Raw genomic sequence first — 241,877 nt, 5'->3', positions numbered from 1 at the left:
GCTTTGCCCTGCCTCATTGGCTACCCGCGGGGGGCCGCTGGGCCAATGGGCAGGGGCGGCGGGAGCTCGTGGGCGGGGCGGCGGTGTGAGGCGTGGGCTGCCGCCATGGTCCCGCTCTGCGTTCCCCCCCGCAGCTGGTAGAGCGGGTGCGGACATGGGCCTCCTGCTGCCGCCCGGCCCTACCCGCCTTCCCCCGGGGCTTCGGGCGAGCGCGGCAGAGCCCGGCGGGGCGGCCCAGCCCAGCCCTCTGGGCCGCGGGGATTAGGCTAGCTAAACACGGCTTCCCCCGCCGCGGCCTGGCTCCCGGCGGCTCTTCAGGCTCTGCTGGCCCCATGGGGCGGCGGGTGGAACGTGTTCACGCACCGGTCCCGTACGATAAAAGGTCGTATACAGCTGTGACAGTGGCCACAATTCCTGTGGGCTCAGGGCAAGGGCACCCACCCCCAGGCACAGCCACAAGGGCGACCCCGCTTCGCTGTGAGATTCCACAGCCGGCTCCTGCCCTCCCCTTCCTCCCCTTTAGCCACCCACTCCCTAAATTAGTCTCTTTCCTCTTATCCTGCTTCATTATCCCGTGGCGCACTCCTTTGAAATTCAAATAACTGGTTTCCCACCTCCCCGCGCTAGCTGACTCCTTCAAAGCGCTCCCGCCCTTCGCCGGGCCCTGCTAACTCTCCCACAGCATGTCACGCCTACCTGCGCGCACGCTAATTCACTTTTCCTCCCAATTAAGAAATCTGGCCCCTCTGCTGCCCAGCTGCTCATCCCACCCGCTCGTGCCTGTGAGTGCTCGAGCACAAGAGAGCTTGAGGGGGACGTGGGACGTGGGGCAAAAATTCCTCAAAATCAACCATGATAGAATTTTCTTGCCCCGGCTCACATCTCTGCGGAGGACTGCCCCGGCTGGGCCACATCCAGAGGCTACGGAGACGTTGCCGTGACCAGGGCAGATCCTGACAAAGCCCTCCGTGTGTTTTTTATCCTGGTAACTGCCATCCTGGACCTGGGACGTGCCACCCACATCCCTGACCGGAGACAGTGCTAATAACCACCACAACGGGACAGCCACCAGCAGGACTGCTCAGCCACAGCACTCCCTACGGCAATCACAGCAGCGGGTGCGATCTCTGCCACCATTTATTGGGACAGTGCTGGCCAGGGCGGCTCAGGGGCTGGCTGCACACGGTGGGCAGCAAGTTTGGCCATGTAGGAGGGATCCCCTCCTCCTCCTGGGACCGAGGGCCGTGCTGACTCTCTGCTGGTGCCCGGTGCTCTGCCTAACATGGCCCATGGGGAGTCCCTCACCGGGTCAAGCTGCTCAGATCCAGCGCCGCGCCCCAGTCACGCTGTTGAAGAGATAGTCCCTGCCGGTGCCTGAGACAGGAGGCAGCACTCAGTCATTGCCCCACGGGTGCTACCCAGGCGTTGCTGCCCAGCGCCTGTCTCTCCTGTCCCCTGGACTACTCTGCCCCGAGGGAGGCAGCCCAAGGCTGCTGGGGCCGTGGGACAGGGCACTCACGTGGGTCCTGGGCACGGCCATCAAACTGCCCCTGTGCAGACAGGAGAGGGTGCTGAGGCCCTTGGGGTGCTTGCTGGTGCCCACAGCGGGGCACCCCATCTCGCTGCCATGGCACACACTTACCGGGCTGCCGGCGTGAGGGCGGCCCCGCTCCTCTTCGCCGCCCCTCTGCTCCACCACATCCCAGGAGCTGCAGAGGGAAGAGGGGGCAAGGGGAGGGCATGTCGTTGGTGACAGGCCCCTGGCCTCGATGCTGCCAGGAGCAGGTTGCCAGCCAGGCTTTGCATTGCCAGCTGTGCCCTGTCAAGCCTGTCATCCACCTACCTGATTATCCCCTTACCCAGCCCGTGTGTCCCCCAGCTACTGAAGGGGAGTGCGGCAGCGGCCGTGCTTTCCCAAGCACCGCTGCCTTTCAGCGATGCCTGAAAGCGGCAAGCTGGTCTGACACTGCATCCGCTTGTTTCCCCACGTGCTGGTGCTCAGAGGATGCTGCGCTGGGGGAGCTGTGGCCCCGGAGCCCCTCTGCTGCCAGCGCTGCCCAAAGGGGCTGAGCCTGAGTCTTCCCCCTTTCATGCTTGCTACAGCCCCGGTGTCACGAAGCACTGTGTCCCCAACCTCACCAACGAACGTGGATCCAGCCATGTGTCACCCCGGGGTGGTTATGCTGCTGGAGGTGGCTGTTATCCTGCCTGCAGGCTTGCACACCTCCTCTTCGCCATGCAGACGCCCGGCACAGGCTGAGCCGGCTCCGTTGCCTCCTCGGACTCTCCTCTCCACCGCCTCTCACCCCTGCTTCATCCTCCCAGGGGGTGTGCAGCCTCCTCACCTCCTCCCAGGGCGCCTTCCCCGGCAAATCAGGGCTCCAGCCCCGGCACCAGGACCCAGCCCTTGTGGTGGGCATCGGCCCTGGCTCAATGCCATCCCATCCTGCCCACCGTGGAGTATCTGCCCCAGTTTGGCCACCAACATGGCTGTCCACCGGGCCAAATTGCCATCTCTGCACCCATGGCTGCACCCAGCAGAAACGGCTCCCCGGCACAGTGACCCACGGACTGCAGCCAAACGCGGGGTACATTAAACACCCTCCATGTGCTGCGTCTCCCTGCCTTCCTTCGAGGGCGCTACGGGAACCTGTGCCAACCAACCAACACACGTGGCTGCCCCTCGCTGCTGATACGACTGCCCCGGCCATGTAGTACCCACCTCTTGTCCAGGAGCAGCTTGCCAGGGGCTTTGTTGCTGCGGGAGGAGCAGAAGGCAGCCATGAGCCCTGCGTGCTGCGCCGTGCCGTGCTGTGCCACGCTGTGCAGTGCCATGGGGCCGGGGCTCACCTGCACAGCAGACTCCGGGCCACGCAGCCCAGGGCAGCCAGCAGCAGGGCACTGGATACAGTCAGCACAGTCACAAACCAGGCCGGTGGAAGCCACGCCGCCTCCGTCCGTGTGATGACCAGCAGCTCCTTCTGCAGCGTCTGCAGAGGTGGTGGGGTGAGGGGACACGTGAGGACCGGCGGGTCTGACTGACCTGCGACAACCACCCAGCCAGCGGGCTCTGCTCACCGTGTGCCAGGTGGTGGTGCTGGGTGGCACCGGGGTGGTCCAGGGGGTGACATGCACCACCAGTGCCACCACGGTGCTGCGGCGGGGGGCACCGGGGCTGCCCCACACCTCCACCAGCAGCACGAAAGTGCGGGGCTCGGCTAGGTCATTGGAGAGGTAGAAAAGGGTGTTCCCCTCCAGCCAAAAGCGCCCATCCTCGTTGCCTGGACAAGAGGGTCTGCTCAGTGCCACACCACGGTGAGGGGCTGGGTTGTGCTGTGGCTTAGCTGCTCCTCACCTCCGGCAATGGCATACGCCAGCGCAGCACCGTCGAGGCTGCCCTGGCACGCCAGGCGGGTGACGGGCTGGCGGCTGCCCAATCTGGCCATGATCCACAGCTCCTGCACCTCGGGGGTGCACACCGGCGCCTGGTTCGGCACGGCCTGCCAGGAGCAGGGGTTGGACATGGCATGGCACCCATGGGGCTTGCACTCAGTGCGACGAACCCACCAGGCTTGCACCCGCACCTGCAGGCGCACGACCACATCGCACAGGCGGCTCCACCGCTTTGCCGGGTCCAGGTCGTTGCGGGTGTCCGTCAGCCGCACCATCAGCCTGTAGCGCTTGTACCGCTGGGAGTCGAGGGGTCCCACCACGCGGATGTCGCCTGTGGGGCAGCGCGAGCTGCTGGGCACCCATGGGTGCCGGGGGGTGCGGCAGGGGCTGGGGAAGGGGCCAGGTGCTCACCGGTGCGTGTGTCGATGGAGAAGGGCTGCGTGGGGCCAGTGCCCCCCTCCAGGCTGTACTCAAGGCTGTCTGGTGGGTAGTCACGGTCACTGCCGGCCACGCGCCCCACGGCGCTGCCGAAAGCCGCCGTCTCCAGCACGGTGAAGTCAGCACCATTGGGGCATGCTGGCGTGAATTCGTTGACGGGTGTCACCGTCACGAGCACGGGGACGCGGGCTGTGTGGCAGACGGAGGCTCAGCCACGCTGGCACCACCCAGCAGCCCACACTGAGCTGGGGGTGATGCCCCCAGAGAGGCTGGGGGACACAGGGATGGTGGCACCACCCCTGGGGTGGTCCTCTCTGGGGCAGCAGAGGAGGAACATTTCCTCTGTGATCTGCTAGTTTTGGGGTCAGGAAGGGCCTTTTTCCATCCCCTGGAGATCCCTTTGGAGACACGGGCACTCACTACTCCGTGGGGACTGCCCTCCTGCTGTCACCGTGATGGTGGCCGTGAACTGGAAGCCCACAGCGGCCATGGCTTCTGAGTCATAGTCCAGGGTGGTGTTGACCTGCCGAGCCAGGGCAGGGGGGTCAGGCAGAGCCAGGGAGCCCTGCAAAGCTGCGATGCCAGGGAAGCCGGAGAGCGAGGCGGGGAACAGGCAGGCCTTGGAGGGGCAGAGAGCCCCGGGAACCCCAGCCCAGGACCCGGCGTGACAGCACATGTCAGAGGGTCCCCACTGTCCTGCTGGTCTCCCCCAGGTCCTGGGCGCTGCCCCTGGCCCTGCTCACCTGCAGCTGTGGCCCCTCCATGCGGAAGCGGGAGAGGGAGGCAGGGGGCCCCTCAAGGCCATAGTGCAGGCAGTCCTTGGCACCGGTGGGGTCTGTGCACCTCAGTGTCACCAGGGTGGTGCCGGGGGACACCGTCTCGGGCACCTGGGACCTGCAGTGGGGTGGCTGACGGCTCAGCTCCCATCCCCCATGTCACAGGGACGGAGGAGCTTTTCCCGCACCCCACACCCCCCCCAAACCATACACAGAGATGGCTGGGACGCAGCTCGGCGCCCGCCGGTCCACCTCCTGCACAGTGATGTTGATCATGGCAGTGGCATGGTCAGCAGGGTTCAGGGTGTTGTAAGCCTGGACGAGGAGGCATGCGTGGGCCACGTCCAGCCGGCGGGTGCTGCGGATCTCACCCGTCACTGTGGGAGAAGGCACAGCCTCGCGTGGGGCACGGGGACAGGGTGGCCCTGAGGACCCCTGGCACCCCGCTCACCCTCATCAATGGTGAAGAGCATGGGCACCGTAGGCGCGAGGATGGCATAGCGGACATTGTCACCGCTGGCATAGACCTGCGTGACCACCTCCAAGGGGCTGGTGCCCTCCGGCACTGTCACAGCCCACTGCGGCTCGCTGCAGGCAAGGCGGGCAGTGTGGCATGGCCTGGTGCCACCCGCACCCCCCACCCAGCCCAGCCCCACTCACCGGAAGGTGACACTGGGACGTTGCGATGGCAGCACCTCCACCGTCACAGCCCCGCTGCAGTTGTGCCCGTGGCGGTCCATCACCTCGATCTCCAGCCTGAACCTCTGCAAGGCAGGACCAGGGCAGATGTAGGACAGCCCCGAGTGGCACCAGGGACAGTGATGGGGACAAAGACAGGAATAAGGATGAGGACAGTAACAGGGACAGGAACTGGGATGGGATGGGGACAGGAACAGGGACAGAGATACAAAAGAGAAGGGGAACAGGGGCGAGCATGGGGCTTGGAGCAGGAACATGGGTGGGAATAGGGGTGGAGATGGAGATGAGGACAAGCTGGAAACCAGAATGGGGATGGGAATAGGGACAGGGATGAGGACTGGGACAGGACTCAAGATGCAGAAGAGGTGGGGACAGGGTTAGGGACAGGGCTGTAGCATTCCCAGGGCCGGGGGGAGATGGGAGCCCAGTGGGAGGAGCAGGACGGGCAGAGCTGTGGGCAGTGCCAGTGAGGGGCTAAGCCCAGGCAGGCTGAGAGGCAGCGGTGACAGCCTGGGGACATTGATGCCCACCTGAGTGTTCTTGCTGGGGTTGAAACCACCGGCAGGTGCCAGCACCAGACCCCGGTGGGTGAGCGTGAGTGGTGTGTCCTGGTTTCGGAGCCTGAACTGCAGAGAGACAGGCAGCAGGAGGAGGGTGGCAACTTCTGTCCCCTCCTCCATATCCAGGGTCCCCCCATCCTCAAGGCTGTAGGGGCTGCGGGACCTTGGGGCACCCGCCACTCACCGTCAGCCCACCGAGTGGCTGCGGCAGCACCACGTACAGGGGTGTCCGGGGCGCCACGTCCGCCGACACCCGCACCACATCTCCCCCTGCAGCACAGCACAGCCGTGGGACCCCAGTGCCGGCTGGCACCCGTGGCCCCCGCCACCCTGCACCCGCTACTCCCCATCTCCTACCCGTGCTGGTGAAGGGGGCATCACAGCGCAGCACCTGCCCCGCTGTCACCTGGACAAAGAGCCGCTCTTCCACCTCCTCCTCACCGGGACAGGCAGCCCGCAGGGTCAGGGCGTACTGGTTGACCTGGTGGGCATCGAGCTCCGCACCGGCACGCAGTGTCACCTGCCGCAGGGACACGGCTCTCAGCAGGGCGCCCGTGGGCTCCTGCCCCACTCCCCGTCCCCCAGCCGCACCTCTGCCCGAAATGTGGTGGCAACCATGGGGTCGGTGTTGACAGTGATGGGGTTGAAGGGGTGGCCAGGCTCGATGCCGTGCAGGGTGATGTTGGGGCTGCCACTCGCATTGCTGCAGGACACGGTCACCTCGACCACACGGGTGCCTGGCGCCGCGTCCTCACTCAGGGCCACCACGAGCGGCAGGCCATGCAGGGCTGGTGGGAGACCCCGGGGACTGGCCTCGCACCCGGCCAGCGCCACCAATGGCTCGTCCGGCTGTGCTTAGGGAGCCCTGCTCCTGCACCTGGGCAACCACACGACCACAGGTCTCCCTGCCAGGCGCAGCAGAGCCCAGGGCACCCCGCTCTTACCTGTTGCTCTGACGAAAGTCCCTGCAAAGAGGAGAGTGTCACCCTAGCCTACCAGATGTGCCTCAGCAATGCCCTGGGGAGGCCCCAGAGACGCCCCAGTGATGCTCGGACATGGGGCAGCGATGCCCCCAAGATGGCTCAGTAATGTCCTGGCGATGCCCCAAGGATGTCCCAGTGATGATCTGAGGACACCCTGGCAATGACCTGGACATACCCCAGTGATGTCCCCTCCCTGCCTGAACCCAGCCAGGCAACTGCCGGCCCCTCTGCCCATCCAACCGGAGGGAGACTATCCCGTGTCCCCATCCCCCCAGTCCCCCACCCAGCGTCTGGCAAAGGGTGCCCCCAACCCTCAAGTGCCTACCTGAGGCACAGAGGCCGAGGAGGAGGAGGAGGAGGAAGGTGAGGCGTCTGTGCATGTCCATGGCTCGCTGCCTGTTTGGGACAAGCTGGAGCCCGTTGCCAGGAGTGCTGAGCACCACCCCGGCCCAGCGTCACACCGGCCACCCGTGGCTGCCAGCCCGGCCCTAGGGCAGGGACAGGACACGGCCCTGGTGCCCCCAGCTCCCACATGCCTCTGGTCCCAGCCTCTTGCCATCCCTTGGGTGGATGCCCAGCTGGCACGGGGCAGGCAGGCAGCGATGCTCCGTGGGGTTTTGCCGCCACACTGTGCTGCCTTGCCACGCAGCATGCTCAGGGAAAACCGGGAAAATTAGCTAGGAGCTAATTTTTGGCCACGTTCTCCTTCATTTGCAAACCAGAGCCGCTTCTCTGCGAATTCGTATTAAGCGCTATTAGCTCCCAATTAATAGGCGCTGGCAGAGCACGGCCCTTGTGGCTGGGGTCACCTGTCCCTCCTCCAAGTCTCAAACCCATCTTGGCAGCCCGGTGGTCGCCGGTAGCCCGTAACGGGGCTGCCCTCCTTCCTACCGAGGCTTCCCGTCCCCGAGACTCTTGGTGCCAGCGGGGCGGGGGGGCTACCGAGCGGGTCCTGCCGCTCGCCCACGGCGGTGCCCGGACGCGGGGCCCCGGGGCGGCGGGGCGGGGCGGGGCCCCGGGGCGGTGGTGCCGGTGCCGGTGCGGGGCCGGGCTCACGTTACGGCGGCTCCATTGGCTGCGGCGGGGCGGGGCGGCGCCGCCCAGGCAGCGCCGGGAGGCGGCGGCGGGCACGGCCGGGCGATCCGCCGCTGCTGCTCCGACACCGACACCGGCACCGGCGGGACCGGGAGCGGGGCCGGGCCGGGCATGGACAGCGGCCGCCCGGACCAGCTCGGCGCCGACCGGGTGAGTGTCGCCGCGGGCACTGGGAGGGGACGGGGGACCCTGGCCCGCACCCCGCCTGGGCATCGCCGTGATGTCAGGGCGCTGCCAGTGACATCAGCGCTGTGACATCATGCTCAAGGCCAAGGCGGCATGGGGGGACGTGGGTGTCCAGTGGGATGCGGGCGACCGGTGGGACACGGGTGGCTATGGGATGTGGGTGGCCAAGGGCCACGGTGTCCAGCCATCAGGGTGCCAGCGGTACCGCCGCCCTGGAGCTGCCACCCTGCTGCCCTCCTGGGCAGGCCTGAAGGGACCGGCGGTGACAGGGTGGCCCAGCCGGCTCCCCTGGGCCTGCCACACGCCTACCCAGATCCCCGTGGCCGGGTGTGCTGGCGTCCCCGGCCAGGGCTGGGATGGGGCAGCTCGGAGCAGTGGCATGTTGCCAACAGGGCTCTCTGAGAGGGTCCCAGCTGGTGGGGACCGGGACGGGGACAGAACAGGGACAGCCTGGCCAGCAGCTCTGTCGGGGCCGGCCGGGGGGGCTTTGGGTTTACCCGGTAAACCCCCGGGTTTACTGGGGCCTGGTTTACCAGGATGGGGGAGCGATCCCTCCAGCTTGCTCGGCTTCCCGCGGCTCTAGCACAGAAAGGAAAGCGGACGTAACACCCTGCTTTTGGGTTCAGACAATAGGAATTCAAGAGCGAGGAGCGGCCCAGCTGCGGGAGCTAGCCTGCCCTTCCAGCGCCTGCCCGGCCACACTCCCTTCAGCCCCAGCCCCCCCACGCTCCCCAGCGCTTTGGGGGGCCCCCGGCCCTGGGCGCAGGCCTGGCTGCACCCTGACGTCACCTGGGGTGTCCCCGGCTGGAGGGCACGGGGTGGGTGGGGTGGCCCTGCCAACGCGTGGGGGGAGCGCCCCACCCCAGCACCCGTGGGTGCCCTGGGGCTGCCGCCAGCCCCGCACCATCGAGCAGGGTTCTGCCAGCGGGGTGTCCTGGCTGCCATCCCACCAGGGCTGGGGGGAACTGGGGGGGCCAGCTGGGGGGCCAGTGGGGCGCCTGGCTCCTACGTGCCGCAGCCCTGTGTCATTTCCCGCAGGCACGGCTGGGGCTGGGTGCCTGCTTGCTCACCCGACATGCCACTGCACGCCGGCCGGCTCCATGCAGGAGCCGCGGGAAAGCGGGGCCCGGGGCTGCGGGCAAGCCAGGACCTGCGCCCCGCTCCCCACTGCACACCCGTCCCGGCGAGCAAAGCCCCCCCCCGAGCTGGGGTTGGAGGGCGCGGGGTGCCAGGGGGGTGGGATGGGGGCTACGGTGCTGGCCGCGTGGAATAGGGATGAGGGTGCTGACCTGCCCTTTCTCCCCAGCGGTGCCGGCGGGAGGCGGGGGTGGCACTGCGGGCGCACATGCACGGCACGCGGCAGGTGCCGCACCACCCTGGAGGGGCACCGGCCCCCCGTCCACCGCGCCCCAGCTCGGCGGCGGACTCATCCTGCAGCCTGGAGCAGGGGGGTGAGGAGGAGGAAGGGGGGGGCCCGGCTGCCCGCTCCCCCCCAGCCAGCGAGCGCAGCCTGGAGTTTGACTCAGGGTATTCGGAGGCGTCGGGCGGCACGTGGCGGGAGGAGGAGGTGCCCGTGCGACGCCGGCACCCGCCGCCCTGCCAGCGGGCGCACCGGCTCTCCGCCGGCCCCGCTGCCCCACCACCAGCCCCCACCCGCCGTGCCCGCCCCAAATCCACCTCGGACGCCTGCCTGGAGCAGTGGCGGGTGCTGGAGCCGGCCGACACGCAGGACTGGACCGTGGCGCTGCTGTCACAGAGCCGGAACCGTCAGCCCCTAGTGCTGGGCGACAACTGCTTCGCCGACCTGGTGGAGAACTGGATGGACCTGCCCGAGGTGGGCACTGAACCCCGGCGCCGAACCCCCGCCGAGCCCTCCCGCCGGCTGGCCAAGCCCCCTGCCTTCCTGCTCAGCCTCTCAGGCAACGTACGCCGTAAACTGGCCAACATGGCCCGACCCCGGGGAGCCGAGGGTGCCCGGCTGGCGGGCCGCGAAGCCACCAAGCGTTTCTCCTGCCCGCTGGGGCTGGGGGGACAGCCCAAGGGCGCCTGCTTCCACCAGTCCCACAGCAACATCGCTCAGTTGGCCACGGACTTCCACCGCTTCACCGCCCTCATGAACAGCCGCAGCCGCCAGCCCATCATCTGCAACGACGTTATCGGCTACATTTAGCCCTGCCTGCACCCTTCTCCGCTGTAAATAAACCCCAATTTTGTACGGTACGGGCACAGCGATGTTTATCGGGGTGGGGGGGCTGCCTGCACCCTGACTGCGGGCAGGGGCAAGCAAGGTTGGTTTATTTTTGCGACGAGGGCCAACGCACCAGAGCTCAGCTGTTTTTATTGCATGGCCGGGGGGGGGTGGGGGTGTGTCACTCAGGGGAGGGAGCAGAGGAGGGGGGGTCGGGCATCTTCAGCCTCAGGATCTTCTCCCTCACACACGTAGGTCAGCTGCAGCTCCCGCCGCCTTGGCTCCCCAGCATCCTCCAGGCTCGCTGATAACCTGTACCGGGGAAAGGGGGTTTTGGGGACACTGGCTTGTCCCCCCAGCTTGGTTGGGCACCCCGGGGGTCCCTAGGCCCCCCCAGGGCACCCGGCCAGGCTGGGGGGATGCAGAGGCCGGCAGTGAGGGGCCGGGCAGGGGTCCCGCCACGGGAAATGCTGCCGGCAGGATGTTTATCCAGCAGCCGGCTGGGAGCTGCGCTGCAGCTGGAGCGTCTCAGGATGGAGGGAGAGGGGTCTGGCAGCCCCACTCCCCTCCCCAGGGAAGGATTGGGCCCTAGAGGTGGGGATCTACCTCTGTGCCAGCTGCCGGGCCCGTGTCTCCTCGTCCCCACCCCTGTCGTAGAGCATGGTGTAGCCGTGCAGGAGCATGGTCACGGTCCAGCCATGCGTCCTCTGCAAGAGGTGGGTGTCAGGATCTGGCCCTGTACCCCCCCCAGGGTGACCCAGCTGGGTGTCGCCTGCCCCAGGCTCACCTGCATCCAGTCCAGCACCTCCTGCACCGTCATCTCCTGCCCGTCTGCGCCGACCGCCTGCATCTCCAGACGGTCCCAGCAGCTCCACTCCTGCCCGCCATACTGCAAGGGGGGAGCAGGGGGTAGCAGCTGGCACTGCCACCCCCCCATCCCGGCTGCCCAGCCCCATGGGACAGGCATTGGTGGGGCGGGAGGGCTGAGGTACAGCGGGGCAGGTGAAGGGACCAGTCGGGGAGCAGGGGGACGGGGGCACCGTGGTGGGCTAGGGGCAATGGGGGGCACTGCCGTCCTCCCATCCCTGCTCGGGTCCAGGGGCAACGAGGGGCACTGCTGTCCCCCCATCCCTGCTCGGGTCCAGGGGCAGTGAGGGGCACCACCAACCCCCCAGCACAGCAGGGGGGGACCAGGGTTGGTGTGGGGCCGGCGCAGCCCCCAGCCCCAGGCCAGGAAGGGCACACAAAGAGCCATTGAAGCGCTGCCCAGCCCCACACAATCGCCTCTTCTCGTGCCTGCGGCCCCCTGACCCCGGCTCCGGCCTGAAGGGGCCGGCGAGGCACCAAACTCGGGGCCAAGCGCAGGATGCGGGCCCCGCGCCGTCTGGCATGGCTGCCCTGCCATCTGCCCTCGCCGCAGGCAGCACCAGCCCCTGCCCGTCCCCGCTCAGAAGGGGTGTTCACACCTGGCCGCTCGTCCCCTCCTGCCTTCTGCTGCCTTCTCACCTCCTGCCTTCTGCTGTCTGCACTTATCCCACCGGGGTGGAAAGGGCTTAACCCCATCCTCGCCGGGGCAGTACGGACCCAGGCCATTGCCCAGCGCAGAGGGAATTGCGCTGTCTGTCCCAGCGCCCCCGAAAGCCTGTGCCCTGGCAGATGCTGCCCCCCAAGGTGGGCATCCTAGGACCATAGGTGACGCCAAGTGGGTTTGTGGGATGTGTTCTCCCACCACAGCTGGCTAAGCAACTGGGCACGTCCTTGCCGTGGGATACGGGGTGCCAGGCACTGCCGCGGGGACCAGAGGGCACGGCCAGTCCCAACGGCATCCCCTACCCAGGGATGGTGCCAACCTGGGGGCACTGCAGCCAGGCAGCCCTGTGTGGGGTGCGAGGGGGCCGTGGGGCAGCCGGACAGCCCAAAGTGATGCCAGAGTCGGTGCGAGGCAATGGAGACACCTCCCTCCCCCTCTTCCTGCCCCCGGCCCTGGGCCCCCCAGGCCAATCTGGTTCCAATCGGCGCTTCCTGCCGTGCCGGAAGGGCTGCCTCGCACGCCATAAACCCCCAGACAAAGGGGCCTCTATCGCCCAGACGGTCCCAATCTGGGCAGGCCCCCGCCCCCGCGCTCCCTCCCCAGCAGAGCGGCTGCGGGCCGGCCCCCCACCACCAGGACCCCCGGCCCCGCTCCTCCCGGGCAGCCCTTCCCGGCCCGGTGCCAGCTGCTCTCCGGCTGCTGCAGCTGTTTTCCATAAGCCAGATGTGCTCGGCTGCCGCCTCCCACCCGCCCTCTGGCCGCGGGGCTGGCCGTGGGGCCCACTGTGGGGTGGCGGGGCTGCCTCAGCCCCACAGAGCATCATCCTGGTTGGGCCCGAAGCTGGGGCGAGCGGGACGGCGGTGGTGGCTGGGTGCCAGGCAGGGGCAGCCACAGGAAGGAGCCGATTCCTCGCTGCCTGGCGGTGTTCCTGGCCCACCGCGGCACCGGGATCCATTTCCGGAGACCCAGGGCCAGGGCTGCCCCTCCTGCATTGCCACCTCCTTGCTCCTTGGGTCCCTCTGGCATCACAGCACCTGCCCTCGAGGCACCCGAGACCCCTGGGCGTCCGCCACCCGTCCTGCCCAAGGGAGAGGGTCCTACCTGGTAGGTGGGGGGTGGCGGGGGATGCGTGCGGAGCAGCCAGCAGTCAGACAGCCGGAGGTTGCTCTTGCGGTAGCAGCTGAGGTCCCGGCACCCCCACACCAGCTTGTAGATCTCCAGGCACGCCAGCCCGGCCACAGCCGCTGTGGTGGTGATGATGGCGGGCACGATGCGCCCAGCGATCCGCTTGCTCTGAGGACGGGAGTGGTGTCACCAGCTGCCCCGCGCAGGATGGGGACCCCCAGTCCCGTGGGCTGCCCCTCTCACCGTCAGCCAGTCAGCAGGGGGGATGCCATAGTTCTCCGCGCGCAGGTTGGATGCTGCTGTGATAAAGTCCATGTGGATGTTGTCGTCCTGCAGGGAAGAGTGCAGAGAGAGACGTCAACGTCTCATGGGGATATTGGTGTCCCACAGGGACTAGCAGCCACCAACCCCCCAGGCTGAGTGGGGCTGCCTGCCCAGCCCCAGGTACCTTCTCGAAGTGGATGGGCTCCATCAGGGGCACTTGCACCTCCTCGCCCCCAATCAGCTCCTGCCTCCGCTGCACCAGGTCCTGGGTGAGCTCCGCCAGCCGCCCGCTGTCTGGTGGCACAGGGAGCCCTGGGGTGGCACCCCTGCACCGCGGCATTGTGGGGGACATGGCACGGTGCCTCCCCCTCTCGGTCTGGGTCCTCCTGGGCGCTGGGGCAGGGACGAGCAGCACCACAGCCCCACCGCCACCAGGATGGACCCGGGGACGTGTCCCAGGGGACCCAGGAGCGCGGAAGCCTCACCTACAGGCACCTGTGCCTCTTCCTGCTCCTCTGTGAGAGGGATCCGGACCCCATCCTGGGGCATGAAGGGTGGCAGGACCACGTTGCGGAGGATGGCCTGGACAGCCGCTCGCTCGTTGCATGGTGGCACCTTGTGCGCTTGGGCAAAGAGACGGGCAGCAGCCAGGATGTATTCCAGGTGGGTGTCCTGTGGGCGCAGAGCACCCGGGCAGCCAGGGTGGTCCACGAACCCACCGGGCCAAAGCCTGCCCACTTTGCCCTGAGGTGGAGATGGAGGTGCCTCTCCTCCTCCTCCAGCCATAGGGTACGCGTGGGCTGTCCCCAGCAGTGCCCTGGCCGACCGGGGGACAGAGCCAGACCCTGCTCAGGACCTGGCAGACCTGCACAGGCTGCGGCAGAAGGAGCACAGCTACAGTCTGGCATCCATTGCACCCTTGGCACAGGCTTCCTCTCCCCCTGCCCGTACTGTCCCCGGCAGGGGACCCCAGCACTCCCCCCTGCACTCACATTATCAGGGTCGAATGTCAGCGGATGGGGACAGCTCTTGTCCCCCGACCAGAAGGGGACACCCGGGCTGGTTTCCTGGCACAGGGAGGGCAGAGTCAGGCCCGGGGACACCGTCCCCCTGGCTATGGCAGGGCAGCCGGTGGAGGGGAGAGGGTGTGGGGGGTGCCAGCCCCATGGGCGCCGGGCTCACGTGCTCTGGGGGGTAGTTGTGCAGCAGCTGGGCGATGTCGTCGTGGTAGCAGCTCTGCCAGCGCCGTCGGGCCCAGCGCAGGCAGTCCTGCCAGTCCCGCGGACGCTCCCGCAGGCTCCCCTGCACTTGCTCCAGGACCTCCAGAGCCTCCAGACCTGCTGGCAGCTGGTCCAGAAAAGCCGGATCTCTGCAAAACCAGGTAGTGCCACTGCTGTCCCAGGAGTGATCCCATGGGACATCCTGGGTGGGATGCAGCAGTCTGTTCCCCTCTCCCCATCCCCGGCAGTGGCGGCAGCGCCCCGGCAGGGCTGGCAGCCACTCTCCCGGTGCCGCTCCCCCAAGCCCACTCACTCCATGAACCGGTTGACACGCTCTGCAGGCAGCTGGAAAAGCCCCTCAAACTCATCGCGAGCCCACTGTGGAGGGGGAGCGAGGACTGAGCACTGGGACTCCACCCTTGTGCCCCCTGGGACCCCCAGCCCAAGCTAAGGAGGAGGGAGAGGCCGTGCTGGGAGCAGGGCCAGCGGCAGAGCTAGGGCTGCCAGCAGGAAGCAGCTGGGGCCGTATCCTGGCCATGGCCGGAGGGGGAAACGGGAAAGGAAGACAAAGGTGCCGGGGTTTCCTCGCTGGGTGCTGGAGCCGGCACGGCACAGCCTACCTGCAGCGTGTGCTGGATGGTGCGGGGGAAGTACCGCAGGGTGCAGAGGGGGAAGGTGCCATCCCTGGACATGTCCCCCGGCCGCAGTGGCTCCGTCAGGGAAGGCACCATGGGCAGCACATTTCCCCGCGGCCCCTCCGTGCCCGAGTCCAGCAGTGGCGTGTGGCAGCGTAAGCAGCGGCTCTCCAAGTAGGCACCTGCGGGGAGCCAGGGGTGCTGGGGAGCCAGGGGGCACACGACCAGGGGCTCAGCCCCTTTCTCCTCCCCGGTACTCACGGGCCTCCAGCGTGTCCAGGGCGCTGGCGACACCATCCAGGCGCCGGAAGAAGTCGTCCCCATAGAGCAGCTCGGTGGCAGGTCCCACCTGGTTCTGGTGAGCCACCACCCTGACACTGGGGTTCATGCGCCGCACGGCTGCCGCGGCCACCACCGACTTCGGCTTCTGTCGGGGGAGAGAGGAGGTGGGCAGTTCTCCCCCACCCCATGGCCCCGGGGAGCCCCCGGGACAGCCAAGATGCCCTTTGCGGGGAGTTTAGCCCCTGCCTCGTGGCGCCTCACCGATACATCTGCCGTGCGGTAGAGGAGCTGCCGATGGAGGTTGGAGAGGGCGACGGTGTCCATGTCGGTGACGGTGAGGTCCCCGCCCGGCCCCGCCGCCAGCCCCATCATGGCAAAGTTTTTCAGCAGCTCGCAGCCGATGGCGCCGGCTCCCACCTGCCAGGGCAGAGCTGCTACAGCTCCCGCCATTCCGGCCAGCCGCTCCGCAGCCTCTCCCGGCACCCGCCCTGGCTCACCACAAAGTACTTCTGGCGGCCCAGCTGCTCCTGGAAGTCGGCCCCAAAGACGGCGATCTGCCCATCGTAGCGAGAGCCCCTCTGTCGGGACGGAGGAGCTGGGTGAGCACGGATGGCCGCGGCATCCCCGGTGCCCGGGAGGGGCCCAGGACATGCTCTCACCGGGGCGCAGTCCTCCTCCGTCAGCCGCTCGGCTCCCTCCAGCGCCAGGCACTCCAGGGCATCGAAGTAAAACCACTGGTCCAGGGGCAGGAATTTCCCGGTGATGGCCTGGGGCAGACGGGTCCCCGTCGGCTCCCTGGCCAGCAGGGTCCCCTCGTATCCCACTCCAGCCCTACTGCCCGGCCCGGTGTCCCCAGGTGGGCAGCAAGTGCCCTCTTGTGGCCACCAAATGCCACCAGACAGCTGTGCGAAGCCACATCCCAGGCCGGTGGGACCCCCGGATCCCTGCCCTGCTCACCTTCAGCACCTCCTGGGCCACCATGGCCCCCAGGACGGAAGCCATGGGGCACAGGTCCCCCGCGCTCACGCTGGCAAAGGCTCGCACGACATCCTCATCCAGGGGACCCTGCTGCGCCCCCAGGCTCCGCGCCAGCTCCAGCACCCGCTCGGCGTCCACCTGCGGGCAGAGGGGCGAGGGCAGCCCCACGCAGGGGGGCGGAGGACCGGGGGGACCGGGCAGGGGCAGCATGGGGACTCACCGACACCCTGGGCCGGGGCAGGTGGCCCCGCTCCCCCCGGAAAGCGTGCAGGGCCTGGAAGGCGGCGTGCAGGCTGCGGCTGCGCAGCAGTTCCTTGGAATTCGTCGCTTGGATCTTGGGATCTACCAGTGCCTGGCGCAGGGGCTCCTGCCATCACAGTGCCAGGGCTGGGGCGAGCAGTTCCCCGGGGACAGGGCACGGCACGGCGGTGTGCCAGCACCGCAGGGCTGAGGGGGGACTTACATAGGAGTGCTCCTGGGGTAGCCACACCTGCGAGACCAGGCCCCCACGGCGGTAGGGCGAGAAGGAGCTGGTGTCGCCGATCTCCAGCTTGAAGTCATCTGGGAACGAAAGGGGGACAGACGTCACTGTCACTGCCAAGGACCTGGTAAGTTTCCCAACCCTGGGCTGGGGCAGCCGGGACCCCCTGGGCGACTCACCCAGCACACGGACGGGGATGGGCTCCTGGTTGTTCAGCTCCGTCATCCCCTCCACACCAGAAAACGTCACCAGGTCACCGTCACAAAAGGGGTAGCCATGGCTGTCCTCTGTCCCCACGTACGTCACCACACCCGGGTTGCCCTGAGGAAGGGAAGGGACATGAGGGCAGGGGGACCAGACTCAGGTGGCATAAAGCCACCGCAGGAGGCAGCAGCATTTTGCGGGAGCCTGCTGAGGCTCCCTACCTGGGAGATGTCCTGCACGACGGCACACACCGGGTCCCCTTCTGCCGGTTCATCAACAACAAATCGCTTCCCAAAGTCACAGAACAGCTGCCTGGAGAGGACCGACAGGGTTTTGCCGGAGGAGACGCCTTGCCAAGCTGCCCGAGCACCGCCAGATCCTGCCCGGGGCCGAGCAGCCCCGCCAGCTGGGATGGGAGCACGGGCTACAGAGCAGGGTGGGGGGCTCTGCGGACAAGGTGACCCAGAGCCAGTGGCAGGACCCTGTGGCAGAGACCCCTTACCCTGCCAGCCCTTTGGTGTCGGCCACAATGAAGCAGATGCCCCGGTCATGGCAGAAGTCCCCAATGCGGAGCTGCTCCTCCAGCGGGGACTCAGTCAGCACCACCACCTGCACAGGGGCCGTCAGCGGGTGCCACCGTCCCAGGGCACTCTGGGGCGTGTGGGCACGGGCTCACCTGGAAGGAGGCGAGGAAGGCCTCTGACAGCTCCCCGGTGTGAGCTGCCACCACCACGCGGGGGTTCAGCTCGGCCAGGACCCGCTGGGACACCTCAGCACGGTTCTGGCCCACGTCGCTCTCCTCCAGGAGGAACTGCGGGATGGGCGCATAAATTTGGGGTGCTGCTCACCACAGCGGGGCACTCCATGAGGCCCTGACCACACTGGTGGGGAGCCCTCTGCTAAGGACCGTACCTGTGACATGGGACACCCCGGGGGCTTTACGCATGATGATGAGGGGCACCCTGCGCCATACCCATGACTGGGACCTCCCATTCCACACTCCTTACCAGGACCCCCAACCTGTACCTGTGACTGGGAGCCCCCACCCTGTACCCATACCTGCAACAGGCATCCCCCAGCTGCACCCATACCCATTACCAAGAACTCTACTCATACCCATTTCCAGTACTGGGACCCCTCTCTGTACCCATACCCATTTCCAGTACTGGGACCCCTCTCTGTACCCATACCCATTATGGGGACCCCCATCCGTACCTGTACCCACTACTGGGACCTCTGCCCATACCTGTAACTGTTACCGGGACTCCTGCCCACACCTGTACCCATTACTGGGACTCCTGTCCACACCCATACCCAGTACCGGGACCCTCACCCATGCCCGTACCTGCTACCGGGAACCCCACGCACAGCTGTACCCCTTACCATGACCCCCTCCTCATACCTGTACCCATACCTGTTGCCAGGACTCCTGCCCACACCCATACTCATTACCAGGACACTTATCCACACCCGTACCTGTTACCAGGACCCCTGCCCACACCCATGCCCATTACCAGAACCCTCACCCACACCCGTACCCATTACCAGGACCCCTTCCCATACCTGCACTCATTACTGGGACCCCTGTCCACAGCCACACCCATTATCGGGACCCTCACCGATACCCGTACCCGTTCCCAGGACCACCTCTGCATACCTGTACCCATTACTGGGATTCCCACCCACACCCGTACTCGTTACCAGGACACTTATCCATACCTGTACCTGTTACTAGGACCCCTGCCCACACCTGTACCCATTACCAGGACCCTCACCCGTACCCGTACCCATTACCAAGACCCCCACCCATACCCATACCCATTACCAAGACCCCTTCCCACACTTGTACCCATTATCGGGACCTGTGCCCATACCTGTACTCATTACTGGGACCCCTGTCCACACCCGTACCCATTAGCAGGACCCATACCCGTACCCGTCACCAGGGGGTGCATACCTTTTCCCCTTTACTGGTACCCCCACCCACACTCGTACTTGTTACTGGGACCTCCACCCACACCTGTACCCGTTACCGGGACCCTCACCCATACCCGTACCCGTTATCGGGACCCCCTCCGCATACCTGTACCCGTTACCGGGACCCCCGCCCACACCTGTACCTGTTACCAGGACCCTCACCCATACCCATACCTGCTACCGGGACCCCCGCCCACACCTGTACCTGTTACCAGGACCCTCACCCATACCCATACCCGTTACCGGGACCCCCGCCCACACCTGTACCTGTTACCAGGACCCTCACCCATACCCATACCCATTACCAGGACCCCTTCCCACACCCGTACCCGTTACCGGGACCACTCCCCACACCCGCACCCATTACTGGCACCCCTGCCCATACCTGTACCTGTTTCCGGGACCACTCCCCGCACCCGTACCCATGACCGGGACCCTCACCCGTACCCCTACCTGTCACCGGGACCCCCGCCCATGCCCGCAGCCGTAGCCATGCCCCCCGCCCGGCCCCGCCGGTACCTGCTGGGCGCGATCGGCGGTGCAGGCGGTGCCGCGATCGTGCAGGACGACGCGCCCGGTTCCGGCTAACACCAACGCCGCCGCCACCTGCGCTCCGGTCCCGCGCAGCCCGGACACCAGCACCCGCGCCCCGGCCAGCCGCCGCGCCCCGCCGCCCAGCACGTACCTGCGGGGCAAGGGACCGTCAGCGTTGAGGGGGGGGGGGGGGAACGGACGACACGACCGGGGACGGGACGGGGCCATCGGGTGCCCGGTGCCCGCACTCACAGCTGCCGGGAGTACAACCCCTCCTCGCTGCCCGCCATGGCGGCCCCGCCCATGGTGGGGACAAGGAAGGCGGGTCCCGCCCCCCTGAGCACCCGCCTCCGGGAGGAGCCCGTGGCCGAAGGCGCCGCTTGCCGGGGAGGCCCCGCCCGCCCGGAAGGCCCGGCGGCGGCCGGCGCAGCCATGGCGGCGGTGGCGGGGGTCTGGCAGTCGCCGTGGCGGGCGCTGGTGGCGCTGGGCCGGGAGCTGGCGGCCGAGTGGGCGGCGCAGGACGTGCGGGCCGCGCTGTGCCAGCTGCTGCTGCTCTGGCTGGGCCTCAGCCTGCTGGGCGTCCGCCTGGCCTGGCGAGCCTACGGCGGGGCGGTCGCCGCGCTCTGCTACCGGACGGGGCCCGCCGCACGCCGGCCTCCCGCCACCGCCACCGGCCCCGGGCCCGCCCGGCCCCGCGCACACTCCCTCTCCCCCGCCGGCCCGGCCGGACGCAACGGCGGCGCCGAGCGGCACTGCCCGCCCCGGTGAGTCCCGACCGCGACCGGGCCCGACGCCGCTAACCGCCCCCCCCAACCCCAGCTCCGCCGCCCGGCCCGGCCCCGGCCCGGCCCAGCGCACCCCAGTGAGCGCCCCCCCATTCCAGTATGTCCCAGTGAGCGCCCTCCCGGCTGCACCCCTGGGACAGCACAAGCCAGCAAATCCCCCCCCAGCTGCACCCCCAGACCAGTACAGCCCAGTGAGCGCCCTCCCGGCTGCATCCCTGGGGCAGCACAACCCAGCAAACGCCCTCCCAGATGCCCACCTAAACCAGTGCAGCCCAGTGAGCGCCCCCCAGAGCCCAGTACGCCCCAGTGAGCATCCTCCTGGCTGCCCCCCAGGGTGTCCTCCCCCTGTGCCGAGGTGCCGCCCCAGCCCCGCTCACGCTGCCCCTCTCTTGCAGGGAGGGCTCAGCAGCGGAACCAGCGAAGACGCACCGGGAGTGAGGAGCACCGGGACCCGCCGGGCACTGCCCGCACCATTAAAGCGCTGTCCCCCACCTGCCACCTCTTGCTTTGGCACCCGTCACTGGAGAGGAGGCCAGGAGAGTGGGGCAGGGGCGTTTATTGGGGTGCCGTGCCCGCAGCGGGTGGTGGCCTCACTTGGCCATATAGTACTGGGTGGGAACGAAGGGCATCTTGGTGATGACGGCCGGGTGCTGCTTCTTCCGCACCTCGACGGTGAGCGCGGTGCCGGCCCGGCTGTGTGCCGCCTCCACGTAGGCCATGGCGATGTTCTTGCCCAGGGAGGGCGAGGGGCAGCCGCTGGTCACCGTGCCTGGGGCCATGAGGTGAGCGGGGAGGTGAGCGGGGGCCGGCAGCCCCAGCACCCTCCCCTGCCGTGGGCGCAGCTCGGGGCCATGCCCACGCCAGCCTCGCTGCCCCCACTTACCCACAGACGTGCCCTCGGGGCCCAGAATGGCCGTGTGGGGACGGATGGGGGGTCCCACTGACGTCAGCCCCACACGCCTGCGCTTCGGCTTCTCTTTCACCTGTGCCATGATGACAGCCGCGCCGGGGAAGTCCATGGCCGCACGCCGCCGCTTTCCTGCGGGGCAAAGATGGGCGAGGGTTGGCATAGGGACTCCCCACCCTTCTTTGTGCCAGCAGGTCCTGCTCTGGCGATGCCTGCCTGGCCCCCCTGCGCCCTGTTAGGGACGTGGGGACACCTCACCCCTCTGCCCACCCTGAGGAGGAGGTGGGGGCGGACGTGGCTCCAACTTACCCAAGGTCCACAGCAGCCCAGCCTCGGCAGGCGTGGTGGTCTCGTCGATGTCATTGCCGTAGAGGCAGAGCCCGGCCTCCAGGCGCAGGCTGTCCCTGGCCGCCAGCCCCGCTGGCCACACCTCAGGGACACCCAGCAGCCTCTCGGCCAGCTCCACCGCCCGCCCTGCGGGCACCGAGATCTGCGGGGGGACGCGGACAGGGTTAGCAGGGCGCGGTGCTACCCTTGATACGGCGGTGGGGGGTGCTGGCGCAGCTCACAGGGTACCTCTACGCCATCCTCGCCAGTGTAACCGCAGCGCGTGACCCGGCAGCCCGGCACACCAAAGACCGTCGTGGTGATGCTGTTCATGAAGAACAGCTTGGAGAGGTCATCCGACAGCCCCGCCTGCAGCACCCGTGCCATGGAGGGACCTGGGGAGGCAGGTGGCTCTGGGGGACGGCAGCGTCTGGGGAAGGGGGGGGACACGGGGAGGGCACGGACGTCCATTGGGCAAGGACCCAGAGGAGGGCGCAGCCTGGCACCTGCTGAGGGAGAGACCCCCGCGCGGTGATGCTTGGTGCCAGCCCACGTGGGGTCCCCGCTACCTTGCAGAGCCAGCAGCGCGTTGTCCGACACCTCCAGGTGGACGTCACTGCCGGCAGCCTGCAGCTCCGCTGCTCTGTCCTGCCAGGGTGACAGCGGGCTGCTAGCACAGGGGGTTGGGCTGGTGCCAGTCCCGCACGTGGCCGTGGCCCCCTTGCCCCGCACAGCCATGGATGTCACTGAAAGGTGGAGGGGGGCTCATTCCCACCACGTGTCCCCGCCTGCCGTGGGTCCTGGGTTGCCACATACCCTCATGACAGCCAAGTCCTTTTCGGCACAGCCAGCGTTGGACACCACATAGAGGTGATCTTCTGACGTGTTGGTGACAATGAGGTCATCTACGATGCCACCCCTCTCGTTGGTGACCAGTGTCAGGGTGCCCTGTGGGACATGGCCCCTGGGAGCGCGGGCAGGCTGCCCGTCCCCTCCTGCCCTCCTGGGTGTCCCCAGGGACCTCTGACCCCACCGGCCACCCGGTGCCCCATACCTGTCCCGGCTTCAGCTCGCCGATGTCCCCCACCACCAAGCTCTCCATGAACCTGACACGGTCCCGGCCATACACCCGGGTCTGGAAGGTGCCGGGGAAGCGGGTGAGGGGGTGTGGGTGCCATCCCCCTTCCCTCCCCCCCCATCCCGCCCCGGCTACCTGCAGCATGTGGGAGACGTCGAAGAGGGAGCAGTGGCGGCGGGTGTGCAGGTGGGACTGCAGGTGGCCCTGCCCGTAGTGCAGCGGCAGGCTCCAGCCGGCGAACGCCACCATCCTCCCGCCGCGGGACCGGTGCAGGGCGTCCAGCGGCGTCCGCTTCGGTTCCCCCCCTTCCCCGACCCCCCTCAGCGGCGCGGAGGCCGGCGGCCAGCGGGGCAGCGCGGCTCGGCTGCCCGCCCGCAGCATCCTTCCCCCTTCCCCGGCACGGCGCGGCCCGGGCCCCGGCCCCGGGGACCCTGGGACATGGAGTCCGTCCGGCCCCCGCCCCGCCCCGCACATCGGCACCGCCTCCCCCGCCGCCGGCCCGAGGGGATGCTGGGTGCGGGTCCTGCCCGGGCACGGCCATCCTCACCGCCCCCACCTCCCCCTCCCCGCAAATGAGACAGGCAGGCACAGGCAGGACGAAGGTAGCAGCTTTTAGTCGTGACCGAGGCTCCCCACGTCGCCCCCCGGCACCTCCTCGGCCCCCCGAGCATGCCGGAGGCCACCCCAGCACCCCCTTTTCTGCAGGAGTCTCATCCCGCAGGCAGGGCAGGCAGGGCAGGCAGGGCCAGCGGCAGTTCCCCGGGGCAGAGGTAGGGTGAGGGAGCTGGGCTCTGCCCGCTGGGACGGGCCAAACGCAGAGGGCACCGGCCTGGGAGAGGCTCCTGGGGGGCTCCAGGGCGGCAGCACTGCCCGCCATCGCCGGCCAGCACAGGAGGAGTTGGGGAAGGGGCATGGGGAGGGCCTGGACCCCCCCTGGGGCCGATGCGGGAGCGCAGGAATCTGCTTGGGCCTCGGGAGCGTGGAGCTCCCTCCGGCCGGCACCCGCGGGGCTCACGTGTAGGAGAGCAGGTTGATATCGTAGCAGCCGTCCACCTGGAAGAGAGAGCAACCGTCGGTCCCTGCGCAGCACCGTAACACACTGTGCCTCCCCGGCACCATCGCTCCACAGGGATACCCATCCTGCCAGGAGCAGCCCCTCCGGGAGGGCTCCCCCAGCGATGCGGGGAGGCCAGAGACCCCCCGGGAGCAGGGTGGCGGGACTCACGTCGAAGCGCCCGATGCGGGCAGCTGCCTGGCGAGCCCGGATCACCTCCGTCAGCACCCACATTTGCTGTACCTCCGTCGACACCTTCTCCGGGTCGGGGAGCTCCTGGAAAGAAGTGGGCACGATGCTGCGGAGCGGGGATGGCCCAGACGGGCTGGATCGCCCCAGGGTCGGGCAGCGGTGTGGCTGGACGGCACCCCCTCCCCGGAGAGCTGGGCACTATCGCGATGGTGCCCACGCTCCCGACGTGTCAGTGGTTTCCCAATGCCGGGTGAGCGGGGGGCCCCACTCTAGGAAAACAGGCAGCTGGAGAAAGGGGTGACCCTGAGCCCTGGGGCCATGGTGCCAACACAGCCCGTCTCCGCTGGCGGGCATCCAGGGCAAGGACAGAAAGCAGATTGCTGGCTAATGATTAAAAACCTAATCGCACAGTCCAGAGTTTCCCAACAGCCTCCCTCCGAGGCGCTCCTTGGGCTTGGTGACAGAACTCCCGCTGCAAGCACCGGTTTCTCCCCAGGGACCTTTAGCCAGGCGGGACGGGCAGGCTCAAGAGCAGCTCTCCATGCCAGGGTGAAGCTCTGCGCCGCTTCTCCCCTGCCCAGCTCTGCCCGGGATGCCAGTGGGTGCCTCGTGGTGATGCTGGGAACAGCCAAACCCAGAGCAACCCCCAACACCTCCCCCAGACCACCCCTCGCGAAGGGGGACGTGATCCAAGCGATCAGCAAGGGACTGTGGTGTCCTCCCCAGCCTGCCGGACAGGGACCAGAGCTCCCAGACCTGCTGGGGCTGGCAGAAGCCATGCTGCTGCCCCAGCGTAAGCTCCGTAGCACTGAGGCCCGGTGGTGCGTGGCACCGCTTCTGGCCCAGGCTGCGCCTACGGGCAACAGCAGTGGCTGATTCAGCAGGTTTCCGCAGGCGAGCCAGCTGCCTGCCCCTGCCCTGCTCTGTCCGGACTTTGCTCACCGAAGGCCACTGGCCAGGCAGATGTGGCTCACAAGCTGTAAACACGTGCCGTGGCTGTGATCTCCCTCTGCCCACGTGCCACCCTGGCCAAGCAACGCGCTCCCCCGGGCGCACCCTCTGCAAAGCGCCAGGGACATGCCAGGCCACGCTGTCCCCACATGTCCCACCTGTCATGCAATGCTGCCCACCCAGCGCTCCCATGGGGACGTTCCTGTCCCCAGACTAGTGGGCAGCTAGACTTCAGGGTCACCTCAAATCACACATCCCCATGGAAATATTTTTCCTTCTGAATGCTGCAAACTGTTTCCAGCACAAGGCATGGCATTTCGGGGCTCCACAGCTATTCCTGATGGGAGTGTGGAGCCAATGGGGCAGGGATGGGGCTGGCAGTCTCACAAGTGACATCTGTGCCCATGGCTGGCACCTCACCCAGGTCCCTCCTTCTCTGTAATAATACCTCAGCAGGGACTACTCACCCCGTGCAGGCTGGCTGGCTGCTCCGGAGGGGTCAGCTGGGAGAGCCAGGAGGGGAAATCCTTCTGGGGGCTCTGAAATAAATCCAGAGGGTCACAGGAGGGGTGTCCCCAGTCCCACCTCCATCCCTCGCACCATGCAGTGTGCTGCAGTTTGGAGCCCACCTGTATTTATGTTGGTATGGGTATAAGATGCGCTTTACTGAAAGGGAACTTTGTGTTTAGGTTGGGTGTTTGCAACCTGTAATTTGGTGCAGCAGCCTCCAGCTCCGTCCCGCTGCTCAGACGCACATCCACCTCCAAAACGGGCAGGGCCGGGGGTGGCTGGAGCAGTCTCTCCCCTGGCCCCCAGCACACATGGGGACCCCAAGTGCCCCAGTGAAGGACAAAGACTTGGACCCACTCCCCTGTGTCCTCTGGAGGGTGCCTGAAGCCCCTGGAGCTGTGGGGAGCATTGCCAGGTGCAGGGCTTGGGGCTGGTGGCCTGTTCTGGACCTCCTGCCTGGGCGGTGGGGGGCAGCACGGGCACCCGCTCACCTTCGGTCCAGGGGGAAAAATCTGCAGCTCCTCAATGGTGAAGTGGAGCCAGACTGGGGAGGGCTGCCGCAGGATGAACCGCACCGCTGTCACCTGGTCCACGTCACACAGCATCTGAAGGGGCAAGGATGTGGGGAGCCGTCACCGCCGGGGCTACAGCAGGGTCTGGCCAGGCTGGCACTGCTCCCAGGCAGCGTTCGGGATTTGCTCCAAAAAAAACCCCAACCCCAACCCACCCCGGCTGGAAGGAGCCCGAGGGAAATGTCACCTCGTGGTGGCTAAGAGGGGCATGGGCAGGCACGGCGACCCTTGCTGCTGAGAAGGATGTCATGGGGAAGCACCGTGGGGACCAGACCACGGCTGCCATGGGGGCACGGTGGGCCATCAGCACAGGGCCCCGGGGACCAGGAGCCGCCCTGAGGTGAGCCCCAAGGGGTGTGGGTGATGCCGTGGCCACCCTCCGGCCTTGCCGACCTGGTGGCGGCGGAGGGAGAAGTAGTCCTGGGAGCCCTCCTCGGTGTGCGGGCAGGGCATCAGGCAGTAGTCCCGCAGGCAGGTCACCCAGCGCCGGGAACCGGCGGGGCCGGGCCGTTGCACCCGCACGCTCAGGAAGGCCGTGTAGAAGTTCCTGAAGACAATCTCCTGCACCTGCGGGACCGGGGGCCTCAGACCCTGCACCGGCATCGCCCCCGACACCGGCACCTACCCCCCCCCGCCCCCCGCAACGGCACCCGCACCGGCATCCCCCCCTCCATACCGGCACCCGCGTTCCCCTCCCACACCAGTACCGGCACCAGAATCCCCCCACCTGCCCCTGCTGGGACCGGCACCGGCATCCCCTCTCCGATACCGGCACCCGCAGCGGCATCCCCCTCCCATGTCGGTACTGGCACTGGCGTCCCTCCCCCCCCGCCCCCTCCATACCGGGACCGGCACCGCCCCCAGCATCCCGCCCCACACCGGTACGGGCGCTGCCCCTGGCAACACCCCGGCACCGGCATCCCCCACGGACACCGGCACCGCCCCCAGCACCCCCTCCCCACACCGGGACCGTTGCCGCCCCCAGCATCCCCCACTCCCGCGCCGGAGCCGGCATCGGCATCCCCCTTGGCACCCTCCCCGGTCCATCCCCGGTATATTCCCCCCATACCGGTACCGCCCCCGGCCGCACTCACGTCGGCGGCGGCTCCGCGGGGGAAGCGGAGGTCGATGACGGCGACGCCGGGCCGCGCCGGCTCGGCCCCCCCGCCCAGCTGGAGTACGGCGGCGGGGCGGGGGGCGCAGGGCAGCGGGGACCTGCCCGGCCCCGGCCCCGGCGCTCCCGACATGGCGGCGCAGCGCGGCCGCCCTCCCTGGGCGGGGCCCGGCTGTGCGCGGTGACGCCAGGCGCCGCGCCCACCGGAAGCGGAAACCCCCGATAGCGCCACCAGGGGGCGCCGCGCTGCCGCGCTCCCGGTGTCGGCCGCCCACCGTCCCCCCCCCCCCCCTCGCCGCCAGTCCCCTCCCGTCCCGTCGCGGCGGCGGCAGAGGCAGGGCTGTGGTAAAGCAGACGGTTTATTGACTCCACACGGTCCTTTACACAACGCGGACACCGGCCCCGGCCCCTCACCTCCCCCAGGGCCGGCACCGAGGGGCCGCCCCCCCCCGCAGGCCGGGCCCTCGCCCACCCAGCCGCTCGCCCGGCGGCGGCGGCAGCTCCCCATGTCCGGAAGGAACGGGGTGGGGGGTAACAGCTGCGGCGTGCGCGGGGACACCCCCGTCCCCGCCGCACTTCTCCTCCCCCCAGAGAACGCCGAGGGAAAACACAAATTAATCCATGCTTCAGATGACGGAGAGAAAAAGAACAGCTATCAAGCGAAGGAAGGGGCAGGGGGCGGCCGGGGCGGCCCCGCGGCTTGGCCCGAGCAGGGCGGCGGGTCCCCGGAGCCGGCACTAGGAAACTAAGCTCGTACAAACTGCTGGCAGCGGTACACCGGTTTTTAAGTCTTTTTGTTTTTTTAATAAAACAATTGGAGGCTGTATCAAAAAATTTAGTAAAAAATTAGATTTGAGAGTTCACTGATTTTATTTTACTATTAACTATTCCTTAGCACTTTTTTTTCCTTTTTTTCTTTTCTTTTTTTTTTTTTTTTTTAAACTTTTTAACTTTTCCAACAGCGTCCGGGCACAGAGCAGCCGGGAGGAGGAGTGCGGCCCGAAGGCAGGGGCCGGTGAGGCCGTTCCGGCACCACTCTCAAGGAGGAGTCGAGGCAAAGAGACGGCACCGTGCTACAGAGGAAACACCCCGCCGCCACCGAAACACCTCGCAGGGAGGGGATTTTGCTTAAAAAAAGACCACCCTGACCCCGGCACTCGCTGGGAAGCGGAAAAGCCAGCGTGACGCAGGGCCCGGCTCACCCTCCCGGCACAGCGTTGCACCCCGAGGTGAAGCCAAAGGTACCCCAAGCCAGTCCGCCTCAACCGATGACTATTTTATGATGCGTGAGAAAAATAGGATTTCTTTGATTAAAAACAAAAATAATAATAAAAGAATCAAACCCCGAACCAACAAGCTGATCCCCCCGAGGAGGAAGAGGAGGAGGAGGCTGGCTGTCCTGGGGAGTCTCCCCTCCTCGAACCAGCGCTGAATCACCCCTGGAGCTCGCCTGCAGCACAGCACTGCCCTCCCCCTCCCCAAAACTACACAGCCCAGTTTAGGTAAACAGCAGATTAAATGTAAAAACGTAAAACATCGACTTCAGAAAGTCCCTTGAATTTAATTATTTTTAGGCTACCTTTCATGTTACGTCCTGTAGCTAGACACACGTGAATAGAAAAAACAGTACAGTTAGTGTTAAAGGCAAACAGCGGAGACCCAGAGTGCTACCCCAGTGCTGCCTGCTCCTCCCATCCCGACCCATCCCGTCCCCCCTCCCTGCCCGCTGCCCCGGCCCCGGCCCTGGCCAGAAGCCCAGCCGCCGGGAAGGCGTGTTTGAGCCGAGAATTTTTTTTTTTTTTTTTCTATGAATAAAATAAAACCAAAGCTTGTTAGGCAAAAATAAAACAAGTGTCCCCCCGAAGTCCCGTGAGCACTCCGGTGCGGCGGGCACAGCCGGGGAGGGCCTGCTGGGGAGCGGGCTGGGCTTTCGGGTTCCCGGCTGGTGAGGGGGCTGCCGGCCCACAGACAGCACTGGCGTGGAGCTGGAGGCCCCTTCTCCCCCCGAGAGCCTCCCGTTTGTTAAGGGGGGACGTAGGGTGGCGGGGACCTGTACGGGGTCATGTTCTTCGGACGGGAGCCTTTCCCCTCCATGGGTGCGGTGAAGGGGGGGGGAGGCTGGTAGGGCGGAGCGTTGGGGTCCTCGTCCCGCAGCGGAGTGTACTCCCCGATGGTGTCCTGGTTGAGCGGCGTGGTCTCCGGCATGCTCTGGTTGGGGTACTCGGGGGGGGGCAGTGGGGCTTTCTCCTCCTGGAGGATGAGGGGCATGCTGGAGGACGGCGGAGGCTTGGAGTCATCCAGCTCATCGGCGAAGATGATGGGCACGCCTTTCTTTATGAAGGTGGCCTGGTCTTCGATGGTCAGCTTCCCTTTCCTCTTCTTGCGGTAGCAGATCATGGCGATGATGCCGGCCACGAGGAGGATGGCGGCCACCACCACGGCGGGGATGACAGTGTGCAGGTACACATCGTCCTCGCTGCTCTTCTCAGGGTCTTTGCCCGCCACCACCGTTGGCGTCGCTTCCGAGATCACCCTTCCATCCTTTGTCACAGGGATGAATTGGATGTGCCTACAGCTGCCGGAGCCGACCACCGACACGTTCAGAGGCTTGAACTCAGGCTGCAAGACGTTGGAGAAAGCCAGGCTTGGCCCACCGGAGTCATCCGCAATTTTTTTGCTCAAAGTCCGTATCTGCTCCCGGGGGCAGGGCTCCAGGGGCAGCGTGTTGTTCGTCCACTCCACTACGATGGAGCCTTTGGTGATGTCCTGCACTGTGATGGTGCTGCTGTTCCTGTCGCCAAACGCCAGAGCCAGCTTCTTCACTAGCATGATCTTCTTATTGATGTCATTCACCACTGTGTTGTGGTCGCCTTCCAGCCTGGCCTTGAACTTCACCGGAGACTTGTCTCCGTGTGGGCGTTTGTGGACGTGGATTTCGAAAGCATCCACAGCGAAGAGCCCGCCTTTGTCGGTCGCATACATGAAGTACTCGTGCTTCCCGATGTGGTTGTGGTCCGGCATGCCGTACATGAGCTGGCTGGTGCTGTTGAACTGCACCCATGAGTTCTCCTCTATCATCTGCTGCTCCTTCAGCTTCAAGGTCAGCTGCAGTTTGTCAGTGGTGGTATCTTCCTTGTCATAGAAGGTATCTGATGGTATTTTAACCTCGAAGTAGGTGCCCTCCCACGCATCGACCCTGTCGATGTGGTTTGTCAGCTTGGGTGGCTCATTTGGCTCCCAGGGCCGGGGGATCCCACTAGCTGTAGTGCGTACACGGGTTGGTGGGGAGGCCGTTGTCAACTTGGAGATGGGGGATCTGGTTGTGCTGGGAGGCTTTGTCGGACGGGGTGTTTTGGGTCTTCGAGTAGGCCTTCGCGTCGTCGCCGTGGAGGAATCTGTTGTGGATGGTGTGGCTGGCTTCAGAGTAGAGACTCTGGGTTTCTTGGTGGTAGTTGTGGGTGGTGTGATCACGGCTGTGGGCTCTACATACCCGGGCATCGTGGGGCGAATTGGCACAGAGGCCGTGCCAGTGCCTTCTGCTACCCTGGTTGGCTGGATCGGTCCCAGAGTGGGCGTCTGGACGATGGGGCCCCTTGTTCTGATGGTGACCGTAGGCTTCCTCGGCAGCGGTATGGGCTCCCGGACTGGGGGTGCCGTTGTCTCTGTGGGAGGCGCGATGGCGGGAGATGTCGGGGTGGGGACGATCCTGGTCGGTGGCTCTTGCGCGGCAGTGGTGGGCGGCCCAATGGCAGTCAAAGGCGTAGGGGTGGCGTTGATCTGCCGCCGCATCCTCTTTGGGAGGTGAGGTTTCTTGTTAGCAATGTGCCAGCCAACAACAGGGTAGCCAAGGCGGGCAGACATGGTCCCTTCCTTAGCTGGAGCCTCCACCTTGCTGATATTGGGGACACTATTTTGGCTCAGAGAACATCCCAGTTTCCATGAGAGTAAGGCCCCATTTTCCACCACTTTCTTTGCATTTCCCGGTCCAGCCATGAAGGCTGACATATCGAAGAGTCTGTTATTTACAACAGGAACCAACTTCATGTTATGAAGTTCCACCTCTGAGAAGCTTCTCATTCTGTTTAAGAGTTCAATCCTCTGCTTTGGCGTCATTTTTGTTAAGTCGGCATCCAAAATGACAGTCAGGATAGTGACCGGCTCTTCTGAGCTGCACACAAACGGCGCTGCATCACCTGTGTCTTGGACAGCCACTCTCACCGACTGAGGCTCATTGTGGTCTTCTTGGTGGACCTCAATGGAGAAGACGTTTGCAGTCTGTGGCACGTAGCTCCCGTTCGGGAAGGGCTGCAGCGTGTTCACTGAGATGTAGTGGACGCCCTTGTCCGTGTCAAGGGGCAGCCCTTCCAGGGAGCTGCTTTCCGCATTCCAGTGTAACCAAGAAGGCAAGGAGTCCTTCCCAGCTTCGGAGATCTACCAAATAAAAAAAAGGAGGTGCTTTTAGAAGTACAGCATTAGGACAGGCTCTAGCGGCAATAACATTTAATTTAAAGGATTAAAGAAAAAAAATCCATGTATAACAACCGGGGAAGGAACATCCTGGCCAGAGTAGGGCAGCCCATGTCTCCTCCTTCACATGGTGACAAGGACGAGCTCTGCAGGGTGCACTGGTCCCAAAGGGCTTAAGGAGCCAAGGGAGGTCATAAAGTCCTGCAAAGGTCCCTCGCCTGCAGGCACCAGCTCTCTAGCACTTGCTGTGCAACTACTAAGCATAAGTGCTTCATTTTCTCCAAGGGCAGAAGGGGAGTTGAAGTCACGGGGACAGCTATGAAGCTGTGAGGTTACGCGACACTGTAGGGCCAGGCCAACAACTGCCCTCTTCCCACTTCTTCTTCTTCCTCTCCCATCCCTGCCGTCTCGCTTCTCTCCTCACCTGATCACACCCTGCAAGCCCATTGCTCCAAGCACTCAGCAGAACTTACTGTTAACTTTCAGCTTTGTCCTGCTGCACCCAGCAGCCAGGCTGGGCTGGAGGGGCCAGAAGCCGGCAAACTACGGCTCGGAGTCCCCCGCCTGGTGGGAGCACACCAGCTCTCAAGAAGCAGCAGCAAATCCCGAGAGCTATGCAGCCACTTAAAACACGGCGTCCTCCCGCACTGCCAGCGGAACGGCCAGCCGGGGCCGAAGGAGGGGAGCACACCCGACGTCTGGCCACCCCAGCACTGCGATGGCTAGCGTGGGCAATGTCCACGGGCACTGCTGGACACAGGACGGCACACCAGCCTGGCTTTATCCTCAGAGTTAGCTTAAAATGAAGGATTTCACTTTCATATAATAACTTGCTTCTGCAGACTAGAACCAACGGGCAGCTTTGACCCAGACCGCAGGCACCTCAGGACTCCAACACACTATTTACTACCTCTTTTAGGTCAACAACACCTTTTTTTTTTTTTTTTTATGTGACTCACGGTGTGGATTAGTGAAGCGCAGTCCAAGAGCACAAGTCTCCCCTGCAAACTGTGTGGTCCAACCGCAGGGCCAACGTACGCCAACGATGGCATTTCTGTATGCTCCAGAGGAGAAGCGAGCCAGAAGTAACCTCACTGGCTCTCTTCGCTTCCCAATTTATCCATTTGTACTGTTCTGAGCCCACCCTCCTCCTCCGATTCTGAGTCCCCTCCCCAGCCAGCCCACATCCAGACCCTGCGGGTCTCCTGGCTGTTTTGCTCATGCGGAGAAGACACTAGTTCTCTCCAAAACGTCACCAGCACGGCTGAGACCCTGTCAAAGTGCTCCCCACCCTGCAAAGGGAAAAGCCACACATGCCGGAGCCCAGGGGACTCCTGCCTCCCACCTCGGGCCACAGCTGAGGGTGGATGTAAACCCCCCAAACCCCCCGTTCCCAGCAGCTGACGTCTGTCTGTCTGTGCTACAGCCGCTTGCCGATCACGAGGCATGGGGGAGCAGCTCGGGCTGTGCGGTGGAAGGGGACACTGCCAGCTCGGCGGGCTGTGACATTTCCCGGGGCTGTAGGTACCCCAGGACGAGCAACTTGAGCTTCGCCACCCTCCCCGGCCTGGGGGGTGTTTGGAAAGTGCCTCCCTGGGAATTCACTGCCACCTCTCCCACCCAGGGCCTGGCAGCACCACAGCCGGAGGCAGTGGGGTCTTGCGTGACGCCTGCCCTGGCTGGGCTTGCCACGAGGTATGTCCCCCCACGCTCAGAGGAAACAAGACTTTTTGGGCCCCACAAAGACAGATTTAGCAGCCTGGTTGAGGCTCTGGGCTTAATGCAGTCCAATGCGGAGCTGCGTTCCAGCTCTCCTCTTGAAAGGGTGCTTCGGTTACTCTGCAATTCTGTAAAGCTCATACATATTTCATAGCGTATCCAGACGCAAAGCTGGGTGAGCAGCTTTGCAAGGAAACCTGGCTGGCGGGGGTGCCCCCGCGTGCGGCAGCAGGCGCAGGGAAGGGCTGGACTCCCCAGACCTGCCTGACCGCAGGTCCTGCTGGGGAAAGCCCCTGGGACGTACAGAGAGCGACGGCCGGTGCTGCAGGGCTGGGCAGAGCCAGGAGTCCTGGGTACCTCTCCCACCCCCCACCTGCAGGCAGGATCCAGGCAGCACAGTGGAAGGCAGGGCAGGGGGGTTCACAGACCCCCCCGCTGCAGGTTTCGGCACACTGAAGAGTCTGGATGCGCAGCTCTGCAAGGATAACGCAGGACCCAAAAGTCTTTTGGCAAGAGCAGCATGAGATCGCTTTCGTGCAAGAGCCGCAGAGGGTTTCGGCCACGACCGTAGCGGCAACACCCTCATTCCTCTCCTCTGCAAAGGATCAGCCACACTTTTAGCCAGCCTGGACACAGTTTATAGAGCAGAGTTTAAAGCTGTTAGCACAGCTTTTAGTTAACTCCCCAGCAGCAATGCCAGAGAGCAGGAAATTAAGATTCCTGCCTTTAATAGACGGAAAAAGCCACCCCACATGCCCTACACCCCAATGTACGCCACCCAAACTGAGGTGCCGGGACCTGAACATCCTTCCACTCAGCCTTGCTGTATACTCACAGTGGGTTTTGGCAGGGCTACTGCTGCGTGCACCCGCTCCCCCACCGCAGCAAGAACAGGAGCTGCTTTTACCCCAGCTAGCCCGAAGGAAAACCAGCCCTTCACCTGAGACGGGCACACGGGAACAAAGGACCAAATTGTCCTTCGTCAGCATCTCTTCTGCCAAGAGAAGACAAAAGCTGGGTGTGATCCTGCCCCGCCAGAACCGGGGCTGATGTGCACCGGTGTTTGTTTAAAAAAAAGAGAGTAATTTCACCACACTCTCCAAAAACTGAGATGCCAGTACAGTGCCCTGTGCAATCCAGCACTGACATTAGCAGGAGCTGGACGGTGCCACTCTTTATCCCTTTGTGCCAAAATTAGCCACCAGCCTGCCCCCCGGGGAGGAGGAAGGGCAGGGCTGGGCACAGGTTAGGAACAGAAACATGAGGAGCCAGGACAAAGCCGCAGCGTTATTGAGGCTTACACAATCAAGGAGAATAAAAACTTTAATAGTGAGCGGTTAAATGCACGCTGAACGTGTAATTTCAGGCTACATTCGGAGCAAACCTTCCCCTTCCGTGCACTCAGAAAAACCCCTTAATTACAGGATCACACGCTCCATATCCAGAGCTTTCCCTGTGAGCCGAGGTTTTCTGCCGCTCCCTCCTCCTCGGGCCTGGCCCATGACTTGAGGAGGAGACATACAACAAGCGTTACCTTTAATCTCATGGCACAAGGTGATTCTCTCTTCAATCACGTGTGCTCCGATGTTTGATAGCCAAACTCACTTGGGAAAGGTGGCCAAACTCACGTGCAAAAAGGACAGCGAGGGATGCGCAGGCCAGTCTGAATATTTCTTCTTGGAAAACCCTTTTTAACGTACAGTTTACACGTGAGCTCACCTTCTTAAGGGCCCACGCTAGACAACGAAACTGCAGCTAGACAGATTCACACCCAAAACTAGGCTCTCCTGAAAAACAAAAACAGGCCAGGCAATCACCTACTGGGACAACTTGTTCTAGCAGGGATGCGACGGTTGCAAAACATTTATAAACCCACTTAAACTTGATTTAAAAAAGAGCTGAGCTAGTTCGGCTGTATTCAACCTGCGAGGAGATGCGGACTGTTTCTAAGGGTTCTGCAAGAGATGATTAAGAAAAATCAAATTTAAGTGTATTACGCCTATGAAACCCATGAAGATGCCTGTGCCTCCCCTGGGAAATCTCTGGGAAGGCAACAAGTCCCAAGCGTTCGACGCTTCGGCTCCACTTTAAACGCAGCTACTGCCCTGGCAGCAGAATTCACCCAAGTTCGCATGACAAAGGAAGAGCCCCACAAGATTAGAGTAGTTAATCAAAGCAGTTATGGGGCTGAATAAAAATACTTGTTCCTAAATAAACGCTGATCAGCAGAGCCCTCGGCGTGGGTCTGTCCTGGTCACGGTTGCCGCTGTGTTTGTGGTGGCGTGAAACCCTGAGCGGGGAGCCCTGGACTCTGTTCTAGCAATATTTCCTTCAAATATTGCTTCAAAGGGTATTTGTTAAGGCTACGCATAGTTAATGATTTGGGATCTCTAGCTTTCATGTAAAAAGTTTCCCTGTTTTCTATGTACGCAATAAATATCAGCCCTATGCCCTGCCATTTCCCTCAAGGGGTCTGGTTTCAAAATAACTCTTCCGTTGCTCAAGAAAAAAAAAGGCTGTCTTTGTTTTCCCATTATTTGAGATAATTGTAAATGAATGCTTATCGGCTAAAGATTACACAAGCCTGGCAGCGCACTGAAGACCATTAAAAGAGTGGCCATGTTTGCGATTTTAAATACGTACAGTGGTCTGGCTGGTTTTGAAGACCTTGTTCACAAAGTCCTTTCAGATATACACGGCCTGTTATTTTTAGGCCAGCCAAAAGCAGTCAGCTCATGAAAGAAGATAGCTCAGTTTGATTTGGTTTTGGTTTTTTTTTTTTTTTTTTTTTAAAACTTGGATCTTAAAGCCCTGTAGCCAACAGGGCAAAGATAAGCAAAGGAACAGCGAGCAAAACTGCTGCCTCTGAGTGAATCCAGGCAAAAACCGCATTCTCGCCTACGAGAGTGCCCTCTAACCCCCTAAGTACTTAGTCCTCCTCCTCCCAATGAATTCTCCAAAAAGGAGGCAGCGAGTCCTTCGACAGGAGACAGGTACCGTAGGATCCTGCTATGGGTCTCCCTTTGGCACACCAGCATGAAGTCCTCCCGGCTCTGGAGGCATCCCGTGGGATCTCCCCAGCCGATGCTGCCAGACCTTCCCATGGGCAGCAGCAGCAGCCAGGGACTCAGCTCCTTCCTGCGCCCTCTTCAAATCAGTCCTGAAAAATTCCTGACTGCTTTTGGGCAGGGCTGAGCAGGGATAACTCCTGCAGCTCTGCCAGGTCTCCCACCACCCTCTTCCCCTCCCTGTGTCCAGCCGTTCCTGAGAGACAGACCCCGTGGCCAGGGATTTCATCTGGAGTATAATTACTGATGACAATTTACTGTATGACAGACTCCCCTTCTGGGTTGCTCCCTCAGCATTACCCTAACACACATGGCCAATAATGAAAAATGCCCCGGCTGAGCCCTCTCTACATCTGAACAGAAGGCGAGCTGAACTGTGCTCAGCCATCTGACCCAACCGGTGTTAAACCAAGTCTGCGGTGCTCAGGCTGCTGGCGCTCAGGCTTCTGCAAGCAATTAACCAGCGGGCAGGGGAAAGAAAATGGAAAGGAACGCAATTCAAATGCAAATATAGCTGCAGAGAAAGAGGCAGACCTAAGCTGTTTGCTCAAGCCTAAGCTTCATTTTAACCCCCTGCTAATGCAGCAGGAGAAGCAACAGGCGGTCTCAGCCCCAAACCCGGTATGTGAGCAGGCAGATTTTGGTCTGCCTTGTCCCGCAGTGGCAAGCGGTGGTAGGGACGTGGGTTTTCACATGCACCCCAGTGCTGCTGGAACTGCGGGCACTGCAGTGCTTCAGGGAGCTGGCACAGCCAACCTGGAGTCAAGAGAAACGACGAGAACGTGGGGCTGCAAGCTCCGAGTCACAGGATTGAGTCCTCGCAGGCAGAGCCTGCATCCCAAGAGGGTCCATCGGGTGCATTCCTCTTCTTCATTGACACGAAGCTGGAGCCAGTGACCGCAGGCGTGGGGTGCGCACGTGGCCAAGCTGTCCGGGCACCACTGCCCCAGGCGGGCCCTGCAGCAACAGCAGCTGCTGCACTGGGTCAGGGAACACAACAGCTCAAGGCAGCAGCTGGAGAATCCTCGGACCATAACAGCCACTTGTTTTGGTCCCAAGAAACAGCCCTGACAGGGAGACTTGCCTGGATGCAACCAGGAGGTGATGCGAGAAGGAGCCTCCAATCTTAACATCTCCCTCCCTTCCTTTCCCCAAATACAGCAGAGCTGCAAACCGGGAACATCAGACAGGTCTTACCTCGAAACACAAGGCCCAGAAAACAGTGGTGAAAGGAGGATGGGCACCTCTCAGAGCCTTCTGCTCGCCAGGCACAGCACCGGTGCGGTGCCACCACCCAGTGCTGCTCTTTGGGAAAGCTCAGTCTGAAGAAAGCAAAGCTGGATTTACTTGGCACAGCGAGCAGGCAGGAATCGCAGCACATGTGCTTCCCTGCGGCGGGGACTGCGATACCTGCCAGAGCTTTTGGGTATCCTCAGCAGACAGCCCTCTTCTGAGCAGCTGCACGGCTTGGATGAAAGGCGCAGGAACTCACGGACAGAAACAAGCTGCTCCGGGACATTTCATGCAGATGCATCTGCCCCTGAAAGTCTAAAAACAGCCCAGGGACTTCAGTGGCTCTCAGAAGTACGTCAGCCTCGGTGACCCGAGTCTTCATTACCAGCAGGAGCTCACCACCTCTGCTCAGAGACCAAAAGCTATATGGGAACAGCCGGTAATTGGTGCTTCCTTTGCGCACAGGGTAGGTCAGGACAGTTAAACTAACCCCACATTTCGGCTGCTCCCAGCCAGAGCCCTGCAAAGCTCTTCCTGCAACGTCTCCCTACACTAGAAGCTGTTGCCTTAGAAAAATCAAACCATTCAGCTCAGCAAGCGGAGCTACGGGACAGCAAGGCTGCAGAGACTGTATCGCAGGGCCTGGCCCTCGACTTCAAGCTCAAACTTCAGTCCCTGAAGGAGCGGCGGCAGAGCCACTTGAAGTAGCTGCTCTACATTCACACACACATGAAAAACCGAACGAGAAGTTTAAGTGTCCGCAGCTAATCTGCATTTTCCAGCCACCGCGTGGGCAAGCGAAGCCTCACGCACAGCAAGCAGCCCCCCTCCTTTGCGCCTGGAAGCACAGGGCTGTGCTGCAGGGACGCAGCCCGCCCGAAGGGCGATGCTTTGTCTCACCAACTTCAGTGAAATGGCTTCACGAGGGCGCGGGCTGAGCGGCTACGCCCAGCTCATGCCATCCTCGCATACTCCTACCATGACGGCTTCTTTTCCAGATGCGCCTCTGTGTTTGCTATAAGGGCACTATTCAGCGTCCCACTCTGCCTGGGCAAGGGAACACAACAGCTGTTTCACTGGGAGGTCACTACAAAACATTGAGTGTCCCAAGAAATCCTCCTTTCATCGGTCCATGCAAGCAGCTTGGAAGGATTTGTTTAGCCTTATTGTTGGAGGGGGAAGGCACAACCCGCCTGCGCCAGGGCTGGGGTCAGCACGGGCTGCCCACACCCCGCTTTCTCCCTTGTTCGGGGGGTGAGCGTGGGGCAGGAAAAGCCTCACGCGGCTTAAAAAAAAAAAAAGTTCAGTTGGGCTCTTCTTTCAGCGCGACTTTTTGTAAGCGAAAGGCCAAAGGGAAGCAAAAATACCACACAGCAGGGATGCCAAGTGCTGGGGGTTTAGTGCTGCCGCCGCGCAGCTAACCAGCCCCGGCAATTTATTCCTGCCATCAGCAGATTGCTGGAAAGCTGGCATTCAAGTGCGTGGCAAGGAAAGGCGAGCCAGATCCCGCAATCTCAGGTCGGCTCCTTCGCAGGATTCTCCTTACTGTCGCATTCCTCGGTCTCCCCGGATGCTCAGGGCAACAACCCATAAGAGCAGGACAAAACAAGGAACTTCCCGGCCCGTCTGAAAAGCTAGTTTATAATTAGATTGAGTCACATTTTCCACTCCTCCAAATTCAGAGCTTGTTACTAAGGGCGCATTGAAAATACCAAATTCCCCGATTTGGTCTCGCTGCAGGAAAAAGATAAGCAGCCCCCTTGCCCCCCCCCTCCCTCCAGCAGAAATCTTATCAGGTCATCTTATCACCGAGATTGCAGCAGGGCAGCTAAGCAAAGCCCTGCCCAAGAAGTCCTTCGCCTGGACCTGTTCCAGATGCTGCCATCTACCCCCGCACGCTCCCCCGTAAATAGCGGCTGTTGCTACACCTTCTGGTTAGTCAAAGTCTTGAGAAAACTGGGACCCCAGGGACGAGGTGAAGCTCAACTGCTTTGACACAGAGCGCCTTTTAGGATATTCAACTTGATGCCACAGCCCCTCAGGAGCGCTCTTTGCTCGTCTCCCTCCTTTGAGAAATGCCACTTTAATAAAATCCACATTCAGTTACAACTCTTTGAAATAAGGATCATTGCAAGAGAAAAAAAAAAAGATAATTAAAAAAATAAAGAAATCAATCAGTATTTCGCGTTTTTCTTCCCCGGAGCGGAGCGTGTCCTGGCACTGCAGGCTGGTTGCCAATACCCAGCCCTTGGCTGCGGGGTCAGAGCAGGGCTGAGGCGCGCAGCACAGCCCCGCTGTAAGGACGCCTGCAACCCAGCCTCCTCAGATCATGTTTGTAAAGCAAGGTCCCTGAAGTCCGACCAGAGTAAAGCTGTTCAATACAGGCCATTTCAACAGACAGCAAACAGAACAACCATTGGAAAAAAAAAAATCAGGCTCCTGCCTGGAGAGCATGACTCCTTTTTGCCCAGATTAATACCCAGTGTTCTGATAAACCCACAAACCCACTGCATCGCTGCAGCACGTAAATCAGCTCCGTGAGTTAATTCCCTTATTCTAATCACTTTGCCACTGGCTATGTTTGCATACAGCAACAGCTTCTGGGGGCTCCTGCTACGTGTGGCAACTGTCTTCCTGACAAAGCCCTGGTGAGATCGTGCACTTCAAAACCAAAAAAAAATCAGGAGGCAAGACAGGCAAGAACGGTAAGACTTAGCTATGTGCACCTGAGAGCTTCTCCTTAGCCTCAGCTAACGAACCTGAGCAGGTCTGCTCCGTGGGATCCATCCGATACCTAACACTCCCAGCATAAAGGCCGGTTGGCAGCTTTACGCATCTTCAAGGAAGACACAGCAAATCACCTGCTCACGGAGGGATGTGCCTTGGGAAGCTGCGCCCAGGAGTTTCTCTCCTTCCAGCATACTTTATAAACCCACCTTTAAACGCAAGTCATTAAATTGCACGCCTTCATATGCTGTGGGCATATGCATTGAGGATACGGGACTGTACAACGGCTCAAGTACCTTGTGGGTACACTGGTATTAATTAGAGGGAACTAGATTTATCCCTGCATCCCAAGGAAAAGGAGCAGGTATTGCCACAGCAATGTCACTTTGTGACTTTATTTAATACTCAGATGCAAGTGCAGTGCCTGGTGTTTCTGCAGAGATGTCTGCAACCCCGACGCCTCCCCGTTTGCTGCAGCCTCCAGCCCACAGCTCGGCATCACAAAGCCTTGCAGACTTGGAGATGCCAGATGCTTTCTACAAGTTTCTGCACCAAGCCCTGCACGCAGGATAGAGGTAACGGCCACACAAATGCCCTCCTTTCTGTGGTTTTTCTTTTCATGGGCCAACATCAGTGTCAGCTTTCCCAATTTGTGGCAGGGTATCATTGCTGGTGGGATGAGAGGAGAGCCACGCTTACTGCAACAGCCACCAAATGCAGACAAAGGTGATGTCAGTGTTAGTGCCACTGTCCTCACCTCGATTATTTGTGTCATCACCCAGACGGCAATGGGAGGCTTCGGTTTTCATACAAGAAAAACGTGACGATCTTAGAGATAGGACTAGCAGAACTCATGGAGACCAAGACCAGCACTGCAAAATCAATGATCGTGCACCTTGGCTAATGTCCTCTTTCTGGGACCTCAACAACTGTAAGCAGAAAAAAACCCCAAAAACTACAGACCTGGATATTTCAGCTAATGGCAAGATGTTTGAGCCAAAGCAAGGTCGACATGGAAAAGCAAACAATTGTAGGATATATCAAACAAGGTTATTTATAGACGAAAAAAGGAAGTTTTGATGCCTTTATAGGAGGCTCTGGTAAAATTTCTTCTAGAGTATTTTGTATAGCTGTGGTCATGCAAACGTAAGAAAAATAAACTCAAGCTGGAAGAGGTGCAGAAGACAGCTGCAAAGATGAGGCGAGGAAAAGAAAGCTTATTTTATAAAAAAAGACTAAAGAGATTGGCTTGCTTAACCTAATAAAATCAAGACAGGGGAATATGCCTGTCACTTATAAATACATAAAGGAAGTAAATATTATGAAGGTAGAATTGATTTAAGCTAAAGGGCAGCACATATAAATATTTCTAGCCATCTCTAAATTTAGGCTAGAAGCTGCATTTTTAATCAGAGCAGCCAAATTCTGGAGCAGCTTCAAATGGAAGTGGCAGGAACAGGAAATCCACCTGGTCTTTGGCCCAAGCACGATCTGTTCTTCAACAACAGGACCCAGCTGAGAGGCAAGGGGTCAGGCTCCACACAGTCTTCGGTGGAAATGGGGTAAGGAGATTGTCAGGCCCACGGTGACTGATCGCGGAGAAGGTACCAGCACCAATGCCCGCGGTTATCCTGCTCCAGCCAGCCTCTGCCAGGAGCCAGTGGGAACCCGCACGCCCTCCCGCTACCTGTCTGCACGGCAAGGGGCTTGTACGATATGGGGGAGATCGGATGTTTTAACCCAACTCTTGTAAAAATGCCAAGGTTTTAGCACCAAATGCAGCAGGAAGGGCTGCAAACTGTTAACCCTTTTTGGGAAGGCACAGCAAAGAGCTTTCATGTCCAAGACACCTTCAAACATCAGGAGAGCGATCTCGCAGCAAGAAGCCTTGCTGCAGGTACAGGACAGCAGCTGGACTGAACCGTCACCGAATCCAACAGCTGAAATACCTGCAGCTACCCTTCAAAGGGCACGTGCACGAATCCTGGCCAAGGCGCAGGGGAAGGTGGTTTCTAATTGCCAGCGATGGGTTACAACGGCCACAAAGCCTTGCTGGCAGCTGGCTCTGAGCGACACGGAAGAGAGTCTCAAATTAAGACACAAGGTTTTTTGGGGTTTTTTTTGGGGGTTTTTTTGTTTGTTTGTTTTTTGGGTTGTTTTTTTTTTTTAAACTTTTCTGTGTGTTCACCTTTGCAGCTTGACAAGCTCCGGAGTACACTAGAATAAACTTGCTTTTGTACTTAACCGTAAAATCTCACCTGTTCTTAAGCAGCTTGGGGGTGGCAGGGAAACACCGGCGACTGCTCCCGGGAGCACATACCTGCGTACGCAGAGAGCCCACATATCTGTGCAGGAGTGCGTGCCTGCGAGGCACTCCTTCGCCACGCTGCAGATGCCTGGCGTTGTTTCTATCCCACAACCAAGTTTGCAGAGAAAAGTATTTTGTCTACAGCCGGCTGGAATCTGCTAACAAGCAGGGAGAGGATCTGAAAAGCAAGCTTCAAGGCGATTCCCACCACAATACAAACCGAGCCTAGAAATGAAGCAATCGCACCTTCTTCAGGCTCCAGATGGGAAGCTCCTGGGAATTTGGGGACATCAACGGTCAGCTTTTTTTCTTTTCCCCCTTCTTTTTAAAAAAAATGAAGTTATAGCAAATTTCTTTGGAATTGAAAGGGATTGAGTATAGCCAACCACATCTTACTGTAAACTCCAACCCACTGCTTCATCTCAAGGGGCACAGGCCTTATTCTTTCTTATTAGGGTTTAAGTGCACCAGTTTGCAAGATCCAGAAGTATTGTGCTTTTACTGCTCTGGCTGAGAAATGCAAGGCAGCCTGAGAAAAAGACGAGAGCAACTCACCCTGAAACTTTCTGGTAAAACAAAAATGCACCCCAGCACTCGACAATTGCCTACGCAGTTCTCACTAGCCAGGAATCAAATCTCTGTAGCAAAGGTCAGCTGTGCTCAGCAGTCGAGACGCGTTCCCCGCAAGCGAGAGACCTTCCAGATACGCCAGCTAAGCAGGGCTGCCAACAGCGCCCTAGAGCCTGCCTTACTTTTAAAATCAATTTCAAGGTGAACAGATGTAACGTGCACTCAGAGAAGCCCACGGACAAGCGTGAAAATCGCTCCCAGCGTTTGCTGAACGACACACAGCAGCAACTGTTTGGTCCTGCTCCAACACAGCCCATTTGTGGCTCTCCAGGCATCTGTTGGTGTTAGCAAACACACCTCAACACCAAAGCAGCAGAGGTATTGTTCAAAGCTATCAGGTGGGGTGGAAATAATCTATCAGGATTTTCCTGGAGCTATCACAGATAACTTTTGTGCCAGGAAAAGATGACAGGAAGCTGCGGTGTTATACAAACACAGAAAATCATTCTTGCCATCAAAATGGCTATTAGACAACACCAGAACAAGCCAGCCCAATGCAAAATCGCAACCCAAAGTTGCCATTTCCCTAACACAAGATCTTGGGCTCACCACACAGCTCTGGACTCTTGCAGCCCCACGTTCAGAAACCGGGCTGTGGTTAAAGCAGGGCAGGCACCTCCCATCCGAGCCGGTCTCCTTGGCCGCAGAGGCACTTAAATGTCACAGCCTTTGCTCTGAAACCAGTCCGAACCTTTCTCCAACTCCTCTATCTGGGGGCTCACCCACCGCTTTCCCCCTCTCCATCTGACTGTCTGTCGATCACAGATGCATTCTTCAGATTTTCTGCCTACCACTGGCACGTCGTGGTCCCAGCACCCTCGCTGGAGCCAGCGAGATCACGTAGCTGGATCGAGATAACTGCGACAGTACGCAGAGCTGAAACAAACCTGCCTTCGGGGAAAAGCTGAGATGGCAGACTTTCTCCCAGCTTGCTCTCCATCTCCCTCTGATCTTCTGAGACAGACCAGAAGGTTGTCTTTTTATAATGTTTTCAAAAATTGGATTTTTAGAACTATTTTTCAATTTTGCTCTCTGAAAAAAATTCCTGAGATTGGGAGGTAATTCTACTTAAGAACAGAATTTTCTGAACTCCACGTGATCCAAGCAAGCAGATGCTGAGAAGACAACTTCTCAGCACCCTTCCAGGAAAGGACTAAGGATGAGCAAGCGTGTTGTTCAGCAGCGTGCCTACCCTCCTCCGGGCTATTCTGACACTTTCTTGCCCTCAGGACCAATTCCACAACTCAGTTTTCAGGTGTCTGCAGTGCCGGCAGCATGAGGGTAACTCAGATAAAGAGAAAGGCTCCCATCTTTCCCAAAAGGACTTTGGGACGAGGTCAGGAGAGACTGTGTCAAAGGCAGCCCAGAGCCCTGCTGGCAGAACAAGGTCTATTTGTCTAGCAATGTTTTGTTACCACAGTGAAGCAAACTCCCTGAGCGTCAGAGCAGCAGTTCCAGGGAACCTGTGGCTCCCCAGATCCCGAGACAACATCTCCTTATGAACGTGCCCATGGTTCCAGGGGCCGAGTACCTCACAGTTTAAATACAGCCAACAAACCCGATCAGTCATCCCCAAGAAGCCTCCTCTCTTCATTATGGAAGGAACTTTGTAATAAGGTGAGGACTTATTGTTATTTAAAAATAAAAATCCTTCTCCCATAGTCCTACAAGACCTTAAGGCTGCTTCACAGCACCCTCATGACCCAGCCTATCAATGGGGGGGACTTGCTTGACTCCTGCAAGAATGGAACTGAAAACAAACCTCAGGGAATGGCATTTCTCACCTGGACAACTTCTCCATTGGAAGCAATTAAATCCGTGGGGATGGAGACTCTGAAGAAGCGTCCCACCACGGCCGAGCTGTCCGGTATGCCCACAACAGCCGGCACAGTCTCCCGGAGGTCTGAGAGCACAGAGTGCATGGAGGCCTCCAGCTGGTTTTCCCAGTCCCGAACCACTTCTGCTGGCTCGCTGGGCCAGTGGCAGTGAGCAGAGGCCGCCAGCAACAGCACGGGGAGCCAAGTCCTCCCCAGGAAAGGGGGCTGCAGTAGGCATCCAACAGTCATTCTTCCCGGCGGCCTCGGCAACGGTGCTCCAGCTGGAAAGGGGACCACAGGGAATCTGCAGGCACTGCAGCGCAGGCAGAGGATCCGCCAGTCCTTCACAGCAGCCTCATCCTAGGAGTCCTGGGAACCTGATTGAATAAAGGAAACCCAATCAGCACATTAATTACAATACGCAAGCCAGCCAGCTAACACACACAGACCTCCTTGCAAGGGACAGAAGGCCAGCTGCCATGCCACCCTTATTGTTTCAGCTTTTTGATTTAACTCCAAGAGTTACTACTACCATTAAAGAGAGCAAGAACTTCTCAGCTCCTCTTCTCACGTACAGCATCTCTAGAGAAACAAGTTCCTCCTGCTTTTTCGTGCACACAACCATGTTTTTGCTGCTCTGGAGCTGCAGCATCCTGAGATAGCCGCAAGGAGGGAGACGGCACCTGGGCAGACACAACCGAAGCCAAGAGAGCACAGTGGTAATAGTTGACCTTTCGAGGCAAGCTGAAGTCAGAATGGGGCACCAGTGGTTTCAAATGCCAGTTACCCTACGCAAAGACTCCAGGAAACCTCTGGCACTCCAAAGTTGCCGCCTCAACAGCTTGATGCATGACAGATGCTTCTGCTCCCTGGACCCATGAGCCAAGCCCCCTCTCTCAGTTCCAGCTTTTGGCATTAGCCAGTGTGTTTAGGCTTCGTTTTGGGGCCAGCAATATGCACCCCCAAAATCAGACCAGAGTAAGCTCTGCACACACTGCCACCCACTGTCCAGCTCCCTGCTGCTTGCGCAGCTCACCCATCCCCACGCTCTGCCAAGAAACACCTCCAGCTCTCTCTTGCTTCGCTGTTTTCTTCTTTCATTTGCTTTCTCCCCATCCTCACCCTCCCTCTGGTCCCCTGGGTCACTGCTCTGCTTTCTCTCCTCTGTTTCTCTGGTGCATCATTTCTTGCGCTTCCCCAGCGGCTTCTCCCTCCAGACTGCGTTCAGCTGTGATGCACAGGAGCCGTGGATTTGTACGCACCCCTGTGCTCCTCTTCACAGCCGGCCTGCAGGAGAGCACGTGGGTTTTATGGCAGAGGACAGAGCCACCTGGGGAGCCGGGGGAAGCCATACTGCCCACTCCCGCATCTCAGTTTGCAGCCCTTAATAACTAATTTGTGGTAACGAGCAGGGCTGTAGGTTACGCAGGACTGGAGGACAGACACATGGACCAAGCAAGCCCCACACGGGCGATGCTCAGTCTTGAACCAACTCCTTTTTTCCACGCTGAGAGATAAGTGGCTCCAAATTCCCAGCGTAAACCCAACCCAACCTTTAACCACTGGCTCACAGTCCTCTGAGCACGGCTCCGATTTATTTTAGCCCATCCCAGCTGCACTGTGTGATGCACGCGAAGCCGTCCCAAGAGACCCTGGAGCCAGACGGGGTGGGAAGAGAAATCCCACTGCATCTTGCCCTTGCAGAGCTCTTGGGGTGGCACGACAGCAGGACCAGGCACCCCGCTATGCTGTGGCCAGGCAAGTGCTTATTGCCCACTGCAGGCTTGCAGAAGCAGGCAGAGGGCCTGTCCATGCAGGCAACCAAGGCCAAGGCTACCACAACAGGATCTAGGAATAACAGGAGAGGGAAGATTTGGTTGCTTACCCTAAAATCTGCACTCTGGAAAAGCTGAGAGGTAGCGTGCAAGGACTAGCACACCCTCACCCCTCGATGGGCCTTTTCACAACAAAGCACTCCTGCAGAGGGGCTGATGTCTCCCATCCAAAGGTAACGGACCCAGTGAGCACAGTTGCAGTTTGCAGAGAGGGCTGTGGGTAGCAGAAATTATGAGCGGAATGCAATAACCCTCTGGCTACTGCATCTACGAGGCAGATATCTGATCTGACCGCTGTCAGTCGCAGAAAACCTGCCTCAAGTGAAAGGCAAGAGACAGCGGAGACAGAATAACATTGCTGGAAACCACAAGAGAGATGGAAGGATGGTTGGTGTGAGACACCAGCACCAGAAGAAAGCCCGTTCTCCCACTGCTCTTGTACTTCTGACTGCCCAAACCGACTGCGACATGAATACACCAGGCGAAACAGCAGGGAAGCCAAGGCCAGGTTCTTCCCAAAGACAACTGAGCACATGGTGGTCTTCACCTGGAGCGAGATGCCTGAGCTGCTTCTCCAGAGTTATCGTCACTAAATATGGAGTGGCTGGGCAGGTGAGGATACATCATACTTCCTACAGGGCACATCGCTCCTACCAGCACCCTGGGTGGTCAGAGGAGGATCCAACACACAAACCAATTGACTGTGGACGAACCTAGAGTCACCCCAGCGAGTAGACTACCACAGCAGATGTCCGGTGGAGAGTATCCAACAGGCTGTGAATGAGCTACAGAGATGAAACAGCCTTCTGCAAGAGGTCCTGAGGAGGCCAGTGATTGTCACAGCAGGAAACTGGGGGACTCTCATCCCTGTGCAGTGCCCTAAATAAGCGGAAAGAGGAACCACCACCTTCAGCTTCCATGGAGTCCGGGGTATGGACACTGCAGTGATGACACCTTGTCTGTCAGTAACTTCTCCTGAAGCCTGCCCGTTGGAAAGTCCTGCTGTGTGAGGGACTAGAAAGCAACCTGTGCAGCAAGCACAGGCAGGACCAGAGACACGCCAGGAGCTGGGGCAGGAATGCGGCGGCAGCAGAACCCGGCAGCCCCATGAGATGCTATCAGCATGGAAACATGGCTGCCTCTCGGAGCTGCGCTGAGCCTCCACACCTCAGCGGAGGAGAAACTCTCCACACAACCAGATAGGCACCCAATGTACAACCACAGAGAGCTGCAAAGACGCCCAGAGAGGTTCGGCACCATGTCTTCAGGCCAGCCCCTGGCCTGTCACGGCTGCAGCAGAGCTCGTGCACAAGCGTGGCACAGCTCTGTGTTGCTCAGCCAAATGACGTGATCTGGCCTGGGGCGTTTTTGGTTGGATGGAGAGGAGTATTTGGGCAGAAAGGAGCTAGTTCTTGATATCTGTGGTGAGGAGAGGAAGACGAAGTCATCACCCCTTTCAGAAACAATTATCGGAGCAGGCAACAAACACTGCCCATCTGACACACGCCTCTCAGCCAAGCAACTCACACGCTGCCCATGAAGATCTCATGTGATGCTCACAGGTCGCACAAATTCAGAATTTCATTTCAGGGGAACTACAGAAGAACAGTACATACGGAAGCAAAGCACACAGGAGGTACAGGAGGAATTCAGTAGCTGATAACAAAAGGAAAAAAACAGAAGAGCTGAGAACAAACTTGCACCACCAAAAAAAAAAAATCTCCTAACGCAGCTCCACCTCAACAAACAATTGATAGAAGCTGAAACGGTGCCAGCCTCTCACACTGTGTGCTAAGGAGGAAAGGCAGGGTGGTACAGCTCTACTGATAGCTGGAACAAGGCACTGCCCCCGCAGCGCTGAGGTCCACGTGGGCTATTGCTTCAAGGCAGAACGCTTTTTGTAATAGGAGGTCCTCTGCCCGAAAGCCAGCAGCGCTGCTCAGCAAGTCCGCCAGCCACCAGTCCTGCAGGTCCCGATGCAGCTGCAGAACAGAGCGAATGATACCCACAGCAAGGCTGGGATAGGTAGTGCCTCTGTGTGCGGTGCCTCTGTCAAGTTCAAAAGCCCAAGCCATTTCACATGGTACTACCACGGACAAACCATGGACTGACTTAAGTTTGAGACAACCTCCCGCTAGTATGTGGAAAAAGTCAGTGTTCTGGATTATCATCCACGACCAGCGAGTGGCACGGACCTGGAGCTCTCCAGGAGCAAAAATATCAACACTTCACGCAAGCTCAAAATAGGGCCAAAACCCAAACGCAGATGGCATTCTGCAGTGGCTGGCTGCTGATCTGTGGGAAGCATCAGGCCGTAGGGCCAACTGACTCAGACGGCACGTTCACATTCTGAGCGAAGACTAGACCACCCCAGCTTCTCTACATGGCACTGTGCTCCTTCTTCCAGCAGGATCCGTACTGCCCAGTTTCTCAGAACAAACACAAAGGTTCAGGTTAGTCCTGAATTTCAGGATGTTTCGTTCCATCTGATCTTCTGAAAGAACCGACTTTCTCTTTATCATCCTGCTTCTGAGAGCTCTTTTGGTCTCAACTTTGAGCCTCCAGAGCATTGGATGAAACATCAAAGTTGGTATCAACACCTGCTTCAGTCCTAGCACTCGGTGCACGTGCCAATGTTGATGCCTGATCCCCAGTGCCAAACCCTCATCTCAAGAGACACAGAACTGGGCCTGCTTGGTGAAGTTATGTTGATATGATGCTGCGCTTGATATGATGCTGACTTGTCAAGACAATGCTGGAGCTTGCTCCTTCTCCATGCAGCTACAAGGCCCACTGACATGTTAAGGACGTGCTCTGCCTTCATTATTCAGGAACGCAGAACAGCACAGACAGAAGATGGGACTGAAAGGAAGGACTGAGAGCAGGACACTGTAGCTACTCCCAGCCATGCATCTTCCCAGGGATTTTCCTTCTGCCCCCTGCAGAATCAAGAGCATCGGGCCATGGGAAGAGTCCTGGCAGCAGGAGTGTGGCTGCTGTGGAAAGCCCTCATCCTCTGGCTGGTTACACCGTCGCTTCAGCAAGAACCAGTGAAAGTGAAGTCTCCGTCCAGCTGCGTCTAATCCAATTGCTCAAGCACACAATCACATCACTGGCCTGCGGTAATTAATAACTGCCAGCATATTAATGCCGCTGAGCCTAGCATGCAGAAAGCTCAGGTAGCTGTTCTGCAATTCTCTACCCTAGATAAGAAGGTATTTAGGAGACTTAGGAGGAATCCCACTTACCTGATTGCTTATTTAACAATATCCTCATTAAAGGAAGCGTTAAACGAGTGGCCTTTCTCTAAGGAAGCAAATTCAGACTCGGCTAAAAAGGGCCAGTGCAACTTTCCAGAACAGAGCTATTGTCTCTGCAAAGATCTCTTCTGCATGTTTCCACAGGAGGATCTCTGGGCAAGTCCCGTCAGCTACTGCGCGTCTGCGTGTCAAGGCAGCAAGCAGGAGGAATGATGAAATCCAGCGTCGCCAGCCAGGCACACAAAGATGGCACTCTGCCGTACGCACACCCCCGGTCTAAAACACAACAGCAGGCACCGAGGGTGCCAGCCCGGCGGCGCGGTCCCAGCGGCTGGTGCTCCGTGGACGTCTGTGCTGCACTAAAGGAGTCTGGGGACCGGGGGCAGCAGGGAGAAACAGCTCGGAGGCAGCACGTCTGGGCAGAGCAGCCCATCACCAAGTTGATTAACTAATAGATACAGTCTCCTCAAGACTTAAAAGCACGCCCATCTGCAAGCCTGACACACTATATGCACAAAGAACACTCTGGAGCGTGAAATTTAGGAAACAGTAAGAGTTTCCGCACTTGCCCAGCTCCGGACGCACCCTGAAACAAAGGCAGCAGCCCCTCCAACAGCCTATGTTGTAAGCCACGGGAACGTGCTGCAAATGACTCTAGGGACTATTTCCAACCTCAGTGGCTTCAGCCACGTACATTCCCAGAAGATGACCCATGCTCCAGACGCCGCTGTGCCCGGGATGAGCGAAGGAAAGGGATGTACAGGAGGGCAAACTGCACAGAGGTGCGTTTGTCATGCACAGACGAACCGGCTTGCAGCTGATGCAAGAGAACGGGCAAGGCGAGGAAGAAAGATTCACCGCTAGCCATAGCTCCCCGCTCAGCTGTGCTCAGAGTGACAGCATCCCGTACCGCACCACACTCACCAGGCATCTGCGGAGACGGCGGCTTTACACCAAGACTGGGTGCCTCTCTAAAAGACAAGTTCATTCACAAGGTTTTGGCTTAAGGCTGCAATCACAGCTGCCTGCCTCTTAGCCACGCGTACATCAACACCGAAGTAGCAGGCATCAGAGATCGGACTGCAAGAGGAAGCCTTCTCAGCAGAGAGCCCCCAGACCAGTGCTCCTGAAGCCCCGGGAGCCCCTTCCACCCTCTGTCCCCTGCAGCTGGTTGACAAGCTCACCTTTATCAGCTGGTCACCCCACACGCCATCAGCCCAGGAGGCACACACCAACCTGTACTCGATTCTTTGCCCCAAAACTGCATTTCAACACGCTCTTCCGCAGCTATGCCCACCCTCCATAGTCACCACTTTAAACACCCAACAGAACTGACACCTAGCTCAAAGGACATACGCACAAAAAAGATGCTTTTTTCAGTCTTGTCCCTTCTTGTATTTCTGCATTGCTCGTCTCCAGCACATCTGGTGTCAGTAACAGGAAACCCTGACACTGAAAAACAATCCAGGGAAAAAAAAAAAAAAACAACACACCAAAACCAAACAAACCCAAACCAGCAGTGCTAAGATGTGTGCCAGGCAGGGAAAGAAGCAGCACTCTCCTGCTGGCAGGGAACTGGGCTGCGAACTGTCACTGACTTGTTGCTTCAAGTCACCCACGCCACAAGCAGCTTCGCGAAGCTTGTACGGGAAGTGGTCACAGCAATCGACACCTCGCAGTGGTTTTTATTCTGCTAGAGTAAGCACCAAGATATTTAACTTTCCTGTAACTTAATGGAAGATAGTAGAAAGCTTCCTCTTCCTTTTGTTTGAAAACTACAGTTTTTCATCACCAAGAAGGGATGAAGCCTTCCCACAGCACCTTAATTTGCATCTCACATCTCCCCTTGGCCAACAAAACCTGCTCACAGTTGTCTCCCAGCCTGGGACACCGACTGATACCTCTGCTCCGACTGACAGACAGCAGAGTGCTGAGCGAGCAGCAATGGGAAGCTGCGCCGCTCAAGAGACCACAAGGGTTTTGTCTTTATTAAGACATGTAACCTCCAGCACTTCCTGCAGAGGGAATGCAGAGGCAGCTCCAAGATAGAGAGAAAAGATGCCAAAAAGCAGAATTTCCCCTTTTTCCCCTGCCCTGTGTATTGCATCTGCCTGTCCAGAAGCTGGGCCACCCTAATGCCCTTCCCAGCTGGGGACTCTGCTCCGGGGAAGACATCTTGCCCTGGAGAAGGTGAGCACCGAGGATACGCTCCCTGTACCCTCCGTGGGTACAGAGCTGTGGAGGGGAGGCGGCAGCCCCCCAGGACCCCCAGCCAGGGGTATGCAGAAGGGGCACTGCAGAAGAGCAGCACAAAGGACACAAGAACACTTCTGCCAGCCAGACACAGGGGGGTTCTTTCCCTGCAGGGTACACTTCCCCTGCGAGCTGCAGTGATCAAATTTCTGGAGGCAAGTGCCCTCCCTGCAGCCCGGGGGAGGCGGGAGGGGATGACTATGGTACCCACAAGCGCCTCTCCACTACGCACTCGCCCGCTGACCTGACATTTTTTGCTGGAAGACGATATGGATGCCCCCCTGGCTTGTCAATCCTGCAGGCCCAGCCCCTTGCAAGCCCACGTGTGCTACTTGCCCGACACTCGAGCCCGTGCCTTGAACGGCTGCTGTGCCCGAGCCGCGGCAGTGACCGGCGGCCGCAGATTTTGGCTGGGCGAGAATTCTGACTCTTTGATGAAAAGTTTTCAGCAACCACAATCAATCCCTTCCTCCCACTTTGTTATTCCCAGACTGCCAACTCAGATCGTATCTTCAAGTGCATTCAGTTGAAAGGAAACTCAGATATTATCTTCCCAAGTATTTAGAAGGCCTCAGAGATCATTTTTTCCCCCCTGTAATTACAAACATAGCAGTCAGGTAGAACTGCCATTTTCCTGGCTGCTGGCAGCCAGCAAATTAGGATATAAACACCCACCAAGAAGGAGAGGACTCCAAATAATCACTGAGGACGGCTTCACACGTTAGACACTGCTTGCACCCTCTGAGCGAGCCCAGTCTCCAGGGAGGGCTGGCACAGAAGGGCATCAGGGATCAACAGCGGTAGAAAATGGATCCTGCCTGGAGGAAGCTGGAGGAGAACAAACTGGGACACACTGGGGCATGAAGGTGATGGGGAACAAGAGTCCACGCACTCCTCTAATAGAAGGACCAGAAGCCAAACTAACCTGAACCAGGCTCAAACCCAACCAAAATGAGAGTTTCCCCCAGGGACCCAATGAGGTCGTGAACACGAATGTTAAAACTTCATGAAGGTTAAAAAAAATAAAAAATAAAATAAATGGGTGGGACAGGACAATCTTATAGAAGGCAGAGTCACCACGGCAGCGTTTCTGGCTCAAGCAGCACTTCGTGACAGATAGCAGGATCCTGGGACGGCATTCAGGGAAACGATGACTCGCATTCCTCTCCAGGCATCTTCTCCCGGAGCCTCCCTCCCCAGGCTGTTATTGGAAAGGGCATATAGGCTAAATATACAGCTGTAGCAGGGCAGAGCAAGGGTCCGTCCGCCTAAGGGCATAGTTTAACCCGGCCATGGCTTCCCTTGGGTATCCAGTGCGCAGCCAGACAGAGCGGGCCCCTCAAAACTCTACTCGTAACTCCTGGTTTTGTCTGGCAACAGAGCGAGAGCTTAAAAATCCTAGTATTTAATTCTACCTTTAAGGGAACGTAAGCTAAAGCTAGTACTAAAATCCACAGGAAATTAAACTACAAAAGGTTAAAACAAAAAAACCAACCAACAAAGATGGGACTAAGAGCTCCTTCCATACAAATGCTATAAAAATGCATATTTTGAAGACAAACATGACAGGCATGTATATATATACATGCATAAAAACGCTTTATCAGTTTCCAAGACTTAGTAAAAACCAGAACTCAAGGCACCAAGATAAAATAGGTATTTTTGACTCTAGATTTCTCTTTTCTCAGAAAAGCTTCACATCTTGATGAATTCACTTGAAGTTACTACTGAAGTGAAGACAGTGGCATTACAGAACAGTATTTTCACACAAGCCATCCCGTGGGAGAGCCCGGGACAGAGGAAACCCAGGCTGGCAGCAGTGCCTGGGTAGGCAGCCCACAGAGACAAGACCAAAGCACCACTGAGAAATTAGTGCAATTTTAATTTGGAGAACGAAAGAGCTCTCACCGGTTAGCATACACAAGGCAGAAAACCAGTCCCCATGACACTGCACTCAAATTTGAGGGGCACTCATTGCTAGAAACATTGGAAGTAGAAGATCTAGGACTTGAGACAAGTTCCCCGTCCCTCCACGGGCTCACTGTAACACAGCAGCTTGCGTTCACTGAACTCTGGACTCTCTAGAAACGATTTATATGGGGGTCCAACTGGTTTTCATCTGGATTTGCAGGGACAATGCTGACTTTTATGTAGTTTTACAGCTAACGGGGATTTCTGTACCAAAATACAAGTCCTTAGGTATACTAACATCAGCGCAGACTGCCTCTGCCTTCCCCAAGTATACTAAGAAGAGCCCAGACTGTGTCCCTGACATCCCCATTTGTGAAAGGCGCAAATGATGATTTCGAAGTAAACTTTGTTTAACAAAGGCAGCCTAACGAGGTATCTAGAGGATCCCCTCAGCAGCTCTAGCCAGAAAGTACAGCTGAGGCACAACGGAGAAAGCACAAGCCAGCAGGAAGCGAGATACGAAGCGTCACTTTTTAAATGCAAGGACCACAAGGCACAGGTCGCTCCCCAGCTAGCGCCAAAGGACATGTGCAAGAGCAGCTGGCGTGACAATTACCACTGTGTGTCCTGTCCTGTCCCCTGGTATCACTCACCATCCACCAGCTGTTTCAAGTCTAATTCACACCAGCTAACGACCTTTGATAGAAGTCACCCGCCTGGAAAGCGGGTTTCTATCGAAGCTGCTGCTTCAGAAATGGGTATAAACCAAGGCACCATCGCCAACGGGGCTACAGGCTTTCCCTCCACCCCGTGCTCCAAAGGGACAAAATCACCTACGAGCCTCCAGCAGCACCTGGAATCTCAGCTGAAGCCCGGAAAAATAGTTCCTCCCTAAGCTGCCCTGTTGTGCTACGCAGGAGATGTTCTCTTCAGATGTAGCCATGAGCACTGAAACCAGTGAGGCTAAAAAGATTTGCATCTCTTGCTTGATTTCTTAATTGAATTAAAGCCTGAACAAAAACCCTTATGAGGCTTCAGAGAATCCACACAGAAGAGAAACGACAAATATCCTAATCCGAGAGGAAGCTTCCACTGGACATTTTGTCTTAAGTACTAAAGAGTCCACACAAAAACAGAAAGGCCCCAAGGGATTAAGCCCCATGTCTAGCAAGGCAGGACATCTCACTGAAGTTTCTGCCACAGTTCTGCACATCACACATCGCATGAGTCGCACGGAGGAGAGGTGAGCTTTGGTCTGTCCTTTTAGACAAAATTCTCCCACCTACTGTGCTGCCTATTTGTTAATTATTTTTTTTTTTTTTAATAAAAAAGGTATAAAGCTCTTTCTGTCAAATAAGCGAGCAGGAGCTATTAGAGGGGTGAAGGACAGACTGACGGGCAGGGCAGTCCTGCAAATCCCCTTCTTGGGAAACCTGATCGTACTCTTCCAAGTCCTGTTCTGAAGGAAACCCTTCCGAAGCTCCAGCTCTGGCAGTTCTCCTGAGCCTGGCCAGAGGGCTTGTGGCAGGGCTCTTGCCCACATTTTGGCCACGCAATGGCAGGGCAGAGTACTTTTTTTTTTTCCCATCACCAGAACAGCCCTGTGCACTGAGAACAGCATTCCGGCTTCCTTCCCTAGGAGATACCAGCACCGCAGCCACCAGTCAAGCATCGGCTTTGCTAATGGTACCAAAGCCGGCAGCAAAGCGCTGGGGCACCCGAGAGCAGGCATCTGGGGCAGGTGTTCCTCCAGCGCGAGGAACAAACAGCCCGAGGGCCACAGGAACCAAATCCAAATCTGAAAAAAAGAAAATCTTGATCGGGTTTCATATTCAAAGAGTCGCCTCAAAATTCTGTTTGGCTGGACTGCTTTACAGAGAGGCAGCCACATTCCAAGGGTTTATAATCACCTTCTGGGTATTCCACAAAATTCCTCAGATAATGAAATATTTCAAGAAGGTCCTTGAAAGTGTTTAAGCACCATAATTTCCCATAGGCTGATGTCACAGCACCAGGGCTTCGGCACTAAGCACGGGACTGGAAGGCAAGGCTTCGGATCCCTGCCTTTACCTGCCAGGCACGAGGTCTGCTGCTGCTGCTCCCAAAGAGAAGCGAAGCACAAACAGCTGGTATTAAGCGGACACATGAAACAGGGCAAGCAACACCAACAAAAAGCCATTTTCAGCACTTCAGTTACGTACGCAGCATCATTTATATTCTTTGTGTCAGCGTAACTAAGGGCAGGCACATTCTGTTTGGAAACATCCCGCCGTTCCATCAGCTTTACCACCCCACCCTACGACTGCAAGCCAAGGCATTAAGATTCAACTTTATGGAGTTGCTGAGCCCCGATTTATTACTCAGCCAGCACGACTGCCGTAGCTCTTCATTTAAATATATTTACCACCCAGAGATTTATGCAGAGCAGCCAGGGCATCATCTGTGGACCTGCAACTTGCAATGCTTCTCATGAAAACTATTCTAAACGCTTCTCGGCAGAATAAGTGTTCCAACTTTAACCACCAAGCATAAAATGGGAAAGCTGCAAAATGAAGCAGCATTGCTCCCATGCCACAGAGGCAGAGAAAGCTTCTGAAGGAGGAATTAACTCTCTGAAGATCAGTGGCTTCCAGCTGGGCACCGCATTCTCTTAAAGCCGCAGAAATTCAGGAGTTGCCAAAACCCAACAAACTGATAACCTCTTCCTGCAGGTGCACATTTTTATAGGTGCCTCCCCCTCTTGCTGGAGACCAGGGAGGAAGGGGCTGGGCTGCTTCAGTAAAACTGTCTGCTCTTCACAATAACCTCTGGCACGAGCTGCCCGGCCTTTCGTTCGGGTAGTAAATCTGAAGGCAACAGATCACCAACAGCACAAGCTTACCGAGGCAGAGGACAGTGCCTGGCTTCACAGGTCCATCTGCTTCCCGACTGCTCTGGTGCAAGAAGATTGCTTTACATGAAAAAGCACAAGACGAGCACCTTAAAAGACAAGACGCTAACAGAGTCTGCATCGCATTCCTGCAGCATTAATTTCCCTGCATTATCTTTCAGCAAAATTATCTTGTTTACCTGCGCTACGTAATTAAAAAATAACCCTCATCTGGTTTTGACCATGGCCTTCATGGCTTCAGCCAGGAGCCGGGGATGGCTGGAGCTGCTCAGCACAGGCCCACCAATGCGGAGATAGCTCCAGCTTTTCTCCCCACCCTGCTTTGGTATTGAGAAGTCAAGAGCCAAGTGGAATTATTTCAACAGGAGACCATTCAGGCTACTTCACTTCATTCAGGACCTGGCCAAAAAAGGGCTAACCTTTAGAGGAAAAAAAAAAACCAACCCTGACACGCACAAAGCCAGCATGATCAACTTAACAAAATACGTCGCAGGGTAACATACCCCTCTCCGCACGCAGCGCAGCACTGCACCTGCATTCTCAAAGAGGTTTCCCTGCAGCAGTTCCAACACAAGCACCATCCTGCCATTGCCAGTGCCCAAATTCCACAAACAAGAAAGTCCAAGGGACTGAAAAAAAAAAAAAAATCGCTTTCCAGAAAGCACAGTTTTAAATCTATTTCTGACAAGTTTCAGCTTAAGTTAAAGGAAAGTCTTCGTGTGGCAGCAAAGACACTTAACACAAGTTCTGTAGACTTCTGACTTTCCCTGCTGGCAGGGAGAGCCCACTGGATAAAGAAAAAAATAGGATCAAACTGACATGTTGTCACCAGACACATTATTTAAAACTGGGACCTGGGTAAAGGCAGAGCCTGTACAGGGAAAAAAGGGGAGGCAGAAAGAAAGAGAGGGCAAGAGAAGGAAAAGCGATGTTTTTCTTCCATAAGCAGCCACAGAGCTGCAACACTTAGCTAGCCATCACGGCATCTGGTATCAGACCTACAAAAATAGTCCAGAGGTTTTGCCACTGCAGAAAGATCCAGTCATTCTGCCCTCCCTCGCAGGAAATCTTATCTTGTACGGGGCAGAGAGCTTGGAAACAAGACCTCCATGGTTTTTTTTTGAGGGGAAAAAAGCCCCAGGTTACAGTGTATTTCAAATAGCGTGAGCACAGGCTGCATCCCTCTATTTTGACTTGCTGTCGCCGTTTTTACACAGAGGATGAAAACCTGCAGCCTGCCTTCCCAGCACGCCGGCACTGTCCCCTACTCCTTCCTAGGTGACAGTTCAGATGGCTGCGAAGGGACAGCAGTGAGGACTCGGAGCTGCACAACACAGAAGATGGCAGCGTCGTCAAGTGAGCAGATTAAAACACAAATTTAAGTTGTAAAGAGGAAAAAAAAAAAACCAAAAAAGGAGTAAGAAGATGGGACAGGTCCTGTACCTGCTTCTTTCCCAGTGCCAAGTAACATGGTGGAGCATGTAATGACTTACCTGCTCCCTCTGCAAGAATCCCAGGAATGGGGACAAAGTCATCACAGCTCCAACGTGTGCCCCAGCAAAACAGTTGGATGCCATTCTGAGGCAACAAGGAAAATTAAAACCAGCACTCAGCTGGGTTTTGTACCAGTTCAAGCCTCTCTGAGCCAAGCATCATCTCTTCTTGCTCACCATATGTGCTTTGGACACCCCAAAAGCCAATCTCCCCTTCACGCCTGCATCTCTTAGCCAAGTTAAGCAAACTCAGACTTTGTAATCCTTTGCAACATCAGTGCTCTATGCCCATATTTTCATTACTTCAAGCTCTACCCCCATAGATCCACCTTCTCTGCCTCGGGGCACCCAGAGCAGAGCCCAGCCCTAGGCACAGGCTATGCTAACCCCAGGAGAGAGATGAGGACAACCCAATTCCCAGACCAACAACCACCCACTACAGTCCAAAGTCTTCCTGAGAGCATAACACCAGAGAAATATATTTGTCCTTAACCACTCCAAGCCTTTTCTTCTGAATCCACCCCACTCCCCCCGCCCCGGTCAATCTTGCTTTGCTTTCTGCTCAAAGAGGGCATCCTGTTACCAGCACCCACCGGCCTCTCCCCACCGCTCACACACTATGGCTGTTCTTATCTCTCAGTAAAGCCAAAGCGCTTTCCAGAAAAACCCGATGGCTCATTGCTCTTAAACAGCACAGGAGAACATAAACAGCTTAGCGAGAGCATAAGGGCTGTATGAAGAGAGATGCTCAAGCGCCACAATGCAGTCTTGGAGTCGCGGAGATGCCGTTAAAGCTCTGGAGGTGTGTTCAGCTTGCCTTGGCTTTACAGCACTGCCGCAGATGCTGCGGGGAAACAATTAAACTGCTTATCACAGTATGGCCCATTCAGCTTCCAGAGCAGAAGAGCAATTCCGATCCCCAGGTGGCAAGCGCAGCAATTAGGTACCCAATTACGTGCACCAAAGCTTCGCTTTGCTTATGTTATTTTACTTCAACGGTTATGTAGTATTTCCTTGGCTTACTGTCATTAAAAGACCGTAGTTCAGGGACAGCCTGTAAAGTCTCAGCTGAGATGGGGCTGGTCCCATAGGACCTCCTTGCACATCGTACCACATTTGGAGGATGCAGAACAATCCAGATGTGGGCAGGTGACTTCGAAGTCATCCGGCAGAGCCAGTTACAAAGCCTGGTCACAATCACCATTTCCTCACCTGGAGGGGCTAGGTTAAAAGCTTAAAAAGAAATAAAAAAACCCCAGTTACGCTGCAGCCAGGGTTAATCTCCAGCTCCACAGCAGCCCACCTCTGAAGAGCAACTCTGGATTGGCGCTTGAGCCTCTTCTGGGCTTAATAACAAGTTGTAGTGGAAAAATGTGGTTTTAGCAGCTCAGTCCATCCCTTATAAAGCTGAGAAGCTACGCCAAAAATAACCTGGCTTACTAGCTACAGTCACCAAGCACCCACTTAGCCGGTCTCTGATCAAGGACCACATCACTCTGCCTGCACCACAGCATCTCCACCATCACCAGCTGTCCACTGTACAGGACGGGATGCCCTCTCCAACACCACAAAGGTGTTTCAAAGAAAGCAGTTAGTGGTTTTTAAAACTGTAGATAGCCAGGACTCACTTGCCATCCTTTCCCCCAAAAGGAAGCATTTTCTTCCAGCTCAGACAAGGTCTTGAGCGCAGCTTTTCTGCGTTTTCAGCCTTTCTGCTGGACAGGCTGAACTCCTCAGGCAGAGTTTTGTACCTGGCACTTCCCAGAGTATAGTGTGTTGTACATGACACAGAGTCATGTACAACAACAGCTGGTCAGCAGCTGTTGCGAGAAACATGCTCTAACAATCAAGAATGATGCAGTTTCGAGACTTCTCAAATACAATCATAAGTTCAGCATTGTCCTCCAAAGGCCTCCGCTATCCTATTGCGGCAAAGTCCAGAGCAAACAAAACTGGGTTACAGAACTGGAAGCACCTTCCACAAAAAACAGGAGAAAGCTTTCAATAACAGCGGTTATTGAATATTGAATAACAGCCCCCCACCGCAGGGCAGCAGCAGAAGACAGACTGCTTCTCATTTATTCCTCAAGACCTTATGCCAGCCGGGAACTTTGCTCATTGCTGTATGCTGAGCCTAAACCTCCCTCTCCCAACAACATAAGATGTTGTACTTGGTAACCCAGACAACACCCAAAACCTCAAGGTTACAAATAATGAGTTAAAAAAAACTCAGAATACCTGAGAATTAAGGTTGTCCGTGAGCTGGTCACAGCAAGCACCACAATTCACTCCGATTCTCCACCCCTCTGCCAACTTTTTGTTCTCTCTGCCTTTGAGACAGGCAAGTCCTTCACCCATCCATGGCTGTCAGGATCCTGGTCCCAGCTGGTGGCAACACCCCCCTCCCACCCCCAGCAGTGATCCAGCCCCTCCGGCCCCAGGCTGGAGGAGGCCCTGTACCGACAAGATCTTTGAAAACCTTCACTTAGCAGATCAAGTCTACAAAGCACTGGTGAACTGGGAGCCTTTCAGACTCCTGAAACCTGATAAGATACATTAGATACGGGGTGTTTTTGCCCGGAGAGGAGATGGCGCATCCCTCGGACCAGACTGCCAACCTTCCAGCCATTGTGCCACAGCAAGTGCCTCTCAATGCAAGTACTTCGATTCTGTTTGGTTTTTTAAATACTGACAGCTTAAAGCTTTTTTTAATCCTTTAACTCTTGGAAATGGCTGAACCTGAAACAAAGCCTGAGGCAGAGCTGCAGCATGGGAAATTCCTGTGCGAGCAATTAAGTTCAAGAGTTAAATGCAACTCCACCGTCAGCCAGTCTCTGCAGTGGGTGGTGTGACCAGTGGCACCCAGATAGTCCCTGCTCCTCCATGCAGGCCTTGGGAGGAAAAACTGCCACAGCAGCTAAAGCACGCTACCCCACACCCAGGGTTTTAGACTGAATCCACTCCAAACGGGAATTAATTTGGGGCAGTCCTGCAATAGGGAGCACCCGCCAAATCACTGCAACTGGGAGTCAACTTCTCGGGAACACGCCAGGGGCTGACAGCATCTGGATGTGCGTGCTGCTGCTACGCCCCGCTCCATCCCAGCCTCTGCTCGGGAATTCCCCTCAGAGCCAGCTCCACGGGAACGTTACTCACCGGCTGACCCACGTCCAGGGCCAGGGAGCAGGGGATGCTGGCCTCCAGCTGAGTCCATGGGCAAGCTGCTACCAGAATGCGGCTGGGTGGCAATGCAAATGACACCCTGATTACCATCACTGCCTAAATTGCTGCCTTTGCTCCAGAATCTAAACTACTTTAAAACCCGAAGGAAGCACCTCCCAAATACAAGCCCTGTTTAGGCAAGGTGGTGCTGTCTGAGCAGAGTTTGAAAAGAATATTTTGCTGCTGCAAAGTCACATTCCAGAGGTCTTAATTCTGTGCCGTAGTACTGCCTGCTCCCTTCTTCTCACTGCTTTTCTTCCTTGGGAAAGCTGCTTCTCTCTCACACCGCTCCGTCACGAAAACAAGAAATAATCTGAAGAAAAACTGGCAAGAGGACTCAGGGCAGACGTGCCTTCATTATTTTTTTTTTTTTTTTAAAAGATAACAACTATCTACATCACCAGTGTCCCAATGAAGGCAAATCACTGAGACTGGAGATGGGTGCCCCAAAGCACTACAGCCAACAGCATTATCCAGACCGGCTGAAGTAACCCAGCAAAAAACCCAGCAAGTCATTTAAGGAGAGGTCTAATCACATCCCCTACAAGTCCATGGCTTCTTGGGTTTTGCAAGGACCAGCGCATGGAACTGGAGTGGAGCCGAAGCACTGGGATAACGTGTGTTCTGACACAAGCACATCAGCCAGAATGAAAGCTTAGAGGCTGGGAAAAACACCCGTAATGTCATTTGTGACAGCAGGTTTGCTCTGTTTGTAACATACACTGCCAACACACCAGGGAAAGCTGCTTAGAGATCAACAGATAAAAGCTTTTCACCATTCAGCCTGTTATTTCATGTAAATCAGGTTGTCCTGCTACCAAAAGGCATCCCCGTATGAAGTGAAAGGTGCTCAAAAAACATCAGTAGTGTCAGCAAAAATCAAGTACTCGGCAGCAAAAATCAAGTACTCGCACCGTGGCTGAATCCCTTCAGACCCCCGCAATGGGGGTCTGCAAGTGCAGTTCTGCAGTCTGGAGCTGCACCATCTTCTCACTTGTCAACGCAGGTGATCTCCTCCAAGCATCACCACCTTAAAAATAGGGTTTTGTCCACAGAAATAACTCCAGACTCCTCTGAGATATGAAGTCATGTTTTGAAAAGCAACAGTGCAGCAAATTCAATTAACTAATCGAGTCTGCCTTCTACTCAGGCAACGTGGAAGCAAGATTTCCGCAAGCCCATCCCCAAGCTGTAACATGTTATTTACTAGGTATGCTGCAGCAACCCTTCCAGCATGATCTAAGAGGGTCTTGCCTCCACCACCCCCTTTCTTCTGACCTCCTGGAGCAGGGAGTCCCGCACAGAGCTGTGCCATGCCCTAGGAAAAAAATGGGAAAACTACCCTGCTCTTATCTTCAACCCCAGTAAAGGCTGGAGGGGGTTGGAAAGGACACGCACAAACCAAGCTGGAGGCAAACAGTAGCTCTTTAGAGGAATAAACCACTCCTGCCGTGATTGATAAGTACATCTGCCAGTCCCCACCTGCTGTTCACATTCCTGGCATTTCTTTCTGCAGCATTTTCTCCCCGAGAAGGGACCGGCTGCTTATCGACTGCTGCAGAGGAGATTTAAAGGAAGGGAAACGGGCCCCAGCTTAAACAAAACGGAGAGATTTCAGGCCCCAAGCATGCCAAAGACAGCTTTCTTGCATCAGATCAAGGAACCTGCTGAAGGGGTTTATTCCAGAAGCCCTTGCAGGTTGAGAAACTTATGGGTGCTAAGTGCTCCCCTTTGCTCATTCCTGCCACCATACCTCTATTAAATTCCTGGCAGATAAAGCAGGAGGCTCCAGAAGAGTCTCTCCACCCTCCAGCTGCTCACACTAAAGTAATTTTCTGCACCGGTCAACCACCCCTAAGAATAAAAGGGAGATAAGGGTGAAAACACGCCAGCCTCTCCAAAAGGGCGAAGGCTTCGCTGCCTTCCCCGCAGCTGAGCACGGACAGCTGGCAGGACGGCCGTTCAGAGCAGTAACCGGTATTTCTGGGGGTGAAGGAGCACGAGTCTAGTTCTGGTTTTCAAACCTTGAAAAAAAGGCTGGAAGTTCCTCCTTTTCATGAAGTTAGTTTTAACACGTCAAGAAGGTAAAGGAAAATAAACCCGTACCACTATAGCAGAGCCTGGACACAGAGGGTTAGAACTTCTGCTTGCTGTCAGAAGAGGAAAAAGCAGAGAGCTCCCAGGAGCTCTCTTAAGAGCTCAGTGTCTTTAAGATCCCGACCTCTCTGTCAAACTAGATCAAAATTAGCTATTAGCATCAAATTTATTAGAGCGCATACTGAAATCCTATCAGTGGGGCTGCTGCAGGGAGCCAAGGTGAAGCAGGGTTTCTGGACTTCGGGTGCCCCAGCACCCATCTAAAAGTCATTTTCTTTCACCGAAAGATGAACACACACAACTGCAAACAAGTCTATGAGTTTTGGCTTCTTTGCCATCTTTGGGGAAGGAGGGAGAAGGCAGCGGGAAATAAACGCTGCTTTCCCCGCACCTGGTAGAAGAGCAAAATGCAAACCAGCTTTTTATTTCAGACCAGGGGTGGTTATTTCCATCGACGGGCTGTACTACTCCTTAAGGCAGACAGTAGCGGTGCCTTTATAAACCAGGGCGGATGCAATACAAAATCTGACTTACCTTGGACGATCCTGGGGTTCAGAGCCCAGCCCCGAGAGCTGTGGCTCGGCAAGCAGGACACCCCCAAACACCGTGAGCACCGGCCAGCCCCCCACCTTGCAGAGCAGCTTCCTGACCACTTTTTGAGGGCATTTCCCAAAGCTGCCACGCTCGCTCTCACCAAGGAGCCAAAAGTTAGCAGCGGCGAGGGGAAGCAGAGGGCGAGCCAGGTGTGAGCAGCATTTGATTAGCTGGCTAATGGGTGCAGCTGTCCTCCGGTTTTACGTCTCTTGGAGGAAATTTAAACAGGAACTTTCTATAAATTAACTGCCCATAAAATGAGCATGTTTTCTCAACGCACCAGAAGGTCGGGAGAGGTCTGCTCAGCCCCCCGTTCCCAGGACACGGCAAACAGCCTCTGCAGTTGCAGTTTCTCCTTCCGAAGCAGGAGAACGCGGATTTAGTCTGTGCAGTAGTAAGCTGGTGAAAGCACACTCGCCAAGCAATCAAAGTCATTCTCCATTCACAGCAAACTAATAATTTATGTTTCCCCTAAAATCCCCAATGCAATCCAGATGTCTAAGTAGCCTTTGTCCCAGAAAGCAAACTATACAACGGCCTCGGAAAGACGGGCACGGCTCTGCTTGCCAAAGTCCTCACAAGGCTGTTTATTCTGTGGGAGCGACAAACACATTGATTTCGGCTCCTTCCAGGTCTGGAAGCTGCAAGTGGTAAGGTGGTTATAGACACTGTCCCCAACCCTCCTGGCTTCCTCTCCCTCCAGAGGATTATTTAAGAGGTAAGAGTTGCCTCTTAAGGATTATTCTGTTGACAAAAATGCACCTGACAGGTTCCCAGTTTTGAGGGAACCAGGAGATAGGGATGGGAAAAGCCAGGGTGCAGCCAGCGCAGCAAATACGGGAAATAACAGAAATGAAGCAAATTGCTTAGGCTGCATTAGGAGGACCAGTGTTTGTGGTGGGGTGCTCACTCCCCACGGTCACCCTGAGCCACGGAAGGAGGCCCCGGCAGCGAGGACACAAGGGGAAGGGTCGTTTCACTAGGGGATAGGCTGGCTCAGCCCAGGAAAGGAGGAGCAGGTCATTTGGCCGAAGGGCTGAATTCCTCTGGGAGCACAAGGAGGGCAAATGCACAGCTGCACCTGTACCGGGGTAAGGGACCCACGCCAGCCGGGGAAAGGGCTCGCAGCCCCCCTAGCCACTGAGCACCCTGCTCTGGGACCCGCTCTGGTCCCATGCTGGGGGGCTCAGCACAGAGCCCTCCCCGGCCCCGGCACACCGGCTCTGCCTAGGGGTGCAGCACGCCAGGGGAAAAGCTGTCCAGAAAACCCATGGAAACTTTTGTAAGAGTTGAAAATAGTTTGGGAAATGTACACTGACCAGCCGTACAACTCTTCCAGGGATATTTTAAGCATTACTACACTTGCATTCCAGTCCCTGAGTATATTTTCTATAAATAAGTATTTTTAAGTCACTTTGTTTCAAAACTTATTATCTTAGTAAAATTTTAGACCTGTAGGCTGCCAGCCAAATTTGCTGCTGATTTTTAAAACCGTGCCCTGTTACCTAGGTTATAGCATAGGATTATCTTTGGGGTTTTTTCAGGTGCTTTTCTACAAACACATTTATTCTGCGTTATAACATTAGGTCTCTGCTGATACCTCAGTCCTGAGTTCTGTGGATTAACACATCTTTGTTCACAAATCAACAACACTTTTTTTATTGTCAAATCTAGGTGGTTTTTTTTTCCTTTTTTACAGGCCAATAAGCAAAAGAAAATACACTAGTAATTCTGCATGCAGAGTAACTCTCTTTAGAACTAGGTGTTTTTGTCATTGACAAAGCCAGAGCACACACAACTGGCAGTGATTTCTGGGAGCTCCGTTTGAGCAGCGTGTGAGGCTGCCAGGACACAAGTACTGCACGTAACAAGCCAACTACACCGCAGACGTGCCAAAAGCTCCCCAAAGGCCCTTCTTCTCTAAAGACAGGGCAAAGCCACATGCGGAGGGAAAAATGGATCATCCAGCGTCCTAACCCGTGTACCCCACCGGCAAATAGGTCTAGACCCATGCACTTCAACCCAAACACACTGCATTCACAGTGATACCTAACGCTCTCGCCCGGCAGGCAAAAGGGAAAACCCAGACACAGCAGTCGTGGTTTTAGAAGGTCCAAAGCACTAGCAAAGGGCAGGGTATAGGCTAAGGGCAGATCCTGCACCCCAGCCCTGCCCCTCCGAGCTTCCATCCCATCAGGGATACAGGTTCTTGTGCACCAGAGATACCAGCAAAACGTGGCTTAATCTTCAGAGCATAGATTTCCACCAGCGCTTTACAGTACACAAATATTAGTATTTGCAAATAAGTCCAGGCCTGCTTAATCCAAAAAACACACAGCTGTGGCCAAGCATGTGTTTTCTTTGGAGAACAGACCAGACACTCAGAGTCTGGTTGCCTTACCTATTTTTGAAAGCCATATTTAAGTCCACCCAACAGATAACAACCAAGCTGAAATACCAACCCCCACCACAAAACCTCCAGCTCTTCAAGCTCGTGGTTGCTACCGCGAGGGGGAAAACACCCGCAAGGTACTGCAGTCATCTCTGTCCCTGAGAAGGCATGCCTGCTGGGTCAGGTAGCTGCTTGCCAACATGCCACATGAGTTACCAGCTGAATGAGGTTAGAGGAACCCGTAAGCATTCAGCAGGAACAGGGCTAGATGACCCCTCTATCCCCTTTCCCATCCATACAGCTCAGGTTGTAAAATTCTTCAGGGACAGCTACGAGCAGGACGTCCTGGTGGAGCACCACTGGTCATGGCTACCTGGGATCTCTGCAAGGAGCCACGGCAGCAGTTCTGACAGCTCCAGGGTAAGGATGCTGGGTAGATCTAAAAACTGTGAAAAACGTTAATGCATTGTACTGGTACACAGACTGCACCTAAGAAACTGCTTCACTGGACACCGGTAGAGGAATTTGTGAGAGCAATTTGTCTTAGTGACATTTATCTTAGGTGTAGGGCACCCAACGTGCCACTGGCATGAGCCACATAATCGTAGGGGAGCTTTGGGGTGTGGGGACTTGCAAGGCCACCTGTACACCAAGATGACTATAGCAGTGACACAGCCATACAAGGCTGAGATTGCCGAAGTAACAGGAATGCCAGATGTGGGTATGGATGTAGCAGAGTTGAAACTGATGAGCAAGAAGTAACAAGGGGCTGTTATTGGGAGTCTGGGCAGAGAAATGGAGGGACAGGGCAATGAAGAGGTGGGTCCAGAAGTAACAGGGAAAAAATGGAGAATAAGGCATAATACAAAGAACAAAGAAGGGTCAATCTTCCTATGGTAGGAGCAGGGGCTCCTAGAACAGCCATGACACCTAAGTGCAGGCCGGGATGCAGGAGAGCTCCCCTGGACAACCTGCCGGACTCTCCACCATGTCTGTATCCAAAAGACTTGCAGTGGGAGGGCAAACTGGGACGGACTCGTACCCTGATATGAAACAGCATGGGAAGGAAGGGTGACAGATTTGCAATTCAACAGTAGTGCGATGCATTAGATTTAGCAGTAATAATTACTAGCTGTAGAGTTGTAAGCGTGCAAAATGCTCTAACTGTAAATTACTATCAGCGGCGTTTATTAGTGAACGAATTAAAAAGTCAATAACTCGACTAGTTTCTCAGTAGAGTATTGGTTCATAACGAACATCGCAGACTCTCGGACCCGCTACGTCTCCAGCCAGAACCCCAGAGGGGCTGGACCAGAGCAGGGGCTGAGCCGGCCCGGAGGTCTGGGCTAGCTGCTGTCTAGGTATCTTGGTTAAGCAAAGGAGCTTGGTTAAGCCTGCGTGGGCAGATGCAATCTCAGCTGCTTGTGTTACATGTTCCTACAATGCCCAACACGAAGAGGCTGTGACCCACCACTGAAAATCGTGCGCGCCACCACCACGGTGTGAACACACCATTGGCCACACTTTTAATAGCTTCTAATAATAAGCTGGGATAAAGAGCTTAAAAGTTTGAAGTGCCTGCGTAAAGCACACCTGCAATTAAAGGGACACTCCTCAACCACACCACGTCAGCAAGACCAGAGAGTTGGCCACACAGGGCTGGGGACGGGTCCCACCTTGGGTCCTCCCACTCTTCGAGCAGGGCTGACCTAAATCCTCCCTCTTTCAGACTCCGGTGGCAGGAGGAAAATGAACCAGTCTCATTAATTTCACCTCCTGCTGCCTGGTGAACGTCTCCACAGCATAAAAAAAAAAAGAAAATAAAATTCAAAGCTATGCTGGTGACCTGGCAACTGGAATCTTCTCTGGAGCAGGAGGCAGCAAATGACCTGCTGCAGCATTGCTCACCTGATGGCCAAGCTCTGCTCTTGCTCCCCAGAGCTCCTGAAGTTATTCAGCTGGGGGCTTTTTTAAAATCCAGTCTGGACACCCAGCAAGGCATTTTATGCAATAGAAGGGCATGTAGTCCATCGTCAGCTGCTGTCTCAGCAAAGCCTCCTCTGACACGCAGGAGACCCCAAGACCAGCACGCTGCACGACACAAGCGACGCCACCAACTCCTCCCTGCGGCTTCCTCGGAGCCAAGAACACCGGGACACCCTATTTTCCTGTGATTTCCAGAGTTCATTTTTTAATCTGACAGTAACAGTAGAAGACTATTAAAAAACCCCACATTGGCCTGAGTGGCTCCGGAGTCTAAAATAAACATGCCAAGCCCTATTTGTGATGGAGTAAAAATAGCTTGTTTCTCATCCCTTCCCAGGACCTCTGCTTCGTACACAAAAGCTTCACAGGTTAACTATAAAAATACCAGAAGTGGAAGGAATGTCTTGATTTGAGCTTTGTGCCGTTTGGAGGAGTTCAGAAACCCACCTCGGCCCCACAGCGAAGGGACACATCCTCAAAGCTTATCTCCAGCCCAGGGCTAAAGGTCAGGTGCCGACAATTCCTTTTAATAGAAACTACTGTTCTTTTGGGGGGGGAGTGGGGATAAAAAAAAAAAAAAATCACTGGAATTACATCTTGTGCTCTTTCTTGGCTGGATACTTTTTAAATGACACTTATTCCAAAGAGCATTAGCTATAAAATCTAGTGCAAAGCTGTGCTGCAGCCGGGACAGGCTGCCCAGGAAGCGGAGCGAGCACAATCAGCGTCTGCATCAAAAGGAGAAGAGAGGCAGTGGTCGGTCTGGCTCACCGTAAGAAACATCACTTCATAGCAAGGTCTGATAAATTAACTTTTATTCCAGGTCCTAAATGCATCACACCTGCGATGCTCAGGCCTGAAGAGAACAGAAAAACAAGACCTAGGAGAGCAGCACCACAGGAAAGCCATCACGACACTGAGTTTAATCATTACATCATTATCAGCTGGACCCACAAACGAGCACCAATCTATTTATGACTTGGGCTTTAAAAAGGACCAGAGGAGAATCTGCAGCACATCTGAAACCTGCTGGTATTTATACATGCACTAAAAGGCATGCCAGGCAAAACGCCAGGCATACACGTCCCCAGCCCTGCGAGTAAAGCTCGCAGGAGTCACCGGCCCCAGGAGCCTTCCCAGAAATGGCCGGCAGCCGGTCCCGGAGGGACGGGAAGGTCGCGGGCTGCCGGCACATCTCCCTACAAGGCAGTCCCGGCAGCGGCACACGCAGCCGTCCATCTGCTGCCATGCTCTCCCGCCTCGCCACAGCCCGAGAGCATGCACCAGGCTTTAAACCCCCCCAGACAAGGGCTTTTGTGGCACCCCCAGAGCCCACCTCTGCCAGCATACCCACCTATGAACACCGCGCTCTAGCCCCAGCTCCACTTCGGCCATTAAAATTCATCTCCAGAAACCTGGGCTCAAATTGAGGTGGCATAAATTAAGCAGTGATTTGGGGCTTTGGGTGAGAGGCAGCCGCATCTCGGAAGAGCCCTTAGCACAGCCACACTCATTTTAAGTGACAGGGACAAGAAAAACAAATTTGCTTGCTAAATAAACATTTAGCTTAGCTGGTCATATTGAAAAGCTCAACATCTATATTTTAGATTACGTTCTTAAACATGTGCACATCACCTTCAAGGCTAGCATCTAGTGAGATGTCCCTAAAGTTTCCCCCACTTTTGATTATAGCAAATCTCGAGTTGAAGACTTCAAGAGATGGGAAACCCATAGTCTTCCCCCCAGCTATTTCTTCCCATTACTAAGCACCCTAGCAAATAAATGAGAAAAAAGTGCACCCTTTCCAGCTTTTGTCTGTCTTCCTCCTCCTCTTGTTATGCACAGACTTTCATCATTTATGGTCAAAACCATCTCAGAGAACAAGGAGAGCGATCTGGCACTTTCCAGCTCTCTTGTCCCACCTGCCTACACACTATCACTGAAGAGTCACCTCACCAGATGCTTCAAGGTAAAAATCACAGCTTGTCTTATTTACATTAATATTTTGTGTTAGCTGTTACATAAATACTGCTGCTCTTAAAGGAGGCTTCTCTCCAGTCCCCTGCTCTCCTCACATGCCATCGCTTCCCATTCTCTTAGCGTATTCTGAAAGGGCAGGACTCCTGGAAATACATTTTCTTCTTATGTGGTAGGACTGGTATAAGAGCCCAGCCACCAAATAAGCCCAAAATAACTGACACACCAATAATTTCACCCCATGTGTACAATCCAGGATTTCAGCTCATACAATGCACACATTACAGCGATGCTCCCGTCCCTGACGCAAGGCAATGCAGTGCATCACGCTTCCTTCCTACTCCGGTGCGCTTTTCCTCCTATTCAAAGGCCCACAAAAATCTCAAGAGATCACGCAACATGGCACCCATGAGCAGCACGCATTCTCCCACGGTGGCAAAGACTTGGAAACTCAATGCTTTGTAGAGAAAGGAATGGCTGTACCTTCTCCCTGACTCATCCTCCCAGGGCAGATGTGCCCTGACCCGCTTGAAGGCCCCCAGCAGCATCACGACCAGCTTCGTAGTCCTCTTAAGCTGGTGTTACTTCCAGAGGAAGCATTTCCACCCCCCCCATCCCAGTCCTCGCTCCCCTTTGTGCTAGTACAAGTGTTACAGCCGCATGGAGAAGGGACTGGGGAACTGACAAACATTAAAGGAACCCAGTGAGAGGCAAACAAGAGGCCAGTTTCCATCTGGCTCAGCTTCCTGGTGGGATGCGGAGTCTGCAAGCCCACTTCTCTTTTCTCTTGCACCAGCATAAGTGAAAGGCAGGACCTCTTCTGCCAGCAGCACCAGCTCAAACCATCCGAGAAGCCAAGCACGCCAAATTTGGACCCTGTAAAAATCCGTGCCGTGCAAGAGCATGGCACAAAGTTGCCAAGGAAAACTCAAACGATTCCAAAAGATAAAGGGAAAAAGAAATTAAACTGGTTTCAGCTGGACATCTCCCATTCATTTCCCACTATTGTCCTAACCAGCATCTAAGCAGCACATACTGACAGCGAGGGCCACCTCCCACAGCCAGCTGCATCCTGGTAGCAGGCAGCGCAATTCCCTTACAGCAGAAGTCTCGACTGGATCTATTCCACATTAACAGTCCATTCGAGCACTTCTGGGGCAAACTGCAGCAAGCAAGCAAGCGACCTGACGCAGGTTTCTTTTCAGCCTCCAAGCCACTTTAAAAGACATCTAAAAATACATTAAATGCTTTTCTCATGTGACTTTTCTATGCAAGGGACTGCTTTAAAGCCTGCCAACAGCAAACGGAACGAGACACTGCTGCAAGACGTCTTTCCTGCACCAACGGCCTCTGCATCGTCAACTTGTTTGAGTCCAGAAGACCAGCCTGAGATAAAAACCTGGAGCAACAATGCAGTCTGCTTGGCAGCACCAGCCGCTGCTGTAGCCCCATTTTCCCCAAAGGGCTGAGCTTCCGTTCAGGATCACCACTCAGATGGGGAGCAGCGATGTTCTGCATTGTTCCTGCTCCAGAAGGATCTTTAACTAGTTACACCCGAAAGAGTTCAAATGTATACTCCTCCCTACCAAGCCTAAAGAAAAACAACTTCCCAGCTCTGCTGACACAGGTAATTCCTCTCCATTGAGGAGGGGCGAGGTAAACAGGACAACTGTTTGCCTTTAAAAGCGCTCTGCAAATCAGTTCATCTGGCTGCTACCACAAAGCCCAAGCAGGAGGACACCGGCCACTTCAAATACTCCAGCTGATCCTTAAGCCCATCTCCTTAGAGTAGATTTACACCACCAAGCCTTCCACCAAGACTCTTCCTCTACTCCCAGTGGGGAGCAGGCAGCTTCTCTGCTCTGTTGAGATGTGGACCCATGTGCTTGAAAGCTTCTTCTGCGTGCCTTGAGCCAACCAGCACAGACACTGACCCGCTAGGAAATGAAAGGTATCTGCTCCTGCATCAGTCCAGGCTGCAGAGCCGAGCCATCTGCTTCTACTGACACCGAGGGTGACTTTTCCTCACTCCAAACCCAGACATCTAGCAGTATGCCCAGGCGGCTCCCAGCTTCAGCTGACCTTTTCCAGTTGGCACAGCCTACAGCTGCTGGTCCCAAACAGGGCTTAGAGTCAGCTGCGCAGAATTTGCTAAGAATCATCATCTTAAGTCACTGCTTAAAGAAGAATCCCACCCCTAAACACTTGCATAGGGAGTCAGCTTAGCCAGCCTGAATTCCCATATATGACCAGAAAATAATACTTCAGCATGTGAAACGCTCTTCCCCGGGCTCTCAGCTGCAGTGACCAAGCCACATACTACACCAGTCCAAAAGACACACACAGGGAAGAGCTCTGCACCCAGCCTTGCTCTCCATGATCTCCCTCATGCTGGCGGTGGACTACTTTTCCAGCAGGATCCAAGCTGACCAACTCACCATGAAACGCAGGTATGTGCGGCCAAGGCACAAAGGGCAGAACTGTCCCTGTTTGCAGTACCCTTATTTCATCTTGACTTCAGGAAGAATCAAATCCTGCATCTCTCTGCCTCCTCTGTTCTCTGCTTTTCTTTATGGAGCAGGGGAGAAGCTGCCTCAAATGAGCATCATATCAAGGCAACGGTTTTCACCCAGCACGTGAACAGACTATAAGAAATCCATAAAAGGTGCGAAAAGGCTTACCTGAAGTCAGCGGGATTGAATTCACTATACAAAGTTATGCGCCTCCAGGGGAAGCTTTAGGAGCCTGCAATTCAGGGAAGAGAAAAGGGCTGGAGAGCAGGGTCCTGCCGGAGCAAAGCGCACAGCGCCAGGATGCGGCGCGGAGGTCTGGAGGAAACAGCTTCTTCCTGTGACGGCAGGACAGCACCACGACCCCGCTCCCCAGGGATGGCCAAGGCCGACTGCCAGACCGGGCTGAGCTCAGAGCCGCATCCAGCTTGCGGATCAAAAGCCAGCAAGGCGCCAGCGAGCGATGAACAATCCTACCTGTCCCAGCAGGTCCTGGCTCCAACCCGCCGCGGCTGGAGAGGAGCAGCGGAGGCGAGGAGCAGATGCACCACTTCCACTTCACCCAATGACTAGGACATTTAGGGAGCACCGCAGGCTTCGGTGTAGCTACACAGAAGCCAGGGTGGTGGAAAGAAAGAAGGAAGAGGAGGGTCGGGATTCCGGTTTCCAGGAATAATGGACGCGCAGCACTAATGTAGCAGTGCTGGGACATTGGTTAGAAGGGAGGGTGGTGACTGAACCACATCACAGGTCTGGAGTACCAGCTTCAAGAGTCCAGGAGCTCGTCTACCTCTGATCGAGACTTTTAAGCAAACCTTCTCACGCCTAAATTAGCCATGGTAATCATGGAATGTTTCACTCTGCCACGTTCAGCAGTCAGAATCGCACACAACTTTTATCCCGGCTTATCACCATTACTGCACAGGGGAACACCACTGCCTGCTCGATGCTTTAAGTCCCGAATATACAATTTTACCTCTTCGCCAGTAGCAAATGAAGCCCTTTTTCACATTTGCTTCGATTACAAAGTTTTCATGAGGCTATAAAAGCCCTATTCTTATACTTCTCTTACAGTTTATTACCAAGGGTTCATGAGGTTTTGCATGCAGTACTGTTACAACATGTTGCTTTAGCTTCCTCTGTGCGTTTCTGAAAGGGATTTGTATTTCTTCTCAGCAATTGTTATTCTCAGAAGATCAAACTTCTTGCCTCCCTAATGGCTGACCCCTGATACTCAAACAAAACTGTATTCTAAGATGTGATACTGTTTTCTGAAAGAGCAACCAGCACAAGGCTGCTGGCATACGGATAAACATAAAGCACCAGCCTCACAAACACCGCTGGAAGCACAGAATTCCGCAGACGCAGGACACGAAGTTTCACATTTTGGCCAAACAACTCACTTTGGGGGAACTGAATTGATACCGTGCAAACACATACAGTGCCATGGCACAGACCTTTACGTTACGTAATTTTACGTACCCAAGATCGTTAGTCCAAATCACTGCTGTATTACTGCCACCAACAAAAATGCTAGTGCCCAGCCAAAAAACACTTGATCTGACCTGGACACTAATTAAAATAGAGTTTACTGCCCTATTTCTGATGCTGTATTCCACAGAGGATGGACAGATCTGCGTTGTGACCACACTCCAAGACTTGAAGGAATGCTTACGCACCTGAACAACAGCAATCCTGTGCACAAACATGACCTGGCAGAAGCTTTAAATGAACTCAGCGGGAGAACTAATGAAATCAATGATACAGATTGTTTGGGCCCATTAAGTTCAGTTGTTGCCGGTACTGCTGAAATTATACTTTCCAACATGTTTTAACGCACGCGCTACTGTACAGCGTGCAGGAAAAAGGAAAGATGCTTAGGATTTTTGGGAGCAGATAGGCAAGGGGGTTTTGAATTTTAGGAAAAATACTAGAGGAAGATTCTCCCTTTGAACTGGCGCAGTCCCACCCTCAGCTCAAACCAGTCTTTATCCTGCGTCTGTTGAGGTAGAAGTCTAATTTTTAGAGAGAGAGACAGCTACACTGACTCTGTGTATCTTCCTGATAGGATCCTGCAAAATTTAATTCAGAGGTTTTAGAATAATCACCTTTTATTCTCTAACACAAGCCCCAGGCGCTATTATAAAAATTCCACTGGAAATATTTCCTTTGGGGTGGGAAAACACCATGCATGGTCTGTCATGCAGGAATCAGCTCCTACAGCACAGAGAGCTCAGACGCTCCGCGGATGTCAAGACCTAAGTAGAAAGTCTAAGGGACATGAACATTCGGAATCACTGCAGCCTTGAATATTCATATCATTGCAATCCCAATGTCGAAATCATCATGGCAGATTTTCCACTGGTATCAAACTGTGTATTCGTAGATGACTGCAAGACCATTTTTATTAGAAGAACCCCTTACTTGGGGGAAAGCAAAGTGCTCACCCTCAGAGAAAGCAGATTTAGAGGGAAGGTCTTTTCCTTAGACGAAGAAGCCCCAAGGTGTTCAGTATCAGCACACACACGTATCTTTTTCTGGCTCCAAATGCCTCTCGCTACCCACCTAGAAGCCCACACCTGTATGAGGCTTTCCTGTAAGAATCCCAGGAGCCACAACACAAAGTTAACAAAAGATCTCAACATTTCTACACCATTATTTCAGCGATATTTAGGGAAGGCCTGATGAAACTTTCCCTTGCTGTTGAGGAAACTCTCAGTTAAAGACCAGTACTGAAGGGCTACCTTAAAGAATAAGTTCACGGGAGAGGCACAGAAGGCATACCGGGAGAACTCAGCAACTGTTTACATTCTGATTAAAGCGGTATCTGAACAGCATCCTAGACTGCTGAATAACAAGCATTAGAGACAGGGATCGTTTTTATTGACCACCCTTAGTCCCTCTGCCCTGTAATCAAAAAGACCCAAAGAAGCCATGCACACAAGGAAATCCTTCTAGGGCTTCATGGGAGCTCTGGGAAGAGATGCATTTCCCAAAGAGCCTGGAAGAGTCCCTTTGGGGGCTGACCTTGCACAAGAAAGAGGGAAGAAGCCTACGCGACAAGCAGCACCACCCTAGCAAGGGACCAACAGCACAGACAGCCCCCAGGTCGCGATCTGGGGTCGTGACAGTGGCACGAGGCTTTCACATCCCTTGTCATAATTCAACACTTAAGTGGAAAACCGCTCGTTCAGACTACAGCCCAGCCTCTTCTTACTCAAGCTCATCCAAAATCAATCCCTAGCCCTTGGGACTGATATAAAATGATCAGTATCTGCTACTGGAAACTCTCATCAAAATTACTGAATGCTAATCCCCACCCTTAAGGAACACACTTCACAGAAGATTAAGCTTTCTGAAGTCTAAATGTACAATCTAGTTCAAAAAACAGAAAAGACCCAGTGTGAATTCATGGCCTATATGCATTCAGCGCTCGCGTGACCTGTAACTATGCTAGAGTAAACTGAAACCTCTCCCATAATCACTTTTTCAGCCCCTGAGGAGGGAGGGGAGGAATGCCGCTCGTCAGGTCCTTACTGACGAGTATTTGCAAAATCAAGTATTGCATGAAGAGGCTTCTAAGCCAATTTGTTGGAAAGCTCTGAGGAGCCAGGATCTAAAGTATTTCTGAGGCTGCCCATATAAACCCTCTATGAATTGAGCCCTTCTGAGAAGCACAGGAAAAAATGGGGTTGCAATGATGGCAAATGCCATAGCAGAGCACTGTGGTGAGACCACAACACAAGGGGGAGAAAGGAGAACTCATCAGCAGAAACCTTCATTCAAATATCTCTTTACAGGTCAGATGAGGCTAGAAGCCTGTTTTTCTAAAGAAAAACCCAAAACAAAGCTGAACACTGTCCACCTGCAGGGCTGGGACAAGTTCTACCACTGTTTCCAAGCCCCACCCTCTACATGTGAAGGTCTGCCAGAGATAATGTGCTTTGAATCCCATCAGGAATTACTCTCCAGGCCTAGAGGATACCTGCAGGCCAGTGAAAACAGAGGGACAATTCAACCCTGAGGAAGAAAATACCTGTTATGGCTAAGAGCACCATCCCAAGGGACAGCTTTGCTGGTACAACAGCTCCCTGCCTCTGAGGATGGTCTGACTCCCCTCCTGCCCACTTTGCTAAGCCAGTGGAGAAAAGGTCCAGCTGAAAAAAAGAACAATTTTATGCCAAGTTAGCAGGATCAGTTCATCAATGCATCAGCTCAGCACCACAGCTGGCACACGGGAGGAGGCAAGAGGGCACAGCTGAAAGTAGGGAAAGAGAAGGGCCCTTTTAAGAGCATCAAGCCATGAAGTTGGCTGAGGCAACCCCTCGTCCTGAGCTAACCCACCGCCCTCCAGCACGGGGACCATGCCCACCTCTCCCTCCTCCTCTAGGCTGGGCCTCGATTCCTCTCCACCGGTGCTGCCAGGGTGCTGCCAAGCTCCTTCCAGCCGGGGGGCATTTACAAGCTCCTTCCATGGACAATCCAGGTTACTAATTTGCAGAAAGTTAACCCGGGGGGAAAAAAAAATATATTAGCTCAACAAGAAGTCCACAAACACCACAACTGTGTGTCTGAAGGGCAGACCACTCCTCTCTGAAAACAGCGAGCCTCACAACAGCTCAGTTGTCCCATGTGCTTCACCTGCTGTAGACTGCTGCCCCGGGATGACCATGGTGGCATCAGCATCAAGACTGACATGGCCCGGCAGTGACACAGCTCAGGGTGCCACTCAACAGAATTGCAGAATCGTAGGGTTGGAAGGGACCTCTGGAGATCATCTAGTCCAACACCGCTGCCAAAGCAGGTTCACCCAGAGCAGGCTGGACAGGAACGCATCCAGGCGGGTTTGGAATATCTCCGGAGGAGACTCCACCACCTCTCTGGGCAGCCTTTCCTCCTCAGAGAGGCGCTCCATTAGCTTTGTGTTAACATTTGGGGGGCTATTGTGAACTCTCCACAGTTAGACATACACAAGAGCCACTGTAAGAAGCCGTAGGAGCACATGGCAGCCCAGCGGCCCCCTCCAGCTCTCAGTGGGTCCCAGCACACTGCCTAGGGATGGGATCCTGGATGTGGAAGAGCTGCAAGGCTGCACTGCTGCCATCGGCAGAGATTCCAGGACATTTCCTAGTGTGCATCCAAGCCTGGCTCCCAGAAACCAGCACTGCCGGGCTGAGGTGACCTTGAGCGGGACACAGCATTCAGGAAAACAGGGTGCATTCCTAGGGTGCCTTACATCGCTTGCACCCCAGCTAATAACTGGGGCAGAAGCAACCATCAGGCAAGAAGCTTCAGAGCTTCAGCTTTAATTCAGGCTGTGGTTTCAAGACACATCTAACCACCTGAGCAAGTCACTGACAACAGAAGAGGGAGGCCCCCATTGTCTCCCCACACCTTGAACATGGCCATGCCACCCACCTTGCCCTGTCTCCTCCTCATCAGACACCCAGAACAGCTCACAAGTCACAGGCAAGAGCCAGGGAACTTTCTGCTGGTCCCCAGTCGATCAGCTCACAGGCCCAGCAGCAACCCGTGAGGGAAGAGGAGCTGGCTTGCCTGGCCAGGGGACTTGGACCATCTCCTTTGGGCAGGATTGCACCATCAGATCAGCTCGGAGGCTCACAAAAAATGCAACAACAAAAGAAGCAGTAACATCAAATATATACAACCATCTTTCCCAATGGCAAGCTAAAATTTTATCCCAGAAAAGCTGAACCAGAGACAGTGTAAGCCAACAGATAAGTGGAGGGAGATAAGGAGACAGAAAAAGGCAATAGACTAGGAAGCGCACCTACCTAGTGTATTCGCGCAGGTTAATATATTAACTTTCTGTCCAGCAGCAGCTTACTAGTTTGCTCGAACTTATTCAGTCTTACAGAACAAGCCCTAAAGGCACAGGTTTTTCAGGTTATCTTTTATTTTTCACAGCTTAAACACGGTCACAGTCCTCTGTGAATTGGGTTTAAGGTACAGAGCTCTCCAGACTGCACAAACATCCCAAGAACAAACATTTTCAGCATACCAAGGGCTCAGATACATTAGGTCAATTCAGCTCTGTTTATTTGTATTTCACCCAAATCACTGCCGAAGTACTTGGAGCTGAAGGAGCAACAGACTCCCACTGATTCAGCAAGAGACCAGAAGTAATTGGTAGACAGTCTACAAGCACCACAAAGAATGCCAGAGGCATTTATTTACATGACCCCTGCTTGCCCAAGGAGAATTCAGAGTTTGCATTTTCCTCATTCAAATTAATCAAATCCTCCGTACTATTCCTCAACTTACAGGAGGAACGGCACAAGCCATCCAAAATCACCCTCGCCACAAAGCTTTTCAGATAGCTGTTATTGCTGAAATGAGACAGACTGTTTTACGCCATCAGCTGGAGTTCCTCCCCAGGCTGGCACAGCACCCTGGTACTTCTCCAGGACAATCTCTCTTGTTATCTGTCTAAGGGACATGGAAAAGGCAAGGAGACACCATTCCTGCTGTTTAGCAACACCACCCCTGCCAGGGCAGAACCATCGCACCTTCTCTGCTAGGCTTACAACACGCTGCATCTCACACCTGTGCCACAGACACTACAGCATGAAAATTCCCCCAGGACCCCGCTGCTGCAATCGCACAGTCCTCTTCTCTGTCAGACCCGAGTGGGACCACTGGTTTTTAGTGCAAAGCACCTCTTGGGCTTGTCAGTTGGCACGCTTGCACAAGCCAGGACGCAGCAGCGTTCCCACCGACGTTACCCCCTTGCTGCCAGAGTACGCTCCAACGACAAGAGATGACAGAATTCCCCCCGACCAACCGGCTGTGGAAGACAAGTTACAGTCAGAGCTTTGAGGCAATTCTAACCACACACTTTACCGTTGAAGCCTGCAAGAGGTCTCACTCTACCTGTCACGTGTTCTCCTTCATTTCTCATAGCAGCCGAGCCCAGCACACGGGGCAGTGACAGACGAGAGGAGAAAGAAGAGGATAAGCAGCACTCAAGCTGGCAATGACTACCAGCCATTTCTAAAAGCAGAGAAGTGCTTGGGGTTAACAAATCCCATACAAAAAAACCTACTGGTACACAGTGAGATGCAGAACACTAATATCAGCCCCACAGCTTTTGCCAATTCTCCAGGCCTAATATCAGCAATTAAGCAGAATTTGCTACTCAGTTTACACAACGCTGAAAGAAATGGGTATTTCTAAGCTAGTATGTGCCATCAACATCATCTAGCTATTCCAGAATTTGCACCAGCTCCCAAAGAAGTGAGCGCAAACTCCTACAAGCAAGAAGACGGCGCGACCTGGAATCAGCCAGGCTTTGCTGATTACTCCTCTGAGTAAACAGTGGTGTTCCCAGCACTTCAGCTTGCTCTCAAGCTTCTGCCGTTGGCATACTACCCTATATTTAGGAGAGAAGAGTGCAATGACAAGCGTCGGGAAGAATGAATAAGTGGCTTAGGATGCTCGGAATAGTAGCAGAGACTGTGCGAAGAAACCTATGCTGAATTAGAAACTTCTCAAAGCGAGGAAAAGAATCTGTAAAGCTAGAGGTGGGAACAGACAACATTTCATATAGGAAGTTAAATAATTAATTTTGTCAAGGACAGTATTCCCAAGGCAAGAGACACTAGCAGTCCACCCTGTAACAGCAGTGGGCTGCTAAAAGAAGGCCCCCTGGAGGGGCTGAGAGAAGACAAGCAAATCTACAAAAAGAGGATTTTAGTCTCATTTTGGACCAGTGAGCGATGTCAGTGCCATTTTCCCAAGCCTACAAGCCCGAAACTCCAGGGACCAAGGGAGACACAGCACCTCAGGGAGTGACTGCACCCTGCTGCCCAGCTCCCCCGGCCCCCTGCCCGCATCCTCCCGTCCCACGGGCAGCAGACACCAGGGTAAGCTCTGAAAGCACACACAGGGAGTCTACAACCTGCAAACCCGTGGCAAAACTTGCTAAATTCATACCCGCTGACTTGACGGGCACTGGAGACTCAGGCGAGCCGCTCCACAGCCTGTTGCTTCTGAGGAGCCAGGGAGGCCACAAGGATAATTCTGCATTTATGCCTTTTTTTTGCGCAGCAGAACTTATTTCCTTGTGTTTAGTCACCCGCACCGCTGACTGGAGATAAAAGTTGAACTGTGGGTCTATTATGCCCGGAACGGTTTCTGCTGTTAGTCACGCTGGCAGGGCCCATACCCACGCTCAGCCCGGGCTCCTCCCCGTCCCGGAGCGGGGCCGGGAGCCGAGGGGCTGCCCTGCCACCCCCGGCTGGGACGGCGAGGGGAGCGGGTCCGGAGAGACACCTGGAAATCCACCTGCGCTCCTCCCGTGGAACCGAGCCGGGCCCGGGCAGCGGGGAGAGCCGCCACCGCACACCCCACCGGGCCGAGCCCGAGAACCCCCGACGGGCTCCGGCACCCACCGACGGGAAATCGCGGCACATCCCGGGACTGGCTGCCGCCACCTGGGCCGCTCCCGCCAATGGCTGCCCCGAATCCCTCCACGCCTCACCCGGTACGGCCCAACCCGGCCCAGCCGCTCAGTGCCCCAGGCCGGGGAGCCTCCCTCCCGCCCGCAGGCCCCGGGTGGTCCCCGCACAACCCCAAGCGGCGGGGGGACGGGCACCGGGCGGCGGGAAAACAACGGGGAGGAGGGAAGCGCGGCGACCCCGCCGCCAGCCCGGCCCGCCGCCCGCTCCCGGCCCTGGCAGGCCGCGTCGGGACTGAGGCGGCGACGGCGGCGGGCCGCCCCACTGCCCGCGCACCGGGAGGCCCGGGCCCGCCGCGCCGCGCCTCACCGCTACCCAGGCCGCGCCGCCGCTCCCGGCCCACCCGGTAGGCCAAGGGCAGGGCGGCCCGGCAGGTGCTGCCGCAGAGCCCGCGCCGCCGGGCGGAGGCCAGGCCCCGTCCCCACCGTCCCGGTCCGCGCGGCCCCTCACCGTGCGACGGCCGGGCCCGGAGGCCGCTCCCCGCCGGCTCTCGCCGCCAGCGGCCCCGACGCACCGAGCGGGCGGCGCGAGCGCGACCCCGCGCGGGCACGTACCTGGGGGCGGGGCGCAGCGGCGCCTAGCAACCGGCGGCACGAGTGCGCCGCCGCCAATCGGCGCCCGGCGCTCGCGCAACGCCCCTCCCCCTTCCGCCCCGCCCCACCTGGCCCAACCCCCCCGCGCCCTGCGGCCGTCCCACGCGGCCCCGCCCTCCCCGGGCCCCGCCCCGCCACAAACCCCGCCCCCCAGCCGCCTAGGCCACGCCCTCGATGCATAGGCCCCGCCCCCCGTCCCACAGGCCCCGCCCCCCGTGCGGCCCCGCCGCGGCCTGACCCTGGCCCGCTGGCAAATATTTGCCAGGGGCCAGCCTGGTGCTCCAGCTGAGGCCCGGAGACGTGGGGCCGCCGCCATGCAGCCCGTGCTGGGGGTCCTGCTCGCCCTGGCCGCGGCCCTTGGCTCAGGTAGGGCCCCGGGCCCAGCCGCCACGGGGCCGCCGTGGGGCTGGAGGGCAATGGGGCAGAGCGGGGCCTGGACAGGCCATGGGGCCAGGCCGGGAGCCTGACGGCCAGTGCCCTGACCTACGGCAGAGGGGGGTAGCAGGAAACGGGGGACTGTGGCGGGTGCTGAGCACCCTGTAGGGCAGGGACTCCCCTGCTCCGCGGGACATGGACCCCATGCTCCGTGGGGCAGGGGTCCCGCTGCTCTATGGGGCCGGGACCCCATGCTCCACGGGGCCTGCTGTGTGTCCCCACGGGCACGCTGAGCTCCTGCCACCCTCCCCAGGCCACCGCTCGCCCCTCAATGACTTCCAGCGCCTGCGAGCCACCGAGCTGCTGGCAGGGCCTGCGGAGCCACCGCCGCTGCTGCCAGAGCAGGGCTCTGCAGCGCAGTGTGCCCAGCACTGTGCCGCCAGCCTGGCTTGCCGGTGAGCGGGATGCGGTGCTGCCGTGGCGTGGGTGGGAGGGAGTGCAGGGGGCCACGACACTGGGGTCACTCCATCCATTGGGTGCTGGGTGCCCATGCGTGTGCCCCTGGGTCCTGTGGGTCCTGGCCCCGCACGGTGGCATGCCAGGATCCCCCTGTGCCTCCCAGGGCTTTCCACTACGACCGGCAGAGCCAGCTGTGCCAGCTGCTGCCCTGGACCCAACACTCGCCCCACGTCCAGCTGCAGAAAAACATCCACTACGACCTGTACCAGAAGAAAGGTGGGCTGATGCCACGGGTGGATATGGGGACACCACAGACCGGGCACAGGCCACCCAGTGCAGGGCTCCCCACTGCCCGAATGCACTGGCTTGGCCCCAGGGCTCTGACGCGGTGCCCGGCTCTGCCCAGACTACCTGCGGGATTGCATTGTGGCCGATGGCACCAGCTACCGTGGCACACGGGCCACGACGGAGAAGGGTCTGCGCTGCCAGCACTGGCAAGCCACGACACCCCATGACCACAGGTGCCCCCGTATCCCCAGCTGTCCCATGGCACCTGCCGGTGGCCCTGGGCAGTGTGGGGCAACGGGCTGGGGACAGCGTGGGGCTGGTGGGGACAGTGTGGGGACAAGGGGGATGGCGCAGGGATGATGGGGACAGTGTGGGACAATGGCATCGACTGGGGGTGGCACAGCATTGTGGCTGTGCCTGCCCTGGGGCGAGGGCCCCTGCAGCGCTCCTACCCACCCTGCTGCCAGCAGGTTCCTGCCATCCCCCCGCAACGGGCTGGAGGAGAATTACTGCCGAAATCCCGACCAGGACAAGCGGGGCCCGTGGTGTTACACCATCAACCCCAACGTCCGGCACCAGAGCTGCGGCATTAAGAAGTGCGAAGACGGTGAGTGCTGCATCCCAGTGGCATTCCATGCTGTGTGTGTGTTGTTCCCCCCGGCACTGATTCCCCTGTCTGTCGGCAGCTGTGTGCATGACCTGCAATGGGGAGGACTACCGCGGGGCCATGGACCACACCGAGTCGGGGACAGAGTGCCAGCGCTGGGACCTGCAGCACCCGCACAAGCACCCCTACCACCCTGACAAGTACCAGCCCCTTGCCCTGGGCAGTGCCCAGCCGCCCTGGCCGTGCCAGGTGCCGGGGTGGTGGTGTCACCCTCAGCCGCTGCTCCCCTTCTCTGGCCCAGGTACCCTGACAAGGGACTGGACGACAACTACTGCCGCAACCCCGACAGCTCCGAGCGGCCCTGGTGCTACACCACCGACCCCAGGCGGGAGCGAGAGTACTGCCGCATCCGCCTCTGCAGTAAGTCCCCGCCGGTGTCACTGCCCAGCTGGGACTGGGTGTCCAGGGTGCCGCCATAACCCCGCCACTCTGACCCGCTCCTGCCATGCAAGCAGAGAAACGCCCACGGCCCCTCAACCTCACCACCGGCTGCTTCAGGGGCAAGGGCGAAGGCTACCGGGGCCGGGTGAACGTCACTGTGTCGGGGATCCCCTGCCAGCGCTGGGATGCCCAGACCCCTCATCAGCACCACTTTGTGCCCGAGAAATACCCGTGCAAGTAAGGAAGGGGGGGGGGATGTGCCAGGGGTGGGCAGCGCCCATGGGTGCGGGCTGGGGCAGGGGGAGGCACCCATGCGGTCCCTCTGCCAGGGACCTGCAGGAGAACTACTGCCGCAACCCCGACGGCTCGGAGGCACCATGGTGCTTCACCGCCCGCCCCACCGTCCGCATCGCCTTCTGCTTCCACATCCGCCGCTGCCCCGACGAGCTGGGTGCCCAAGGTGAGCCACCCCCCGGGCACCCGCCCCCAGGGTGCCTGCCGGGGGTGCCAGCCCTCCCTGCCTGTCCCCAGAGTGCTACCACGGCCACGGCGAGCACTACCACGGCCACGTCAGCAAGACACGCAAGGGCATCACCTGCCAGCCATGGGCTGCCCAGGCGCCCCATGTGCCCCAGTGAGTGTGCGAGGGAGTGTGCCGGCGGGTGGCATCTGGGGATGGGGACAGGGATGGAGATGGAGATGGGGATGGATACGGTGATGGTGACTTGTTCCTGGCAGGATCTCACCTGTCACCCACCCTGAGGCACACCTGGAGGAGAACTACTGCCGCAACCCTGATAATGACAGCCATGGCCCCTGGTGCTACACCATGGATCCTCGCACCCCCTTCGACTACTGCGCCATCAAGCCCTGCTGTGAGCCCCTGCCCGCACCCCTGCACTGCTAGGGGTGCTCTTGGGCCACCCCCTGGGGTGGTTTTGGTCATCCCAGGGTGGCTGGGTCCCACCCCAATGCCACCCTCTGCTCTCTCTCCGCAGCTGGCAGCAAAGTGCCCTCCGTCCTGGAGAACGCAGGTGGGGGCCCACAGGTGCAGGCTGGATGCCGTGGGGTGGGTGCTGGTGGCACAGCCCCGGCTGATGCCTGCCCTGCTGGCAGACGCGGTGGTGTTCGAGCAGTGCGGCCGGCGGGACGAGAGGCTGCAGCGTAAAGGGCGCATCGTCGGCGGCCAGCCCGGCAACTCACCCTGGACTGTCAGCATCCGCAACCGGTGAGCGGGCACCCTGCCGGCAGTGCCGCATGGGTGATGTCCCCCCGGGGAGCTCACCCCATCTTGTCCCTGCAGGGCCGGCGTGCACTTCTGCGGGGGGTCCCTGGTGAAGGAGCAGTGGGTGATCAGCACACGCCAGTGCTTCTCCTCCTGGTAAGGCTGTGGCCGGAGTGACGGGTGTTGGGAGCCCTCCGTGCCCTCATGTCCCCATCCTACAGTGATGCTGACCTGACGGGCTACGAGGTGCAGCTGGGGACGCTCTTCAAGGACCCTGGCCCTGGGGACCCCGACCAGCAGACAATCCCCATCGTACGGATCGTCTGCGGCCCCTCCGAGTCCCAGCTGGTGATGCTGAAGCTGGGGAGGTGAGCAGCCGTGCCCCGGTCACTGCCATGCCTCGCTGCTGGCTGGGCTGGCACCACATCCCACTGCCCCTCTCACCCCAGGCCTGCCACGCTGAACGGGCGCGTGGCCCTGATCTGCCTGCCACCTGAGCGCTACGTCGTGCCTGCAGGCACCGTCTGTGAGATCGCTGGCTGGGGGGAAACCAGAGGTACCTGCCGTGGGCAGCCCCTGCCAGGGCCTTCCCTGCAGTGGCATCCCCTGCCCACAGCATCCCCTTGTCCGTGGCATCCCCCGCCCGCAGCATCCCCCTGTCCCTGCCATCTCCCTTCCATGACATTCCCCTGCCCACGCCATTCCCCTGCCCATGCCATTCCCCTGCCCTTGGCATCCCTCTTCCACAGCATCCCCCGTGCCCGTGCCATCCCTCTGCCACCACATGCTCCTGCCCACATCCATGACATCCCCTGCCCATGATATCCCCCTGCCTGCCGTACCCTGAGGGCACTGCTCCTGCAAAGGTGTCACCTTGCACGCTGTATGCCCCCGCTCACAGCATCCACCCACCCATGGCACCCCGCCTGCCCATGCCATCCCCCTGCCTGTGCCATCCCGCTGTCACTGAGTGCCCCGTCCCACGCCATCCCCCTGCTATGGCATCCCCCACCCGGGCACCCCCTGCCCCCTGTGCTTGCTTGCCCGCAGGCACGGCGGACGGCAGCGTGCTGAACGTGGCGCGGCTGCCCGTGCTGGCCCACGGCGAGTGCAACGCGGCGCTGCGCGGGCGCCTGAAGGAGAGCGAGCTGTGCACTGCCCCGCTGCGCGCCGGCGTGGGGGCCTGCGAGGTGAGCCGGGCTGGGGACCACCACCTCGGGGAGCCTGCGGGTGCCAGCACCCGGTGTGACGCCACTGTCTGGGTGCCGCAGGGGGATTACGGGGGGCCGCTGGCCTGCCTCACGGCCGACTGCTGGGTGCTGGAGGGGGTGATCACCCCTTCCCGCGTCTGCGCCCGCACTGACCAGCCCGCCCTCTTCATCCGTGTCTCCCTCTACGTCGACTGGATCCACAAGGTGATGAAGATGGGCTAAGCCGGCTCAGCCCTAGCCTGGCACAGCCCCCACCGTGTAATAAAGTCCCGGCCATGGCTGGGGGGATCGGCATTGCACAGGGTCTCACACATTTATTTAGTGCCACACCCCAACCCTCGTCCCGTCGTACACTCGCTCCATCTTCCTCTGGTCCTGGTGTGGTCCCCAGGGCCAGTGGTCACACGTGGGGCTGGCATTAGCCACAGGGCCACTGTGAGCCTAGGGGCTGTGCTGGCCTGTCCTGTCCCGCCGGGTTTGCCCCAGGTGCCGAAGGAGCCATCGTGCACAGTTCCCAAAGACGTCGGCTGCCGTCTCCACACCAGCCAGTGCATGGCCACCCTCTGGATACCACAGCAGCCTGTGGGGCAGGATGGGATGGGGGGATGCTCAGTGGGCACCCCAGGGCTCCCTCCCCACCCCTCTGCACCCCACTCACCGCACCGGCACCCCCCTGGCCTGCAGCACCCGGTACAGCTCCAGCGCCTGCGTGGGGCTGACGCGCCGGTCCCGGGCGCCCACGCAGAGCAGCACCGGCGTCTGCACCTGCGGCACGGCCGGTGGTGGGTGTCCAGTGTCCAGCACCAAACACCCTGCACCCATCCTGCCCCTGCCTTACCCGGCCCGCCTGGGCGATGGGCGAGCGCTGCAACATGGTGGCCACTTCCTCGGCGCGGGGCACCCGCTCGAAGGAGTAGGGCAGCCCCAGGGAGATGTAGCGCCTGTGGCACGGAGGTGCTGGTGGGTGCCGTGGGATGTGGCACAGCAAGGTACAGGGTAGGGGGGCGGCACTCACCAGTCTGGGATGTCGGAGGTGCCCAGCAGCGCAGGCAGGTTGGAGACGGGGCTGCGCAGGGCACAGGCTCGGTAGCGCTTGGGCTCACGGGCGAGGAGGTGGAGGGCAATGAAGGCTCCGTGGGAGCCAGCCAGCAGGGCCAGGCGGTGTGGGTCCAGGGGCTCGCTGCACAGCGCCTGCTCCACTGCCAGCTGCACCCCGTTAGGGCACCCACCATCAGCATCCAAACATCGGCATCCTCCCAGCAGACCCCACCAGCAGCACCCCACCAGCAGCACCCAAACATCAGCATCCTCCCAGCAGACCTCACCCACCATCAGCACCCCTCCGGCACCCCCCCCAGTCCAGCACCCCTCACCTGGGTGTCCGCCACGTCCTGCTCACCCACACGGGAGAGCAGGGAGGTGATGCTGGCCTGGCCGAAGCCCAGGGAGCCGCGGTAGTTCACTGGGGAGATGGGGACCGTAGATGCCATGTCTCCAGTGGGGCACAGGGGCCACACCTCCCCGGGCTCACCGGCACTCACCCAAGAGCACAGCAAAGCCCAGCTGGCACAGGGCAGCCATGCTTGGGCGCCAGCGGGCATCGAAGACAGCGTGGGGGCCACCTGGGGCCAGCAGGAATGTCACCCAGGCTGCCACCAGTGCTGCCAGGGTGTCCCTGCCAACCCCTCACTCACCGTGGGGGCACACGACGAGGGGGTGCGGTGCCTTGCCATCCGGTGGGCTCAGCAGCAGGGCCTCGAAAGCCTGGGTGCCTGAGCCAGGGAAGGGGTCCCGCTCAGCACCCTGCCCGCCCCCTGCTCCCGAGGGTCCCCGTCACACAGGTAGGTCAGGGACCCCCGGCACTCACCGTGCGTGGCAGGGCTCTGCCTGCTGCAGGGTGGCTGGATCGTCAGGGTCTTCCAGGTGACACCAGGCACTGTCGGGGTGTCCTCCACCGGTACCCAGCAGAGGGGCAGCTCCTGGCCCGCTGGCGGCAGCGCCGCCACCATCTGGGGACAGGCAGCGGGTGGCATCAGGGCACCCTCACCCCAATGCAGCTGGCCCCTGCCGGTGTGTCATCAGCCCCATTGTGCCCACGGTCCCAGCGCTCTGGTGCCGTCCTGTGCTGTGTCATCCCATGCCATGCATGGATGTGCCATGCTGTGCCTGGTCACACTGTCCTGTGCCATGCCGTGCTGCCTGTGGCCATGCCATGCCATGCCGTGCCAAGCATGTTATTCCTTATTCCTGTTATTCCTTGCCACACCAAGCCGCGCAATGCCACGCTGTCGCTGGCTGTGCCTAACCAAGCTGTGCTTTACTATGCCATGCCAAAGCTGTGCCGCCCCATGCCAAGGCTGTGCCGTGCACTGCTGTGCCTGTGTCATGCCACGCCACCCCATACTGTGCCACACCACGCTTTGCCGTGCCGCGCCACGCCTGCTCATGCTGTGCCGTGCCTGGCTGCACATCGCTGTGCCACAGCACGCTGTGCCACACGGTGCCAGAGCTCTACTCACCAGGCTCGGGGGGTGGTGTGGCGCCGAGCAGGTGGCCACCAGCAGGTCCCACTGGAGGGTGAGCAGCTCCCAGCACCCTTCAGGCGACCCTGGGGACAGAGAGTACACCGGTGCTCGCAGATGCACACTGAGGCACTGTGGGCAGCCTGATGCCACGTACCTGCCGTCAGGTTTGTGACGGTGGCCGCCTCCGTGTCCACAAGCAGCAGGTCCTGTGAGGGGGCGCAACGCAGGCGGCCGCGTCACCACGGGGTGCAGGGGCCACATCCATGTTCCCTCCCCTGTCCCTGGGGCTCACCGTGCGGCTCCGCTGCGGGGTGCCCAGCACGACTCGCCGGCTGTCGGCCGCCCAACACCGTGGTGGCAGCACCTCTGTGTAGAGCCCGGCGAAGGCTGCGAGTGTGGCAGAGCGCTAGTGAGCTGGGGCCATGGGCACCCAGCTGGGGGGGGGGGTGCCCCAGCCCCCCCCAACAGCGCCCAGCCCTGCCCTCTGTGCCACGCTCACCCTCTGTGGGCTCCTGCACCACATCAAGCACCGTCACCGTCTGCCTCGTCTGCCAGGTGAGCTGGGGAGAGATGGCAGTCAGGGATGGCCCCCCAGCTGGGGAAACTGAGGCAGGGAGGCTTGGGGAGCGAGCCCACACGCCGCCCCCGCCAGGCGCTGCGAGAGGCTGTGGCATCCCGGGCTGGGTCCCACACACCAGCAGCGCAGGGTGACACAGCCGTGGCTGGTGCCCGCAGGGCCCCGCTCACCATGCGCAGGCGCAGGCACTGCCGGTGGGGGCCCCCCAGACCCCCCTCCAGGTAGAGCAGGCGCCGGCCATCGGGGCTCAGCCGGGGGGAGCAGACGGCTCCGTGCTCAGACGACAACAGCTCTGTGGGCAGCAGGGGGTCATCACCCCAGGGACCCCCAGGACCCAGGGCACCCCCCGCAGCCCCGGTGCTCACTGCAGCACCCGCTGGCCAGGTCCAAGTGGAAAATCCCCGACCTAGGGAGGAGGCGTGGGTCAGGCTGGAGCCCTGTGGTGAGGCTGAGCCCCACCATGCTGGCACAACGTTGGGCATCCCAGCACGGTGTGAGCACCCTGGCACGGCGTGGGATGCTGGGGGGGGGGACCCACCTCCTGTTGGAGCAGGCATTGAGCCCCAGGCGGAAGGGCTCGTGCCACCAGCCCACGAACACCACGCCGCAGTCATTCGGGGACCACAGGGCCTGCGCAACAGGCAGGCTTGTCCCACAGCCCCACGCTGTCGTCCCCCCCCCCGAGCTCTCCCTGCACCCCATCCTGACCTGGCCGGGAGAGAGGTGCTCCGGGATGCCCTCCAGCACCGAGAGGCTGCTGCCCTCCAGGTCCAGGACGCAGAGGACAGGCAGGCTGCGGGTGCTCAGTGCCTCCCCCCAGTCTTCCCGGTACACGAACTGCTCCTCCTGCAGCACAACCCCATCAGCCCCACAGCCGGTGGCCCCAGACATGGGGCTACGTGCCTGGCATACTCACGGGCTGCACGCCACACTTGTGGGGCGCGTGGCACGCTCATGGGGTACACGTGGCGTGCTCACAGGGGGCACACCACGCTCACGGGGTGCACAGAGGACACTCACGGGGTACGTGGCGTACTCACGGGGCACATGGCACCCACCTCCTCATCCTCCTCCTCCGGCCTGCCTGCTCCCGGCACATCCCAGGGGCTGGGGGGCTGTGGTTTGGGCCGGCTCTTCTCAGCCACGTACAGCAGCCGCGTCTCCGAGTGTGACCAGGCCAAACAGGCGAAGGGCCCTGGCATGGTAAAAGGGTGACAAGGGCCAGACTAGCACAGGCACAGCTGGGCACTGGGGCCACCGGCCGTGCCGTCCTCGCCTGTGTTGCGGGCAGGGGTCCCAGGGCAGGAGCCCTACCCTCCGTGTAGACCTCCCCATGCTTCCCCAGCGCCGTGAGGTCCACACTGTGGCTGCGCCCGTTGCCGTCCCACACCTGGGGAGAGAGGGGTCCACCGCCCCGCGCTGGCACTCACGCCACCCCGGTGAGCCCCGAGGCTGCCGTGTCCGTGGCAGCCAGCGTTACCTCCAGCAGCTCGTGGCCCTGCCGGGGGCAGCGGCTGAGCACGGCGCGGTGCTGCCCGGTGGGCGAGTCCTTGCTGAGGAGCCTGTGGGCGGCAGGGAGGGAGGCTACAGCGGGCAGCAGGCTGTGGGCACCGGCCATGCCATGGGCACTGGCCGCACCACGGGCACCAACCACACTCTTCCATCCCGCAGCCCATCCATGCCGTACTGGTGGCGGATCTCGGCGCTGAGCGCTACCCGGCTGACGGTGAGGCCGCCGCTGCCCGTGCGCCGCAGGCTGTAGTGGCGGCTGAAGCGCAGGAGCCGGCGTTGGGGCAGGTCGGGGCGGCTGCACTCTGCGGGAGGGGGCCATTGGCGTCTGCCCACACTGCACCCCTGGGATGAGAGCACCGGGGCGGCTGAGCCCGCGACTCACCGGTGTACAGCAGGAAGGTCTGTGCCCCGGTGGTGGCCCTGAGGGCGGCGCGGGTGATGGCGGGGAACCGGCTCAGCTCCCGGTAGCAGGCGGCGGGGCCACCAGCCACCTGGGTGTGGGGAGAGGTGTGCTGGTGGGGGGCAAGCTCTCCCCCAGCTTGTGCCCACCCATGCAGCCCCCCCCAGCCCCCTTGCCCACCTCTGCACCCTGCTCGGTTCCGGAGGCCATGGGGCCTTGCTCCGCCGCGCCGGCCGCCGGCGCCTGCTGCTCGTCAGCCAGGCAGGCTGCCAAGGAGTGCGGCAGCAGCCGGGCGCAAGGGGCCTGGCCGGTGCCAGCTCTCCAGCTGCCCTGCGCTGCCTGCCGTGCCCGGGGCGGCTGGGCAGGGCTCACCCTCTGCCGTGGCACGCCGCAGCCTCGGCAGCGCAAACGCCGATGTGTGGGAGAAGGGTCCAGCGGCCACCAGCTCCTGGGCACCCTGCCCTGGTCAAAGCCCCACAGCCTCCCCACTGGCCCCTCACCATCATCGTAGACGGTGCCGTGCTTGTCCAGCGCTGTCAGGTCAATGCTCTTCACCTTGCAGTTCTGATCCCAGACCTGGGGGCAGAGATGCCAGAGCAGCCCCATGCCGTAGCATGGATCCGGCTCCAAGCCCCAGCGAGTATCCAGCCCACCCTTGACCCCCGCCCTCACCTCCAGAAACTGCTTCTCCTCTTTCTTCTCCTTGCCGGGGACCTTGCGCAGGACGGCCTTCAGTGCCCCACTGGGGGACTCCTGGCTCAGGAGCCTGCAGGCGGGTGGGCACCCGTCAGTCCCCGCCATCGGCACCCCCAGGGGACGCCAGCGCAGGGGGACAGGATGGGATGGGACTCACTCATCCTCGACCTCACAGCAGGTGCTGGTGGGCCTCAAGTATATGACAGAGGCCCCGTCATGGAAGATCAATTACTGGCAGCAGAACTTGATGTGTTCGCCCCTCTCCAGGTCCTGCTGCAACCACTCTGTGAGGAGCAGGGTGAGGACACCCGCGTCGACCCCGATAAGCAGGCAGAGACCCCCCAGACAACCCTGAGGGGCCACCCCATCGCTGTGCTGTGCGGTGACGGCGGGGCTGAGGCAGGTGGCTTTGAGCCCCGGGTGTCGGCTCAGCTCCCGGTACAGCTCCACCATCTCCTCCGTGCTCGACAGCACCTGCGGGACCCATCGGGGTGGCTGGGGGCACTGGGGGGGTGATAACTGGGGAGTGGCCGGGCAGAGGGGGCAGTTACTGGGGCACCAGGGTACATGGGGGTGATAAGGAGGGTACTGGGGGCAGTCACTGGAATGCCAGGGGCAGTGCTGGTGTACCAGTGGGTACCGGGGGGCAGTTACTGGGGTACCGGGGCACCTACTGGGGTGCATGGGGGACTAGGAGGGCACTGGGGGCAGCTACTGGGAGTGGGCTGGGGGGGGGCAGCCCCGGGGGCGCAGAGCCGGGGCAGGTACCGGAGCACCGGGGGCGGGCGGGCGTCGGGGCTCCCCGGGCGGGGCGGTGCCCGGATCGGGGCTCCCGGGGTTGCAGTGACGAGCGCCGGGGGGGGGGGGGGGGCGCTCCCGGGGCAGGGACCGGGCCGGAGCCCACGACTCCCCTCCGCCGCCCTCCCCGGGGGCGGGGCCAGCGCCGGCTTTAATGGCGCGGAGGGGCGGGGCCGGCGGCCGGCGGCAGCTCCCATTGGCTGCGGCGCTCGGGCCGCCTCCCCGCGCTGCGGCGCCCCCTGGCGGACGCGGGCGGCGCCACCGCCGCCGCCGGCGGGGTTCGGGTCCGCCGGGCGTGATCGAGCCCCCCCCCCCCCCCAGGACCCCCGAGTTTCTTTTTAGGTGCTCTTCAACGGGTTCCCAATTACGCCAGTTGCCATCAGCCCGCTCTTCTGAGCAGCCGGGACTCTGATTTGCTCCGCGAATGACTAGGTTTGATGGTAAACGCGACAGTTTTTAACGATATCCAATGGCAAGTTACACTTGGTCATTTACTGCGTGGACGACAGGCTCAGCGCGAGCTGTCAGGGAGACCCTCCCGTGGAGTCGGGGTTCAACAGGACCCCCTGGCTTTCTACACTCCTCGGAGTGCAGTCTGGGCACGGCTGGATCCAGTCCTAGTCCCAGACTCGGCCAACGGTTTACGTCTAAAGGATTATGTGTGCACAGTCAATCTGAGATACGACCTTAGCGAGGCTTCAAAGTTTAGCATGCCGTTAGTCACTTACCAGGGATCTGCTGGGGCGAGGAATCTGTGAGCCTCGAGGGGTAACCTTGAGAGGCATCTCCCTACCCAAGGGATCACGAAGAGATCATGCCGTGCCGGAGAGCTTGAAGAGCTCTTGGGCTGCTGGCTATTTCTGGGGGTAAAGTGATTGACTTGTGCAAATATGACTATATCTATTACAGTATCAGTACTGTGGTTAGGTGGGTACACTGATCAAGTTGGCCTTTGACTACTGTGTTATCTGTCTCCCCTGAATCCACTTTGAGCTCCGTGCAGCCATCACGACCTGACGCACCCATTGCGATGGCCACAGGTGGTTATCGCTTGGGCAGGGGAGACCAAGGTCAGGTTTGGGGGGGGAAACACACCGTCACAGCTGCCCCATCCCGCAGCCCGTCCATGCCGTACTGGTGGCGGATCTCGGCGCTGAGCACCGCCCGGCTGACGGTGAGGCCGCCGCTACCCACACGCTGCAGGCTGTGGTGGCAGCTGAAGCGCTGGAGCTGGCGGTGGGGCAGGTCGGGGCGGCTGCACTCTGCGGGAGGGGGTCATCAGCGTCTGCCCACATCGCACCCCTGGGATGAGAGCACCGGGGCGGCCGAGCCCGCGACTCACCGGTGTACAGCAGGAAGGCCTGTGCCCCGGTGGTGGCCCCGAAGATGGCGCAGGTGATGGCAGGGAAATGGCTCAGCTCCCGGTAGCAGGACCACCAGCCATCTGGGTGGGGGCAAGCTCACACCTCAGCCTGGCACAAGGGGCCTGGGGCACTGGGAGTGGAGGTGACGCTGGTGCCAGCACCACCATCAGAGACGCCAGGGATGCTGAGCTACATCATTTATTGGGGGGCAGCAGGGGTGGAGGGCCGTTAGCACTGCAGGTGCTTGACCAGCCACAGTGCCATGTTCATGAAGCCGTCAGCTTCGGCCTCAACGCCAGCCAGCGCGTGGCCATTTCCCGGGTACAGGAGCAGCCTGGAGGGGAGAAGGGGGTTAGCACTGTGCCTGCACCTCCACACCTGGGCACCCAGCACCCCACTCACCGCGTGGGGACCCCGCGGGCCTTGAGGGCACGGTAATACTCCAGCCCCTGCTGGGGGGGCACTCGCTGGTCGTCCTCCCCCAGCATCAGCAGCACGGGTGCACGGACCTGCGGGAGCGGCACCGCCTCAGCGCCAGCATTGCTGGCGGGGACACAGGGACAGGGATGGGGACAGGGACGTACCCGGTCGATGTAGCGCATGGGCGACTTGTGCAGCATCTCCGTCCACTGGGCCGGATCCGGCAGCGTGTCGGGCGTGTAGGGCAGCCCCGTCTCTGTCAGGCACCTGCAGACAAGAAGGACGGGGACACATGCGGGGCTGGGGTGATGGGGGGGCAGGGACGGTGGTACTCACCAGTCAGGGATGTCGGTGGCAGCCACCATGGAGGCAATGTTCACCACTGGGTTGCGGACTACACAGGCGTGGTAGGTGTCAGGGAACTGGCCGAGGAGGTGGCACGCCAGGAAGCCTCCGTGTGAGCCACCGACAAGTGCCACCCGGCCAGCGTCCAGCGATGACTCCTGCAGCACCCGCTCCACGCAGAGCTGCCACCACAGGGGACACCCGCTAAGGCAGGTGGCCCTGCTACTCCTCCTTGGAGGTACCCGGAGGCGCGTGGGGTGCCTTGGGGTCAGGACCACGTGCTGGGGCCATACCTGCACATCGCGCACATCCTGCGTGCCCACATTGCCCGGCAGGGAGTACACGCTGTCCTGGCCGAAGCCCAGCGAGCCGCGGTAATTCACTAGGGGGTGGGGGGCAGCGTCAGAGCCCTTCCTCCTCCTGCCCCAGCCCCACAGTGGGGGCCATGCCAGCCAACAGTGCCCAGGCCCCCCGGCATCGCTCACCCAGCAGCACGGCGAAGCCCATGCGGCACAGCGCCGCTGGGTACAGCATCCACCCAGCCGTGAAGATGGAGTGGGGACCCCCTGCGAAAGGAAAAAGGGGGTGACACTGCCTGGCCAGGGCCGGGGCACAGCAGGGGAGGGTGGGGGGGCAATTTCTTACCATGGGGCATCACGACCAGGGGGTGCTTCTGGGTGGTGGGGCCCTCACTCGGGCACAGCAGGATGGCATCGAAGTCCAGGCCCTCTGCAGAGGCAGGGTGGGGGGGTCAGAGCTCGGGGGGGGTGGTGGAGCCCAGCCATACTGGGGGTACTCACTGTACTGGGGGTGCTCCTGCTCTGGTGGGGGCTGCAGGGTGCGGATGCTCCAGCTGATGCCGGGCACGGGGGCGGCATCCTGCAGGCAGACCCACTGCACCTGCGCCTCCAGGCCGGCGCTAGGCAGGACAGCCACTTTCTGCGTGGGGAGAAGGGTCAGTGCCAGCCCCGAGAGGGGCTGTTGGGCGCTGGGGAGGGGGCATCACCTTACCAGTGTGTGGGGGCAGCTAGGGGTGGAGAACCTGGCCACCAAGATGTCCCGGTCGATGGTGAGGACAGACCAACTTCCCTGGGGGGCATCTGGGGAGGAGGGGGGTCAGACCTGCAGGTGTGATCCCCTCCCCAGCCCTGGCACCAGAATGGTCCTGCCAGCCTGGCACTCACCAGCGGTCAGCAAGGTTGTGGCGCCCGTCACCGTATCAACCACGAATATGTCCTAGGGGCACGAGGGCAGAGTCTAGTGCAGCCCTGACCCAGCCCGGCCCCCCTGCATGCCCCCCCTGCTGTCCTGGCACGGCCGCCCTCACCTGCTGGCTGCGCTGGGCCGTATCCAGTACGAGCCTGCGGCTGTCAGCCGCCCAGCACAGCGCCGGCAGAGCGCTGCAGTAGATGCCTGGGAAGGCGCCTGTAACGAGAGCGGTGGTGCTCAGCATCCCTCTGTGCCCCCACTCCCGATGGCCCCAGGGCTGTACTCACCCCATGTCTGCCGCGGCACGTCCGCCAGCACTGTGCTGGTTTTCTTGGTGTACCAGTCGTACTGTGGGAGACGTGGGACGGGATGAGTTTTGCAGGGTCTCAGCCTGCCCACCCTTGCTGCATGCCAGGGAGAGGGCACCACCACCTTCCTGCCAGCTGCCACCCTGGCACGAGCCACCCTGCCACCGCCCCCTCGTGTCCCACTGGTGTCCCCTGGGGCTGCTCACCATGCGGAGGCGGCTGCACTGCTGGTGGGGGCCAAAGACGTTGTTCTCCAGGTAGACGATGCGGCAGCGGTCGGGGCTGAGCCGCGGGGACCACACGGCCATGTTGTTCCCAGAGAGTGGCTCTGCATGGGCATGAGGGGATGGTGAAGGGCTGCGGGGAGCCAGGGCACCGGCGGGGTTGGGGCGCGCTGCTCACCGCATGCCCCACTCGTAAGGTCCACATAGAAGAGCGCTGACCTGCCGGCAGAGACAGGTGTCACTATGGGGCCAGGGGGTCTGCCTGTGGGGCGGGTGCCCTATGGGGACTCACCGGCGGTTGGTGCAATGCTGCAGCCCCAGGCGGAAGGGCTCAGGCCACCAGCCCACGAACACCACGCCGGTGTCGTCAGGGGACCAGAAAGCCTGCAGGTAGATGAGTGGTGAGCGGCTCAGCCTGCTGCTGGTCCCCGAAACCTCCCTTCTCCAATACCCTGGGGCTCCCCATCCTGACCTGGCCGGGAGAGAGGTGCTCTGGGATGCCCTCCAGCACGGAGATGCTGCTGGCCTCAATATCCATGACACAGAGGACGGGCACGCTGCGTTTACTCAATGCTTCCCCCCAGTCCTCGTGGTACACGAACTGCTCGCCCTGTGGCAAAACCCTGTCAGCCCCACGGCTGCCCCACTGGACCCCACCAACCCCGGGGCAGGGGGACCCCACCTTGAGGGGCACATCCGCCTTCTCAGGGCACCCCACATCCTCGCTGGAGCCGCCCAGCTCGGGGGCTTTGCTCTGGAAGAATGACTCAGCCTTGGGACGCTTCTTCTCCGCCACATAGAGCAGGTGGGTCTCCGAGTGTGACCAGGCCAGGCAGCCAAAGTGGTCTGCAGGGGTGGGTCAGGCACCGGCCACCATGTCCCCCCCAAACCCCCACCTCCCCCACCATCCCCTGCCCCTCACCGTCGTCGTAGACGGTGCCGTGCTTGTCCAGCGCTGTCAGGTCAATGCTCTTCACCTTACAGTTCTGATCCCAGACCTGGGGGCAGAGATGCCGGAGCAGCCCCATGCTGTAGCATGGATCCGGCTCCAAGCCCCAGCGAGTATCCAGCCCACCCTTGACCCCCGCCCTCACCTCCAGAAACTGCTTCTCCTCTTTCTTCTCCTTGCCGGGGACCTTGCGCAGGACGGCCTTCAGTGCCCCACTGGGGGACTCCTGGCTCAGGAGCCTGCAGGCGGGTGGGCACCCGTCAGTCCCCGCCATCGGCACCCCCAGGGGACGCCAGCGCAGGGGGACAGGATGGGATGGGACTCACTCATCCTCGACCTCACAGCAGGTGCTGGTGGGCCTCAAGTATATGACAGAGGCCCCGTCATGGAAGATCAATTACTGGCGGCAGAACTTGATGTGTTCGCCCCTCTCCAGGTCCTGCTGCGACCACTCTGTGAGGAGCAGGGTGAGGACACCCGCGTCGACCCCGATAAGCAGGCAGAGACCCCCCAGACAACCCTGAGGGGCCACCCCATCGCTGTGCTGTGCGGTGACGGCGGGGCTGAGGCAGGTGGCTTTGAGCCCCGCGTGTCGGCTCAGCTCCCGGTACAGCTCCACCATCTCCTCCGTGCTCGACAGCACCTGCGGGACCCATCGGGGTGGCTGGGGGCACTGGGGGGGTGATAACTGGGGAGTGGCCGGGCAGAGGGGGCAGTTACTGGGGCACCAGGGTACATGGGGGTGATAAGGAGGGTACTGGGGGCAGTCACTGGAATGCCAGGGGCAGTGCTGGTGTACCAGTGGGTACCGGGGGGCAGTTACTGGGGTACCGGGGCACCTACTGGGGTGCATGGGGGACTAGGAGGGCACTGGGGGCAGCTACTGGGAGTGGGCTGGGGGGGGGCAGCCCCGGGGGCGCAGAGCCGGGGCAGGTACCGGAGCACCGGGGGCGGGCGGGCGTCGGGGCTCCCCGGGCGGGGCGGTGCCCGGATCGGGGCTCCCGGGGTTGCAGTGACGAGCGCCGGGGGGGGGGGGCGCTCCCGGGGCAAGGACCGGGCCGGAGCCCACGACTCCCCTCCGCCGCCCTCCCCGGGGGCGGGGCCAGCGCCGGCTTTAATGGCGCGGAGGGGCGGGGCCGGCGGCCGGCGGCAGCTCCCATTGGCTGCGGCGCTCGGGCCGCCTCCCCGCGCTGCGGCGCCCCCTGGCGGACGCGGGCGGCGCCACCGCCGCCGCCGGCGGGGTTCGGGTCCGCCGGGCGTGACCGAGCCCCCCCCCCTCCCAGGACCCCCGAGTTTCTTTTTAGGTGCTCTTCAACGGGTTCCCAATTACGCCAGTTGCCATCAGCCCGCTCTTCTGAGCAGCCGGGACTCTGATTTGCTCCGCGAATGACTAGGTTCGATGGTAAACGCGACAGTTTTTAACGATATCCAATGGCAAGTTACACTTGGTCATTTACTGCGTGGACGACAGGCTCAGCGCGAGCTGTCAGGGAGACCCTCCCGTGGAGTCGGGGTTCAACAGGACCCCCTGGCTTTCTACACTCCTCGGAGTGCAGTCTGGGCACGGCTGGATCCAGTCCTAGTCCCAGACTCGGCCAACGGTTTACGTCTAAAGGATTATGTGTGCACAGTCAATCTGAGATACGACCTTAGCGAGGCTTCAAAGTTTAGCACGCCGTTAGTCACTTACCAGGGATCTGCTGGGGCGAGGAATCTGTGAGCCTCGAGGGGTAACCTTGAGAGGCATCTCCCTACCCAAGGGATCACGAAGAGATCATGCCGTGCCGGAGAGCTTGAAGAGCTCTTGGGCTGCTGGCTATTTCTGGGGGTAAAGTGATTGACTTGTGCAAATATGACTATATCTATTACAGTATCAGTACTGTGGTTAGGTGGGTACACTGATCAAGTTGGCCTTTGACTACTGTGTTATCTGTCTCCCCTGAATCCACTTTGAGCTCCGTGCAGCCATCACGACCTGACGCACCCATTGCGATGGCCACAGGTGGTTATCGCTTGGGCAGGGGAGACCAAGGTCAGGTTTGGGGGGGGAAACACACCGTCACAGCTGCCCCATCCCGCAGCCCGTCCATGCCGTACTGGTGGCGGATCTCGGCGCTGAGCACCGCCCGGCTGACGGTGAGGCCGCCGCTACCCACACGCTGCAGGCTGTGGTGGCAGCTGAAGCGCAGGAGCTGGCGGTGGGGCAGGTCGGGGCGGCTGCACTCTGCGGGAGGGGGTCATCAGCGCCTGCCCACATCGCACCCCTGGGATGAGAGCACCGGGGCGGCCGAGCCCGCGACTCACCGGTGTACAGCAGGAAGGCCTGTGCCCCGGTGGTGGCCCCGAAGATGGCGCAGGTGATGGCAGGGAAATGGCTCAGCTCCCGGTAGCAGGACCACCAGCCATCTGGGTGGGGGCAAGCTCACACCTCAGCCTGGCACAAGGGGCCTGGGGCACTGGGAGTGGAGGTGACGCTGGTGCCAGCACCACCATCAGAGACGCCAGGGATGCTGAGCTACATCATTTATTGGGGGGCAGCAGGGGTGGAGGGCCGTTAGCACTGCAGGTGCTTGACCAGCCACAGTGCCATGTTCATGAAGCCGTCAGCTTCGGCCTCAACGCCAGCCAGCGCGTGGCCATTTCCCGGGTACAGGAGCAGCCTGGAGGGGAGAAGGGGGTTAGCACTGTGCCTGCACCTCCACACCTGGGCACCCAGCACCCCACTCACCGCGTGGGGACCCCGCGGGCCTTGAGGGCACGGTAATACTCCAGCCCCTGCTGGGGGGGCACTCGCTGGTCGTCCTCCCCCAGCATCAGCAGCACGGGTGCACGGACCTGCGGGAGCGGCACCGCCTCAGCGCCAGCATTGCTGGCGGGGACACAGGGACAGGGATGGGGACAGGGACGTACCCGGTCGATGTAGCGCATGGGCGACTTGTGCAGCATCTCCGTCCACTGGGCCGGATCCGGCAGCGTGTCGGGCGTGTAGGGCAGCCCCGTCTCTGTCAGGCACCTGCAGACAAGAAGGACGGGGACACATGTGGGGCTGGGGTGATGGGGGGGCAGGGACGGTGGTACTCACCAGTCAGGGATGTCGGTGGCAGCCACCATGGAGGCAATGTTCACCACTGGGTTGCGGACTACACAGGCGTGGTAGGTGTCAGGGAACTGGCCGAGGAGGTGGCACGCCAGGAAGCCTCCGTGTGAGCCACCGACAAGTGCCACCCGGCCAGCGTCCAGCGATGACTCCTGCAGCACCCGCTCCACGCAGAGCTGCCACCACAGGGGACACCCGCTAAGGCAGGTGGCCCTGCTACTCCTCCTTGGAGGTACCCGGAGGCGCGTGGGGTGCCTTGGGGTCAGGACCACGTGCTGGGGCCATACCTGCACATCGCGCACATCCTGCGTGCCCACATTGCCCGGCAGGGAGTACACGCTGTCCTGGCCGAAGCCCAGCGAGCCGCGGTAATTCACTAGGGGGTGGGGGGCAGCGTCAGAGCCCTTCCTCCTCCTGCCCCAGCCCCACAGTGGGGGCCATGCCAGCCAACAGTGCCCAGGCCCCCCGGCATCGCTCACCCAGCAGCACGGCGAAGCCCATACGGCACAGCGCCGCTGGGTACAGCATCCACCCAGCCGTGAAGATGGAGTGGGGACCCCCTGCGAAAGGAAAAAGGGGGTGACACTGCCTGGCCAGGGCTGGGGCACAGCAGGGGAGGGTGGGGGGGCAATTTCTTACCATGGGGCATCACGACCAGGGGGTGCTTCTGGGTGGTGGGGCCCTCACTCGGGCACAGCAGGATGGCATCGAAGTCCAGGCCCTCTGCAGAGGCAGGGTGGGGGGGTCAGAGCTCGGGGGGGGTGGTGGAGCCCAGCCATACTGGGGGTACTCACTGTACTGGGGGTGCTCCTGCTCTGGTGGGGGCTGCAGGGTGCGGATGCTCCAGCTGATGCCGGGCACGGGGGCGGCATCCTGCAGGCAGACCCACTGCACCTGCGCCTCCAGGCCGGCGCTAGGCAGGACAGCCACTTTCTGCGTGGGGAGAAGGGTCAGTGCCAGCCCCGAGAGGGGCTGTTGGGCGCTGGGGAGGGGGCATCACCTTACCAGTGTGTGGGGGCAGCTAGGGGTGGAGAACCTGGCCACCAAGATGTCCCGGTCGATGGTGAGGACAGACCAACTTCCCTGGGGGGCATCTGGGGAGGAGGGGGGTCAGACCTGCAGGTGTGATCCCCTCCCCAGCCCTGGCACCAGAATGGTCCTGCCAGCCTGGCACTCACCAGCGGTCAGCAAGGTTGTGGCGCCCGTCACCGTATCAACCACGAATATGTCCTAGGGGCACGAGGGCAGAGTCTAGTGCAGCCCTGACCCAGCCCGGCCCCCCTGCATGCCCCCCCTGCTGTCCTGGCACGGCCGCCCTCACCTGCTGGCTGCGCTGGGCCGTATCCAGCACGAGCCTGCGGCTGTCAGCCGCCCAGCACAGCGCCGGCAGAGCGCTGCAGTAGATGCCTGGGAAGGCGCCTGTAACGAGAGCGGTGGTGCTCAGCATCCCTCTGTGCCCCCACTCCCGATGGCCCCAGGGCTGTACTCACCCCATGTCTGCCGCGGCACGTCCGCCAGCACTGTGCTGGTTTTCTTGGTGTACCAGTCGTACTGTGGGAGACGTGGGACGGGATGAGTTTTGCAGGGTCTCAGCCTGCCCACCCTTGCTGCATGCCAGGGAGAGGGCACCACCACCTTCCTGCCAGCTGCCACCCTGGCACGAGCCACCCTGCCACCGCCCCCTCGTGTCCCACTGGTGTCCCCTGGGGCTGCTCACCATGCGGAGGCGGCTGCACTGCTGGTGGGGGCCAAAGACGTTGTTCTCCAGGTAGACGATGCGGCAGCGGTCGGGGCTGAGCCGCGGGGACCACACGGCCATGTTGTTCCCAGAGAGTGGCTCTGCATGGGCATGAGGGGATGGTGAAGGGCTGCGGGGAGCCAGGGCACCGGCGGGGTTGGGGCGCGCTGCTCACCGCATGCCCCACTCGTAAGGTCCACATAGAAGAGCGCTGACCTGCCGGCAGAGACAGGTGTCACTATGGGGCCAGGGGGTCTGCCTGTGGGGCGGGTGCCCTATAGGGACTCACCGGCGGTTGGTGCAATGCTGCAGCCCCAGGCGGAAGGGCTCAGGCCACCAGCCCACGAACACCACGCCGGTGTCGTCAGGGGACCAGAAAGCCTGCAGGTAGATGAGTGGTGAGCGGCTCAGCCTGCTGCTGGTCCCCGAAACCTCCCTTCTCCAATACCCTGGGGCTCCCCATCCTGACCTGGCCGGGAGAGAGGTGCTCTGGGATGCCCTCCAGCACGGAGATGCTGCTGGCCTCAATATCCATGACACAGAGGACGGGCACGCTGCGTTTACTCAATGCTTCCCCCCAGTCCTCGTGGTACACGAACTGCTCGCCCTGTGGCAAAACCCTGTCAGCCCCACGGCTGCCCCACTGGACCCCACCAACCCCGGGGCAGGGGGACCCCACCTTGAGGGGCACATCCGCCTTCTCAGGGCACCCCACATCCTCGCTGGAGCCGCCCAGCTCGGGGGCTTTGCTCTGGAAGAATGACTCAGCCTTGGGACGCTTCTTCTCCGCCACATAGAGCAGGTGGGTCTCCGAGTGTGACCAGGCCAGGCAGCCAAAGTGGTCTGCAGGGGTGGGTCAGGCACCGGCCACCATGTCCCCCCCAAACCCCCACCTCCCCCACCATCCCCTGCCCCTCACCGTCGTCGTAGACGGTGCCGTGCTTGTCCAGCGCTGTCAGGTCAATGCTCTTCACCTTGCAGTTCTGATCCCAGACCTGGGGGCAGAGATGCCGGAGCAGGCCCATGCTGTAGCATGGATCCGGCTCCAAGCCCCAGCGAGTATCCAGCCCACCCTTGACCCCCGCCCTCACCTCCAGAAACTGCTTCTCCTCTTTCTTCTCCTTGCCGGGGACCTTGCGCAGGACGGCCTTCAGTGCCCCACTGGGGGACTCCTGGCTCAGGAGCCTGCAGGCGGGTGGGCACCCGTCAGTCCCCGCCATCGGCACCCCCAGGGGACGCCAGCGCAGGGGGACAGGATGGGACAGGACGGGACTCACTCATTCTTGATCTCAGAGCAGGTGCCAGCAGGCCCCGAGTAGACGACGGCGGCCCCGTCATGGAAGATCAGGTACTGGCGGCAGAACTTGACGTTCTCAGCCCGTGCCAGGTCCCGCTGCGACCACTCTGTGAGAAGCGGGGTGAGGACACCTGCAGTGTCTCCACCAGGCAGATGGAGACCCCTGCAGACACCGACACCCTGCTACGTACCAGTGTAGAGGCTGCAGTACTTGCCCCCATACTGGGTGGTGACATCGGGGCCAAGGCAAGCGGCTTTAAGCCCCGGGTGTCGGCTCAGCTCCCGGTACAGCTCCACCACCTCGTCCGCGCTCGACAGCACCTGCGGGACCCATCGGCGTGGCTGGGGGCACTGGGGGGGTGATAACTGGGGAGTGGCCGGGCAGAGGGGGCAGTTACTGGGGCACCAGGGTACATGGGGGTGATAAGGAGGGTACTGGGGGCAGGTTATTAGTGGTGCAGAGCTGGGGCAGTTGTACTGGGATACTGTAGGCAGTGCTGGGGGTGCCCAGCCAGGGCAGTTACTGGAGTAGAGGGGTGCTGGGGGCAGTTACTCTAGTACTGGGGGCAGTTACTGGAGTGCCAGGGGCAGTCCTGGGGTACCAGTGGAGGGCGGTTACTGGGGTGCTGGGGGCAGTGCCTGGGGGTGCAGAGCTGGGGCAGTTACCGGGGTACACCGGGCATTAGGAGGGTACTGGGGGCCGTTACTGGAGTACATGGGGGGGAACAAGGGCAGTTACTGGGCGCAGTACTGCGGGTGCCGAGCCAGGTCTCTTACTGGGGTACCAGTGGGTACCGCATGGGGGGACTGGGAGGGCACTGGGGGCAGTTACTGGGGCGGGGGGGGCAGCCCCGGGGGCGCGGAAGGTACCGGAGCACCGGAGGCGGGCGGGTGCCGGGATTCCCCGGGAGGGGCGGGGGCGGTGCCCGGGATGGGGCAGGGATGGGGCAGTGACGGGGCGCGGGGCCGTGGGTAGGGACGGGACGGGACGGGACGGGACGGGACGGGACGGGACGGGACGGGACGGGACGGGACCGGACCGCACCGCACCGCACCACCCCGCCGCTCCCTCACCGGCTGCTGCATGGCGCGGCGGCGCGACCACCGTCACTTCCGGGACGGAGGGGCGGGGCCGGCGGCAGCTCCCATTGGCTGCGGCGCTCGGGCCGCCTCCCCGCGTTGCGGCGCCCCCTGGCGGGGGAGGGCGGCGCCGCGGCCGGAGTCGTCGAGGTTGGGGTGGGCGCTCGGCCCCCGCCGGCCCCTCCAGCCCGGAGACACCGGTTCACCCGCGGGACCCCGTTCGCCGCCGTAGCCGGGGGCCAGGGCTCGGCTCCGCCGCCTTTGGGCCAGCCCGGAGCGGTTTCCCCGGCGGCTGGCTGCGGCACGGGGGGGCGCTCCGTGTGCAGGCCGGAGGGGATCAGGCCCTCGGTGGCCCACAGGGACCCCCCAGCCCAGCAGGCCCGGCTGTGGGCCGCAGATCCCGCAGGCCGCTTGGTGTTGACCAGGCCCACCAGGCTGCCAGCCCAGCCGCCTCCAGTGTGCTGGGGGTCCGGTCCCTCCCGCTCCCCGCAGGCAGGCAGGAATGGGGGCCAGTCCGTGTTTTGTGTCAAGTCCTTTTTATTCTGTTCCCACAGAAACACCTGGTGAGGGGGCAGCTTCTGGGAGGGAGTCACGACACAGCGGCGGGGCAGTACGGCACGGTACGGCACGGTACAGGGTCACTACGGGTGGCACAGAGCACAGCAGACACGCACACCGTCACAACGTTCAGAGGGAGCGCACCCGGCATCGCACTTCCCGCTGGAAAGGGCGCCCGGGGCTCAGCCATCCTCGGCACCTCGTCTTGACACTCCCCCCCGTCCCCCCCGTCCCGGCTGGCAGAATGCCACGATTGGGGCTGGGGGCCCGTCGGGGTGGGCTACGGGCCCCCCGCTCCTGGTGGGCAGGGAGGCAAGGTGGCAGATACGCTCGGGCGGCAAGACGGGCCCCAGCGGGGGTCTCGGTCCCGTGTGCGATGTACACACTGTACATGTATTTACAGCGCGAGGAGCGGCGGGAGCCAGGGGCCCGGAGGAGGCGATGCACTTGTCATCGGCGGGAGAGGCGGCAGGTGGGCGCAGGGACGGGGCTCTCCTTCGTGGGGCTGCCCCATGGGAGCACCCTGCTCCCCCCGTCCCACGGCCACCGGCCTCTCCCCCAGCCTTGGGCACTGGCAGAGCTCCCTGCCAGGGAGCTGCAACGGAGTGTGGGCTTCCCACGGCGACCGGGTCCTCGATAACGAGTGCATAAATCTGCTAAGAGCTTTCAGTACAGCGATGGACTGATGGAAAAGAAAAAAAGAAAAGTCCAGGCAAAGAACAGCAAGCACTGAAAGGCGGGTGGAACCGTGCAGAGAAGGAGCAAGCCATGCTCTACGACGGGACAGACGGTCACAGGCGCTAGGGCTGCCCTTTGGCAAAGTGGCCCTCCGTGGGTCGAACATGCCACGAATTCATACGCACGGGTGGTTGATAAAGAGTAGTTACCGGGTCGCTCGGCGGCAGGCGTTGCGATGAAACCCTTGGGCGCGACATTGAACGGATCAGCTATTCACAGGTCTTGTTCTGGAGTCGTGTTATTTCGTTGCATAGAACATCAGGCGGGCAAGCGGGCGGCTGCTGCCCGCCGCGGGGGGCACCGGGGGGGCTGCCGCCGGCGTGGGGAGGCGGCGGGGCACGGGCGGCGGTCCACCGGCGAGCCCCCTCCTCAGGCTGCCTCCCCCCACCCTGGGGAACCCCCTCCTGGCGGGGCGAGCGGGCTTTGGCCGCCATGCCGGCCGTCCCCACGAAATGGCTTGAGAAGGACTTGGATTGCACAGTAAGAGGAAGGATACTGCCGGAGGCAAAGCTCTCCTGATCTTGTTCCACGGGATTTGTGCTCTTTTGTAGCCTCCTGCACTCTATTGCTTCTACAGACGACAGCCCGTGTGCTAACTCATCGCACAAAGCAAAGAGGGAAGAGGATTTGGTATAAAGTTGTAAAAAAAACCAACAAAACCAAAGTCCCAAACCAAAATAAAATGAACCCAGAGAAACTGAGAAAAAAGGACACCCCCCCGACGATGCCCCGTGTCCCCCCCCCCCGAGTGTGGATGAGGTATACACAGAAATCAAAGTGGGATGATTAAGGCTGTTCTTGAAAGAAAAGGGGTGCCCAGCGGCGGGCGCGCTGGCTGCATGGCGAGGGCGAGCGCGGCCCTTTCAATGCTTCCAATGGCTTGGGGGCAGTGCCGCGTGCCGGGACGGGCGCCCGGCCAGTGGCCGCATCGGCGACAGCCGGCCGCGCCGCCTGTCAGAGTCCTATGGCCTCTTATTTCGGTAGTGAAACAGTGTTAGGTCCTAGCTGAGGCGCTCCAGGGGCTCCCCGGCGGGGCCGGGAGCGGGACGCAGTGCGGGGGCAGACAGGGTCAGGAAGGAGGAGCGGCACCCGCGGCGCCCAGCCCTCGGCTTGCGGAGGGGGGAAAAACCTGTGAAGAGGCCAGAGCTGGGGTTCGGAGGGAGCAACTCTGCGTATAATCTTGAGAAAGGGCCGCGGCCCGTCACCTATGGGGCCTGACCCAATGGCACGGATCAGGCCCGTCCCCTCAGGGTGGCCGCGGGGGCAGAGGATGCATCCGCCCGTGCCCGGTGTTGGGGCTCGCCGCGTGCCGCACCGGAGCTGCTTGCCAGGCATGGGGGTGTCCGCCAGGCCCCCGTTCGGCTGCCGTTTGGTCCAGCATCCAGGGATCGCCCTGCTTTCAAAAGCTTGTGAGATACAGACAGAGAGAGAGGCATTAGCCCGAGCGGCGACATCCCTGTAGAGGGGACCCTGCCGAGCGGCAGTGCCGGCCCGAGCAAACGGGCGGCGGCGAGCCAAGAGTTGCTGCCGGCGGAGCAGCTGCTGCCGCCCCCGCGCTGGACAAGCTCCCGGCGCAGAGATTGGGCCACCCAAGCCTTCCCCGCAAACCCAGGGTCGGCACCAGCACCCGCATGGCATCGGCCCACGCGGCGCTGCCGAGGCAGGGGAAAAAAGCCAAGACCCCATGCCTTGGCCTGGGGCCGGCGCTCGGGGATGAGGACGGGGACAAGTGGCCCAGCAGGAAGGGAATGGGGCTGCACCGTGTCCTTCCCACCATGGAAGCTGGAAGTGCGGCGGGGCAGGGCTCAGCAGGTGCCAGGGGATGCAGCGGTGCTGTGGGAGCCCCAGGGATGGCATGGCAGAGGTGTGATGGAGGGGACCGGTGTGTGGCTGTGTGCCGGACACTCACCGTTATACTCAGAGTCTGGAGCCGCGTGCTGAATTCTCTGGCTTCTTCATAGGTTTTTCCACTACGATGACTCAATCTCCACTCGCTTCCCAAACTCCTGCAGCAGGAGGGAGCGGGAGGGTATCAGGCGCAGCCGGGGCAGGGACAGCCCACGGCACAGCACCCGGCACCGGCTGCACTCACCTTGTGCCGTTCTCTCACCAGAACGAAGTAAACTTCTTGCCAAAAGCCGACACCGCTGCGGGGAAGTGGGAGAGGCATCAGCATGGCACAGCCAACCTGGTCCCCCACCTCCCCGGCCCCCAAACTGCTGCTTTTGCCCCAAACTGTGGCAGCACTGCATCCCGCCGGCTGCTCCCAGCCACCCCTGTGGCACCCAATCCCATCCGGGTGCAGAAGAGCATCACTGCTCCATTCCCGTCCCTGGGAGCAGCCCTCACCTTCAGTCAGTTTGCCTGCTTGTTCCGCTGCTCCCCCCGGCAGGATTTTGGAGAAAACGCTCTCTCCTTCCGCCCCCGGCTGCCCTGTTGCCGGGCCAGTGGGACCACGCGGCCCGGCTGCCCTCGGCCCGGCCTTGCTGTCTGCTGAGGGATGAACGAAGCCACCGTTAGCAGGGGACAGGCCTGAACAGGGGGGCTCGGCTGAACCCCCGGGGTGCCAGGCAGCCGGCGCGGGGGACGACAGCACTGCGCCACTGGGCCCACTGACCTGCTCCTCCCAGGGGCTGTGCCATGGGCGCTCTCCCCGGCTGCTGTGGCACTTTCGCTGCGGGTTTGGATGCATCCGTCTGCTCCGCTTTTGGCTGGAATGGGGAAAAGAGCTCTCAGGGCTCGCCCTCCCGGCAGAGCATCTTCTGGGGGTGGCCGGGCTGGGAGGCAACACCAAAACCCCCAAACGCTGTGTGAAAATGGTCCCGTGGCCCCAAAAGTGGCAGGGAGGGATCCAGGGCACAGGGATGTCCCCTCCCAGGTCCCCTTGAGGGGACAGCTGCTCCTGCAGCACCCAGGGGCGGCCGTGGTGGGCTCATGGGTGAGATACACCTTGCCCCATGGCTCCTGTCCCCAACCCTTCCCCTGTTAGCCCCTGGCCACGGCCAGCCGGGCGGGTCCTGGGCAGAGCCGTGGGGCAGGGAGGCAGCTGAGCCCGTACTTACCGCTGCCGCTGCGTGCCCACCCGGCTGCGCATGGAGCGTGGCCGGCACCTTCCCAGCTGCCTGGGCTGGTCCTGGCTGCTGCTGCGGTGGCCGGGACGATGGGGGTCCCTGTGTCCTGCCCCTGGCCTCAGGCTGCGCCGAGCCGGCTGGTTGGGCAGCCTGCCGCCCCGCCGCCTGCTGCCGTGCCGCCTGCTGCCCTGCCTGCTGCTGCCTGCCCGCCGCCTGCTGCGGGTGTGCGAGGGGCTCCGGCTTCGGCGCTGGGGCGGCCGGCCCGTGTGCCTGGGGGGTCTTCTGCGCCTTGGGGGTCTCGGCAGCGTGGTGGTGAGCAGCGGGGCGGGAGGACGGGGGGTACTCGGAAGAGCTGGGGCCATAGGATGCAGGCCCGCGGGACTCAGGCTGCTGCACCTTCTTGGAGGTGGCTGGTGGTCCGTGGCCACGGGGCTCGTGGCGGCTGGGATCCCGTGGGTGCTGCTTGGCAGAGCGGCGCGGGGGCTCGTCACTGGCGTGCCGGGAGGTGCCGGTGTGGCGCCCGTACTCCCCGTGGTGCCGGTGCTCACGGTGCTGGGGGTAGTCGTCGTGCTGCCACGGGTCCTCGTCAGGGGGCTCGTCGTAGTCGTGGTAGGTGTGCTTAACTGAGGGTCTCTTCTGCGAGGAAGAGTGGCCACCGTAGTGCCTGACCCTCTCCGCCCGCGCCTCCCTGGGCTTATCAAACCAGTCTGTCTCCTCCTGACCCAAATGATAGGCTTCAGAAACCAAAAACAAACCACAGTCAATCTCTCGCTCGAGGCCGCCCGGGCAGAAGCCATGCAATGAGGCGGGAGAGGCAAGCAGCGGGCACGCGCGTGGGGGACAGCCCGCGTCGGTAGGGACAGGACACGGCACAGCACGGCACGGCGAGGCACCGCGCGGGACCGGCAAACACCGAACACCCGGGGCAGGGGGAGGAAGGCACGTGTCAAGCAAACTGAGGCGGTGAAAGTGTCTCTGCGTACGAGCGGACGGGCATGCCCCGGGGAAGTGCCATGCTCTGGGGTGGTCACCATGGGGAGCCGTTACCTTCGCTGTCCGAGACAACGCAATGGGCATCGTCCATGCCGTAGCCCTCCTCGTGCTTGTACGAGTGACTCCTTGGCACGTCTTTGATGTGCTCTTGCACATCAGGCAACGAGTGGCTGGAGCAGAACTGGGAGCAGGGGTCCCCTGCTGACTGGGGGCCAGGTCCCCCAGTGGCACGCGACCCCCCCACCGCCTTCCCCAAGGGGCTGACGGGGCTCTCCTCCTCCGAGGGCTGCGCACGGACGGGCGCCCGCCCGCGGCTCTGGCTCATGCCGAGGGATGAAGGCTTGGAGCTGCCTTTCTGGGAGCGTTCCATGCCCTCCCGTTCGTAGGACTTGCTCCGGCCACCCGACTCCCGGATGGAGGACTTTTCCACCCCGTAGCCGGAGGAGCGGGTTCTACTGCCAGCAGAGTAGACCCTGTCATCCTCATCCACCAGATCCCGGCTTGAGACGCCATAGTACTTCTGCTGCTCGTAGACGTTCTTCTTCAGGCCATAGGTGATCTCCTCCTGCAGCTTCTTGGCCCTGGAGGCCACGTTGCTGCTGCCAACCGAGGTTGTCACCGCATAGGAGGCTAGGTCTGACTCCACGTCTTTGGCTTCTTCAATGGGGGAGAACTTGGAGATTTTCTGCTCCATGCCCTGCTTCCTGTGCTTGCTGCGCTTTGAGGAGATGACAGCGGGTGCCAGGTTCTTGGATGAATGCTTTGGCAGTGCTGCACCAGAGCTGTGCTTGTCAGCCCGCGAGGAGTGCCGGTAGTCACTGTCCCCGTAGTAGTAGGATGAGCTGGCAGAACTCCCCAACACCCTGCCATTGCTCTCCATGCCTCGGTGGTAGCTGTTTTTCCCTCGATGATCAGGGCCGTGGTGGTCGTAGATATCCTCCTCAGATTCCTCCTCGGCTTTGGCGTAGCAGCAGGGCCGGCTGGAGCCCTCTGTGTCCACCAGCTCGCTCTTCTCTCTGCCATGGCGGCTGTCGGCACCCGTGCCCACTGGCTCCGCTTTCTGGCCCTCCACTGCCGGGCTCTCCTTGGTGAGCTCGCTGATGTCCTCGATCATCACGTAGTTACGGGGGATGTTCTGCTCCAGGCTGGTGTAGAGGGACTCAGAAGAGAAGCTGGCTGAGGGGCCCTGTGCCGCACCAGCTCTCTCGGCCGGCCGGGCCTCAGGCGCCTTGTACTGCTCATAGCCGCCACTCGCCGTCGTGACGCTGAAGGTGACGTCGGGGACGGCGGAGGAGCTGGTGGCTGCACCGATGACCTCGTAGTTGGTGGGGATCTTCTGCTCCAGGTCAGCCAGCGATGTCTGCCTTGGCTTCTGGTGCCCGCCGGCCACCTCCGCCAGACTCTGGAAGAGGGCGGGCTGTGTTGCTGGCACGGCGGCCGCCCCAGCGAAGGCGCTCGGGGCTTGGTAGGGGTTTTGGGGTCGGAAGCCCGGCTGGCCTGGGGCTCCCAGCTCCGGGTACGTGGCGCCAGGGGCCGGGAAGGCGCCGGGCGAGGCGAAGGCGGGCAGCGGGGCTGCCGGCAAGCCTTCCTGCGAGGTGCTGGCCGTGGGGTACTGGGGGGGCTGCAGGCGCACCGGCGGGAAGGCGGCGGGGGTCTGTGGGGCAGGGTAGGGGTAGGCGCCATAGGAGGCGGCGGTGGCAGTGAAGTCGGGGTACTGCCCGGCAGGCATGGGGCGCAGGCTGGCGCCATCGTAGGTGGCGAGGCGCAGGCTGTGCAGCTCGCTGTCGGACAGGTAGTCGCGACGGTCCCCGGGGCAGCGCAGGTAGGGGTGGTCTCGCCCTCCCCCCCGCTCCTTCAGCAGCGACTCTTTGCGCTGGGTGATGCCCAGCTCCAGGTACTTCAGCTTGGCGTCGATCTCCTTCTCCTCCTCGTCCAGCTCTGCCTGCTTCTTCCGCAGCTTGGTGGCCTCGTGCTCCACCAGCTTCAGGTCGCGGTCCAGCTCCTTCAGCAGGCTGGCCTTGGTGACTGGCGCGGTAGCCTTGGGGCCCAGGCTACTCAGGTAGAGCTGGGGGGTGGCCGGACTGGCTAGGGGGACATGGGGCTCCTCGGGCGGTGGGCTGGGCAGCGTCCGCTTCACCTTGCGCGCCAGTGGGCTCGACTGCAGCCCCCCCACCTGCAAAGCCAAGGGACACCTAGTCAGAGGTGCCGGCGGGTGGCCCCCCGTGTCCCCTTGCCCCAAGCATCACAGATCTCCTCCCGTGCCCCGGGGTCGCAGCAAGGTGGCCCACTGTGCACGTGTCCCCCCACGCACCGAGGAAGCAGCATTTATGTAAAAGCGCAATAAATAGGATGGAAGTAACAGGCAGGGCGCTTTCTGTGAGTAATTACCGGGGGTGGCAGCCAGCCAAGCGCTGGGCCGGCCGCGTGCGTGCCGCCGCCTGTCCCAAAAACTGCTTTCCGTCCTCGGGCGCTTGGCAGCGGGGCTCAGGGCAATGACCTGAGGCTGCTGCTGCCCTGGGAATTGCCCCAGGGCTCTTGGCAGCCCAAGGCAACTTTGGGGTGTGGGGGCAAAGGTGGCAGCGAGAACTGCTGCAACCCAAAATGGAGCCGTGCATGGCGGCTGCTCCTTGGGAGAGGAGGGGGACCCAGCTGGGGCAGGGGACAGCCCTGATCCTGCCACCCAGCAGCAGCTCTCATCCCATAATGGGCTCGTGCAGCTGGTGGAGCTCCAGGGCGTCCCTTTGGCTGCTGGCTTTGGTGCAGGCGTCTGTGCCCACCGGCTGCCATCAGGTGCTGCAGCCTTTTAAAATATTAATTGCCGCAGCACTCATGAAACCGAAATGTCCTGAGATACCTCCTGGGACCGTTCCCCGAGGGAAAGGTTTTTCCCCGCGCTGACCTACCTGGCTGCTGGGGAGCAGTGGGTGCTGGTAGAGGGAGAACCTGTCCTTGCCGGCCTCCTCGGCAGTGGGGCTGATGGGCTTGGGGTCGGAGAGGGAGCGCTGCATGGTCTTGATGGGACGCGGCAGCGTTTGTTGGCGCTGGGCCGAGTCGGCGGTGAAGTGCTTCTGCGGGGGGACGTGAGCCTTGTTCAGCCGCTCGCTGGTGGCAAAGGAGGACTCCAGGAGGCGATGTGGGGACAGGGGGGAGACGGGTGAGTAGAGGACCTGGGGAGAGCGGGGTGGCTGGCGGGTCACCAGCTGGGAGAGAGACTCGGCCGGCAGATGGGACTGGTAACCGATTTCCAGGGGATCTGGCTTCTTCTTCTCGAACTTGCCCAGGGTCTGCTGCCGGACAGCATGGGGGTCCAGGGGGCCCGTGCTCACCATCTGAATGTTGGTGGAATAGGGTGGGATGGTGGTGGGCACCGTCAGCTGGGGGACCACGACACCAGGCTGGGGGGCTGGTTCTGGCTCCGTCTGGCAGGCCAGGCTCTCGCCCCGCTGTGTCTTCTCTGGGGCCGAGATGTACTTGACAATCTCCACCCGGGGGTCGTGGGTGGTGATGTGGATGGAGGGGGAGACGCGGAGGAGCTGGTCGGGCTCCGTCTGCACTGAGCAGTCGCTGATGGTCTGGATGCCCACGCTGGCCGTGCCGCGGGTTGTCCCCTCTGGTTTGCCCTCGGCGCCGGCCTCGGCGTGCCGCGAGGGCCGGGAGCGCCGGCGGCGCACGGGCTGCTCCCACTCTCCACTGTCCTCCTCGTCTGTCTGCACGCTGCAGTCGGCGCTGCGCCGCGTCCGCCGCCGCCGCGACAGCAGGTACCGCTCCTCGCTGTCCTCCTCGTCTGTCTGCACACTGCTGTCCGCCGTCTTCCTCGCTGCGAAGGCCTCCCGTGCCCCCTCCTTCTCGTAGGCGTCCCGCAGCCGCGGCATCGAGTTCCTCTTCTTGATGCCCCGGCCAGGCTCCCAGGGCTCCTCGGCTTGCAGCGACATGTCCGAGGCCGAGCTGCTGAGCGGCCGCTGTGGCGTGGGGTAGCGGGGGCCTGCGGGACCCTCCTGTTGCACCTGGCCTGGCGGTGGCCATGCCTGCCCGTTGTGTGGCGGGCCCCGCGGCACCTCAACGGGCCCCTCGGGCAGACGGGCGGCAGGCTCGGGGAAGGCGGTCTTCTGCCGCTTCTGCTCCTCCAGCTGCTGCTGCAGCTGGTGCTGGAGCTGGTGGATGTGCTCGAGCTGGAGGCGCTGCTGGGCGAGCTGCTCCCGCTGCAGCGCCAGCTGCGCGTGCCGCTCCTCCTGCTGCTGCTGCAGCACCTGCTGCTTGATGCACTGCAGCTCCTGCAGCTCCCGCTGCACCAGCAGCTGCTCCTTCTCCCGGTGCCGCTGCAGCTCTGCGCGCTCCCGCTCCAGCTCCTCCTGCAGCCGCAGCTGCCGCAGCTTCTCCAGCTCCACGCGCTCCCGCTCCAGCTGCAGCACGTGCTCCTGCTGCTTGCGCTGCCGCTCCTCCTCCCGCTCCCGCTCCTCCCGCTGAGCCCCATCCGGTGGTGGCTTGGGCGCTGCGGCCGCCTGCCCGCTCTCCTTGCCGGCTGCCGGTGCCACCGGACCCTCAGCACGGGGAGCAGTTGGCGGCGGCTCTGCTCTCTGCAAGCCACTGGCGGGTGCAGTGGGGACTTTGGGCGCAGGGCCAGTGCCCACCGGTGCTGCTGCTGCCGTGCTGACGGGCTTGCCCAGGTAGACAGGCGTCTCCATCATCGAGGCTGCCGGGGCTGGCCGGACAGGGGCCGGGTAGCGGTAGAGGCCCTGTGCTGCCAGCGGGACGCGGGGAGTGACTACCGGCAGCCTGGCCAGGCTGGCCAGCGGGACCGCCGCCACGCCGCCTGGGCCGTAGGGTCTGTACAGCCCGCGCAGCATGGGCCGCAGCACTGAGGCCGGCTGGGTGGTGATGGGCAGCGTGGAGGCGATGGGTGTGTTGATGGTGGAGTAGATCATGCCGTCGGCGGCTCGCACGGTGGCGGTGGAAGGGAACATCTGCCGGACGGCGCTCAGGCGGACGCCGGGGACGTTGTACTGCGCCAGGCTGCCGAAGCCCTGCCGCGCCTCGGGGAAGGTGGGGTTGTACATCCCGCCGGGTTTGGGGGGTGCGGGGCCCTGCTGCTGAGCTGCCAGCCCCCCTGTGCCCCCTGGTCCAGCCCCGGGGCCGTAGGGCAGCAGGTCGGGGCCGTTGGCATGCCGGCCCCCATACTGGTCCATGGAGTTGAGAGCGGCACACATGCGGCTGATCTCACGCGCCGTGGTGGCACTGTAGTGGGCCAGGCTGGACTCCTGGAAGCTGGCCAGGTCCCCCCGGGGCGAGAAGCGATAGTCGGAGTAGATGTTGGAGGCTGAGCTGTACCTCCGCATGGGGAGCGGGTGGCCCAGCATCTCCGTTGGCTGGCGGAGGTCAGAGAAGGAGCCGTACTGCAGCCCCTGGCCCAGGTAGCCCCCCTCGGCGAAGCCCACGCTGTAGGAGTGCTTCATAGTGCTGAGGTCCACGGCGGCGTCGCCTGCCGGGGAGGGGAAGGGCTGATCCCCCTTCGTGGGGTAGTAGCTCATTCCGATTTCAGAGAGGTTCGTGTCCGACATGGAGGAGTAGAGGCGGCCAAAAGTGCCGGTGGGGTAAAACTTCTGCTCCTCATATAGCGCGGGCGCCGGGGCCGGCTGCTCCCTGTAAGGGAAGGTCTCCGGCAGCTCCGTCTCTCTGCTGCCATAGAGGGGTCCGCTGGCTTTCCGTCCAGGTGCCGCCGCCTCCCCAGCTTTCTTCTCCGGCATCTTGGAAGTGGGGTTGAAAGCGCCAGTGCAGCTGCCACCAAAGGGGAACTTGTAGACCACGTCGCAGCAGGCCACCTGGCTCTCCGGCTTCACGCCTGTGAGATCCAGCACGTTGGCTGGAGGCTCCTCCTTCAGCACTTTGGTCACTGGGCCAGTGGCCGCCTCCTCCATCTGCACCATCATCACCTGCGACTTCTTGCCACCCAAGGCAAGGAGAGGGCTCTGGCTCTTCAGCTCCACTGGCACTGCCCGATACAGCTCCGAGCCTGGCTCCGGTGGGAAGGGCTGCTGTAGGCCGCTGACATTCTGTGCCCCGCCGGTCTGTGTGATGAGCATGTCCTTCTTCACCATCTGGCCTGGCATGCCGTACCTCGCAAACTTGGTCTGGGGTGGAGCAGTGGGCTCAGGCTTGCCCCCGGCTGCCGCGCTGGGTCTGACAGCAGCCGTCTGTACGCCCTGCTCCACCTGCTTCACCTGTGCCAAGCATACCGGGCTCCCGGTCCCCTGTCCGAAGTCCACCCGGCTCTGGAAAGGGTCTCCGTAGACCACAGGCTGCTTGGGCTGCGAAAGGATCATGGGGGAGGCGATGGCCAGGCCGGCGGTGCTGGCTGCCGCGATGATGGCGTGGGGCTGCTCCTGGGCGTTGAGGTTGATGATCAGGGGCTGGATGGCTGTGGACTGACGGCTCGGGATGTGGTCCAAGGTCAGGCAGTACTTCCTGGCCTCGGTGGCCAAGGAGGTGAGATCCATGCCTTGGTCCGTTATGATGATGGGGGCGGACTTCAGCGCGGTCCGTAAGTCCACGGCGTTAGTGCTTGGTGCCTTGGGCCCCGGCTCGACCCGGGATGTGCCGGGGATGGAGGAAATGCGGCAGAGGGAGATGTTTTCCGCAGGGAGCGCTCCCCAGCCGTACAGCCCTGTGATGCCATCAGCAGCTGAAGTCACAGCAGGTGCCTTCGGGGCATGCTCCTTCACCGGCTGTGCCCTGACATAGGCACCCGGTGGCTGCTCTGGCTCCGGTGCCTGGCTGTAGCCATGTGCCGGCAGCTGCCGGCTTGGCCTGGTGGGGGACGAGGTGGGGGACGTCAAGGCGCCGGAGCCAGGCGGCTTGGTTTGGCTGGCTGCGTCGGTCGCCAGCGTGATCAGCATGAAGGGCGAGTCCTGTGAGGAGGGCTGCCGGGTCAGGCGCGGCGAGCCCGCCCGGTGTGGTGTCTGCGTCCCCTGTGCCACCATGGGGGAAGAGGTGGCAGGTCCAGCAGTGGTGGCAGTGGGACCCTCGTAGGGGAGGAGGGGGCTCTGTGTCTGCGTGGAAAACTCTGCTGTGGCCTTTGCGGTGCGGGTGGGACTCTGCGTGGGGGAGGTGGGCGAGAGCGGAGGGCTGGAGCTCTTGAAGAAGGGGTACGCCTTGGGCGGCGAGGGCTTGCTGTCGCTTGTGGCTGGGAGCTTCTCCCTGGCTGTCTGTACGCTGATCTCCACCACCGCCTTGCTTCTGCTGGTGTCCTCTGTCTGTGAGCCGTAGCTGACGGTGCTCTTCGCCAGACTGTAGCTTCTGCCAGCTATGGATGGGGCCTCCGGAGCTGGGGAGCTGTAGCTGCGGGGAGCAACCCCGGGGCCACTTGACGCTGTCGTCACCGTGCTGGCACCTTTGCTGTAGGTGTAAGTAGTGGCAGCAGCCTTGGACACTGGGCTGGGCACTGCCGGAGCACTCTGGAGCTTGGCTAGGTCTTGCCCCTCTTTTGCAAAATGCTGGGTGACCCGGACGTCAGGAATGGCCTTTCCTGTGCTGCCATCGGAGGTGGCAAAGGAGACGGGAGCGGAGAGCTGTGTGGGGCTGGTGCCGGGGGTGAGCGGACCGCCGTTCTGCTTCATCAGGTCGGCGTAGGCGCTCTCGGCGTTAAGGAAGTGCTTCTCCGGGTATGCCTCCTCCTGCCCCTTCGCCTTCTCTCCCTGCTCGAGGGCCAGGTCGAAGGAGGAGGACTGGTGCATCCTGGAGATGCTCTGGGAGGTCTGCAGGATCTCCTCGTACACCGCTCCCGCCTTCGGCAGGGTGCTTGGATACCCGGGCTGGGAGGGGCGCGCTGGGCCGCCGTCGTACTGGTACTCCTCGGCATACTGGTACTCGAAGCCGTTCTGGCCCTCGGTGCCATGGTAGCCAACCTGCTGGTAGGTGCTGCCGTAAGAAACGGCCGGCTGGGCTTGCTGGACCTGCTGTTTCTGCATCATCTCTGCCTTCCTCATCATCTCCTCGTAGGCTTCCTCGGCACTCTTGAGGGGCTTGCTGGCGGGCTGGCTGGGGCCGGTCTCCCCCTTCTCCGTCGGGGAGTACAGCGACATGAAGGTGGGCAGGTTGTACTCACTGCCCGACTTGTACAGCTTGGAGGCCACAGCGTCGAAGCTTTCGGCCTCGGAGTCGATGGAGGGCGAGTACTCGGAGCAGGAGGAGCGGTGCAGCTCCTCCATCTCCGCCGCCTGCCGCAGCTCCTCGGTGGGGGAGGCGTCCTCGATGGGGGAGAGGTTGCTGGGGGGAGTTTTGGAGCGCTCCCTCCTCCGCTGGGCCCTCAGCTCCTCCTTGTCGCGCTTGGTCTTGCGCGCCGTGCTCCGGATGCGCTGCTGCTCCACCTCCCGCATCTTCTCCTGCTCCCGCAACAGCTCCTCTTCCTCCCGCAGCTCCTCCTCCTCGGACGAGTCCTCGATGGTGGGCAGCAAGGGGCCGTGTGAGCGGTGGCGAGCCTTCCTCTGCTGCTTCACCTCCTCCAGCCGCTGCCGGCGGCTGGGGCTGCTGTCACTGTCCTCCTCCAGGGAGGAGATGGAGGTGGGTGAGGTGCCCGAGGTGTAGCTGGGCGTCGTGGCCGGCAGGGTGGAGGAGTACTCACCCCGGGAGCGCTCCTCGGGGGAGCCCGTCAGGCTCTCCATCTCCAGCTCGGGCTCCCGGTCCAGGCTGGTGTCTGCCTCCTGCCCCATCTCCATCTCCCGCCCGTAGCCGGTCGTGCTGTTCAGCTCAATGGTTTTGAAACGACGCAGCCCCCCCTGGGCTGTGCTCAAGTCGTCGCCCTCCGCTGCCTCCAGTTCTTTCCTTTCCTCCTTGTACAGGCTGCCGGGGCTATGCGGCAAGCGCCGCTTGGCCGATGCCGGCTCTTTGCCCTTCTCCACCTCAGCCTTCTGCCCGGCTTTGGGGATGCTATATTTGGTGCGCCTGTAGCCTTCCTCGTCCTCCTCCTCCTCCTCGAGGTTGTCCTCCTCCGCGCTCATCTCCATGATCTGCCTCCGCATGAACTCCTCATCGCTCACCTCTGCCTCCTGGCCCTTGGGCCGGGGGGGCACCGGGGAGAAGCCCCCCTCGCTGCTGTCCTCCACGTAGTCGTGCCGCAGCTTGCTGCCGAACTCATCCGAGGACTCCGCGCTCTCCCGCCGCTCCCGCTGGTTCTCCCACTCCAGTGAGTCCTCATCCTCCTCCAGGATGTCCTCCAGCTCCTCGTCCGAGTCGAAGGCCTCGGGGGTGATGGAGAGGTACCGTGGCCGCTGCCGCTGCCGCTGCTCCTCCCGTGGCTCTGGGCAGCTCTTGCCGCGTTCGGTGGGCTCTGGTGGGGTGCCCCGGCCTTCCAGGAGGGGCCGCATGCTGCTCTCCAGCTTGGTGAGCTCGGAGGGGCTGGGGGGGCTCTGCCCAGCCAGCCCGGTGCCGCTCAGCTTCTCCTCCTCCTGCTGCACCAGGCCGGTGATCTCGCTCTGTGAGCTGGAGATGCCGTCGGAGGAGTAGCCGGTGTCGCTCAGGCTCTGGGGGCTGCGGGACAGGTCCGGGGGGTAAGGCTTGCTCCCATCCTGTGGGCGAGGGATAGCACAGCGTCAGCCACGGGCAGCTCTGGAGCTGCTCTCCCTTCTTCCCCGCAAATCCTCCCCGGGGGAGCATGCAGAAGGTCTGGGCAGCGCTGGGAGCGAGCCCGGCACGAAGGCTGGGGGATGCCCTGTGTCCCCCCCCTCAAAAAAGGCAGGTGACTGGGCGTGCTGCAAGCAGGGGACGGCACAGCAAATGTCCCCTGGGGGCGTGGGCATTGTGGGACTCATAAATACGTTTAAAAAACCAGGCCCCGTCAGTGTTCTCTCTCCCGATAACCAACAGGAGAAGGCTGTCTAATGGCAGCATCGATTTTTTAGTAGCCACTACAGAGGGCCAGCGGTGGCAGAGCCCCAGCCCTAAGCCTCGGGGTACCAACGGCCGTGTGCCCTTCCCTGAGGAAGGGGTGCGACGGCAGAGCCGCCTGCCGCCCTCCCCTGCCTGCACCGGGAGAAGCCCAAGCACCAGGAATTGCGGGGGGTGTCTGGGGTGGGGGCAGCCCTCGCACCCTGGTGCCCGGCCAGGCTGGCGCGGTGGCACCGAGAGGACAGGAGCTTTGCCAGCAGCCCCTGTGGGGCATGGCCGCCTTTTAATGAACTTTAATTTCCCTGACTGACAGCCATGCAAAGCAGCCTTCAGAAGCAGGGCAGCACCCAGCACCCTCATTAGACGCCAGCAGAAATAAACAGGCCCTTTTAACGGATGTTACAATTAGGCAGCATTGGGGCAAACCATGGGGAAAGCGCCGTCACGCTTGGCCCTGGTGCTACTGGCAGGGCTCATCATCCCCACGGAGGCACCGTGGACCTTATCTGATTTCCGAAGTGCCAGCAGACAGGGATGCCAGGATGCAGTTGTCCCCTCCCAGCCGATGGGGACCTCCCGCTGCGTCCCCTCCCCGCAGCGGGGCTGTGCTGGCTGCATTGGGATGGGTGCTCTTGGGGGAAAACCATCCCGACGCAGCCAAGCTTTTCCCCCAAAATGTATTGAATTTTAAAAAAGGTGGGACTGTGAGCTTGAAAAATGCTCACTGCTGCAGCATGCCATGTTGTGCAGTGAGTTTTCCATTTAATGACAAACTCAACTGCCCTTATATTATTTTAAAACGGATCCAAAGGGCAAAGCCAACCTGAACTATTGCGTTATGCCCAAATGGATGCAACTGTAATAAAGAGGAGGCAAATACCAGGACACTGCTATAGAGCCTGCGAAATTCCTAAGCGGTTTGGAAACGCTGAGACAGCGCTGTTTCGAGCTCACCGTTTCCCAAAAGGCCATTTCTCGAGGCAAACGGCCTTGATGACACTCGGAATAACCGCCTAGTTTCTGAGCACGGCCACCAGCGGAGGCACGGCTCAGCACCGCACCGGCCCTGGGCGGGATGTGGTCCCCAGGGATGCTGGGAGCCCGACGCAGCCTGAGAACTCACCTCCTGCTCCTTCGCCCGCGGTGCCTCGGGGGGTGCCCGGCTCTCCTTGCTCTCCACCTCCGGTTTGGGGGTCACGCTCTTGCCCTTCGGCGTGGTGCTCTCAGGAGCTCTGGAAGGTTCCGGGGCAGCTTTGGGCAGCGGCTTTTCCTCTGCCGGTGCCGGGGGCTTCTTCTCCGCTGGGGCAGGGCTCGGGGTCCTGCTCTGCTCGGCAGCCCGGAGGCTCCTTGCGGGCGAGGGCTGCCGCTCGGGGGGTGCCGCTGGCTCGGTGGGCGCCGGCGTGGGTGCTTTCTGCTGCTGGACGGTGGCCGGCGGCTGGTGCCGTGGGGAGCCGGTGGGCGGTTGCTTTGGGGCAGGCAGCGGCATCGGGGCAGGGTCGCCGAGGCTGCCTTCGAGCAGCCGCTGAGTTTGGCAGTTCAAGCACAGCCATTCGTTCTTCTGCAAAACAGACAAAGGAAAAGTTCTGTTCAAACTCGGGGAGCTTTGTCTCAGCAGGGATCTCACCGAGAAGTTCGGCTGATGGGACACACGGTGATGGGGGAAAGGACTCGGCCCACCCAAACCAAATAACCGGCTTCAGAGAGGCCAGGCGGTGAGCAGGCGCTGTACTGTACATCTAGGAGACCAACCATCCAGCTTAAAACTACCCCTATCCTCATCCCGACCTCAGTGATGTTTGGCCAGAGGGACCACAGCTACAACACAGGGATTTCACACCCTGCCCAGCATCACCATCTATTTTCATCTCCAGTCTTGCAGGTATTTTTTTCAGTTTTAAATGAAGTTAAACAACGAAGGCAGATTACTGCCGTGGCTTAACACTTCTGGGGCTCCATACAGTTCCTTTCTCACTCTGATTTGCGATACAATAAAGGTTTAATAGCATAATCATAATACTTAAGGATCTTTTTTTTCTAGGTTATCAGAAAATACTGGGTACACGAGTACGCAAAAATTTCCCAAAGATATTACCCAAAGTACACGCTGTGCAGGAAAAGAACAAGACAATCTCGTCTAGTGAAATTCTCAGCAAGGGGCGTCATTTTATGGCCTGGAAAAAGCAACTTGCAAGCGGGGCTGTGAGTGGCAGAGAGCCTGCGGGGCTACGGCAGGGGCTCTGCATTAAGAGACCAGAAGCACTTTCCCCCCTGAGGTCGTCCAAGGCCTATTTTTATCCACCCAGGAATGTCCAGGAATAGGGACCTGACATTTCCTTCCCTTTTGATGTTTCATCATCTTACATCTTTTCGGATTTGCTGCTAATAGCCTGATATGCTCCAAGTCCTTTTCCCCAGACTCCTCTTTTGCTGATCTGTTGCTCCCAAAGCTTGAGGTGGCCAACCTTGGAGAGGGCAGGTGGCCACAGAGGAGCTGTCACGCTATTGGAAAAGAGGTCTTGGTCTTCAGCTGGACCAGCCTGGGACCGGGGCTGCAAGCCAGTCGCGTCTGTTGGGGCCACAGAGGCCATGGTCTCCATGTAGAAGATGAGATTCACCAAAACGGCCTCAAGGAAACGGCCTCAAGTTGCGTCAGGAGAGGTTTAGATTGGATATTAGGAAAAATTTCTGCACTGAAAAGGCTGTCAAGCATTGGAACAGGCTGTCCAGGGAAGTGGTTGACTCACCATCCCTGGAGGTATTTAAAAGACGGGTAGATGTGGCGCTTAGGGACATGGTTTCGTAGTGGACTTGGCAGTGTTAGGTTAATGGTTGGACTTGATGATCTTAAGGGTCTTTTCCAACCTAAATCATTCTATGATTCTATTCTATAACTCTAAAATCCACACCTGTGAGGTGGCAACACCATAATGGGCTTAGCCCCTCCATCCAACACTCAGGACCCCACATTTTGATGAGATGCTCTGCAGCTGGTGGTGGCCAGGAGTAGTAAACTTCCCCATGGATGCTTCTTCACTCAAGCAGCAATCTGGACCAGGAGCCGGCATCCAGCCCACGTTCTCCGGGGAACAGCGGGGCAGGAGGTCTTCTTCTGCGGGGAAGGGGCAGGCATGCAACGTCCTCCCTCCCACCTCTACCACCCTGCAGCAGCCCCTGCTCTTCACACAAACATCTTAAGAATACATTAGAGCTTCGGAAGGCTGTAAAAAAATAATCCCTTTCAGCATGGTAATATTTAATTACTGCTTAATCAAAGAGAAAGTCTAATTAAGGGGCAAGTGCAGCCTATTGTATCTTAATGATTGCATTTGTCTTCTTTTATTTCAGAACTCGCTCTCATCCCTGTGCCTCTGAATCAGATCTCCTCGCCCCGCTCCGCTGTGTAATTATTTCAGACTGCAGAAGGAAATGTGATTGCGTGACACAAATTGAATTCCTGCCTCATGGAAAAAACGCGGCCTTTCATTTTTCTTTCAGGAATCCCATTTTTCTTGGCCAGAGCTCCCTCCCGGATGCTGGCAATGAAGGGGAGGCGCGATGCAGAGGGGATGGGCTGGCTGTGCCGGGCCAGAGCTCAGCTCCTGCTCGTCCCTCTCTGCCATCATGCCAGCTCCCAGCTTGGTCCTGCAAGAACCGGAGAAGATCAGTCCATCTTAAACAACCCACCCTACCCCATCCAGGCCCTTAACACGCTGCCTGGGAGAGGCATCGTCTGCAGACAGTGGTGGCTGGGAGGCTCTGGATGAGGGGATGGGCTCAGCTGCTTTTGCCCTTCGAGGGCAAAATTCAAGCCAAGGATGACCATGGGAGGCCAATGCTGGCCACAAGGAGCCAACTGTGGATGGCAAGTCTGGTCCCATTCTAGGAGGTGGCTCTTGAGCTCATGGAGAGGTGGGGGTTGCACACACTTCAGCCAGTGCCCTCCCGGGCCAACCACGATGGCAGGACACCCTCCAAAAGGTGCAGAGTCCCAGACAGGTACACTCCTTTTGTCTAGGTCTGCCTGGGTACAGATGTAAGTGCTTCAAAAGAGCAGAGGTTCAGGGTGGACATGAGGAAAAGCCCCTTTGCTGAGGCAGCGGTACAGCCCGGGACAGTCACTGTGGGGTCTCCATCTTTGGAGGGGGTTGAAGACTTTGTTAGACAAAGGCCCTTGTGTTGGTGGCTGCCCTGCTGTGCATGGGAGGCTGGGCTGGAGATCCCACGCTCCCCCCCCCCCAGCACCTCCCTTAGTCCATGCAGGCAAGGGACACCACCATGGCACAAGGCAGGCACCAGCGGAGAGGACCTGCTGGTGTCATCTCATCAGGATGAGGCGTAAGGGTCCTCCAAGACTGGGAGAGCGAAGGGCTGATCTGTGCCATGGGGATCTGATGGCTCCACAGACCGGTCGGAGCATCCTCCCTCAGGCTGCTCCCAGCTGTGGCTCCGCAGCCATTCCTCTTGGCAGCTGCCCCACCTTGAGCAGCTCGCCCCGCCGTCCTGCTCTCGCAGATGTGACAGCTCGACTCTTCATGGGACCGCACCGGGAAGCGGATAAGGGAACGATCTCCGGTAAAAATAGCCCTGCCAAAAAAGATTGGGGAGCTCCACTCCGAAATGCCCCTAGCCTTTCACAGCAGGCAGAAAGGCTGGGAAACTGTCCCGGGGGGACAGAGTTCATTCTCTTTCCAGCGGCTGCTGTGTTTCAGATGTGGTATGACAGGAATGGCAATAATGCATATTGGGTTAGTTGTTGCCAGGTGATGTTTATACTATTCAAGGACTTTTTTCCGCTTCCCACAGAAGCTGAGAAGGAGCACAGACAGAAGGATGGAATGTTCTGTGCCACAGCCGTCATGCTCGGTACAGAAATGGGGTTAGTCAGGAGTGGGGGCGGTACTCGTGATCACTGCTGGGGAAGGCACCAATTCACCGAGTGGTGAGATTGACTTGTGTCGTTATTATTAATATTATTATTGTTATTTTTCTTTTCTGTTATTGTGCTATTAAACTGTCTTTATCTCAACCCAGGAAGACTTTTCCCTTTCCTTTCCCCTCCTTTTCTCCCCCTTCTCCCTGCCTTTCTGGGAGAACCAGGGAAAGGATAACTGAATTTTCCCGAGCCGTGGGAGAGCCCTCAGCCTTGTCAACCGCCGGTGCCGCGCGGAGCCGTGTGCGCACTGCGAGCACCGGCTGGTGCCGCAGCAACCAGCACAGCGTTTGCCATCGCATCCCGGCGCTTGCTGCAGTGAATGCCTCCAGCAGCAGAGCTGCAAGCTGCCGGGCTCCTGCACGCACACGGGGAGGCGTGAAATCCTGCCCCTGGCAGCTGCGGGGGGACGGGGGCGAGCAAAGCCGCCCACGCCCAGTGGGAACATCTCTGGCAAACCTCTCCGAGCTCTCCGGCCCTGTCTTTAAGAGCCCCCCTGCAGCCCCATCAACACCCATCACTGATACCCGCCACGCTGCTGGATGCTAAAAAACCAGGGGCTCGGTGAAGATGCTGCATCCGAAGCATCTCACAGCTCCGCGCCAGCGCCCCACGCTCTGCCGGTGACGAAGGACCCGTCCCTCTCCGGCGGCCCTGCAGTGTTATCAGCTCATTTTCAGTTACCCTGCAGCACCTCTGCTCTCGCTCAAGACGGATCGGCTCCCCCGTATGTATAACTTGGTGACGGGCATGTCCCAGCAAACGTGGCCACGGGGATTAAGCCGCCCCTGAGAAAAAATGCAAACATTCAACGACCGGCTGGTTTGCTAACAGCTTGTAAATCCCCATTTAGATTAACCAGATCCCATGAAGATAATAATAATAATTAGGCTGTATTTAGTGCTTTGTACGTCCAAACCCTTGGATGCCCAGGAAGTCAGGGTGCCCCTCGCCGGGGCGGTAAGCGGGTAAGGAGCTTATGGCAAAGGCATGCCGGCGCCTGTCTGAGTCTCTGTGCTTAAAGACGCTGGAAACCACGGCCATGATCAGGATGGGGCCTTGCTCGACACCAAGGTTCGCTGCCCGAGGGGGCACGGTGGTGGCAGGCACGGGGGGTTTAACCGCACAGAGCGCAGGCGATGGGGAGCGAGCCCACAGGCAACACCGCCGGGACACAGAGCGGGCTCCAGGCGAAGGAAAACATCAATAATTAAAGAGAGGGATGAAACCAAAGCGCGCCTGAGATGCTATCTTAAATGAAGAGGCGCTGGCAGGGCAGGGAGCGCTGGAAACCGGCCAGCCGGGCAGGCAGCGGGGCGAGGGAGCCGGGGGCTGCCCAGCCCAGCCGGGTTATCAGCTTACACCTCTGGGATGGTCACCACGCCGACCCCTCGGGCGCCCAACCTTCCTCACCCCCAAAACCCCTGGGATTTGTGGAGGAGTTGTGGAAAAAGTAGGTTTCCCGAGAGAGAAAGGGAGCTCCTGCAGTCTTCAGGGGCAGGATGGACCCCAGGGTGTAGGGCAGCCCCAGCCCACGACCGAAAGCGGGCGGCTTCGTTCAAGGCGTCGCATCCGAGCGGTAACGACTACCCCGGTGTTTAGTTGCGCACCACGCAAGCAGTGTTGGGAAATGCGGGATGCGGCCGCAATTCCCGCAGGCTCTGCTGAAGGGGCAGCGACTGCCGAGGCGATGGCTGCAAGCGCTCCCTCCCGGGGGCGAGGGGGAGTTCGCAGCAGCCCTGCTGGCAGGGGAGCCCCCGGGGCTGCTGCCGCAATATGGGGGGGACAGGGCACGTGGTCAGTGTCCATGGGGGGGGTCGGTGTCCGTGGGGGTTGCGCCCAGCTCCCCCCGAGCTCTGGCACCCGCTGGCAGGTGGCCACAGCCACGCTCACCAACCTCCGCCGGGTCTTACCCTGCAATTGCTTTAATTCACTAATGGGCGACAACAAAACTGTAATTAAGTAAAATAGAAGCCTTCCCGCGTAATTTTGGTCAATGCTACCGCTTGGCAAGTTAATTAAGTGCCGAATCCCCCAGCGCCGCTGGGGGTTTTTTTAACGGCAGAGCCAGCGAGCTTCAGCAGCACGGTTGCGCATGAATCCCCCGTTTGGCAACTCGAAGGTCTGCGAGCCAACGGTGCCAGAGGCTCCCCAGGCTTCCCCGGAGGCTTCCTGGCTTCCCCGCTTAGCTCCTGGCTGCCAGTCCCACCATCCCCGTCACCCCCAAGACCCTCGCTGCGACTGCTCCGGCTTCTGGCAGACGCACGGGCCGTCGTCTTCATCCCAGCGCAAAACGCTCCCTGCAACATCGCCCCTAGGACTCTGTCTGGTTATTTATGCTCTACAGTATTATTTTACACAATCAAACCGATATCTATTAAAATACCAGGACAAAAATCTGTACAAAATAAGATAAGCAGCATGAGGTGTAAGCATCTCGCGAGCCAGATCACATCTCCCAGCACTAAACGCAGTGGATCTCACAAGAATATTTCATTTATTTGCTGACAAGTACTGTGCAGGGCTCATCACTGTGACAGATGGGTGCCTGGAAAATATGGAAAACACTTCTGGTATCTGAATCAAGATCCAAATTAACAACAAGAACCTCATAAAATCGCTTCTCAAGCACTCCTCTCAGCCCCACTTACAGGAAAGCTCCCGCTCAGGAGGGCTCCTGACATCCAGACACCTTCCACGCGCCCTCCCGCAGCAGAAATGGGGGCATCTCACTGCGTGATCCCATCTCCCAAGCGCTCAGCATCCTCGTGCTAAGAACACGGCGGCTCCGGCCATACTGTGGAATGGTTTTTAGCACAGTTTTAAAGGAAAGGGATTGAGTCATGCTTGATCGCCAGATGCCAGGGCTGTTTCAGACCCACCTCGGGCAGTGCCTGGGCTCTGGCTGGCAGGTTCTCCATCCTCTGCCTGCTCCTGCGCCCTCCCCTCGGCAGAGATGCTCTCTGCCAGCAGCCTCCCCAGTGCTTATTCATTTTGGATGCTTGTTCCCCTCTCTGTTTCAACCCATTCCCACAGCAGAACTCTCCCGAACCCCCCCAGATCTCCTCCCCGCAGCTGGAGGCGTCGCATACCTCAGCCAAACCCCTTGGACCGAGCCGCTGCAGTTGTAGGAGGCGATGGGAAGCCTGCTGACCCCACACCTCTCCGGGCTGCTCGCTTACGGAGGTGGGGACGCACATCACAAAGCACATTTTCAACCTCCCGTGCCATCGGCAAATAACCACGGGCCTGGTTTTACCTCTGCCCCAGCCGTTCTCTCTCCTAGGAGGCTGAGGCAGTGATGGGATTTGAGAGGAGGACGAGGAAAAGCGCCAGAGATCAGGAGGGGAGACGGAGCAAACGCAGGAGATGCTCGCTCGTCAGAGAAGCTCATCGGGAAGAGACCAGGGAGGGTTCAGCTGGACACGGAGCTGAGAGGGGACGGAGACCGAGGGGGATGCGGAGGCGGTGGGCAGGCAGGGGCAGCCCTGGGAGCCGGGGGGACAGGCAGGGCTGACAGGGGGACAGGCAGGGCTGGCAGGGGGGGGAAAGGCAGGGCTGGCCATGCATGGCCGGCGGTGCACACACGTGCGTTCCCACGCGGCCGCAGGACAGCCACCTCCGGGATGGGGCAGAAAGCGTAGGGTGTGCTGCCATAGCAGGGCCTGTCGCGATAAGACAAGGGGTACTGGTTTTAGGCTAAAAAAGGGAAGATTCAGACTAGATATAAGGAAGAAATTTTTTACGCTGAGGGTGGTGAGACACTGGCCCAGGTTGCCCAGAGAGGCGGGAGATGCCCCATCCCCAAAAATACTCCAGGTGAGGTTGGACGGGGCTCTGAGCAACCTGATCTAGTTGTCCCTGCTCATTGCAAGGGGGTTGGACTCGATGGCCTTTAACGGTCCCTTCTGACCCAAACTGTTCTGTGATTCTATGATTCTGCTGCTCCAATGGGGCTTTTTTTTTTCCCCTAAAAACACCCTCAAAATCCTGCTCAAGCTAGATGCGGAGCTGCCCTGCCTGCGCGTGTGCGTGCTAACTGCATTGATGCCGGCATATGCGTGCTGCTTCTCCAGTTTACGCATGCATATATACATACATATATATACATATATATAAAATCTCTAAATAAAAAGTAAGTGCTAAATGCAACTCAAACACCGTTCAGCAGAGCAGGTCGTGTTTCTGGAGCCCGGCTGGCCCCGTGCCGATGCCCGCCCAGCCAGGGGAGCGAGGGGGGCCGGTGAGGTCCCCGGGGAGCCGCTGCACATCCTTCTCGCTGCTGGCCCAGAGGCTGTTGCGGGCAGCGCAGCAAAAAGCCAGCGCTCCCTCGGCATAAAGCCATGGTCTTCTGGGACTGTCCGCAGGGAGAGGTGGCGAGGGGACCGCACGCACCTCCCACAGCCGAGTTTACCTCAATTGCCAGCTGCTCCATGCTAATTGACTTCATTACCATCAACTGGGCGAGTATTAGTGGAACCATCGTTCACAGATTAGCCCAGCTGAAAACCACCGCAGTTATTTCAATCCCTTGCTAAATATAGCATTTGACTGAGCAACCCAGTGATATGTTTTCCAGCATCAGCCTATTCTTATCTGTTCCTCTCTCAGCCCGAAGGAGCCAACAGTCCCTCCCTATCTCTATTTTAGATGCGTGCAATGTATCAGTGGCCTTCACACTGCAATAATGTGATTAAAAACAGTGCAGGGTAATGAGCTCGCCGGGATGAGCTCTGCGTCGCAGGGCTTGTTTTCTGCCTCCCACCTGCTCCACCCCATCCTTCTTCCTTCTCTGCGCTGGGACCTCTCCCAGCTGGAAAAAAGACACAGAAAGAGAAGATGGGAGAAGCTGCACATGATGGCTGAGCTGCCGCCAGCCCTGCCGGGAGGGAAGGACGTGGGCAGGGGCAGCTCCCAGCCCTGGCTCCACGGCAGACACAGAGGAGACGCCGTGTCTCACACCGGTTCTCCCTCCCCTCACCAAACCTGCCCAGGGGGGACCTGGAGCAGCAGCAGCGGCATCTGCCCCACCACCCGTCCCCTTTTCCGGTGCCACGGAGAGGGGAAGGCAGATCGGAGATGCGGAGATGGACAACATCCAGGCGCCGAAGTGGCCATCGCAGTCCAGTCCCTGCACTACCTGGGAGCATCCTGCTCTCTGGGCTCTCCTTTCTCCTTCCCCCTGCACGTGCCTCACGCCAGGGATTTTTTTCCTGGCCGCGGCAGGGAAGCACCAGCCCTCCACGGCACGGCCCGGGGGGTCAGAGAAACAGCCCCCGAGGCGTTCACCGCCTCCCACCCTGCGGTTCGACACACCGCAGAGCCAGCGGAGGATTACTCCAGCTGAAAGTCTTTTGACTGATGAGTAATAGCCACGCTCCCCTCTGCTCGCCTTCGAGGAATAGCTGTGCTTTTTGCCAAGTCCAGCTTATTCCACTGCAGCAGCCGACGGCTGGGCCGGTGAACGCCACCACGGTGGGGACAAAGTGGCGGGAGCGTAGGAAGAGAGACACAAACCTGGTTTCCACCACCACAGCCAGCCTGGATCGCCCAGCTGCAAACCCCGGTTGCCATGCACTGGGTCCGGGCATCGCCATCCCAGGCAGCCCCTCCTGCAGGAGGAGCGGAGATTTGCAGAAAACCGATGGGCTTTTTGGGGCACTGACCCACGGACAGGGGCGTACGCTGCTCCGCCGTCTCCTGAGCTGCCCCGGTGCTCCCAGCCACGGGTCATTCCCAAATTTGGCTGGCTAGAGGAAAAGGCCACCAACTCTTCCACGTTATTAGGAATTGCAGTGTTAGAGTCAAGCTTAGACTACTTTCCCATGTTGTTATTTCACTGTAGGGGCCCAAATAATTTTATTCCACGGAGCTGAGAAACAAGCTCACCTTGACTGACTTGAATGCCAAGGGCCAGCTGGGTAACCAGTTTGATCGTCCGGCTAGGGCCCCAGAATAACACCCCCCGACCCCCACCCTAACTCTGGCATCCAGCTGAAGCACCCACGGGTGCTCCGGAGCCCATCTCCGGAGCATCTCAGCACCCGCATCCTTGTGCGGCCGTAGCCATCGGCCAGGCTCCCCCAGCTCATCCCTCCCCGTCTCCCACCACCTCCAAAATTAGGGCAGCTGCTGCGGCAGGAAGCACCTTCTGTATTTTCGGAGCTTAAAAAAAAAAAAGTAAAAAAATCAAAAATCTTTTCGAACGGCAAGAATGTTTCCAAGTCAAAGGATTTAAACTATTTTGCAATCAAGGAAGCGTATTTCCAAACGAGCCCGATTGCGAGAGCCTGGGTGCTGTGTGGGCTGTGTGAAGGGGCTGCTAAAAAAGGGTACACAGCTGTCCAAAAATTTGGAAACCGGTGCTTTTGCAGAATATATATAGACATCCCTCCCCACTCAACATATTTCCTTCCAGTTCATTAGATTAAAAAAAAAAAGAAAAATTAAAAAAAAAATCAGTAGGATACTGAGGAGAGCACTTTGATGCTCTGGGCTCATCTAAAAGCCGCGGGACCGATTCCCAGGGCTGCGTGTGAGCATCTATTGCCCTGGGAATGGTCTGCTGAGCATCGGTGTCACTGCCACGCTTCTGCAATAACACAGACATCCAGCATAAACCAGCTGCCATCTGGAACGGGAAAGCAGAGACGCCAGCTCCCAGCACGGCAATGGAGAGGAATACGAGCAGGTTTGCCTCGAGACGGCAAGGAGGTGAGACACGGAGGCCAACCGCCCCTCGGTGGGACATGGGACATCCTCCATGTTACTATTGGAAGAAGAGAAGACCAGTTTTGGGGCCAGACGTGACCACCAGAAATGCCCATCCTCACTCTGACCCAACGAGTTCACCCACCACCTTCTGCGCCAGCTCATCCCTCAGCACTTTGGTTCAGGTAAAATACGCCCTTGATTTCCCACGGTCGCCATCGCTGGGGAGCAGCTTTGATACTCACTTATCTCCAATCTGGATGTGCTCCCTTTTTTTCCTGGCCATTGGCTACCAGCACACATCTTCTGCTACCTCGACCATTACCCCATGTCCCCTCTTGCAGCGGGCAGGTGGAGATAAACCTGCCCCTGGCCTGGGACAGACTCAAGACGGAGCATCTTTTCGGAGAAGGGGGAGAAACAACACATCCAGGCTGAGCACCTGAAGGTGCCATCGCCGGAGGAAATGCGTGAGCATGGCGCTGTGAATTCAAGAAAAAGGAAAATCACAAAGAACAAGAAAAATAGGAGGAACAAGAGAGCAAGTCTCAGACGCTGAAAATGCTTTTCGTTTTCCTTTTCACTGAACCTTACTATTTCTCTCTGTTTTATCTTGGAGAAAGAGCTAAATTAGCTACCAGCTCAGTTCAGAGAGACTGGATCCAAATGGATGAAGAATTAAGAAGATTTTCTGTTCACAAGAAAACCCAACCAACAGTATTAAAGCAGCAGAGGGTTTGGTCTGGTTTTCGAAGATTAGCTATGGCTGTCCCAAGGAAGACAAGCTCCGATTTTCCCATTTTGCTCCAGCGTGACGTTTCTAAAGCTGTCTGCATCATTAACAGTCGTTACAGACCAGGCTGCAATGCCCGTCGCTTAAGCACGTAGAACAGAGGGACAGGGCTCTTGTCCTCCGCTGTGCCCAGACTCCCTGTCCCCTCTCGCCCACAGACAGACCAGTTGCTCCCAGTACACCCACCCCGAGGACCCCGCCAGGTTCCTGCTCCGGCGCTGCCAGGGATGCACTTGCTGAGCAACCGCACCTCCTCAGCCGGCCCTGCTGCTAACATCGCGCCACAGCTCCGTATCCAGCACTAAAACCCACCAGCACAGAGGCAGGAGTCTATTTTTCCCTTACCGATAAAGAAGTAATATATTGTTCATTTTTGTTTGAATCGATCCGGCCGTGCATTGTAATTTACTCCGTGATGTAGTACTCCTTAACGAGATTTATCAGCCTGCCAGCCAGCCTTATCTTTAACAGTCCCCATTATCGGGATGTATTTCTCAGCCAAGGTTAACAGCAGCAGGAGGATCTCCGAACGCCGGCTGCATGATAATAATCCTGCAATAACGCCCAGGAGATGTACGTCGGGGCCAGCGGAGCCCCTACCCCGGTCACCACGGATCTCAGCTCCCTTTGGTGGGTTGGCACAGTGTAAATGCAAGATGTTTCTCATGACCACGCTGCTGTTTCACACGTACGTTTGATGAAATAACCGCGTCTCTTCGGGAACTCGTTTGAACCCCGACGCAGAAGATTTCAAGTCTGCAGCAAAACTAATGCTTGCAAAGAGAAACCTGGCCAAACCCCGCAGAAAACAAACATTCTATTCGTTTTTCCAACAGAACGGAAGAAAACCCAAGAAAAGCTAAGTTTATCAGAGAAGTCTTATTTAACCAAACCCTTGGTTTTTCATAGGCACTAGTGTTGACTAAAATATCCAGCCATCCAACTAGTAATTTTCTGCATCTGATAAAAGCAGATTCAAGCTGTCTGATTGCTCTCTTTTAAATTGCAAAAAGCCCCAAGTGTCTATCAGGCAGCAGCCACTCGCTTCCAAACCAGAAGAAAATCTGCGTCTTCAAGAGCTTCAGCTTCCTTCCCATTACGAGCCGTTCAGTCCCTGGTCCCCTTGTCCCCAAACCAGTCCAGCAGCAGCAAACGGGGTCTGAACCTATTTCAGGGTCACAATCAAAGCGTGTTGGGGAGTCATCAGTTGTACGGCTCAGAAGCTGAGGACAACACAAACCGATGTCCGGCAGTACCTCCACAGTCATGTCATGATTTCAAAACTTTAAAAGTAATTATAGTATTTTCCCAGGAGACAACCCCACATTGGCAAAGACCAAAAACCCTACGTGGAGGTGGCTGAAGGTACTCAGGGCTCCACCGCTGAGACCTTCCACAGCCACCTTCCCACCACGCTGGCATGTTGGGCAGATGCACCACCGGAGGAGACATCTGCGAACAGTTGTCCTCAGCTCCCCCAGGCCCTGACAGAGAGCGGGATGTCACCTCTGGGCTTTCCTGCCTATTTAGCACCTGGAAAACACGACATCAAAGGCCAAGGGCCGCACCTTCGGGTTGAGAGCAGCCAGCGCTGCGCAGACACAGGCGGACACCTCAGGTAACCCATGACCCTGTTGATTTCAGCCCTTTGTGTTCCTCTCTTTCTCCAGCCTGTTCTGTTTCTGGTTTTATGGCCTCTGCCAGGACTTTTGCCCTCAAATACACGTATTCCTAGAGAACTGGAAGCTTTGGTTTCCATGGGCAATGCTGTTTGACCCCGTTAAATGACTGCTGCTTCAAAAAAGCCCACACACCCTGTTCCAGGCTTCGAGATTGCGAGCCCTGATTTCAGCGGCAGAAATATTTTAATTAAATGAACTACCTTTATGGAATGAATCAAGTGATAAGCTTGAAAAATTAACTCTCATAGTCTTTCATGCTTCTGTGCAGGTCAATAAACTATTACAGTAAAAGGCTGGGAAACGTTCTAGAAACACGGGTTGTTACAACAGAGATGGATGAGGCATTTTACTCCCCAAATGATACACATCAGCATCTTTCCACGCTTGTGCCTCGCACGCCCTCTCCCATCCCCTCACCTGCTGTCCTCGGCAAAGACGGGGCAGCACGGCCAGCGTCTCCAACCCACTTGGGTCCGGCTCCGCGTTGGGAGAGCATCTCTCTCCCTGTCCTCATCCCACGCGACTCCTGACTCCACCAAAGTACCTAAAACCTGGGCCGTAAGGGCACACTTGGGGAACCCATGAGTTGCCTACAGCGGGGGACGTGTCTTAGCGGGTCCAATCTGATTTTCATCATCTTCAGGACTTATTTTAAAACTTAAGCTCATTTTCAGATAACCCCTTATTTTATCTTTAACTTATTTTAAAAATAGCTGATCGCCCCGCCGTGTGGTGATTTGATGGTGACCCCGACCTGGATGGATGTTCCCACCAGGTCTCCCTGCAGCTGGGAGGTAGGAACTGGCTACAGGCGCTGGGGTGGAAGAGCTGCGATTGTTCATCTCAAGCGTAAATGCAGCAAGAACGAAGCTAAGAAGCCAAACCCAAATGAAACGGTGAAGTCCACATAAAATGGTTGCTTTTTACAAAAATTTTTTTAAGATCACATGACTGTTTACTCTGTTTAAAATGCATCTGTGAAGGCATTTCCTTCCCTACCTGCCCTTTTTGCAGACAGACAGATGCCTGAGGGAATTCTTGGCTCTCTGAAGCCACAGGAGGAACTACCTCGTATAAACCCTTTAAGTTATTTAAGAAGCTCCACTTTAAGAGTAGTTCAGGGCCACTGCAGAAACCTGCTCCTCTGAGGGCTGGCAACACTCATCTGACTTCCAGCCTGAAGAAAAACGCAGATTTGTTAAAAATATTGCTGCCTGGCTCTAGTTTGCTCCTCTTTTCCTTCTGTCCTATTTGCTCTCGGCAAGCAGATGACTGTTGGTCATACATAACAGCTCGGAGTAAATCGGGAAATTATGTAAAGCTGGGAATTTCACAGCTCCGTTGCTGATGGCGAACCCTTTCGGTGGAGCGCGGGTGTTCATTCCCGGCGGGATCTGCCGCCGCATCCCCCTCTCCCAAGCTTGCCAAAGCCAGGGACCGCCGGGCTGGCACTGGGCCACCCGCATCCCTGGAGGTCCAGCTCCAGCGCCCAGATGCAGCCCTGGCTGGGACAGAGCCCAAACCCGCAGAGCCGCGGGCAAACCCACAGCACGGGTCCTATCCTTACAGCCACATTCATGCTCTCAGGGGTTATTCCCAATCCGATACCTCATTTCTTTGCCAAACTAGGCTTTTTTTTTTTTTGGAGAATATTTGTTCTCCAAGTCAACCAGACCCCATGGAAATCAATGCTTTTCTGCTTCAATGGGCTTAGGACTCTGGTGCTCTTTGTGCTCCAAACAATTAAAAATATTCTAACCCCAAAAAAACCCCAACCCCAAACCAAACTCAGGTCAGAGATCAGAGGCTGCCTGCTAGTTATCTCCTAGTCATGGCACAAATAACAGCCAGAAGCTTCTAGCTGCGGCACGGGAAGACACAAAGCATTCAGAGATACCATCTGAAGATCCCAAAGCAGATCTCGAAATTAAAAAAGCCCTCTTATCGCTGCTAAAGAAGTTTCTTTGCCCTAGTTTCCTGTAGCAGAGTCTCAGGCAAAAAAAAATAATAATAAAGAAATTATTTGAGTGGTACAGCAGCAAGGACTGCTCAGATTGGGCGCCTCTGGAGCTGGACCCAGAACAAAGTAACTCCTTGGCAATTACACGCTTACAATCTACGCATCTGCCCTTTGCACGCCTTCCACACACCACCTGGTCCAATGGTGATTTATGGTTTGGGGTCTTCTTATTCCTCATTGGATTCCTTCTCCAGCTCCAGGCGGGCGGCTAATTGCTCTTATCTTGCTGCTTTGCAGCCTCTGCTGAGGGTAGCAGCATCCTTATCTCCTGGTTTGTACCAGTCCCAGGGCCTTCCTTTGCGTAACTAAGTCGAAGTTCAGAACAAGTTCAACTTATCTCGATGAAAGTTGCCAGCTTGTGGCCTAAGGCTTCAGCCACTTCAGCTACTTATGCTAAGTGAGTTCTACATAAGTAGTATGCCAATGCGGCCTAACACTAAATGATTAACTCTAGGAGATTAATTTTATTTAAACTGGACCACTAATATTCCATATTCCTCTACAGTCCTCCCTTTGTCTCCATGACAGCATTCCTGCCAATATGTCAAGAACTCTTGAAGTCCTTCAAGGTGTTTGACTATCGCCCACAGCCTCATACACGGTATTACTACAAGTATCAGGCATAACAGAAGCTAATAAGGTCATTACTACCTGGTGCAGCATGTGATTATACAATCCCGTCGCTGCTGGTGACCACCCAAAAAGAGTTTCTCACCATCCGTGTTCCCCATCCTTCTTCACTCTTTCCAAGACACGACGTATCTCTTCTGCACCCTGACGGACAGTGATGAGAGGGTTTTGTCCTGTGTTTCAGACGCGCTTCAGCAGTTGACATAGGTCATCCTGCTGTAGCAGTTTTTTCACCAGTGTAAGATTCATTCCTATGGGGGTAGGTAATAAATCTTTAGATATTCCTTCACATCACTCCCAAAGGCCCCGTTTCCCCCAAATCCACTCCCATTTCCCCCAGATCCTCCCTCTGTGTTCCAGTGTTTCGTTGTACTCTTTGCTTCAGGGAACTCAGGGCAATGAGGTCTCCAGGCTAACTCTGCCAAATGTCTTCTCCCCACTTCCCAACATCGCCATTCTTCTCGGTTTTGTGTTGGGGGTAAAAAAAGCCGATGCAGGACCTCGCTCTGCCATGCCACTTCTGCTGCAGGGCACCGAGCGACTCCCGTCCCACCCCAAGCTGGGCATTCACTTCATTGGGTGCAAAGTGGGTCTCAGAAAATCTACCTTCAAGACGTTTCATCCTGCCGAGAAGGAGGGCGGTGAAGGTGGCCCCGCGGCCATTGCCCTACGGTTACTCCTTCGCTAGGGAAGCATGGAAGAGGGTGTTGAGGGATGAGAGGCATGAAGGACTTGGGCTGGTCTCCACAGGCTTAAGGTCTCATAATGTAGGGTTCATTTCACTTAACTGTCTAAAATTTGGGCAGCGGGTCTTAGCAAGTCATCACCTGCCCCAGGGGCGAGATGAGCATCTCCAGGGTGGGGAGCCAAGACCTTTGCAAGGAGTCACCCTCGGTGGGCACCGCTCTCTCCATCGGCGTGGAGAGGCAAACCTAAAGCCGGAGGGGACAAACCCTACCCTCCGTGGTGGCAGCTTCCCCTAGGCCACGGCAGAAGATGCCGAGCGGAGGGTCCCCACGTGCCGAGCTGGTGCTGGGGCAGCCTGGGCAGGGTGGCGTGGGGCTCCCTGAGCACAGCACACCTCGTCCGCAGCACGCTGCCTTAATTTAGCAGGCAGAGCAGATGGCAGTGGGAAGATAAGGAGGCAAGGCAGAAGCGAAGAGAAAGCTTTTGAAATAAAGCCCCGTGCTCTGCTGAGGGGGTTTTGCGCATTTTGATGGTGGTAGCCAGGATGAGCTTTGAGGCAGCTCAGGGCTTCACTGGTGGGGGACATACACCAACGGAAAGCAAAGACGGCGAAAATCCTGCCCTGGTTCCCAAATACTGCTTGGCAGGGACAGCTGGCGTTGGCTCAGCACAGCCTCGGTGAGGCACAAACAGAACTGAAATAATCCTCAGCAAAGGGAGGCAGAGCCCTGGCAGAGGCTTTCGGCCCTGGTGAGAAGATGCCTGGGCTCTGCCGCCTCCTGCCCACGGGGCTGGGGGGAGCTGGGACCATTCCCTTCCCCGATGCCGCCGTGGGTTTCTGCATGGCTGAGCCTGAGCATCTCTCAGGGTCAGGATCTTCGCTGCCCGAAATGCAGGGGATGCTCTTCAGAGCACCCCGGTTCCTTCTCCTCCTCTCTGAGCCCCTGCAGAGCTGGGGACCAGGACTGCGGCGCGCGGGGGACCGGTCCAGCAGCGGCAGTCCTGAGCTGGGATGCCAGGGCACGCTGAGAAGATGCTTTATCCCCCTTATGGACGGCAGCCCGTATCCTGCGCCCGGCGCCAGGATGGCAGCACAGCCCCCTTGTCCCCCAGAAGACCGTACCCCACCAGCCCAGCTACCGGGATGCTTGGGGAGATGGTGCCAAAGGCTTTGCCAGGCAGACGCCATCCACGTGGGACCTGCCAAGAGCTGTGGAGCCTGAGCCTCCCTGCTGTCCCCGTCACCCGGTTTCACGTTCACTGTGACCAGCAGGATAAAGCACCACGGGCCAGGGCAGGGGAGCCCGCAATAACCCCAGCCCCGTCCTCCCGGATCTCTGCCTTCCCCTCCAACACAGAAAATATAACTCCAGCAGCTGCGCCTTTAAAATTGTTTCTCTTCCAAATGCCCTGGAAAGTTGTTTAAGTTGCAAAGTATTACCTGGGGCTTTCGCATCAGGTTCTTAATGAGCTGAAATGATTTGCTTTGTCGGGGAATCTTTTCCAGGAGCTCCTAAACAGCGTTTAACATCAGCCCTAGGAACAGCCTCAGCAGGGAAAAGCATTTCTTCGGGGCGGCGAGTCGAGCACTGGGCTATATCTCTGCCCACCCCCCCAGCAAATCTCTTTCCGCCACACAAAGGAGTTAGGCAATTTTTAATGATAAGTTCCATATTCCCTTGTGCTGGTGCAGGCGGCTCCCCAGGCTGGGCTTTGCGAGCTGCTGTTTCCCTGGGAGCCCGCAGTGCTCCCATTTAGCCCTCAGCTCCCCGGCGTCGCTCCGATGGGAATTTCAGGTCCCCGCTGCAGACGGGCGCTCGCAGGGGAAGAAAGAGCAGGCGACTTCGGAGCACGCCAGGGATACAAAACAACCGCCGCTTCCTTTGCAAACAACCTTCTACCCACCCAAAAGGAGGACTTGGCGCCAGGAAGAGAAGGTGATAGCAATTCCCTTTAATGGGTTGCTTGCTTATAATTGCTCGTTTTGCATCCTTGCTGGAAGATCTCACTTCTCTAGGTGCCATTTCAAGCAGCACATTTAGAAACTCTTGGCAAAGTACAAAATAATAAATAATTCTGGATGTCCTTTTCCGAGAGGGCAGGCACATCAGCTCCCGCTCGCGGGAATGAAGCAGTCTCCTGCGGGTACAGCAGAGCTGTGGCTGCGCTCCCTCTTTAAACTCACATTTTGTGTCCCATTTCTCACCCAGGGGGGGCACAGGACAGGGAAAGGCGGCGGCGTTCCCCCCCAGCCCATGCCGGGGTTGGAGACATTTCCCAGCTACAGCCAGAATTAGGGAGAAAGGGATAATGGGGTAAACCCAAGGAATTCCAGAAAAATTATTCTAGCAGATTACCAAACAACTCCACAGATACTCCGGATGCAACAGCACCCGGAATCTGCTGTTCCGCCAACAAACAGTCCGTGATGCACCAAACCCCAACGGAGGGCGATACCCAAATGTACGTTAGCACAGGATACAGCCAGCAAGCCTAAGAGGAGGCAAACGGGATGCCAAAAGCTGTCCCGCGGGTGGCTATTTTCTGCTCTTTGGTGCTCGCGTTTGCACGATGGGAACATTTTTTAGAGAGAAATACATTTTGTATGAGAGCAATCAACATCCTTAGAAAGCCGGCGAGCCTCCCGAGGCACCGGAGCCTTCCTCAGGCCCGTCCCTGGCACCCTCCTCCGCTTTGTGAGCTTCTCGAGGGACGTTGCCTAAAAATTCCCCATTTTCTCAGGGAATGATCGCGCGTTTGATGGAACGATATCGCCGCGTTTATCGCCAGGTTGAGGGCAGCACAGCGGCAGGGCGAGCGGGTGGGAAGGAAAAGCTCGGGCACGGCCACGCGTGTGCAGGGACGGACGGTGGGGCCGGGGAGCACCCGACGTGCCGCGCACGAAAGCCCCTCGCCCAAACACCCCAGCAGAGTTGTCACCAGCATTTCGGGGGTCAGACCTCGCGGTGCCAGAAATAACGAGGAGCAAAGGCAGAGGCAAGAGGAGAGAGGGACTCTTTATCAGGGAGTGGAGCGACGGGATGAGGGGTAATGGTTTTACACTGAAAGAGGGGAGATTCAGGTTGGATATTAGGAAGAATTCCTCTCCTGTGAGGGTGGTGAGGCGGTGGAACAGGTTGCCCAGAGAAGCTGTGGCTGCCCCATCCCTGGAGGGGTTCAAGGCCAGGCTGGACGGGGCTTGGAGCAACCTGGTCTGGTGGGAGGTGTCCCTGCCCAGGGCAGGGGGTGGCACTAGATGGTCTTTAAGGTCCCTTCCAACCCGAACCATTCTATGGGGACAAACAGCCAAACACAGGCACTGGTTTGAAAGTCACCAAGCACTTCAACAGGCAGCAGCCCAAGCGCTGAACAAGCCTTTCCACCCACTCACGGGAGCAGAAATGGGATAAAAATCAAAGATGGAAAAGAGTGCAATCCTGCAGGATCAAGCATGAGCATCTATGTTAATGCCTCGGCTTATAATTACAATCACTTACGTTAATAACTGCACCTCCTAGCTAATCCCTCCTACGCTTCTGATTATTGGAAAGGAGCTGGTTTACAGCCTAACGGGAAAAATGAGACTATGGAAGCATCAGGCTTTATAAGAAATCCTGTATCAGCACCAAGGAAGCTGCAGCACGGCTTTCAGTCTGCCCAGCAGAGCAGCTGCTGCTAGGCACGTTTTTTAGCAAAAAAAAAAAAGAGACACATAGGAAAACGAAGCTGTTTCAGTTTAAATAGCAGGGGCAGGGATGATGTTCCGCACTGAACAGGTTCACTGGAAGCTGGGAAACGAATGGGGAGTGGAAAATGCAGGGACGTGTCTTCCCCTCTTCTGCTCTGTGAATAAAATGGAAGCAGGAGAAGCCATGGACCACAAGATCGAGGAGCCCGGACGCCACGACGGCAGGTGTGCAAAGGCTTTTAAGCAGATGGACACCCCGGGGGGATCAAAATGCCTGTAAAGGTTTGGTACCCAGCCCCTCCGCACACAAGGATGTGGGTCCCTGGGAGCCATCCCAAGAATTTCCTTTAGGAGAGCAGAAAATAAGTACAAATAAATAATAAAACAGTTTCTCACATCTGGAGTTTTGCTAGCCAGCCCCTGCCCTGGGGTGCCACATGGGCACCCGCCTTCTGCAAGGATCTCACACCTCCAGAAATCAAACTGTCCCTGTGAAACATTTCCCTCTCTAGTTAAGCGGCAAATGTCAACCAAAAAGGCATTTAATCATGTGTTCCCAGTCAGTTCCTGACCCCCTTGTCTGAAAAATCATTCAAAAGGTGGCTGCAAGGTGGCCATGGGCCACGCTAATAGATCACACTAATCAGCCTGGATAACGTAAAAATGAAACATCACTCAAAGTCTCCATTCAGAGACCTGCATGGGCTCAGAGCCTTGGTGTCCTTCAAAGAAAGAACCTGCTTTCGTTTTCTATTTCACCTTTGCATTTATTTTTAGCGCAGGCTGGTACCATCCACCTTCCCCATCTCACCCGCCCAGCAACCAGCTTAGGAGGAGGAGGAGGAGCAGGAGGAAGCAGCCAGCCATTTAGTGCACCCCCCGCCCCGTTCCATTCAGCTTTTGGCCTTTTAACATGCTGTGAGGTTTTATTTTTTTAAATAAGAGGCTGAAGTGCCCCGGCTCATGCTGCTTGCTCTTTGCTGCCGCCCGCATCGCCCGGTGAGAGGACCACTGTTTGCAGGGCACACTGCACCCGAGCTCTGCTGAGACCCGGGCTCTGCGGCAGAACCCCAATTCCCCCGACAATATTAATTACACAAGGCTTCCCTTTCAACCGGGAGAATGGTCCCGTTTCATGGGAGACCAGAGTTTCCACTGCAATGCAGGGAGACTCAAGGAGAGGGATGACGGTGAGAGCTCCGCTCTCCATCCCACACCGCCCAGTGGTACCACCACCCTGATGGGATCAGGCTGCCTCCCTTCAGCAAAGCCCCACGGCCACTTAACCGTGTCCTGGTTTCAGCCGGGACAGAGTTAATTTTCTTTCTAGTGGTTGCTGTGTTTCAGATGTGGTATGACAGGAATGGCAGCAATGCATATTGGTTTAGTTGTTGCCAGCTGATGTTTATATTTTTCAAGGACTTTTTTCAGCTTCGCACAGAAGCTGGTAAGGAGCATAGACAGAAGGATGGAAATGGCCAACAGAATATTCTGTAGCACAGACGTCATGCTCGGTGTATAAAGGGGGGTTGGGCCGCAGGCTGGAATCCGCAATCACGGCTCGGGAATGGTACCAATTCATCGAGTGGCGAGAGTGACTTGTGTCATTACTATTATTGTTATTTTCCCATTCTATTAAAATGTCTTTATTTCAACCTGTGAGTTTTTTTCCCTTTCCCCTCCTTTTCTCCCTCTTCTCCCTGCCCTTCTGAGGGGAAAGGGAAGAACTGCACGAGCGGCTGCTACGGTCGTGACTGCCGGCTGGGGTTAAACCATGACAAAGGGAGGAAGAAAATGAACACCCAGCTGGCTGACTCCCGAGCATTCCCCTGTAACCACACTCATAATGCCATTTCTTTGCATAGATTTTCTTCCCTTGCCCAGCGGCATTTTCTCCAACACTCAATGTACTTCTCAGGAAATGGGATTTTATAGTCCTCACCTCGCATGGCTCGCCCCAACACGCGTGGAGGCAGGGAAATAGGGCATGCCGGCACACGGGCTGCATGCTGGCCTACGTGGTACGTGAGACATCGTTAAACCAGGGTGAAACACTGCAGTGGTTGAGTTGTAGGTACCATAAAACTCTCTTTCAGGTCCTGTTGGCTCTTGGAGAAGGACACAACCTTCTCTGACACGCACGCGGCTGATGAAGGTTTGGGCGTGCTTCAGCAGCATGGTCTCAATGTGCCTCCAGCCCCAGGAGGGCTTGCCCTGCCCTTGGGCTTTGCCAACAACGGTTTCGATGTGGGAAGGAGGGAATTAACACAAGAGCCTGGCCTGAGCTAGCTGTGCCCATCCCCAACACGTGCACATCCAGCTGGTAATCCCATCCTCCGCCTCCCCGTTGGTTTCTTCCCGAGCATGCCCACACACTTCACCGTCGGCAGCGCCTCTCCTCACTCTAACTTTGTTCCATGGACCTTTACAGATGTGAAAGTCTGTGAGCTACCACTGCAAAACGCCACTAGGAGAAATGATGGTGTTTTGGAAGGTGGATCAACACCAACAAAGTCAGTCCGAGATGCTCCCATCACAGCTGGAAAACCGGGCATCTCCACTGCAGCCCGGCCCTAAAGCTGCCTCCCCCTCAACCCACTCAGCAATCCAGTGTTACAAAGCCAATTAAACGCTCGATTAAGTGTCCCAACATGTTCCCAAATAAAGTACTAACATGGCATGTTATTAAAAAAAAAAAAAAAAAAAAAAAGAAAGAAAGAAAGAAGAAAGCTCCAGGTTGTATAATGGCCTGTGAGCATCAGGATAATCTGTGCCTGCTCCCAGGGGGTGGAAACAGGAGCTGAACAGCCAAATCCCCTCGCCATCTCCAGCAAAAAGAGCTGTTTCTCTCTCTGCCACCGCACCTTTGGACCGAGACTCTGATTTACATGGTCCCACCAGCCTCCCATCTGCCGCTGGTACCTGCCCGGGGACCGTGCACCTCCACCATCAGTCCCCATGGTGCTGCTCAGAGCACCCTGCTCCAAAGGTCCCCTCCAACCCGACCCCCTTCACAGGCTCCGTGTCTTCGTAAGCACAGTGTCGGACACAGGCAGCTGTTCTCCACCTCCACCAGCAGCCCCTGCTGTGGGCAGGGGAGAGGCCTCATGACACACGAGCCCGTGCACCTCGTCGAGCAGCCTGGATTCACGGGTCAGTGCTAACGAGTCCTACTGGCCTCCAAGGAGTCATCCCACCAAGCTGAGCATCCCCAACGTGATCCAAGCAACGCTGCCCCTAAAGCAGAAGTAGTCTGTAATCCTGCCTAACGTGTTTGGAGGCCACTGAGCACCCCCAGCCCAGCCCCCTCTGATCCCACCACCGCTTCTCCCAGGGCAGAGATTGGCAGGCCCAACCTACTGACGCTGGGTACCAGTCCCTGCACTGGGGGCTGCTCATGACCTTCTTTAGCCACTCATCGTTCAATACAAGATGTCGCAGGAGCAAGAATGAGGGTCCAGGCTGTCCCCATCCCACTGACAGCCCCCACACCTCCCCTGTAACATCACAGTCCTCCTCCTCTGCTTTTCTCCAGCATCTCCTGCTCTCCACTGCATCTGGCACAGCTTTAGGAGGATGCCACGGGAACCTCTGGCTTTGCACCCATGGCAGCTGTGTGCCTGAACAAGGCGTCCACTGAAGTCTGCATCAGCTCCCTGCGAGGGGGGCTCATCTGATGAGTTACGAGGACATCTCTTGGGTTGGTCCTGTGGTGGACGTCAGCGACACCACCCAAGCCAGCAGAGAGGCACGGGGCTCCTGGAGGCACAGGGCTTCAGGGCTGCCCCACCAGCACAGCTGCCAGGTCCGACTTGAAGAGCAGAGGCAGAAAATCCCGCGCTAGAACCAGGTACCCCTGAATTTTGTGAATGAACTGGGTTTTTTTGCTCTCCAGCACTTATTTATAAAAACCTTTCTCATAGCCATAAAGCACCACGGCAGCTTTGGCTTGCCCTGCTTCCTCTCTATGCTTCTATACTTTGCCTGTTTTTGCTGCCCTCAACCTTTCACATGTAAAACAGTAACTCTTTACAAAGCTTCTCAAGGTCAAGAAAGTCCCTAAGAAGGCACGTTAGGGCAGTTATTGATCTTCTCTCAGTCTTTCCCAGAGCAGCATTGAACGGTGAAACCTCAGTCGGAAGATGGAAAGTTACTCAGGCCCTTCCCAGCTTGCTGAATTTTAATATTCATGGCACCCGACTCGTGAGAATATCAAATCCTCTCACAGTGATAGCCCCGTACATCTGTCTCCACATCCCTGCTGCAAGGTCGCAGTCCCCGCCGTCTACTGGAGGATGGCTTGAGCGGGTTTCTGAAGGATGAGTCTCTGTCACACAAGTTTCATGGACAGAATACCATCAACCCCTCAGAAGCAGATTTGCAACACCTACCAAAATCAGTGCTGGGAAAAACAATCAAAACTTAGCAGGTGACCAGAGCTGGCATGAAGACCTATCCACGTTATATGGGCAAAAAACGTTTCCCTAAACTATTCCTTGGCACTTTCTAGGAAATGCCACAATCAATACCGCATAGATGAAGTTTCACCATCAATTAAAGCAGAACTAAATCCACGCTGCTGCCTAACGGGGCAATACCAGTCGCCCTCCGCGTTCCCAGCCTGAACAGTGGCAGGAACCGGCAGAACCTCCCTCCCATCGGCGGCAGTGGCTGGCCCGGCTCAGCGGGCAGCCCCGCTGCCACCCCCAGGATCTGCAGGCACCCCCACACCTCGCTGCCTTCTGCAGGAGCAACGAACGGCGGGTGGTTTGCCGCTAACGGCAACAAGTGACGCTGCCCCAATTCACGGCAAGACGTTGCGTCTTGCAGGATTGCCTGCGGCACTCTCTCGGAGAACATTGGCCCCTGGGTCTTCTTCACCCCGGCCGGTTGTTGGGAGCAGGCTGCCGTGCCCGGGCAGCGGCTGGCACGCGGGGGCTGTGGGACCAAGGCAGCAGGGGTGGGCCTGCAGCGAGGCGGTGGCTCCAAGAACTGGCACGGCAGCTGCCTGCACCCTTACGGGCTGTTGAGAAGAACATCTGAGGTGGACATTCAGGTATCACGTCTGCCCTGGGACCCGCCAGACCTCCAGCAACACGCGTTGACCCACAGCAGCAATACTGACATCCCAAAAGCCAAAGGGCTCCCTGTTTTAAGCCCGTGTCTTTGCACTCGGACTTTGCTCTCAGCATACCCACTGGCCTTCCGGGCAAGACAGCTCAGGAGGACACCTTGGCACTGCTGGCCCAGCAGCTTGCTAGCCCAGAAGCACAGCAATACAACAGGCAGCGGCTCCAAGTCCTAGGGCACAGCAAATATGCTCTGGAAAACCAGCCTGGCAGCGGGGAAGCATCATTCACTTCAGATACATCTTCATCTAGAAGCGAGAAAGGCAGAAATCCCTTACCTCACTCGACCGCTGTCACCCCTCTGAATATATAGTTTGGTTTTATGAACCATTGGAAACAATCTGCAGGCGCGGGCAGCGGCTTCCTCCGAAGCATTAATCAGCAGGTTCACATGCGGCTGACACTTGTCCGTTAATAATATAATTGCATCTAAAGGAGGAAAGGAATCTGGAGCTCTGGGTTTGTTTTTTTTTTTTTCTGATTAAAGAAAGCAACAGCGGTTCTTAAGATAATTTTCTAAGTGGCCAGAAGCTCAGAGCAGGCTCAGAAAGGCGAAGCCCAGCATTTCGAGCACTCTTAGAAACTCCAAAGACACGACCAGCAGAAGACAGGATTCTGCAGCAGACACGAAGGTAACATCTAATGGGGTTCTGCAGAAAAACCAGCAGCGGGGTCCAGAGGGGCTGGGACAGGCACAGAAACATGGATTGCGCGGCTGGGACGCCCATGGAGGCTGTGCATGGCCCATCTGATGGGACTCCGCTCTTAACTCAGAATAGTTTGCCGGGTTACACATCGCCAGCGACCCCGCTTCAGCCCCCCGTGCTTGCAGGAGGAGCCGGCGGGGAGCCCGGCATCGCCCGGCCCAGCAGCAGGAGCCGGCTTAATTACAGCGGGTTAAGCAGCACAGAAAACTCCTGAGTCACAGCAAGCTGTTAATTACCAATCCGTAAAGGGATTTGAGGGCTCGCGCCGGCGAAGCCACCTCCGTCGCACGCTGTCATACGCAGCTCTCTCGGTTTGACTTGAGTTTATGCGACTGACCTGAATATTTATGCCCCTGGGGCTGGGGTTTTTTTTGGTTTGTTTTTTTTTTAAATCACGGTTTTGACAGAAAAATTCCAGAGAAACCCAGCAATCTCTGCACTCTGTAGCCTGCATCTCTGACTGCCTCTTCCTCCTGCGGGGAACTTTGGGGTCTAAACCCCTGCCCGCCCTCCAGCGCGGCACCTCACTCCTCCTCCTGTCCCAGGAGAGGGGACCGGGCCATCCCAGCATCCATCCCAGCCCCGGGGACCCCGCCAAGCTGTCATCGCCGGACGCCCCATTTCAAGGAAAACAGCCTCAAAGGGGTAACTGACAACAGCTGCTCCCTGCTACACCGGGGGCCGCAGCGCCTGTCCGGCGGTACCCTTCGGCCCTCCGAGCCCGGTAGGAATAACAGGACCTGGATTCTTATGGAAAAAATGATGCCTGCAAAATTTAAGCCCCTGTCTCTACTTGTCACCCGCCCGCCCCATCACCACACGCAGGCAGGCAGCTCTTTGGGAAGGGTTTCATACGTAGAGCATCACAGGGAGAAAGGACGCAGGGCTCTCTGGGGTGCCGGATCCCCAGTACGGGCGCTGCCTGCATTCCAGAGAGCAGGAGGCAGGTTTTTCTTATGGCATTCTTATTTTATCCTGCTTTTCCCCCTGGAAGGAGGCAGCGGGGCTGGCCGGGAGCCGTGCATGGCCCCAGACACCAGACCGGGGCCAGGATTTCTGCACCGGGACATCACTGAGCTGGAGGCACTCTCTTAACCCGGATAATCCTCTTTGGCTGGGAGCTGCCAGCTAATTGCATTCCCAGCCAGAGCATGGACCCTCAGGCAGGGGGCAGGGAGCCATGGCACACTGGGGGTACAACACAGACTCACGGCCATCGGCTCCCACCTGCAGCAGCGAGGGCAGGCGAGGCGGGAGCCTGACGCTCCTCCTCACTTGCCGTTTTCCCCCCTTTCTATGAAATTTATATGCCAATATCAAAATAATTTCAGCACAAAACCTTTCCTCAGCGCCCCCCCGCTTCTCTAGCCCATCCTCCAGCCGCCGGCAGCGACACCCTGTTCTGCACAAAGGCTGATCTCGCGGAGTTTTTTTCCGGCTAATTGAACTCCCGTTTTCGCGGGCATTCCCCACCCTGGAGCCAAGCACAGGAGCCGCTGTGGTTCCTTCTGCAAGTAGGGCAGGCTCGGCCCCATCCTCGGCGTCAGCATCTCACACCCGAGCGAGCGGCGCAGCATCGCGCCCTGGGGAGATGTTCTGCTCAGGGACCAATTTTGCCCAGCGGGAGGTCTTGCAGCGTGATGGAAAAAAGAGATGCCCAGAGCTTTCCGGAAAGTATTCGATACGGTGATTCACAAGGTCTTTGCAAAAAAATCCATCTGAACGGGCTTGTTTGTAGCTGGCTGCAGGTACGAGGGGAGCAGGGGAAGGGGAACACGTCCCACAGAGGGCTCAGGCAAATGCTGGTCCTGCATCTTGTTGACTTGTGATATCGCATCCAGGATAATGCATGTGATATGCATATGATATATTATATATGCATATAATAAGGAACCTAACAGCATCGACTGGCGAGAGCAGATAGGCAGATAGAGCACGTCCGCGACAACACAAGAGTTATGAAAAGGATGCTTTTTTGTAATGCATGGGGAAAGCAAGAAAACAAACACAATTTTAGGACCTGGATGCGGCGAGTACCACAAATCCGTGCCCAGGGAGCAGCAGCGTTCTGCAACAGAACTTGTCACCGCTCCCGTTTCAGGCGGGTTAATTAGGCAAAGGGGCATCCTGCCACACTTATTTAGTAACACAACATGCATAGTTCATTCGTCCCTTAATGCCAAACCCCTGGAGTCAATTGGGGTCGGTCAGGGTTAGCAGGAGAGCACGGTGCAGCGCAGGGCAATCACGCCCCACGCCAGCTCTCACCAGATCGCTTGCTCCCTTGGACTCCGCTGTGTCCTGGTTTCAGTTGGGATAGAGTTACATGGGCTTTTTTTCCCCTAGCGGTTGCTGTGTTTCAGATGCGGTATGAAAGGAATGGCAGCAATGCATATTGGTTTGGTTGTTGCCAGGGGGTGTTTATATTTTTCAAGGACTTTTTTCAGCTTCCCGCAGGAGCTGATAAGGAGCATAGACAGAACGATGGAATGGCCAATGGAATATTCCGTACCAGAGACGGGCATATCAACGGGGTCAGCCGGGGGTGGAAAGTTCTCACGATCGCTGCTCAGGACGGTGCCGATTCACCAATTCACGGGGTAGCAAGAGTCACTTGCGTCTTGTATATTCTTTCACCGTTATTATTATTTTTCCCTTTTCTGTTATTTGTTCTGTTAAACTATCTTTATCTCAACCCAGGAGGTGTTTTTTTCCCCTTTTCCTTTCGCCCCCTTTTCTCCCTGCCCTGCCGGGGAAGGGACAGAACTGCGCGAGTGGCTGCCCTGTCCTGGCTGCCAGCTGGGGTTAAACCACGACAAGGCGTGATTTCTTAAATCCCCAGTGAAACGGCCCTGCACTCGCTCTTCCTGCAATGGAAACCCCTTTCCTGCCTGCACATCACCAGGCTGAGGCTGTAGGGAATTTGGGAGAGCCCCAAAGCACCAGACCTGCCTCGGTGGGAACAGCTGATAGTGCAGTTCCCAGGAGCCGGCTCCTGGAGGAGGTGTGATGAGGTGGGAGAGGAAGCTCCATGCACCTGTACTTCTGTTAATTCACATCAACAATTATTTAAAGCTGGGTACCGCGTATCGTGGCAAGCAAGCAAGAGAAGCGGAGGTCAGGCACACCTTTGGGCTCCCTTTTTCTGCTGGTCATCCACAGCCACCAGAGCCACGGGTTCACCACAGCACACATGCTTCTCCCGGGACACACTGCCAAAACGCCACGCTTGTACCTGAACTCTTCAAGTGTCCTAGGGCTCCCAGTTCCCACCATCATCTTCTGACCATGCCCAGAAGCTGCCCAAGGCGCAGGGCCAAAGGAAAGCCAGCCGTGCTGGTGGATCTCATGGGACCTCTGGGCTCAGAGGTGCCACCCGGCTGCTCACAGGCAGGATGCTCTTGGAGCCACCTTCACCTGGACCAGACCGCACGAGCCCTCAGCCCACGGCAGCGCAAAGACAATGAGGGAAGCTCAAATCACCCTTTTCCTTTGGTGGCTTGACACCTACGCAACAGACAGTGACTCCACAGAAAAAAAAAAAAAAAAAAAAGCACTTTTAGTATTTTCTTCTGTTTTTGTTGGGTTTGAGTGAGCTCAGCTGAAAAAAACGCTGGGGAGGAGGCAGCTCCTTGGATACTTCCCCAGGCGTCTGCAGAGGGTGGGAGGGGACGACAGGGCCCCGGAGCCTCCGACTCCATCTTTAGATCAGAAGTGGGATGGGGATGAAAATACGCTGGGTAAACAATAACGCCTCTTTCCAGGGGAATCAGAAATTTTAGGGGGCCAGAGAGAGAGGCAAAAGCCTTCCCCATTTTCTGCATTTCACTCTCAGTTTTCCTCTCCCCGTTTCCTAACGGCGATCATCAGACAGCAACACCTCCCACACCCCTCTGATGCTGTGAGCAGCCCAGGGGTTTGACCAGTTGCCCCTCCTGGTGTTGACCGTGTGTCCAGCTAGTTGGGACCTGTCACGTCCCGCTGGTCGCCCATCCACACGGCAGAACCACACACAGACGTCCAGCAGGAGGTCTGCTTCCAGCGGCGTGCAACAGCCTAACACGGTCTCACCTCCACCAGCAGACTAGGACATCTCATGGGGTCTCTCTAAGCATGCAGTTCCTCCATACCTCCCTGTCCCCTTCCCAAAGACCCGCTCTGGCCACATGCTCCCTCCAAGATACACCTTAGCCATTTTGCGGGGTCTATTCCTCAACAGCCGCGATGAATGTGGGAATCAGCACACGCTAAAGCACCAGACAGAGTGGGTGTAAGGACGCTCTTCGCCCTCAGCATTATACGTGATGCCACCAAGGAGCCTGGGTCCCCAGCGAAGCAGCGCTGCCAGCGCGCCCTCTGGTTTCCACCTCACACCTGGGGTCATCCAGCCCCCCCAACAAGTACGAGTCTCAGTTTGGGTGATGCTTCCCACCAAGTCGTGACAGCCCACACCAACACAGGGAGAGGAGTCTTCCTCAGTGCGAGTTCATTAGCGCCTCCCTGGCAGCAGAGACGACCTAGTTAGAGAAGATACTTGCCCTGTATGGGGATGCAAACATTATTCGGGATTTTTTCCCTCTCAAGATGGTTACAGGTTTGCTATGAAATTATAATCACGTGCAGCCCACCTTCAACACCGTGATGATACAACTTTATTTGCAGAAAATGCGTTCTTCTAGTGCTGTTTTGCTGCAAAACTCCATCCTTCCGCCCAAAACCAGGCCACTGTGGCCTCTCCCTCCCTGTGACTCGTGCTGTTTGAAGCTGGGGGTGAAGACTTTGCCCAGGGTCCAGCAGCACATACAGAGGGTGCTGCCCATCTTGCCCGCAGCTCACGCTCTGCACGTACCAAACCCGGGCTCAAATCTCCTCATTAGTTTTCATGCAACTTCCAAGAGCAACTTACAGTCAAGGTCCTCATTCATAAAGCAATTACTGGATCAAGCCTCGCTACTTCATAGGGTGAGTTCTGGTATTTGTGGAATCTTGGGGCTCGGGACAAGCTCGCACGAGCTGCGAGGAAAAAGAGGATCAGCCTACAGAGCAATTTTCTCAGAAGACCAAGCAAACCTAAAGCCCGACTGCATTAACACAGCTTGCAATGTTTTCCTTTTCTCACAAAGTTTTTTGTTAAGAATATTCACAGCTCAAGTGTTGCATTTCTTCCTCAACTCTTAAAATATAAACGCCATAGACCAGCCCATCTATTCCGAGGTGGATAATGGTTCTATGTAAAGAGAAACAAAGTCCAAGACACCACAAAGCCCAGGTGGGACCTGATTGTGGGTCCTCACTCAATGTGAGGGCACGTGGATATCGCAGTGATGAGCAGCGACAAGAAACCTTATGGCAGACACACACGCAAGGGTGAGTTTGCCAGGGGTGTCTGAAGGTGTTTAGTCAAAAGCCAAGAGAGCCAACGCAGACTCCAGCCTTCAAAGTCCGAAATTTAATCCCAGGTGTCAGCAAGTGACCCTGGAGACAAGCACCGGGGAGAGGTGGCCTCCCTTCAGCCACTTTTCCGTGGTACCTGCAGAGAGCACCACGTTATCAGGTACAACCCAACCCCAAACTAATTCTCTAATTAATTAATCAACGGGCTGAAGCCTGGAAACACATCATTGCCCACAGAACTACACAACGTTTGGACACCTTCTCTTCTCACCCAAGCCCTCAGCAGGAAGGAAGCAGCAGCAGGAGCAATGAGCAGAGTGTTTCCATTGCAAATGGCATTATGGCCAAGGAGACGGCCATCTGATGGACACAGAAATCTAAGTAGGCGCTGGTTTACACCTCCACACTGTGCCGGGAGAGCAGCTCTCCTCTGCTGTGAACGTGACCGTGAACAGCAGCAGCTTCAGGAAGAGGAGAAAATTACTGGGTGTAATTGAAACTGCAAGGAGGAGTTAGGGACATAAAATGTAATTATCTGCCGTGGAATGAAGCCAAGATTAACAATCCTACTTCTGGTCATTTAAAGTCCCCATTAACTTTTCCATGTGCTGATGATATCGATTTTGTGTCTTACTGGCTGCAAGATGCAGCATTTCTAGAAGAAAGACCTGGGCCTCTCTCGTAGGGGTTTCAAATCACCTGTAGAGGAAGGGTTGAGGGTCTAGACTCCAACTGAGGCCTCCTCCAAGGGTCTGGAAGATCTCCCTCACCAGCTAGCAAGGGGGGAGGAAGAGGTAGGAGGATGCTCCAGTTGAGCCCCAGTTGCACTAACCACTCTCCTCTCCAGGCGTTGGTGGCTAGAGTTGGCTAAGGTGCCTTTTTGGTGCTTGGGAAGATGATCTGGGTGGGCATCACAACAATTCAGAGACCTCCTAGACTACCATTGTTGAGACTGGGTGAACGTCAACCTCCTCCTCCTCTCCTTGCACTCCATCCCAGCAGGCTGCACGATACTCAGCCAGTTCACATCCAAATAGCACCGTGGCCATCTCTATATCCATCCTCTGCTCAGCCCAGTCCCCTGCCCTGCACCCGGGCACATCTGGAGAGGGCAGCAAACCCCCACGGGCCATTGAGTGCCCTCAGGTGATTTGAAATCCTTTTGCTGAGGTCCCAGCGCTTTCCCCACCCATACCATTCTCCTTGCACCCTCACCATCTGAGGATGCAGAACAACCTTGGCCACCTTCCTCCCCGAGTCTGGTCAAGGTGTCCATCCACAGCACCAGGAGGAGGATGCTTGTTGGCGACTCTGGCACCTGCATGACCTGTTTCTATTTCCTCACGCTTAGACACCTTTGGGGACCACTGGGGACAACGCTCAAACAATGACCACCCCTTGCTCCACTCCTCACGTAAAACCAGCAGGAAATCAGTATACATATATGAAATACATGTCTTTGTCAAGAGGTGGAGGACCATTGCCTCCAGCCCTGGGGCTTCCCCTGGAAGGAACCTGGCTTCAGCAGCTTCTTAAAGGCTTTTGTAAACCTTTCAAGGAAAACACACCATCTTTTCTCCATTTTAAGCAAGGAGAGAGCACTGACCCTCGGCTCGGAAGGCGCCCGCCCCTGCCAGCCCCCTTACCTCCACCAGGTGAGGCGTGGGGTTGAAGCCACACATGTTGCAGACTTGCTGCCGGCAGGTCGTGCAGGTGTTGTAGTTGGGGGGCTCGCTGGAGCCCACGTTGATCTCCGCCTTGCAGAGGGGGCACAAGACCCTTGCTTTCGGCACTTCCTTTGGCTTGACGCCCTGCTCTGGCTTGCCCGGCTTTGCGGCCGGCGTGGCACCAGCTCGGCCCTGCGCCCCTGGGGCTTTGGGACCAGCTTCTTTGCTGGCATCGCTGAAGACAATTTTTGGAGGCACTTTGCCAGGAGACGGCTGGCTCGGAGGGGGGGCCTCTGGCTGGACGTTCATGAGGGTGCTCGCCTGGGTCAGGAGGGACGCCCCAAAGCCGAAGAGCTTCCCCGTCAGCCCTTCCTGGGCTTGCTCTTGTGCTCCAGCCCCGGGAGCTGGGGCAGCAGGTTTCGCTCCCGCATCTCCCACCGTCTTTCTCTGCTCGGAGGAGGAAGGCTTGGCTTGCTGATGCTGCGGGGAGGACCTGGCCGCCTCCTGAGGTTTCGGCTGGCCTTTGCCCTGCGGTTCCCTCTGCGGCGTGGTGGGGTGAGGTTTGGATGGCTCGGGTGGCAGGGTGCGGGCGGCTGGTGGGGACTTATCCGCAGCCGGGGGCGGTGGGTGCTTGGCTGGGGAGTGGGAGGGGGACGGCGAGGGAGAGTGCAGCTGCTGCTGGCTCTTGGAGCGAGGAGCGGTGGTCATGTCCATCCCCAGCGCCCGCTGCATCTGGCAGTTCAAGCACAACCATTCCTTCACCTGCGAGAGAAGGAGAGGACACGGGCAATGAGCAGCGGGCAGGCCACGGCCGCACCCAAGGCAGCCCCAGCACACCCTTAGGTGCCCCTCAACAACCCCTATGTAGCTATAGGAACGAGGCACCAGCTCCCAGAAAAACATTTTGGTACCACGTTCTTCACCAAAGCATCTCGCAGTCAGGGCGAACAGACCCCATCTGCCACAGGTACCCACGACACAACATGCCGGTGCAAAAGCAAGCTTTAATTAGCGTTGGTTTGCTTCCAAGGCTTCTGCTGCAAAGCTCCTGCTAGCCACCAGGCTCTGCCTGCAGGCAGCACGCGTCCTGCTTCTCCTGGGGGAGAGGAGCCTTTCCAAGGGCTCCTGGCCCCACCACCTCCCTTAAGCCCATTATTTTCCTCCTGCTCGGCGACCAGAGCTAGCATGGCAACCAGACGGGAGCGGAGGGCTGGCAGGAGGTCCAGCGCGGCTCTACAGAGGGATGCTGCTATAATATGTGTGCTATAACGCACGTGTAATGCCCCACTGCTCCAGCGCCGGCATGCTGCCTGCTGCCGCCCGGTACCTCGCGGGGGAAAAGCCATCATGATGTGCCCGATGCTCCCCTGGTGCCAGCAGATGTGTTTTTTCTGGAATCTGTGCGGTGGTCGTGATATCCCACCCAAAAATTTGGCACTGCAGCCCAGAAGGGACAGCAGGGAGCGGGTTCTCCTCACACGACGCATCTGTGCCGCTGGGCAGGTGAAGCGCCCGCGGGGGAGCAAAGGGTTGATTCTCACTCTTGCCGCGATGAACTTTTGGATGCAAATGAAAAATACAATGCTCCCTGGCTAAGCGGTGATAAATGCAAGACTTCGCCCCTCGAGAGACGTTCCCTGCGACACGCTAATGTCAATTAAGTTAATTAAAGAGACTGCACGAAAGCTGTGAGCCTTCCCATACAAGGAATCCCCAGGATGCTCAGCGGCTGGGCAAATACTAATATATAGCACAGTCAGCAGGACAGCCGGGTCTGCCCGCAGAAGATTTCTCCGAGACAAGCGACTAAGGTGGCAAAAAGGACCAGAGCATTCCCAAAAACCCAGAGCAGCGTCCAGGCCAAGTGGAGCCAGAGGCCGGCATGGGCTGCCGCAGGTGCGGCACCCAGCAGCTCCCATCCCCTGCGCTCTCCTGGGGCTGCGGGTCCCGCAAGCCCCCACGCACCCCATGGGATGGGGATTTCCCTGTCCTTTCATTGCAGAAGCCGTCTCCTCACCCCAGGGCTACGGATCGCCTCTAAGGCTCGGCTTAGCCCCCGCTGCAGAGACATTACCCGCCCCATCGCCTCACCCAGCCCCACGTCTCCGGCTCCGCGTGGCCCTTTTGCTCCCGCGGTTGGAGGCATGGGGAGCTGCTCAACTGACGCAGAACCCGGCCAAAAGGGGTTTTTTCCACCCTACACGCCAACCACAGACGCGGTTCAACCTTTCCCTGCTCAGAGCGGGCAGGTCCTGCGATGGGACGGGATGGCGATTCCCCAAGACGGGGGCGGGGGGGCAGATGTGCCCCGAACCCCTCCTTACAGGTCTGCTCCCAGGAGGACTCTCAAAAAGCCCAGCCTTCGAATAATAAACTTTTTGAAATAGAGGAAAATCACATCAACTAGGAAGGACGTCTTAAAATTAAAGGGGGGGGGTGTGCATGAACAAGCCCCCCCGCCCGCTATGCCCCTTCCGCTCCCTGCCCGGCGCCTGGCAGAGCTCTGCATCGCCTCTTGGCCTCCTGCAAAGCTCTTCCCATCGCCTCACAAGCCCGGCTGCACGTCAGCTCTGCGCTCCCCTCAGCTGCCGCCGTGCTCGCTGAGCTCCCACGCCACTACCCCCGCCAGCCCCTGCTCCAGCACGTCACTCGGAGCCGAGGAGCAGATGCAATTTTTCCCCAGCAATTTTGCGTCGCCTCGTTGTTTCTCCCAGCCCTTCCCAACGAGCGCCATTACATTTAACCCCTGAAAATATTCCTTTAGTTTCTGTAATTTTCTTGTGGGTCTTGCTGCCTCTCTTCTGACGTACAGAATTCCTCGTGTTGTTTTCGCATTCACACCCCCTGGAATTTCTTCCCACTATTCTATTTCAGGAGAGCATCTCCCCAAATCCTGTCAGCTTTGCCCGCCGTCCCCGTCAGCTCCGATTAAGGGAGAACCAGGCCCTTCTATTCAGGTTCTCTCTCTCACCGCAAAGTTCCTGGTATCTGAGAAATGCAAATCTTCCCTCTCCGCATAATCTCCTTACCCGCACTTTAAGACCCTCCGGTGAGGTGGAGGAAGAGGAGATATTCCCAGACCTGCATCTGGGCTGTTTGCATCTTGATTTTAAGGGACCAGGACCGCAAGGCACGCAGCTCCACACTCCCGCTTTTGTATATTTATTGTAGCCTGGCACAAGATCTAACTTATTTTACGGAACAGGAAAAATACTTCGCCGCTCTCCTGCACAAACTTCCAAACAAAATGTTGAGGGAATTCAATTGATTGCCCTCAACCGTCTGCCAGCTTTAACGAGCAGCAAGCGCTGCTGGTGAATACCGAGCAGCTCACAGCTCTGGTTTTGCTGGTTCCCCCTCTCCCCACACCACGCACGGTGCCCGCTTCGCCCCCGGCCAAGCGGAGAACCCCTCCCTGGGCACCAGGAGGTACCAGCCCTGGGTCCCATGGCCATGCAAACTGCATACAGCCTGTGGAGAAGCCCACCAAGATCTTCCTGAGCTGAGAGGCCAGGAAACAACACGATCACTGGAGCTTTCTCACTTTCTACAATAAACCTGGCTTACGCAACCAAGACAGAAAAAAAGCCAGAGAGGAACCATCACATTGCTCTCGGTGACTTGGTGACAAACTGCTGAGGAACGTCTGTCCTGAGGTAGAGGAGAAAGCTCCAGGGAATATAGCGGGGCAGCGCATTCCCAGAGCAAGCACTTGAAATGTAAATTTAGTTGGGATTATCACAAATTGCCCGGCCGGCCTCTACTGATGCAACCGCTGATGACACAATGTGTGGATTACACAGATCAAAGACGATTTAAAGGATCCTGGACGGAAGATAGTAAGGAGGAAGGGCCCAGTCATCTTGCCAAAGATCCTTCCCCAAAGATCCTTCCCCAAAGATCCTTCCCGAAGAAAGAGAAAAGAGGGTGGAAAAGCCTGGGTGTAAATCTTAACTAATCCAACCCCTGAAAGTTTTGATTTGGTGGAGGAACTGAGTAAATAAGACACAGAAATACACAGAAAAAAAAAAATACACAGTGGACTATTCAGTTGGCTTGCATCCCCAGCCCCTAAACACTCCTCTTCTTGCCTGCAGATTGACCATGCAGGGGAAGGATGCTCAGAAAACAACAGAGAAATAGGGGGCAAGAATATGAAAAGAAAAATTTATCCTCCTACTACTTCATCACTGCTAACAGTCCAAGTAACGAGCAGAATGAAATGTCTGTTGGTGAGAAGAAGAAAACCCAAAGTAATTGAAAACTCTGGTTCCGTTTCACCTTGTGGGAACGCTGAAGTCAGCATTATACCCTAAAACTAGGGGAAGTAAAGCTGCTCTCTCTTGAATAGTCCGAGACTGGCTGCTCAGAGCATGCCAACCTCCTTCACCCCAGGGAATCTGACTTGGTGAAATACTGAAAAACATAAAGAAAACAGGGATGTAGATGATCACAGAATGGTTTGGGTTGGAAGGGACCTTAAAGATCATCTAGTTCCAAGCCCCCCGCCCTGGGCAGGGACACCTCCCACTAGACCAAGTTGCTCAGAGTCCCATCCAGCCTGGCCTTGAACACCTCCAGGGATGGGGCATCCACAACCTCCCTGGGCAACCTGTTCCACCGCCTCACCACCCTCACAGGAGAGGAATTCTTCCTAATATCCAACCTGAATCTCCCCTCTTTCAGTTTGAAACCCTTACCCCTCGTCCTGTCATTACACCCCCTGATCCAGAGTCCCTCCCCAGCTTTCCTGTAGGCCCCCTTCAGGTACTGGAAGGCTGCCATAAGGTCTCCACGGAGCCTTCTCTTCTCCAGGCTGAACACCCCCAACTCTCTCAGTCTGTCCTCATAGCAGAGGTGCTCCAGCCCTCTGATCATCTTCGTGGCCCTCCGCTGGACCCGTTCCAACAGGCCCACGTCCTTCTTGTGCTGAGGACTCCAGAGCTCTGGAGTCGTGATAGCTCTGAAACCGAGCTGATGCCTCAATGAAGAACAAACGAGACCAGCTAGAAGCGAAGGTGGCTGCTGTGCAAAACGAAGGGTGCTATTAGAAATATAAAATCTGCAGCTATCAGAGCTCAGCACACCAACATCAACCAACTGAAAAGAGAAGAAGTGAAATCCTCAAACCGTATGGAAGCAAAGGAGCTTCAGGAATAAGTCTCCTGGGGAACAGTAGGAAGGATTGATGGAAGGCTGTAGGGACAGAGGCTATCCTAGAAAGGACAGGGGTCCATCACTGGGTGGAGGTGGCAAAGCTGTTAATGAGACGGATATGGCAGACGAGCCATAACTACTGTCATCGAACATTTGGGAAGAAGCAGGATAACACTCATTACGAGGATGAAGCATTTCCAACTTATTAGCAACAGAGAAGCATGCTCAACAACATCTACCAGCACCAGAAGATATGTAAATTTGGCAGATCCAAACAATTTTGCATTCAAGAAATCTAAGAGGGCTAAGAAAACTGCTGCGTGCTGATGTTCGTTTTTAAGAGGAAATTTTAGAAGACTGGCAGAGTCTTCTGCTTGAATATCCAAGAAGGCAAAGGTATGGCCTGAAGGGGACAGCTAGCCAGACATCTGTCCAAGACAGAAAGACAATGCCAGATTCACGCGGCAGAGAACTGAAAGGCAAGCATATCCGCCAGTCAACGTGGTTTTAGGGAAAATAGGTCACAGCCAGCAAACCTGATTTCATTCTCTGCACGTTTGATATTAGTGATGCATAGAAGCAATATCCGTGATGTCCAAAAGGTGTTTTGACCTAGTGATGCATGACATGCTGACCAAAAAAAGCACCGTAAAATATGAATAGTGAATATGTTAAACAGATTTCAGACTAGTTACCCGTCTGATGTGGGAGACAAGAAGGATTCACCACTGCTTAAGTAGCTCACTATGGCTAACACCACTCACCTCATGCACGGCAAATTTTGGGAAAATGGTAAATATTGACAAAGACGAGTCTCTGCTGCCTGGCAAACCTGCGCTCACTCCGTGCGGGAAGCTCAGAGCTGGAGGTGGGAGTGAGGAGGTGGCTCAGCCCCCTCTTCCAGCACCAAGGGACTCCTTCCAGAGCCCTCAACCGGTTCCACACCGACATTTTAAGGAGATTAGTAAAACACTGCAGGAGATATAGACCGGATCTGTAAGAGTGATTCTAGGGATGCAGAAAATGTCTGAAACGAGAGAATTAAAGAGGTTGATCTTTTTCGTTTATCAAAGAGAAGATTAAGAAGTGACTTGATTACGACATAGCAGCACATTCAGGGGAAACAATATCAGGTACTAAAAGGTTCTTAATTAGGCAGAAAAAGGCATAAAAAGAACTAATGACTGGAAATGGAAGCCAAATATATTAAGCATCACTTTTAACAGCAGATGTTTCTAACCATTAAAGCAAATTATACACATGCTGTTGGGCTCAGCAGAAGACTCAGGGAGGTAAAGCTTGCAGGCCTTCCACCTATAGGGTATTTTATACCCATACTGATCTTAAAAGCTTTGAAAGTTTGAAGCACCCTGTCTTTACTGACACTTGGCATGTCTGCATCCAACACCTGACCTGCCCCAGCCCCGCAGGCAGCGCTCAAAGCCCCCAGGACCAACAGCCTTACCCGTCCCACCGCAGACCCCTGCAATGTCCCAGGCTGTTCCTCTAACCCTCCTCCCAAATCCCACTATTCACAGGATCATAGAATGGTTCGGGTTGGAAGGGACCTTAAAGACCATCTAGTTCCAAGCCCCCCGCCCTGGGCAGGGACACCTCCCACTAGACCAGGTTGCTCAGAGTCCCATCCAGCCTGGCCTTGAACACCTCCAGGGATGGAGCACCCGCAACCTCCCTGGGCAACCTGTTCCACCGCCTCACCACCCTCACAGGAGAGGAATTCTTCCTAATATCCAACCTGAATCTCCCCTCTTTCAGTTTGAAACCCTTACCCCTCGTCCTGTCATTACACCCCCTGATCCAGAGTCCCTCCCCAGCTTTCCTGTAGGCCCCCTTCAGGTACTGGAAGGCTGCCATAAGACCTGCAGTACTTGCAGAGTCACCACTGTTGGATGCGCCTCCCCCTCTCCCTGCCACCCTGCAGCTGCCAGCACCCACCATTTCCAAGTCCCATTAGGAACGGAAACTTTCCAATCCGCATTTCCTTAAAATATGTGTGTGTGTGTATATATATATATATATAAAAATTGTAGGCAGGAATATACACAGCACGTGCTGGCTGTGCCCAGGGCAGATTTAAACACTGATAATTATTACAGATGGGCACGTGTATGGTGGGCCAGATCCTGACCCCTGCAGAGGGGTGCAGGACAGGAGGGCAGTGGTTGGCAGAGGTACGTAGCAGGGGAGAAAAAGCGTCCCCAGCTCACCCATCCCCCCAGAAAAACACCGAGAAAAGGACCCAGACAAAAATGATCTGAAACGATAGAGACAGCTTGAGCTTACAAGGCTTCTAAAGTTATTCTACCACCACCTATTTTAGGAAGCTGTGGAAACAGTCCGTCCCCTGGATTTGTTACCAGGAGATGCAAGGGAGTGCTGGTAATGTGCGGGTTGTTTTGTTCTCCCGAGGTAAGACAATACAGCTCTCAAAGTATCCTAAGTATAGAGTTCAGCTTTTGCAGTAGATAGGAGAAACTTTAAAATGAGCTGTAAGCAGAAAGACTTCTTAATTGAACGTCCAAGACCTCTTCAAGCCAAAATTTAGGATTACAACGAAGAACAATTCTGGCTTTGCTGAGGGTTGGTTATTTTGGACCGTTTGGAGGTCACCCAGGATGCTATTCCACTACATAAAAAATTATAAAACCAAAAAGACTAGGAGAGCATTAGATGACCATATTTAAGACTTCAGAGACTTGAGACTGAATGTTCCTCGCCCACACCTCACCGTAGCCTTGCTAGCTATACGATCCTATGTCAGAGGAGGCCACAGGGCACTTCAGCAGCACAGCCCATCTGATTTGTTTTAAATGATTATTTTAGGCTGGGAAGAAGAGCTCCCAAGTCATCTCAAGTCAAGCATGGCCAATCCCATCCAAGGTGGACCAGTTTGAAGAGGATGGAGCAAACGAGCTTTGCCCAGCAGAAGATACAACCCATCCTCCTCCTCTGGCGTGAGACAGCAGGGTGCACAGCTAGCTGAAAAATGAGAAGCCAAGTTCATGGGAAATCAGAGAAGACGAGCGTGAGTTTTCTCCGAGTTGCCTAAACCGTGTGTATTCAGTATTCTACAAAGCCGGAAATCGTGAAAAAAGCACATTTGGAAAGACCAAGACAGCAAGCCTTCGGCAGGAGCCCTTCGACTCTGAGCGCCGCGAGCGGGCACCTGCCCCAGAGCCACCTCTCATGAAGCCAACCCCCAGCAGACGCACACCAGGGCCATGGCCACACTCCCTCCTCTGCCTTTCGGAGGCACCGGCACAGCCAGAACTAGAGGAGCATAAAAATAATCAAAGCTGGAATTGGGTAACGAAGGTACTGTGTTAATCAGGCTAATAGGGAGGGCTCGATGCCAAGATCGCTGACTGGATGAAGAAGGGTTTCATTAATGGGTGCTACTGGCTTATCCCGGAGGAACGCTGCAACAGCCCGGCCTCTCCCGAGAGCTGCCAGCGACCTGCCAGAGAGTGTCCTTACGTGCCTTCAATTCATCAGCTCTGCCTGCAGATGAAGAGCCCTCATCTCATGAAATCAGCCAGTCAGCGAAACGTCCCTTCCCCTCCATGCCTCCCGGATCTGCTCTAGCGGAGCTCTCGGGGAGGGGAGGGAGGGGGGGACGGCCACATCTTGCATTTTACATTGTCACGCTGACATCTGCCAAAGCCACCTACCCTGCAGTTAAAGTGACATCCTGATCCAAGAGAAGAGGCAGCGCTAAAGGCAGCCCTGGGCTAGAGAGAATAGAGGGAAGAGCAAGCTGTGGCAGGGAGCTGGGACGCTGCCGGGCAGGCAGGAGGTGGGAATCACTGGAGGAGAGCAGGGAAAGCTCAGCAAGTGCTGGAAGAGCTGCTGATGCACGAAAACAAGCTGAACGTACCGCACGGAGAAGGCTTCCCACACCATCTCAAACTGGCTGGTGGAGCGTACGGCAAATACCTGCCTTATTCTGAAGTTTCGGGTTTGTTTTTTAAAGCGGAGCTGTCGCCGATTTCTCCTCTAGCGACGGCAGGGACAGCTGGCCACGAAGCTCGCGTGTCGAAGGTAGGAAAAAGCCGCCCCTGTTGTTGGGATCAAGCGCGCAGCCTGCGTGCAAGTGAAACAAGAAGCCTGCAAAGCATCCCGCGGGGGGCTGCCATGTGGTGCACCAGCCGGGGTCTGATCTGGGAGGGGGTAACAGATCACATCAGGCGATGAAGCCTCCTAAGGCACATCTGGAGGACCACGAGCGGCCGCGGGGCGCAGGAGGTGTCGCGTGTCCCTGGTCAGGCTGCACGTCAAGACATCGCCAAAATTGACGTGCGCATCCAGGTGGAGAGGGGGCGGACGCAAACACGCAGCTTCAGCGTGGGCTGAAGCTTCCTGGTCCAAACCGAAAGCACAGCTTGAGGAGAATCCAGGGCTCCAGAGTGACTGTGCAATTAGGAGCGTTTCGGCACTTAATTGACAGGGGAAATGGTCACCGAGGCACTTCTGAAAAAGGCCACCTTATGCTCATCTTTATCTTCAAACATGTCAATACAAATAAAATCTAGTCCTTAGCACTCCTGCCCAGAAGGGGAAGCCACCAAAGCCATCAGTACTCATCCTGCTAACACTCGCCAGAAAATAATCAACTTGCTCGCTTGCTGGCGAGCAAGAAGAACCAACCCCCAAACTCATCTCCTTCAACGCAAACAACAGATGGGGAACCGCGTTTGTCCAGAGAACCGAGCTGTGGAATAAGACAGTGCCATTTCATCCTATTACTCACTCCTTAACCAGTTTCCTTTCCCCTAGTTAGCACTCCCCCAACTAACCAAAGGCTGCTAGAGCAGGTCTCCTCCTCTCCCCCAAAAAGCTGCCAGCAGGCATTGACCCACACGTTAAAACCCCCTGGGTTTTAATGGCCACCTCCAGCTCCTTCGATGATCTTTACCCAGACCACGCGGCCACCGACGCGGAGACGAAGCAAACGTTCAAAGAACACAACGGCGCGCTGCCGAGCTCTGCAACTAACCTCGATCTGCCCTCACACGCCGGACGGCGCTCCCCTGGCAGCATCCCCCCCCATGGCCAAGGCGCCCGCCAAGCTGCCAGCTCCCCAGGAAGCGCGAGCATCCCCTTCTTCACCACGGGCCCCCGCCGGCGGAGAGGAATGGATGGGCAGGAGGAAACTCCTCCAGTGCCAGCCCCAGCGCCGCTCCTCTGCTCCCCCCGCAGCGCGGGTTGCCCCCCTGCCAAAGCAAGGCGCTGCCTAGCTAAGCACGCCGGCAGTGCCGCCGCCCCAGGCGAAGGGACAAGTCCTTCCAGTTCATTAGGGAAGGTTTCTCGTGCGATTTGCTGCCTCACTAGCTCCTGTTTAGACAGCCTTCGTCCCCCCTCCGCAGGAGCGCGTGAAAGGTTCGGGCGCCTGTCGGTGCTCAGAGGATGCTGTCCCCTGGGCACGGCCGGGGAGGACGGCGGAGAGCTCACCCCAGGTTTTAACCTCCTGAGCTTCGCACGCCGGCGTGCTCTAAGTGCAGCCCCAGGTGCCCTCTCCCGCTCCGTAATGCGGGACTTCCATGCGGCCAAGGAAAGCCTAATGGCTTGTTTGGCCTTTTTCTGCTGCTGCTCCCCGTACCCTGCCGCCAGCCAAAGGACGGAGGGACGGAGTAACAGGAGCCTGCGGTCCTGCTTGCTTATTGTCTTCTGCAGAACTAAAATAGCAGCCTGGGAGGGAGCTCAAAACTTGCCATTCGGCGGTACCTCCTGCCCAAAGCAGAGGAACACACGAGGCCACGGGGTTTCTCCGGGTGCAAGGCGGCTGCCCAGGACAGCGGGGACGCCATTCGTAGCTATAGCACTGCAAAGAGCACAGGCTGCTCTTGATAAATGGACTTAAAACAGGCTAATTTAAAAAGCAGCCCAGTTTCCTACTGGTAAGACAGAATAAAATCATCGTTCGTCGACCACATGGCTCCACATTTATTCATTTACGGCATGGCTCCACATTCCTGTTATGAGCAGACCCTGTTGCAACCTTGCCCGTGAATTTCTGGCTCCTTTGGGAATCCTGGCCAATTACAGCGATAGGAGGTAATGGCTGTAGCTCAGGGAATAAACTAAACAGCCTTGAATATTTGAAGGTCCTTTTACGGCCCAAACTTCGCGTTTCCTCGGCAGCATCAACATCTGAGTGTCGCACAGCCAGGGCGGAGCGGATCGTTATCCTGTGACCCAGTAGAAAGCATCTGGGACAGAGGTTTTTAAACAATAAAGACAATCCCGGTGCTAATGTAAATAACCCGAAGTCTGTTCAGAGCGTCACAGACCAGGTGTTACGGCCTCACGTTTTCTCCAAACTGAAGGAGCCAAGCTTGGTCTCATTTATCCCGGTCCAATACGTATTTATGAGCGAAGCTGCCGGAACGAACAACTTCTGCAAATGAACATACTGGAGCGGATCAATGCATCAAAGCAGCATGTATTTTCTGTCTGTCTTTTTTTTTTTTTTATTATTATTCCGGATTAAATATGTAATAAATGCTCTTGTAGAATTTAAGGCCTGAAGACAGACAAGCCATTGCACAATCTTTTTACATACCTAAACAGATTTAATTGCTCAATTATTCCAGATAAACACGATAAGTTCCCTGCCATGAATAATTTATAATCCAGCTAGCCACACAATCTATGAAACACAAATCTATGGCTGCAGCAAAGGGAAAACGAGCAGATGCCACGATCCTGAGACATCCTGGCTTGTTACCAAACGCCGGCCAAAGAAGCAATAGCGTAGGCTGCCCAGGGCAGGTCCGGTCTTGCCCAAAATCACTGGGACAGCCCGTACCTTCATTTGGGGTCAGAGCATGCAAATATTGAACAAATTAAATAGGCACAAAGTCAGGACGCGCACGTAGGAGGAGACAGACACAGTACATCCCTCCTTCTGTTCATGGTCGGGACATTGCTGGGTCTCCGGCACAGCCCCCTTTAGGAGCTGGCTGTAATGGTTTCTCCAGGAATTTCATCAGATGATTGTGATGGAGCTTAAGGGCTGCAGCAAAGCCCAGCGGGACGCAGTGTGCTGGAGGATGGAGACCTGCGGGTGCTACCACGAGGGACAGCACTCGGGACCCCGTGGAGGAGGATTGATGGGGGGATGAAAGGTCCTGTCCAGCCAGGGCTTACTGCGCTTGGATAGGAGAGACCCGAGAGAGGGAGACCTGGAAAGTGCCCAGACGGAGGGTTAATCCCAAACCCACGACGAAGCCATGGGCAAGGCAGCCCCCTTCCCATGCGGAGGAGTGAGGAACCGCAGCGCTGGGCACCGCCCTGGGAAAACCGTTGTACCAACCACACATCCATGGGTGGGAAGGGCAGGTACCGCCTCCGGGCTTCCAGCCACCCCAAAATGAATGCAGAAGGCTTTCCCACAATTCTCAGGGCCCTATCATAAACCTCGCGCATCTTTACGACTCTCCGAGAGGCAGGTGTGAGGTGCTGGGTGGGTTTCCTCCAGCTCTGGGCACCCAGCACTGCGTTTCCCTGCCTCGCTCCTCACTCTCTCCAATAGATGCTCCCGCGTATGAATTTTATTTACTCTGCTGCTTAGTTCCAAAAAACCCATAATAAAGGCTTCGGGATTTCGCCCTGATGTCCTGCAGCAGCGAGAGGGCTGTAAGGGCCTCTGAAAAGTTTTGGCTCTATCCTCTGCCCCGGGCAGGACCAAACACGCCTGCATCGCTGCCGACCAATGTTTGTCTAATTTGGTCTTTAAAACTTCCCATCAGTTGCGGATTTACTGGGTGGGCAGTGAAAAGGGGAATAAAGGGGCTTTGGCTTAACCATCCTAACTGCTGGAAAATGTTTCCAAAATATTAACCTAAATCTTCCTTGCAGTCTAAGTCCATTAATTGCTGTCCTACAGACCGCAAACAGCGAACACCAGCTATTTTATTCAGTAAAAACAGCCTGTGACCAGCTTCCCTGCTGAAGGCACCCGTCCGGAGGAACGCATCCCAACACCAAGACCACACTGTGCAAAATGTCTCCCAGAGGCGGCTGGCCACCAACTTCACACTGCAGAACTCTCGGTCTCAATCTCCCCTGGGGCTCCACAGCACCTCCATGGCCTTCAGACCCAGTTAATGGTTTTCTGCGTTTCCGGGTACAGTTTCTGTGCATTTTTAGGAGCTTTTTGGAGGACCATGTGCTACGAAAGGAGCCCACCCTTGCATGGTCCCATCAAAGCAGCCTACAGACCACCTGCCCCCAGACCCACCTCCCATCTCACCTTCTTCTGGAGAGACCCACTTAGGTGGCCCTGATGCCTGAAACAGGCTTACAAGTATGGGCCAAGAACACCAGGAACAGTTTGTCCAGCCACAAGCCACCTGTTTTAACAGACGAGAATAGGTTTTCTGCGTTGGAATTCCAATCCCCATCCAAACGCACCTGGACCCAGCTCGAAGTCATCATCCACTAAACAAAATACACCAATTCCAACACAACAATCTGTAAATGATTAGAATTTGAACAGATACCGGTAAAGCCACATCACTGTTAATTGGGTTTTTATGGCCCTTATGTAACCTCTACGAAGGGGATACTTAATTGCAAGCCATTACAACAGCAACCACCCCCCCTTCAAAACAATTACTAACACAGACAAACATGAAGCGAGATTAAAATCGGTCATTCCAATCAAGATTTTTCGCTTGCTGGTCTAAAGCCATGGAGATCTAAACTGACGCACCCCAGAAAGGTGCGTATAATCAGAAAGGGCCCTGCTATCCGCAAGGCTGCCTCCTCTATCACCACCCAAGCCAAAATATGAAGTTACCCAACTGGGGGAGCTCCCTGCTGCCCTCCTGATGGGGGGCTCAAAGGATTCCCACAGACCAACTCGTCCGGGACCCCTCAGCCCAATTTCAAACCCTGGGCAAGCTTCCAATCAAAAGCTAGTTTCGTTCGGCTCAAACAAGAGGCCGAGTCCTTGATTACAAAACAAGAAACTTGCTGGAGAAGAGGAAAAAATTTCAGACAGAAATCGCTCAGTTCAACAAAATACCCCAGCAGCAAATCTTTCCTCCACCTTTTTGGGCTTCTTAGCTTTTCTTTGAAAGATTTCCAAACAGCGACAGCTTTGGATAGATACAAAAAAACCCCAAACAACAAAAAATCCCAAACCCACCATGCAAGAATTCTCTCATGAACACCTTTTTTGTGCAAATACACCACCACCAACTGCTATTTTAAGGCTGCCTTTAGCCCCTTGTTGCCTGCGCGGCCGGCTATCGCACCCAGCGGCCGGCTATCGCACCCGGCGGTGCCCCCGCTGCTGAGCTACAGGAACATTTCTAGCACCGGCGGCTGCAAAGAGAAGATGGAAAGAGAGACGGAGATGTGTCGGACACAGCAGCACACACCACCCAAGCAATAAATACCAGAGGAATAAATCAGGTTGCTCATTTGAGCAAAGTATTGAAGAGCTCCTCGATAAGGGCATCCATCCACACCATCACAGCCGACAACCCGGTCTGCAGGAGCGGGACAGCGTTTCATGAAATCTCAAATTAACCTGACAGGCAGAAGGAAAAAAAAAAAAAAAAAAAGCTGCTCTTACTTGTAAAGAGTGTATTTTTGATTAAAGCATCACAGCTGTGACAGACAGCTATCTCCAGGCAGCCAGCCTATGCCTCTGGCAGGACATCCATCGAGGTGCTGGAGCGAGCGCAGAGGAGGGCAACAAAGCCAGTGAAGGGCCTGGAGAAGAAATCTTATGAGGAGCAACTGAAGGAGCTGGGACTGTTCAGTCTGAGGAAGAGGAGGCTGAGGGGAGACCTCATCACTCTCTACAACTACTTGAAAGGACATTGTAGAGAGGTTGGTGCTGGTCTCTTCTCACAAGTAGTTAGCGATAGAACAAGAGGGAATGGCTTCAAGCTGCAGCAGGGTAGGTTTAGGCTGGACATTAGGAAAAAATTCTTCACAGAAAGAGTGGTCAGACACTGGAATAGGCTGCCCAGGGAGGTGGTGGAGTCACCATCCCTGGATGTGTTTGAGGCTTGTTTAGATGTGGTGTTAAGGGATATGGTGTAAGGGAGAACGTCGTAGAGTGGAGTAGATGGTTGGACTCGATGATCCCAAGGGTCTTTTCCAACCTAAATGATTCTACGATTCTATCTCTGAAAAAGTGCATGGTTTCTATAAAAGCATTTCTAACTCAAGCCCGACATCGTCTGCAGGTGCCGAACGCACCCAGCGCCTCCATGACGGCTTCCGTCCACTGGTGCCGCCGCCGCCGAGGAGCAGGCTGGAGTAGGTGATCGGCAATGGACGCCGCAGCACTCTGGGAATGGCACCGTGTCCATCCAGACGGAAAGGAAACTACGGAGGAGCAAACGGCGCGGTTCAAGCTGATTTCACCCCTCTTTTTATTTGCCAATTAGAAACCGCTTTGGGAGAGAAACAATAAATCTTGTCGCCGTGCCCCGGCCTCAAACCCAGGCGACTCGAGTGTAATCACAAGCCACGGGACTGACCCTGATCTACGGCACGTTTCTCACAGGAGAGATACCGGGAGCGATCGCTGCTCCCTCCATTTTCAGGTGTTCAGCCGGAGAGGTCTCACTCCTGATTTTCAAGTGTTGTGCATCGAAACCTCCAGCTGAACAGCGGACTGCAAGCAATCAGACCCAAACTGCCTTAAATTGGGTGGATAAGGGATGGATTGGCTGGCGAGAAGGAAGCAGCAGGACCTGTGCACCAGGGAGGGGAAAAAACATTTTTACATCCAAATAAATACCACCTTCCCATAAGCTTTTCTCTGCCCACAGCCTGGTCTGTTAACCCCCTGCCTGGCTGGGCTGGCCGCTGGCACTCGGCGGAGAAAGGGAAGGAGGAGGAAGAGGTCCGAACCGCAGCATGCAGCAGGCGTCGGGATGCAAAATGGCACGCCGCGCATGACCAACGTCACCTTGGGGGATGCCACTCATTGGTGCACAGCGACCCGCTCGCCCGGGGAGGGGGTCTTGCCATGCCCGAGACCTTTGCTTCCACCAGGTTGGGTGGCATGGGGCATCTGCCTGCAGCTGGAAGACATGGGAAAAGGGGTTGGCTGGAGAAGAAGGGGGACTTGGGACAAGAGCTTGAGCCGGCCAAAACCATCAGGAGGGGCAATGAAGCCTTCACTTTTTACAAAGAGTAACGTCGCACCCAATGTTTGCTCTTGGTTGGGGTGGCACAGCTTTGACATCGCTTAATGCAGGGGCGCTGGAGCTGTTCAGAACCCTCCAAAGGACACGTCCTTCAAAACGATCAGATCATGGGACTTTCCTGGGCACATCTGTAAAAACTTTATGCCCGGGATCTGCATAAAGCATTATTTCAACACATCCCCCGGGTCACGATGAGAATTTAGCACCTGGAATTAGTTATGGAAAACAATATTTCAGAAGCCACTGGACTTTTTTTTTTTTCTTCCTAATTCAATAAAGCAATAACGATCGTCTGCTGGGAGCAAATAATGGGATCCCAGAAGCAGCTCAAAGACAGATGGCAGCAGCAGCATGCCTGTTTGGTGATATTTCTCAAAGCGCTCTCCAATTTGAAAGCCACCATCACATCATCTGGCAGGTCAGAACGTAACGCGGAGTTCGTAAAAAAAAAAAAAAAACCAAACAAAAAAACAACCCCCCAAAACCCCCAAATATCAGGGCATTAGGTGGCCTGGCCCAGCATCTCAGTACTGGCTTAGGATTCTGAAAAAAATAAAATAAATCAGGATTCATGCCCCAGTCTGCCAAAGGTCCCTTGGGCAGGTTGCCCAGGAGCAGATGAAAGCAGCACGCCTGGGTACAAGGGCTCAGTTTAACCGGGCTTCACCTTTGCAGTGTACATGGGAGGGGAAGCGGAGGGCGGGGGGAGCTCCTCGGCTCCAGCACTCTTGGTCTGGCATTAGCGCATCACGCTCCACCAAACACCAAAGGCATTCGTTTTTCTCAAAGCTGGAAAGGTTTCGCCATAAGTCGAGCACCTCCTGCCCGCTGAATGGAGGCAGGCCTGCTCAAGGACAAGCCTCTCCCCGCAATAAGCATGCTCATTATTTCTGAGGAATCCAGAAATTCAGGTAATTCAACTCCTCCTCAGGTCCCCAGGGCGATTTTATCACCAACCACTAGTTTTTAGCCAGACTTTTCCACTACCTCTGGTATTTTATCTACTGGGCATCATGTTCCGTTCACAGGGGGGAAGGAGCGGCAGTGCCTTCCAGGAGAGCAGGAGAAACATGGGATGTCTGCCGGGGAAGATGCGGTACATCCGAGAGCGCAGGAGGGGCTGAGCAGAACCAATGTGTGGCCCAGAGCCACGACGAAGTTGGTTTTGGAGGAGCCCCACACCCGAGGGGACGTGGCCCTTCCAGCTTTACCCCCTGCCTACGTCTTTAGGCATCGGGGTACTCTGCAATTAAGAGAGGGAGGAAGAAACTCCTAAAACTAAAATTCCCAGGGGAGTTCCCACTCCTAGAGCCCAGCCTAACAGTGTCCCCAGCTCCGGCACACCACCTGGTTGCCGCACTATACGCGCACCCCTATCCATTTGCATCCTGAGCAGGTTTTTAACAGGGAACGCTTGCTGAGCCCGCGTTTCCTGCAAAGCCGAGTTACATGCAGCGACAAGCTCGTTTGCTCTTTGGGGACAGGGCTTCAAATAGCTGCTCGCTTGTGGCAATTAAAACAGGCAGAGCACTGCCACCGACTCGGCGAGCCTGCACTGTGACTGATGCAAGCGCCGTCTGTAGCGCTCTGATAAGGATATTGGATGATTCAGAATCATCTAGGCTTTGCTGAACATATGAGCCCGAGTGTTTGTGCTTCTGTTTCTGTCTAACGGGAATAATGTGTCATGCCCATTAGAAGGGGGAGAGGGCGGCCAGAGGTAGGTGGGCACCAAAACTTCCTCTCCACAGGACCGATGGGCACCTCTGTCCTGCCCGCCACTGGGGTCTTTTCCATGGAGGTCTCCAGCTCCAGGGTCTGGCCAGTCCAACCCCGCGGCTCGGACACAGCAAGGGGGTGACAGAGCAGGTGGGGAGGGAGCAAAAAGTCAACGTTAAGTCTTCTTCCCATCTTGGGGGGGATTTTGTGAGCCGCCACTGGGCAGCAGGACTGCTCTGCAAGCAATTAGGGCTCAATTAAGATGCAGGAGATGGGCATCTAAGTGGGCAGGGCAGCAGGCAAGGGAGGAAGGGGAGGGACACACCTGCCCTTCAGTCTTCAAAACTGACTTCCAGCTGGTTTAGAGCCGTGGTATGTCCATGCCTTAAGTCGTTTTGACAAACCTTTAACCCCACAGGCCTGCTGCATAGTCTGCTCCCACCCCATTCAGACCACATCTCGCTCTCTGGATTTCCCTACAGAGCCATTCCAACACGTTGGCTTTGATTCCACCCCGAGCAGAAAGCCAAGCCAATGGCACAACCTATTTACAACATGAACCAAATCCAGAACCAAAACATCCCGCCCTTCGGCTGCCCTTGACCAAAAGGTTTACAGCTGAGATAAAACGGCATTTCAGAGTTAAAATAACCAGTGTTCATAACGCAATTAGCACCGTACCCCCTCAGTTAAGGGCTGCCCAGGAGCACGGCTGCGTATTCCATCTCCGAGATGAGGAGCTGGGTGCAACAGGAGGGTGAGGTCCGGGAGCAAGGCTGTAGAAGCTTGAATTAAAGTGGTGAGGAACACCTCAGCAGATGTGAACTGCTGCCCCACAAACACCTTGCTGCATTCACAGACATTTCTGGCACTTTTCAGTCTGCTACGCTACGTAAATCCCCTTTTAGCACCTAAACGTGACCATAGCCAAGAGACGGACAAAAGACGGGGTCAGGCAGAAGCAAGCTGGGTTGCTGGGGATGGGAGCCCACACAGCTCTATATGTAGCATCCGGGATCAGCTAAAATTCAGGTCAAAAGAGATGCTGCTGAGAAGTCACCACCTCTGCCAAGCGCTGCTATCTTCAAAGACCAGATGGACCAGCCAGGGTAAAGACAGCCACATCATGGCATCTCCTTCTGTGCTGGGGCTCTGCCGCACCGGAGATGCAGCCCCGAGACAGCGTTGTAGGAGATGCAGAGCGGGGAGCATCCGACATCCCCCATTATAACCACCCTGCTTGTAGGAAGATGGTAAATAGGAATTAATTCAGCAGGGATTAATTCAATCCCCGTTGAGGCACTGAAAGCACCTGAAGTTTCCTCCTAAGGCCTCCCCGAAGGCAGCTCAGTGTTTTACCACCAGGCACATATCGCAAACGAGACCGTACAAGCCGGGGCTATAAAGCCCTGTACAATTGCCGCGCTCTGGGGTATTTTATGTGCAGTGAGCGGGATCCGGAGGGACACTCAACTCCATCTGAGATTTCGTGTGCTTGACTGGTAGGAAAACCTTCAGCAGCATCCCCACGAATAACACAGCTCCATCCACCACCACAGGCTGTAAATGATCTTATTCCTCTGCCCGAAGATGTCCATGAGAGGGAACTGAAAGCAAATAACAGGTACAGCGAAGGTGTCAAAAAAGATGGGGAGCCTCTGACTTGGGCCCTGCTCTGCTTTGGAGAGCTTGACAGCCGTTTGCGATCCTCAGCTTGCTTTTCTTTTCAATGATTGAACGATATGTGAGTGGAGAGCTAGAGGAAGGCCACATCTCATCCAAGCACACAGCTTGCTGTAACTTAACGCACTGAGGGAAGGACGATGCAGGGCTCAGCACATGCAGCTTGCTGGGCTCGGTGTTTATCAAGCAACAGAAGATGCCAAGAACACAGGCTGCTTCCCATCTCTCAGGAGTATTCATCTTTACTCACAGAACGGTTTGGGTTGGAAGGGACTTTAAAGACCATCTAGTTCCAAGCCCCCCGCCCTGGGCAGGGACACCTCCCACTAGACCAGGCTGCTCAGAGTCCCATCCAGCCTGGCCTTGAACACCTCCAGGGATGGGGCATCCACAACCTCCCTGGGCAACCTGTTCCACCGCCTCACCACCCTCACAGGAGAGGAATTCTTCCTAATATCCAACCTGAATCTACCCTCTTTCAGTTTGAAACCCTTACCCCTCGTCCTGTCATTACACCCCCTGATCCAGAGTCCCTCCCCAGCTTTCCTGTAGGCCCCCTTCAGGTACTGGAAGGCTGCCATAAGGTCTCCACGGAGCCTTCTCTTCTCCAGGCTGAACACCCCCAACTCTCTCAGTCTGTCCTCATAGCAGAGGTGCTCCAGCCCTCTGATCATCTTCGTGGCCCTCCGCTGGACCCGTTCCAACAGGTCCGTGTCCTTCTTGTGCTGAGGACTCCAGAGGGGCACGCAGTGCTCCAGGGGGGGTCTCACCAGAGCGGAGTAGAGGGGCTGCATCACCTCCCTCCACCTGCTGGCCACGCTGCTTTTCATGCAGCCCAGGATGCAGTTGGCTTCTTGGGCTGCAAGCGCGCATTGCCGGCTCATGTTGAGCTTCTCGTCCAACAGCACCCCCGAGTCCTTCTCCTCAGGGCTGCTCTCAAGCCATTCTCCACCCAACCTGGATCTGTGCCTGGGATCGCCGTGACCCAGGTGCAGGACCTTGCACTCGGCCCGGCTGAACTTCATGAGGTTCGCACGGGCCCACCTCTCCAGCCTGGCCGGGTCCCTCTGGATGGCATCCCTTCCTCACAGTTGTTTCCATTACCCCTCTCTCTCTACCTCAGCATCGCTCTGACGTGTGGCAAGCCACGCTCTCCCATCCCCTCCAAACAATTCAACATCTCGCTGCAGACCCCCCTGTGTCCCCACCGTCAGGTCCCCGCTGCGGCAGTTCATCGGGGGCAGCCAGCAGCGGAGAGGAGCCACCATGAGCAACACCAGCCCTATTAGTCACCGGGAACCGTTTAGCCAAGATATTTTTTGACATTTTCCACAAGTGAATTTTGCATTATTTGAATCATCTACGCAGAGCGCAGCAAAAGGCAGCATACTGGGAGGAACAGCCAGAATTACTCATGAGCTTCCCCCCCCCCCCCCCCCACTGTTGGCTGTAACTTAAATTGCGATCTATCGAACAGACAAGTCACACGCTGCTGCAGACGCCTGGGAGAAGCCCCTGCTCGGGCTGCAGCAGGGGCTGAAAAGGCAAACGAGCCATTTATATGTAGAAAGCCTCAGCAAGTTCTCCAGCTTCGTATTGTTGCTTTATTCAGTGCTAATCACCCCATTAAAAAAAAGATAGAGCAGGAATAAAATAATAATAAAAATCCCCCTCTAACCAGGAGATAACAGAAGCATTTTTCGCTGCAAGACTGCAGATAGAGGATGAAATGTGGGCTCGGGTACTTGGTGTAGGGATAAGGGGATTAAGAGGTAAAGGGCAACGGTGAGGAAGGGCTAAAATACAGGAGATACAGACACACGCAACCTGTTGGCGGAGATAAATGCAAGTTTCCTATCAACACTTTCTCATTATGAAACTATACAGAATACCCATTGCAATCACAAAAAGCGTATTTTTTTAGTGCCTAGCTTTTCCATCGTGCTCCCAGCATGAGGTGCTCTTGAAGAGAGCCCTTGGGCTTCTTCGAGGTGGGCACATCCCCAGGGAGCGCTGGTCCCAGCCTGCCCGTGCTGCTGGTCCCAGCGCCAACCCCCGGCATCGGGAGGGGAACTGCCCCACGCCGCAGACTGGGACAAGCATCCCGGCCCCAGCGGGATCTTCTCGGGGCAGATGCAGCCCAAATCGCTCCGTCCTTACAGGAAGGCAGCAGCCGAGACGAGCCCTGGCTCCCGCAAAGAGCATCACACGCTGCGTGCGCAGGTCACTGCTGGCTGAAGCTCTGCCTAAAACCAAATTGGAATAAAACTCGCATTTCTCTCCTGTTGCGCAGGCTGATCCGATGGAAAATTTCGCCCGGATCTGCAACGTAACGCTAACGACAGATTTATTTTTACAGCTATACCGTGAAGAAGGATGATCTCAAAAGAGAAATCATTCTGAAACGGGCAACTTGACTCAGCGACACGGGGACCCGGCTGGATGTAGGGTGCAACCTTACCACGTACGCACACGAAGAGCTGTCTAACACCACGGCAGCACGCAAACCCTGCCTGCCCGAGGGCGTCCTGCCTTCCAATCTGATCACGGGAGGAAAAACGACATACTCCTGAACCTGCGGAAAGTGGGCACAGAAGGGAGGAGCGCTGCCTGCAGAGCCAGCCCCACGGCCTTCCCTCCCCAGCCACCCGCTCCTCTGACACGGCCACCACGAGCACAACACCCGGGGGTGAAATCCCCCACCGGAGACACACTTATTGTTAAATATTATCCCCCCTCTAGGATCCGCTTTTTGAGATCCAGCATTTTTCAGCCCTTTCTTTAAAGGGAGAGGAAACTACAATCTCCAAACACAGCCTCATGTTTCTGTACGCGCAGGAACACCTCCTGGAGACGCGGTGCCGCACGCACGCCGACAGCCGAGGCTGGAGCCTGCTTCACTGGTGGGAAAAGGAATAGCTGGCCGGGTCCCCAGGGCAGGAGAAAACCTTGTCGGCTTTGCCGTTCGGCAGGAGAAGGGACCGCGTAAATGGAATCTCGTGGCTCCTCCTCCACCGTCGCTCCCGTTGCAAGGAGCTAAATCAACCTCGGAGCTGCCGCACCCAGAGAAAACTCGGCAATTTGGGAGATGTCACACCAGCATCACCCCACAGCTTCTCAGCAAAGAGCCAGGAAGGAGAAGGACCGCTTTGATTGTTTGAAAAGGCAGAGAGAGACAGGGGAGATTAAATGGCTCATAAAACTCATGTTTAATTATCTATCAGCAAGCATATTTCATTATCTATTTTCACTCAGTGCTCAGCCCTTGGTGCCCCCCGAGCTCGCTGGGCATAGCCCGGAGTCCCAGCAACCACCCCATCGACACCCAGGAACGACGGGGCACAATATATTGTAAAAACGTGGCTTCGAGCCACATAAATTACAGAAACATAAATTACAGTCGCGCTCCGACGACCTCAGGGTTACCCAGACCACAAGGGACCTGCGCCCAGCTATTCCCCACCCCAAACCGCTTTGGCACCTGTTAGACCCCAGGGTAAAGCTGCTGATGCCAACAGGGATTTTGCCCATGCTCAAACGGCGGGCGTCAGAGACCTGTAAATGTTCGGATGCCCAGTGAAAGACAGGCGGGAGAGGAGAGGGATGAGAGGAAGAGATCGGGGACCCACTGCTGTTCACAACGGCCACCATTTTAATGCAGAACTAATAACCCCCCCGGGCAACCTCGAGCATGGCCCTTTGCTTGCGGGGCCGCTGAACCAGCAGTCACTAGTCAAGCCAAAGCCTCCTGAAGGGTAAAGACTTCAGGTGGGGCCCTTAATTCACTTAAAAAAAAAAAAAGGGGCAGGTTTTACCAAAAATTGGACACTAAAACATTGCAAGGTATAAAATTAAGAGAATGACCCAAATGAGAAATTGGCATTTGGGAAGAGCAGTACATGAACACCTTCCCAATGGCCCTGACGCGGTTTTAATTTCTTTGAAGGCGTTTGCTAAATGAATGAGGCGACGCTGCGGGCAGGCACCGCTCCTGCTGGTGGAGCTGGGCTGGAAAAGGCTTTGGACCGAGGCCACCCCTCCAGCGGTGACGAGCCCTGCTCCTACCCGCAGCGACGCTCTGCTGAGCACCGTGTCACCCCTCTGCTTCCTACAGCTCCTGCTTTGCTCCACTTTACCTGAGTTTTCTTACGGTATTGAGCAGAAAACCATCTACTGTTACATTACGATAAATACAGCCCTACACTGGACATCCGTACTTACACGGAGTATTTAATGCTCATCCCTCCAACTGATGGTCTGTTTTCCGTTCATACAATCTCAACATTTACCTAAAAACCTTCACATGATTCTCGTGGATATCTCCTCCCGCTACAGATAACAAGGGCCGCGGAGAGGTTTTCCTCTCCCCAAAAAAAAAAATCACAACCTTGACCGCTGTTGGGAAACCAACCAGCCAGTTTTTAATCCTCCCTGAGACTTTTTACGCTTCCCTTGCCAAAGGTCTGCGATCAAAGGTTGGCGATGATCTTACATGGCACGGAGCACAGAGGGAACAGATTTCTTTTCAAATATTTTCAATATTTCATATTTTCGTATTATATTATATTCAATAATGTAAAAAGTACAAAGAATCTCCTTCAATCTCCTTAAGCAGAGCTAAAAACGTGGACCAGAACTGAAGTTTTAACAAGTATTACCACTTCATACAGTCACAAATACAGCAAATACATTCGGAATGGCTTGGGGACAAAAGCAGGGACTTCAAAGAGAAAGTAATTTGGTGAAGAACACACATGTATAAATATGCTCCTTTTATTCAGGAAGGGAGAAAAAACTATTGCGTACATCTGAATACTAATGAAACTGCATCTGACGAGCATGATTTCAAATTGAAAGAAAAAGCACAATGGAAACGTAAGGAAGAATACAAAGATCTCCTGTAATCCCAAAGCGGTTCCAAGCAAACCTATTGGGCAGCCAGACATTTTGCGTTTCACTTCAGCGCTAACTAAAGCGCCTATTTTAATGCTGTGCCACCGCTCTTGATTAAAATCAAAACCAAGTTCTAAATTTATTTTTTTTTTTCCCTCATGTAACACTTCGGATGGGGAGGAAACGAATTAAAGGAAAATGCCGAAAACACGTTAAGAGAAACACCGAAGAAGAAATTAATTTCTCCAATTAGCAACGTGCGGCGGCACTTCAAAACCCCAGAGAAACAGAAAGGATGCCGGCGGGTTACTTCTTGTGATACCAAACAGAGCAAATCCAATCAGATGAACATGCCGCAGGATCAGCCAGGCGAAAGCCACGGGAGCAGCATTACAAAGTGAAAGATGTATAAAAAGAGGATTTTCTAAACCTATTGTAGTGGCTTGAAAACTAAGCTATTTTCCCCCGGAAGAGATGACAGCCTTGCCGGTACGGTCCTGCAGAACAAGCTGTCCAAAAAAAAAAAAAAACCCCAAAAAGACCCCCACAACCCTCAAAGACAATACCGAGAAAAACCAGAAAAAAGTTTTAATGAGAAATTAAAAATCCTACTAGAACACCGGGGCTGCAATGTTGCCTTTAAAATAGCACATCTCCGTTCAAAAGTCTACTCCCTACACGGGCGCGTAAGCAAACTGTTAAATTTTACCGTGCTATTTCATAACTTCTTGCCTTTAACAGTGCCAGCGTAGCTTCCTACTTCCCATTTCCCCTTGCTTAAAATAACCATCGGTGGCAAGAGCCCTGACCTTCAGGAATAAGTGAATGAAGGAGAAAACCGGCACGCCAGCACGCGACCAAATTGAAAACGATGACAGCAGTTATTTCGGAGCAGGGAGATGAACAGAGGGGAGAATATGATTACCTACATGTAAAATATTGAGTGACACCGGCAGCAGACAGGAATTTCTGTTTGCCCAGTCTTGTGAAACAAGAACGAGCTGGTGCTCAAAGGAATCATAAAAAACCAAAAAGATAATTTTTTTTTTTTCCTCAGCAAGCAACCAGCTCAAGATGCCACAGAGGCCAACTGCTCCGTCATGATAGAAACTGATTACTTGCCTTTAAGATAAAATAACCATCAAGCCACACGAAAAAGAACAAAATAAAATAAATTAAAAAAAGACAAAGAAAAATAATATTTCGAAGGAACGTACATGCTTCTGAGCAGAAGGTATCACCTAATGATGGAGCTAAGGTGTTCTGCTAAGGGGTACGGTTAACCCTCCTCAGAAAAATCTGATCCTGGTAAGCAGCACAGCAGAGCGTGATGGATGACAGCTCGTACACTGAGCTGTGGTTATTTTACTTATATATATATATAAAACAGCTATTTTATAGCATATATATAAGACACCTCATGCTTATACAAACGCCTTATTTTCAAAACAGGCTCTGGAAAGGGGTTTCAGAAGTCAAGGCACGTGGCTGTGTCGTGCCAGACAACGACCACCATTCCCACCTCCCCACACCCGCGGCTCCTGGCAGCCCCACAGCTCCTGCAGGAGAGGATGGACCACGTAAAAACACAACTTCGGTTTTCTCAGGTTGGGTTTTCTTCGAAAACGGGATATTTTCAATGATTTAACCCTGGCTGGAAGGCCTTGAAAGCAGGAAAAGAAGCTGCAAATCCTGATCTACTGCAGCACAAAGCAGAAACATCACCTGTTCATGTGCAAAGGGATTCATAAGGAAATGCCCTCTGCTCGGCACTGGGGGGGGCCCCACCTCGAGTGCTGTGTCCGGTTTTGGGCCCCTCACTACAAGAGAGACACTGGGGGGCTGGAGCGTGTCCAGAGAAGGGCAACGGAGCTGGTGAGGGGTCTGGAGCACAAGTCCTGTGAGGAGCGGCTGAGGGAGCTGGGGGTGTTCAGCCTGGAGAAAAGGAGGCTGAGGGGAGACCTTCTCGCTCTCCACAACTCCCTGAAAGGAGGGGGTAGCTGGGGGGGGTCGGTCTCTTCTCCCAAGGAAGAGGCGATAGGACAAGAGGAAACGGCCTCAAGTTGCACCAGGGGAGGTTTAGGATGGATATTAGGAAAAATTTTTACTCTGAAAGGGTTACTAAGCATTGGATCAGGCTGCCCAGGGAAGTGGTTGTTACCATCCCTGGAGGTACTTAAAAGACAGGTAGACACAGTGCTTTGGAGATATGGTTTAGTGATGGTTTTTGGCAGAGTTAGGTTGATGGTTGGACTCGATCTAAAAGGTCCCTTCCAAGCTGGGCAATTCCATGAAAACCCAACCCCACAAATGACCTCATTAGCAATACTGTGCAGCCACCCCGCAGCACCCGCCGGGTCTGAGGGACCAGACGGGGTGGATGTTTTTCCCTGTGAGGATGGTCAAGCAGTGGAGCAGGTGGGGCAGGCAGGTCCACCCTTGGGGGCTTCTGAGACCCAACTGGATAAAGCCTGGAGATCCCTCTCCTGATCTCCGCTTTGAAAGAAGGTTGGACCGGATGACCTCTGCAGGTCCTTTCCGACCTGGCTCCTACCTTCAAGAAAGAGAGCAACCTCCGAGCTGCCCCTCGTTAACCCTTTTTAAGGCCACCAGACTGCTTCAGGGGCCTTTCTGTGCAGCTCTAGAGTAGCAGCACAAGTGATTATGCCAAGGAAAGCGAGTCACGCTTTGGCAAGGCAGGAACCACCGCGGCACCCCCAGCCAGCCCATCGCACGCAGCCAACACTTCTCTTGGACAATGGTTTTCATCCCCCAGCTCTCTCCATGACTGACTTACAAGTCATAAGGTTGCTTGATATTGAAATACCCATTAAACTCAGAAAAACAAAACAAAAAAAACCCACCACCACTTTTTTTTTTCATCCCAGGTCCAATTTTTTGCGTTGGATGTTTAAAAATGCTCCGCAGTCAATCGCATTTCAGAGGGAAGAGAGACCTAGAGATGCTAAAGGCAGAAATTGGGGCATACACACATTTTAACACGGGTATCTGCAAGAGAGACGCGGGGCCGGAGCCGCTGCAGGGGAGCTCTTGGGCAAGGCTGAGGAGACAGGCCCAGGCTGACCAGAATCAGAGCAATTGATGCATTTTTGTTGGTTTATTTGCTGTTTAACTGCTGCTATTCAGCGCAGTTGGTCAACTTTCAATGCAGTGTTTGGACAACAAAATAAATATTTAACAAAGCAATTTAGAAGGGAAACAAACAGAAGCGTGACCCATGGCCTTTCCTTGCAGGTGCCTGAATTTCCACCTCAGGGCTCTTTATTAAGGTCTGAGACCTGATACTAACGTTCACAGGGGTAAGTACCCTGGGGTACTTTTTGTACAGGGGTACAAAAGCAGCACGCAGCTAATTACGTCTCACGATACCAGGGGTATCGGCTACTCCAACTCTCCTTCCACCAGGAAAAGGGACCAGAAGGCAGGAGTCTCTCTCAAACAACGATGTTTAGAAACCACCAGGTCTGGCGTCAGGAGGAAGCATTGCATGTTTACCCAAAACAACAATAAAAGATGGGCACCCAGGGGACTTCAGTGCCCAAATCCCGCTTTCTCACACACCGGAGTGGCACAGTGGCTTTCCAAAGCGTAGCTGAACGTCTCTGTTATTAAGCCTGAGAGTAGGAATACCCACGGTTTGGCTCTTAAACAGCTGCAAAAAGCATCCACGTCCCTTCCCACCCTGCGCGGAGGTCTCTGACCTGACGGAACAGCACGAGGAGCCCCACAGCCCAGCCAGCCCCAGCACCCCCCTCTCACCGCCGCCGGATCGTCCCCTGGCAACCCGGCGCATCCATTTCACACATCCCACACGGCGTGAAACGCTCCCCCAGCGAGGCATCATCTCACGCACGACTTCGCACTCCTCTCCTGCCACCGAGCCTGATGCTGCCTGAAACTCACCCGCCACCAAAACATCATCACCTGGGATGAGTCAGGGTTTAAGACGATCGACACCTCAGGGCTGCCAGCAACCCCACTGTTCCCCTCCCACTGTTGAGTCCTTCAACTTTAGGGCAGTTTTGTGTATGTGGACATCACCTCAGCCAAGCATTCTGGGGTCCCAGCAATGGAGACTGAACCTCTCTGGTGGTCTACCACTTCCCTTTAACTAGTCTACCTCCCCCATCTCATTACAGCTCACGTTATCGCAATCATCCCCTGATTAACCAGCAGAGCCCTTGCTCCTGGGCAACGCTTTGCAGGTGTCAAAAGCCAAGGTGCAAAGTCTGTGGCTTGGAGACAAGAAGAACCTCTCCCTGCAAACCTCGGTGGTGGCCACCCCAGCGCCCACCCGGGAAGGCTGCCCGAGGAAGAGGAGGCGTTACCTGGGTGAGGTGCGGGTTGGGGTTGAAGCCGCACTGGTTGCAGACTTTGCTGTGACACTGGGTGCAGGCGTTGAAGTTGGGCTGGCCGGGGGAGGAGGTGAGCTCCGTCGTCTTGCATATGGGGCAGAGGGTGCTGCTGGGGAGGGGGGCGATCTGCGGGACCGAGTAGGGAGAGGTAGGGGTGCTGCCCCGGTCCGGAGACACCGAGGGAGACCTCCCCGAACCCTGGCTCCTGGCATCCACCTGTAACATCTTCCGTGGTCCCTCCGCCGACGGTGCGGGCTGGCCCCGGCCCCTCATCTCCCGGGGGCTCTGGGAGCTGGGCACAGTCTGTGCGAGGGAAGGGGATGGTGACCGCTGGCCTGCGGGCTGGTCCAGCTGCTCCGGTCTCCTCGGCGCGCTGAAACACCATTAAAAATACACAGAATAAGCCCAGATTTAGTACGTTCAAATCATGGCAGTCAATACAGAAAACCTCTACAACGCCCCCTCCGCCCCCACAGCGCCAGCTCAGCCGAGGAGGCACGGCCGAACCAGGCTGCAAACGGGGGAAACCCTTCAGATGGGCAGAAGGATACGCTTTACCTTAGGAAACGAGGCACGATTTCAGCTTTCTCTTATATAACCCCACAGCAGAGATGTAATTGAATTATTCGGCGTATTCCCAGTTGAACTTTGGTCAGAAATTTGCACAGAAAACAGGAACGGGAAGTTCGGGGCGGCTCTGCCTCCTGCCAGCCAGGGCCTCCCCGATACTTCTCCAGCACGAAGAGGCAGCAGCAACTCCGGTTTGCAGATTGCGGGCCCCTTTCTGCCAACCCACCCTAAACCATCTCCTCACAACCTACTTTTATGAGCTGCTGCGAAGCAAAAGGACTGTAAAGAGCCCTATTCGCCAAAGGAAAACCCCTCCGGAAACCCAAAGGGGGCAGGAGAACTACTTATACCCTCTGGCTCATCAAGCTACCCCTGTGCAAGTCACAGGTGAAAGCAACCGAGGGCTTGTTTCCCCGAGAGCCACAGCAGTGGGAAATTAAGAGAGAGGGCATCAGCTCTGCTTTAGTAATCATTACTAAATCCAGAAACATGGGGAAGAGGAGCTTAAGTGGGCTGGCTGCCCCCCAGCTGAACCGTATTCTGGTTGATGGGAGTCTTGGCTGGGCAGAAAACCAGCCGGGATGCACCAGGTGGCCAGGACAGGGCTACGAAATCTTCCCGTGAAACCCCAGCTGCCCAGAAGGAGCAACGCTGAGCTCGACGTCGTGCCCGCTGCTGCTCAGGCAGCAGTGCCCGCAGCCTGCGTAGGATGCTCAGCGCCCCGCAGCGTGTGCTCCCCGCAGCTCAGGGAGAGGGACCAGTGGCCCCAGGGAGCTCCGGAGCATCTTCAGCTGCAGAGGCTTTGAGTTCTGGTGCTGGAGAGCAGGGCACGAGGTCCCGCACGTCCCAGCTCCCACGTTATCTCAGTGCAGGTGCCCTGCCCCGGGCTGCTGGCAGACCGCGAGCGCATGAGAGCGAATCTGCGATGGAAGACGTTTGTGTAATTACGGGGGGGTTGAGGTAACAGAATCATCCGATACACGTGCTCATCAAGTGTTTCTCAAAAAGGCAGAAGCCCTCGTGCCCTTATTACCTGCGATCTACAGCTGTTTAAGGAGAAATATTACTCAGACTCTCAAATTTAATAAATTGTTGATTTACCCAAGCAGGGTCTGACCTTATAAAGGTTTAAAAAGGGAACTTAAATGCATAAAACTAATGAAATTCAAAGTGCATGTTGCCACAGTAATAGGAAGCCGGATGAAAATAAATATTAAAATAGCACTTTGGGAATATTTTTCGGCTGCAGATTGAAACCCACTTCTCTGAAGGAGGAATCGCACGATAATAATAACAAAGCAAAGCAATAAGGGAGTAACGGATCTGCTCCAGCCTAAAGAGCAAACGGCACCTGGCCCTGCAGCAAGACACCCGCAATAAGCGTGGTGCGCGCATGCTGCTCCTCCATCCTGAATTCTGACGCCCTTGGGTCGGGAATTGGGATTCGCCTCCTGATGCCGAGGGCTGCCGAGCTGCTGCCCCATAAAACACGTGGCATCCGAACCTGGTGGGTACGGGAGAGCTCAGTCCTAGGCACCAGCAGAAAGTACCGTCGGAGAACAAAATGCATTTTGTCTCCATAAATTTAATTCTTATAAACCCAGGGTTTATGCATTAGAATACGTACTATCCTAATGGTGTATTAAACAACACTGAAATCACAGTATTTGAAAAAATTAAGGTCTACGTGGTCAAATAACCGTTGTTTGGAGCAAGAGAGTGGTTATTCCACTGCAAATTTCACAATTCAAATGTTTGCCACCAAGCGGGAATTCTGACTCCAAGCCAGCTCTGACCACAGCAATGCCACTCAACTACGGATTTGCTTCCCAGCTCAGGGAGAAATGGAAAAAACTTGCAGCAGCCACCCACGGTGGAAGCCTTTAGCAGTATATTAGTAGCTACCACCTATTTTTGCAGCTGGTATTGGTAGAACTAGCAGTCTGGATTACTCCGTTCAAGTATCTTTCTTTAAATAAAGGTTAATTTTTTTGCTTAATGATTTTTTTCCAGCAAATCAAGGTGAGGAGCACTGTACCTCTAAAGCTGCTCCGTCAAGAGGAGCTGCCACACAAGGCACAGACAAGTTTACAACGTTTCCTACCCAAAACAGTCTGCGGGCCTCTTGAAAAAGCTAAAACCCGTGAGAAACAAAATACACAAAATGCTGTTATTTTGCCTTGAGCATCATTCCCGGCGCCGGACAGGGAGGAGGGCAGTTGGGCACTCGCTGCCCTGTGGCACAGTGCTGCTCCAGAGATGCTCTCCCAGCCCGGGACGGAGCTCCTTCTGGCTCCCTTCGCCTTTTCAGGTGCAAAGAAAAGCCGTGCACCACCTCCATCCCGCTCCCAGCAGCTGTGTCACTCTGTGCATTTGTATCATCGCTGCATTTATTTATTTTATAATTACCCGAGACGCCTCAGCCGGCCGGTGACATGGGCTGGGCTGTCTCTCGCTTGCATCAGTTGAGCGCGTCCATGAAATGTAAAGACCAGTAGGAATCATCTCGTCTGTCAAATACAGTAACTGAATACGGGAGAGATGCCCCAGGGAAGAACAGGAGAACAGCCGTATTGAGTCAGACGCCGGCCCACGCTCGTTGCATCTTTTGCTAGGACGCTCCAAGGTTTGTATGTCCTGTACCCACCTATGAACCCTTTTGCTGTCGTCGCACAAGTCCAAATTGCGGCTCGTCCACTTTGTTTCCCTACAGCCCTCTTTATCCCTGACAAAAACATTAACCAGCAGCGGGATGCTAACCAGTCCCAAAGGAATTCCACCCCACCCCGGTGCCACTAGGTCGCTCGTTAACAATTAGATTGAGACGTCTTGATAAGGCAGGATTTCACCCGTTTGATGGGGGCTGTATTAATTTTGCGCCCCCCTCACTGTTGAATTAGTCATATTGGGTGATGCTCAGTCAAACGTCTTTGCCGGGTCCGAATTCAGCAGCGCTCTCACAGCTACCAACAGAGTTATCATTTTGTCCATGTAAAAAATATCCAGTGCGTTTGACTAAGCTTATTAACAATTATACCATCGAGGTTTCCATTTATTATAGTCTGTCTATTAATGCTTTATCAAGCGAAGGTCAGGCAGGCAGCTCTATTAACGCGCCCGCAGTCACTGGCAGGTTGGGCAGACAGGAAGACGCCGTTTTCTTCTGATTTTTTTTCTTTTTAAATTGAAAAACGGCGGCTTGCTTCTTGCTTTCTAAACCTCCCTCCGTTCCCCAGCGCGAGGCTGACGCAGCATCGCTCCGAGCCGCAGACAGGCTCCTGCCCCGCCGCGGCCCAAGCAATGCCCGCCGCCAGCCCTCTGCCCCTCCGCCTCTTCCCCAACCTCCTCCACGGTTGTCGGAGCTCAACTCCGACCACCCTTTGACCACGGGGCATCGAACCAGCCACGGCAGTGGACGGCACTGGCCTCTGCTTTCTGCAGAGAGGAATATTGCATGGCACCGCCCAGAAGTACGCGGGGTGGCCCTGGCTCTGCAACGTCCCCCAGTTTCACTCCCAGCTCTGCGGCGGATCCCTGCCACCTCTCTTACCTTCCCTACGCTGTGTAAGAAGCACCTGCCTGTCTCCCGAAGTGAAGAACTGCCAAAAAAAAAAACCAAAAACCCACAAAAATTAACCCTCAGCTCTGTGCAAGAGGGGAGGCTAAAGTGCACGTTGCTTGCCACCGAGCCCGGGGCTAAAAATCACCCCGACAGATTAATCCGTACCCAGGTCTGCGTCTCTGTCAGATACTTCTGATTAAAAAGGCGCGGAACTTCCCTTGTTCCACTGGGGAACAGGCAGGGACACGAAACCAGCCTTTCTATTCAGGGCTGGTGCGAGCCTCCTGGCAGGCTGGGAGGAGATGGAGAAGGACGAGGAGGGAGCAGCTGACTGAGATGATCAGAAGCACGAGCAGCATAACGAAAACCCAGGGTCAAAGCGATCCTTCACCAAATCATGCGGTGGAGGATGTCACAAGCACCTCAGATTTCTTTCCTGTCTGATTTTTTCCCTTCCGCAAAAATGTCAGGTTTTTCACTGAAACAGCAAGAGTTGGGAAGGCTTGAAAAAACAAAAATCCTATTTACAGCCCAAACAAATGTTCGATTGTTTGCTGGTTAATGTTTAATTTCAGAAAAAAATTATTTGTCCTAAGCCTAACTTTTGACGGCATAGCGGCGCCAGTGAAAAGACGTCAGCAGCTTTAAGGAAGACGAAAGCCATACGGTGACAGAGCAGTGGTTTACAATCCCGCTCCAGTAAATTGGTACAGCCTCGTTATTTGGGAATTCCCAGGTAAAGTCAGGGCCTGTAGAAGGGAACAGCTCTGATTTCAATCACGTAGGTTTGCTGGTGCCACGAGACTTTTACAGACAAGACCCAAGGAGCCAGCACCCCAAGAGGTGTCAACAAGTCCTTTTCCATACAAGATGCTGCTGTGGGAACAATAACCATTGCAAGGGAAATGCCAACACCGTTAACATCTTGGCTGTAAAACCATAGAATCATAGAAAGTGTTGGGTTGGAAGGGACCTCTAAAGGCCATCTAGTCCAACCCCCCTGCAGGCAGCAGGGACATCTTCAACTAGATCAGATTGCTCAGAGCCTCATCAAGCCTGGCCTGGAATGTCTCCAGGGATGGGGCCTCCACCACCTCTCTGGGCATCCTGTTCCAGTGTCTCACCACCCTCAGTGTACAGAACTTCTTCCCAATGTCTAATCTAAACCCGCCCTGTTCTAGTTTAAAACCATCGCCCCTCGTCCTATCGCTGCATGCCCTTGCCAACAGCCCCTCCCCAGCTTTCCTGTAGGCCCCCTTCAGGGACTGAAAGGGGCTCTAAGGTCTCCCCAGAGCCTTCTCTTCTCCAGGCTGAACAACCCCAACTGTCTCAGTCTGTCCTCATAGCAGAGGTGCTCCAGCCCTCGGATCATCTTCGTGGCCCTCCGCTGGACCCGTTCCAACAGGTCCATGTCCTTCTTGTGCTAAAATCAATAATGACGTTAACTCAAATCTACACACATGGCTGGTAACTCAGTCTTGTTCAGGCGTGGTGTGCGGAAAAGCTCGAGAGAAAGGATGTGCAGTGGTTTCCCCCTCATCTCACGTCCCCCCCCTTGAATGCATCAGTCATGTCTGTCTGCTGGGCTGCCACCAAACCGCGGCAGTGCTCACATCTGCGGGGGCTTGGCATTTTTGGTCCAAGTAAATCCTTCAGGAAATGCAACTGGGAAGCATGGACCGCATCCCTTTGTCTGGAGGATGTTTAAATGGGTCTCCTGCTCGCTGGGCAACCGATCTAATTACTGCATTATAGTAGATAAAAAGAACATGAAAACAAATGGCACCATCACTTTACAAAGAGCATGCCGCCTTCAGGCTTTCCAAAGGAGAGCTGGATTTGTCCGTGGAAGGGAGCTCCTAGCTTCACATCCGTATCAAAAATAAGCAAAACGGGGACAAGCAAGTCCTTGCTATGAGTAGAAAAAGAGGAAAACCAAATGACTGCTCACCTGCAGTAAAACCAAGGGTACGAGGTGCAAATGCACCGAGGTGAAGCATGGAAAGAGAGAAGACGTGTAGACACTCACACCCAAAAGAGGGAGGCTGGGTTAATGAACGAGAATTAGAGCTGCTCAGCTACGAGCAGAGATTTGACCTAGTTGGTTCAACTGAAACCCGACGTGAACATCCACATGACTGATTTTAAGAATCACTGAACATAACCTATTTAGGAAAAAAAAAAAAAAGAGGTAGTTAAGCAGAGGGGGAGCTGCACTCAAGGTTAAAATGGCACTGGGTTTGACTCAGAGAAACATAATTCCTGATGCTGATGGGTCAGCATAGGAACTGCGTGGGATACTATCAAACATTAGCTGGTATACACCGCCTATCAGCAAGTCAGACTCGAAAACAGGATGTGCAACCTTTTAATAAATAAACAGAAAAAGAAGCGCCTGACGCGGAGGGCCTCCGGTTTCAGCCCCATGTACTGACAGTCTCACAGGAGCGATGCTAAAACATCCACCGAGCTTGGGAGGCTCACCGACGGCAGCCTCCCAGCTCCGAAAGTGCTACGTCCAACACGGGGGATTCTCTATCGGACTATGCTTTGACAAAAAAAAAAAAAAGAAGCAGTTACAGAATTAAAAATCAGCCCCTGCTTGAATACAAGTGCCCCCGGCTTAATTACATTGATGTCCGCGCGGGAAGAAGTTTATAGTAGAAATGTGTGTGCTGGATGGTTTAAAAACAGCGAATGCCACGCGGCTGAAAAGGAAACAGAAAATATGAAATGGTGACTAGAAACTGTCAGGCAGTATTTTATTAGATGCCAACATGAGCACTCTTGCGAAAGGCCACGGTGTTTAACGAATTGCTTTTGTGAGGAGTGGAAAAACCCTGTTCTCCTGCAGCTCTGTGCTCCGGGGCTGCTTTATCTCCATCCGGCATTTTCCCTGCGACCGAGGCATCCCTGAGGCGCGTCTCCTGATGCCCAACAGGGCATTTGAGCTCCTTGCTGGAGGGTTTCACCCTGTCCGGGTAATCATTCGGGTCCCTAACCCCCTCCCACATACCAGTCTCACAAACACAGAGGAACACGATACCCTCTTACCCCCCGCCTCCCTGTTAACCCCCGCTGGGGCTGGGGTTCATGGAAGGGGCTGCCAGGCAGGCGGCGGCATAAGCCACCTGCACTTAACGCACCAGACTAACGACCTTCCCCAGAGGAACGGCATCCCGGCACGATGCTGCCGTGGGGCAAGCAGCACTGCGATGCACGGCGTGCCACCTTCCTCCTCTGGTTTTGCAGAAGATAACACACGCGGCGCTGTTGCCAGCTTTTCCCTTACTTTAAAATGCAGAGGTCTACACAATCCATGGAAAGGTAACAAGACCATAGGTTGTCCGGTTTACATCCACGTTACAGGTGCACGATTCGGTATTACGCAAAGTCAAGATGAGGAAAAGCCTCGGCCCACCACAAACCGGTTGTTCTCCAACTTACTAGCCTCCTGTCTAGTTCAGCCGAGAATCAGCCACGAGCGAGCGCATCAATGTCACGCACGCTGCTGTAGGAAGCACGGTTGTCAAGAAGCATCTGCCATCTTATTAGCTGAATCCTACGTACCAAAAGAGGGGTTTATGACCAATGTAAGCTCTAAATAAACATCTACTAGCTTATTTTCATTCCTGCACACTGCCTTTTTGTGTTCGTGAATCATTATCGAATGCAGTTGGACTGGATGATCGCTGTAAGTCCCTTCCAACTCAACCATTCCATTCCATTCCATTCCGTTCCATTCTGTTTTAATTTTGCTATGTGGCAAATAAATACTGAATTTGCACCTAACTCGGCCTTGGTTGGACTAAGCATTTTCCGAGTACCTGACCCTCCCTGGGGCGCTCTGCAACGCAAAACTGGAGCAAGGGCTGCTTGTGCCGACCAGCCCAGCGTCCCCAACTTCTCCCCAAAGATTCCCAAGGTCTGATGTCCCCTAGTCACCCTGCGTAGACCATGATGAATATCTGCAACTGAATGCAAGGCAACTGATCCTTATAGAGTCCAGAGCAGCCCAAGACCTGAACCGGAGTCAGGGGAGACTTTTGCATTATCTCCCACGAGCCCTCGCAAGCCACAAGGTCGCCAAGTGACCCCCAGACCACCATGTGCTGCTCTGAGGAGCTGCTTTTTCAGCTGCTGATGCCCAAAATGTGCAGCCACCGCTGTCGGGATCTTGGCCAAGCCCCTCAGAGCCACCAACAACTGGAATGACAGAAAAGCCTGCAGGTAATGGTCTCGGTCCAAAATATATCAAAGAGATTTCTTCTGAGATAGCTTTACAGGAGCAGGCACGCCGAAGCTTGAAAGATTTGAATGGGTCTCCTTTTCAAGCGATATAACTGTTGTTGAGAACATTTATGATCTTGAACTTCAAAGCATTAAAATGTCTCGGGGATAAGTGAGGTGTCCAATATCCCTTCACCCTCAGCACCAGGGAAAATCTGTTTCCTCTGTGATAGCAGAAAACTACATGTAAAGTAGAAGACACTGCTCGATGGTGATGCATTTAGCTGCGTGGCGTAAGGGGAGCGGCACAGCCAGCGGCGGGGAGCCAGGAGGGCGCAGATGCAGAGCAGGAGCCCTGGCTCTGCCGTGCCTGCGGACACGCCGGCCCTGGGGTGAACGGGAAGCTGCTGGATTTCTGACCCAGCACCTGCATCTCTCCAGGGACTTAGGAAGTACCTGGAAGATATCATAGAATCATAGAATTGTCCAGGTTGGAAGGGACCTTAAAGATCATCTAGTTCCAACCCCCCTGCCCTGGGCAGGGACACCTCCCACTAGATCAGGTTGGTCAGAGCCCCGTCCAGCCTGGCCTTGAACACCTCCGGGGATGGGGCTTCCACCACCTCTCTGGGCAACCTGTTCCAGTGTCTCACCACCCTCATGGTGAAGAACTTCTTCCTAACGTCCAGTCTGAATCGACCCATCTCTAGTTTTAATCCACTCCCTCTAGTCCTACCATTACCCGACATCCTAAAAAGTCCCTCACCAGCAAGGAGGAACGGTAGCTCTTGCAGTGTATGGATGCAGGCGGTAGCTCAGTTTTGGACCATCGGAGGTGGTGAAGACCAGCCTTGAAGATCTTGGGCGGGGCTGGAAGGAGAAGAGGCAGTGGGCACCCCAGCCACTGGCCTCAAGGATACTGCTGAAGGGGAGGATGCTCAGCACATCTGCCCGACTGCAGGACTCATTAAGTACCCCCACGCTGAGCACAGCAAACTCCAGATTAATTCAGGTGAGGGCTGGGGGTGGCCATGCTCAGGGGATGCTGGGGGTGGCCACGCTCAGGGGATGCTGCAAGCTGGACAGTAAAGCGGGCTGCTGCTTGCAGAGCTCCTCTTTATTGCAGGACTTGGAAGGTCTGCAAGAAATGATGAAGAGCCCTGCCACCGAGACACGGCCCTGCCACCAACACCGGGGAGCACGTAGAGAAAGGGCGCCTTGAAATGGGGATAAATGTCCCCAGAAGTCACAGTGAGGTGCAGGCTGGAACCGCCTCTTGAAGCTGATTTCCACCTGTGGGTGGATGTTTGGCCTCCATATCCTTCCCGGGTCCAAGTGATTGCTGTAAGTCATTTATGCATGTTAAAAGTCATAATCTAGAAAGGGTCACGACAATCTTGAAAATACCGCGGGCACCAGAAAGGACAAGTCTGACGGGGAGAGCACCCCAGCTAAGGAGCAACCGCTCCCCTCTGCGCCCACCCGTCTTATAACCGCGCTCTAGCAATTAAATGGTAAAAGAGCTGATTGCCACAGTCACTTTTAACTAAAGGCCTTTGTCCCGGTAAAGCTAAGAGCAGGTATTACTGTCCTGTATTTATGAAATGCCAGCAAAGTCAAAAGATAAACCACGGCATGAAGCTGAGGAATTTTTATGGCACGTGGTTCATGAAAGCTTATCTTGCAAATCTACGATTATTCATAGAACATTCAAGAATTCAGCAGCTGGAAGAACAAGTTGAAAAACTGCAGAAGCAGCTCCAGACGGCGCAACAGCGATGCCGGCGTCAGGAAAGACAAATTGAGGAACTGAGCGAGATGGTTCAGTGACAGAAACAAAAAGACATACTGGCAGGGAAAGGCCGTGCGATTCTGCCCCAATGACTATTTAGAAGTTGTACGAGTACCTGCCTAGAAGCCATGAATATCCGTTTTCACTTTGCGAGGCCAAGAAATTTAGTTTAAAGAGCCTCAAGAGCCTCTCTGATTGTAATTGGCGGCAACACAGTATTTTGCTTAGGTTGTTAACTATTCCCTAAAGCAATGCAGGATAAAGCTACCTGCTCTCGACTTCGTCGCAAAGCGCCTGCTTTGAGGTGCCAAAACTGACGACAGCAACTTTCAGTGAGGGTGAGATTCAGCCTCAATCTACTGCGGGACTGGAAAAAAACCACACAAATACGCATGACTACTATAATTTTTAAAGTTTGTTAAAAAAGAAATTAAAAGCAGCAGGCGGAAGGGTAAGAAAGGGGAGTTTCCATGGCACCCGTTAGCACATTAAAGCCTCAAGCACAAGAAAGGGTTCAAGGCATGGCCATAAGAAGGCAATATAATGAAAGAGTGGAGCAAATAAGGCTACAGGAGTAAAAGGAAATCCTTCAAAAAGTAAAAATTGTATCTAGACGAGGAAAAAACAAAACCCCCTAAATCTTTGGCAAATTAAATTTAAAAACCTAATAAAGCATGCAAAAACAAAAAGAAAAAAAAAAAAAAAGTCCTGCAAGGAACAACTCATAAATTGGGCCAGAAAAAAGATTTTCTAAAACTTTAGAAGTAGGAAATCTGCCAAAGAATCTGGGAAACTGAAAGAAGATTGAAATGCAACAGAAATATTTAAGGAATGCAAGACTGTTAAAGGAAAGATAAACGCGACACTTGCCATGCTGTTTGCTAAGGAGAAATTTATGAAGGTTCCCACACACCAGAACCATTTCATATACAGGATTAGTCTGAAAAACGGTCTCACTAGGAGAAATGTTAGCATAAAAAATCCAGAAAGAAAGAAGGAAGGGAAAAAAAAGAAGTAAAAGACGGTGAAATAAGGAGAAGCCTTCTTGTGGGTTAATAACTCATCCCGATTTAGAACGCCAAGGACAGAGGTAGATGGTCAGGTTTTCACAAGTAGAGTTACAGGACCCTGCCATGGGATAAATAAATGGGATATATTCATAAATGGCCTGGGAAGGAAGGAAATGAGGAGGGGGACAAGTCTGTTGAGCCATACAAATTTATTCAGAGTATTCAAAGCTAAAACTGAATGCAAAGAGCTTTAGAAGGCTCTCCTGAAATGGATGTCTTGAAACGCCGGGGCAGGTGAAATCCAAGGTCAAGAAATGCAGAGTAATGAACAGAAGGTAAGACAACCATAGCCACACGTACTGATGGGCCCTAAATGAGATATTGCTGCTCTGCAAAGAGTTCCTCAAGCCAGTTTGGACAGTTCTCAGAAAACGTCAATTTAAAGCTCATCAACAAATATAGAACGATCTACAGAAAAATAGACAATTAAGTTATTTTGGGAAAAATGCATTCTGGAAAGCGATTCAAAGAGAAGAGCAGAGGCAGCCCGTTCCCTTGACTTGCTTCTGGCTTTCCCCCTGCCCTGCTAGAAAAGGTCTGGTTTTGCAACGCTCCCTTTGGAGTTTTCGGCTTGATTCAGTCGGGGAGCAGGAGGGATTTCTGCGGCTGTTGGCCCATTGTGGGTAAGTGCTCCAACGCCGAGAGTGGTTTTGCTGTTGAATGGTAAAAAGGGATAAATCTCTGGGGTATGGCTCCACCAGGACAGCGTCCACAGTCCTGTCCCCACCACCCACGGGTCCCCATGCTTCTACGAACCCCCTGGCAGCAAGAAGTTTGCCTTTGACCATTAAGAAGCTGGGAAGACAGCAGGGCCCTTTTTTTGGATGAGTTCCACCCATGCTCCAAAATTAAAAGCTGATGCAAAAAAATGTATCATTATCCATCTCCGTGACAGCTTGAGTCAACCGAACTCAGCCCGGAACGAGGAACAACACTCATTCCAGGCATAAAAAATAGGAAGATCCATCAGAAAGAGTAGTGCTGTTAAAAAAGAGGTGGTAATGACATACCAGAAAGAAACTGGCTTGTATTTTTAGAAAAAGGAAAGAAAAACCCAGTTAAAACAGCAATTTCCAGGAGAGGCAGTCAGAGTACCATACTGCGGAGAGACACACGGCTCCTGGTGAACGCAGCGAGTGGCAACCGAAAAATCCTGACTTTGCACCCCTATTTGTTTGAGCCTGGGCTAATGGAACATGAGACCTAATATATTTCTTTTTTGCATCTGTGAAAAATTGCAGCATTTTTATCCATCCCGCAATTGTGTCTTTGCACCTCACAGCATTTTGGCCATCTCATACTTGTCCCTCCAACTCTTCCTCAGGCCATTTAGGTCCTTAATTATCTTTTTTTCTTGCCTCAGGTTACATCTAAGGTGTGGAAGAGTAATCAAGAGAAGATCGTTTGGGCAGGGGCTGAGGAAACAGGGATCAACTCATGTCCTCCCCGAAGGCCTCCAAGTACTGTGCACGTAGAGGGGTACACGGTAAAATGGATGCGCCCGCGCTCCCCTGCAAGGAGGAGACATTCCTGTCCAACGTGGCCAAACACCCTTGGGTGAAAACTTCACACCAAGTTGTGGCTGTCAGGAACACTTCTCAGCCGCAGACGTTTCTCCATCCCGGACGTTCTCCACACCGCCACACGCGGTCCAACAATGTCCATTATTGAAGACAAGACGGTGGTTGCAAGTGCCTGCTGGGGCCGCAGCCCTGGTGCTGCCAGCCAACTGCCTTGTGCAGGGTGGGGTGAATAGAGCTGCTTGTGTGTCTTTCTGGCTTTTGGAGATTCGAACTGGAAGCTCAAATGCCAAGAGCAAACCAAACTCACAATTAACAAACATTTTTGTGTGTAAAACGGGTCACTCGCAACAGGAAAGAAAAAGCTAACCCAAAATATAATGCATTCCCAATGCCGTCAGAGACACCATTAACTTCAGTGTTTCAAGCTGTTCAGTTTAAACATACTTTTGAAATAGGAGTCTGAAATTCCCCTGCCAAATTCTTTATAGGATCAAAGGAAAACACTTCTCCCGCGTCTGCAGTTCTTTGAGGTGCTTTGTCCCTGCATGCATTTCCCTGCCGTGCATACCTCAGACCAGAACATTTGTCCCCAAAGAGACTGACGCAGCTGCATATTTGATGTATCTGTCCTCGTGGTCCCATCAAAAGGCTGAACTTAGCAGAAATGGAAGCAGGTAAAATTTAAGGCTGACAAGTTTACTTGATAAGCGAACCGGATTTTAGACATGTTGGTAAGTAAAAGGCACTTTATTACTACCCAAAGCAGCTAGTTGATTTTGTTTGCACGTCTCAAAGAAAAAGAAGGATGTGATAATTTGTTCATTCAGAGTGTTTGGAACTGTATTTTTAGTTAACAATAGGTGGAAATTAAGTTGGTAATTACTGACATGATTGGATGAAACTTGAGTTGTGTGGCCAACAGGAATCGTATCCTAACCCATTAACCGAGGCAGCTAGGAGTTACTTCAAGATAAGAAAGGCAGATAAAATAAAGTACGAAAGGGATGCTTAAGGAGATACTTCTTTACATTTTTTCCCCAGAGTGATGTTTCTGGATGCCTTATTTTTGCCAGGTTAAGGTAAGCCACGGCCTATAACGTAGTAACACGGACCATCTCTTCCACTCAAACAAGAACTCATGTTCTGTCATAATTTTAGTGTAGCCAGTCCAAACCCAGCCTAATAAAGCGGTAAACGGGCTCTACCCGCTCTGACAATCACCGCCGCAGAACGCTCAAAGGACAGCAAAGGACCGAGGACCACGTGCCCCCTCTGCTGCTCTTCTGCCGCTGGGCCCTGGGCGGTAGGATCTCACCCGGAGGGAGGAGGGCAGGCTGGGGATGCACTCGCAGGACCAGCAGACTCAAAGATCTCCACTCTATATAGAAATGGAAACAACCTGTCTTTTCCTCGCCTGCTTCCCAGCTATGGGATTCCCAAGCAAAACATCCACAACAACTTGCAGACAGCAGGGGAAAAGGAGAAGGCTTGGAAATTTCCACTCCTTGGGACTACAAAGGGAGAGTTGGGGCAGATGCTGAGCAGCACTGACCGATTTACAGCCATGTAAGCAGCATCCAGCATCGCCTCCTCACGTACGCCGGCGTCAGGAGTATTTATGGAAAGCTACCGATGCCGCCTGGCCCCGACACAATGTGCTCCGGCACTATCTGCTGCAGACATCTCGCAAATTCATATCGGAGCAGACGCAGCCCAGGGATGTGTTTTGGGAGCAGCCTGGCAACGGTTTCCTCACCCTCCTGAGAGCCATTCCAAGCAGGAGATGAAAGTGGAGAAGGTCCACAAGGGCAGCAGCCCAAAGGATGGCTACCAAAACCTGTCCACTCCTTGCCCAGGTGACCGTGCAGTTTTCGTATTGATAGCACTCCTGCTCCACCAAGAAACCTTGCTGTGAACGGGTTAAAATAAACCCAGAACATGGTGGCTTACCATCAGTGGGCAGAAGATGCAATTCAGGGGCGAAAGTAGGAAAGATCTACGTCAAGGACAACACGTGGTTCGCCGCGTCCTATTGCTGGTCCTACAAGGTCTACATGAATGGGTCCCAAACTTGGAGCCCCGCAACGAGTCCCAAACTTGGAGTCAATAACACAACAGAAGTCACTGTAGACAAGCTAATGAAAAAGCATATTGCAAAATTAAAATGAAAAAAAAAAAAGAAGCAACCTGTAGACTTGGAGGTTATTGCCAAGCGCAATGAGAAGGGCTGTGACCACCTTCAACCCAGCTTGGCCAGGGCAACGTGTGCCCAACTGCGGTGCAGACGTGCCTTGAAAGGCTTCAACCATCAGCATTTACTCTGGCAGTTAACTGGGAGTTTAGCGTTTAAAAAAAGAAAGAAAGAAAGAAAAAACCCAACCAAACAACAATTTGTCTCCCTAAGAAGATTAATAGGTGCATTTAAAGAAATCAGTCTGTAGGCTTAATGAGAAAGAGGCAGCAAAATCCTAAATGTGAGACCTCCTACAGTTTTTCAGTCCAGCTGTACAATCAAATAATAGTTTATGTAACTAGGAGTGGAACAAAATAAATTAAAAGTAATTTCATGTTTCATCAAAGGAAAAAATACAGTTTGGAGTCAACGTGGAAAAAGATCTAGTTCAGCGCTGCGTTTTCCCCAAGCCTTTCGTGAGCTTCGTATTATCAGCTGATTTGTTTTTTGTCAAAAGAGGAAGGCAAATTACCAACTCCCTTAAGAACTTATTATACGTTTCCAGATTTCAACTATTCCTATTTTATAACTCGTAACTTCACATATCTGTAACCGAAATGTTTTCTTTAGCAGATGAAAGAAAAAAAAAAAAAACCAAAAAAGCCCCACACTGTTTTTCCCCGGCTGCAATCTGTTTTTTCTGGTTTAAAAAAAAAAAAAAAAAAAAAAAGTGGTTAACAGCTACAACATGTCAATCTTGGAAAGTAATTCCCACATACAGTTTCATCCTTTCGCAGACATTAAATATGGCAAAATCTCTTCACACTCCTCACGTCTAGACTGATGAAGGAGGGACGCAAGCCACCAACAGACCCTTTCTGATACTGGGGAACCCACGGCGGACCCAGTTGGGTCTCACGCGGGCTTGTAAGAGGGGCTGGACCTCTTTGAATCCATTTAATAGCTAAAAAAGACATGTCTAACATTGACTTCACACCCGCGTACAACTTCCAAGGACATGGCACGCTGAGAAGGAGCGCCCTGAGACCATGTCAGGAGAGGTCACATACCCCAAGCATCTCCTAACAGAGCTCAAAATCCATAAATAAAGTCAAATTCCAAAATAAACACCGTATTCACAAGGCTACAATCCTCAGGAGAGCACCAGTCCTGCAAATGGATGTCCACTGGAGCCAGGCTCTCAGCTCAGCGTCAGCCTCATGTCCCTCTTGGGAACTGGAGAAACCTGTCAGCCCCCGTTGCCGGGTAAGACTCAAAACAGGCTAAAAAGGCAATATTCTACTGGCAGGGAAGGAAAAAAAAAAAGGAAAAAAGGTTCAGAGGCTGCTCTCAGTTATTGACTTCTGGCCTCTGAAAGTTTCCCTACCCCGTGACACCTACGCAGACGTCTGAGCCTGCGGCACCCTGGCCCGGGTGGAGGAGGGCATGCCGACCGCCAGCAGGCCGGCTGGAACACTGAATTTTGTCACATCTGCGCCAAGAGACATTTTGGTCCAAGGTGATTTTTTTTTCCCCCCCCGTGGCCTTCAGAGGAGCTGTCAAACCCTCCACTGAAAGCTATTCAGCCTGCGAAACTGCTTTGTCATGTCTGAGAAACCGTGGTCCCCGGCAGGTCCCGGAGCCAAGTGAAGAACGGTTAGTCATACCTGCTCCGAGAAACTCAAAATTCAGCAACATTTCTCAAGCAGCCCGGATGCATTTTCCCTTTGAGTATCTGCTTGCTCTAGATTTGAGTTATAGCTGTCAAAAAAGGGGGAAACCCTCTGAGAAGAGGGCAGGAGATGCTCTTCTTGTGGCAGCAGAGGTTCAGGTGACTGCAGGTGGGACAGGCACCAAGCCACAGGCGGGAGATGGCACCTGGGACCTCCCATGGGGTTCAGAAACCGCAGGACATCCTGGGCAGAAGTCACGGCACAGCACAGAAGCCTGCTCGCAGAGAATAAAAAAACACTGAGAAACACTGGGATGGCCTCGGCGGTCTTCAGGGAGGAGAGAAAGAGGTTCTCGTGGGCCAGAGGAGCCTGTGCAGAACTTGCTGCAACTCGGGAAGTCACTGCGTAACCACGATGCGGTGAGAAACATTGGTGTCCATACCCTTCCTTACCTCCTGTACCACCTACTGCCTGGCTGCGAACGTGGAGGAGAGGGGCATGGCGGACAAGGGTAGGACCATCACATCATCTCCAAAGGCTCAGCTTGGAGTCCTGACCCACGTGCCAAGGGCTGCCCCCACTGCATCCCGGCCACACAACGTGCCCCGTCGTCTGGCTGCAGAACCAGAAATGAGTGACCGTGGCAGCCATCATCGCTCCCCACTGCGAAACCGCCTGGCCAGGATGGCCCAGGTCCAAGGCTGGAAGGTGTCGTTATCCCTCGGGAAAGACACACGGAAGTTAAACCACATCTGCATGTCTCCGGCACGTGGACTAGTGCAGGCAAATCAAAGCTACCTTTTGGCTTTGCAATGCAGAGCGTCTCATTTAAGATCTTAGTCGTTACGTTGTTAGTGGGACTATACGATGGGGTGTCTAATCGTGTCCACTAGCGGGTAGTGGCCCAGAGGCCTCCTCTGGTCCTGTGCTCCTACCTTTGCCCACCGGTACCTTACACCCACGTTACAGTCACTTGGCTCTTGGACAACTGAGCCCATCATGAGCAAGCGCTGATGGTCTCTGAGTGGAGACGTTCATCTTGGTTGCCCTGGGATAAAGGCTCTTCCTATCCTCAGGAAGTGAGAGGAGGAGAAGGGCAGGCTGCTGAGGTGACCCGTGAGCACTGGGTTTTCCAGAAGGACTGCTGCTGCTGCAGGGGACACTAAGGACAGGGACAGGAAAAAGGTGTGGGGACAGACTGGGCAGGAGAGAGGTTTTTTTGTTGTTGCTCTTCTTAGAAGATGCCTAATACACTTCACTGCATTAAATATACACGCGTTTTTCTTCTACAGACAATGACCTAGAAACACACGTAAATCATTTTTGACAAAAGAGAATGCACCAAACTATTTAATCACATCTTCAGGGGGAATAAAGCCAGTATGAACAGCTAATCTGCTGCACGTCACAGAAACTATCGTTTTGGGCTGAGGGAGGCTGTATATTTTAGGAGGTGAATCTTTTATTTAAGCCTTGTGTGATCATATATCCCATCGCACCCTCCGGTAAATGGCTTCCAGACTTACTTGTGCTCACTGTTTATGTACATTTCATTGCCATTTGGCTAAGTTGGGCCTCTAAACTCCAGATTTGGTTTTGCCTTTGTTAGCCATTGTAACGATCTCTACCACGCAGCGCCAGAAGCCAGGTTGGATGTCAATCCACCACTTCTCATCTCAAGCCAAACCATGACACTTTAAAAAAAAAAAAAAGGAGAAAACAAACCAAAATAAAAATCACACTCAGACACGGCTTTTGGTGGATCTCGGTGGACGGTGTTCCTCTGCCTCCTCCTCCTCTGAGCGAGGAGCTCAGCACAGGCAGGGAGCTGCTGCCTCCTGCCCCACCAACACACTGCCCCCAGTCTGATAATGGGGCTGGGGTCTACCTTTGATATCAAACACGCAGCAGTCAGCTATAAAGAGGCCAAGGGTCAGCTAGATACCATCATCGGCGCTGTTGAGTCATCTTTGATATTAAATATGAGCAGAGTACGGGAGAGGAGGCCCCCAGGAACGCGCTTTCCACCCTCCCAGTAAAGCACAGGCCAGCGTTAATAGGATGCAATGATCCCACTCCCTCTCGTAGGCTCCTAAATAGCTCCTTGGAGGAGCTGGGTGTTCTCAGCGAGGAGCCAGCTCCCTGTATTTATAAAAACTTTGCAGCATCGGTGCCCTGAGAAGCGGTACGGCGTGCCCAGCGATGACTGACAGGCTGCACAGCAGCGCTTCGGGGTCACGCCGCAGCTCGGCACCTCCAGGCACTAAAAAAGACCAAAAAAAACCTGCTCATAAGAACAGTCGTGCCCATGGATTGATGCAAAAATAACAAATCTGTCATTCAAACAGACGTTTGAAAACACGGCGATGGCTCAACAGCGACGATCTCAATCTCAAGAAAATACGTGCAACACATAGCAGTTTACGATGTGTGGGACCGGGATGACCATCAGCACTTGCTGTCACTCACCAGCCCAAAAAAAACCCGAGCAGCACCCAGGAGCAGCGGCGCCCATCAGCGAAGACAACGCGATAATCTCATTTCCATGTTTAGCCAAAAACCAGAGCGCCATTGCTGTGGAGCCCCTTTCACCCTACCGAGCTGCCTGGTTTCTGGAAACGCTGTTTGCAGCCCCGCTGCCCATCGCAGCCTCGCAAAGGTGCATCTCCTGCGCTGGGAAACAATCACAGAATGGTTTGGGTTGGAAGGGACCTTAAAGACCATCTAGTTCCAAGCCCCCCGCCCTGGGCAGGGACACCTCCCACTAGACCAAGTTGCTCAGAGTCCCATCCAGCCCGGCCTTGAACACCTCCAGGGATGGGGCAGCCACAACCTCCCTGGGCAACCTGTTCCACCGCCTCACCACCCTCACAGGAGAGGAATTCTTCCTAATATCCAACCTGAATCTCCCCTCTTTCAGTTTGAAACCCTTACCCCTCGTCCTGTCATTACACCCCCTGATCCAGAGTCCCTCCCCAGCTTTCCTTTAGGCCCCCTTCAGGTACTGGAAGGCTGCCATAAGGTCTCCACGGAGCCTTCTCTTCTCCAGGCTGAACACCCCCAACTCTCTCAGTCTGTCCTCATAGCAGAGGTGCTCCAGCCCTCTGATCATCTTCGTGGCCCTCCGCTGGACCCGCTCCAACAGGTCCATGTCCTTCTTGTGCTGAGGACTCTAGAGGGGCACGCAGTGCTCCAGGGGGGGTCTCACCAGAGCAGAGTAGAGGGGCTGAATCCCCTCCCTCCACCTGCTGGCCACGCTGCTTTTCATGCAGCCCAGGATGCAGTTGGCTGATATTGCAACAGGATTCCTGGAAAGACACCCTCAGCTGATGGAGTGCCATTGTGCCCGTCATGCCAGGGGAAACCAGCGAAGAGGCAGCAGAGAGAGGCAGGGTTTGCAGCAGGCAGGCTGCTCTGGTCTGCCAGGGAGGCATCCAGACACACAGCGAGTGTTCCTCAAACTGGAATGTGCCACGGCACTCAGCACCTATTTGTGCTGAATTGGCAACGTGATGGGAAGCATCGAAACGGGCTCAGTTCACGGGGCAGAAAAAAGAAACGGCTTTGTTCAGGCACCTTGGAGAAGCAGGAGCCAGCCCGTCGCGCCAGCCGGCAGGACCCGCGGTGCGGAGGGACCCACCGGTCCCAAGGGACGCGGTCCCTCCAGCTGTGGCACCGCTGAGCATCAGCAGAAGAGGTTGACCACCAGCACTCGGGATTTTTGGGGCACAGAAAGCATCCCTGCCATAGCTGCAACCTGCCCAAGAAGGAGCCAGAGAGTCCTCCCACTCCTCAACAGGGCAAAGGAAATCAACCCTTCCAAACTCTTCCACGTTTTGCTTCCCGTGAGCAGAAGCGGACGGCACAGGTACAGCCCAGCAGCCCCCTCGCACAGCGAGAAGGCGAAGGACCGCGCCGTCAGCGCAACACCCAGCTTGGTTCCAGCAGCGAGAAACCCCAACCCGTGAAGCGGATTGCAAATCTGTGTGTTTGTTTTGGAAATAAAGGCATTAATATTTGATGCCAAACGTTTGGAATATTGATGAGCACATTCACGGAAGAGGTTTTGGAGTTACTTAAGCACCCAGAATCACGCCGTCTAAATTCAGTGGCCTAATGGCTGCTGTCAGAGCCATCAAAAGCATGTAAAACACCGCTTGCTGGAGGGAAGACGCGTGGCAGCTGACACTGCCTGCCCATCACGGGAGAGGAAGACGAAGCGAAGCCCGGTGGGACATTTAACACAGCAAATATTTTGACTCGATCCATCAAGTAAGCCGTTTTCCACTCCTCCTTTTACCTTTTATTTTGCTCACACGAGGTTTGCGAGCTTGAAGCGCTGCGCACCCGTTCTTCCCCTCCTCGCTTAAAGCCAGCCTCGGCTCCCTCCTGACCCTCCAAAGGCCTTCGAGCAAATAAACCAGGACGTCCTGAGGGCGGGCGCGGGGCAGGCTCTTCCGGAGTGCCAGCCCCCGCTCCAGCAAAAGGCCAGGCAAAAGCTATTTTAATATTTGTGGAAAAAGTTTTCCAGCGACACCCATGACGGTGACGTCTCCGCACGGTCCCGCTCGGGGCTCCGTCTCACTGGGGACAAGCGGCACACGGAACCAGAGAGGGAGCCGGATTTCTCCGCACCCGCGGGCCCTGTCTGTAGGCACGTTTTCCGCCACACGGTCTCAGCTGACGGCCTTATTTCTAGCACAGTCGTATGAAAATAGACATCGACTGCTTGTTTCTGCAAGCTTGTGAAAAAAACGGAGAAACTCGATTTTTTTTTCTTTTTTTTTTTTTTAAATTGCTTCTATGTATATACTTATTACCTATTACCGCTATGGTGCTCCCGGCAGGAAAACAAGCCAATGCCCAGCAAATGCAAGTGAGCTACCAAAAGGGCAGAACGGAGCATCCGAACTACGCTAAGGCTTTTTCCAAACTTGAGCTCTTTCCTCTAATTTGGAGGAGTGCTCCTCTCAGTGCTCTTTCTGCCACGCGCTTTCCTGCCACCCAATTCTTCCGACTGCCGACCGCTAAATGCTAATTTAGCTTCCGACCGCCCGATGCTAAACCTATACAGCCAGGTGAACGGGACCGACGCTCGACTCGCCGTTCCAAGCCAAGCCAGGACTTTGGGGGACTGCTCGCGGCACAGGCGGGAGGCGGATGGAAACTTCCCTTCTTGGCCGCCTCAAGACCTTCAGCTCGCAGCCTGCCTCCCTGGAGACTTGAGAAATTCTGGGGTATTGAGTAAAGTGGCTTCTTTGTCATGGAAAGCAAAGGTCTCCCGAAGGTCTCGGCCACGGGAGGAAGCTTCCTCCCAACCTCGGAGCCCAGCGGCCAGCCCGGCTGTTTGCAACACGCGTCTCCCAGGCTCCGGAGGAACGGCCGTGCTAAAAGCACCGCCACCGCCGCCAACGGCCCCAGTATTGGTGGCCGGTCCTCAACGCTTCCCAGGAGACCGACCCTCTTCCCTTCTCCCTTCCTTCAGCCTTAGCTCACGCATCCAGGCATCAAAAAAAGTCCTTTACAAGCTCCACAGTGGAGCAGGAGACAGACGGGAAACCTGAATGAAGCGGGCATAACTCAGGCGCAGGCAAATATGGTGGGAAACAGCAATAAAGTCTCTCTTCAGGATACCACGAAAAACAGCCACCTAAAGCGCCGTGCCCCAAGCTACGTTTCTAAACTAGGGCTCGCCCCCGCTCCGCCATCCGGCCCCTTTCCGTCAGTCCCTTGGGCTGCACCACAAAACGCGCTTGTCCCTTCTGCTCCTTGGAGGCGCCACCCAGGACTCCACCGCCGGGCAGCTGGGAAGTTTCCAGTCCAAATGCATCCCCGACCAATTTGCGTTCCTTTGATCCCAGGGGCTAATAACGCTCTGTCTTTTCATCTCCTCTCAGGCACGAGAGGCTCCGTTTGTGCGGGCGGACACAGAGCAGCCCTTCCCTCCCTCCTCCGACAGCATCCCCTCGCCGAGCACCGGAGCCGGGCACAGCGGCCCTCGGTGAGACTTCAGCCTCGCACAGGGGTTAAGGTCTTCTCATCTGCCTGGTGCCATCCCGCACCGCGTTTGCCTTTTCCAGAGCCGCCCCCCGCTGAGCGGAGCCAAACCGTCTCACCGCCCGGCACCGCACGTGGCATCCTCCCTCCATCCTCCGGCACCGCCGCCCCAAGCCCGCCAGTGGGAAATCAGTTTATAAATCGTGGTAGGTGTGCTCCAAGGCGCCTTCCAGCTCACACCACGGGGTGACTCCGTGCTGCAACCCGCTGCGCAGGCGTCACTTCTGTCGGACGTTTCCTGCTCTCGGAAGCCCCTCCATAGCGCCGGCGCAGCTTCTTGAAAACCATTCTTACGGATTTCGAAGCAAGAGCCCGAAAGCCAGCGCCCCACATGAAAGGTGTTCAGGCTGTTGCCTTGTACGACACAAAGCAAGTGGTGAAAAATCGCACAGAAAAGTAACTACACTACTGGGGTTTCCGTTGCAAACCTTACGGATTTGGGTTACTTCATTCAGAGGGGGAAAAAAAATAAATAAACAATTGCCCAGATATTGAGAGAAATTCCCTTTCCTCTCCCTTGTCACTTGGGATTTCTGGAGCGGTACTTTTGCCCCGCGCACCCGCTGCTGGGTCAGCACAAGCCGTGCTTTGCCAAACCTGCTCTATCTTATGTGCCCGCTCCTGCATCCCATGGAGATGATTTTCGTCTCCGAGGCCTGCCTTTTTCCTTCGTTTCCTCTTTCTTACCTTGAATTAAAATCCCTCAACGTTATCTCAGCTCCCCACACCCTTCCCCCACGCCGTTTTTAAACACCGGTAGAGATCAGCGCCGTTCCCATCCCACCGCCGCTCTGCAGCAGCCTCCGCCGCCAGCCCGCAGAGCCCCGCACGGCCCACCTCTTTAATTGCGTTAATTAATTGGAAGGGAGGGCAGCTCCCCGGCGGCGGCTCCCCAGCAGGGCTTGGGCACGGGCAGCAGCATCAACCCGGCGTTTCTGGCAGGAGAGGCGCGAGGAGGGCAGGGCCGTGCTCCTCCACCCCGCCGGCCCCACCGTCTCCAGGATCCCCAAATCCCCCGGGACCTCCATCCCTGGCACCCAACAGGAAAACGAAGACCCGGAAAAGCAGCGCTGAAAACGGAGAGAGCGGGCAGATGTGCACGGCTCCCTCGGCTGATCTCGTTACGCCGGCCTAAATAGCCATGTGGGTATTTAATTTTAAATCGTTACGAGCAGCCTGTGAACAAGTTGTGGCCGTCAGAGCCCGAAGCAGAGGGGCCGGTGACTCTGTAGCAAGGGGAAGGGGAAAAACATACAGGAGAAGGGGCACGGTTTTGCTCGGGGGTATTTTTTTTCACGCTCCCAGTGTAAAAGCTAAAAGAGGTTTCACAAAGAAGAGCCTGCCCGCAGCTCGGCCGCCCCGGAGCATCCCTGAATCCCGCGTGGATGGTAACATGCAGCCTTGCGAGCAGGGACGGGCTGGGAGCAAGCGGGAAGCACCGCAGCCGCCCGCCCGCGCTCCCGCTTGCATTCTCCCCGTTTGGAGCGACGCGACCGGCAAACGTAAGCCAGGCTCATCGTGGCACCGGGCGAGGCTGAGAGCCCGAAACGCCACCGCCGCCGCGGCCACGCGCCGCCGAGTCCCCCCGCATCCCACCCTGCAACTTTCTGCCGCCTCCCATTTATTTTTCCAGACGGGATGATATTTTGAGATGGGCTGTGGGGGGGTTGTTTTGGGGTTGTTTTTTTTTTTTAAAGGCATAGCTCCAATCCCACGCCCGTGCCCACTCCCGAAGCATCTCCCTCCCAGCTGGCTCTTCCTCGTGGAGGGAGAGTGGCTCGGCGCGGTTCCCGGCGAGGTTTTGTACCAACGACGGTGTCTCCTGGCAGGGCTGCACGTCCCTCCTCTTACATAACGGCCCTTTCCCTTCGGAGCCGGCTCCGGTCGCGATGGCCGTGTTTGGGGATGGCCGTGTTTGGGGATTGCCGCCTTCGGGGTGGCCGCGTTTGGGGATGGCCGCGTTTGGGGTGGCCACGTTCGGGGTGGCCGCATTCAGGGGTGGTCGCATTAGGGTTGCTCACGCTCCCCGGCGCTGCCACCCGCATGTCACCAGGCACCGTTCCCTCACCCTGACTGGACTCCCCCCCCACCAAGCCCGATCCCCGGCTGGCCACCTGCCATTTGTCACATCCCTGCAAACCCAGAGCCCTGCTCGCCCTCCCCTGTGCCTTCCCTTTTTCCTCCGGGCTGCACCCCAAAATCCCCTCCAAGCCCTGGGTGGTGCTCGCCACCCCATCCTCATCCAGGACTCCCCCTCCTCCTGCGTGGCGTGGACCCCCCAACCCCAAATCACATCCCCCTACCCCCGTCCCCGAACCCCTGTGGCCACCCCAGCCCTCGCTGCTGGATCTCTCCTCACCGGGCAGCACCCACCTTCCTCCTGCCCCCCCCTCCCCCCAAATCACCGCACTCCTCACCCAGGACATGCCGTCCCTGCGCCGCGCCCTCCCAGTGGTGGGCACCCCTCTCTCATGCGTCTGCCCGCACCCCCCCGCACCTCCTGCCCCCCACCCCGCCGCACCCCAACCTATTCCCTGTGCCCCACTGACCACCGCACACGCCCCAAAACCCCCACGCACCCGCATCCCACGTACCTGCATCTGCCTGGAGCCCATGTACCCGCACCCCACACACCTGCACCCCACGCACCCACACCCCACGTACCTCCACCCCACATACTCGCACACTACATACCCGCACCACACGCACCCATATCTGTCTGAACCCCACGCACCCGCACCCCACGCACCCGCATCTGTCCACACCCCACACCCCCACAACCCACGCACCTGTATCTGTCGGGACCCCACGCACGCACAGCCCATGCACCCGCATCTGCACACACCCCACGGACCTGCACCCCACACACCCTCCACTGCCTGGACCCCACACACCCGCAAACCACTTACCTGCACCCCACGGACCCACATCTGCTTGGACCTGGACCCCACGCACCTGCACCCACGTACCTGCACCCCACACACCCGCACCCCGTGCACCCACACCCACATACCTGCACCCCACGCACCTGCATCTGCCCACACCCTAAGGATCTGCACCCCACGGACCTGCACCTGCCTGGACCTCCCACACCCTCATCCCACGTACCTGCACCCCACACACCTGCGTCTGCCTGGACCCCACGCACCCGCGCCCCCGGACACGCACCTGCCTGCACCCCACGGACCTGCACCCCATGCACCCGCATCTGCCCACACCCCACGGACCCGCACCCCACGGACCCACACCTGCCTGGACCCCACGGATGTGCACCCACGGACCTGCACCTGCCCACAACCCACGGACCTGCACCCCACGGACCCGCACCTGCCCGGACTCCCCACACCCTCATCCCACGGACCTGCACCCCACGCACCCGCATCTGCCCACACCCCACGCACCCACATACCCGCACCCCACGGACCCGCACCTGCCTGGACGCCCCACACCGGCACCCACACACCCGCACCCCACCGCCCGGCCGCCCCGCACCCCGCGGACCCCGCGCCGCAGCCCCCGCCCCGCGCCCCCCCCGCGCCCCCGCGCGCTGACCTGGGCCCGGCCGCGCTGCCCGGGAGCTGTCCGCCGCCGCCCGGTGCTGAAGGCGGCTTGGCGGCGACGGCGGCGCCGGCGGCGGGCGGCGGCGGGGCCCCGGCGGCGGCGGCGGCGGGCGGCAGCTGCCCGTCGTCGCCGCCGCCCTCCAGGCTGGCCTCGTTGCCCATGGCGGGCCGGGCGGGACCGCTCCCCTCAGCGCAGCGCCGCCTCCGCCGCCATCAGCCCCGCGCCGCCATCGCCGCCGGCCCCCGCCGCCCTGCGCATGCGCCGCCCGCGCGCCCGCCCGCGCCGCGGGCACGCGCGCCGCCCGGCCAATCGCCGCCCGCCTCTTCCCCCCCCACCTTCCACCCGCCGGCACGTGCCCCCCGCCCCGCGGGCGGGCGCCAGGGCGGCCAATGGCGGCGCGAGGCGGTGGCGGGCGCGCGGGAGCGCCCCGCCCCTCCCGGCCAGCCAGCCAATCGGCTCTCGGCGGCGCCCGCGCCCGCCAGGCGGCGCCCCGCCAGCTCACCGCCTGGCAGCCAATGAGCAGCCCCGCTCCCGTGAGGTCACACCCCGGCGCCCAATGAGCGCTCACTCCCGCAAGAGGTTACACCCTGACAGCCAATGAGCACCCCCTCGGCCATGAGGTCATGGGCTGCTGTGGGATGTCACACACTATCGGCCAATGAGCATCGCCCTCACCCATGAAGTCATGGGCTGCTCCAGCACGTCACACTGTGCCAGCCAATCCGCTCTCCGTTCCCTTGGGAGGTCACAGTCTGACAGCCAATGAGCACTCTCCTCCACCATGAAGTCATGGACTGCCCCAGGATGTCACACCCTGTCAGCCACTGGGTGCTCCATGTCCTCGTGAGGTCATGGACCGCCTTGGGGTGTCACACCCTGACAGCCAATGAGCGTCCTGCTCCCTGTAAGGTCACAGGCAGCCCCGGATGTCACACACTACTGGCCAATGGGCACCCTGCTCCCTCATGAGGCCAGGGGTTGTCCCAGGAGGTCACTCACAGCCAGCCAATGAGCATGCAGCTCCCTGTGAGGTCACAGGCTCTGCAGTGGGGTCACCGGTGGCTCAGATGTGAGGTCACAGGCTCTGTGATGAGGTGACAGAGCCCTGAGCCACCAAGCCCCCAGTCCCCACCAAGGTCGCACGGCGCTCAGCCAGTCACCATCGCTGCGCTGCCATGATGTCACAGTGCCCAACCAATGGGCTCACGCGCTCTCCCCGATGCCCGGGCTCAGCCAGTGAGCACCCGGGGAGGTCACGGGAGCCCAGCCACCAGCACCCCCCTTCCCCACGAGGTCACAGGCCATGCCCTCTCTCCATGACGTCACAGTCCGCCTGATGATGTCAGAGAGCACTGGGGAGAGAGCGCCCAGCCCAGCCGGCGGCTCCCGCAATTCCCCTTCCCCCAGATCGCGCCCGTAGTTAATGAGCGGAGCCGATAATTAACGCCGCCGGCAAGAGCGGAGCGCGGCTCCCGCGGGGCCCTGCCCGGCCCGGGGCGGAGCCGCCGCCCCGAGGCCACCCCGATGGGCTCAGCCCCTCCGCCTCCCGCCGCCGCGCACAGAGCCCGCCCCGGCTGCCGGGCCCCGGCTGCCACCCCGCGGCCGCCGGCTCCGCTGCATCGGGCCCGGAGGAGGGACCTCCCCGAGAGCGTCCCCTGGGTCCCGGCCGCAGCAGGGACCGGGAGCTGCCCCCCCGCCCTCGCCCCCAGCGCCGGGGGGCGGGTAAGGGGAGGAGGGACGTTCGAGGAGCTGAAATCGGCACCGAGCAAGGGCTAAAAGGCTCCGGTTTGTGGCGGGGGCAAGGCATTAAGTGCAATAAACCAGAATAAAAACGCATCAGAAGCAACTTCCACAAGCAGCAAGTGCAGGGAAAGGAAGTGGGAATGGAGGAAAGGGCCAGAAAAATGGCCAGAGCAGAAAAAAAAAAAAACTGGTTTGGTTTAGGTTCGTTTCTTGGCTTTGGGGTTTTTTTTTTTTCCCCTCTTGGTTTCCCTTTTTTGTGGTTTTGGGTTTTTTTCTCCCAAACACAGACCACTCAAATCATCCAGCTTAAACTCGGCGGCCAGCAGCCGACAGTCCTGCCTCAAACCAGCCTTGGTGCCAAATCCCAGGAAAGCGGCTCAGGCCACGCCAGCTTGGGAGAGCGCGGGAGACGGCGGGAAACGGCGCCCAGGCAGGCAGCGGGCAGGGCCAACAGCGAGTGACACCAAAATGAAGCTCCTTTGCTCACCACAGAACTTTTGACCCCAGGATGAGTTTATTTCCAAATAGAGATCAGATTAAAGCAACGGGGTGGCTCGAGCAGAGGACAGGGGGGGCTCGAGCAGGCACAAATAGCTCCCCCTTCGTCTCTGACAGGTCCCCAAAGCAGGCCTAGAGCAGGAGACCCCCAAAAGCCCTTCTCCACCCCTCCACTGCAGGCTGAGATGGACTCTCCTCTCCAGCACCCCAACGCAGAAGCCCACGTCCCTCCGCAGCCACGTCCCCAGAGGTGTCCTGCCGCCTTCTTAGAAGGGTCTCCCCAAATGTGCTTCAGGCCAGAGAGATCTAGAGTAAATTCATCACTTTTTTTACACATGCAGGTACCTAACCTTGAAGAGCACACCATGCCAGGGGTCAGGAAAATGGTCCCTGTAGAGCCTCTCCAGGCTTCTCTGCTCTAAAATTAACTCTGCTTGATCAAGCCCCCCCTCTCTTCCCCCCAAGATTGTTTTCCATCCTTCTGAACCCTCTTTTCATGATCCTTTGGACTCTCCACCCCATTCCACACTGGTCAGCAGTCAGCCCCAAGTGATACAGGCAAGACACGGCTCATCTTCTGCAGGCATCAGGGGGCAAGGGTTTTAAACTAGAGCAGGGTGGGTTTAGATTAGACATTAGGAAGAAGTTCTGTACAACAAGGGTGGTGAGACACTGGAACAGGTTGCCCAGAGAGGTGGTGGAGGCCCCATCCCTGGAGCCATTCAAGGCCAGGCTTGATGAGGCTCTGAGCAACCTCATCTAGTTGAAGATGTCCCTGCTGAGTGCAGGGGGGTTGGACTAGATGGCCTTTAGAGGTCCCTTCCAACCCAGCCCAGTCTATGATTCTACGACTGGCCTCACCCGCTGCCCTGGGGATCGGCACCACTTTCATCACGGCTTCACCCCCCACAGCCCTTCCCTGCAGCAGAGACCCATCTCCTGGGAGCTGGCACCAAAGGGTGAGGCGCACCCATCACCCCCGTGCTCAGTGCCCGAGCTGCAACAGGGAGGAAATGACGCTGTATTAACAAGTGTGCACAGCAGGGTATTTTATTCCCTAAAGACATGTTTTTAGCCAGCGCAGGTACTGAGGCTTTCAGCCTGAAGCGGCTGGAAATGGGAACCATCACAAACTCGTGCAGTAGAGTGCCGTAGCGAGGTACCTCACCAAGTCTTCTCTGAGCAACTTGAACAGCTCTGCTTCAGCCGTGGGGCAAGAGGAGACCAGTGAGCTCCTGCCCCACGTCTTTGGCTGAGGAACCCCAAACAGGTTCAGTCTCCCTGCCACCCCTGAAGGGAGCCCTTCTCCAGCACTTCTTCAGGCCGTTCCAAACCCTCAAATCACTAAGCAAACCAGTTTCAAAAGAACAAAGCACCCTGCAACCTCATTTAAAAAATTAGAAATTCATACAAACAAAGTTTCACACCAACACATGCCAAGAACAGAGGTTGCATCAGCACATCGACCTTCGTTTCCAAGCAGGGCAGGGGGTCACCCCCGACACCCTCCTCCCCAGGTCAGCAAAAACACAGTGGAATTCATGGCCCAGACCAGGGCAAGGCAGAACCGCCCCCAGGTCAGACTTGTGGGTCTCCCCAACCCACGCAGGCCTGAAGCAAAGGGAAAGTGATCGATTTGATGGTGAACATACAGCCACCCTGCAGCCACGCAGGCCAGGGCTGCTCTGCCCTGTGCACACTTCTTCCTCCAGGAAACTTTCTTGGAACTATTTACACCAGGCACAGAGCTGGTCCAGGTCCCTTCTCCCGGTTCTTGCTCCAGACTGACGTCCCAGGTACCGTTTCCACACCTCTCGCTTGCAGCTGCATCCAAGAAGTGCAGTTCTACCTGATGTCAGAGCGCCCGACAGCAGAGCTCTGAGCAGGAAGGTAAGAAAACCCTGTTTATTCTGCACAAAAATAGGTAAAATGAGGGGGGTAAACCAGTCCAAGCATTAGCCGGAGGCTTGGTCTCCTGTCAGCTTGCTGCAAGGCCAGGATTCTCCCCAGGCCAGCTCATCTCACCCACGCTGCACAGCAGTGGTTGCGTGTTGCTCTGTGCCGGGCCCTGGGCGAGCGTGCCCTGCCCTGCGGCCGCCCTGCACGGCCGCTCCCCGGGAAGGCAGGGGCTGTCACTGCAGGAAACTGTCCAGTCTGGCTTGGCTGCTGCTGGAGGAAGATGCGGAGGGAGCTGCAGACGCTGGCCTGGAGACATTCTTCTTCTTGCTCCTCACTGCTAACGGACGGATTTCTGACAGGTTTGTCTGAAGGTAAAACTGTCAAGGAAGGTACAGAGCAGTGCCCTGAGGATGCAAGTGACCCAATACCTGCTGCAGACCAGCCTGAACCGCAGACCTGGGACCCAGACATACGTTTACAGCCAAAGAAAAAACTCGTGCAGGCTTTGCCCCCTACCCACAGCAGCAGAGCTCAGATGTGCTCCTGTCCCACGAATCAAGGGATGCTTCCCACTTCTACAGAATCATAGAGTGTGTTGGGTTGGAAGGGACCTTTAAAAGTCACCTAGTCCAACCCCCAAATGCTACCCCAAATGCTTCAATGCTACCTCTCCTATCCTCTTGCACACAAAACAGTACTGAAGCTCTAACAGAGCTTCAAGACCTCCCCTGTGCAAGGAAAGGCACAGCAGCCAGAGCCTGCAGCCTCCCAAGGCAGAACAACCCCAAGACAAGAGCCCTTGGAGCAGACAGTCCTCTAACTCACATGGCATCATACAAGTCTTCAGAGACATTTAGTTTTTGCCACTTCTGTGTCTCTGAAGTGTAAAAGGTCTTGCCCAGCCACTCGCTGCAGCACTGAAAGGCAGGAGCAGGCCAGGCTAGCAGAACTGCAGGGTTACCCAAACCAGCACACCGGCTTAGACAGGTGAGCTGCTCCCTCTATCAGCCATGCGCGAGGGGCAGCGCTGGGACGGCTGCCCACCTTCTCCGTTCACCTCAGGCGAGCAGCAGGGGCACATCTGGCCCCAGAGACCTGGCTCCAGCATCTCCCTGCATTAGGTACCTCCACCCCTCCACAGCGAGGCCACAAGAGCAGCAGCCCACAGCTTCCCAGCTGGTCCCACCACCCAAGCTGATCCCTTCTGCTCTGCTTCAGCTTCCTGATTTTCTACAAAGAGCAAAAAAACCCTCAAAACCAACACCGGGAGCCACAGTGGTGTCAGAGCCAGAGTACCTACCACACACCCCTCTGACAGTACTGCCTGAGGAAGGCAGGTGAGGGGCAGCCCCCCCACGGGAGGGGACGCTGCTCCTGCGTGAGGAGTGGGAGTCAGAGCAGCTCCCCACGCACTGGGTGAGCTCGGCCCACCCGCTCCTCACCTGCTGCAGGGCAGGCATGGCCGAGCAGCAGCGTCCCACAGGAACGAAGGCTTCGGCTGCACGGGCTGGCAGACGTGGCCAGGAAAAAGCTGCGCTACGCTGCTGCTCAGAGATCCCACGGGCACAGGCAATTCCTGCAATTTGTACCGATTTCTAGTTGAATCTCTTCTCTGAATGAGCCACCTCTGATAATGCTCTCAGCAAGTTCAGGTCCTTCACGCCTTTGCTGAGCTCAGACTTGTTTAGAATCAGACAGAGAGAAATCTAACGGTTCCTTGAGGGTCCTAGCTCATTTTTTGTTGACTGGGGGGCAGGACTCCCCAAGATGCCTGAAACTGAAGAGGAGGAACAGACACGAGGTTCCCACAGCATCGCTACTGCCAGGCGAGCTGCAGGAAAGGATACAGGCTGTATGAACTTTGTTCTGCCGCCCAAGCCATCATACCCCATCCTCACCTAGAAGAGAGAAAGAAATGAGCCTGGAGCAGCAGCACAGAGCCTTGGCTACCTCTCCTCATGTTGGTTATGGGGAAGCAGGAGCCTTACAGGCCACAGGTTCTGGGTAGGGGTTACAAGCACCTGGAAACACTCAGTACTTGTGTTAAGCCCTCACCTTTGTAAATAAGACAGACCCAAGGTTATTAGGAAAGTTTGGGTATCTTGGGCACTTACGGAAGCAAGCCGAGCCTTCCATGAAGCAAGAAGGCTTAGGATTTTGTCACTAGGACTGAGGGATAAGAGGAAAACACCCCAGGCTCCAAGGAGGTGGAGAAATGGGACATGGAAGGCCATTTAATTTAACCTGCTGCCAGGAAGGGAATGAGCATCTGTCATCCCTGGAGCTCTGCAGGACTGGGAAGTAGCCAGGTTCATGCTCCAAGATTTATTTTCCACATGCTGCATGTGGGAAGGTAAAAGCCTCATTTGCTTTGTCCTGTAGGGTCACTTCAGGACAGAGGTGTGCAGTGCCAGCCCTCAACAAGCTCACCAACTGGACAGTCATACTTACAGTGCCCGTGTTCTTGTGGGGACCCAGCAAGCTACCCGAAGATGGCTTCTTGGCGAGAACAGAGTTCCTGATGTATGTTGGCAGGAGTCCTTTAAGAGCATCAGCCTCCAGATCATCTGCCCAGTTCTGTCCCACAAAATAATGAGAAAAGCCCTTTAACCAGCATGATCTGCTGAATTTAGTCCACATACGGGGAGCACTAATAACGCAGACAGCTATTTAGGGTAATAGTTACTGCTGTACCACATGTCAAGCCAAAGAACAGCAGCTTCAAACCTCCCACTGCGGCTCACGTGGAACGGCACCTGGGAGGCAGGACACTGCACTCCGCAAGCCTGGGAGAACAGACCCCTTTGCTGACCCCACAGCCCTTGCGGTCAGCCCCACCTCCTGTTTGCCAAGCGCATTTGAGGCAGGATAATCAGCAAGAAGCACGTGGGTCTCCATCTTCCCTCTCCTGCCCAATTCCAGGAGGCCTGAGGCAGCAATAGAGTGTTTCTAGGAGACTGTCAAGCAAAGCACTTTGAAGGATGCGCTGTGGTTCTATAGATGGGCCTCTCTATGGTCACAGTGTCTCCCGCATGGGGAAAATGGGTCCCTTATCCCAAGCTTATTAACAGCAGAATCAAAGAGGTGATACAGAAATCAAGATTAGTCCTCTTACCTCCACCGTTTCCTTCAAAACTTTCTTCGCCAGATTTACCACAGGAGGCCTGTAAGAAGCACAAGGAGCAAATCAGCAGAGATTTATTGTTCAAGTGCAGCTGGCAAGGACAGACAAGGCCAAGCAAATGACGGCAAAACTTGCAGCACGACATCAGGCAGCTGGAGAGCTATCTGATCTCACACAGCAACTTTCAAAGAAAAGAGACTTTGATCTCTTTTAGAAGCAGAAAGAGGGAAAACTCACGGCTTTTTATCCAGCTTCTGCCTTTTTGCAGGGTTGAAGAGCGATCTGCAGGGCTGATGCTCAGGGGTGTCCACATCAAAAGTGGCATCCAGATTGATCTCATCACTGTGGGCTGGGCAGTGGAGCTTCGGGTGCCGCAGTTCCACGGGAGTGGGGCTGCAAGGCCACGCAAAGTGTCAGCCATCAGGAGGCCACTGCCTGCCACCCAGCCAACGAGAGGAAGACAGAGCTACGCGCTACATGGTTGAGTTGCCAGACAGCAGTGGGACCAGGACCAGAGCCCCCTTCTGCTTACAAGTCACAGAAAGGACAATCCAAATCCCAGAGTCTATAGTCAATGTCCCAAACTACTGTTCACCCTCGGATGTCCTGTGCTATAACAGCAGCACCCTGAGCCCAGGGAAACACACTGGCACACTGCTGCCCTGTGTACACAACCCAGCTTGCTGCACTTCGGTAATAGCACAAGCTCCTCAGTAGAAAGAGTTTGGTAAGAATGTGAAAAATGCCCTTTTTCAGGCTAGGTTCCTCTGCCTGGCAAAGATCTCCAGTCCCCATGTGCCAGCACACGCTTGCTAAAAGACCAACTCTGAGGCAACCAGAAGAGCAGCTTTAGGGGTACTTCCCTGTCAGGACACAGTGACAAAGAGTTTCTCAAAACCTAGCCCATTCATCCACCCCTTCCTGACCCAAATCCTGCAACACACACTTTTTCCAGGCAAACCAAACACCATCTTGTCAGCAAGAAGAAAACACCCAAAATAGGATACAAGCAACAAGACAACCGTGCTACTGCAGTGCCTGACAGACTATCACGTCTCTGCCTTCCCAGCTAGTTAAACTGTCAACTCTTAACTTTGGACCTGCCATCTCCATCCTCGGCCTGTATCCAAGGAGGCACTTCACTAACCTTTCAAAGACAAGTCGACTGAGTGTCTCTCTGGTTACAGATGGGACCTTCAGAGTATCCTGCAGGATGTCTATCTTCTTCTTCAAACTCTGGAGGGAGGAGGGGAAGCAGACCACAAGATAAGGAAAGATTTAGTAGTGTATACTTTGTCCATTTTTCATAAATCAGCCTCAGGTGGAGCTCAGAGGTGGGGCAGATAAGAGAGGTAAGGTGGACTCGGTAACCTAGTCACTGAGCAAGAGCCAGCATAACTCCTGGCTTTGCAGCTGCAGGCCGTGGCCAGCTGCCAGTTACTGCAGATCGAGGAATGGTATTCTCACCAATATCTCCTTGTCCGCATTCTTCAGATCCTTCTGGGTGCTTTTTAACTCCTCGTTTGTCTTCTCCAACTCTGAAACCGTTTTCTGCAGCTGCAGAATAAAGCGCCCCCAAACAGCAGAGTGCTGGTTATAACACTGTAGGTAAGAGAGACTGCGGATCCCCCATGAAAGCAGTATGCTCTGCGGCACATGCTACTTCCCCGTTCCAGAGCTCAGTTTTCCTGTGGCAGTCTCTGACCAATCTCTCCTGTATCAGAGCAATGGAATTGCCTGCCCATTTCCTCAAGCTGCCTGCAGAGGGATCTCCAGGGCTGCTTGCCCAACACAAACCTTTCTATAGCATTTCCCAAGCATTTATGCCTGATGGTGACGGCTTTTCCCTGCTCTAACGTTCGGTGAGTGCATTCTGAATTCCTGAAGGACCCCAGAGCACAGGAATTAAAAACCACAGGCTAGGGGATGGTTGTGCATCAGCAGTACTGGCACACGGACAAGCCTGATTCAACAGGCAAGCGTGCCAGGAGCAGGGGGTCGAGGAGTGGACTGCTACCACATCAGAGACTTCTGTGGGTTCAGGAGCCTGAGCCAGACCACAAAGTGTCAGTACAGTCAGCTTTACATCAGCCGAGCCCGGAGCCTTGAGTGCACTGACTCGCATCCTCCTGACCCGAGCCGGTGATTGCAGTTTGTCACTGACTCAAGCAGAAGCAGGCCGATTCCAGCAGCAGCACCTCGTGTAGGAGGTTAACTCACTCGGGGAGCAGCACAGCAACCTGAGAACCTCCTCCTCCATTTGAGGGGACCACAAGAGCTATGGCCAGCTAACAAAAGTAGGCCAAATCCACCCACAGACTCTCACTTCGTGAGCTTGGACACAGGCCTGCCCCAGGGAACACCTGCGCCTCGGAGAACAAGGCTACACACACATTTTTCATGGGGACTTGCTACCAAAACTGACAGAAAGGAATCCCCGACCTGAGCTAAGAGAGCCCAGCCAGGCCTGGAGCAGGGGGAGCACAGCAACAGAGCCAAGTCAGCAGCTCCAAGCTCTGCGCCAGGTCAGGACCAGCCCAGGCAGACTCGGTGCAGAGCCACCTGCATGTCCTCTCCACATCCTCTCCACACCTCAGGGACCTCTCCTGCCTGGGCCCAGCATCACACAGGAGTTGGTTCGGTTGGCTGAAGGCACAAGGCTGGGCGTGATTGTGGTTGTGTCAAGTCAGGGCTAAGCCCTACTCAACTGGTGCTAGCTCTAAACCCCTTCCCACCTTTCCTAGGGGCCCGATTCTGCAGCAGGAACTAGCTCATGCTCAGCAGTGTGGCAGGATGAAGGTAGTGCCGCTTCCAGAGCCCACTGCTTTGCAGTCCAGGCTCCCTGCCAAACTGTCTGGCTCTGCATATGCTGCCCCACCAGTGTCCCCAGAGACTGCACACCTGACAACAGCCCATGAGCTGCTCGCTCACCGCAGCATCACACCCTGACCCAGAAGCCCCAGCCTGACACTTCCACACCACCTGTACCACTCAAGCAGGGCTCAGCATGGGAGGGGGTCACTGCAGAGGGTTTGGGACACAGTTATTGACAGGGATCTACAGACCAGATGTCACCCTGACGACTCACACTCTCCCTTTACCTTGTTATTGACAGAAAACAGCTCCTTCTTCAGCTTCTCTGTCATCTCACTAGAGATCTTCCGAGCCTCCTTCAAGTTTTCATATTCCCTGCAGAGACCAGAAGAGTTACGCTGTGTTTACAATGGGATTGAGCTAGAACTTCTCAGAGACAACCCATGCCTCTTAATTTGAAGCTCTGGAACTGCAGAGCCACCGGAGAAAACCCAGGAGACATAAAGCCCTTAAGGGAACAGAGATGAGTGTACCAAAACTGACCAACAGTGTGTCAAACATACTGCTATACCATGGGGAAGAAAATCTGCATGGGATACCATGCCTGCGAACAGGGTCTGAACAGATTTCACCGGCAAAATGGAAACCAGATCCAGAGACATTACAGTTGCCAGTGGAAAAGACAGACAACAGAGCAGCCTCCATGCTGGAAGCAAATACAGGACTTTGCTTTGAGTGACTTTTCAGAGACTTCACACTATTGGCCATGCGCATTCATTCCCAATTACGCCACAGGGACACTTGCCTCATTACAGCTTTGTATCAAAGCTGCAATTATTCAGCTGCCATCAGAAGGGACCCAAAGAAGCTGTGGGTTTTGCCCAGCAGGACCAGATGGATTTCTAGGTAGGGGAGGGCAGCACTGCAGATTCGCCTTGCCAGAGAGTGCTTGAGCCCACAGCTGCACAGTGCAATGCAGCAGAGGGTACAACCTGGAGCCCCCCATCCACTCATTTTCCCCCAGGCGCGAGAGAAGAGAAGGAATAATCATCATCACCTTATAGGTGCACTGACAACTCTGGAGACAGTTCCCATGGTGACACACATGTCACTACAGTGACAACAGGAACAGTTCAGTGTGACAAGCTCCAATCTAGGTCCCCAGGATCTGTCAGTCAAAACCCAGTGGAGGCCCAAACAGGCAGCAAGAGCCCCGCAGAGCCTGTGTGCCTGCCGGTACTCAGCAGAGGGGTCTCCCTGGGCACACCCAGGACGCTAGAAGCCAGCCAGCCCCAAGCCTGTAGCACCCACTTTTTCAGCGAGACGCAGTAGATCGCAAGCTGTTCCACTGCTGCCTGCCCAACTCCCATCTCTCTGATCATCTCCTCCACTTCGGGGCGCTGGCTCTGAAGCAACAGCTCAATCCTGCACAAAAAAAGAAGTACCTTCAGCTCATGAGTCACAAACAGAGCTGGGAAAGAGATTGGAGCCCTGCTTCCCTCCAACGAACCGGTGCAGCCTAAGCTCCCACTGCAGGCACTCTGGATGCCATGGCGGGGAAGAGAGAGAGACAACTGCCCCACCACAAGCAGGGCTTTTTGCTAGGGAAGAGTAACACTACATGGACAGACTAGAGAAGGGGCAGCCATACCCACATACTGCACATGGGGACAACGTCCCAGCTCTTGGGCCCTATAGCCCTGTGGCTGACACCGTTCCTGGGCTCTGCCCCAGTGTCTCCTGATAACAGGAACAGCACATAGCCATGCTGGGAGCACTGGAGTTGAGGCCAGTCTGCACACAGTACCACGCCTTGCTGCTGTTTGGGGAGAGCAGCCACCTGGAAACACAGCAGGGGCAAGAGCAGGCCTGCTAATGCATCAGTTTCCAACCTTATGGGGTAAAATGACCAAGCACGTGGAGGTGGATGTTGCAGCAGGCACCGCAGGAGCCCTCCCTCCCTGAGGAGCGGAGAAGCATGCAGCACAGCCCACAAGGCCCAGGGAGAGGCTGGGATCTCACCGCTCCATGCTTCTCAGCTTGTTTCGCAGACGGCGGGCCTCTTCCTTTGAACTTCTGTTATCCTCCTGCTGCTGCTCCAGGAATTTCATCTGCTTCTGCAGAGAAGCAAGCACACACAGACTGTTAGGAAGGCTCCAGGGATTGTTAGAGAAACATCCTGGCTTATGCGCACTGCGGGCAGCTGGGAGCATACATTGGCTCTTAATGCTATCACCACCTCAGCAGCCCAGGATTACGGAGAGTTTAGCTCCCTCCCCGCTGCACCCCTAGCTCTGCTCCTTGCAAGCGCAGCAGGGTCTCAGTGCTAATCGCAAGATGAGTCTGGTGCTGAAGCTGTGTCGCAGCCTCCTTTCTGCTGCGAGCGTTCGTGGGTCTGTGCAGTACCCCATCTACAGCAACAATTTGTTTTTCAAAAGCAAGGGAGTCCACAGCAAGCAAACTTTGCTATTGCTTTCTCCTCCATGCACAGCTGATCTCTTTTCCTTTAGCCTCCCAATTCTCCTTGCTATTAGCTGCTTAAAGCAGAAATAGGAATGCTGAGTGGGTCTCTTCCGGGAGACCTCAGCCAAACCAGACACCTACCCAGCACTTCTCTCACCTGCCTGGAAAGGCTGCAAGCCGATTGCAGCCATCACCTTTCCAGGCTTTCCAGCAGCAGGCAGCAGTAACAGAGAACCTCAGCTGAGCTGAAAAAGCACAGATCTGCAGTGTGGCAGAGGACAGGGGAAAGCTGGCCTGATTTAGCACCGTTCCAATGCATCCGCCTTGTCTAGGTTTGTGTGTGCCTGGGCACCTCACACAGCGCCTTCAAAAGGCTCTGGGCCTGGTTTAAGCACAGTGCTAACTCCAGGGAGAGGCCTCACCAAAGACCATCACCTCATAAAGCTCCCTTCCATGCAGAAGTGAAAGGATTTTATCTGCTTCCTACCACAGAAACGAAACAGCTGTGAAACTGCTGGGACTTTGCAGAGGGACAGCGTTGCAGGTTCACATGTTACTCTTGCTTAGGCAGAGCCCATCTTTGGCTCTTCCTAACCAGAGCCCTGTACACTTCAGATCCCCAAAGCAGTGTTTTGTACCAGGTTGGAGCAGAGTCCCTTGCCTCAGACGGCCTGAAACAGCAGCAAATTCTCACACAAAGGTTCAGCAGCAGCTGACAGTGCCAGCAGAAGACAAGAACGGCCCACAGCCTGTGGGCTTGACCTGCGTCACAGCTAGTTAAGCTTGTATTTTCACTGCAGAAGTTTAGTGCTTTAATCTTTAATGATGAAGTATAAGACAGCGCTTGGCATTCAGCTTGGAAACCTCGTACACCACAGAAAAGATACCTCCAGGTCCCTAATCCTTCTGCCCTGCCTAGCTTTCATTAAAAGGACTTAACCACACACAGAAGGTTTTGCAACAGGCAAGATAACCACAGAGCCTCCTCCTGAGGTGCCAAGGCAGGAAAGCCAAGCACAGAGATGTTGAGTTGAGCAGCAAATACCAGCTTCCACTGTGACAATTGTTTCTGCAGGAGCAGGGAGCATCAAAAGTATCCTGCCACTGGTAGACCTGGGATCCCAGGAGCATGTCTGGCATGGCACAGACCCAGGCCACCTTTGCACCCAAGCAGATTGGATATAAACCCATGGTCAGGGAAAAAAACATTGTGCTGGCTCACAGCAAGACCTGTCTGGCATTAATTCCTTACTATATCTCTCCTTCTGCCCTGTGACAGCACCACGTTGCTAATGTCAGGCAGACCTCCTGGACTGGTTCCTCTCAGGAAGAGCCCAGCTGCAAGACGACCCCACAACCCATCTATAAGCTCTCCCTGGGCCACTTGACCTTGGAGGTCAAGGAACACGATGCAGTTTAGGCTCTTGGGTTGGACCCGTAGCCCAAGGGGCAGAGATCTTGGGAACTGCAGTTGACCCCTACCCTGCCTTTCAGCCTGCAGCTCACAACCCCACCTGCCTGAACCCCATCTTCTTGTGACCAGCACGTCATCTTCACACAGAAGAGACTGCCCATCCCAGCCCACTGCCAAGGCAAAGTCACTCTGCTCACTACAAGACATCCCAACAAAGCAGCTCCTGCTCTTACCATCTTCCACTTGCTGTTTACGCATAGTACATGACTACACACTGAGTCACTGCACGCTGAAACACAACAGGAATATTTGATCCCTGGACTTCATACATTACCAACCTAACCGAAGGAAAGCCCTGGCAACAGAACAAAGACAGGAGAGTTAGCTGGATCAAATCCCACTCAGCTGAAGCTTGCAACTCCCCCTCCACATATTTCAGTTTGATTTCTCCTCCAATCAAACCAAGAAACTAATTTTCCTTGAATCCCGCCTGGTCTAAACCCATTTCAGAAGAACATTCTACCGCGGGGAGCCGGTGTTTCGGCAATGGAGCGCTGGGGCCAGTTCCCACTCTTGGTTCATGCTGCTACCTTTATGATCAGCGGTACCACTTCATTAGCAAGGCTCAGCCAGCATCCCCCAAGGCTGGGCTGGCGTCTCTCCCCCATTTCAGCCACCTCTGCCTTGAGCCTGCAGCCACTCGTATGCAAAACACAGGCCCTGGCTTTTATGCCTCTGAATCACGCCTGGGGTGGAGTGCACTCAAGACCTCAAGACCAGCAACACCACTTGCTTCAGGTTAATAAACCTAACACAAAAACCCAGCTACACTGCCCTTCTGTCATTCACAGATGAAGGAGACAGGAGTCTCAAGGCACTAGATCCAAACTCCCACCAGCGCAATCTCTTTATTAGCAGGGCTTGCAGAGACCTTCAACAAAACTAACACCAACTGTACAATGGTTAGTGCCAAAGTCCTGCCAGGGATGGGAAAGGTACCTTGAGAGAGGAGCACAGCATCTCTGTCTCTCCCAGCACCTTCTGGAGCGATTCTATTGTGGCATTGCGCACATCCAGTGTGTCCCTCAGCCCATCCACAACAGCCTGGCATTCCCGCTTTTCTTTCTCTGGAAAAGAAAAAAAGAAAAAGGTTATGACTCGGTAACCCAGACTTCAGCTGCCCCACAGCAGCAGGAGCACAACAAACAGACACTGCTTGCAGTCTCAGGCTCCAGGCTGCAAGAAGTTGGCCGTTCCTGTAGAGAGCCATTTCCCTAAGTGCTGTCTGCACCAGGGTCTGTACTGAGCAATTGCTTCTCCCAGTGCCAGCAGGCTTCAAGATTTTCTTCACTAAAGATAACAAGTTCCCTTTAATAGCTTTCCAGCGCCAGCCCCGCTAGCATTAAGCTGATGCATCTTAACTCTTGCATGCTCTCAAAGCCAGGCTTCCACAAAGAAAACATCTCTCTTGAGTTACACCGAGCTGCCGCAGAGCTGGAGAGCAGAGTCCTGGGCTCAGCCACTCCACATGGAACCTTACAAGCGGGGAAGCCCTTCGGGGGCTGTCGGGCGGCTGCGTACAGCGATCCACCACGCTGCTGCGTCACCACGCTGCTGCAACTACCCTCACCACAGCACCTACATCGAAGGGCAAGAGGCAGTAAAGCAGAGCTCTGCTGGGCTCTGGGGACTTTGCGGAAGATGCGACAGCTTAAGTAGATTCCCCAGAGCACCCACTTTTTGCAGGTCACAAAACCTTTGAATCCTCCTGTCCCTTCCCCAGAAAAGCAATCCAGGAACAAAGCACGTGCCTCTGACCACCAGAGAGAAGGGGATGGAAAACAACACCAGATTTCAATTTGTTTTGTCAAGAGAAGGGAAGAACAGCTCACAGAGCAGCCACCACCATCAGGAGCTGACAGACCTAAGCAGGGAACAGCTAGCGCCACTGGAAAGCTCGAAGCAGCTGGGCAATGAGGGAAAGTAGCAACCCCCCTTCATCTAACCCCACTGAGAGCAGGGTAGAGTCTTCAGCTCAGCATCTTCTGCCTTTGCTAAAATTGTCCGTGGCTCCAGCCTGACGATAGTGGAGAGACAGTCAGAGCCCTTCCAAAAAGCTGTTTCTCCTTACAAGCAATCCAGTTTCAAATTTGCCACCATGTCCCACGGAAGTATGACCTGCAGTGCAGCTTCACTGCTCGATCAGACAGTAAAAGAGCCACATGGGACTGGGGAAGAAGAGAGGAACATATCCCAGCAGAGGCACGCAGGTGGCTAGGGAAACACAGATTTCTGAGTACAGCATTTTTTCTCCATTGATCTGAATAACCCTTCCTCTGAGGCAGCACAGCCTGGAGATGTTCCCTTGGCATTTGCAGGGACTCCACATCCACCAAGAGAGTTAGGGCTTCCCCCTCCTCCGTTCCCAGTTGCCCAGAGGCAGATGGCAGGAGTCAAGCCTCCCCGTGCTGCAGGAATGAGTTTTCAGCTCATTCGGCGTGCCTCCCACAGTGCCTGCTGGGTCTGCGCGTAGCTCCGCACCTCTAGAGCCATTTGCAAGCTGATCAGAGACTGGCAATTACACAGCTCCTCTACAGCACACAGCACAGAGCACATCTTTAAGCGAAGAATTTATACACAAGAACCACCAGAGAGCAGAATGCCCACAGCAAAAGAGGCAGGAGGTGGGAAGGAGCTTCTCGTTTCCAATATGAACAGAGAATGGGACAGGGAATGTCAAATCCAACCTCTACTCACCAGAAGCCGAGAAGACGAGCAGGCCTTCGAGCAGTTTTTCTTGGATAACATCCTAGCAAGAATCCCAGCCACCTTCCCCAGAAGATCTGGCGCTCTACCAAGTCACTAAACTCAACCAAGCTGGCAAGAGAACAGGCCTCAGAATAGAGACGTGCAGACCATCCAATTCTGCTCTCAGGCTAAGGATTGAATCCTCAATCTACTGGCTATTCATGTCTGTCTCGTGCACGCAGGGAAGGCAGAGGAAAGACGACTCTCAGGGCGTGGGTGAGCCCCCAGCATTCTTTAGATTTTTTTTTTTTTCTTCCCTTCTGCTAGTGTGTCTTTGGATTTCTGTCACTCAGACTGACATTTTCCTTTCGCTGCTCATGACTCATGTTCTGATGACAGGCTGCCTACAGACGATGCTTAAAACCCATCGACAAGTCTCCAGGGCTTTTGCTTTTCCTGCCTCCCTCAAACATCCTCTAAAATTAAAGATGGGAAGATGGAAACGCACACACTGAACTCCGTCTGCTCTTTGCGCGACACATGTGGCACTGCAACAGCCAAACAAATCCAAAGCCCTCCCACTGCTGCTTTTGGGCACCACTTTTACCCCCTCATCTGTTAGAAGGAACAAACCTTTGCCATATACAGCTGTGAATTTCCCAGTGAGCAAACCAAGGGTTTTGCTTTCAGCAACCCTACTCCAGATATGGCTGTGCTACGCTTTTGTAGCTTGTGATTAGGAACCGGGGCAAAAAAATTGCATCTATGTCTCTAAACTTGCAGAGCGCTCCCCAATTACAGCAGAACTGGGCCAGGCTGCGGACTCTGGCTCTGTCACAGAAGCTTTATACAGCTTTAGGTGGTCTTGCTTTGGAAAAATCTCCAGCAAAACAGTTTGCAGCCTGCACCATTCCCTTGGCTTCAGAGAGAGATGGGCTCTGCGTAGGGGTTCCTCAGGGCTGGACAAAGCACCTAGCACAGACAGAGCCCAGGACCCACCGATCGCAGGCTGCCGGTCGCCCGCAGGCAGCTGGAACTCACCTTTCATGGAGAGCTGAGCCTTCACCTTGTCCAGTTCGTTCTGAAACACAACACAGAAAACACGATTAGGAAACACCTTGCAGTGGAGCTTTCGCCAGATCTTAAAAGGACCTGAGAGGTTTCTTGGCAGGACATTTGCACCATCCAGGTGCTAAGAAAGGAATATGGTAACAGCAAGCACCAAGCGACAAGCAAGTACTATCACAGGGAACGCAAAGAGCACCTCCAACTGGCATTCTTCAGGGGGAGAAGATCCCAGTTTCATCTTAGCCTTGTCAACCTTGTGTTTCTCACACTGTCAGTCATCTTGTTTTAGCTGAATAATTTTGGAAAGCTCTCAGGGAAACACAGGAAATCAGACAGGAACAATTTTTATAACATTTTACCTAAACAAGGCAATAAGGCAGGGATGTTGCCAGACTATGCGGATTGAGGGTTGCTTTGAACTGATGTGAACTTTAATCAGGTGCAGGTGGGAGACAGGAGGGCATGTCCAAACATCTGAAAAGGTAACCAAGCATACGATCAAAAGGCACCAGCTAGCATTCTGACAGACACTAAACTCACTGCAGCTCGGGATGCTGATATGAGCAAACAGCTCAGTCAAATGGCCATAAACAGATCACCAACAAACCAATCCATACCAAACTGAGGGCATGTAACATCTCCTGGGTGCCACAAGGGTCTGGGGAAGGTCAAATGTTTCTAACGCCTTCATTAAGGATCAGAAAGAGGGAGCAAATGCCCCATAGTTTAAATTACAGATGATGAAGGGATACGACTTAAGAACGCTGGCAAATAGCCAAAGGAAATGTAGAGAGGTTACAAAGAGAGGCTATCTATATATATTATGTATATTTTTAAAAAGAAACAGAGCGAGAGAGAGAAACATATACAGGAAAGAGTCAACAGAAGATGACTTAAAAAGCTGTGTTAGAGAACTGCAGAGGAAAGCACATAACAAGTCAGGCAGGAACTGCAGTGGAATAAAACCACAATAAAATGCCAACACAGTACTGAAGCAGAGCACACAAATCTGTGCAACCCAGAAAGCCACATGCAAATCTGAGCTGAGAATAGCACTACCAGTGACCATGGATCTGACAGGACCAGAGCAAACTCCGCTAGTGATTAAATAAAGGCAGGAAAGAGAATATGGGATGTAAAGCTCAGTAAGCAGAAGGGACTCAACACAAAGCCTAGCAGAGCTGACTTGGATTTGCCCCCGGGGGGACAACAGCTGGAGGGCTGACATGGAATTAGCTCTGCTGCAGGAACTATCCTGAAGTAGCTTCCTCAGAGTCCTATTCAGGAACGATTAGTGAGCTCACAAGATGTGCTAATTAGCCTAATAGCAAAGAAATCCCAGGCTACTGCAGGCAGCTATGTAACATTACCTCATTCATCAACTTAATCTGAACTCCCTCATCCTCCACCTCTGCTCCTAAAGGCTGCTCCCAGTTTTCACTCCTCTCATAGAAGCTCTCCTCTCTCTGACAGCCTGAGGTACAAGACCGCATTTTCCCCAAGATCAAATGAGTTTATCCTGACCACACACAGGCAGCTGTCCCCCCAGGTTTCTAGCCTCCAGCAGGTTTACAGGCAGGAACTCTTCTCCTCCTCCTGTCTCCTTTTCACCAAGCTGAAATCTCCTAGTCTCCTTTGGAAGAAGGGCTCTCAGCTCTCCGGATCATGAGCTACTGGAAGTGTCAGGTTCCAGATGAGCCTCACTGAGGTGTTACACCACAAAACTCACGCTCTTCCTGCTCTGGGAACAGCCACATGGAGACTGTTCTGATCACTGAGGACCATCTTTAAGAGCAACAGAGGATAAACCAAGGCTCAGCACCCAGAAGCGCTTGGACACGTCACAGTGTTCAGCCTGTGGTCTGCAGCTACCCCAGGGAACCAAGTTCCCTCCAGTGTTTCAGATGAAACTGATGCTTGGTGATGGGAAGCAAAGCAGCCCCAGCACTCCTTTGTAAATATTTCATAGCAGAAGTGAGAGTAAAGAATAATATGAAACACAATTATTATCCAAAAGATAATTTGAATAATTCTGCAACAACAGGAAGACATTTCAGATTATGAGGGAGCTCTTCTGAGCTCCTTACAACTGGGTGCATAAGACTGGTTCTCAGAAGAGCATCCCAAGCTTGTCTCCCCAAGAGAAGCAGACCACAGCTCTGCACTCAGCTTTTCAGCACGCTGAAGCACGCTCCTTTGCACCCCAGTCCAACCTTTTCATGGCAGGAGGCCAACTGCTCATTTCAGGACATCTGTGGGCTGCACAGATAGAGCTCCAGTTGATTACAGAGCCGAGTACCACTCTATGCCCAGGCTCTTCGAGGGACAAGCAGTGGTTGGGAACAAACCCTGTATTTGGGGGCTTTTTCAGGTGAAATCACTTCAGGCTGAGGAAGTCACCAATTATTTTCTCAGCTTCTAAAGAGTCTGAGAGCAGTCCACTATGTGTCTGCTTCACTGAACTCCTGCCCAGGCCAGAAGCAGACACCCCATTGCAGACAGAACTCCAGTCTAGCTGGACATTAAATCCCACCCATGATGGTTGCCCATGTTATTAAGATGCTCCATGTCCTCCAGAAACAATGCAGCACACAACACAGAACTGGTGACAAACCAGCATCAGCCCAGCAACAACACAAATCAGTGCACGGGGCTGTAAATACCCATACAAACTAACGATGCTGATCTACGCAGAAAATATTTGGTTCTTTCCAATCAGATAGTGACCTCAGTGCTCTCATTAGGAACACTGCACACTCAGGGCTAGATGTTGCTCTGGTGGCCACACAACAAACTTTGTAGGAGCATGATGAGTTACCATCAAGCTTGTTGTGCAGAAGCGGCTCCACAGTCCTGCCCTTGAGCAAGGGAGCAGCTTTTCAGCACAGCAGCCCTGGAGGGGAAGGATGGGGGAACTCATCTTAGATCCCGGGGTGGGGGTGAAAGGGAACAGAAAGCTTTTCTAGGGCAATTTTCTCCAGTCAACCCATTTCTGAGTCACTCATCTATTTACACTTGCGAGAACAGATCTGAATATGTACTAAAGGCAATGTTTATCTGCTCCGAGCCATTGCTTTGCTTCTAGGGCACACAGCTTCAAGTGCCCAGAGGTGCTTTTTCATTTCCTCAGCACACATACTTTGGCCTTCAGTTTCTTTATTAGCAGTCTTCGAGAATGACAGTGCTACTGACATTATAGTCTGGCTGGCTTTATTTTAAAAACATATGATATACATATAGCATTGTCATGGCAACTGCTAATTATGGTAATTGCTGCACATGCTGATTCTAAACACAAGAGGGTACAGGCATCCCATTATACCAAGGTCAACCAATTACTTTTTTTTTTGGAACACATAACTCCAAGACATAAGGAGCCATGCTTCATCCACACTAAACAAAGGAGAACATGGAACAGCCACTCTGCATTCTTCCTGTCCCACCTCCAGCCCTCTGCACCTAAGGATGGCACTTGGAGAACATCACCCAACACCCCAGCTCCAGCCAGGATCTGCCCCGAAGGACCCAGCCTCAGCACTGCCCACTGTCCACCACTACTGGTGCAGCTTCAGGCAGTCCTTTTTCTAATTTCTCTTGGGGAACCAAGACTTTACCACCACCTTGCCCCACTTCCTTACAGTCTGTGCAAATGAACCTGCCTGCACAGCAGTGAGGAAGTGACACTTCCTTCAGCAGCCCCAGAGAGGTTAGCAGGGCTCACGCACAACTGAGCCACAGACACCAGCAGCAATTCATTCCACTTGGGATTTTCCTCCTCCTGCCTTTCGGAAAAGCTTTGTAGCTTCATCTCCAAGGTTTCAAGACCCAAGGGAGAAGCAGCAGTTGGATGTTTATTTGATGCTGCTTCAGGAGGTTTCCAGGTAAGGTGAGAACCACAAGGAAAAGCAGTGAAGTAGAGGAGGCTTCTTGAGTCACCACAAGAGATTTGGTCGTAGGAACTCTAAGCCACCACAGGGAGACTTCCTTACAACACAGCTGAGACTGGGCGAGGACTAAGAGGGAAAACAGAGACAGGCAGGAGATACTAATGTGCTTCAGGTCTCAAACATGAGCACAGCACAATGAGCATCAGCTCAGGAAGCAGCTGTTGGCAGAGAACCAGCAGCCCAGGCCACACTTCCAAGATGCTCAAGCATCACACAGTGGAAGAACCCAGTCAAATTACCTGCAAAGTCTCTGCATCTGGTGCCGTCTGCTCCTCCAAGGCAACATCAAAAAACAACTTATTGATGATGTGTCTTTTGCTGACCTAAACACAGGAGACAGAAGAGGTTAATGGGCACGGATATGGAAACACAACAGATATGGAAGACAATCAGAGAGGGAGAAGGTCCCATCTTGTCAAAAGGCCATGAAAGGCAAGTCAGATAACGTTCTTGACGCCATTAGTGACGATGCTCTGCTTTGGCTCATCAGCACAGCAGCAGACACCACCACCCCCCCCACCCCCAACACAGCTTTGGGAGCACAACTCCAGCCAAGCTCCTGAGCCGCAGCAGAAAGATTCAGGCATTTCTGAATCAAGCGCAGTCTGTTCTCTGGCAGCTAAGGCCCAAGCAGCTGACGCTGAGCTAACACGATGCCAAATCCTAAGACAGAAGTACGTGCTGCTTTCTGCAGGCAGAAGGTGCTGTAATTGAATTTGATAGCTCTCCACACCTCCCCCATGCAGTTACAGCTTTGTGTTTTAAGTATTATATACAGTCATGACACCAGCTAATTGCATAGTTACTGCTACATAAGATGTTATTTCGCGATAACTCCATGGTAACCCAGAGATGTAAGAGGCAGTGAAGAACAGAGGGAATCAACAAGTCAGGGAAGGAACAAGGGCCAAGACCTTGAGAGGAAGAAAGAAGCACGAACATAGAACAAGCCCAAACTGCAGCTGGCTAAAAACCTACATCTGAGCATAAGGCAACATCTCCTGCAGACACTACGCGCCAAGACCTACTGGTGGCATCAAGGCTGGTGACACAAGAGACTTCAAAGAAGTTCAGGTCCCAATTAAGCCACTAGGTCCCCAAGCCTTGACTTCTCGTCTCAGAAGCAGAGCACATCTCTCCTTCCCTCCCCAGCCTTTGCTTTTCTCAACAGAGGGCTGAGTGCCACAAAGCAAGGACTCAATTTTAAGAACCACGTGCAGCAGAATGGGCTGCTCACCTGATGGCAAGCAGCAGGGTACTCTAGAAACGCAACTCTCATGTCCTGATTAACCCCTTCCAGCCCTTTTTATTATCATGCCAATACCTACTCAGCCTAAATAACAGCAGTGAAAACCCAGAGACGCTTCCTAGAGAAGCTACAATACCGACAGCAGGAAGACACCCTGATCAGAAGGGGGGGGCTGAGGGAAGTTCAGCCTCTAAGCCTTTGGGGAGATATTTTTAGGGAGAGAAAGTTCTCGCCACTTCATACCACGAACCTTTTCCTTGTGTCACCACAGGCCCAGACTACGGCTCCTTGGTGCTGCTTAGCAGAGCATCACGCCACAGAAATACAAAAGTGTACAGAGGTACAATACAACGGTTTTACCTGGATTCTGCACTGCGGGCAGGTGCGGCTTGGTGCTGTGTCAAACCACTGGGTGAGACTGAGAAAGGAAAAGAAAATATACGGTAAATCCTTAAAATCCAAAAGCACTGCTCCCAGGGGCCACCCCACAACTCACCAGGAGACAGCAGGAGGTGACTCCTTTTTACAAACTAAAAACAGAAACGCAAACATTTAGTCCAGAGGTGCAGCTAACGGGAACGTCATGTTCCAGCAGGCGCACTCTACCTTCGCCTCCGAGACAATTCCCAGCTGAATTTAGCGTGCGAGCTTATCTTTACCAGGGCAGAGTTTTTACAGAGCTCAGATCTCCCTGGGAGAAAGTCTTTGAACAACTGTAGCTTTGCAGGAGTGAACGGATCCACACGCGGAGCAGCACAAGAGCTGCTATATCAGGATACAACAGCCAAGAGATCCCCAGTTTGGTCAGCTCCAAAGGGTGCCACTGACACCAAACGTGTCTACGGAGCGAGGGAGATAGGGCCGGTCTCTGCTCCGAGACGATGAATGCAAACCTGTCAGGCTCCCCAGGAGAGCTACTAATGCATTTTGCAACCAAGCCATCACGTCACACTCGGAACAGTTTATTTTTGGAGCAGGATAACAATCTGGAGCTGGCAGGTTAGCTTTGGAAGCTCTCCCTCCTCCGTTGGTTGTTAGAGGAGAGCGAGCCTGAGCTGTGCTGCTAGTTAAGAAGTGACCATTGCACCTGCGAGCGATGGTACCTCTCCAAGTTAGTTAGCCAAGGAGAAAAGCAAATGCCTGCTCCCTCCCCACATGCAGAATTTATTTCCTCAGAAGAACCATTCCCTTCCAACATAAACACTGGCAGAACGGTTCCAGCAAAAGCATGAAATTGCCTGGGAAGCTTCACTCATAATCTAACACCGCTCCTTCCAGATAAACACCCTGTGTAGGAGCAATCTGCTGGCACCAGCCCTTCTGGAGAAGGAAGGGCCACAGGCAGAGGAGCGACAATGCGGCCAAGGCTCCCGCGGCAGCTTTGTGAGGTCTTTTAAATCCCTGCAAAGCGGAATCGCTGCCGCTACGGGTGACACAGCGGGACGAGGCCGTGCCCGCCGCAACCGAGTCACGGCCGGTGCCAGCAGCGCCGCGAAGGCCCAAAGCCCCCTCAGGGGGGAGCAGCCGGGCCTCCGGGGGAAGGGGCGACTGGGCGGGACGGCTGCGGGCGCCGGCTGGCCCCGGCTGAGAGAAGCCGCAGCCCTACTGGGGGAGCTGCCGGGGCCGCCCAGAGCACCCACCCCGCTCCCCGCCACAGGACGGCCCCGGCGGGTAGGCCGCTCACCAGGTGCGGTGGAAGGTGTGCCCGCAGGGTACGGCCGCCACGTCCCGTTCGTTGTCGAAGAAGTCGGAGCAGATAGTGCAGTGGGCGCGGATGGGCATGGCGGGCGGTGGGGAGGGGGTAGGGTGCGCTGAGGGGGGCGGTCGGGATACGGCCCCCGGTACCGGAACGCCGGCGCGGCCCTGCGCGATTCAAATCCGGCCGCGCGCCCGTCGCTTCCGGCCCGGCCCGGAAGTGACCTCACGGGACGAGCGCGGGCCCCGAGCTCCCCGCTCCCTGGCCAAGCGCGGGGGCGTGGCCGGCGGGTGGGCGTGGCCCGGGAGCGTGGGCGTGGCCCCCCGGGTCCCCCTGCCCGCTGCGCCCGTGTACCCTGAAGCCTAACGATGGCGGGCGGGCCGCCAAGCGGCTTCCCGGGGTTTGGCCGGGACGGGCTGCCGCAGGGCCCCGCTGCCCGCACTGTAATGTCCCTCCCAGCCTGCCCGGGCCGCCCCACCTCACCCAGCCCTGGCGGGAACACGCCACGTACCGCCGGCGCGCGAGGCAGGATGCTGGCACCCTGGGCCCAACAGAGAGACAGGGCAGGCGGCGCTGGTGCTGTCTCAGTTTGTCCTCAGCGGGGTCTTTATTTGCCAGAGATACAGCGTGGGGGGTGCGGGGGGCACGCGGGGCACCGGCGGCAGCCGCAGGCAGAGCCGGCCCTGCAGGCATGCAGCTGCGAGGAAGGGAAGCCGGGACCGGGGAGGAAGGAGTGGGCATTTGGGATCCTCCAGACACGACTCGTGGGGGGCCATGTGGCATCCCCCAGGCGGGGGGACCCTGTGCTCCCTCACCCCCTGCAACGTGTCCCCCCCCAGGGCCCTGGGTTGAAGAGGGGGTGCCCGGCGCTCCGCCTGCTGGGGCCCCCCCCTCTGTCCTGACGGCCCTCCCTGCGGTCCCACACATGCACGCATGTCCCGGGGGGCCCCGCATGATATTCCTCCCCCCAAACCCACGGGACATGTGGCCGGGAGGTGGGCTGCCCCGTATCTCTGGGCAACCCTGGAGGGGGACGACGGCGGGGGACAGACTGAGAGAGCATGGGGGGGACAGACTGACCGGCAAAGACACCGAGGGGGCCGGAGGGGTGACCGGGGAGGACGGGCTCCATGCAGGGCTCTGCCCCGTGGCCGGCTCTCCGTCGGGGCACGTAGAAAAGGGGATGCAGGCTGGGGCGCAGGGGGGACCATGCCAGGGGCTATGTACAGAGGGGGGGCGCGGGGGCCACCGCCGCTCAGCCGGTCTGCTCGCTGGGGGCCTCGGTGGTGGCGGCAGCATCGGCGGCGGCGGTGGCAGCCCCGTCCCCATTACACGTGGCAGCAGGCGGCGTGGCAGGAGCAGGGGGCTGCGCGGTGGCGGGCGGCGTGCCAGGGGCCGCAGGGGCCGCAGTGTCCGTGGCGGCGGTGGCGGCGGTGGCAGCGGTGGCAGTGGTGGCAGCGGTGGTGGTGGCAACGGCAGTGGTGGCAGCAGCGGCAGTGGTGGCAGCGGTGGCAGCGGTGGTGGCCGGGGCCGTCTCCGTCTGCTCGGGCGCCCGCAGGCGTTTCATGAGCGTGGTCACTCGCACGGCTTTCTGTGGGGGGAGAGGGAGAGACCGTGGGGCGTGGGGGCTCTCCTGCCTCCGGGCCCCTCACCGGAGCATTGGGTCCCCCACTGGGGATGCCCCTGGGGGCTGGTGGTGTTGCCCCAAGGCTGACAGCCCTGCGATGGAGGGGTGAGCTCGGCTGACAGGGGAAACTGAGGCACGGGACACCCCCACCCACCTTCCACTTGGCCCGGGCGAAGTTCTTCTCGATCTGGGCGCAGACACCATCCTTGATGTTCTTGTCAGAGGCAGCATTGCCGGAGATCCTGGGGAGGTGGGGAGGGGTGAGTGGTCCCCCCTGCCCCCCCATCCCTCCACCCGCCCCCACCGCCCCTCACCACTCATGGGAGATGGCCTCCTCTGCCGTGATCCGCTGGTCCTGCTCCACCTCCATCAGGCGTGTCACCAGCTCCTTGGCTGGGGGCACAGGGAGGGATGTCAGTGCTGGGGGGGGAGGCAACGTGGGACCCCATGTTCCCCTCCAGTGCGCGGCTCACCCGCCTGCGAGATGTCGTCCCAGTATGGTGGGTCGAACTCGTAGTCCCCGGCCAGGATTTTACGGAAGAGGTTCTTGTCATGGTTCTCGTAGTCATCCTCATCTGCCTCCTCATAGAAGGGGGGGTTCCCCGAGAGGCTGGGGGACAGGGTGGGGTGCTCAGCCCGATCCGTGGCCCCCGGCCCCCCACAGCCACCCCGGCCCTCGCCCCGCACTCACAGGATGTACATGATGACGCCGATGGCCCAGCAGTCCACTGGCCGCCCATACCGCTGCCGCCCCACCACCTCTGGAGCTGCGAGGGACAGGAGAGCGGCCCTGCCCTGGGGTCCCCAACCCCCTGGCCCCTTGTCCCCAGGGTGATGGGGAGCAGGAGGGACCCACCAGGAGCAGTCAGGATCAGCCCCAGGGTGATGGGGAGCGGGAGAGACCCACCAGGAGCAGTCAGGATCAGCCCCCGGGTGATGGGGAGTGGGAGGGACCCACCAGGAGCAGTCAGGATCGGCCCCAGGGTGATGGGGAGCGGGAGGGACCCACCAGGAGCAGTCAGGATCAGCCCCAGGGTGATGGGGAGTGGGAGGGACCCACCAGGAGCAGTCAGGATCGGCCCCAGGGTGATGGGGAGCGGGAGGGACCCACCAGGAGCAGTCAGGACCAGCCCCAGGGTGATGGGGAGTGGGAGGGAACTGCCGGGAGCACCCGTGGCCATCAGGAGGGACACAAAATGATCCTCCAGGACCGGTCCCCAGGGTGGCGAGAAACAGCAGGGACCTGCTGGGACCCCGAAAACACTGCCCGCCCCTGCGCGCCTGCCCGTCTGGCTGTCACCCACCCAGGTACTCGGGGGTGCCGCAGGGCTCCTTGATGAGCCCGTTCTCCAGCTTGGCCAGGTGGAAGTCGCTGATGACGATCTTGGAGTTCTTCAGGCGGTTATAGTACACCAGGTTCTCCAGCTGCCGGTTCAGGGGCTGTGAGCGCCGGGGCGGGGGGCACGCCAGCACCCACAGGTGCTCCCACCCCCCCGCCACACACCTTGAGGTTCCTGTGGACGATCTTGAGCGAGTGCAGGTAGGCGACGGCCTCCAGCACCTGCCGGATGACGTTGCTGGTGTCCTTCTCCGAGTAGTAGCCCTGGTCCAGGATCCAGTCGAAGACCTCCCGGCCGGTGGCCCTGCCGACAGCAGCTCTGCCGAGATCTGCGCCCCCCCCACCCCCGGGGGGGGGCACCCCCAGACAGTGCCCTCCCGCCGCACCCCCCAAACTTACAGCTCCAGGAAGATGAAATACTCCTTGCGGGTGATGTAGACGTCCACCAGCTGCAGGATGTTGGGGTGCTTCACCCTACAGAGAGATGGGGGCATGGGTGGGGGGTCCCCGCTTTGCCCGGCAGTGCGGGAACAGCATGCGCACACACACACACCCCCCGGCCCCGGAACTCACATTTTGAGGATGATGATCTCATTTTTGGCTGCCTTCCGCACTTTCCGCCCGTCCCGCTTCAGAAACTTCTTGCAGGTGTACAGCTTCCCCGTCGTCTTCTCCTTGGCCCGGAAGATTTCACAGAACTCTTCCCTGCAAGGGTGCCCAGAGCCGTCACCGCCCCCCCCGGGGACCGCCGAGCTCTGGGTGCTCAGGTGGTCCTCGGCCCCACCAGCACCCCAGCAGCGAGGGGAGATGCCATGGGGGTGGAAGGAAGCTGCAGCTAAAAACCTCTCCAGAGCAGAGAGGCGGGGGGGAAAAAAAGGGCAGTGAGAAGGAATTAACATGGAACAAGCAAATTGATAGGGAAGGGCGGAAAATTTGCTGATTAAAAAGCCCCCCCATCCCTGCAGCAGCCGGGGTAGGACCTGCTGCGAAGCCGCTTGTGCCACGGCAGAACAGCAGCGCGCCCCGACATTAATGTCAGCACCGCGGGCGGGAAGAAAGAAGGGGAGACGCGCCGGTTGCCCGGGGATGCTGCAATATTTCTGTTCTATTATTAATGGTGTTCGAGCCCGTCGGCCGGGCAGGAGCTGCGGGGGAGCCCGCAGGGGGGGCCTCTCAGCACCGCTCCGGCAAAGCCTTTGGCTTTCCAAATCGCCCCATCCTCCTGGCCGCTGCCCCGGGTGCAGGGGAACCGGGACCCGTGGGCTTTGGGACAGGCTGCTCAGAGGATGGAGCAAAGCTCTGAGAGCACCCAAAAAAGATCCCCACCACCACCCAGCGTCACCCTGCCGGGCGTGACCCACGGCCAAGCGGGTCCCGGTGTTTCGGAAACCAATGGAAAAAAAATTCTAGGGGTCAAAGCGCTCTCAATGGGTAGCCAGGTCCGAGGGCTTCATTTCACCCAGCGCTTCCTAACGGGTTCCCCAACACGGCAAGGAAAGTTGTGGGGAAGCAGCAGCACTCCGCTCCCCCCACAAATGACAGCCGCCTTTTCCTTAGCTGGAGCAGAGCCCTCCTGCTTCCCAGAGCGCTCGGGGGAGCCGGGATCGTCGGAATTGCTGCAATCCCCGCAGATCTTGGGGGGGAGGAGGGAGGGATGCGGGGAGCCGCCCGGCTGCAGCCGGCAGCAGCGGGGAAACCTGCCTGCCCTCCTCGGAACCGGCGGTGAATATCGCCAGAGGGACCTAATTAGGGGACAGCCACCCCGAAATGCGCACTGCCCGTCCCAGCCAGGGACCGGCACCCTGAAAACCCCCGTGGGCAGCGTCGTGCTGCTCCTCAGCCCGGGGCACGCAGGGGGTTTGGGGTCCCCAGGGCACCCCCGGAGCCAGGGAGGGACCAACTCACGTTTTGATGACCTGGCCCAGGTCATATCTGTCGGTCACCTCGGACGGCTGGTTATAATCTTTCTTGTCTCCCAGTGTCACGCAGCCAAACGGCATCGCAGGGCCCGGTGCTGGCAGGGCAGGGAGAGGCGGTGAGCGCCCCGGCACCGCCGGCCCCCCCCCCCCCGAAGCTGCACCAGCCCCCCCGGAGCCACGCTAATTAACGTAAAACCTGACGAAGCTGCTCGTGCTCCCCAGCTGCTGCAAGCCGCCATGTGCCCAGCCCCACCGATGTGCGTCCATCCCCACGGCGTCCGGCCGCTATGCCTGGACTTGGTCCGCCGGCATGGCCGCAAGCCGGCCCCTCCGGCCCTCATTAGCAGATTATTAATGATTTATTAAACAGCCAGGGTTAGCATAGAGCCTGGAGCACCCACTGGGGAGGCAAGCGGTGGTGAACGGACCCTTTTGCCTTTCTCAGCCCGGTTTTGCCCCGTGGTGACATTTCTGTAGCCGGGACTTTCCCAGGTGGAACATTGTTGCATGCCATCACATGTGCAGCGAGTTACACCAGCCTCAGCTCCCCGTCCCTTACCAGCCCCGGCAGCCCCACTGCAGCACCAGGCAGGTGGGCACCGCGGTTCGGCAGTGCCAGCCCCTCTGCCACCGGCAGCAGGCAGGACACTGGCCCCAGCATGTGACAGCTCCTCCAGCCCTTTAGGAAGGACGTTTTGCCCCTTTTTCCTGCCCAGAACCCTTTGAATCCAGACCCTGCTTGGAAGCTTCCCAGCAAAAAATTAGTCCCATAAAGTGATTTTTTTTTTCCCTTTCTCACCCCATTACTGGGAAGAAGTTTCAGCTGACGTTATTTTCTGATGGCTCAGAAGGAGACAGGGCTCCCTGGACCCCCCCAGCCCTCTTGGATGGGCCCAAGCGGGACCCCGCGATGGGATGCTGGCATGACACTGGAGGCACCCATCGCCTGGCGCTAAAGCTGCCGAAACACCACGCTGCGAAGTGCCGGCCTCGCCGTGCCGTGCCAGCAGCGCCTGGGGCCCGGCAGTGAGGGCCGCGGGCAGGATGGCAGTGCCGGATGCGGGAGCCGGCATCGCGGGTACCCAAGCGCCGAGCCTGTTGCTATGGCAATGGGAGCTGGAGATGCAGAAAGCGGCACATCCTTCGGAGGGGGCAGGGATGGGCAGCACCCGACCCACCTGCAGGTGCACGGCCCCGTCTCCGCCGTACAGGCCCCGGGAAGAAGGTGGTCCTGCCTGCAGCACCCAGGGCACGGCACCTAAGCGCTCCCTGGGGTGATTGACCCCAAATCTGGGTGGGATGTGGGTGCGGCGAGCCGGGGAACGGGGGGATGCTTCTTCCCACCTCCATCCCTTCGTCCTGACCTGCCTCCGTGCCTGCCCAAGTGATGCCCACGGCATGGGTGCTCCCACCTCACATGACAGCCAGGCACCCTCCTGCCAGGAAAGCCCATTCCAGGCAAGGGCACCCGTCCCCGTCCTGCTCTGGATGCACCCACTCCTGAAAGAACACAGCATCCCTGGGGCACCCTTCTCCACACCGCAGACCAGGTGACACTTTCCAGCCCACACTAGGCTCGTCCCAACAGCCTCCCTGGCAAACACGCCACCTCCGTGTCCCTGTGCCACGCAACGTTGGCTCTGCCATGCCACCCTGCCTGGCCGAGGGGTCCGAGGGGTGTCCTGGCAGCCGCTGGTGTGGCGGCGGGCTCAGTGTCACAGGCCAGCAGGGGCAGGGCTGGCCTGCGGGAGGGCTGCCAGCGCTGGCGGCATGGTGCCAGGATTAGTCGGGAAGGGAACCCGGGCGGGATGATATATCGGGATTTTATTGCTGTCTCCGCAAGCGCTCAGCTAATCTGGGCTCATAAAATTAGTTCCCGTTGGTTTAGCGGGGACCCATCCTACCAAGGCTGAGCACGGGCACCCTCCCCTGCCCCAGGCTGGCTTGCGGGGGGGGCTCAGCGTACCTGGGGTATCCCACAAGGGAGGCTGGCACCCAGCCCCACATCGGGGCCAGCACCTGCACCCCACAGGTGAGAGCACCCCCGGCCATGGCAGGGGCACCCAGGCAAGGGGTGGGCGAAGGGTTGAGTGCTCCCTCCCTGGGGTGCCGAGGGGGGAGGCTGGGTGCTGCACTGGCACCCGCACACAGTCAGCTTCCCCCCCCCCC

The 241,877-nt window shown here is 56.9% G+C and overlaps 14 protein-coding genes across 39 annotated transcripts; 3 read left to right on the top strand and 11 right to left on the bottom strand.

Annotated features, from left to right (window-relative positions):
* Nucleotides 1-1,165: 1,165 nt before the first annotated feature.
* Nucleotides 1,166-7,790, bottom strand: CDHR4 (cadherin related family member 4). 6 transcript variants are annotated; one of them, XM_054216316.1, is made up of 20 exons: nucleotides 7,175-7,368; nucleotides 6,811-6,831; nucleotides 6,458-6,654; nucleotides 6,224-6,386; nucleotides 6,051-6,136; nucleotides 5,837-5,932; nucleotides 5,268-5,371; nucleotides 5,059-5,195; nucleotides 4,819-4,984; nucleotides 4,575-4,725; nucleotides 4,252-4,354; nucleotides 3,805-4,020; nucleotides 3,585-3,724; nucleotides 3,356-3,500; nucleotides 3,079-3,281; nucleotides 2,851-2,990; nucleotides 2,723-2,758; nucleotides 1,643-1,709; nucleotides 1,520-1,550; nucleotides 1,166-1,374 (listed from the first exon to the last, which is right to left on the bottom strand). In XM_054216316.1, the coding sequence occupies exons 1-20, from the start codon at nucleotides 7,233-7,235 to the stop codon at nucleotides 1,319-1,321; spliced, it is 2,319 nt and encodes a 772-aa protein (XP_054072291.1). In that variant the 5' UTR covers nucleotides 7,236-7,368; the 3' UTR covers nucleotides 1,166-1,318. The 6 variants fall into 6 exon arrangements, with proteins under 6 accessions (XP_054072291.1, XP_054072289.1, XP_054072288.1 ...); XM_054216314.1 differs by lacking the exons at nucleotides 6,458-6,654; nucleotides 6,811-6,831 and having other exon boundaries at nucleotides 7,175-7,790; XM_054216313.1 differs by lacking the exons at nucleotides 6,458-6,654; nucleotides 6,811-6,831 and having other exon boundaries at nucleotides 2,851-3,281; nucleotides 7,175-7,790.
* A 168-nt stretch (nucleotides 7,791-7,958) lies between these two features.
* On the top strand, nucleotides 7,959-69,521 carry INKA1 (inka box actin regulator 1). 2 transcript variants are annotated; one of them, XM_054215780.1, is made up of 3 exons: nucleotides 7,959-8,094; nucleotides 9,437-10,342; nucleotides 69,501-69,521. In XM_054215780.1, exons 1-2 carry the CDS (start codon nucleotides 8,056-8,058, stop codon nucleotides 10,298-10,300), a joined length of 903 nt encoding a protein of 300 aa, XP_054071755.1. In that variant the 5' UTR covers nucleotides 7,959-8,055; the 3' UTR covers nucleotides 10,301-10,342; nucleotides 69,501-69,521. The 2 variants fall into 2 exon arrangements, with proteins under 2 accessions (XP_054071755.1, XP_054071756.1); XM_054215781.1 differs by lacking the exon at nucleotides 69,501-69,521 and having other exon boundaries at nucleotides 9,437-10,345.
* On the bottom strand, nucleotides 10,470-19,857 carry UBA7 (ubiquitin like modifier activating enzyme 7). 4 transcript variants are annotated; one of them, XM_054215766.1, is made up of 24 exons: nucleotides 19,802-19,857; nucleotides 19,535-19,700; nucleotides 17,715-17,849; nucleotides 17,541-17,647; nucleotides 17,260-17,350; nucleotides 17,014-17,155; nucleotides 16,817-16,914; nucleotides 16,574-16,720; nucleotides 16,333-16,491; nucleotides 16,035-16,142; nucleotides 15,873-15,953; nucleotides 15,637-15,792; nucleotides 15,355-15,520; nucleotides 15,079-15,275; nucleotides 14,772-14,836; nucleotides 14,421-14,607; nucleotides 14,231-14,305; nucleotides 13,724-13,910; nucleotides 13,423-13,532; nucleotides 13,218-13,304; nucleotides 12,951-13,142; nucleotides 11,106-11,207; nucleotides 10,925-11,025; nucleotides 10,471-10,630 (listed from the first exon to the last, which is right to left on the bottom strand). In XM_054215766.1, exons 1-24 carry the CDS (start codon nucleotides 19,852-19,854, stop codon nucleotides 10,504-10,506), a joined length of 3,039 nt encoding a protein of 1,012 aa, XP_054071741.1. In that variant the 5' UTR covers nucleotides 19,855-19,857; the 3' UTR covers nucleotides 10,471-10,503. The 4 variants fall into 4 exon arrangements, with proteins under 4 accessions (XP_054071740.1, XP_054071742.1, XP_054071741.1 ...); XM_054215765.1 differs by lacking the exon at nucleotides 19,802-19,857 and having other exon boundaries at nucleotides 10,470-10,630; nucleotides 19,535-19,789; XM_054215767.1 differs by lacking the exons at nucleotides 10,925-11,025; nucleotides 19,802-19,857 and having other exon boundaries at nucleotides 10,470-10,630; nucleotides 19,535-19,789.
* On the top strand, nucleotides 19,841-20,832 carry TCTA (T cell leukemia translocation altered). Its single transcript, XM_054215786.1, has 2 exons — nucleotides 19,841-20,313; nucleotides 20,730-20,832. Exons 1-2 carry the CDS (start codon nucleotides 19,853-19,855, stop codon nucleotides 20,770-20,772), a joined length of 504 nt encoding a protein of 167 aa, XP_054071761.1. The 5' UTR covers nucleotides 19,841-19,852; the 3' UTR covers nucleotides 20,773-20,832.
* On the bottom strand, nucleotides 20,885-23,042 carry AMT (aminomethyltransferase). Its single transcript, XM_054215779.1, has 8 exons — nucleotides 22,782-23,042; nucleotides 22,623-22,703; nucleotides 22,385-22,516; nucleotides 22,138-22,216; nucleotides 21,818-21,963; nucleotides 21,551-21,731; nucleotides 21,218-21,373; nucleotides 20,885-21,103 (listed from the first exon to the last, which is right to left on the bottom strand). Exons 1-8 carry the CDS (start codon nucleotides 23,025-23,027, stop codon nucleotides 20,925-20,927), a joined length of 1,200 nt encoding a protein of 399 aa, XP_054071754.1. The 5' UTR covers nucleotides 23,028-23,042; the 3' UTR covers nucleotides 20,885-20,924.
* Nucleotides 23,416-27,196, bottom strand: NICN1 (nicolin 1, tubulin polyglutamylase complex subunit). 3 transcript variants are annotated; one of them, XM_054215783.1, is made up of 6 exons: nucleotides 27,020-27,196; nucleotides 26,319-26,492; nucleotides 25,845-25,958; nucleotides 25,311-25,472; nucleotides 23,872-23,976; nucleotides 23,416-23,699 (listed from the first exon to the last, which is right to left on the bottom strand). In XM_054215783.1, the coding sequence occupies exons 1-6, from the start codon at nucleotides 27,170-27,172 to the stop codon at nucleotides 23,658-23,660; spliced, it is 750 nt and encodes a 249-aa protein (XP_054071758.1). In that variant the 5' UTR covers nucleotides 27,173-27,196; the 3' UTR covers nucleotides 23,416-23,657. The 3 variants fall into 3 exon arrangements, with proteins under 3 accessions (XP_054071758.1, XP_054071759.1, XP_054071760.1); XM_054215784.1 differs by having other exon boundaries at nucleotides 25,311-25,382; XM_054215785.1 differs by lacking the exon at nucleotides 26,319-26,492.
* Nucleotides 28,581-82,525, bottom strand: DAG1 (dystroglycan 1). Of its 10 annotated transcripts, none has more exons than XM_054215778.1 (3): nucleotides 82,463-82,525; nucleotides 44,976-45,385; nucleotides 28,581-31,470 (listed from the first exon to the last, which is right to left on the bottom strand). In XM_054215778.1, the coding sequence occupies exons 2-3, from the start codon at nucleotides 45,255-45,257 to the stop codon at nucleotides 29,062-29,064; spliced, it is 2,691 nt and encodes an 896-aa protein (XP_054071753.1). In that variant the 5' UTR covers nucleotides 45,258-45,385; nucleotides 82,463-82,525; the 3' UTR covers nucleotides 28,581-29,061. The 10 variants fall into 10 exon arrangements, with proteins under 10 accessions (XP_054071753.1, XP_054071745.1, XP_054071750.1 ...); XM_054215770.1 differs by having other exon boundaries at nucleotides 82,359-82,467; XM_054215775.1 differs by lacking the exon at nucleotides 82,463-82,525 and adding an exon at nucleotides 82,218-82,333.
* Nucleotides 82,526-82,732: 207 nt separating this feature from the next.
* Nucleotides 82,733-87,402, top strand: MST1 (macrophage stimulating 1). Of its 3 annotated transcripts, none has more exons than XM_054216715.1 (18): nucleotides 82,733-82,867; nucleotides 83,190-83,331; nucleotides 83,499-83,611; nucleotides 83,742-83,856; nucleotides 84,094-84,230; nucleotides 84,310-84,430; nucleotides 84,532-84,650; nucleotides 84,743-84,908; nucleotides 85,001-85,131; nucleotides 85,203-85,305; nucleotides 85,410-85,546; nucleotides 85,670-85,705; nucleotides 85,788-85,899; nucleotides 85,975-86,052; nucleotides 86,118-86,264; nucleotides 86,346-86,452; nucleotides 86,947-87,086; nucleotides 87,312-87,402. In XM_054216715.1, exons 1-18 carry the CDS (start codon nucleotides 82,816-82,818, stop codon nucleotides 87,327-87,329), a joined length of 1,974 nt encoding a protein of 657 aa, XP_054072690.1. In that variant the 5' UTR covers nucleotides 82,733-82,815; the 3' UTR covers nucleotides 87,330-87,402. The 3 variants fall into 3 exon arrangements, with proteins under 3 accessions (XP_054072690.1, XP_054072689.1, XP_054072688.1); XM_054216714.1 differs by having other exon boundaries at nucleotides 84,746-84,908; nucleotides 87,168-87,400; XM_054216713.1 differs by having other exon boundaries at nucleotides 87,168-87,400.
* On the bottom strand, nucleotides 87,396-93,089 carry LOC128915864 (acylamino-acid-releasing enzyme-like). Of its 3 annotated transcripts, XM_054216711.1 has the most exons (23): nucleotides 92,975-93,089; nucleotides 92,794-92,887; nucleotides 92,622-92,697; nucleotides 91,897-92,063; nucleotides 91,690-91,771; nucleotides 91,524-91,599; nucleotides 91,268-91,404; nucleotides 90,918-91,055; nucleotides 90,748-90,839; nucleotides 90,575-90,615; nucleotides 90,380-90,501; nucleotides 90,132-90,192; nucleotides 89,925-90,019; nucleotides 89,787-89,838; nucleotides 89,627-89,715; nucleotides 88,975-89,116; nucleotides 88,802-88,879; nucleotides 88,649-88,729; nucleotides 88,481-88,569; nucleotides 88,123-88,313; nucleotides 87,946-88,048; nucleotides 87,766-87,872; nucleotides 87,396-87,687 (listed from the first exon to the last, which is right to left on the bottom strand). In XM_054216711.1, exons 3-23 carry the CDS (start codon nucleotides 92,625-92,627, stop codon nucleotides 87,549-87,551), a joined length of 2,088 nt encoding a protein of 695 aa, XP_054072686.1. In that variant the 5' UTR covers nucleotides 92,628-92,697; nucleotides 92,794-92,887; nucleotides 92,975-93,089; the 3' UTR covers nucleotides 87,396-87,548. The 3 variants fall into 3 exon arrangements, with proteins under 3 accessions (XP_054072686.1, XP_054072684.1, XP_054072685.1); XM_054216709.1 differs by lacking the exons at nucleotides 92,622-92,697; nucleotides 92,794-92,887; nucleotides 92,975-93,089 and adding exons at nucleotides 92,104-92,212; nucleotides 92,302-92,375 and having other exon boundaries at nucleotides 91,897-92,023; XM_054216710.1 differs by lacking the exons at nucleotides 92,622-92,697; nucleotides 92,794-92,887; nucleotides 92,975-93,089 and adding an exon at nucleotides 92,302-92,383.
* Nucleotides 93,090-95,167: 2,078 nt separating this feature from the next.
* LOC128915721 (acylamino-acid-releasing enzyme-like) lies at nucleotides 95,168-99,056 on the bottom strand. The gene is given in 20 exon segments (XM_054216456.1): nucleotides 95,168-95,313; nucleotides 95,382-95,488; nucleotides 95,564-95,666; nucleotides 95,736-95,926; nucleotides 96,038-96,126; nucleotides 96,230-96,310; nucleotides 96,390-96,473; nucleotides 96,545-96,683; nucleotides 96,756-96,844; nucleotides 96,929-96,980; nucleotides 97,072-97,169; nucleotides 97,241-97,301; nucleotides 97,468-97,589; nucleotides 97,664-97,704; nucleotides 97,778-97,869; nucleotides 97,958-98,095; nucleotides 98,168-98,331; nucleotides 98,408-98,483; nucleotides 98,580-98,673; nucleotides 98,761-99,056. Coding segments are annotated over 20 exon segments (2,223 nt in total). The 3' UTR covers nucleotides 95,168-95,207.
* A 1,892-nt stretch (nucleotides 99,057-100,948) lies between these two features.
* LOC128915839 (acylamino-acid-releasing enzyme-like) lies at nucleotides 100,949-105,719 on the bottom strand. Of its 2 annotated transcripts, XM_054216659.1 has the most exons (22): nucleotides 105,641-105,719; nucleotides 104,758-104,887; nucleotides 104,547-104,673; nucleotides 104,361-104,454; nucleotides 104,189-104,264; nucleotides 103,949-104,112; nucleotides 103,739-103,876; nucleotides 103,559-103,650; nucleotides 103,445-103,485; nucleotides 103,249-103,370; nucleotides 103,022-103,082; nucleotides 102,853-102,950; nucleotides 102,710-102,761; nucleotides 102,537-102,625; nucleotides 102,326-102,464; nucleotides 102,171-102,254; nucleotides 102,011-102,091; nucleotides 101,819-101,907; nucleotides 101,517-101,707; nucleotides 101,345-101,447; nucleotides 101,163-101,269; nucleotides 100,949-101,094 (listed from the first exon to the last, which is right to left on the bottom strand). In XM_054216659.1, exons 1-22 carry the CDS (start codon nucleotides 105,650-105,652, stop codon nucleotides 100,989-100,991), a joined length of 2,196 nt encoding a protein of 731 aa, XP_054072634.1. In that variant the 5' UTR covers nucleotides 105,653-105,719; the 3' UTR covers nucleotides 100,949-100,988. The 2 variants fall into 2 exon arrangements, with proteins under 2 accessions (XP_054072634.1, XP_054072635.1); XM_054216660.1 differs by lacking the exons at nucleotides 100,949-101,094; nucleotides 101,163-101,269 and having other exon boundaries at nucleotides 101,356-101,436.
* Nucleotides 105,720-108,831: 3,112 nt separating this feature from the next.
* Nucleotides 108,832-210,321, bottom strand: BSN (bassoon presynaptic cytomatrix protein). The gene is made up of 11 exons (XM_054216765.1): nucleotides 210,152-210,321; nucleotides 183,923-184,322; nucleotides 154,900-155,682; nucleotides 122,006-122,440; nucleotides 113,910-120,563; nucleotides 111,061-113,179; nucleotides 110,005-110,747; nucleotides 109,560-109,653; nucleotides 109,292-109,435; nucleotides 109,035-109,089; nucleotides 108,832-108,948 (listed from the first exon to the last, which is right to left on the bottom strand). Exons 1-10 carry the CDS (start codon nucleotides 210,319-210,321, stop codon nucleotides 109,049-109,051), a joined length of 11,583 nt encoding a protein of 3,860 aa, XP_054072740.1. The 3' UTR covers nucleotides 108,832-108,948; nucleotides 109,035-109,048.
* Nucleotides 210,322-213,786: 3,465 nt separating this feature from the next.
* On the bottom strand, nucleotides 213,787-234,909 carry TRAIP (TRAF interacting protein). The gene is made up of 15 exons (XM_054216308.1): nucleotides 234,812-234,909; nucleotides 233,488-233,545; nucleotides 232,118-232,201; nucleotides 227,905-227,944; nucleotides 225,115-225,242; nucleotides 222,261-222,355; nucleotides 221,550-221,663; nucleotides 220,526-220,613; nucleotides 218,892-218,981; nucleotides 218,572-218,660; nucleotides 217,662-217,817; nucleotides 217,416-217,464; nucleotides 216,752-216,877; nucleotides 216,148-216,198; nucleotides 213,787-214,665 (listed from the first exon to the last, which is right to left on the bottom strand). The coding sequence occupies exons 1-15, from the start codon at nucleotides 234,907-234,909 to the stop codon at nucleotides 214,534-214,536; spliced, it is 1,398 nt and encodes a 465-aa protein (XP_054072283.1). The 3' UTR covers nucleotides 213,787-214,533.
* A 1,169-nt stretch (nucleotides 234,910-236,078) lies between these two features.
* On the bottom strand, nucleotides 236,079-239,816 carry CAMKV (CaM kinase like vesicle associated). The gene is made up of 10 exons (XM_054216323.1): nucleotides 239,695-239,816; nucleotides 238,363-238,494; nucleotides 238,189-238,263; nucleotides 237,955-238,093; nucleotides 237,755-237,875; nucleotides 237,142-237,217; nucleotides 236,924-237,060; nucleotides 236,765-236,843; nucleotides 236,605-236,692; nucleotides 236,079-236,414 (listed from the first exon to the last, which is right to left on the bottom strand). The coding sequence occupies exons 1-10, from the start codon at nucleotides 239,787-239,789 to the stop codon at nucleotides 236,079-236,081; spliced, it is 1,278 nt and encodes a 425-aa protein (XP_054072298.1). The 5' UTR covers nucleotides 239,790-239,816.
* Nucleotides 239,817-241,877: the final 2,061 nt, after the last annotated feature.

The sequence above is a fragment of the Rissa tridactyla genome, chromosome 10, assembly GCF_028500815.1.
Source record: "Rissa tridactyla isolate bRisTri1 chromosome 10, bRisTri1.patW.cur.20221130, whole genome shotgun sequence".
NCBI lineage: Eukaryota > Metazoa > Chordata > Aves > Charadriiformes > Laridae > Rissa > Rissa tridactyla.
The sequence above is the reverse complement of the archived record's forward strand: the minus strand, read 5'-3'. Positions and strand labels throughout refer to the sequence as shown.

What these genes read in the sequence shown, in the direction of transcription:
- UBA7 (XM_054215765.1), bottom strand. Translation starts at nt 19,777, where the DNA reads ATGGCCCCGTCCCGTCCCCGGTCGTGTCGTCCGTTCCCCCCCCCCCCC. An exon ending in CATCCCCGTCCGTGTGCTGG is followed by an intron (nt 16,915 to 17,013) that starts GTGAGTCGCCCA and finishes TTTCGTTCCCAG; the next exon opens with ATGACTTCAAGCTGGAGATC. An exon ending in ACAACTACCCCCCAGAGCAC is followed by an intron (nt 14,306 to 14,420) that starts GTGAGCCCGGCG and finishes TCCCTGTGCCAG; the next exon opens with GAAACCAGCCCGGGTGTCCC.
- TRAIP (XM_054216308.1), bottom strand. Translation starts at nt 234,909, where the DNA reads ATGCCCATCCGCGCCCACTGCACTATCTGCTCCGACTTCTTCGACAAC. An exon ending in TTTTGAAGGAAACGGTGGAG is followed by an intron (nt 216,878 to 217,415) that starts GTAAGAGGACTA and finishes TTTGTGGGACAG; the next exon opens with AACTGGGCAGATGATCTGGA. An exon ending in GAACAAAGTTCATACAGCCT is followed by an intron (nt 214,666 to 216,147) that starts GTATCCTTTCCT and finishes TTTTACCTTCAG; the next exon opens with ACAAACCTGTCAGAAATCCG.
- CAMKV (XM_054216323.1), bottom strand. Translation starts at nt 239,789, where the DNA reads ATGCCGTTTGGCTGCGTGACACTGGGAGACAAGAAAGATTATAACCAG. An exon ending in GAGATCATCATCCTCAAAAT is followed by an intron (nt 238,264 to 238,362) that starts GTGAGTTCCGGG and finishes ATCTCTCTGTAG; the next exon opens with GGTGAAGCACCCCAACATCC. An exon ending in GAGGCCATCTCCCATGAGTG is followed by an intron (nt 236,693 to 236,764) that starts GTGAGGGGCGGT and finishes CCACCTCCCCAG; the next exon opens with GATCTCCGGCAATGCTGCCT.
- TCTA (XM_054215786.1), top strand. Translation starts at nt 19,853, where the DNA reads ATGGTGGGGACAAGGAAGGCGGGTCCCGCCCCCCTGAGCACCCGCCTC. An exon ending in GAGCGGCACTGCCCGCCCCG is followed by an intron (nt 20,314 to 20,729) that starts GTGAGTCCCGAC and finishes CCTCTCTTGCAG; the next exon opens with GGAGGGCTCAGCAGCGGAAC.
- LOC128915839 (XM_054216659.1), bottom strand. An exon ending in AGGCGGATGTGCCCCTCAAG is followed by an intron (nt 103,877 to 103,948) that starts GTGGGGTCCCCC and finishes GTTTTGCCACAG; the next exon opens with GGCGAGCAGTTCGTGTACCA. An exon ending in CTAGCTGCCCCCACACACTG is followed by an intron (nt 102,465 to 102,536) that starts GTAAGGTGATGC and finishes CTCCCCACGCAG; the next exon opens with AAAGTGGCTGTCCTGCCTAG.
- MST1 (XM_054216713.1), top strand. Translation starts at nt 82,816, where the DNA reads ATGCAGCCCGTGCTGGGGGTCCTGCTCGCCCTGGCCGCGGCCCTTGGC. An exon ending in CTGCCGCATCCGCCTCTGCA is followed by an intron (nt 84,651 to 84,742) that starts GTAAGTCCCCGC and finishes CTGCCATGCAAG; the next exon opens with CAGAGAAACGCCCACGGCCC. An exon ending in CTGCGCCATCAAGCCCTGCT is followed by an intron (nt 85,547 to 85,669) that starts GTGAGCCCCTGC and finishes CTCTCTCCGCAG; the next exon opens with CTGGCAGCAAAGTGCCCTCC.
- AMT (XM_054215779.1), bottom strand. Translation starts at nt 23,027, where the DNA reads ATGCTGCGGGCGGGCAGCCGAGCCGCGCTGCCCCGCTGGCCGCCGGCC. An exon ending in AGGACTTGGCTGTCATGAGG is followed by an intron (nt 22,217 to 22,384) that starts GTATGTGGCAAC and finishes TCACCCTGGCAG; the next exon opens with GACAGAGCAGCGGAGCTGCA. An exon ending in TGGGCTGCTGTGGACCTTGG is followed by an intron (nt 21,374 to 21,550) that starts GTAAGTTGGAGC and finishes TTTGCCCCGCAG; the next exon opens with GAAAGCGGCGGCGTGCGGCC.
- CDHR4 (XM_054216311.1), bottom strand. Translation starts at nt 7,501, where the DNA reads ATGCTGCGTGGCAAGGCAGCACAGTGTGGCGGCAAAACCCCACGGAGC. An exon ending in AGCCACTCGGTGGGCTGACG is followed by an intron (nt 5,933 to 6,050) that starts GTGAGTGGCGGG and finishes GTCTCTCTGCAG; the next exon opens with TTCAGGCTCCGAAACCAGGA. An exon ending in CGTCCCAGTGTCACCTTCCG is followed by an intron (nt 5,196 to 5,267) that starts GTGAGTGGGGCT and finishes CCTTGCCTGCAG; the next exon opens with CGAGCCGCAGTGGGCTGTGA.
- LOC128915864 (XM_054216709.1), bottom strand. Translation starts at nt 92,331, where the DNA reads ATGGCCTCCGGAACCGAGCAGGGTGCAGAG. An exon ending in AGCACCTCTCTCCCGGCCAG is followed by an intron (nt 90,840 to 90,917) that starts GTCAGGATGGGG and finishes CCTGTTGCGCAG; the next exon opens with GCCCTGTGGTCCCCGAATGA. An exon ending in CCCCGCAGCGGAGCCGCACG is followed by an intron (nt 89,839 to 89,924) that starts GTGAGCCCCAGG and finishes GCCCCCTCACAG; the next exon opens with GACCTGCTGCTTGTGGACAC.
- DAG1 (XM_054215778.1), bottom strand. Translation starts at nt 45,257, where the DNA reads ATGACTGTTGGATGCCTACTGCAGCCCCCTTTCCTGGGGAGGACTTGG. An exon ending in CCAATGGAGAAGTTGTCCAG is followed by an intron (nt 31,471 to 44,975) that starts GTGAGAAATGCC and finishes TTTATTTGGTAG; the next exon opens with ATCTCCGAAGCTGGGAAGGA.
- NICN1 (XM_054215783.1), bottom strand. Translation starts at nt 27,172, where the DNA reads ATGTCGGGAGCGCCGGGGCCGGGGCCGGGCAGGTCCCCGCTGCCCTGC. An exon ending in TTTTTCCCCCTGGACCGAAG is followed by an intron (nt 25,473 to 25,844) that starts GTGAGCGGGTGC and finishes ACATAAATACAG; the next exon opens with GTGGGCTCCAAACTGCAGCA. An exon ending in AGCCAGCCAGCCTGCACGGG is followed by an intron (nt 23,977 to 25,310) that starts GTGAGTAGTCCC and finishes ACTTCTTTCCAG; the next exon opens with GAGCTCCCCGACCCGGAGAA.
- INKA1 (XM_054215780.1), top strand. Translation starts at nt 8,056, where the DNA reads ATGGACAGCGGCCGCCCGGACCAGCTCGGCGCCGACCGG. An exon ending in ACCAGCTCGGCGCCGACCGG is followed by an intron (nt 8,095 to 9,436) that starts GTGAGTGTCGCC and finishes CTTTCTCCCCAG; the next exon opens with CGGTGCCGGCGGGAGGCGGG.
- BSN (XM_054216765.1), bottom strand. Translation starts at nt 210,321, where the DNA reads ATGGGCAACGAGGCCAGCCTGGAGGGCGGCGGCGACGACGGGCAGCTG. An exon ending in CCAACCCGCACCTCACCCAG is followed by an intron (nt 155,683 to 183,922) that starts GTAACGCCTCCT and finishes CTTCTCTCGCAG; the next exon opens with GTGAAGGAATGGTTGTGCTT. An exon ending in CCACGCCTCACCTGGTGGAG is followed by an intron (nt 122,441 to 154,899) that starts GTAAGGGGGCTG and finishes TCTGTTTTGCAG; the next exon opens with AAGAACGAATGGCTGTGCTT.